Source organism: Armigeres subalbatus, chromosome 1 (genome assembly GCF_024139115.2).
Source record: "Armigeres subalbatus isolate Guangzhou_Male chromosome 1, GZ_Asu_2, whole genome shotgun sequence".
NCBI lineage: Eukaryota > Metazoa > Arthropoda > Insecta > Diptera > Culicidae > Armigeres > Armigeres subalbatus.
The window spans coordinates 148,721,365-148,984,830 of record NC_085139.1 but is presented as its reverse complement, the minus strand read 5'-3'; the positions used below and the strand labels follow the sequence as shown (position 1 = coordinate 148,984,830).

Genomic DNA, 263,466 nt, shown 5'->3' with positions numbered 1-263,466 from the left:
TTTTTTTTGTGAGTAGTATCCGTGAAAGTTAGATCATTATTGCTTTGGATTGTTACAAGTTTAAATGGGTCTTTATCTTTGGTTAACCTTTGGGAGATTTTAACGTATTGCTGTTCGCCGGGTTGTAAAGTTTTAGGGTTTTCGTTATTTTTATGTTGATCTTCGTATTTAGCTTTCCTTTTGAGTAATTCAATTTTTACTGCCGAGTGCAGGTTCTTAAATTTTTCCGAAATTTCCTCCATGTTTATCAATCGCGATTCGTTGAAAATTAAATTACGTGGTTGTTTTTTAGTAGCTTGGTGAAAAGAATTATTATAAATGTCTACGGCGATGTTGATTAATTCTGTTGTGTTTAAATTTTGGAATTCATTCTTGTTTGTCCGAAAAATTTCGATGAGAGCTGAATGGAATCAACTATTCCGTTAGAGTTTTAGAACTACTTGCAAAATGGATTTCGATCCCGAGATCGTTCAAAAATCCAATAAAATCGATTGACCTGAAAGCTGGCTCCTGGTCACTTACTATGGTTTTTGGTCTTCCGAAATGTCGGATGTGTTCCGTTATGGCTTTTTTGATATCTACTATTGTTCTGGACTGTAGTGGGATTGCATTCGCAAATTTGGAAAATGAATCAGGTGCCTTTTGAGAAAAAATATGTCAACGTGGATTCGATGGAAAAGGTTATCTCCGAAAGTGCTTTTACGAATTAATTTAGGTGGCCTTCTGTCATATTTGGCTTTTTTACAGGTTTCGCAAAGAATTTTGATCTTTCGATCGAGCTGTGGAAAACAGTATTTTTGTGAGATTTGGTTTTTGTTCTCCATCTGTCCTCGGTGTCCATAGTTGTGAGTTTCTCTCACTATCTCGTCCTGTTCGGTTTCCATTCTTACATCTTCGAGTAGGGTTTCTGAAATAAATAGCTTATAAACTTTACTGGATGGAAAATGTTTTTTTGATGGTTTCCTGAATCAATTGAGCCATAGAGATAGGGTCTTTCAGACAACTGATCCCTCTAAGGTTGAGAACTTTTTTGAGAACTTCAACTATGTCTTCTTCTGTATACTGGTTTCGAACAATTGTATGTCTATGATATTTCGGAAATAATTCCTCGTGAGCAGTAATATCGGTATTTCCTATCTTAAATATCACTTGAGTTCGGAAAGTGTTCAGTGGTTTCTCTGTGTAACGAATGTAATAATCGTCGCTAGAGTCCACTGAGTGTACAGTCATTCCATCGCTCTCTGTATGGTTTTCACTAACAGATTCCGGAGGTTCGGCTTCCATTGAGGATTGTGAGTTGGCGTTTACTTCGTCAATTTTAATCCTTGATAAAGTATCTGCCACCACATTCTGGATTCCGGGTTTGTAGATCATCTCATAATCAAATTCCTCTAATGCAAGTTTCCCTTTGATAATCCTTTCGTTTGCGTTAGTCATCGAAAAAGTTAACAGCTGATGATCAGTAAACAGTTTAAATTTTCGCCCGTACAGATACGGTCTGAAATGCTTAACCGCCCAGATGATTGCAAGGAATTCTTTCTCCGTTGTGGAGTATCTTTCCTCAGTTTGGTTCATTGTTCTGGAGGCATATGCAATGGGTCTGGCTTTACCTGCTGGCCCTTGCGACAGTACTGCACCTATTGCAAAATTGCTCGCATCTGTGGTCAGTGTAAATTCTTTGTTGAAATCTGGGCATGCTAACACAGGATCCAACGTTAAAATTTGTTTGCATTTTTCGAAACAGTCTTTAATTTCCTGTGAAATGTGAAAATCGGCGTCTTTCCTGAGGAGTGCTGTAAGTGGCTTCACCAGTTTTGCGAAATCTTTTATAAACCGCCTATACTGCCGCTAACCGCAAGTCGAGCACATCTGTATATGGGCCTCCATATACAGATGTGCGCGACTTGCGGTTAGCAGAAGTATAGTAGCCAAGCGTTCCTAAGAATTGCCTCACTTCTTTTTCATTACAAGGTATTGGCCATTTTTTTATGATTTCAATTTTATCACTAGGGACACGGCAGGTATTTTCGTCTGTTCGTCATAGTCTCGAAAACCAATAAAAGAGACGCTTTTTTGTAAAACTCATACGTACTAAATCGTAAGCTCAGGAGAAACGTTCTGCTATAGTGGAGTTCTAGCAAATGTACGTTGCTTTCGTTGGTTTTAGCCCCTTTGACGATGGACGGAAATACCCGCCGTGTCCCTATTTGGTTTCACATCCTCTTCCGAGACTGTATGGCCAAGAAATTGCGTTTTTTCCTAAAGAATTCGCATTTGTCTAGTTGAATTTTAAGGCTAGCTTCTCTAAGCTTCACGGGCAGCAGGGACTATGTCCAAGGGCTTGACGATCCCTCCCCAGGCCATCTGCGAGTTGTGGGGCTTGCCTAGGATGTGGTGGGGTTTGACAGTGGGCCCTGTTAAACCTCTATAAAAAGCTGCATGTATCCGCAAGTAGGCCCCACCAAAGCGACCGTGTGCCGCTCAAAGCGCACAAGCCCAAGTCCTGGTGTTAGGTGGGACGCTAAACAGCCCTGACACGACGGCCCTCCGACGAGACAGGAGGTTTGCGCAGGCCCAATAAGCCGCCTAGAAAACCAATCATTACGAACAATATAAGAGATAATGCGACTCGATATAATCGGCAAAGACCTAGGCGACGAATACAGGATCACGATTGGAAGCTTGGAACATGGAATTGCAAGTCGCTAGGTTTCGCAGGTTGCGACAGGATGATCTACGATGAATTACATCCCCGCAACTTCGACGTCGTGGCGCTGCAGGAGATTTGCTGGACAGGACAGAAAGTGTGGAAAAGCGGGCATCGAGCGGCTACCTTCTACCAAAGCTGTGGCATCACCAACGAGCTGGGAACCGGCTTCATAGTGCTGGGTAAGATGCGCCAACGCGTGGTTGGGTGGCAGCCAATCAACGCAAGGATGTGCAAGCTGAGGATTAAAGGCCGTTTCTTCAACTATAGCATCATCAACGTGCACTGCCCACACGAAGGGAGACCCGACGACGAGAAAGAAGCGTTCTACGCACAGCTGGAGCAGACATACGATGGATGCCCACTGCGGGACGTTAAAATCGTCATCGGTGACATGAACGCACAGGTAGGAAGGGAGGAAATGTATAGACCGGTCATCGGACCGGATAGTCTGCACACCGTATCGAATGACAACGGCCAACGATGCATAAACTTCGCAGCCTCCCGCGGAATGGTAGTCCGAAGCACCTTCTTTCCCCGCAAAAAATATCCACAAGGCCACATGGAGATCACCTAACCAAGAAACGGAAAACCAAATCGACCACGTTCTAATCGACGGTAAATTCTTCTCCGACATCACGAACGTCCGCACTTACCGCAGTGCGAATATTGAATCCGACCACTACCTCGTTGCAGTATGCCTGCGCTCAAAACTCTCAACGGTGTACAACACGCGTCGAAGTCGGACGCCGCGGCTTAACATTGGGCGGCTACAAGACGGTAGACTAGCCCAAGAATACGCGCAGCAGCTGGAAGTGGCACTTCCAACGGAAGAGCAGCTAGGCGCAGCGTCTCTTGAAGATGGCTGGAGAGATATTCGATCCGCCATTGGTAGCACCGCAACCGCTGCACTTGGCACGGTGCCCCCGGATCAGAGAAACGACTGGTATGACGGCGAATGTGAGCAGTTAGTGGAAGAGAAGAATGCAGCATGGGCGAGATTGCTGCAACACCGCACGAGGGCGAACGAGGCACGATATAAACAGGCGCGGAACAGACAAAACTCGATTTTCCGGAGGAAAAAGCGCCAGCAGGAAGATCGAGATCGTGAAGAAACGGAGCAACTGTACCGCGCTAAGTTCTATGAGAAGTTAAACCGTTCACGTAAGGGCCACGTGCCACAGCCTGATATGTGTAAGGACATAAACGGGAACCTTCTTACGAACGAGCGTGAGGTGATCCAAAGGTGGCGGCAGCACTACGAAGAACACCTGAATGGCGATGTGGCAGACGAAGATGGCGGTATGGTGATGGACCTGGGAGAACGCGCGCAGGACATAATTCTACCGGCTCCGGATCTCCAGGAAATCCAGGAGGAGATTGGCCGGCTGAAGAACAACAAAGCCCCTGGGGTTGACCAACTACCAGGAGAGCTATTTAAACACGGTGGTGAGGCACTGGCTAGAGCGCTGCACTGGGTCATTACCAAGATCTGGGAGGAGGAAGTTTTGCCGCAGGAGTGGATGGAAGGTGTCGTGTGTCCCATCTACAAAAAGGGCGATAAGCTGGATTGTAGCAACTACCGCGCAATCACATTGCTGAACGCCGCCTACAAGGTACTCTCCCAAATTTTATGCCGTCGACTAGCACCAACTGCAAGGGAGTTCGTGGGGCAGTACCAGGCGGGTTTTATGGGCGAACGCTCCACCACGGACCAGGTGTTCGCCATTCGCCAAGTACTGCAGAAGTGCCGCGAATACAACGTGCCCACATCATCTATTCATCGACTTCAAAGCCGCATATGATACAATCGATCGGGACCAGCTATGGCAGCTAATGCACGAACACGGTTTTCCGGATAAACTGACACGGTTGATCAAAGCGACGATGGATCGGGTGATGTGCGTAGTTCGAGTTTCATCCTCGAGTCCCTTCGAAACCCGCAGAGGGTTACGGCAAGGTGATGGTCTTTCGTGTTTGCTATTCAACATCGCTTTGGAAGGGGTAATACGAAGAGCAGGGATTAACACGAGTGGTACAATTTTCAATAAATCCGTCCAGCTATTTGGTTTCGCCGACGACATAGATATTATGGCACGTAACTTTGAGAAGATGGAGGAAGCCTACATCAGACTGAAGAGGGAAGCTAAGCGGATCGGACTAGTCATCAACACGTCGAAGACGAAGTACATCATAGGAAGAGGTTCAAGAAGAGAACAATGTGAGCCACCCACCGCGAGTTTGCATCGGTGGTGACGAAATCGAGGTGGTAGAAGAATTTGTGTACTTGGGCTCACTGGTGACTGCCGAAAATGACACCAGCAGAGAAATTCGGAGACGCATAGTGGCTGGAAATCGTACGTACTTTGGACTCCGCAAGACGCTCCGATCGAATAGAGTTCGCCGCCGTACCAAACTGACAATCTACAAAACGCTAATTAGACCGGTAGTCCTCTACGGACACGAGACCTGGACGATGCTCGTGGAGGACCAACGCGCACTTGGAGTTTTCGAAAGGAAAGTGCTGCGTACCATCTATGGTGGGGTGCAGATGGCGGACGGTACGTGGAGGAGGCGAATGAACCACGAATTGCATCAGCTGTTGGGAGAACCATCCATCGTTCACACCGCGAAAATCGGACGACTGCGATGGGCCGGGCACGTAGCCAGAATGTCGGACAGTAACCCGGTGAAAATGGTTCTCGACAACGATCCGACGGGCACAAGAAGGCGAGGTGCGCAGCGGGCAAGGTGGATCGATCAGGTGGAAGATGACTTGCGGACCCTCCGTAGACTGCGTGGTTGGCGACGTGTAGCCATGGACCGAGCCGAATGGAGAAGACTCTTATATACCGCACAGGTCACTTCGGCCTTAGTCTGATTAAATAAAAAATAATATTCTCTAAGCTTTTGCAATACTTGGGCCAAATGGTTCTTGTGTTCTTGAAGAGAACTCGAGAATATTATTATATCGTCCATATAGACGAAGCAACATTTCCCGATAAGGTCCCTTAGTATGCAATCCATGACGCGTTGGAAGGTTGCCGGGGCGTTTTTCAACCCAAATGGCATGCGAGTAAACTCGTACTTTCCTCCGTTCACTGAAAATGCTGTTTTTTCGGTATCTTCTTCCGTCAGTTGAATTTGGTGGAAACCTGAAACTAAATCAACAGTAGAAAAATAAGTAGCCCTGCCCAAATTATCCAAAATATTAGTTATTTCGGGAATAGGGTACGTGTCGTTTATAGTTTTCTCATTAAGTTTCCGGAGAGATTTGCTAAAATTATTCGCAGTAGTACTTGTCCACCTCCTAAGCGGTAACTAAGCCTAGCGGTAACAAGGGCGGCTATAAAGCAAGACCATGCTGAGGGTGGCTGGGTTCGATTCCCGGTGCCGGTCTAGGCAATTTTCTGTTTGAAAATTGTCTCGACTTCCCTGGGCATAAAAGTATCAAAATGGTAACTTGGCTTTAGAAACCTCGTGATTAATAACTAAGGAAGTGCTGAAGGGACACTAAGCAGCGAGGCGGCAATGTCCCAGTGGGGGATGTAATGCCAATAAGAAGAAGAACTTGTTCAACGATCCCGGTTGGCGAGGGATAAAGGATGACACACACAGTGGATAAAGCCTCAGGACCCTTCATTTTCCGGGTGGCGAAGGACTTCATCGACATTTGAAGCGTTTGTTTGAGAAACTGCATATGTAACATATTTGGTCAAAATGAGATTTTTATATATTCTGAATTTTCGTCCAAAAATACGAAAAAAAATGTGTTCAGGAATGTATGATTTTTTTTTCCGTTTCTTTGAGAAACTACATATGTGGACGCACTTTGATAAACAATTGCGAAGTACTCCTTACAGTTTTCGCGCAGAAAATGCCCCAGTGTGTTGAGTTTTGCCAAAAACTATTGATCTGTATTGAAGAAATCGAAAGATTCGGTGCCAATTTGTTCAAAAGCAGTTTTTTTTTTGTTTTCTCGAAATTGTGTAAAATGGATATAAGCTTCTCAAACAAATGATTCATTTACTGTCTGAAGTCCTTGTACTGCTTCTTGATAGTTCTATTTTAGAACTCTGCTCCGCGGTTTGGAACCCAAACTATCTGAATGAGCCAGACCGAATTAAATCAGTGCAGTGCAGATTCCTACGATATGCTCTGCATAAACTACCTACCTTGGAGAGGTAGGCTACAAATGCCTAGTCAATACAAGATCGTATATGATGCCGTATAAAATGCTAAAGTAGAAGCGATATAGGTACTTCTCCATACAACATGTGCGCATATCGCCTGCGCTTTAGTATCTTATGTTGCATCATATACGATTTCGTGTGTTACGTGGGTAGTTACGAAGCCTGATATCAGTTGATAAATTTGCAACCACTACGTCATCGTAGATACTCCAGTTGAGTCGCATTCTGTTGTTTTATCCTGGAGAACGCTACGAAACAACACAATGTTGAGTTTGCATTTTCATCAAACCAATTGGTTAACTGCAGTATGCATGGCGCCATTTGTGAACTTCAAAGATTGTTCTCTAGAGTCTCAGCGCTGTTCGATTTCAACATTTCTTGGCAAATACTACGACGACGTTTCTATCTACCTTTGTGAACGTTTCATCAACTAAGTTTTATATTGTATTGTTTTTTGCCTTTCTCGTATACTAAGTATACGTAAAGGCTATAATTTCACTCCAAAACCAAACTTTTGATAGAAGGCTCGGAGACCCATAGTGTTATATACCAATCGACTCAGCTCGACGAATTGAGGTGATGTCTGTTTGTGTGTATGTATGTATGTGTGTGTGTGTATGTGTGTATGTGTACAAATTTTGTAGACACACTTTTTGGAACTTAGCATTACCCGATTTACTCGCAACAAGTTGCATTCGACGGGGAATGCGGTCCCATTGTTTGCTATTGAAAATTGGCCTGATCGGACATTGCATTTCGGAATTATTGAAAAATCATTGTTTTTTCCCAAGGGTCCCCCCTTGGAAAAAAATTCAAAATCGAAAAAAAAAAAATTTTTCAAGAATGGTGGGAATGCATAGTAATTAATGCAAAAACATGCAAAATGATAGAAAATATGCGATCTATCCCCCTAAAGTGCTTTTTTTACCTTTCCCATGTGATTTTTTCAGTACATTTTACGATGCACGAGAAAGGCATCATCGCCGCTAGGTGGATTAATCTGGGGTTTTTATACTATCATTAGCGCTAAGTAAGCCTGTTGATGTTGTCTTATATACATAAATAAATAAAAACACGAAATGCAACAGTGAAAGCTAAGTAAGAATGGTGAAAAACGCACCCATAGGTTAAAATGCTCCAACACATAAAATCATTCGTAAAACTGTTTATACTACATACCTGAACGAATACTACCATTGCAATTTAATATTAGGCCGCAACAAAAAAATTGATATAAATCCCTTAATTTTCATTGAAATTTAATGATTTGCAACTCTTTTACATTACCCGTAAGATTTTTCTTAAATCCGTTAACATAAACAAACAACCATGCGTTCACCACATTTCTCATGCAATAGAGTCATATGGTTATTGTTATGTTGGATAATAACAACTTACAATAGTTGTTGTTGTCGCAATGAATGTGAATTATTCTATTTTAAATCTAATCGGAAACATCCGGCGGTACGGAAAACTTCTAATAGTTGTTGTCGAAACACGTCAGCAGAAACATTGTAGTCAAAATATGAAAAGCATTGATATATTTGTTGGCGATGTTACGAACGGGCTCGTTCAAGTAGGATTGCTGCTCCTCGACTTCAGGAAAAAGAAGTAACGGTGAAGAAGCGGTCTTTCTGGCGAGTATATTTGAATTTGGGCCAGCAATGCGGCAATCGGCGTCACATTTGAACAATTTTCCTGCAAACGTTGCTTGGGAGATTTTTCTAGATCGTTCAGACGTTTTTGAAACATATTTTAAATGCGTTAGAAAGTCACAATATTCATGTTGTTTTGAGTAGTAGGTCATTGTAAATTGTAGAAAGTTTTGTAAATTATGCATCTGCACGTTGAACTGGCTCGGTATTGTGGTTTATATTGATGAAACATCGAACAAGCGTAAGAGGTGCATATTGGGCTGTGCTCCGCTACTCGTATTTTAACCGACATAGAGGTACCGATCAGGTAAGAATTAAGCCAGTCCAAAAGTGATCTATACAGATTGCAAGACGTTCCAACTTAGCTACCATAATTGTATCAAACGCGGCCGAGAGATCTGTGTATGTTGCATCCACTTGTTTGCGTGCTCCCATGCATTTGCTGATAAGCGATGAGCAAGCAACAAGGTTTGTTGGAGTTGATCGTTTATCAACAACTCCGTGTTGCTCCCGTGAAACATAGTCAATGTAACTGAGTTTGGGAAATTGCAGAACGATAAGCTCGAATTGTTATGATATGGCATACAATGCTGCGATACCACAGTAGTTTGTAGCATCGCTTTTTTACTTTTCTTGTATACTGCCCGTAGCGAGCAAAGGTCAAAAGCGAACAAAAACAATTTAATTGTCTCTGATAATCATTTGACCACCTATGGAATATTAGAAGCATCGTAAGATAGGTGAACGATGGAAGCTCTCGAAGTATTATGTCTCTTTGCCTGTAATGATTCATTGATTCATTTATTGAGCTTATAACATGAACAGATAACAGTGGATCAACAATATGTAGCCACAATAGCGGTTTGAGGCCACATCTCTTCATACTCGGTTGTGCTCCATTTTTGCCAAAGCGTTCGGTGCCTGATACGTCCGTTTGCTGCTTGCTCTTGCTCTTGCTCCGCTTGCGCTTGCTCTTGCTCCGACCGGCTCTGAAGCGAACATCATCTTAGCAGGGTTTGCTGTCCGGCATTCTTGCAACATGCCCTACGCATCGTACCCATTCAGCTTGTGCCACTTACTGAATACTGGTCCGCTGTAGGAAACGGGCTTGGTGGTCATGTGGCTACCACTTCTGTCTCATACGCAGGAGGTCATGGGTTCAATCCTAGGCCCATTCCATTCATCCTACAGTGTGTCTTTCCATATATTTCTCATGTTCTAGCAATCACTAAAACTGGAAATGGGCTTTCATACCGTTTCCATTTTCTCTCTTATTCCTACAACTTTAACTAGTTCTAACAGGCAACTGTTAGAATTCGAAATGACCGAAAAAGCCCAATTAGAATAACCCCCTTTCATTACATTAACCAAGACGAACCTCTGCCATAAAACCTTACCCTCAGATTCCAATAAACATTCCACAAGAACTCGTGGCGAGTGCAGAGGTGTTCTCGGCTTGCAGTGGGCGAGTGATTGCATCATCAATTCGTCCCCATAGACCATGAGGACGTGGCCAGCGCCGTTTCAGGCTGGTGTACAGTTCTGCCACCTTTTCAAATGTTCGGCATACAATGTCCATATCAACATCAACCACGAACTAAACAAATTGAATGAATCTGTTGAAAATCGTACCCTGGTTGTTACAACTGGTTCTTCGTATGACATCTTCTAGAATTTAGTGCAATATTGAACAAAAATACGAAAGTCCATCACCTTGCCAGTCCCCGGCGGGATTCAAAAGAACTGGAATGTTCGTCCGAAATATTTGCACAGTTTTGCACTTAATCCAACGTTGCTTTTATCAGTCTTGAAAGCTTAGGGGAAGAACCCCCAAAACGCCCCCCCAGACAAAACGACTTTCGGGTATTCCCTCATATTTACCGTATTTTACATGACCTTAACAAAACTAGACCTAAAATTATGTAGGTTAGGCGGAAAAAGTGTCAAAATAAAAGATAGGAAGGTTGGAAAAACCAAAATTTTCCACATTTTGATGAAACATCTAACATTTCGGCGAGGCAAAACGCCCTAGTGGAACGAAACCTACAATGTACTACGCGTCTCCACGCACTTTCCATACCAGAATTCTGATTCTCTCCTCCTTCCCCTACCGGAAAAGCTGCTCACGTTCATAATGTTCATAGCTCTACGCGATGAATACTGACGCTTTGAAATCGAATCACAGATGGTGCATTGGGGACTGATATTCAGGTAGTTTTTAAAGGATTTGCCAAACAGTAAAGAGCTGAGCAGAATACACCCAGGTTTTTTTTACACGGTTTGGTTTAAGTCGTTTAAGACCTTCAGCGTCAATGAAACAATGAGTTAACTCCACGAAAAAATTCACAAAAAATCAAAGAAAATTCAGGTGGTATTTAAAAAGCCATGAAAGTTCGGGTTAACCGAGAAATTAATGAATTCCAACCGTGTAAAAAAAAACCTGGGTGTAGATACGTTTGATTTCGCAACCTGTATTAAAATCGATTACTAATTATTGGGGCAATTAATGAATAATTATTTATATACCTACAATTTTAATGAAACAATAAATTACCCATGCTAATTTCCATGCAAACTTGAAACGGTTTGTGCTAAATCAGTTTGTATCCAAATCAGCTCAAATTTTCGGAGGACTATTAGAACGTGACACAGAACAGAATCAGATGAGCGTTGTGGAGCCGAATCGATTCTTTTTTTTTTTCTCTCTCTTGTTGATGGCTCAGACCTTTTGATCCATAAAGCCAAGGATTGTGACATTTGTGGTGTTTTAAAAATCATCGTTCGGGATACCGAAACTGATGCCCCTTCAGTATTTTACTGATAATCTTTCGTGATTTGATTACATTTATTTTTTATTTTTTTTTTTAAATCTCAAACATATTTGTCAATCTTTCTCAGGTATTCAACAATTTGTTTGTGTTCTCTGGGGTCATTTTTTTGAAGAATATTAATCAATGGTGTATTATTATTTAGTATGGGGGTGTTTGTTCTGTTTAAATTGTATTTAGGGCAGTGATAAAGAATGTGTGATAAGTCCTCTGTGTTCCCGCAATGGTCGCAACGAGAATTTGAGACAAGATTCCAGTTTGCTAGTTTTTCTTTCGTTACTACATGTCCTGTTCTGATACGTCCGATTTGTATTACTTCTATTGTCGTTAAATTTAGTCCTTTGAACCACGGTGTATTGCTGATTGTTTTAGAATGTTCATAGTGAAATTTGCCTTTCTCCGTTGAAATTAATTCGTATTGTTCCTGCCATTCTTTATTAGTTTCGTTTTTGAATATGTTTAGTAAGTCCGGTATAAGTATCCTATTTGTTCTTCTGTAGTCTTAGTTGTACCCATTTTAGCTGCATAATCAGCTCGATCGTTCCCTATTATATTAATATGTCCTGGTATCCACTGTATGTATATTTTACTGAAGTCTGTTTGTTGTATTTCGTTCCATAATTTTACTATTAAACTATTATCAGTTTCCAATTCTTTTAGGAGTAGTGTGCAAGCATTTTTGGAATCAGTTAGTATAGCTATATTATCTATATTTTTGTTTTTAGCATAGTTTACTGCATTGATTATGGCTACTATCTCGGCGCTCAAAATAGTGTATCCAGTTCTTAGTTTGCTACTATAAGAAATTTTCTCCTGAGCATCATAGAATCCACATCCTACTAGTGTGTTTGAAATGGAACCGTCAGTATAAATTTGGTAACAGTTTTTGTAGTAATTGTCTATTAAGTCTAATACTATTTGTTTTTGTGTGTTAGTATTAATGTTTTTCTTTTTGATTTCCTTTATATTGTTTCTGATAGTTATTCTATTGTTTGATCTGTTATCGTGAACTGGAGTCAATTTTGGTAGTAGTTGTAAAAGTAGGTAGTTATTCAGTGATGCTGTTTTTTTCAAGAAAAGATATATGTTTTGGAAGATGGTCTAAATTCATGATGGCATACAAACTTTCTACTATTGGACTATTTCTATGGAACAGTGTTTTACTTATTTCTTTCAGGGCTAGCATTTCTGCTCTTTTTTTCAAAGGTATTTCTCCTGATTCACATAGGATTACATGGTTGGGTGTCGATTGTAGATATCTTAGAGAAGTTCTAATAGCTAAGTTTTGAACAGTTTCTAATTTCTTAAATGTTGTTTTACATACTATTCCGATTATTGTTAAACCATATTCTATGTGGGGTCTTACTATAGCTTTATAAATTTTCAACATTTGTTCCGGTGTGCGCCACTACGTTTTCGACTAATCATTTTCAAAATATTAATTTTATTCTTTGCTTTTATTATACTATTATTAATGTGTGTTTTGAACGACAATTTATGGTCTAAATGAACTCCTAGTATTCTATGATTTGGTACTACTGGTATTATTGAATTGTTAATGCGTATATTAATAGACGGGTCGAATTTATTTTTGAAAACTATTGTTGCTGATTTTAGTGGGTTTATTTCCATTCCTAGTTTTTCAAATTCTAGTGATAATCGGGTCAGGAATATGTTCATTTTTTCTGCTACTGTTGCTACACTAAATCCTGTTACTACAGCTGTAAAATCGTCTGCAAACTGTATGAGTATTTCGTCATTCCTAATCACTTGGTGAATTATATGAGTGTAAATATTAAAAAGGATGGGTGATAGAGGACATCCCTGCGGTAAGCCTTTGTTTGTAGTTTGTACTATTCGTGTACCATCATTTAGTTCTAGTATCATTTTTCTTTCTTTTAAATAGTTATAAACCCAATTGACAATTTCAGATGGTATTCTAAGATGTTCCATGATTGAAAGGAGTTTACTAACGTTTACATTGTCAAATGCTTTGGTAAGATCAAGGAAGGTTGCCGCAAGGACCATACCTTCTCTTTTAGCTTCATAAATTTTTGAAATTAGTGTGTTTACACAATTTATAGCAGAGGTATGTTTTTTGAAACCATATGAATTAAGCGGTATGACGTTATTGTCTTTTAGGAAATCATTAAGCTTATTTTTAACTACGTTGTTTATTAGTTTTATTAGGACATTTATCATAGCTAAAGGTCTATATGATTGTGGTTTGTCGGGTTCCTTAGTTGGTTTTAGTAGGGGTATTATGTTTATTGTTCTCCAGTCTTTTGGAATTCGTCCTGTATTCAATACTTCCTGCATGAGTTCCGTAAATCGAATTATTAAGTTAAATTTGATGTTTTCAAGATAAAGAATGATAACTTATCTATACCTGGTGTTGAATGATCTTTTTTGGATTTGATTATTTTACTTATTTCTGTGTAATTTACCTCTATTTCTTTTCCTGGTTTTTGGGTAAATGTTATTCTGTCTGTTATTGGAGGGAAATTTAAGTTCATGAACTGCTGGGATAAACTATTGTTGTTCAAGAGATTTAAGTTGTTTTTAGCTGGTCGACCTCCACTCACTATTCTTACTGTATTCCAAAGTGTTTTATTGTCCATAGTATTGTCAATTGAGTCTATCATTTTTTTCCAACTCTTCCTTTTTTCTCGTCTTATTTCTCTTTTCAGTATGGCTCTACTTTTTTTAAATTCTGTAAAGTTTTGATCTGTTTGGTTTCTTAAGAAGTCTCTAAATTTACTGTTTTTTTCGTCCAGCATGACTTTGATCTGATTGGTCCACCATGATTTTGGGTTTATATTTTTGTTCGAATTTATCTTGTATGTGCAATCTTGAACTATTTCCTGAACTATTTCACTTATGTCTTCTGGTGTATGGAAAGCATGAGGTTGTAGTGTATTTAGTTTTTGTATGGCTTGGTTTTTATTGAAAAAATCATGTTTGTACTTGTAATTGTATGCTGTGCTGTCTATATTGAAATGAATAACTCTATGATTGCTAAAAAAGTCTTCTTCTGTGACCTTCCAATCTATTTTACTAGCTAGTTCTGGTGTTGCAAATGTCAAATCTATGGCAGATGGTATAGTGTTGGGGGCCTTAATTAATGTACTTGAACCATCATTCAGAAGTACTAAGTTCCTATTATCTAACAAATGTTCGAGCAGTTCTCCTCTTGGACAGTTTTTCATGTGATGGATTCCATAGTTGATTATGGGCATTGAAGTCACCTGCTAATATAACTGAGCCATTAAAGTCATCAATTGTGTCCAGTAGTTTTTTAAAGGGTTCTTTAATATCATTATTGTTAACAGGTAGGGGTGGAATGTAAATTGAGATAAACAAAATTTTGGGTTGTGTGTTTTGTGTGACTATTGCAATTGATTCAATGGGATGTAATTTGGGTAGTTTGTGTGATTTAAATTCTATTTCATTTTTGACGAGGAAACCAACCCCACCATAGCCGGCGGCTCTGGTTTCAGTCAGAAGTTTATAGCCTGGAAACTTGTAATGTTCGTCTTTCTTTAACCAGATTTCACTGAGGATTACTATATCAGTTTTGTTTTTTAGTAGGAAGTTTTTTAAGGTCTCTCTAGTGTCTATTGGTCTTAAGCTTGTGATATTGTTTTGGATTATTTCAAGTTTTGTTAGTTGACAGTTTATCTATGCTAGTGATTAGTTCGTTTACTTTCGGATTTATTTTTTTATTAAGTTCTTCGCTGATATCTATTAGTAATAAATCTTGGTCAATACTGTCCGTTTTGTTAGCACTTTGGATGATGGTTTTTTGAATGATTTTAATCTTGTCGAAAAGGTTGTTTAAGTTGAATTGTCGGATCAGATCGTCTTTTATTATTTGTGTTATTTTTTCAATTTCGGTGGTTCTGTATTGATTTGGTGAAAAGTCGTGATGGATGTTTTGCGTATTGAATAAATTCTGAGGAGTTTGGAAGTGTGGTGTTAGGATATCGTTACGCCTTCTTTGTTGTTTAGTTTGTTGGGTATTATTCTGGATGTTCCTGGGTTTGTTATTTTCTAGTTGGGGAAAGTCTCTTATTGAGTCTAATCGTGCTTGTAGGTTTTGTTTCGTATGTCTTGGGTATTTGTCCGATGCTTCAAAATATGATGTCTTATTGATGGCCATATCCTGTCTAATTAAGTCCTGTCTAGATCTTTCTGGGCATTCCTTACTCGACGCTTTATGAATTCCAGCACAGTTAACACATTTCGGTTCCATTGAATCACATTTGTCCTCAGTATGTTCCTGACCACAGTTGCAACACCTTGCTTCCCTAGACTTGCAAAACTTGTCCCTATGACCAAATCTCCAACATTTTACACAGATTTTTAATGGAAACACATACGGTTCTACCGACCGCCTTGTTCCGTAAATTTCAAGTGATTTCGGGAGTTTTTCACCCCTGACGAAAATTTTAATGGAGTATGTTGGTTGGAATCTGTTTTCTCCTATTCTTTTGTTGATCCTTTCCACCTTGAACACTTTGATGTTGTTTTCACATACAACATTTTCCATTACCTCCTGGTCTGTTATTGATGGCGGCACATCACCTACCACTCCTATGCTTTCCTTAAATCTGGTTGGAACAAAGATTGTGTACCCAAAACTATTCTTCAATAAATCTGAGTTTAGTAATTGTTCTGCATCTCTCGGTTTGTCGAAGCTTATCTGAAATTTACCACGGCCTACTCCTTTCATTGAGCTGTACTTGGTTACACCTATGTTTTTGAGCATTTTTGCCACTTCCATCGGATGTGGATGTTTGATTCCTTTCTCTTTGTCATTTTCTTTAGTTTCCTTTTCAATGATAAAAGTCGTGTAGTGATGGTTTTTGGTCCAATTGTCGTTGTTATTTCCGTCAGTCTTGTCTTTGTTTTGTCTTTTTGTCATTAAGTCTGTTTTTGGTTTTGTACTTGCCATTGACAATGTATGTGGTTGTTCAGTGTTTTGTATTTGTGCGGGTGCGTTTTTGTCGGCGTCGCCATTTTGTTTTTTCGCCTCATCGTCATCAGCAATGTCACGTGTCGTTTGATATTTGTCTTGTTTCCGTTTTCTGTCGCCATTTTGTTTGCTGCGCTTCACTCTTATTTCCTTCTCACTTTCGTCATCTGAATATTTATGTCTAGCTTTCGATTTTCTTATGATTTGCCCCCAATCATCGTCTTCCATTTTGTCTTCAATTCCCGCCTCCATCACGTTCCCACATGTGGACCGTCCCCTAGAGCAATTTTTTTTCCAAGAAATTTGCCCAGAAAACACGTCCGTCAAGTTGATACCCAATAAAACTAACTATATGGAGAATACTTACAGTAACTAATTGTAATTTTATCACTATTATTTACAGTAATTTACACTTTAGGTTAATCAGTTTTTTCACTAATCTTCTTTTTCTTCTAGAAAATTCGATTCGCGAAACGCGGTGTCACAATCCTCGTCAAAGATCGTCCGAACTGGTCGAAGTGTTTGGAGAGAATGAATCGATTCTTATATGTAGTATTATTTTATATATATGGTCGGAGTTCTGCCAAACCGCACCAAGCGACTTTTTGACTGACTTGTGGTATTTTGTTTGTACAATGAAAACGGAAATCATTTCAATTCAATTCATACGTAAATTTACTGTGGGATATCCTCAGTTATGGGGTAGAGGATTATCCGATATGATTTGCGAACAATTAAATCTGCTAAACAAAATCTGGGTCTATCTTGGTCTAAGCCTCGCAAAACAAAACCCCGTACACCCAAACACACACGACGGGACTATCGCCGTTAGTATGTATGGTAGCGTAAATGGAGCATTGCATGCAGCGTCCTGGCGATACAGTCGCGTATCGTGTGTCTTCATCTGTTGTTACCTTTGATTTATTAACATCATGACTAAAATGACATAAAATGACAAATCACAAACCATGAGCAGAATAGATTTCGGCTGCTGCAGAATGTCTTGCCTCAATCCAAAAGATACTGTTTACTTCTAACATATTGCGTGTGCTAACAAACGGAAGTGGTGTTGCAATTGTCCATTCTGTGTTATCTACGAAGTCAAGCACATGACTTTGTTAATGTTTTCAGGGATGATTTTCGGATTTAAAAGACTTAAAACACTATTTTTGAAATTACTTTTGCACACACTATGCATGCAATTTCTCGTATTTTACTTCATCAGATACAAAACGTAATCAACCACGAAACATTCTTAATTTGCAATAAATTTGAACAATACAGATGTAAATGGTATTCATACACAATGCCATATACTGCAACGGTTCCTAATAAATTTTCCAAATTTGTTCATTTCCAATGAATTTATTTTGTGTCCTTATTGATGCTACATGACATTCTGCTTTGATTCGGGGTAAAAATGAACCAACAGTAAAGCTATAATGTACGCGACAATATTAAACAAACGGTTTGAAATCTCGGTGTCACTCGTAAGTTGTTCGGTTGGCCACGGCCATCGTGCCTCCGTTTCTGTTGTTTCGTACTAGATTGCATTAGATAAATAGTATGTATAATGTTCGCTATATTTACAAACCTAGATAGGATTTATCATGTGATCATAAGATGATGAATCTATATTTTGTTTAGTTGAAGTGACTTAAGAGTGGTTACCTGCTCATTCAAAAGATGGTTTATATGGATTGGAACAGCTTTCAGCAGTTGAATGGAATGATGTGCTTTTAAAGCAAACTTAACTTACAGAATCGGTAATCCAGATGGTGGTGGAGTTTAATTGAATTGGCGATTTGGCATTGCAAGAAAAAGAAGAAGCAGACTGTCTCGGAATCCAAAAATTAGCACGGGAAAGGAGATGAAGAAAATTTTAAAACAATTCCTAAAAACTCTAGAAGTAATTTAATTAAAAATGGTCAGCACTAAAGATATCCTACACATTTGGCAAAAAACTGCTCTTTTATTTTTCACAATTTTAACAATCAAATAAAATTTATTCAGTGAGTGCAACTAGTAGATGAATATTTGAGTTTCCTAAATGTCACTTCGATCTGTCAAAATAGAACACGCCTGAGCTACGCGGGCGCGTGCACAGCAAATACACTGGCGTGTAATACACGCCGGTGCATTTGCTGTGCGCGCGCCCACGTGTATTGGGCGTGCACCATTTTGTCAGATTGGAGTGACATCACGAAAACATAAATATTCATCTATTAGTTTCACTCACTGAATGAATTACATTAAATTGGTAAAAATTGTGAAAAATAAAAGAGCAGATTTTTTGCCAACTGTGTAGGACATCTCTGATTCAGCGCGGGGTTGGAATTCTTTTGCACTGCGTAATATACGTATAATTTAGATTTCAAATTTTCCTCCGAGATGAGCCAGTTTAGGGCTGCACGTCTCGTTAATAAAGATATATTAAAAATTTTTTTTTGATGTTTCGTTTTACTCACAGTATTACAAATTTCCAACTTTCTCATAACTTTTTATAATTTTTGAGTTTTTTTTTATTTTCTTCCTTTCCTTTCCCGTGCTAATTTTTCGAATGCACGACTTTCTGCTTCTTCTTTTTCTTGTAACGCTAAATCGCCAATAGAGATAATCGAGGTTAGACAACATATTTGAAATAGCCAATACAGGTATACCTCGATTATATGGACTTTTCCTATGCAAAAAAGTCCATATAATCGAATTTTCCATATAATCGAAGCAAATTTTTTTTCTCGAAATTTGTGTTACACGATGAAATAAGTCTTAAAAGTTGAAAGAAAATATCCATATATTGCCTTACAGTCTAATCCGCATGTTTGGGCTCATTTTATGATAACTCAGTAGATTATGATTTTCTATAAGAACGTAACCTTTTTTCCAGCCGCTAGTTTCTAAGATTACGTTAGTAATGAAGACTTTGCCCAGCTCAATGTGAGCACACTAATATACTTATTCACGAATTCTAACTACAGTGCCTTCCTGTTTCAGCAAACACTGAGTGGTCGAGAAAGGTATATGTTAGATTCAAAAACTGGCGTTATATAGAAGGACTGACACTTGTCCTCTTTTGATTTGATCGCAGCAAATTGAAACCGATGGAGAATTTTGTCCTATTGTCTCTTATTGAAAATTGGCCGGATGGGCTCAGAAGATATGGCCAAAATGCATTTGTTTATGCAAAAATCGCGTAGAAACAGTCTCACTTTTCTGACACTTATCTTCAAAAGATCTCCTTGCAACAAGTTGCGTTTGATTGATATTCTTAAAAAGAATTTGAATCAATATATCCAATCCACGTATCAGTGTCATTTTTACAAGAACCAATTGACATTTCCCGCCAAAAAATGTATCTGTTTTTATTGTCTCAGTCAATTCTTTGACTAATTTAATTTAAGTTCAACTTTTTCACAGAACTCATATTTTAGAATAAAAAAAAATAAAAAAATCGGGAAAGTGCCGCACGTTTGAAGAATTGGAATTGGCCTTATTTTAATTAAAAAATCGGGCGAATGTTAGGTCAAGCTTGGAAACCAGCACTATTCGTCAAAAAGTGTGGGTTTTTTGGGAAAGTTGTCCTAAAAAAAAATTGAAGAATCGATTGAGCGAATAAAAATTGTTGACGGCAAAGGTCAATTGCACAATGCACCTACACCTGCTAAGTGGAATATTAAAGGATAAATTGTTATGGCTATTTTGGACTATGTTCGTATATTAAAGCAGGGCTGTATTTTGCAACGGGTTTTAAAATTCAAAATGACGCACAGTGGCAGGCCCTCATAAAAATCTCGAACAAAACTTGAGAGTGCATTCAAAATTTCACCACCGCGCGCTGTTGTATTTTGTACAACACTAACGAAAAACACATCGCTCACATTACACAGCATGAACGAGTGTGCATGAGCGTTTCAGGATCACGCTTTGCTGAACGGTTTAGCAGCAATTGATTTAAGAACTGCTAACAAGAACATTCTAAAGATATTCAATTTCTTTTCCTACCGTTGAGCGTCAGTATAATCCTTAAGCCTTGTGCTGAACAAATGTATATATTTTGTACAAATGTATAAAATACCAGGATATTCGACAACATTTATTTAAACATAAAGACTGCTCGAAGAGTTTTCAGTTTTTTACATTCAAATAATTATAAAGTTCGTCCAGAAGAAATAATGCCAGGTTGGAAAACCATTTGGAATTTTATGTATCGCATATTGAAATAAACTCTTTCACTTTCCTGGATATCAATCAAAAATCAAAAATCAGTCTCAGTGGGTCCGATTTGCTGGATGTTAATGCATCATCCGTCCTTCTATATTCTTAATTTTTAATTTAATTTTTAATTTTATTAATTCGTCATTCTTAATTCCATGCACCAAAAGCAGAAAAAGGTTGGAAGAAAAGATCTAACAGCTACCCAACAAACATTGGAGGTGAGTAAAGCGCTTATATGACCAAAAATAGTCTTCTTCAGCTGAAAAACTAGCTTATTCAGCTAAAATTGTTTGTTGTGTAAATATGACAATCTCATCTTATCACTTGTTCCGCATACTGTCAGTCTGACAATTCACTTCACGTTTTCGTATGGCAGAGATCACCAAAAATACGCATTATTTTTCACCACCTATTTGTAAGGACGTGGCCGTGGCTGTTGCAGATTAAAGAATTGTATATTTATCATTATATACAATGAAATTTTCCAACGCGAAAATGGTAAATCAATCAAGTCAATCGAACATATGACTCAGAGTGCATCTCTATATATAACATCACAACATGCCTTACGGGCCTTTATTTGCCCCAATGTACCATAATAAATATAGAATCAATGTAAAATATGACTTACTATATTCAACATCAACCCCAAAACACAAAAAAAAAATTGAGCGAAAAAAAATATCGAGGTAAAAAGTCCATATAATCGAAGTCCATATAATCGAGGGTCCATATAATCGAGGTAAACTTGTATAGCCAAATCTAATAATTTTGTTGGAAACAAACAAATGTAAATGAAACCCCAACCATTATATATAGGAATTCTTATCTCTCATATCTATCAAAATCTCAGAACGGTTTGTGGATATTCGAGATATTTCTGGTTTTCCGGAAGTATGTACAAAATTCTTTTTCCATTTACTGTAAATGTCATTTAGAGATGAGCCAGCCCAGGGCTAGAAGAGACTAGCTTTAATAAAAACAATCTATACACACAAAAATAAATTTTTGTCTGTCTGACCCTTATTGACTCGAAAACAACTGAACCGATCGGCGTGTTTTTTTGTATGCAGCGGTTTTAAGGGCCGGGTAAGGTTCGTAAGAAGGTTCGAGACCCATTTTCGCTCTAGAAGAGGGGGCTCTAATACAAACACAAGCAAACAAACACAAATATCTGCACAACTCGAAAACTAATCGTTATCTACGAAAACTAATCGAAAACTAAACTCGAAATGTTTCTATGATGGTTCGAGACCCATCCTCTCTCTGGAAAGGGAGATAGGGAGGAGCAAAACCCTACATGCGCTAGTTGAGGTGAAGTCGTGCTCCAATTAGCAAACGATCATTGCACTTCATCGTCAGCGTTATTATCATCTGCTTCAACAAGTTGGCATAAAGTAGAATGATTGCTGTAATGTTTCTCACAAATTCACCAATAGATGTGTGAAATATGGAAGGACGACAAAGATCGTACACTCGACTGTCACTGCCTCCTTATCCACATACTTGACTTGGGATCTTGACTCGTTTCTCGTTCCAGAAAAAACTCAATTCATATTATACGCTTTTTCATAGCGTATCATTGTTTTCATTTATACTGGTTTAGTAACATTTATACTGGTTTCAAACTGTGGCGTCTTGTACGCTCACTTTTTACCTGTTCAACGACACAAGAGTAGAGCAATTCAATGTTTTATTAGCTCAAATTAGAAATCAATTTATCAGAGTCAATAAAACTAATTAAAATCTACTATTAACATGAAGTTAGGGGCCCTCCTTAGCCGTGCGGTAAGACGCGCGGCTACAAAGCAAGACCATGCTGAGGGTGGCTGGGTTCGATTCCCAGTGCTGGTGTAGGCAATTTTCGGATTGGAAATTGTCTCGACTTCCCTGGGCATAAAAGTATCATCGTGCTAGCCTCATGATATACGAATGCAAAAATGGTAACCTGGCTTAGAAACCTCGCAGTTAATAACTGTGGAAGTGCTTAATGAACACTAAGCTACGAGGGGGCTCTGTCCCTGTGTGTGGATGTAATGCCAGTAAGAAGAAGAAGAAGATTAACTTTTTTTTATCGTATTTATTTGACAGGCTCAGGCGTGTATAACACTTAACGGAGCCAAGACTCTTAATGATATTTACAATCGATATCATCTTATTATCAACAGTTAGTAAGGGAAAGGGACAAAGACAAGAAGATTAACATGAATTTCATTGTCGTAAATAAGGGGGGAGGGCTGGCCCTTCCCAGACCCACTTGTGCCCCCAGAAACATTGACAATCGATCCCCCAGAATAGTCAATTTTTATGTACCACAAAAATATTTCCTCATTACGCATTGCATTGTATGTCTTTTTTGCAATTTTTTTCGGCAAAGTATCAAACTTGTTGTATAGATTTTTCAGATTTTTAATGCCAATCACTTCCATTGCCATTAATTAGTGTTTGCAAAGCGTTCATTGATTATACCCAGTAAAAAACAAGATAGTTTAAAAAAATTACATACCTGTTCTGACATTCAACTATATGGTTATATTTAAACGAAGTTGAACATTATTCGTCCAGAATTAAAAGAAACAATAAATGTGACTGTCTACGTATATTAGTGCTCCCATACTTGTATGCTCCTAAATCCAGCCAATGAGAGTTTAAACGATAATTCTTTTGTAAACCTTTCAGTACTGATAGTTTTCGTGATCGTAATGTGAAAGCGAAAACAGTTGCATTTTCATTTTCAAGAGACCAAATGAAAATGTAGCGGATTCCCGGTCACCTGTCACATTACAAGCAGTCATGATGGGAATGTTGCTTTGTTTTGAATTCTAAATTTCTAAATAGTTTTAATAGATCTGTGCAAATAACGATGACTAGTCGATAAAATGATTATATTGTTCCTGGTTTTTGAGTTAATAGTAACATTTTTTCTGTGGTAACATTATTGAAGTAGAAATAGCTTGTTTACCATAATTTAATGTGCTTTCATGAAATAAAAATCCGTGAAATTTTGGCAGAATTCCTTTCATTGTTTTTGTTTTCTATGAAAGCGAGAGAGAATAAAATGTAAATATTGCGTGACCTCTCGCAATGAAAATGAAAATCTCAGTACTAAAACCTTTCCAAAATAGAAATTGGATATTATTCAAGTATGCCGCAAAACAGTTGATCAAATTATTTTTAAGTAGAATGTCCTTACAAGTCCAGATGATTAGTTTTCACTGTTTAACAAAACTCGGTCTCTTGTAACTTAACAGATATGCTTTTCCTAGTCTTATTGTTGAGATCGGAGAACGTTGATCTAAACAGATATAAAGTTGGGGAATAAGGAAGAATAGTTTTTTATATGTAAACTGAATAAATAATACAAACTTATACAACAATAAAAAATCACTCTAATTAAAAAAATTGTTTAATGATTCCAATATTTCTCGTGCCCTAAATCATAGGGGAGAAACTGCATTAATCGATTTCTCTTCTTCGATGTTTCTTTTTATTGATGTGGTAAATCGCGGAAGTTCTCCGAAGATTTGATTAGGCCGATACAAATATTTAAAAAGTATTTTGTCTCCCCCACCCTCGGATGTTTTTTCCAAAAAATAATATTTTGAGGGGCAACAAAACAAAATTCGGATAATTTTGAGGATTTTCACAATATTCTTTAACGAATCCGAGGAATTGTTTCTATTTTTTCATTTTATTATTTATTTTTTATAATCCCCCACCTTGACCTTTCGGAGACTAGTAGGACAAATTGTCAATTAAATATTTTTACCGGCCTTATATGGTATGATAAAGGTTGATTGCATCTTGCACCAGAAGCAACAATCACGCTTGTAGCTTTAGAAACAATTGAGTAGGCTAGGTGTACTAGTCGTGGCAATTAGCACCAGTTGTCGCACTAGTGCTTTATATGCGAAATGGCCAATGAAATCACCACAAAACAAGTTTAGATCGATAAAGCATATTAATATGATACGATAACACCTTTGATCTCCTCCAAAACAAGCAAAGCATAATTGTAAAAAAATATTTTGTTTAATCTTTGACGTCCTTTGCACCAGTTGTCGTACTAGTGGTCCCTATTTGGCCAATCCCATAAGAAAACAATGGGATTTGGCAAATATGGAAGCAAAATTAAGAATAGTGCCACAACTGGTACATGCGTTCCTGTTATGGATTAATCAATTTTGAGGATTATAACAAATTTTATTGTGGTTTTCACAGATGTTCTAAGGAGCAGGAAGTAAAACCTTTCGCTTGATATATAAAGTCGACCCGCATGCCTTTTACTTATTTAAAAAAATACAGTTGTTCTTATGTATGGCGACAATTGGTACACCCACCCTAATTAACAAAATATAAAATCGATTAAGAAATATCGATGAATACAGTTACGCCCCTATGATTCTAAGCGCGAGATTTGTTCATTTTAGGGTCTTTTCGAATTTCCACTAACTATGCGTAATTACAGAAATTTAAAACTCTGACGAAAACTTACAAGAGTTTCTCACAGTAAATATATTGTAGTTCCTGTTGAAAACCGAATGTGAGCTCGGGCGACAGTCGTATTTTTGCCCACAGTATCAAGTTTATTCACGAAATCTCAAAATACGGTTTTGAAGTATTTTTCATTCAATACTTAAATAACATCTTCCGGATCTCTATGATTTTTTCAAAAATCCTTAAAATATTTCCAGAATTATAGAACAAACAAATAATTTACAAAATCGAACAACATCTAAAAAGTTAGTGCAAATATTAGGATTATTTAAACCGTTTTCTATTTGATAGGCGCTCAGTTGTGTATGACGGTTTGCGGAGCCGCAACTCTTCAGTATGAAAATATTAGAATTATTAAACTTTCACAATGATAGAGATTGTATTGAAATTTTATTAAATATCAACAAATCATATTCGTTCCTACTTTTATTAAGTTTTTTTTATTTATATGGAGCCTGAGAAAATAACCGAACCCCTCCTCCTTTACCCATTAGCCCTAACCTTTAAAGCGCTCCTCAAAATTAGAACATCATACAATTATCATTAAGTTGGAAAGTACGTCCCCTTTATTTAAACGTTTTCGAAGCTTTCCGCATTGTTCATAACTTAGGAGAATACTATTAAAGGACATCGCGATTCAGAATCCTCATTATAAATGTGTAGTGTCTATAATTAGTACAATGAATATGACAAATAGAAACGTATTGACAGAATTACACCATTGATTGAAATCAATTTTTTTTTTCGCTAAGTGATGTTTACAACAAGAAAAATTAGCGACAAAGGCATAAAAAGCCTAGGCAGCCCGTGCATGCAGTGCTCTATATCGCCTAAGAATATTATCTCTAACCAGTTGGTATTATGGCCTCCCCTAGACCGGGACTCTAGTTACGCCTATGATGAATTTACGTGTAAATATTTCGTAAATATAAATTCTTTAAACAGGCAGATTTTGGTTATGGAATCGCCACTGGTTTCGAAACAGTCTTGTAGAATTATTCATGGTATTCTAGAAAATTCAAACATTTTCAGTAATTCCATATCGTACAAGCTGAAAACTGATTTCACTGCCGATTAAATTTCCAAATTCTATTTTTTTGCCTTTCTCGTATACTAAGTATACGGTAAAGGCTATATGATCGCTCCAAAAACAAACTTTTTATAGAAGGCCCGGAGACCCATAGTGTTATATACCAATCGACTCAGTTCGACGAATCGAGGTGATGTCTGTGTGTGTGTGTGTGTGTGTGTGTGTGTGTATGTGTGTGTGTATGTGTGTGTGTGTGCGCAAAACTACTCAACAAAATGTCACTCATTTTTCGGACACTTATCCTCAACCGATTTGCTCGCAACAAGTTGCATTCGACGCAGAATCCTGTCCCATTGATTCCTATTTGAAATTGGCCACATCGGACTATGGGATCGAGAGTTATGGCCAAAATACAAAATCATACGAAAAAATCGAGTAAAAAATGTCACTCATTTTTCGGGCACTTATCCTCAACCGATTTGCTCGCAACAAGTTGCATTGGACGCAGAATCTTGTCCCATTGTTTCCTATTTGAAATAAGCCAGATCGGACTATGGGGTCGGAAGTTATGGCCAAAATACAAAATCCTACGAAAAAATCGCGTAAAAAATGTCACTCATTTTTCGGGCACTTATCCTCAACCGATTTGCTCGCAACAAGTTGCATTCGACGCAGAATCCTGTCCCATTGTTTCCTATTTGAAATTGGCCAGATCGGACTATGGGATCAAAAGTTAAGGCCAAAATACAAATTCATACAAAAAAATCGCGTAAAAAATGTCACTCATTTTCGGACACTTATCCTCAACTGATTTGCTCGCAACAAGTTGCATTCGACGCAGAATCCTGTCCCATTATTTTCTATTTGAAATTGGGCAGATCGGACTATGGGATCGAGAGTTATGGCCAAAATACAAATTCATACAAAAATATTGCGTAAGAAATGTCACTCATTTATCGGGCACTTTTCCTCAAACGATTTGCTCGCAACAAATTGCATTCGACGCAAAATCCTTTCCCATTGTTTCCTATTGAAAATTGGACAGGTCGGACTATGGGATCTGAAGTTATGACCAAAATACCTTTTTTCATAAAAATCACAAAAAATGTCACCTAATTTTCGGCCACCTAACCTTAATCGATTCACACGCAACAAGTTGCATTCGACGCAGAATCCTGTCCCATTGTTTCCTATTTGAAATTGGCCAGATCGAACTATGGGATCGAAAGTTAAGGCCAAAATACAAATTCATACGAAAAAAATCGCGTGAAAAATGTCACTCATTTTTCGGGCACATATCCTTAATCGATTTGCTCACAACAAGTTGCATTCGACGTGGAATCCTGTCCCGTTGTTTCCTATTATTTTTTTGGAAAAATCGCTAAAAAAAACTCACTCATTTTTCAGGCACTTTTCCTCAACCGATTTGCTCGCATTAAATTGCATTCGACGCAGAATGTCTCATATTTTCTTATTGAAAAGTGTCCAGATCAGACTATGGGCTTAGATGTTATGGTCAAATTACTATTTATTGTGAAAAAAAATTCAAAAAAGTCTAGCTCACTTTTTAGCACTTAGACTTCATCTATTCCCCAAGCAACACAAGTTCAACAAATCTGGTTGCAGTAACCATATTGTGACTGAATCCGGTCATATATAAGTTACTGTGATTGATGTGCAATATGTGTGCTTCTCAGGTCGCTCGCAACAGATTGCATTCGACGCAGAATCTTGTCCCATTGTTTCCTATAGAAACTTGGCCGGATCGTACAATTGAGTCAAAAGTTATGGCGAAAATACTAATTTTAAAACTACAAAATAAAATGCCATTTTTTGCTCTTATGCTAATCCGATTTGTTTGCAACAAATTGCGTTTGGTGAGAATTTTTTATGCATATAAACAAATATGAAAAATAAGACCAATCCACATATTGGACTTATTTTAGATTTTTCCAAACCTTTTGAACGAACGAGAAAGGCACCATCACCGCTAGGTGGATTAATCTGGGTTTTTTTCCTAGGGATTGCTAAGCCCTCCCTTATTTACGCCAATGACAACAATGGCCTTTCTGGCAGGAGCGATTCTGCAGAAACGTAGCCGAGATAGGCGGCACTTTGTCAGCTCACACAATCTTGGGCAAATCATAAGTCCTTATGGAACAGCCGTTAACTAGCACTGGATCAACATTTATTTGGCTCCCAATGACTTCTCGTTGTACCTAGTTGGAGATCTCAGCTGACGAACTGTCATCAAAAAACATGCAGTCCCCAGGCTTCAACGAAATCTTGAACCTCGAACTCAAAATCACAAGTCTTTCGAGTACCTTTAGCTGATTTTTAGAGTCCGTCTCATTTCCCGAATTCAATTCAAATTAAACTTAAAAGCGACAGTTCAATAACCTCATTTTCACAACTTTTTAAATATCACCTGGTTTTTGTTCGAATTTGTGTGGATTTTTTCGTGGAGTCAACTCAATGTTTTATTAAATCCAAAAGCGACCCCAGTGTTGATGTCTTTTTGGTATTATTGGATAGCACCAGCTATTTTTCTTCCCATAGTCATGAAAGTTGGTCAACTCGGATTGGTAGGATGACGCAAACTTATAAAACAATCAATCTAATCAACTGCTGAGCGTTTGTGTTCCTTCACATTCAAACATTTCAATAACTAATATACCGTCGCCTATTGGTAACTGAATTCTGAAGATGAAAATTTCGTACATCGCATTAATTCTAGTAGTTATTCATATATCACAGAGGAAACAGTTTATTTTACACTACATTCAACTGGCTTACACATGTGCTAATCTAGTTCAATGTTTTATTTGGCGACGGGGTTAGACTGAAATTCAGCGCAGCATCGTGCTTAAAATCCAGACTATGGAACTTCGTTGGCGACGGCGACAGTGCACTGCTGGACACTGGAAAGCTGGCAGCGATGGCCGAAATGTTTTTGTAGTCGAATCGCATTAGAAGGTTTTCGCAACTCTTGATGTGCGAATGCTCCCCATCGTGTCCCATTTGGTGCCGGAGAAGCGAACTCGCATGGGATGCCCCTACCGTGTGATGGGAAATCGCAGGAAAGGCCGGTTGTGCTTTTTGCTGGTAGAATGGAGGAGAGTTCTCAGCCGAGCGCGTCGTGCGTCCGGAAGCTATCGGAGTCGCTGGTTTCAACGACTCGAGATATGATTTGTTGATGATGGGCGACGATGGCGATTTGTCGAACTTGATAAGCTGGGTATCCCGCTGCAAAAGATACCGATCATGGGATACACTTTTGAATGATGATGGCCTAATAGCTTCAACTTCGGTATGCTTTTTTACAGGGGAGGGGCCCCGAGGAGTGGATGGCGGCGAAGTGCTGTAATACGAGTGATAGGTGTATGTTTTGGGAGATTCTCTTTCAGCGGATTGGTTGTCTGAAGAGTATTCGCAGTATTCTGGCTCCTTGTGGTATGTGCTGGGTGGTTTCCCATCTCGATCTTTCTCCTTTTTTCGTCTTGGAGAATATTCTTTTCGCTTACGAGGTCTGCTTGGTCTGTTTGATGCTGTTGGTCTACATCGGCTTTCATGAGGATTAGTAGAATAGTCGTGAACCATTACAAGTGGAGGTTCCGAGTTCAGGTTATCGAACTGTTTCAATGACTTTTCTAGATTGTCAATAGTATCGTTGATTCGATTGGATTGAATATCCGAGTCGTGATCACAAAGCCCGTCAATTGCTTTTATGGAGCTTTCTATCGAGGATAAAGTAGCCGATAGATTAGCATTCGACTGTTTCAGATAGTCTATAGTTTTAATGGTCGTTATATAATCATCCCCAACTTTCAGTTTTCCATCCTCAATTCTTTGGATTATTTTGTCCGTTTTGGAACTTTTCACTTCATCGGGAATTTTGATGGTCTTTAAAATTTCAGCCTGGGCATGCTTAATGATAATGGCCTCGTCCGCATCTCGAACCGAAATATCGTCAAATTTTATGCTGTCTTGAGAGTGGCTGCTGGATAGATCGTCAGATTCTATTGTTAGTTGCAACAGCTCGTCAATCTCGTGACGACTTTTACGTTTCTCTGCAGTACTTTCAGCTGCTGCTTTAAATCTCGCCAACTGTTCATCCGTCTTCTTTATCAATTCTTCAGTCTTAGACGAACAAACACAAGATTTTGTCTCTGGTACCGTAGAATCATCTGTTAGTAACCTAGTCGGGGATTTCTTAGCTATGAACGGTGTTTCAATTATAATGCGAGAGATTTGTTCCTCTGATTTCTTTATAATTTCTTCCGTTTTGTTGCATGGCTTCCGCTCGGTTACAGCCGTGTTAGGTACTTCATCTAGTTTGAAATCTATTAAGGATAATCGCTTTTCTAGCTTCTCTAAAACAATTTTGTCAGTTCTGAAACGCGCCAGCTGCTCTTCTGTTTTTTTAATTAGCTCATCAGTTTTCGATGGAGATGTTGATTCGACATCAACAGCAAGTTTCAGTGAAACTTCTGGTGATTTCGACCGCTCTATATCATCAACTTTGGTTTTCATTAGATTTTGAGTTTCAGTCGTTTGTGATTTGGGTTCAACTTTCTCTTGGGACGTATCCTTTGATCTGTTCGAAATTTCTTCTGGCTTATCCGATATCGGTTGATCGCGTTCTTCCTCGGGAGTAATAATTTCCCTAAAATTGTCTTTTCGGACATAGAAAGTGGGCTCCGGTTCTTTGAAACGTGCCAGCTGCTCTTCCGTGCGCTTGATCACTAGATCGGTTTTCGATATTGTTAGCGGATTTATAGGTTCATCAACGAAATTTTCCTCACTTCTAGGATTGTTTATACATTTGGTTTGTTCCAAATCAGAAGTTAAGATTGCGTTAGGTTGAGTATTATGACCAATATTTGTATCGTTCATCTTTAAAGGCGCATCACCTGTGTGCCGTTTAATGTGTTGAGAAGATTCAGCTTCGTACGGTACAGCATTAGTCTCGGAGGTCTCAAACTGCAAGCTTAATTCTGTTTGAGTTTTTGTCTTAATTTTTTCCAATAATTCGTTAACTTCTTGAGCAAGATTATGATCAATCACATCGTCATCGTACTGCGGGCTTAGTGAGCTTTCACAACTTTCGGACAGTCGTTCTTCCTGCTTGATCGATTCATTCAAAATTCCTTCATCAAGGGTGTTGACTTTTCTGATTATCCGCCCCAGTATTAATGAGTTTTCCTTTATTATTTGGGACATTTTGTTGCTTTTGTAAAAATTCATTTCGGCTGATACTAGGCCTTCCGATGCCGACCGCTTTGAAATATCTTCTAGATATACATCTTCTCCCTTAATTGGATCATCCATGGAGAATGATTTTTCTTTTAAAAATTTCACACGACTTGCTAGATACTTGTCGACTTCTTCGGGAGATTCTTTTGGTGACGGGGTGACAGTTTCAGCAATTTGATATTTATGTGGTTTATGGATGATTGGAGACTTCTCTGATGGAATAATCGAAAGATCTGTATTTGGCGGCAAAAGCGGCGAATCGTGCTGCAAACTGCTTCTCACTGGTAACTCTAATACGAACGATGAAGACATAGAAGATCTATTAGAAATGTTTGTTAAACTATAATTGTCTAGTTTTGATGTAGCATCGCTGTGATCTAGCAAGCTTTCCGTTGTATTGACTAGAGATTCACTAACTTTTCGCTCCTTGATAACGTTCAAGTCTAATTGATTAGGCCTTTCCGCTGCATTGATTCTTTCGAACAACTGATTCGTTACTCCCTTTTCATCTACATTGAACGATGCATTCTCTTTGGAGTCACCGGCAACGACATCACCGGTAATTGTGTTATCGCTAGAGATATTGTTAAGGTAATCAGAGTAGTCCATTACAGAGGAGGGAGTTCTAAGAGGACTAATGGTTGAAATGCTTATGTAGTGAGTAATGTCTGGAATCGGTGACAGCTGGCTGGTACTGGTTATAGCAATTGACAGAGATTCATCTTTCACACAACCTAGTGTCAGCTCTGACAATTGGCTGTTCACTTTTTGTGAACGGTTCAATAGAGTAATGGTTTGACTATCTAGTGTACTATTTGGTAGATTCGCTTCGTTAGAGCTACTTTGCGCCTCAGATTGACTTTCTTCGGCAATGTCCGGTAAAATGGTCTCAATTCGCGGTATGTCCACTAGAGCCGGGAACTCTGTATACTGCGCATCCTCAGATGTAACAACCAATTGTTCTTCGTCAGGCACTTCTTTGATACTGTCAGGCGTTAGTCGGCGCTTCATTGGTGAAGCCTCAAGTGACGAAGCGCTGAGGAGTTGATTATCATCGTCGCAAAGTGACGTACTGGTGCTCGAATCAGCATCCGATTCTTCACTGTAAGATGAGGACTCACTACGTTTCTTAGCTCCATGGGACGAAGATCCAGTCTCTGAGAGATTGCTGATAGCCGATGACGCACTGGATGATTTTTTGAGCTTTGGAGAATCGCTGAAAATAAAGAATATATATTTTTTTAAATCACATCACATACTAAACACGATGATATGGACACATTCTACGCGCAGCTAGAATGAATGTGAGTCCAATAAGTCCAATCCACAACGTCAAAATCAGCATAGGGGATTGAAAGGTTTAAGTCTCCCAGGAGGAAGAGTTCAGACAGACTTTTGGAAACTTCAACGCCCCTTCGGCTGACGAACGAAAACGAACTACATTCGTGAATTTGTTGCCTCCTGCAATTCACAGCTACTGCAAACAGAATCACAGATTAACCATGTTCTGATTGATCCTCCAGATTGTTGTCCAGGTTAATCGGATCGCCATCGACAGGCAGAGGGATGAACTATTGCCACCCAGAAGAGCACTAGTGAGATAATCACATATATTGATCACTAAGCTACATCGTATGAAAGTGCATTTGTTTTGGAATTTAACTGTCGTGTGTCGTGTGCGTCCAACCTAAAATGGCCTTTTTTTCATCGGAGGCAGGAGCAGGTACTCTGGTGCAGCCTGATTGTGAGGTGACAGCTCGCCGGAACAAATAGTGGAATCAACCCAAGCGGAATAGAGCGATGTAGAAGAAAATGGAAAGGAAGTGAAAGAAGAAGATGAGGAAGAAAAGAGAAGAATAGGAATTATATAGCAGACATGCTGGGAAGTTGTTAAGTCACCGGGAGTAGACGTTACTGTGATATGGTGTAACCGTCGACCCCATTTTAAACTTGTGGTTTCCCACACCTCAATCAAAACATCCCACCCGAATGAGATAGTTGGCACTCACGCAGTGACTTGGTGTGTGAGCTGAGCCTGTCTCACTGTGCGGCGATCTGTCATGCTAGAGTGACAGCGCATATTCGTGCGGTGTGAACCGGCCTTTATCAGCCGATGATGGTTCCAGCCCACAGGTGAAGCGGTAATAGTACAAATACAGGCTGCGGAAACTAAGATTTTGGGTTTTCTATAAATACCGTCATGGGGGGTGACAATGGGTCTGGGGGTGAGAATGGGTCCAACGCACGTTCACCGGCCAGTCTGTAGAGTCGTGAAACAAAATCGTTCAAAAAGGTCTCTTATATTTTAGTCTTCTTGCCTTCAGATGTATTCAATCCAATCTAGAATCATTCTAAGTGGTTGAAACAGTGACCCATTCGCACCCCCATTTGACCCATTGTCACCCCGACGACGGTAGGAAATTAATCCCAGAATTGCTTTCTTTTGGCTGGTAAATCTAAAACGGTCTAGAAGTGCGCGCGTGTGTAGATTTTATATTTAATTTAAAGTTAGAAAGTAAATCCCTTGTGGTGTAGTTGTTTCAACTTTGTGGTTTGTTTCTTTATTAGATGATAGTCAGTAAAAAAAGGCTAACCAGTAGTATGTCAACAGAGTGTATGTTATTAAGAGTGGCGACATGTACCGCATTTGACAGGTCTCCTGCTCGTTTGGAACGCGATTTTTATTATGGGAATGACAGATAAATTTTGTTCCAATTCTGACAGTGTCGCCATTCTTAATTACATACACTCTGTATGTATCAGTTAAATTGTGTTGAAGTTATTATTGCAAAAAGTATGTACAGTGTTTGATCACAAACATCGACTATAAGAAAAAGGTGAAAGTTAATTGTAATATTATGAAAATTGTAAAACAAGTGTTAGTGACATCATATGAATCTAATGTGTGGTTAGGTCTGAGCAAGGCCCTTTTTCTTTCATTTTTGGTCTTTATCCTGCAAACGGCAGAAGAAAGCTACGATAAACCACCTCTAGCGACGCACGAAAGCAAAATCCAGCCATAAGAAGTCATTGTTGGTTGCATCTCTCGGTCGATGAACCTCGCCAGCCGGCGACACGTATTTCGGCAGCCATCCGCCATTGCGAAAGCTGCATGTTCGCCTTTGAATTCTCCACTGTTATCGCCGACTGCGGCAATCCACCTTGGAGTATGGCGCAGATACGCAACACCAGTACGGCATTCGCTGTCGAATCCTACCTCCAACATTCGGAACCAGAGGTTCCCTACCACACCAGTACCAACCACAAACCAGAAAACCGCTAGTACTAAAACCCCGAAGGTGACGTCGGAAATAGAACTAGTTTGTAAAGATGTCCAGTGGTGGCTTATTTAAAGAGCATAGCCCTGAGGTAAAGCTTTTCCACCACTTTGTTATTTTTCGCTTTGACGAGCTCAAACGGAGCTATCAGGCCTCGCCTTTCTGGAATTTATTTGTTACCATCGTCTCGAAAGTATTAAAACTATTCTACAGACTGCAACTTAACCTAGAGCCTTAACCCTATTTTTAAAACACATTTTTGACATATTAAAATCAAAAACATCACTAACACTGCTTTTATTGAACAAAACGAAGACATTGATCAAATGGGTTGTTGTAATCCCAGGTTGTAACCATACACGGTTCTGCGACGTTTAACGAATAATAGCTCCCGCTCTCGTCGAGAAGGAGCATAAATAGCTACGTTATCCAATAATTCAATGTAGTCGAGATTTCCGCTAGTTGCATATTGATCCGCCTTGCCAGATAAGCGTCTCCAATGCAATGGAAGTTTGCGGCAGGCCGAGTAGTCGGGCAAATTATCTGGGTTCGATCATGAAATGGATTTACGAAAGGCGTATCGGATAAAGCTACGTTTCACTCTCTCAATCCGAATAATCTGCGTTGTATTGTGGTATGGGGACCACACGCATGCTGGATACTCCAAGATGCTGCGTACATATAGAACGCTACAGCGCTTTAACGCTGCGTGGAGAAGTATCATTAGAAGCTACTGGTAATGCGTCGAACAAACCCGGAAGGCTGCGAAAGCCTTTGTGATAGTAGTGCTTACATGCGTAATGAACCGAAGCTTGCTTGTCAATCATTACCTCAAGGTCTGAATAGTCGACGCGTTCCAAGCTATTCAATCCGACCGAATATTCAAAATCGACGCGAGGCTGTCGACGAGTAAATGTGATTGACTTACACTTTTGATGTTCATTTCCATCCGTTATCGATACACCACAACCTTAACTCCTCGATGTAGGCTTGCAGCGATGCAACAGTCTACCGGTGAGACTTTATGATTCGGACCAATTTTTAAGTCATCGGCGTATAACAACTTTCAGCTTTTAGTCAATGCATCGATGAATAATAAACAGAAATAAAATAAATGGTCCCAAAATGCTGCCCTAGGGCACACCAGATGTAATAGCAAAAGTGCGAGAATTCGATGCCATTGATGATGTTAACGAACGCCTTACATAGACCATATAGGGAGTTCAACCACTCGGTTACCCAGTGTGGAAAACCGTCGCTTGAGTTTTGCAACCGTCAGCTCATGCGGAACTTTATCGAAAGCTTTGGAAAAATCAAAGTCCACTTGCTGTTCGCTCTTGCTGTTCGTCCACTTGCTGTTCGCTCTCGATTTCCGATGTTAGAAATCTGGTGAACTCCAAGAGATTCGTTGTTGCTGAGCGCTTCTTGAAAAAACCATGTTTGAAAACTCAGAAAGGCAAACGAGGTGGCGCGTAGCATTGTAGAGAACCTTGTGAACGATTTCTTCAAACACTTTAGCAAGGCTAAAGAATTTTCCCCCAACGTAAAACTTGCATTAAGCTTTCCGTATCAAACAACCGAAACATCGGTAAGTGTATAAAAAAAGGTCCTGCACAATAGATTTGAGAAACAAGTCAGCTCCAAACGACTCCGAGATCCCCAATCCTTGAGCTGGCGAGTTATAATGGGTAGAGAAATGTCGTAAAATAAATGTTTCCACTCAAGTTATTTATGTTTAGAGACGTTTTTATGCTACCTAGCTGGTCCGACCCTCGACTTTCGACTTCTAGCAAGGTCGCCCAATTTAAGGGCCCGACAAAACGGCGTGTTACATTGGCGCACAACGTGGGGGCCGACAAAATAGCTTGTTACACTGGCGCCCAACGTAACACCAATGGCGCCAGTGTAACAAACTATTTTGTCGGGTCTCACGTTGGACGCCAGTGTAACAATTTTTCATACAAACATAAAGATTCGCAATCTACATGAATGGGGCCCGACAAAACGGCGCCGACGTATTACAATGTCGAGGAGGGGGGGCTCCTTTGGGGCCCTGCTTAGCCTAGCGATAAATGCGCGACTGCAAAGCAAGCTCATGCTGAGGATTGGCTTTAGGGGCCTACAAATATTACGTAATCACTTATGGGGGGAGGGGGGTCGGTCAATATCTTACGCTCGCATATAAATAAAAAATCCATTTGTATGAAAAAAATCTTTACATGGTGGGAGAGAAGTCAATCTGAAAACCCAGAGAAATTGCTTACGTAATAAGTGTACGACCCCTTATCTCGACGATAATGGAGTTCTATAGATGCGAAGCAGATTCGTTCACGCCTACCGAAGCGAGCTTCCTGCCATTTCACCTCGACAACAATTAGTTACAAGATTGGTAGTGGATTACTATCATTGTCGCTTTTGCCACACCAACAGGGAAATCATTGTGAACGAGTTGCGTCAAAGGTTCGAGATTGTCAAGCTACGGAATCTAATCGAGAAGGTTTCAAATGAGTGTGGCCTCTGCCAGGTGACAAAGGTGACCATAAAAGGGACCTCGACTCCGACCATTTACGAATCACCAGAAACCGATAGCAAATGAAATTCGAAAACGGAAATTAAGCTTGGTTAGCCACACCTCACGTAGGGGCAGAAACAAAATGTAGATTGGAGCCCAGTAGGACATGGCCGCAGAGTCAAACCAGGAGGCTCGTGGTGACTTAGCCTCCACAAAGATATAAAAAAATCGACCAAGATCTATCGTGGTAACAGGTTAGAAAATCAACCAGAGTGGAAATTTTCAAGACGACCTGCTTCCACGCTTGATACTTACGGTTTCAGAATGTCTGCATCATCTTTGGCAATCGGGGCTTTGCTATCCTTCTTCGTATCTTTCCACTTTAAGCTGCCTCTCCGTTGCTTTTCGTCCATATCCTTCCAGTGCAGTGTTTCGGTTGGTTTGGGTGACTTTGGAGGACCTGGCTTTGAGCTTTTGCCGGTCTTCTGCATTCGTATAGGAGGCACAGCACCTTGCGGTGGTCCAAGTCGCTTTCCTTTATTGCTAAGTATGGCACTTTTTCCTACTAATAGTTGATTGACCTGTAGTGAATTACTGTTTGGAGAGCCGGACGCTGGTTGTCTAGCCACTGCCGCTGACAATATGATATGTGCCTGTCGTTGTCGTTCTCTCAGTTTGTCGTATTGCTTTTTCAATAATGAAATGTCTAGGTTGATTTTTTCTTTTCCTTCACTCGCACCTTTTAGGTTTGAAGGTATACCTAGCGAGGCTCTTCTTCCAGATCTCAATCCCCAAGCAGTAGCAGTAACTGCTAAACGAGAATCTTCATCGGATTCACCTTCATCGTCGGAGTAGAAAATTCTGTATAGATAAAAAAAGGTTTTCGAGAAATGGCTTTGCGAATAAATGTATGAAACGACATACCTGAGGTTCGATGATTCCTTCAAATGAGAAATGTTGTGCAAATGTTTTTCTCGTAGTTTATGTAAATCTTGAATTGGACCTATGTCTACGATCAGCTGCATTAGGCCGTTACAGTCGATTAAATTGCCGTTCACTAGTTCAGATGATAACGCCCCCATTTTACAGTAAAAATCGTCAGCTGTTTTTGTTGCTAATATGCGGCTGTAGCGAAAATAAAACAAAGTTGTAAGAAGATAATCCTATGTCCTAATGGTTAGTTTTTTAACATTTATGTACCTCTCTAGTGTACCCCATATTGCTAGTGCGGTTCGTAGAAGAACGTCACTTCCTTCAATCAGTATCAAATCCCATATACGAAGCACGAAGTTCATAGGTAAGCACGTGCAGAATAGCGTAAGGAACCATTGCATTGTAAAAACGTTAGTCAACGGGGGTTCGAAAGCTCCTTCAGGGCCTTGAAGTTTTTGTAGGTGGCGGGCTAGTTTGGGTAGGCGTGTACCCAATAGATCTCGGAAAACAGCCATGTCAGCTTGTAGCCCTCCCAGTGAACCACAGAAATATCCCGCTGGAAGAAGGCCTTCTATCAGCAATATCATCACTTTGATAGAGTCAGTTTCGTTTTTGTCCATGACCTGCAGTATTAAGGCTCCCAGCATGTTGAATCCTTGACAGTATCCTACTTCAGGGTTGAATCTGGAATAACCTAACAAAACTCGTTTGAGCTTGGCCTGATTGATTGTTCCAGAGGGTCCAGAACACAAACTGGATCCGGTACGATGAAGATCCTGAAAACAAAAAGTTGCTGTAAGAGTTTGAAAGTGATGAGTTTTGATTAATGTCACTAACCTTCACAATTTGTATTCCTAATTCTTCATCATCCTCGTCACATTGGTCAGTCAAATACTTTTCGCCTTCCTCTTCCCAATTGATTCCTTTACTCCTAAGATATCTGTCCGATAAAGCCAACCACAGCTGAAATCAAAAACCATTTGTATCACTGCAATAGAAAATTATACAGCGCTGATTGTTGAATAACACACCTTCCGACGAAACTCTGGTGGCATTCCACCGGGAAGACGCGCAACCATCTTCATGGCGTGAAGCCATTGGTTGAAGTCTGATTGCGTATCGGGGATCCCCATCTTCTTGAGGTTGTTGTCAGATGAGGACGTTGATGGAGGTGGTGGGGGTGGCGGCGAAGTGCTCAATGGTATTTCCTCTGATTCGGTTACTAGGTGATAGAAGGGTGGAGTACAAATTATATTACAATTAAAATGATGGTAATTGAAAGCAAACTGTATTCAAAGGATGAGTGCATATTATTTTCAGGTTTGATACAGAGTATCATAAGAATGAAACTGCAAAATCGTTTGATCTTATTTTAAGTTCATAATGCAAACGCATGGACATCACTCGGGATAAGGGTCGCCTGATGGACATTATTTGGGATAAAGGTCTTATCGCTAGTGCTGCTTTCACATGCATAATCGACGAGGCTCGTTAAATTGAGCTTAGATACTTTAACAACCTGAAGGATTTAACTGTAGTGGACCCTATCCTAGCTACAAAGCACCACCATTATGAAGGTGGCTGTGTTCGGATTCCGGCTAGTCTAGGCAGGTTTCGGTTTGGTATAAAAGTGCTGAATGAACACTAAGCTGCAAGGCGGCAATGTCCCAATGTGGGATGTAATGGCAATAGGAAGAATAAAAAGGTCCCTAGCTGTACTAGAACAAGCTTCCTAGAGTTGAGCCAGTCTTCCACTTTACTATTTTTTCAAATTTATTTTATTGTTACCTCCATCTGACTTATAGTCTTAATGAAGTTTTCGTAATAAGGTCGAAACGTTAGTTCACTATCGAGCAGCGCGCCAAGGTCTCTAACTTGATGGAGTCGTTCCAACGGTTGTCCAGATAAAGTGTACACATGGTGCAACGGAAGTCGTTTTTTATGAAGGAAATCCTACTGCATTTATCGACACACAGTTCCAGTTAACTACGCTTGCTCAATTCTTCGAAAGAATCCAGCTTGTTTAGTAGTTCCAGGCAATCATCAATATCCGCAATAATCATATAGGTTTTCATGTCATCTGCGTAAAAAATTCAATTGCCAGCTGGCAAATAGGCCGTCATAATCGCATTCAATGCTTTTAGTTTAACTTCGTCAAGCGATTATAAGGTCCTGCGCCACAGGAACATCGTTAACCCGTTTACACGCGCAGAATTATCTCCCCCGCTCTGGTGCGTTTAAGACTGCGGGTATCATCTCTGTGTTACGCATCCACTCGTGCCGTTCTCACATTTTGTGTGTCAGAGCTACTCCCACCTAATGCCCGCTATGCTGCAGGATAATGGTGGTCGTTGCGGTAATGTCTGCCACGGTTTTATAGGACGAAAAGCCATTTCGCGCGCCATTCCAAGCTCGCCATTAGAATGTTGAAATTGTCACCCCAAGAAGGCGAGGTGCGCAGAGAGCAAGGTGGATCGATCAGGTGGAGAACGATTTGCGGAGCCTCCGTAGACTGCGTGGTTGGTGACGTGCAGCCATGAACCGAGCTGAATGGAGAAGACTTTTATGTCCTGCATAGACCACTCCGGCCTTAGTCTGAGCAAATAATAATAACAACTGCCAGTCCTGTACGTCAACGTGTTTCGTTACTCCATAATCAAATTCTTATTACTATGTCTGAAACTTGATTATGCATGTGCACAACATGTGATAGATTTAGTTCGGAAAAGGTATTGGAGGGTAACCACCCCTTCGGTGGGCTTTGATCCCACGACCCCAGTTCGCTAGACAGGTGCTTTCCTTACTAAGCTACGAAGGACCTCCGTCGTCCACCCTCCAATACCTTTTCCGAACTAAATCTATCACATGTTGTACATATGCATAATCAAGTTTCAGGCATAGTAAATAATTTCCACTCCGGGTGGCTTAATACCCGGATAGGCAATTAACTTTGAATGTACCGAACTCGAGTGGCGATCTCTCTTCGCTTGTGTGGTTGGGTCGGGATCTGACGACCAACTGGCACAACCTCACACAACCCTACTTCATTGAGCGCCGTTGCTGATGAAGCAAGTGTGTAGGAGCCGGACAATACTAAATACTCATCCTACTTGGTTGGCATGTGTGCAAAAATACATATGAGAGAGTTAGTTCTGAAAATGTATTGAGAGAGTTCGGCTGGTACTTGGTGTTGGGAATTTGGTTTCATCAGTACCCGCTAAGCTGCAGTGGACGACGGAGGTCCTTCGTAGCTTAGTAGGGAAAGCACCTGTCTAGCGTCGTGGGATCAAAGCCCACCGAAGGGGCGGTTACCCTCCAATACCATTTCCGAACTAAATCTATTGTATTCTTGTACATATGCATAATCAAGTTTCAGACATAGTAATTAATTTCCACTCCGGGTGGGTTAATACCCGGCATATGCGAAATTAACTTTGAATGTACTGATCAAATTCTTATTCGTAAGGCTGCCAGAACAATAATTGAGACACAACTAGCCATTTGGATTCAATGCGCTTTTTAGCGCTCATACCGTAGCTTTGATGCTAGACAATCTTTCTGCGCGGGCTGGCTACCTCTACCAGCAGATATCACGAGGAAGTGAACTATCACCTTTTCCATGTACCGTCTTCCATCTGCACCCCACCATAGCTATGCATTGGTGGTACACAGCACTTTTCTTTTGATCGCGTTGGCTCTCTATGAGCATTGTCCAGGAATCGTATCCGTAGAGGACTACCAGTCTACTGACCGTTTTGTAGGTGGTCAGCTTGGTACGGCGGCGAACTCTATACTATTGGAGTCAAAACTACGTACGATTTCCTGCCACGATTCGTCTCCGACAGTTTGCGGTAGTCACCAGTAAGCCCATATACACGAGTTTTTCAAACACTTTGATTTCGTCATCATCGATACAAACTCGTGGTGGGTTTCTAACGTTGTCCTTCCTTGAGCCTCTTCCTATCATGTACTTTGTTTCTAACGTGCTCCGTCTCCGCTAAGCTTCCCTCTTCAGTCATATGTAAGCTTCATCTATCTTCTCAAAGTTACGTGCAATCATATCAATGTCGTTGGCGAAACCAAATAGCTGAATGTACTTCAAGAAAATCGCACCACTTTGGTCAATACCTGCTCTTCATATTACTCTCTTCATAGCGATGTTCGTGCATTATAATATATAAGCTATAGCTGCCATAGCTCGTCTCGTTCGATTTTATTATATGAGGCTTTGAGATCAATGAATAATACGTGGGCGGGCACGTTGTTTTCGAGGCATTTATGTAATATGTGGCGTACGTCGATCAATTGGTTCGTGGTAGAGCGTTCTCCCATGAATCCCCCTTTGTACTGCTCCACAAACTATCATGCAATTAGTGTACCCCGTAACCATTACCTTAAGCAATGTGGTTGAGCGGTATTTGCTACAATCCAGCTCACCCCGGCTGTAGAACCTCATCTCAAATATTGGTAATTACCCAGTGCAGCGCGCTAGCCAGTCTCGCCACCTATTTAAGTAGCCATCCTGGTAGTCAACTTCAGGTGTATTTTTTTCTGTATTACAAAGAGAGACGGGCTGGGCAACGTTTGTCCTGCGCGCGTGCACTTAGGTTAATCATCATACCGCCATCGTTGTCTACCACATCGCCACTCTAGTGCTCCTTGTATCCTGTCCTGCCATCTTTATGGTTCTCATAGACCTTTCGCGCTCTACAATTTCTCCGTCTCTTCATGGTCTCGATCTTTCTGCTGCCAACTTTTCCTTCGGAATCCCAATTTTTGTCTGTTCCGCGCCATTTCGTATAGTGTCTCGTTCGCCCTCGCCCTCATGCGCAATCTTATTTATTTATTTATTTAGTAAACGTCAAAATTTATGAGGAACAAAAGAGAAAGAGATGTTTCCGTGCAGTGTCCTATTCCTGATCATAATATCTGGTTTACAGTTCGTCTTTGAGTGATAAAACGGCCTACTTTTCCATACCAACGTAATGGGTGCTTCAATGAACATTATGCAACTCAAATGGGTTGCATAATATTCATTATAACCAGAGGCGCGGCCACGTTCCGAGACGTGGGTAGGACAAAAACTGGATTATCAAATTTATATTATATTTTATGGAATTTCAAAACCTTTTCGGAAATCCTCCCGGATTTCAAGGGAATTTTCCGATCATTATCAGATAAGTTATTAAACTCCCTATGACTATTAGAACAATAATTACATTTCTAGTGTTTATCGAATATTTCTAAAAAGCGTGTCTTCAAACATTTTTACAAATTTCCAGAAGTAATTATGGTTCCTGTAAATTTTATAAAATATTAGATGATTTCAAGTAATTACCACTACTAGGAATTCGAACCTTTAGAAATCTTCAGAAATTTCACATCAATCTACCAGTAAAGCTTATGATCGTCCAAAAATCTTTAAGGGTGTTTTGTTCTATTTACGGGTTTTCAGAAATCTTAAGAACAATGTTACTCCGAATTTCAGATTTGTTTCTTTCTAACTTCATAAATTTCTTACAAACGTAGGTAAATTTGTGATTCCTTCAGATTCCAATAAACTCTTAGAAGCTTTCAGAACCCTTCTTCTTCTGATAGGCCTGCTACCAGTCATCCGGATGTGCTACAATCATCATGAATTGCTTCATATTTGCGAATTTCTGCGATTGTTCTCTCATATCCTTGTCTAGTTTCTCAACTTTTGGAGATGAGCTCAGCAGTCTAGCGACCTTCTGCCTTATAGACAGGTGGTCTGGCATAGATTACATCACTTTTCTAAGTGAATCCTTGATCTATATTTCTGTTCATCTACCGAGTTAACGAAATCTCCTTTTGTGGTATTGTGGGGATGCAGAGGTTTTCTCGGTCTCTATTAGCAACAATAACTACACTACACGAACATTCCTCTCCTTTCCAAACCGACTGGAGCCGTAGGCAGTAAATACCAATCGTTATTCACTTGGATCGTAGCGCAACTTACACCAGTTCTAACCAATCTGGGAGAAGCAACTATTGACAAATACAGTCAGTCTTAGCTAAGTTATATTAGGCTATATATTTGTTTAGATATACAACTTATGAATAATTCACAGTCAGCCTGTCAATTCTTATAAAATTTCAGAAATTCTCTGAGGCTCCCTGAACTAGCAGAAATAATTACGTACTTCCCAAAAGTTTTCAACAAAATTTATGGAGAAGCAGATACTAATAGAAACTTCAAGACTTCTTGGAAAATTTCAATTCATCATTGAGCACTTTTTGGAATGAAAAGAATTCCACCTAGACTTTGAGAAGCCTTCGGACTAGTTTTTTTCCTTTACAATCCCTGGAAACATCGACTTTGAAACGTTCTAATGATATTTTGTAGATCTAGGAATTGATAGTATTAGAATTTGTAGTTATCCAGATGGTATGTTCTTACCATAATCATGGGTAGGACAATGCTTCGACTGTCCTACCCAGGTATTTTCATGCGTAGAACATGTCCTACTTGTCCCACCCACTCCCGGCGCCACTAATTATAACACTTATTTGGGTGCTATAATGAAAAACCAACATCAGAACAGTAGTTACATAACTACATTTTGCTAAACTATCTTGGGAAAGTGTTCAAATAGTGTGTTATCTGCGTGGTGTAATAAATGAAATAGTTTGATGGACATGACATAAAAACATTCCAAAGGCAAGTATGTACATCTATCGCTTCACGGCTTATCGAACTATGCAATGTGGCACGGTAACATAGAATCTGATTGTTCTCTGCAGCAACATAATTTATTGGCTAAATGTGGAATAAATTATAATGAACAATTTTGGTACAGATCTATAAAACTCAAGCCTAAATTTATCGTCATTGCAAAAAATAGCGTGTGCAACTCGTTGCAAAACTCGTTTTTTTTTTCAGCACTCGTAGTGTTTATCTAACTCGGCAAGCCTCATTAGATAAACGTACAACTCGTGCTAAAAAAATCATCTTTTTGCAACTTGTTACACAAACTACAATATTGCGCAAAAGAAAAAGAACTCTAGAATAGCCTGGTGGCTGGTAAAAAACGACTCAAAATGATTTTTCACGCAAGTTTATTGCTTTTATCAGTTGAAAAAGTGCATGAATTTAGCGTAATGTAACTAAAATATGCCTGGTACACTTTTTCAAAGAAGCAGTGATAAATATCTCTCTCATATTATTGATTAATTTCAACGTTACATCGTAGGCTAACATTACCTTCCGTTACCCTATCTTCATTCAATCTTTTTTGTTCAAATGGCGTTACTACCAGATAAACCGAAATCTATTCTTCTTGTTAGTCTCAATTGTTGATCATGGTGTTTTATGTACATAACTATTTGTATATTTAGAGCGTTCTTGGATAGAAATAATTACGGCCATTTGAGAATAAAATCTTCAGAAATATTGATAGTCCGCTCTATATATACTTAGCAGAACGGCTGACTTTTTACAACTAGATACTCGAGATTTAATATAATTCATCAAACCAACCTTGATAGCAGCTTAGTTCGCAGGGCGTAAAGCTTTCGTTTTCGCCGTTGTTTGTATTTCCACCAATGGCAAAACTTCTCAATGAGTTGAATAGTGAACTCATGTCAGGAATATCGAAAATCACTGCGCACAATGTAGTAACAGGTTACGTACAAATGGAATTTGACGAGCTTCGAACAGGATACTAATAGAGTCGATATGACTGATCGGATGCGATAACTGCTGGTCGCACTTTTTGAGCGACTTTTCATCGTCTCATTGTAGACCATACCGTCTGCAAAGTTCGCACTGCAATAATAATCTTTATAATTAAATTTACGCTATGGTAAGATTTTAGGATATTGAACATATGTTTAAGATATGAGATCCAATAGAAACGACACATGCTCACAATACAATTAATGGTGAAAATTACGATGATTCGTTCAAAATGTGTGATGCTTGAATGAAAATTGTTAGTTGCATGATGAAATTTACAAAAGCATGGTAATTGGATTTAAGCATATGGTATAACGTGATGCAAAGTAATGGAAATATTTCTTCGACAGAATATCAAACGCCTGAATGTACTATTTCCCAGAAAACAATTTTTCATAATGTAACATTCTTAAGAATTTATATTTTTTATGGTCAGCAAAATAAAATTTCTAAAAAGAATTAGAAATTTTCCATAAAAAATAGGAAATTGCCAATAAAGATATCAGGGTATGAGCAATAAATAAATATAAAATTTCCACAAATAATGTAAAATTTCCATAAACAGTAAAGAATTTTGCATAAAACAAAAATAAATTAGCATTTTTAAAAACAAAAATTGCAATGATAAAAAAAAATTCCACAATTAAATAAAAATGTTCTACGGAAAAAAAAATACAAAACTTCCATTGATTAATCAATATAAGCAATAAAAAATAACAAAATTTACCGTAAAATAAAACTTCACAAAAAAATTAATAAAGAGCAATAAATAGATAAGAAAATTTCCATAAAAAAATACAAAAAAGCAATAAAATTGATGAAATTTTTCATGAACTTCAAACTTCATATTTTTGTATTGCTCTTTATTGATTTCTTCGTTGAAAGTTCCTATGGAAATTTTGTTTTGTTTTTTACATGAAACATTTTGATTTCTTTATGGAAAACTCTTTTTTTATAATTGCAATGTTTGCTTTTAAAATTGTACTAATTAATTTTTGTTTTGTGGGAAATTCTTAATTTTTTATGGAAATTTTTCATTATTTGTGTAAATTTTATATTTACTTATTGCTCATACTCTGTTTTCTTTATTGGCAATTTCATATTTTTTATGGAAAATTTCTATTTTTTTAGGGGGAGTTTTTGTTTTAGTCATGTCAATATGTAGAAATTTTCATGGCTAGCGTGTAATGTCCATCTAGCTTCTTTACATTTCACTTTTCCTAAAATTAAAATAAATACCTGTAAGCTAATGCACCAAATCCCTGAAAACAAAGTTTTTATTTCAGCAGCTCGGCAAAAATCTGCACAGCCGTAGGCAAAATAAAAACTGATATTCCTGTTAAAACGACGCTTGTTAGCTGACAGATTTGACTGGAATCGCGGCGAAAAGTATGTTTGCTGGGGCTCGGCTGTGCGAATCTCGGTAAAAGTTTATCAAATTGCTCAGATGACAGTAATAAAAATTATGTGTAGGCATCCGTGGATTTTTAACTAAAAAAAAACAAACTGAATGGACATTGGACAGTCAATTTTTTGGAAATCTTAATACATTCACATGATTTTTCTTTTCGAAAATTACGGTTTTTATCACTTAAGTAGAAGGTTTTACACTCAAACGGCGGATTCTATGAAATGGTGAGACGACATCTGGGAAGGAGCGTTCAACATAGCTTTGGTTGTGGTTTACAAGTTCTAATACTAACGCTTCCACGGGTCTGCCGATGACAATCGATCGCTAGTTGATTGCTGGTATCCTTCTGAGATCATCTATAGAATGTTAGAATATTTCGAATTTCCATTTCCAAGTGCCAGTCACCATCTAGGGACAGGCGCATCGCAAAAATCATACCAAAGCTCCATCATTGCTTGAAATTCAAACGTGGATGGCCGTTGAAAACATGAAATCGAACAAAGCTCCAGGGGTCAATCTATTTCCCGGTCTGTGGGAGGCAGGATTCTCATTGAAGGTGCCTAAAAAGGGTGACCTAACTTTATGCGTGAACTGGCGAGGCAAATTGTTGCTGTGCATTGCCTTAAAAGTTCTATGCAAAAGTAAGCCTATCCCTAATGTGACTCTATGGTGGCAGCTACAGGCTTCATATGTGGGCAATATTGTAGTGCTTCATATTATTTTGGTCAATGATTTGCAAATGTCCTTTTATTTGTACTGACGGTTCTAACATTTGTTGCTGAACAGTAAACTTTTGCAAACGTTTCATTAACTAAATTTTAAATTGATTTTTTTTAATTTTACAGCCGATATTGAAGGGACCATCGACTCATGGAAATATCGAAATGTGAAATAGAGAAACTCTGGAAAGCTCTTTGGAGGGAGTATCACAGTAACCCAGAAAATATTTTTTGATGTGGAATAATTTACTTCCATGAGTCGATATCGAGTCATAGAACATAGACGGCTCATGGAGGTTTGACTGTATACCATCATTAGGGTTAAGTAAGACTTGCGATATATCGGAATATCGATATTTTTGTTTCGATATCCAATATTTTTGTATCGATATTTTGCTTTCAATATATCGGTCATATCGATATTTTTGCTTTCGATATCGATATATTGAATTAGTAAGTAGCAAAGTAACAAAAAAATATTTTTTGTATTTTGTGAAAGAAAATAGCTACTTCAAAATGGATCTGAAATGCCGTATTTTTAATGGTTAAGATGATTTTTCTCGTTTGCGCGGATGGTGTGAGGTGTGTGCTTCCATCACAAAGAGTTTTGGTATTTGGACACTTTGCATTGAAGCGTTGTGCAACATCTGTCTTGCCGTTGGTCCTTGTATCCTTACGCGAATTCAATTACACATTTGACGCGTTTCTATGATAAATTTTAGAAATTAACTTTAGAAATTAGGAAGAGATTTGTTGAAATGAAAATTTAAAAGAAATTCCGAAATTCAAAAGAATGTCCCGTGGGAGTTAAAGAAAATTTCCTATAAATAGTTCTACAGGTTTTCCGATGAAAATTTTGTATTTTTTTTTTGTTATTGAAATTTTTGCGTTAATTTTGAAGAATGCCCGTAAAAACTGAAATAAATTCCCTGCTGAAAATCCAAGGAATTTCATGTGAAACAAAAATATAATTTCTCGTGAAAGTTTAAGAGTTTTTTCATTTTTAGTTTAGAATGTTCCAATGGATTTTTTCGTGAAAATTCTGAATTTTTATTTAAATTTAAAAAAAACTTCCGTGAAATTTCTGAAGAGAGAATTTTTTGTTGTCAGATTCACCCTTGGCCACCGGAGATTATGTTTCCTCCAAATACTAGAATTAATATGTCGACCAATACTGCTAGAAGAGTTTCCGCGTCCGATGGTCCCGGTTTTATTAAAATCGGATTCTTCTACGCAAAGTTATGCTGATTTGAGCTTCGACAAAATTTTGCCTTTCTCAACCTTTTTGTCTAGCTCTTGTATTTTCTAAAAATTATCATTTCAGAAATATCATATGATTTTCCGATATATCGATATTTTCATTCCAATATATCAGTGATATCGATACTTTGATTCGATTATCGTATCGAATCAAATATCGATATTTTGAAGTATCGGAACGTCCCTATGTTGACCTAAATAAATAAATTTATAAATTATATGACACAGTTGGTTCCATTTCACTGCGTCGTATGCTGTGTTTAGATGATGAAAAACGCTTGAAATTTTTTTTAAAAGCTCGGTCGGAATTCCGTCCTTTACAAGGGCCTTACCGTTCTTTAGCTCTAAAACAGCCTTTCTCACTGCGCCCAGTATTTGGTGGCTCCACCGCTTGCCCATCATCCTCAATCCTGATTCTATTTGTACCCTCTCTACCTGATGGTTCATTCAACAATAACTCAAAGTGCTTTTCCCACCTAGCAGTCACCCCTGCTCGGTCGGTCAACAGATTTCCGGAGCTGTCATTGCTCATGTTGTTGATCGTTTTGTAGAACTTCAGTGTGTTGTTTCTTCACTTCCCTCTGCCTTCGAGAATACTTTTTCATCGTACCTCCATTTCTTACGCCGGAGGATTCTTTCTCAGCTGCTCTTAGTCCTTTATATCGTTTCTATTCTAGCTTGAGAAACGTATGATGAGTAAAATATATTCTTCATAAAAAATACTTAAATAGATTCTCCCTTGATTCAAAAGTTGTTGAAAAGTTAGAATCTTCAAAATCCAATGTAAAAAAACGAAATTGCAAATATAACTGTACGTTCCCAATTTCAATTGGGCTATAAATTTAGTTGGCCTTGTACTTTCCCAAGTCACTCTCAAAATTGAGCGTACAGCATAGATTAGATGAATATATTCGAAAATTCCAAAGGAAATTTAATTGTTGGCTTAGTTGTTTTAATGCATTTCAATATTCATCTCTTCCATCAATGTATGCGTACAAAAATGGTTGGAAATTTTTCCTAAAGTTCATTTTTTTTTAATAATCTCAAAATACGCCTTTTAGATGTGACAAAATTGAGCGTACAGCGAATATTTTTCTATAAAATTTCTTATTATAAACACGATTTATGTATTTTAATATTGTTTTTTCATGATTATATTCATAATAATAAACATCCGCTACTTAAACATTCATTTTTTTTTTAAATTACACCACGTTTTAATAAAAATGGCGAACAATTAAGATGTATAAACAATGCTATTTAACAATTCAATGCTGCTGGGCAAAACAGATGTTTTAAGATATGGGTTTCACCGGCATCGTGTCTTATATATGATAGATAATCGAAATGGAGCGAGACATACGATAAATTTGAGAAAATTCAGTCGGTAAATGATGAAAACAGATGTAAACATACAGAGAAAACGACAACTGTTAGGAATGGCATATTTCAAATTAAGTATAACTTTATTTAAAAATCGATGTATAGGTAGCTTATAGGCTCAGGACACTCATTAATAATAATATTAATAAAAGAGCAGCACACGGATACATTATAAGATGTCATTTCATATTTGAAGACTCAGTCACCGTAGAGACAAATTTGGTTGAATCATTTAAATTCACCAAGATATCATTAAATTAGCTGCCGAACTCTTAAAAATGTTTATTTTTACTCGCCACATGGAAATAATCCAATTGTATCCCTTATGGTAACAGATCGTGGAGTTTAATCCAAACTTAATTATGAAATTACGATTTTAAGCTATCTTTTCAATATTCAATCAGAAGTGCTCTACGGGGTTGAAAAGCTGTTTTTATGTTCGGTACCTTAACATGCACCTTGTACTTTTAGAATTTGACTGTGAATGATTGGATTCAATAATATTACTCTTAATGATAGACCTGAGACAATAATTGAGCTTTAAAACAAATTTAAGTTAAAGACATACTAAATTTGAATTATGTCATTACTAACATTTGTCGTTTTCTCTGTATGTTTACATCTGTATTCATCATTTACCGACTGAATTTTCCCAAATTTATCGTATGTCTCGCTCGATTTCGATTATCTATCATATATAAGATACGATGCCGGTGAAACATACAAATTAAAGCATCTATTTTGCCCAGAAGTATTGCATTGTTAAATAGCAATATTCTTACCTCTCACTTGTTCGCCATTTTGACCAAAACATGGTTTAATTTCAAAATATTGGAAGTTTAGGTAGCGGATGTTTATTATTATAAATATAATCATGAAAAAACAATATTAAAATACATTAATCGTGTTTATAATAAGAAATTTTATAGAAAAAATTTCGCTGTACGCTCAATTTTGTCACATTTAATAAGCGTATTTTGAGAATATTTTCAAATAAATAAACTTCAGAGAAAAAAATTTCAACAATTTTATGCACGCATACATTGAAGGAAGGGATGAATATTGAAATGCATTTAAAACAACCGAGCCAACCATTTAATTTCCTTTGAAATTTTCGAATGTAGTCAACTAATCCATACTGTACGCTCAATTTTGAGAGTGACTGTACATACGTATCCAGTATGTGGGCTATTCATGGCAGTGACATCCACTCTACAGGATATGAACTGATAAGATAATGACAACACGAGACAATTCAACCCCTTCCCTGAAACCCATTCAAGCTGTCACGTACACCTATATCGATTGGTGTCTTACTAAGTATGGAACGGGTTAACTTGTTGAAGGAATGTTTTCAGTGAGCATTGAATACTAAATATGTAACAGGAAGAAACATCCTGTCAGAAGGAATTTTATTGTTACTATTACTAGCATCATCTAAGAGAACGTTCCATGCGTGTTCCGTATTATTTATCGTCGGTTCAGCCTGTACGTAGGTACACATCAAAGTCAATCATTTCATTCCAAAAACGAAGATTTTATTGGACGGGAGTGTTGTAAAATGTCATTTGCATTCGTTTGCATATTTTTCCCAGAACTTTTTTCAGGCGATAGCTATCAACTCCCGAGGTATGGCGAACTTATAGCGCTTAAATGTACCTACAACTTTGTCCAACAAGACATTGCTGTAAATATGTAATCTGAGGCGTGGGAGGCAAAATGTCATTCAAATGACATTATGTCAAATGACACGTGACATTTTGGAGAGTTTTGACTTTCCAGCCGCAGATGTTATATTTAGAGTAATGTACCCTTGGACAAAAATATAGCCCTACTCAAGCGTTATGAGTACATCTAAAATTATGAAGTAAATTTGGCTTCTGAAGAAAGTTATGAACAAATTAGTCAAATGACATGCAGATGACATTTTACAAGCCTGGACGGGACTCTTAAAATGAATATAATCAACCAATACTATATGAATATACCCAATTTATGTTTCATATCGCACAAGAAAAGGAATAAAATTGCTGAATGATTCATAAGGGTTTTTCTGGTATAGTATCTGTAATTGCAAACATGCACGTCAGAAATAGAAAGCTAAGTCCTAAGCTTCATTTGCTCGACTTCACTAGTTCTGATCAATCACGAAGTAGCGGTCATGAATTTGTCAACGTGCTTATAATATACAACTGTATTCATACAAACGGCGTGATGTTTAAATATCAATTTTTAATTGGCTTTTGGCTATTATAATACAACCTCTCATCCCTTAAACCCATTTCTGTCTTAGGGGCCCCACACACGCTCTGACATGTTGTACAACTTTGACTCCGCCTCCAGCAAATTTGCAAATTGCCTACAGACGATCCGACTTTTCTCCGACCGAACCTAATTTCATGGAGGCGGAGTCAAAGTTGTACAACCTGTCGGAGCGTGTGTGGGGCCCCTTAGGTGCCCTTAGAGATAAATGTACCTCCGGTTAATAACACCTATCTTAAAACAATAAAAGTGTTTCTAATTCGCAAAAGTGTTAAATTAATATCATCATTAGATTGGAAATAAAACGCATTTCCATATTTCTCAAGTACTTATTCAAAAGGACGTATGTGATTTTGTAAACAAAGATTCAAACGTCGATTTGTCCGATCTGACATCCCTCCCACGCAAGCCATCACCACAGACAGATAGGGGGAGGCTTCGGCTACCTGTTGGTGGTGTTGGTTTGCGTGGGAGTGCCATCAGATTGGACAAATCGACGTTTGAACATTTGTTTACAAAATCACATGCGTCCTTTTGAATAAGTATCCGAGATTTGTTTAGTACAAAGTAGCGTGCTTATTAAAAACTTTGTAAAAAGTAACAAAGTCTACATGAAAAGTTATATAACATATTTTTTATAAAGGATCACTACTTTTACGCAAAAAGATACTGGATGCATCTGACAGCTCGTGTTATCAATTGCGAGTTTACGAATATATGGAGGTCCAATACGTTGTTATACGCCAGTGGGACTTGGTGGATCAGCGAAGATCAGCAATTGCAAGTATTCATCAATCGTAGACGAAGACATCGTTTTATAATTCTGGCCTGATAGTCTCACAACTGGATCTCGAATGCTGCGCTCCATCGATATCAGTAAGAGATTATCTTCAGCGATGTATATTATGTTCCGGATTTGGAATCAAAATTGGAAACTCATATGTGAATATGTACATTATGTGGAAGATAATAATTTGAAAAATGTATTGGAGGTAACCACTTTCCCGTCGATTGGACTCGAACCCACGACCCTACAGTACGCTAGACTGGTGCTTTAACCAACTAAGCTACGAAGGACCTCCGTCGGCCTAGGGCACCGGGACCCGAACGCAATCCAGCGGGTTGTCCGTGAAGGATTGGAGAAGAACATATTTATCATGAAATGTGACATTTTTTCGGACCTGCGTATGCTATGCTGAAGGGAAGATTGCACGGAAGCCTTTCCCGCGGAAAACGGAGCGACAGTCGATGAGGATCCTGGACTTATTACATACCGACATTTGTGGTCCCATAAATACCGTGACACCGGGCGGATCAAGATATTTTTTTAACCATAATCGACGACTTCAGCCGTTACACGACGGTGTATTTTTTTAAACGAAAATCGGTGTATGTAAGGCCAAGCGTTTAGGTCAATTTTATCGAGCAAATGGAATTGTTCCGCAGTATACAGCAGGTTACTCCCCGCAACAAAACGGAGTTGTGGAAAGAAAATATCGGACGTTGGTGGAAATGGCCTGATGTATGGCAATTGATGCGAAGCTTGAATATCGCTACTGGGTCGAAGCCATCAATGCAGCTGTACACCTCCAAAACATTATACCAAGGTCCATCAAAACCATTTGAATTATGGTACGGAAAACAACCGGACTACAGCCAACTACACATGTTTGGATGCTCAGCTATCGTTCATGTACCAGCTGAGAAACGCACAAAGCTTGATCCTAAGATAAGAAACTGGCGTTCGTGGGGTATGCTGATAATAATAATAAAGCGCTCCGTTTCATAGATGGCACCACCGATAAAATAAACATCAGTCGGGATGCGAATTTTATAGAAATGGAGAATCATGAGGACATCAAGCATTCGAAAAAGTTGGATACTGAAATCATAGAGTACGAACCAGAACTTGTCCAGCAGTTCAGTGTCAATTTTCTGGGTGATCTTGTTGATGTGGCTCCAGAATCTGAAGAAGATATCAACGACGAAACTCTGGTTGAGGAGGAGCTATCGAATGTAGATTCAAGTACGTACGAGACTCAGAACGAAGATGAAGATGACGATGGTGCAGCAATCCGCGAGGTAATCGAGCCAACTGCCACGCCGGTTAGACGATCATCCCGTAACACAAAGAGTGTGTCGCCTCTGCGCTTCCGAGAAACAACAGGAATGGCAACAAAATTTACAGATGAGCCGAACACATACGACGAAGTAATAAATAGTCCCGAAGCAGAGCTATGGAAGGCAGCTACGGAAGATGAGATGCAATCATTGTATGAGAATGGTACATGGCATTTGGCGGATCTACCACCTGATCGGAAAGCGATTGTCTGCAAATGGATGTTTGTGCGCAAATTGGACGAAGACGGCAACGTTGCAAGGTATAAAGCCCACTTAGTTGCAAAAGGCTTCAATCAAAAGTTTGTGACAGACTATGAAAAAGTTTTTGCACCAGTGGATCGTTGAGTAACTTTTCGAGTGCTGCTAGCGGTTGACAGCCAACGAGAAATGTTGGTCAAATACGCTGACGGGGACCTGAAGAAGTCAATTTTTATGCGCCAGCCTCCTGACGTATATTCAAAAGGTTTTGACACGTTTTGACATAGATCCAGCGAAGCCGTCTAAATACCCCATGGATCCTGGCCACACCCAGTACAGAAGGAGGTAGACAAGTTATCCTATAACTATCAATACGCCAGTCTTATCGGGTGTTTACTGTACGTGGCTGTGAATACTCGTCCAGACATTGCAATTGCGATAAGTGTTTCCCTTCTGGGCAAGTCAATGAGTTCACCAACACAGGCAGACTGGATCGAAGCGAAACGAACACTCCACTATCTCAAGCATACCATGAACTTGTTTTGGGAAAATCTGATTCCGACCTGGAGATGTACGTTGATGCAGATCATGCCAGTGATGCGAAAAGTCGTAAGTCCAACTCCGGGTACTCCCGTTTGGCAGTGTACCAATATGCAGGGGATCCCGAAAGCAAACGTGCATTTCCCTCAACAGTGCGGAGGCGGAGTTCATAGCGGTCGCAGAAGGTTGCCAAGAACTTCTATGGATTGATGCTTTACTAGCGGATTTCACGGTGAAAACAACCAAGCCGATAGTAATCCATGAAGACAACCAGTCTTGTATAAATCAATTGGAGTCCTTACGTTCCACCAACCGCTCAAAACACGTGGACATAAAATACCATTTCGTGTACCAACTAAAGCAGGATGGGATGATCCGAATGCAGTACTGTTCTGTTATGGAATAAAAAGGAAGCTTCATTACGACTACAGTCTGAAGTTCCAATCCCATAATGCTAGTATTATTTTCACGATTTCACACATTTTCGTACGTTGCCATTTCGACAGTTTTTCATTCATCCGGTCTTTGGTTATATAGTTGCTACTTTTGGGTATTCCTTCATATTTACTGTGTTTGAGATGGTCTTAGCAAAACTAGACCTTATATTATGTAGGTATGTCAAAAAAGTGTCAAAATAATAGACAGGAAGGTTGGAAAAGCCGAAATTTGTAGTGGGTCTAACCTATAATGTACTACGCGCCTCCACGCACTGTCCATATCAGAATGCTGATTCGACATACTACCTATAATATAATATGATTGACGATTTCATTTTTTTATGCAAGTCTCATCCCAAGGTAAAGACGAACGGGATTGTTCAATGGGTTAGAGGATTTAACTAATTTATTTGCCCAGAAAAATCATCAGGTGGGAACCAGTATTGAGTATTAGAATTTAGTTTGTGTTATAATTATAGCACATGGGGTATGAGATAAGCCCGTTTAAAGAAAAATGAACAATTTTGAGAGCTGGGTGATATACTACCGTCCATATTATGCAGCATTGGATGTCAGGATTCAACAGATGAATAAATGGGTGTCGATGTCGTTGATTGACACGATGATTGTCTTCGATGAAGCTTCTACATGAATGGACACACTTGACTGCGTGTGGTTGTTGTTGCGAGTAAATGGACGAAAATCAGATGTTGTTATGACATAGAAGAAGTGACACAATTTATGATCAGTTATCCATTGGATCATCTAAAACACTACCTAACGTTGATTACATTTCGACAATTTTTCTTTTTCCATGTAAACAACTACGGGAGAGGTTTGGCACTGGTGAAAATAACTGTTGACAATTTTCTATATTAACGAGGCGCTCGATTTCTAGTGGAGCAGTGGGTGGTGGCGGGTGGTGCTGGTGATGGTTTATCGTCGTTGTGGCTATTACGTTCTGCACATGACTTTGTTTTTAAACCATTCTTCTTTGAACAACTTCACGGGCATGGGTGAACACACCAACACAATTACACAACGGTGCATTTTCATTTTGACATTTTCCTTGCGTATACAACGATGAAGCTTCGACAAAGCGAACACAGTTATTAATTTTCCTTTCTGTGAAAAACATTTGAACTTATAATTATTCTGATTGTTTTTTCGATGCTTCTTCAATACTCTATTCACGACTAACAGGAATGGAAACACCTTGAGTGAACACTGAACAATGTAATACACGATTTCATTTTGACAAGGAATCTTCAATATATTTTAAACTTCACTAATCACCATTACATGTATTTTTTGGAAATTACATGTTTCACAATCTTCGATCACGGGAAAGCTCTTTTGAAAATAGCTTATAATCCACGTTTTGTAAACGCTTTAGAAACTGCATGCAAAGAAGTAGCTCTTTCTTGAATCTGCAGCACACTTGAGTAGTATGGGGATCGATAATTGGTTTTATTTTCCGATGAGGTAATTTTTCTCACATTCATCCTGACCTCCGGGATTTATAGTTTAAAATCGCGGAAAAATATCATCTAAAACACAAAAACATTTTTTGGAAGTAGCAATACGATAAATTGCTATCGTACATGTTACTTTTCACTTTTCTATTTGCTTTTTTCGATGGTGTATTTGGAATACAAATTGGCTTGAGTAAAAAGATTTTGCTAGACATTCAATTATTTCCAAATCATTTCAAATCACTTTGCGCTCACGTTATAGCACTTATTTAAGATATTTCAATGTTTTTCCTTCAGTTTAAAACAGCGACAACCGCGTCACACTAGATACAATAAAATTTTTCATATCCAGCTGTGCAAAATTTCAGAATGTACTCTACGTTGTACGCGACACCGAGGAGTGAATCCCGTTCACATCCATTTCCAACCGATGTTGATGCTCTACTGTCAGGCGTAGGAGGGAAAAAATATTCGGTGTTCCGTACGATACATAAAGGAAAAATCGATGAGACGTGAGAAAGGATATCAGCGGGAAAAGTGTGAGTTTTCATCTAGATGAGTTTTTCTTTTGGCAGTTAAGCTAGTCCCACACCTCGGGAGTCATGTCCACGAATTTTTGTTTCTATATGTTTTTATAGGGGAGAGATTTACGAAATTTTGCCACGGGACATAGAATCGATATCCGGTGGAATAATTTTCCGAGGTGTTAGGCTACGCGTAAGATGAAAGCATAGCAAATGCAGTGCCACACATCTTCAGTATATCGGTAATTTGGAAGTGTTTTTTACGTGAAGTTAATCGGATTCAATTTCTCACGTGTACTGCAGTTCTTTGTGGTTTTGAAATTATGGAACCTTATATACACACTAATTTTCCTGTTCGTTTTTCAGCAATGTATAATATAGTATTTAGTATTTACTTGTTTTTCAATATTTTCGCCAGTCGCCACGAGTCACTGTCCCTTCGCTACTAACTGTTAGTGATAGGATCAGAGCGTAAAATATTCAACTTCATGAAGCTACTTCAGTCCGATTTTTGACAAACATCGCATGATTATTCAAAACATAGATTGACGTAGTCAGATGACTATTCCACCGACTCATTCATTCGACTGTCACTGAAAATGCTTACTATGTGCAGAAAAAACATAATTAGTATTGTTTATGTTGAAGTTTACCTCTGAAATTGCCTCACGGACGTAAATCGGACTAATTTCTTTTTGATACATAACTTTACTCAATTGAAACGTGTTTAGATTTGATATAATATATAAATTTGTGGAAAGTGCAAAAATATTCAATGACTAATATTCAACCGAATATTGACAGTCCAGAGCCGACTATGAATGTGTCTTGAAGTGAGCTGACAAGTGAAGAAAGGTGGGCTTCACCAAATAATTTCGATTATTTTACACTCTGGATAGGATGATATCTTATCTTATACCTATATATAAAACAAAGTTGGCATCTGTACGACCGTGCATCGCTCAAGAACGAGCAGCCCAATTTTCACTAATTTATATTTGTTTTCTTCTTCTATATACGAGAAAAAATGGAGATAAAATAGAAATACTTTGAAAATCAAAACTCAATCTTTTTTATGAAATGGGTTTTGCAGGAATTTATAAATGTAATATAAGAAACAAAGGTGGCATTTGTACGACCGCACATCACTCAAGAATAGGCAGCCTAATATTTGCCAATTTAAATTCGTTAAAAAATAAGATTCAATCTCTTCGATGAAATTCTTTTTCGTACATGTTATATGAGAATTGTTTATCTTGATTATTTGTATACATAACACGAAGTTGGCATTGTCATTCGATAATGAAAAGATCGATTTATGGAAATTTTTGTTTGCTTACTTAATTAAAAGGAAAAATGTCATGATAACTGATTTGTTTTCTATATAAATTGTGTAGGTAAAAAATTGTATCAGAAAATTGATTAATTTTTGACGAGACAAAGTTCGCCGGGTCTGCTAGTAAATTATAAAATATCATACTTGCACAAAAAACTAATATTTACAGGAGAAATAACTTTATAACAAATTAAAGTTTGTCGGCTTTCATTCATTTTTTCGATTGATTACAATTCTCCACCATATAATATTTACAGCGTATGTATATATAATGGGTGCTTAATTTAGCTGTTTCCTTGTAAAACATGAGAAACGCACACACTCAACTTGCATATAAGGGATTTCAGATTTTCTTTAGAAATAGAAACACAATTATTTTTATATAGTACACTCATTTATTTAAAAAATATCATCTAGTATTTTTCTAACAAAAAATCCGTTTCACGTAAAATATTGAATTCGTTTTAGGGCTTTGGGGAAAAAGATGATTTCTTTGTTTTTTATCATTATCAAATTATGATTAAACTTCCTGCATATGTTAGCTCAAATACAATTCAATGAACAGATAAAGAATGTCAAAAAACCTTAATACACCGTTGTGTGCCACAATTGAAAAGATTTTCTTTTTAGAAAAATCTAGAGAAAGTTATATTCTGGTTATCTATTTGCCTCACGGGGTAAGGAATGTACACTGAAAAAATAAATTAGTCTCATAACGTCACGAAACCTATTTTCACACTCATTCTTTATATCTAAACAACATTGGTATTATAAATAACAGACTTTCAGAATATACCTTACGTAAACGCTATCACACAGGTGACAGCAGTGATAACTTTGCTACACCAAATTTTAGAGAGATTGAATAAAATCTGCGATACTCTTATTTTGGATTTTTTTTTTGCTTAGCAACGCGTTATACCCTTTCTATGTCTAATTGAGCTATATCCAAATATCTGGTGAGCAAATTTTAAACATCTTTTCTACAGATTCTCCCGATTGAATAATCAATCAAGTAATAACCAGTAATTCGTATATACAGCGCTAACCAAATTATAACTAAATAGCTATTTATTGAGTTGGAATATTTCCTAATGTGATTAACATATTCCTATTTCTTGATCTTCAATCCGATTAAACATAATAACAAAAGGCTAATTATCCAAACACCAACTGCACCGTAGCCCATATACACCTGAGAGTTAGTGATGCTCCACCCTTTGGAAAGCACATTGCGAACCGCCATCGATGGCACCGTGAACGGGAAACAGTAGGCCAGGTATTGCAGATACTGAGGCATACCTTCCAAGGGCCACAAAATTCCTGGAAAAAAATAAGCACGTAAGCGGAATAAAACACATTGCAAGAGGCATCATTATGTTAATTAACTTACCACACATGATTATCATGGGATAGAAGCTTCCAGTGGCCATGAAGTTCGCCGTCGAATGTGCATCACAAAATATGGAAATCAGCAAACCTAAGAAAAGAGCGTTTAAAAATTATATTGATTTTTGGCATTCTTTTTTACTGGTATCGTATCTTTGCATTGGATTAAGCAAGGTTATTGCGACGAAATGTGACTGATCTAAACGTGTAGGTTAGGGCAAAGGGATGAGTGGAGGTAGAGCTTCCCCAGCTATCTTTTGGCACTTTTCGTTCGATTTTTATGTTCATGGCTGGAAAGTGGAATTTGCGACCTTGGAAATTCAAAGTGAACCCCATTCGCTCCCATTTTTAAGGAACTGCTGGTCTCCAGTTAGCCTTGCGAGCAAAGCATCGGATTGCCAATCCGGAGACGGCGAGTTCGATTCTCGGACCGGTCTAGGATATTTTCGGTTGTATTTGCCACACAAGATACATACTCATGCAATGGTGGGCATAGAAAAGCTTTCAATTAATAACTGAGGAAATGCTAATGGAATACTAAGTTGAAAAGCAGGCCAAGTTCCAGTGGGAATGTAGAGCCATTGAAGAAGGAGAAGAAGAAGAAGAAAAAGAAGAAGTAGTAGAAGAAGAAGAGTACTGGAACTTGGAACTGAGATTTCCTATTAAGTCTTCTGGACTAAAATAGAAACTCCCTCTAAAAAAATCAGAAATTTTGCAAAATTTCCATAAACAATAAAGAATTTTCTTCGGAACGAAAATATATTAGCACTTTTAACAGTAAAAATCGCAATAAGAAAAGAATTTTTTTAAGACATCAAAATTGTAGATTTTAAAAATGAAAAAAAATCCATATATAAATCAATCCAAGCAATAAACAATTACAAAATTTTGTACAAAATGAATACTTTTTCCACAGAAAAAGAAAAATTTCCTTAGAAAAACATGAAAAAACAATAAATCTGAGCTTCTTTTTCAAAAGATCCATTTAGAATCTAAGGACCATTTTCCTCAGATTCCTTCTTTAAAAACATTTATTATTTGTAGAAAATTTAACCAATTCTATTGCTTTTTTTCGTTTTTTAATGAAAATTTTCATGTTTTTTGTTCCTCTTTTTTTGTTATTTTGTGGAAAGTTTTAATTTTTTGAGCAAAAAATATTTATTCTGTTCATTCAAAGTTAAGCCTAAAAGCCTATAATATAGGCAATTAACTTTGAATGAACAGAATAAATATTATAATATTTAAAAAATAAAGAAAAAAAGCAATAGAATTGGTTAGAATTTTCTACAAATAATACATGTTTTTAAGAAAGGAATCTGAGGAAAATTGTCCTTAGATTCTAAATGGTTCTTTTGAAAAAGAAGCTCAGATTTGTTGTTTTTTCATATTTTTCTAAGGAAATTTTTCTTTTTCTGTGGAAAAAAATATTCATTTTGTACAAAATTTTGTAATTGTTTATTGCTTAGATTGATTTATATATGGATTTACCGGGTATTAAGCCACCCGGAGTAGAAAATAATTACTATGTCTGAAACTCGATTATGCATATGCACAACATGTGATAGATTTAGTTCGGAAAAGGTTTTGGAGGGTAACCGCCCCTTCGGTGGGGTTTGATCCCACGCTAGACGAGTACGCTAGACAGGTGCTCTCCCTTCTAAGCTACGAAGGACCTCCGCCTCCGCCTTGAGCGCCGTTGCTGATGCAGCAAGTGTGTAGGAGCCGGACAATACTAAATACTCATCCTACTTGGTTGGCATTTGTACGAAAATCAGGGATTGAATCCTAAAGAGAATGAACAAGTCTCTCACTTATCATCTCTGTATACATATACGAACTTTTTTCGCAAGCTGTCATGATAGAGAACTGATTCGGGAGGCTATACCCCATGATAAATTTCTTTTAGAGAGCTCCAAATGCGGGGAGCACTGGCACTGATGATGCATTTCAACTTGTTCTACACAGCTGTACAGTATTGTTGATGCAGATTAAATCAAGAACATGTATGAACTTGTCTCAACTACGTCGCTGATCGCTGGCGACCCTTTCCAGTAAGTGCTCCAGCGACGCAGGCAAATTCAATGCGTCGCTACAGCACCAAACTGGAAAGCGCTCGCTGGTTGAGCGACGCGACGTTCCAGCGATGACCCGCATAGACAATAACCAACACGAAATGAGCGAAAACAAAACGAGAATCACCATTTTTCTGTGGGGGCTACCTATCCGATTTTGTTTTTTCGCACTTGTATACAAGTTTGATAAATTTGTTATCATGGCTTGTTATGATTCGGAACAGTTTTTGCCTCTCTTTTATCGTTGTTCGTTATCTATTGAGAGCGATTTCTGCAAACCCTGACAAAAATACATATGAGAGAGTAAAGTCTGAAAATGTATTGCGAGAGTGTCTCGGGTCGTTGTCTTGAATCCAAAAGAATTAATGTGTGTGTCGGGAGGTAAAGTGGCGGCGATAAAGATTGACGCAGGCTCATCGGAAAAGACGTTGCATTGAGAGGACAGGCTGTCAGAGAGTCATTTCCGGACATTATTACAATACCGCCCTGTCTGTGCATTGATGCTTAAACCTGGCGAAGTTGGTGTTCTACAAATCCACCACCGACCAACTTAAAACTTAGATGTTTTCTCCTCTTTTAGACGCTGTGAACAATTTACATTGGCATTGGAGGAATACCTGTTCCTCACTCCATGCCAGTGGACACGAGTTACTGATAGAGGTGTACGCCGATCCAAAAATCGTCGGCGGCGGCGTTTTCAGCGTCAAGCCGAAAGCGTGTTTACTTGGCGTCGACGGTGGTGGTATGAATCGGTGTGATATTTTTTTATTGCATTCATTTCTTTTAAAAAAATCGAGATTTTTTCAAGGCATTAACGGGAGAATCTTTCGACTTTCGCCGGAAAAACCTAATGCACTTCCTAAAAAAAAGTTTTTAAAAAATATTAAAATGAAAATTATTTTCGGATTTTCCACGTGGTTTGTACGATATTTTTTTTTTAATTTAATTGGATAGGTCTTTGGAATTCTCAAGATAAAATGGAGGGAATTCCAGAGATTTTCTTTTTTATTTTCATGAGAATTTTTTCAGTATTTTCACGGAAAATTAATAAAATTGTCTACAGAAAATTGTTCAACAGAAAGTTCTTAAGAGTTTCTGTTGAGTATTTTTCTAAATTTACACACAAATCGGCACTAGCCACCGTTCGCAGAATCCGGTCCCCTCGCACAAGGAGTGGGACTCTGTTATCTTTAGATGTGGTAGGGGCGTTTGCTGCGACACAGCCAGCCTCGGCGAATGTGGACGAGAGGAGTTCGGAAACGATACCTAGGTATTGGTTGAAGACTGGGGAGAGGGCTGGCCAGCTTGCTGTCGTTAAGCGCCTTACCTATCCGGTAACGGATGGCTCTGTTAATTATCCAGTGCGGTTCGAACAGTGTGCTGATGAACCTGATCTTAGATCTGCAGCCGGCTTTGACCGCTCTAAAATAAGGCGTAAAAATTATCCCATGGTAAAATGAGACCCCAAGGACTTTTATAAGCTACCGATTACAAACGTGCCCACGGGCACTTTTCCTGGCTATTCACCCCACCGATGAGGTCCAGCGGTGAACGACGCTGGCAGCTGATTGAGTTCAGATTTGCGTTCGGCCTAGAGTCCCTAGCCCATGAGGAGCTCACGGATGCCTCCATTCAAAGCGAATAAGAACATGGTCACCGCTAGAATTGATCCTTGTGGGACGCCAGTCCGTTCCTAGTAAGTCCTGGACGCTGCGTTGTCGATCAATACTCGAAAGGAGCGATGGGAGAAAATTGCAGATTAGGGCTAGCATATTTTTGGAGAAGCAGCAATCCGCCAACTGTACTAGGGGGTCAAGTGCAGTTGAACTCCTCTGAGACGAGATGTCCAAGAAGACAAGGTCGGCATGTTTTCCTTGCTCGAAAGCGTTGTGTTCTTCTCCAACTTCTCGCACAAACAACAGTCGACTAGCCTTTCAACCACCTTGGAGAGATATGAGATTAGTGAAATCGGTTTGATGCTGGAGGAATCCCAATCTGGAACCTGGTTTTCTGGGATCGGGATCCTTAAGCATATTTCTAGTCTTCCGGAAAAGCCTGCCCGCTTCATATTTAGTTGATTAGGTTAGACAAAGTTATTTCCCCTGGAGCGAAGGATGATTATACATACCCCAATTGCTCCACTATATTAAATATGTATCTTGTGTGTCATTCGCATTGGATACACTATACCGAAGGGTCGAGAATGTTTTCACACGACCACATATTGGACCGCAAAGAGAATCGAACACGGAGATGAGCCAGTCTAGGGCTGAAAGTCTCCTTAGTAAAGACACAAAAAAACGAATCGAACACACCATCTCCAGAATGGCAATCCTATGTCTTTGGCCGTAAGGCTAACTGGAGACCTGAACAGATAAGTGGTTCAGAGCAAATAGTAAAATCCTTTGATTCTCAACCGATTTTGATGATTCACTCACTAACCAGCTCAGGATTTTAAAATTGGGAAAAAGTAACCTGGCTCTGGAATAATTCCGGCGTCGAGTGGGGTAGATTTGTTTTTTCGAGCCGAATGAAGTCTTGAAACTCATTTTTTGATATATCTTATTACATGATATCAAGAGACATGTTCAATAGAGCCAATATCAAAGTTCCTGGGTGGTTTTGGGCAAGTTCCCTGGCCTTCTGGGAAGCTGTTTCCACCGGGCAATTAAACCCTTAACGTGCAACGTGTCACACTTCATGATTTCGCGAGACATATTCAATAGAGTCTATTCGAGGAACTTGAAGGGTGTTGGGCAGGTTCGTTTGCGTTCCTGGAAGCTGGTTCTCCGGGCAAGTGGTCAGTTTTTGAGGTGATCAAAAACCATCTTGCGACACCTTGCGTTTTATCACAATTCACAATTTCACAAAACATGATCAATTGGGTAAGAATACACCACACCACCCCCACACCACCCAAACACCGCTGAATAGAACTTATCAAGGAACTTAGAGTAAGAATATAGTCCTTTCTCACTCGAAATTCAAGAGACTAACTGCATAGGTAGTTCGTCCAATAACAATCTGGAAACTCTTTGAGAATTTTTGGAATGTCTTTTCTACGGACTTTCATGCTGGGGAGTTATTGCTGTCAGATCAAGAACGATTCACTGAAGACGCACATATTTTAAGGTAGAAATACGTATCGTAAAGCTACAAGCAAGTTGTGGAATCAAATGAACCAATTTGAAATTTATAAAATCTCATGCTTAGAATCATAAGGGCGCAACTGGATTGCTTTCCCCTCATCGATTTGATTTTTCGGCTATAACTCAACTGTTTCAAAAGTTACAATCGTGATTGTTGCTACTTGCTGCAAGTTGTAAACATTCTTTATCACATCAAACCATTAAATCCATTCCCTGTGTCGCATCGGAACGAGTCAGACGCATTTAGTTTGGATCTCTTCACGCGAACTCGATCAAGTGCTTTTTAAGTTTACTTTGCCACCGCACCGGCACCGAAGTTTCGCAAGGTGAACTCCTGGCGACCAGAAGGAAGCGGGCTGTAATTGGTAAATTACCAACCGGTAATCATTACAGCGCCGTGAATATCAGCATTCGGACAGAGCATCATCCATCCCCGTACGACGACGTTCGTAGGCACCTACAAAAGGCAGCTCAACAAAACGGTTAAGTACCAATTCGCTTTGTATTGTTTGCATGCGGTGGAGATGGGTACACATTTTCTCGACAGAAAGAATCGGACAGTGCAGAAAGGGTGGGCAATAGCCTGGACAAAAAATTTTTTTTTTTCTTAAATAAATTTATTTAAGTTTTTTTTCTTTGATACATGGACGAAGTGAGTGGAGGCGAAACGCCTCCCAAAGACAATGTCGTTCCACGCGATTTTACCAGGCCACATCATCTGGTCCCTGGGTTGTTTACTTTCGGCAGAAAGTGAAAAGTATTGATTTCTTAGGAATCAAACGTGACTTGACGCGTCGTTTTCCGAAAACTGATTTTTATCAGATCAATCGGAACAAACTACGTGTAACTGCACCTACATACCAGGATGCAAATGCTATCGCAAAAGACCAGAACTATAATGTTGAATATTTGGTTTACGTCCCCTCGCGGGAGGTCGAGATTGAAGGCGTAATTACCGCAGCGAGCCTGACTTGCAAGGATGTACTTGCAGGAAAAGGCCGTTTAAAGAATGCCCTGCAGTCTACCGTGGATATTCTGGACTGCAAGGAATTGCATTCAGCAGCTATGGTAGATGGTAAAAAAGTATATTCGAAGTCAGGTTCGCTACGGGTAACGTTTGCCGGTTCGATACTCCCAAAATATGTAGATATCGAAAATATGTTGTTTCCGGTGCGTCTTTTGTACCCAGAGTTTTCAATTGTACCAACTGCAAACAGTTGGGGCACACTGCCGAGTTTTGCGACAACAAGCCCCGTTGTGGCAAATGTTTTTGAAAAGGCATAGGGAGGAGTCCTGCCAACAACAAGTTACAAAGTGCGCTTATTGTGGCATGGACCCTCCCCATGGTTTGCTAAGAATGTCCGGTGTACAAAAGCGCACCCAAAAAGTTAAGCGTTCGTTAGTACAGCGCTCTAAGCAGTCGTATGCAGAAATGGTGAAGTCGCAAGACACATCCGCAACTGCCAACGCAACGGCTGCTATTTCAGCTGCCGTTCAAGTAAGTGATTTTTATGATGTCATTTCCATAGACGAATCGGACTCTGACGTAGCCGATATGGATGATTCTGCGGAGGTACACGTACCCGAAAAGAGGAAGAAACTGTCTTCCCGGGATTGCGCCGTACGAAAACAAAAATCATCCCTAGAAGCTTGCCTAAATCTGATGGTAATGGGGGATTATTTAAAATTCCGAAGCAGCCTGTCTATACTGCTCCTTTTGACCCATGTTGCAGTAAGACATTCCCGCCATTGCCTAAAAGTGATGTTACAAAGAAACATCAGTCAAGGAATATCTTTGAGCAGAAAACTGCTACTCGCACTTCCAAGAAAAGAATCTCGTCCAAGCGAGGATTGATATCCTTTAAGGACCTTGTGGATCGTATTTTGAACTTATTCAATATTCCGAATTCATTGAGGCCAATCATTGACCTCTTTATTCCAACAGTTGAAAGTTATCTGAAGCAATTGACTGTTTCATGGCCCTTCTTGCAGGACTTGTATCTTTCGATGGATAATACGGCCATACAAGATACAATCACTGTGCTGCAGTGGAACTGTCATAGTCTGAAACATAAATTGGACGTGTTTAAGTTTTTAATTCGCAACTCCGATTGAAATCAACTTCAACGATTTTAACATTATTCGCCAAGATCGGAATGATAACTATGGTGGCGTTCTTTTGGGAATCAAAAAATGTCACACTTTCTACAGAATTCCCATTCCGACTGTTAATGGTTTAGAAATCGTCGCTTGCCAAGTAAATGTAAAGAATAAAGACCTTTGCATAGCTTCAGTGTATATTCCCCAAATGCCTCACTTAATCGTCGGCATCTTTGGAGCGCAGTCTCTCTTTTATCATCCCCAGTTTTAATACTGGGTGATATGAATGCACATGGTATTGCATGGGGCGAAACTAGAGACGATAACAGAGCGCCTATTTTCTATGATTTGTGCGACGATTTCAACTTGAATATTTTGAACACAGGCGAAGTAACTCGAATAGGACCTCAAGGTCAGGAAAGTCGAATAGATCTGTCTTTATGCTCTAATTCACTATCATTAGATTCCACGTGGAAGGTAATCCAAGATCCCCATGGTAGTGACCACATGCCGATAGTCACCACAATCAAAAGCGGCTATCAACAATCAGTGCCAGTTAATGTTCCTTTCGACCTCACGAAAAACATTGACTGGCAAATATTTGCATCGGCGGTAAAAATTGGTACTGAATCAACTGATATTCTTCCTCCACTGGATGAGTATCGATTCCTTACCGAATTGATTCATAAAAGCGCACTAGAAGCTCAGAAACGACGCGTTCCAAGTACATCTGTCATAAGAAGACCAGCCACTCCTGGATGGGATGATGAATGTACTAAGTTGTATTCCGAGAAATCTGATGCCTTCAAGGCTTTCCGTAAACACGGAAGGTCTGAGCTTTTCGAAGAGTATTTGAGGCTTGAAAGAAAGCTCAAAAATCTTCTCAAGGCTAAAAACGTAGCTACTGGCGACGTTTTGTCGAGGACTATCGCGAGAAACCTCAATGACAACACTTTGGAAAACGGCCCGCAACATGCGGAACCACATTTCCACCAACGAGAGTGAAGAATACTCCAATCGATGGATATTCAACTTCGCAAAAAAGGTCTGTCCAGAATCCGTACCAGCAGAACCGCTATTTCGAGAATCAGTCACTGATCCCGGTTCTTTGGGTGGACCATTCTCAATGCTGGAACTTTCTATGTCTCTTCTTTCATCGAATAACTCTGCTCCGGTATGCGATAACATCAAATTCAATCTTCTAAAAAATCTCCCAGATGTCGCAAAAAGACGATTACTCGACCTGTACAACTGTTTCATGGAGTACAACATTGTGCCACCTGAATGGCGACAGGTCAAAGTAATAGCTATTCAAAAGCCTGGGAAACCAGCGTCTAATCATAATTCATACCGACCGATTGCCATGCTATCGTGCATGAGGAAATTATTGGAGAAAATGATCCTTTCAAGAATTGACCATTGGGTCGAGCAAAATGCATTACTGTCAAATAGTCAATTCGGTTTTCGAAAAGGTAAAGGAACAAATGATTGTCTAGCGTTGCTCTCTTCAGATATACAGCTGGCCTATGCGCACAAGGAGCAACTGGCTTCAGTTTTCTTGGATATTAAGGGCGCTTTTGATTCTGTTTCCATAGAAGTACTGTCGGAAAATTTGCACAGTAGTGGATTACCCGTTATTTTGAATAATTTCTTGTACAATTTGTTGTCAGTAAAACATATGAACTTTACTCTCGGCACTCTGACAACTTCCAGAAATAGCTACATGGGCCTTCCCCAAGGTTCATGTTTAAGTCCCTGCTTTACAATTTCTATGTTAAAGATATTGACAATTGTTTGGAAGGACAATGCACGCTTAGACAACTTGCAGATGATGCCGTAATCTCCTAAGAGGTTCATGTGCAAATGTCCTGCAAAGACCATTGCAAAATTCCCTAAATAACCTGACTGTTTGGGCCAGACATTTAGGGATCGAGTTCTCTCCGCAAAAACTCAATTGGTAGTGTTTACTAAGAAGCGGTACCCAGCTCAACTGAAACTAAAGCTGTTGAAAGATGACATAAACCAATCTTTATCTTCTAAATACCTTGGGGTCTGGTTTGATTCCAAGTGTACCTGGAAAACCCATATTGATTATTTGTTAGAGAAATGCCGATCGAGATCCATTTTCTCCGTTCTATCTCCGGAACTTGGTGGGGCGCTCACCCGGAAGACCTCATCAAACTATATAAAACGACTATTCTCTCTGTTTTAGAGTATGGCTCTTTCTGCTTCCTCTCAGCAGCTGAGTGCCACCTAATCAAATTGGAACGAATTCAATATCGCTGTTTGCGTATTGCTCTTGGCTGTATGCATTCAACGCATAACATGAGCCTGGAGGTGCTTGCTGGAGTCACTCCTTTAAAGCACCGTTACTGGGAGCTCTCACTTAGAATACTGATCAAATGTGGAACAAGTAACACACTTGTATTAGAAAACTTCGATAATATGCTTGAACTGGCCCATCATTCAAGATACCTGCGAGTCTATCTCAACTACATATCGTCAGATCTCTGTCTTCCATGTTATAATCCACCTCGAGTTCACTTCGTCAACGACAGTTCCTCAATTGAATACGATCTGTCCATGAAACACGCTATTCAAGGAATACCAGATCATCTTCGACAAATATCTATCCCTTCCATTTTTCTGAAAAATATGAACATGTCAATTGCAATAACAGATATTTCACTGATGGTTCTCGCATTAACGGATCCACTGGCTTCGGTGTTTTCAACGTAAGTTCAACCACCTTCCGAAAACTTCAAGAACCGTGTTCGGTTTATGTTGCTGAGCTGGCAGCAATTAATTTCGCTTTGGGGATAATTTCCGATCAGCCCGTAGACCATTATTTCATCTTCTCGGATAGTCTTAGTTCTATCGAGGCACTCCGGTCGATGAAACCTGTTAAGCACGCATCTTACTTTCTTACAACTATAAGAGAGCAGATGCGTGATTTGAATCGAAAGATCATTCAAGATTACCTTTGTATGGGTCCCATCCATTGCCTAATCTATGGCAATGAGAAGGCGGACTCGCTAGCAAAGGTGGGCGCACAGGAAGGTGAAGTTTATGATAGACAAATCTCGAATAACGAGTTTTCCCATTAGTCCGTCAGAGTACTCTTCAAAATTGGCAAATGATTTGGTCACACAATGAACTTGGACGGTGGCTATTTTCCATAGTTCCTAAAGTTTCTGCGCGAGCGTGGTTCAGAGGTGAGGACTTAAGTCGAGGCTTCATTCGCACGATGTCGAGACTTATGTCCAATCACTATTCACTAAACACACATCTCTACAGAATAAACCTGGTCGATAGCAACCTATGTAGGTGCGGAGCCGGTTACGATGACATCGATCACGTAGTTTGGTATTGCTCGGAAAATGACGCCTCCAGAGAGCAACTATTGGATACCCTTGTGGCCCGAGGTAAACAACCCTTCCGGGATATAAGAGGTGTTTTGGGAGATCGCGATGTGATATATATGCAGGCCATCTATGTCTTCCTTTGTTTGGCTGACATCAAAGTTTAATGCTTATATTCTTCTCTTTCTCAGTTTTTTTTTCTTGTCCGATTCTGTTTCTCTGTACCATGTACCCCGAAGCTCTGGCCATCCGGAAGATGCTCCCTGACGAACCAAAATCGAGCACGACGCCACGCAAAACCGTTTTCAACGTTCAACGTCAAACGCCCGGATGAGCAGCTGAAATAACCTTAACCCAAATCCCTACCCCGTCCGTCCTGTATTAAGTTTTTCTAACCTTGAGTCGCCACGAGTATTATGGTCTATATCCCCTCCCAACTAACTGTTAAGATAAGATGATATACCATGTAAAAATATCATACTTGAGAATTGCGGCTCCGCAAAGTGTCACACACGACTGAGCCTACAAAATAAATGAACTGGTTAAAAAAAAAACCATTAAATTATCGGAAAACTACTGCAATTCGCTACATTGACTAAAAGAAAACATCCTATCCTATCACACTAAGTGCGAGAAATGTATTTTAAATACTTTTAAACAAAATTTAATCTGTTACTAATATGTATCTATTTGATCTAGATTTGATCGTATGAATTTGACCTTCCGATACTCGCATGATAGTGATTATCGTATGTTGACTCAAGTTGTACACAACAAACGTGCTTCTCCCGATGATGTTGTGCTTTTTACAATGGTTCAGTTAGCTCAGAATATGTATTGCTTTCTGAAAGTTGGATAATATCGATTTAATCAAAAGAATTTATGCCATTTCGTTTTCCTTGATTCATTAAAGATTTAAAAAAAACAGGCAACTCAAATATTTATTTCAATATTGAAATGGTTAAAAACTCCCTACTCTAAAATAGAAGGACAGCATAAACTTGCAGAATATCGGTTGTGTCTCATGAACATTGGAAACAGATCCATTGTGTTCCATCTATGACTTGCTAGAAAACGCAAAAATTCTACATCATTGTATATGAGCGACGCAGGACGTAAAGTCCGCCAGAATCAAGTTGCCAGTTGAATAAAAATATAAACCAGTATCGCAGATGAAACAATGAAATTGCTCAATAGAACTCAATTCAGAAAACCTCCCCATACCCATTTTGTGGCTACTCCACTGACCGGATGTCCTATGTACAGGGATTAGACAAAAATGATGATGTAGGCAACATTTTGTCAAAATTCAAATGATTATAACTATGCCTAAAATAATACGATTTTGATAAAACTGAGACCGGATGCAAAAGCTCTTCTACGGTTTACTGTCTTTATCCAACATCTCAGATAGGTTGACGTGCATCGGAGGTGTTCCGTTTTTTTTGAAAGGTGTGTTTAAAATGCCTATTTTTCTTCTGCGTATTATTTTATGCGACGTTTACTTTTATAATGTTTTACTAATTTGCCGAGTAATGTTGCCTGCAAATCGAGAATTCGTCAGAAATGCGCAGATATAACTATTTCCGTGAAAAACGGTCACTCATTTGGTCGTACATCCTGAATCGATGTCACTTTCGCATAACACCCGGAATCTGTTACAAAGTGGTGAGTCTTACGCTACAGTCTTATATTCGTTTTGGAAAAAAATATGAAATTTCACACTTAAATCATTTCACAGATTTCGGTGAATTTTGCTTCAATTCACCGAAATCTCAACAGCAGATTTATTCGGTAATTATTTCACAAAATTTTCGGCGATTTTTCCTTTGTTCAGCTGCCAAAACCACCAAAAATCTGTAAAATTATTCACTGAACAGTTCTGCTGTTGAGATTTCGGTGGAATTTCACAGAAATCTGCGATTTATTTTAAGTGTGTTGCCAGGCTTATTGCATGGTTCCGGGCGGATCCAAACCCGACTCTTACTTCGGAGGCACCTGGAACGTCGCATAAAATGACAAGCAGAAGAAAACATGAATTTTTAACATAGCCTCGGAAAACCAAGATTATCTGTGGTACCTTTGAATCGATCTGAGATTCAGGATAAAGACAGAATACTAGAGAGTGTTTGCGTTCGATCGCCCCGGTCAGGATTTGTAGAAATCGCTTTCAATAGATAGCGAACAACGATAAAAGAAAGGCAAAAACTGTTCCGAATCCTAACAAGCCATGAAAATAAATTTATCAAACTTGTATACTAGGTAGATATACAAGTGCAAAAAACAGAATGGGATTGGCAACCCCCACCGAGAAGTGAAGATTCTCGCTTTGTTTTCGTTCATTTTTTGTTGGAGACCACACAGCTGGGTAGAACAAATGCATCATCAGAACAAGTGCCCTCCTCGTTTGGAGCCTTTTAAAAGAAATTTATCATTTGGTATAGCCTCCCGAATCAGTTCTTCATCATAACAGCTTGCAAAAAAAGTCTTTCACGGTATGCTACATATCGTATATGCATTCAGAAAAGATAAGTGATAGATTTTTGACGTAAACTACGTCTAAGGGGAAGACTCTGATACAGGGTGACAAATGAAAATTTCCAAATCCGAGACCGTCACGAAATCATGTAAGATTTTGAACGTTAATAGCGCATTCATCTTTCGATGGATTTTTGAGATTTATATATCAATCGACTCGGAAACTCTCCACCAATTTTCCAGTTATATTGAAACATTTGATTATCAATGTTAAAGTAGGGTATTGGACCATTTTGGCAGCACCTCTTTTTCTCTTTCGCAACGTGAGTCTCATTCGGCCGTCGTTCAGTGTAGTTGGTTTTTGGGCTCTTCTTTTTGTGCGGTGCTTTGCACCAGTTTGCCTCAAACAGTAGGGCCAGAGCAGTGACCGCAGTCGGCGATATACATACAAGCGCATATTTGTGCAAAGATAGGATGATCGATTGTTAGCAACGGCAATGCAATGTCATAATGCGATAATTGCAATGCAAATGAACAAATATGTTCGATTCAAAGATAACTTATGTTTATTATTAAATATGCGCCAAAATCAAAAGATTTAAATTTTAATTCAGGAAGTTTGAATGCACTTCAGATACTCTGTGGGTACAATCATGCTTATTGTATGCGGCTACAGCTTCGGAACGCATACTTTATTGAAACGGGCTATACGTTACAATAGAACTATTACTTTCTTGCTCTCGGATCTAAGATTCTTGCAATCATATTAATAATATGGTTGCACGAATATGTTATCCATAATGCCACTGCCAGATAGTGGGAGTTAGATTGTAATAAAATAGCACAAATACCCTATTCCCGTCCGCAGCGTTTACTACTCTGGCGCATCTCAACCGAATGGCTTGGTTTTTGGTACCATTCTGACTCAAATCCCGAATATGACTCATATTCCGAACACTGACGTTTTAGCGCCCTAAAACTAAAACTGTCATTGGTATTCCGCACTGAAGATCAAGATAACAAACAAATTCAAACTCCTGTGGAGAAAATTACACGAATAAAGTTGAAATGGGCTTTTAAAAAGTTCGGAATATGAGTCATGTTCGGAATTTGAGTCAAAACGGTACATGGCTAGTATTTGTTGATTTCTAGTTGGCGCAACCGGGTTTTATCGACTCGCGCTTCTTTGTCGGACTCAACAATACGACTATCCCTTCTCTGCCAACTATTCCTGGTCACTCCAAATAACAGAAGGCTGAGATTCTGCCAAAGGTCCAAGGCTCGTATTCTTCCACCAGTGATGACACCACTCGATGCTTTGACTACCATTGGACAGAGGTACCTGTTTCTCCGTAGCCAGAGCAGAGATTCTTCTGTCTGTCGTAAAATCGCTAAATCGTGGTACACGCACTCACATATTGCACATCGATCACAGTAACTTATATATGCCCGAATTCTCTCACAATATGGTTACTTCAACAAGATTGGCTCAACGTGTGCTGCTTGGGATATCATAACCATGTAACGCTAGTGAGTTATTTTTATTTCAGAATAGTATTATTTAATAAACATACTCCACTATATCCACCTATATATTACTACAAATAAACTAGAATAGGGACACGGCAGGTATTTCCGTCCATCGTCGTAGGGGCTAAAACCAACGAAAGCAACGTACATTTGCTAGAACTCCACTATAGCAGAACGTTTCTCCTGAGCTTACGATTTTGTACGTATGAATTTTACAAAAAAGCGTCTCTTTTATTGGTTTTCGAGACTATGACGAACAGACGGAAATACCTGCCGTGTCCCTAGTGGGCGAAAATTTGGAATCAAACTGAATCCTTATTAATTTTACTCTAAGTCGAATGCAACAGTTGGAATTGCGAAAAGCATTATTACCACTTGGGGTTTTAAAGTTAAAATTTTAAGTTATCGTACCGTCGTCGGGGATACAACGGGTCAAATGGGGTTGAGAATGGATCACTGTTTCAACTACATAGAATGCTTGTAGAATAGATTTAATGTATCTGAGATCAATAAAACTGAATTATAAGTGACCTTTTTGAACGATTTTGTTATTTGACCTCTAGACTGTCGGTGAGGGCTCGGACGTCACCCCTGACTACTGTATCCAACATTTTTTTTATATTTTAAGTTATGGTAATTTTGTTCTAAACCAGTGACATAAGTAATCGAATGAATTATCTTAAAATATGACTACATTCCTCAATGCACCAGACTGTTCTACGTAGTTTACGTTGGGCGGTCATGTCTTGTACATAACCCTTCAGATTTTTTCATTCTTTTTTGGAAATTTTGTCAATCTCAAACCTTTTTGTCTACCCCTGTACATAGGCCACGGGGCAATATAGAATCGACTGTAGAAACTGGTGTAGTCTCGAACAGAATGTTAATTTGTATAATCCTATATCAAATAATAGGGATTTCAAGAGCAAATTATATTAATGACTGTTTTCAAATACTCACCATACAGCATTCCGGCGAAGCCCAACAGCATTAGCAAACCGACCACGGTTATGTTGCTTCCTTGGTTCTGCGCGTCGAAAATGAACGTGGCCAGTAGGATTATTTCCACGCATTGCAGCAGCATAATCGACGTTTGCGTAATTATGTGGGCTAACAGTAACTCGAGGGCCGTGATGCCTGCCATCGAAGATGTCATGATGATTGATAGGTTTTATAATAAATATTCCAGTTTTAAACGCGATGGAAGTAAGGTAAATGGGAGAATTATTTATTTCAAAATTGAACAATTTTTATGAATTTAAAAATCAAAATCAATGGAATCATTCAAAATTAACAAAACTTTTTATCTAGTTTCTAAACCTTTGTTTGGATTCATAATCTTACCTGCTACTAACGTTCTGTCCCAGACACCCTCCAGCCGATCGGTGATGAATATCGTTGCGGTAATTAGCGTAGCGAGGAAAAATATCATTCTGTAGATATGGTCATGAATGTTTGTAAAAATCAAATAACAAGCATAACAAGCACTACTACTTACGTCATGACAACTCCTGGAGCCATAAAATCGGTAAATTCGTCATTGAAGGACCCATACACAGGGTCCTCAAATGTGATTGGAATATTTGCCAGCTGTTTCGGCAAATGACAATCGGACATAACATCTTCAGCGAATTCCTTATATGTTTCTATCAGCTTTTTTTCAAGAAAAAATGTCACCTGCTGATCTGATTTGTCCAAATATACCTTTATTTCCGAAGTAAGGAAAGATCCACTATCGGCATCCCGCACATTGTCTCTCACATCTTGTAGGGACTCAGTAAAATTGTCCGAGAAATAAATGAAACCCCATATTTTTCCAGTTCTGGCTGCTTTGTAGGCATCGTCAAAGGAATTGTAATATTCCTAAAAATAATGGTAAAAATTAATCTGGTAAAACCTGCACCTGAGGGTAAGTCAATTTCATGCGTGATACGTGAAGCATGCTTCATAGCTGCAAGTACTGAGCTAATACGCGCATAATTTGAGCTTGACGTTCATGTGCATCGTATTCGAACCTGTATCGCAATACTCCGATTTAAATGATCCAGAAACCGGCAGGAGACTTTGTACAAATCGCAGTCATACTCATCGCGATAGAACGTGGTGATAAGAGATCGGTTGAAGCATTCCTGTATGTTGTTTACCTCATCGTTTACGATGCCTATCCGAAGGTCCTTTGGATCTCCACCTATTGCTACGTAAAAACTTACCAACTGAAATATGGGGTAAAGGAACAGAAATACCATTCCACTGCAAAAATAATTGGCAGAAAGGAAGATAAGTGTGCGTGTAAATTTTCATCGGATGTGGCAGATTCGGTGTTCGCGAGAAGAGTATGACAATGATGGAAGCCGATTCCGATAGTTTTGCCAAGGATATGGAAAATTAATGAATTTGTGCTGTTTACGACCTCTGTCCTTGCTTGGGTGCTTGTTTGAAGAGTGCTTTTGTCAACATGCAACGTCAGTCGACTGTCGAATGAATGCCTTTGCTACCGTCTGCCTTCTTGTCAACCTTAAAAATTACAAATGCGTGAAACTGTAGTAATTTAGTATAAAAAAGTCTTATGCATATATTGGTTTTTCTTATCATCAACTATGAATAAATCACACAAATAAAATATAATCAACATTAGAACATTGCTTCCATATTTTCTATAAGGTATAAGTGGGGAACGACGCCTTGCAACGTCTTTTCCTTTCTACCTCACAGCTTGGTGTTTTTATGCACGTCCACAGTTATTGGCTGCGAGGTTTCTAAGCCAAATTATCATTTTTGCATTTGTATATCGTGATGCTATACGACGATACTCTATGCCCAGGGAAATAGCAAACCCAAGCATTTCATAAAAGACCGGATCGAGAATCGAATCCAGCCCCCCATATCTTACCGCTAGGCTAAGGAAGGCCTTGCCACTTAGTAATTATAACTAACTTCTGCAGTTATAGAAGTTAGAAGCAAAGGAGTATATTTAAACGACAAACACTTAGTACGGAAAACGAGCCGCAAGAAATTTCATTACATTTTCATTTCTTATATATTATATGGGAGATCGATAACATTTATTCTGATAAATGAAAAAATATGTATTTGCCGCAAAGCTCTAGAACTTTTTTTTTCCAATTTCGTTTATTTGGTAGGCTCAGGCGTGTATAACACTTTACAGAGCCACGTTTCTTTGAGATATGTACAATCGACATAATCTTATTATTAAATTAGTAAGAGAGGGAAATAAGCCAACGTACTCATGGTGACTCGAGGTTAGGTTTACAATGTTTAAAGATGGACGGGGATTAGGATTCGGGAATCATAAAAAGCTCTAGAACTTATAACCAGAGCTTAAAATATTCATCTTCATGAAGCAACTTCGGTCCGAATTTTGACAAACATCGCATGAATATTCAAAACATAGAATGACATAGTCAGACGACTACTCCACGAAATCATTCATTCGACTGTCACTGAATGTGTTTACTATGTGCAGAAAAAAACATAATTAGCATTGTTTATGTTGATGTTTACCGCTCAAAGTGCCTCGCGGATGAAAATCGGATTCAGTCCTGTGTGATAAACCACTTTACTCATTTAAAACGTGTACAGATTTCAGATAATTTATCAATTTGTAAAATGTGCATAAATATTCAATGACTAATATTCAACTGAATATTGACTGTCCAGAGCCGACTATGAATGTGTCGGAAGTGAACTGACAAATGAAGAAACATGGACTTCACTAAAAAATATCTATTATTTTACACTCTGCTTATAACGGTTCTGCTATTATTAACTTCGGGCACGTCAACGATTTGGCAGCCTGCCAAATTGCTCTGGCAACCTAAAAGACTTTGATTAAGCTGATGATGTTGCTCTTCTAGCGCTTCTGATATGCGAAGTAAACTGAACGACCTGACTGAGCTCACCATCAACGTCAACAAGACTAAATCGCTGAATGTCAATACGAACAACACCTCCAGCTTTACGATAGCCGGGCAAGCATTAGTCCTAGTTCTGTGATCGAGGTTTGTGAAAAGGGGCTTCCAGCCTGCAACAAGTACAGTCTTAATCAAGCAGTTTCTTTAGCTGATACACTTTCAAGTTGCGCTCTGATATGCAAAGTAAGCTGAACGACCTGACTGAGCTCACCATTAACGGCAACAAGACTAAATCGCTGAATGTCATTACGAACAACACCTCTAGCTTTACGATAGCCGGGCAAGCATTATAAGGTTCCATCACCAGAACGTAAAATGCTCAGCCCTTTAGAAGCCCTGGAGCAACCGACTAAGTCCATCCCATGCCACCGCTACGCATTTACTCCCAGAATGTCCTTGGACCCAGGATAGACCAATTATTTCTCTCATCGTCTGAATTAGACTACAGTGTCTATGCCGTAACGGAGGCCTGGCTGTACGATCGCACCAATTCAACGATGGTTAATGTGTTTTCCACGTTGATTGTTACGAGACAAACAGTATACGAAATTTTGGCGGAGCTGTAAAGAAACAATTCCTGCCATCGTCCTTTCAGCCGCCTACCGTTGTTGATCAACTCTTGGCCAACATTGTAGGGCGCTCTATATTGCTTCCGAACAAAAATCAGAATGTTTTTTTTTTCGTGCTGTACCACTAGAACGCAATATCCGAGGTTATTCAAGATAGAGGTAAGGAGAATGAAGATATCTTGTATGTAGACTTCTTTCAACCGCGCTTGGTCTCGGCGGGAGACTGTGTAGTCGTCTGCCATCACAGGTTTCTGTGAATTGTTTCTTTATTTCTTTATTTATTTATTAAGAGCAGGGAAAGCCCGTTTGAGTAGAATTATTCATGAAATCTTCCTCAAATTTCGTAACCAGCTTAAGACCCGTAGTCTGAGAATGAAAACGAAATTCGCTCTGTATGATACTCTGGCTTGTGTGAAGATTTCGGGCGAACACTCCAGTTCGTTCGAATCGCGCCGGGGACTAAGACAAGGTGATGGACTTTCGTGCCTGTTGTTCAACATTGCGCTAGAAGGTGTCATGCGGAGATCCGGGTGTAACAGCCGGGGTACGATTTTCAACAGATCCAGTCAATTTATTTGCATCGCGGTTGACATGGGCATTGTCGGCCGAACATTTGCAAAGGTGGCAGAACTGTACACCCGCCTGAAACGTGAAGCAACAAAAGTTGGACTGGTGGTGAATGCGTCAAAGACAAAGTACATGCTTGTGGGCAGAACCGAGCGCGACAGGGCCCTGGGAAGCAGTGTTACGATAGACGGGGATACCTTCGAGGTGGTCGAGGAATTCGTCTACCTCGGATCCTTGCTAACGGCTGACAACAACGTTAGTCGTGAAATACGAGGGCGCATCATCTGTGGAAGTCGGGTCTACTACGGGCTCCAGAAGAAACTGCGGTTGAAAAAGATTCGCCACCGCACCAAATGTGTCATGTACAAGACGCTTATAAGACCGGTTGTTTTCTACGGATATGAAACATGGACAATACTCGAGGAGGACTTGCAAGCACTCGGAGTATTCGAGAGACGGGTGCTTAGGACCATCTTTGGCGATGTTCAAGAAGACGGTGTGTGGCGGCGAAGAATGAACCATGAGCTCGCCCAACACTACGGCGAACCCAGTATCCAGAAGGTAGCTAAAGCCGGAAGGGTACGATGGGCAGGACATGTTGCAAGAATGCCGGACAGCAACCCTGCAAAGATGGTGTTCGCTTCCGATCCGGCAGGTACGAGACGGCGTGGAACGCAGCGAGCGAGATGGGCAGACGAACCGTGCATTGTGGCGTCAAATTGTTGATTCAGTGTTATCTGTTTAGATGTTAACTAAATAAATGAAATGATACTCTGGCTCTTCCGGTGACTTTATACGGCTATGAAACATGGTCTTTAAAGGAAGTAGATCGGAGAGCTTCCGGAGTATTTGAGCGTAAGGTGTTGTGGCGGTAAACAGGCGAACAGCATCTGGCGTCGTCGTATGAGTCACAAGTTGTGCCAGCTGTATGATGGGTGGGATTTTGTTAACATATACAGCACGGCAGACTACGGTGGGCTGGACACGTTGCTTGTATGCCGGAAGAGCGTCAAGCGAAGATAATGTTTAGTAGAAAATCGTACACGTAGGCTTTTGCGAACCTGAGGGCGCTAAACGTTCAGAGTGACCGGAAACTATTGGCCCATGTTAAGTGGATAATCATAATCATCCAGAAGGACCTGTAGCTAGTATCAAGTGAGTACTAGCAAGGCAAAAGATTTGAAAAATTGTAATAAAGCTCACTCACCAATAATGGTGAGACTGTTGAGGATGGTTATGACCTGGCAAAGCCACTTACTTAACAAGAAATAATAATAACGCAAAATTTCAGAAGAATTAGGCTTAATGAGACTAATTTCGTATTATAGGGTTACTGCTCCTGGACTTCATTGGAAACGGAAACAGTTCCCCTACCAATTGAGTTCAATCAATTCAAACAGCACAATTCGGTAACCCTCTAATTGGTGGCGGCCTAGGTTTTCAAGTCCTGATTATTAGTTCTAATTTTCAATATAGAGGCCTTTCTAACTTGAAAGTGACGTCACTACTATTTGTTGGAATTCCTACGCTAGATTTTTTAAAACTTAATGCTAATTAGATAATAGCTAATGCTAATTAGCTATTAGGTAAAACTAATTAGCTATTAATAGTACTATACTACAATAAAAATCTCTGACTTTTTCCGTCTGTAAATCTCAAGCAATCATGTTGAATGCTCCGTTTGTAATCCTCGAACGCTCCGTCGGGTTCATCGAATCCACCAACGATATGCTGCCACGTAGCTTTGCATGCGCATGCAATTGTGCAGTTTCAATTAATAATATCCCGAAACGCGCACCTTTCAACTATGAACCTCAGCTGGTGAGAAGGGACGGTTTGTCTACAACGTTCCTGATTAAGATAGCCTCACACCTAGGAAATTTGTTCCACGAATTTTTTTTCCCATTTATTTTAACATATGCGATGTTTTCGGGATTTCGGCACTGGAAACCTAAATCCCGGTCCCATTTAAAATGCACGGGAATTAAAATCCGGCGGAAATTTTACGGGTTGTCTGCACACAGGTTTTTTTTCGGAACGCAGAACTTCAGAAATAGCTCTTGTACCCCTGGAGACCATAACCTGGTCTATCGAATTTGTATGGATTTCACGATTCGGTCAATAGGATTTCTTTAGAAATTAGTTTTCATAGCTTAGTTTTTCTAGCGAATTACTTACTTTTGAAGCTCGCCGATTTAGAATCATCAACGAAACGCACTTATGTCGGAAATTTAGTTTGAGAGAACGCAATTGGTAACCACGGCATCGTATATATCCTATACAATTAGGTAGAAGTTCTTTAAAAAAATTTTGGGTGTCCAGTTCTATTTGCTCTTTTCTCTCGGTGGTCAACTGAGTGCTCATTCGTGGAGGCACTCACGCATCATTCGGAACAATCAAGCCTAGCCTGGTCAAGCCTTTATGAAAAAGCTTCAGATGTCTTATCAACTATTTGAGATGGCACGTAAGTTGCGAAATATTCTTAATGCACCATAAGCATGTACACATAAAATTTATTGAAGAGATTCATTGTTACAATCGTTCGCATTCATCGTTAACCGTTCGATTTTGGGGAACAGCCTGCACTAACAACCCAAATCACCCGAGATATTGTGAAGCTACGTCGACGTAATTTTCAGCAACCCAGTGATCAATTACGTACATAAGGACATTACATTTCCACATGAATAAGAAAATGAAAGTAAATTATAGTTATCAGGGAAGCAAATGCAACATTGCTACATTTGATAATGCCCGAGAAAAGCACCAACAGATGCTAGGTGGATAAATGTGCTGTTTTTTGGTATCACATTGTTTTCAACTTTACTTTCCAGACTAGCTTATTTGCTTAAATACTCCGGAACCGGTAAATGTCAATTGAAATGGATACCTTACTCGAAGGCAATCTGTCGCTACAAATGTGTCAAAATAATAGAATGAAAGAAATGAAAAGCTGAGATTTTTTACATTGGCATTATTATTTGTTAATGAGAACTTTTTTCGTACAGTAATTTCATAGTGCAGAATTAACATTGACTAAACATATTGATTCTACAATTACAAGCTTATTGTAATAATGAAGTTTAATCAATCAGTAGCAACGGCTAGCTTCCATTGCTTTGAGTTACATGCAATCAATGATTCTTTGTTGTTTGCCTTGAGTAGGAGCCAAGCAAACAAAATTCATCTATAAGCTAACACCAGTCTCTTGCAAAGCAGCGAAACAGTTTGATGGCAAATATGATTTGATAATGTTTCAAATAGTTTATCGGTGGACTTGGACTGGTTTGCTCAGTTCATGATAGAAAAAAGAAAAGCGGACGCGTGGTGTTTTGTTCCCTCCATTAGTTTCCCGACGATAGCACATTACATTTTCTTGAATGTAAATGTTTAATGTCAACATTTAAATTCAAATTCAGGGCATATTGAAATAAAAATCGTCAATAAGTCCATTTCCCGATAGAAAAGCTTTGGTAAAAAATAATTCAAAATTTTAGAATTACACGAACAGACAAAAAAAACAAAACTTATTTTAACTTGCAAAATGCTGCAAACACCGACGGAGAAGCCCATTTAAATCGCGTGGAGCCCAAGGACAGCCGAAATCAGCTTCTATTTTGCTTCTATATGACGCACCGAACTTTTCGACAGGTCGTGAACATGCCACAATGCGATCTATTCGGGTACAGTGCCGCTTAAAATTTAACTTCAAAATAGAGTGCATTTTAATTACTGCATGCAAAGAAGTTTTAAATCTTCGATAACCTGAAATGGTGTAATTGGTAGATTAATTGACGTTATTTGCCAGGGCTAGCCCCCGGTTGAGTTATTTCATCAGTAACATGACTCAGTAGTGTAGCTTATGTCGTCAAGCCAGTCTTTTTCCAGTGGTTCCAGTTCATTTGTCAAAGTAATGAATAGATATAGATATGCTATATTTGTTTGAGCTAATAGTAGGAAAGTTATTGCTTGAGAAGACATACTTACGCAGGCTGCCGGATCATTTGTAGAAAGTTTTTCGAAAGCAGTGCATTCATTCTTCGTTTTGTTGTGAAGCTCAAAACCTCTTTAATAGTTTTGGTAATCGGTTTTCTACTCTCTTCGTACAAACTTTTACTAATCTCTTTCTTTTCGTTGCTTGGAGATGACAGTGGCGGGATAGACTTTTTGATATCGGACGCAACGTCTTCTACCGTTTCTATAGATTTTATACTACGTAAGGTATGTGACTCGTGTGTAGTTCGATCAGCCTCTTCTGAGGGACCATGTTTTTGGCAAAGAGTAAGGAAGGCATCTTCCAGATTTGTACAATTAAATCGCTCCATGATATGAATGGGTGTATCTTCTGCCAGCAGAATTCCATTTCGCATTAACCCAATCTGAAAAGAATCATTATTGTAAAGCTAGCGTTTCGGATTCGCAAATGGGTAATGGGCGCTTCATAGAAAGAACGTTCAATAGGTGTAAACATAGATATAAACGAAACCAATGTACCGAATTTAAATTGAACTAAAGAAAATCGAAACATGTCCACCCAAATTATTAGTTGGAATATACAATATTCGCGGGCCCTCCTTAGCCGTGCGGTAAGACGCGCGGCTATAAAGCAAGACCATGCTGAGGGTGGCTGGGTTCGATTCCCGGTGCCATATCGGTCTAGACCGGCTTAGAAACCTCGCAGTTAATAACTGTGGAAGTGCTTAATGAACACTAAGCTACGAGGCGGCTCTGTCCCAGTGTGAGGAAGTAATGCCAATAAGAAGAAGAAGAAGAATATTCCAAATTATATTTGACTAGCTGGATTTCTTCTTTTGCGAATTTTCGTGATTTTTTAGCTATTCCATGGAAATTATTATCTTTTTCTATATATAAACACTATAAATTTCCAAGACGAATAGAACGAATATGAAACCTTGCAAGTCGAACATTCCGATCGTGAGAACTATTATTGTCAGCGGGGTTTCTATGACTAATTGTGCTCAAATTTGGCCTAAGCATAGTTTGCATATCAAAGAATATTGTGGCCAAATTTCATAAAATTTGGTCAACAAAAACCCCCTGACAATAATAGAACAAAACCTGCCAAAGCCGTCATTTCCCCTAAATAGATTATGTTGAATCATTGTCTCAACGAATCCAAGCTCTCCAAGTCATCTCCGATGATCAATGTGAGTCGATTAGGCGGTGTTACATGACTTAAAAAGTACACAAATAGTTGTCAAAGGCGAATGATAAAGACATTATTTTATTGCCGACAATGAATATCAAGTGTAACATTAACTTCTAATAGTATTAATCAAGAGATCTATACTTGTATGGATCTCCGCATGTTGGGTAGGAGTTTAAAACGTATCAATAGAAAATACATTTTTATAGTATGGAATTTTCTGAAGCTCCATTCCAAGTTTTTATTTGTAATGATACATCAATGTCCAAGGTAGTATTGTATGTCTAGAAATTGCATTGTCAATCTGCAGATGACGAGTTAGATTCTCAATCCAGGCCAGATGTAAAGATTCTCAACTTTTTGAGCACAGTGTATCAAGTTCTTACGTTACATTGAAGTCAGAACACACTTAGCTAGTATACATCTGTTAACCTTTTGTGTAATTGTCTATGAAAAATGTAAACGGTCTTGGTAGTTATATGTCGAACGCTTCTGCTTTATAAGCAGGAAATCGTGGGTTCAATCCCGTTACATTCTTCGCCCGTTACATTCTTCTACTTCGTATCTTTTCCTATACTTCTTATGTTGTAACGATCGCTTGAACTGGAATTGGAATCCCAAACCGCTACCATCTTCTATCCTACACATTCAACTTATTCTGTTAGACTTGGAAATGAACAGAAAAACTCGTGGCTAGTTTCGTCATTGACCATTGAAATTTCTAGGGCTCTCGAACTGTGCACATTGAGGATGAAAAACAACTACCATGCTCCATCTATTGGTTCCTTGTGTAATTACGATTACGAATCGTTCGGTCATCATGTTTATGCTCATGTTAAAAGAAAAATTGAAATGCACAAACATCAATCATCATAATGTCAAAGTCAATCATCAAAATGAAAAAAAAAAAAAATACATCAGGCTTTAAAGAAGTGTGTATATGAGACAAATGCTTTGTTTTACCGAGCCAATAATGCTAAAAATTACGGTTACATGAAAATTGTATGGATTTTGAAATAACAACATATGTACAACAAAATCCAAAAAAAAACACTAAAAATTGTAGTATTTCATTTATAACAATCGACGTAAAAATTGTATCGACATATGAATGAAAAGGTCCCAATGTTATTGAAAATATGGATAATTTAAAATGTGGCTTCTAGCCCAGTCAAATAGCATGAAGATTACTTTCTGTTGATATCGCTAAAACGTTCAATCTATGAAGCATTCAACCAAATGTCTGTCGACGAAACGCCGTAACGCCGCTGTATGAAATATTGTTTAAATCCTTCCACAATCTTACACAAGAAGCTTGTCTTGCTTCCTCGATATAATGCGTAGTAATTATCACAGCCAATTTGCTTGTACTTGTTGTATCGACTAAGTAGTGCCATATTCTTTCCCGTAACAGCGGGTCAAGCCCAACTGTTGGCTCGTCCAAGATCAATAGTTCAGGTTCGTGGACCATGGCAGCGGCAAACGAAACTCGTCTCTGTTGACCTCCACTGCAATTTCCGACATGTCTGAAAAAAAAAAGATTATGATGAATTTGCTTGGTGAGTAATAACAACTTCCCATCTTCGTCACGGATCGCCGTTTACGATAGACTGAATATTTTTACCGATCATCACAAGGTAGTTCCAGCAACTCTTTAAGTAATTTATACCGCTCCCGTATTTTATCCGTGGACATGCCATATATGCGACCAAAGTAGTATATCGTTTCTTTAATTGAAAATTCCTCCACAAGAGCAATATCCTGTGGCATATAACCTATTCTTGGTCCCGGTACTCCGGATCCTGGCGTTCCAGGTGTGCCTCCCAATACATTTATTTCACCACTGTTTAAGAATTTTCGACCCACTATACAGGATAACAGTGTTGTTTTCCCGCATCCAGAAGCTCCAAGTAATCCATATCTGAAAAAAGAAAAAAATATTATCCACCTATTAGTAATGATGACATTGCTGTGAAATAAAAATACCTTAACAATACCTTAATATTACTGTTGTGTAGATTATGCTCTATATCAAAAACTATCATAAATGTTTGGTTTAGAAATTCATTGTGTTCTGCACAATGACTTCTTCTGCGTATTGGCATTACATGCCCACTGAGACTTTTTGCACGCTATTGCACATAATTTCTATTGTTGTTCTGTTTTGAGTTGAGACGAATTATTTTCTAGTAGTTTATTTTTGATATTTTTTGGCATGCAAAATGAATATTTATAAAAGAATTACAATCACTACATTCTGAGCTGCTCTAGTATAGGTGCCTATCAATCAGGCGCTTGCGTTGAAGAAGTAGAGCGTGGGTAAAAAAGGTCCGTTTTGGACAGACATAAGAACTTATTCGCCGACTGTGGTGGGGCTTTGTTAAACCTCTACAAAAAGCTACAAAAACAACTACTACGCGTGTGCTGGGTCAGTGCATAATGCATTACTCCTTGTAAAAAAGGGTAGTGCTAAACGGGGTCCTTCAACTGGTGGAGAGAGATAGTCGGTTATTGTGTGCTAACTGGCACTGTTAAATTCATTTTTACGGCGAGGGAGGTTAACGGATATGGCGAGATAGTTACGAGATATACTGGGCAATCCAAATTATCCTTAAGTTCGGGACTTGAGATCTACAGCTACTTAGAGGCTGTTTTCAATACTCAAAGCTTCAATATGCGTTCAATTATATCCATTACACCTCTCGGGAGGTCAACAGATGTGGTAAGATAGTTATGAAATATTCTGGGCAATCCAAACTTTCATTGAGTTTGGGACTTGAGATCTACAGCTGCTTAGAAGCTTTTTTTGATACTCAAAGCTTCAATATGAATTCAATTACATCCATTACACCTCCCGGGAGGTCAACGGATATCGTGAGATAATTTCAAGATATTCTGGGCAATCCAAACTATCCTTGAGATCGGGATTTGAGATCTACAGCTGCTTAGAAGCTCTTTTTTGTACTTAAAACTTCCAATATCCGCTCAATTATATCCACGTTCAGGTGAACGGGAGGTCAACGTATATGGTGAGATAGTTATGAGATATTCTGGGCAACCCAAAGTGTCCTTGCGTTCGGGACTTGAGGTCTACAGCTGCTTAGAAGCTGTTTTCTATACTCAAAGCTTCAATATCCGTTCAATTATATCCATTACACCTCCCAGGAGGTCAACGGGTATGGTAAGATAGTTATGAGATATTCTGGGCAATCCAAACTGCTTCGAAGTTTTTTTTTGATACTCAAAGCTTCAATATGAATTCAGTTATATCCATTACACCTCCCGGTAGGTCAACGGATATCGTAAGATAATTTTAAGATATTCTGGGCAATCCAAACTATCCTTGAGTTTGGGACTTGAGATCTACAGCTGCTTAGAAGCTCTTTTCGGTACTCAAAGCTTCAATATTCGTTAAATTATATTCATTACACCTCGCGGAAGGCCAGCGGACATGGTGAGATAGTTACAAGACATTATGGGCAATCCAAATTGTCCTTGAGTTCGGGACTTGAGGTCTACAGCTGCTTAGAAGCTGTTTTCGATACTCACAGCTTCAATATCTGTTCAACTATATCCATCACACCTCCCGGAAGGTCAACGGATAAGGTGAGATAGTTATGAGATATTCTTTTTTTTTTTTCTTCCTAAGCAATGGAGGGGGAATCTGCTCAACAGACATCCTGGGTTGACCAGGAAGTGCGGGGTTAGGGATCACCGAGGGAGGCAGGACTGCATCCCCGACCTGTTTCCATTGTCGCCAAGCCCAAAGTCCCTTCGGTACAACCAGAAAGTAATGCTTCAAAGGGGGGCCAGTGCACAACGCACCCTCGAGGTTAGTTGCGTGTCCTTGCAGCACCGAACATCGTAACTCGCTTTTTTAGAAGAACACCATGGTATCGTGCCAGCGCGTTGCCGGCTTTCCAGGTGGCCTTACCACGCCCTATGTCCTCGGAAGGTGGGAAGGGTCGACTTCGCGCCTGCTTCCCTCTGCACGACTGGTATAAAAAATGATGATGCCGCGTGCACCCTAAATTGACCTTTCTGCGATAGGGCCTATTCGCCAGCACACAGAGGAACTTGCCGACGCGGTGCCTACGCCTACCCCAGCCTTGACGAGGACCCCTTTCCGTACTCGGGCTCGGAACCCGCCAGGTTGACCAACGCCGCGATAACGACGATACAATGATGTTCTTCGCGCGGCCACTTGTTCGATAAAAGGATTGAGTTCGACCACAGAGCATGACCACCGGTATGACCCATGAATCCGACTCCGATCCCTTGGACCACCTCTTATTTGCGCCTGAGCTAGCCATCCTTGGGTCCACGCGCCACCTTCTGTGTAGCTCCGAGACGATTTGGGCGATACCCGATAAAACGGCGTTCCAGCCAACTTCATCTTTACACATCCTCCGAACTAGGTTGTCCGGGGTAGTGTCCAGACCACATGTGGCAAGCATGTGGTCACGCATTGCGCAAAAACGTGAGTACACGAACAACACGTGTTCCGCCGTTTCCTCTAAACCTGCGCACACCAAACACTCGGGCGAGGCCGAGCAAGCCAGCTGCGTTACCTGCACTGCAGCACGCTCCCATTGCTCGTGTCCCGGTTCCAGGCACTTGAAGCAAACTTCGGGTTGCTCGTATATGCGCACAGGGCATACCGACCATCCCACCTTGACGCTCCCTAACTTGACTACCTTGGAGGCGTCCGCTGCAGATAGCCGAACCAATGCTATCTGCGTCCCTGCCGGACCTTTCCGTAGCCGAACGGCTGCGGTGGGCGTCTCCACCTCACACTGTCGCCGCAGTGCCGTGACGAACTCTTCGACTTCGGTGATCTCGTCCAGGTCTTTAACCCTTAGATTCACCTCCGTGATGAGTGCCCTCACCTTGACCGTCTCGCCTAGAACTTCCTCCGCCAACTTCTTGTAGGCGGCGCCCTTTTGCGAGACGCCCCGCTTCAGCTCGAGGATCATCTCGCCCATCCGGGTACGTCTTATTCGACGTACGTCGGCGCCGAGTTCACCGAGCTTGACGTCACTCCTCATCGCCTTCAAAACGTCCGAGTACTTAGCCTCGTCCGCCGTGATGACTAGGGCATCGCCCCTGGAGTGATTGGCGCCTACCCTAAACTTCTTGCTACCCTCATTCGCCTGGGCCTTCTTTTCGGCCCTTGACGTCTTCGGTTTCCTCTTGTTCTTGACCAGGGTCCAGAAGGCGTAATACATTATGCCTGCTTCGTTGGAGCAGTCACCCCCGACGTACCCGCAAATACTTGAGCTTCAGTCTGGGTAGACTTTGGAACCACCGTCTTCGCTGGCACGCCTTCGGTCGATTCGACCTTGCCCGAGTCCGCGAATCCTTGGGCCTCAGTCTGGGTAGACCTCGACTCCACCGATTTCACGGGTTTATACTTGGCCGTCCGGACCGCCCTCTCCAGCTTGGCGTCCAGCATCGACTTTCGAAGTTTCTGCAAGCTCCTCTTGAGGTCCTTGCTGATATTATGCTTCGATGACGCAAAGTCGATGATGGCGTCCAGCTGTTCCGTCGCCACCTCGAAGGCCGAAAGCCCATCGCGTTTGCGGTTCATCGCCACAAGCCATGGGCCGTCAATAACCCCTACAGGCGTTTTTTTAGCCGAGATGAAGGTTGAGTGACCCACGCTGGCGCTGCGCACTGAGCTGCCGACTATTGCCTCTGGCCTCCTAGGCGGAGACCTGAACAACCCACCTCTTGCGAAGGGGTTGTCGCCTACACTACTACCACTAATTGAAGAATTGACTTGGTTTTCCATTTTGGTCCCACGAGTTGCTCGGGAAAGGAGGTCCACCACGCCAGAGCCCAGCATGACGCGGTAAGGGACAATTACTGTGGAGGGTGCCCAGGTACCCCACAGGCTCCGTTAAAGGCCTAGCTTATTATTTCACCCCCTTGGCCATGCATCCCCTCGGGACGGGTCGCTTGACGCCTTGGGATTAGGGGTTAGGGACGATGGTCCCGGTCTAACTCGCAGTGGCCATGGGGAGGGGTCGTCAAGCCCTTGGACAAAGTCCCTGCTGCCCCAAATGGTGTGAGTGCTTGTGTGAATGTGTACACCACACTCCGGTACACTGCCACGTGGTAGCTTGGCAACTACTATGCGTGTGGTGGGTCAGTGCATAATGTATTACTCCTTGTAAAAAAGGGTAGTGCTAAAAGGGGCCCTTCAACTGGTGGAGAGAGATAGTAGGTTATTGTGTGCTAACTGGCACTGTTAAATGCATTTTTACGGCGAGCGTTGCCAATGCACAATATCTGATACAACGCCTATTAAACCCAAGTGCTATTTTTACCCCCTCGGGAACATCTAATACGGAATCGATCGTAGACCGGCCTTTTCGGAAACCCGGGTGAGTAAGTAAGAGTTAAGTTTTTCTAAGGATAAGCCTCCTGGAACCCAAAAGTTAAATGTTCTTCTTCTTCTTCTTCTTCTTCTTATTGGCATTACATCCCCACACTGGGACAGAGCCGCCTCGCAGCTTAGTGTTCATTAAGCACTTCCACAGTTATTAACTGCGAGGTTTCTAAGCCAGGTTACCATTTTTGCATTCGTATATCATGAGGCTAACACGATGATACTTTTATGCCCAGGGAAGTCGAGACAATTTCCAATCCGAAAATTGCCTAGACCGGCACCGGGAATCGAACCCAGCCACCCTCAGCATGGTCTTGCTTTGTAGCCGCGCGTCTTACCGCACGGCTAAGGAGTTAAATGTTATCTGTTGTGAATCGGATCGATAAATTGATGCTCCGATGCAAAAAAAAAATCGGAACGATATTTTTTATATCAGAATCGCATCAATATGTGTTTATTATCATATGAAAGTCATATGTATATATCTACGTTCAAAACTAACTTTTTGTCACGCCCCTTTGCGTTTGACCCCCTCAATTGTTTTTCAAGGCTCTCATAGATGTGAAAAATGTATCCGCAGTACAAATGACACGTGCTATCAAAGCATTTTTCTGGGGGTATGCAGAAACTTCGAAAGTCGATGCTGGACGCCAAGCTGGAGAGGGCGGTCGGGACGGCCAAATGTAAACCCGTGAAATCGGTGGAGTCGAGGTCTACCCAGACTGAGGCCCAAGGATTCGCGGACTCGGGCAAGGTCGAATCGACCGAAGGCGTGCCAGCGAAGACGGTGGTACCAAAGTCTACCCAGACTGAGGCTCAAGTATTTGCGGGTACGTCGGGGGTGACTGCTCCAACGGAGCAGACACAAAAACGGGGGAGACAGTCTCCAGGGGATGAGCTCCCTGGGGGCCGCTCCAAAACGAGGAGGGTTACTATCCCGAACAAGGGTAGTGGGGCTGGGAAGCTGAACACCGGCCAGGTACCTCCAAAACCGGGGGAGGAAGGACCTGGAAAGGTCCGTCCACTCAGGAAAGACGGTGGTAAGGGGTTACGGCAGGCTGAAAGTTCTCAGCCGCCCCAGACCAGGGAAATAGAGAGGGATGACGCCTCCTGGACCCTGGTCAAGAACAAGAGAAAACCGAAGACGTCAAGGGCCGAAAAGAAGGCCCAGGCGAATGAGGGTAGCCAGAAGTCTAGGGTAGGCGCCAATCGCTCCACGGGGGTTGCCCTAGTCATCACGGCGGACGAGGCTATATACTCGGACGTTTTGAAGGCGATGAGGAGTGACGTCAAGCTCGGTGAACTCGGTGCCGACGTACGTCGAATAAGACGTACCCGGATGGGCGAGATGATCCTCGAGCTGAAGCGGGGTGTCTCGCAAAAGGGCGCCGCCTACAAGAAGTTGGCGGAGGAAGTTCTAGGCGAGACGGTCAAGGTGAGGGTGAACAAGGTGACCTGGACGAGATCACCGAAGTCGAAGAGCTTGTCACGGCACTGCGGCGACAGTGTGAAGTGGAGACGAACACCGCAGCCGTTCGGCTACGGAAAGGTCCGGCAGCGACGCAGGTAGCATTGGTTCGGCTATCTGCAGCGGACGCCTCCAAGGTAGTCAAGTTAGGGAGCGATGGTCGGTATGCCCTGTGTGGGCATATACGAGCAACCCGAAGTTTGCTTCAAGTGCCTGGAACCGGGGCACAAGCAATGGGACTGCAAAGGCCCTGACAGAAGCAATCTTTGCCGACGCTGCGGATTGGAGGGACATAAGGCACAATGCTGCACGAACCCTCCCAATTGTTTGATTTGTTCCAGCAAAGCTGTGAACAGCAAGCACCCCATGGGGGGTTCGATGTGCCCGGCGTTTAAGCGTGATGCAAAATCACAGTGCAGGTAACGCAGCTGGCTTGCTCGGCCTCGCCCGAGTGTTTGGTGTGCGCAGGTTTAGAGGAAACGGTGGAACACGTGTTGTTCGTGTGCTCACGTTTTCGCGCAATGTGTGACCACATGCTTGCCACATGTGGTCTGGACACTACCCCGGACAACCTAGTTCGGAGGATGTGTAAAGATGAAGTTGGCTGGAACGCCGTTTTATCGGATATCGCCCAAATCGTCTCGGAGCTACACAGAAGGTGGCGCGTGGACTCAAGGATGGCTAGGTCAGGCGCAAATAAGAAGTGGTCCAAGGGATCTGAGTCGGCTTCATGGGTCATACCGGTGGTCATGCTCTGTGTTCGAATTCGATCCTTTTATCGAACAAGTGGCCGCGCGAAGAACAACATGGTATCGTCGCTTTTGCGGCGTCGGTCAACCGGGCGGGTTCCGAGCCCGAGAACGGAAAGGGGTCCTCGTCAAGGCTGGGGCAGGCGTAGGCACCGCGTCGGCAAGTCCCTCTGTGTGCTGGCGAATAGGCCCTATCGCAGAAAGGTCAATTTGGGGTGCACGCGGCATCATCATTCTTGATACCAGTCGTGCAGAGGGAAGCAGGCGCGAAGTCGACCCTTCCCACCTTCCGAGGACATAGGGCGTGGTAAGGCCACCTGGAAAGCCGGCAACGCGCTGGCACGATACCATGATGTTCTTCTAAAAAAGTGAGTTACGATGTTCGGTGCTGCAAGGACACGCAGATAACCTCGAGGGTGCGTTGTGCACTGGCCCCCCTTTGAAGCATTACTTTCTGGTTGTACCGAAGGGACTATGGGCTTGGCGGCAATGGAAACGGTTTAGCGGGTCGGGGATGTAGTCCTGCCTCCCTCGGTGATCCCTAACCCCGCACTTCCTGGTCAAACCAGGATGTCTGTTGAGCAGATTCCCCCTCCATTGCTTAGGAAGAAAAAAACACTGCCGTTAAACGCATAACTGTTCCATGTACATAGGAAATCCCAGCAAACATGAAACAGATGTGCGTATGATGGCAGCATAAAACTTTATCAAAACGTGTCATCGTTTGTCGGTGCATAGATGTTGATTAGGCTGTAGTTGATGAATTTGCCCCGTATCTTCAACGCACAAATCCGTTCGCTAATTAGTTTCCATCTCAAAACTCGCTCCATCTGCTTGCCCATCATTACGAAACCAACTCCATGCTCTGCTTTTTCGCCGCACTGTAATATAGGGTGTCCCAGTAAAGTATAAGCACGATTTAAAAATAACATTTAACTTTGGTTTGGACTTTGGCTTTTGGAAAAAAAAAATGCTTATTGCACAGAGAAACAGACGTCTCACTTAGAACAAAATGCAATCAAAATCATCGTCACGATCCGTGATTGTAACCCAATGCTAAAATCCCGGTGAGTGGCCAAGCGGCAACCAGATGGCGGTAGTGTGCAAACGTCAAACACAAGCAAAATCGATGAAAGCGCCATCGGTGGCCGATTGACCACCTACAAAAAGTTAAATAAACCGTTAAAAAGGTGTACGATGGAACATATGTTGAGTGAGACGTCTGTTTCTCTGTGCTTATTGTTTCGTGTTTATGTAATATGTTTTACTGCAGTTCAGCATCACTTATCCGAGATCCATTTAGTCGTACGCCAAGGTATGATCAGATGGTACCCTTTAAGCCTCAGCACAGACCGTTTGTCAACGATTTAGGCTACATTTTCAATCGTTTTTCAAAAGTTGTGATGGAGTCCGCTGCTTTAATATGCTTTCACAAATGTGCCTTTGTCATAGCCCAGAAAGGTTGAAGAGGAATTTCCTGGGAATAGTTTAGAGAATCCACTTTCTTGAGTACGGATTCGACTCCTCTTGCTTTGTACCAGACTACGCGTAATATAAAAATAGTACTGGGTTATGATGCTTTCGGATATGGTCAGTAGCCGCCACAACAAAGATTCTCTCAATCAACTGGCATTGCAACGATTGTTGCGAATGCATTTGAAAGCAGTACACACTTACAAATTGCTTTCTACCTCATTGCTTTTTTACTTATTTTTTCTAAATAAGCTGGCTTATCAACATCGTCAATACTTTACCATCACGGATTGTGTAGAACTGGTTCCATGGGAGCATTTTATAATCGAATTTCGCTCATCAACATTCATCATCTATAACCTTGCATAAAGTCGTTCCATACAAAAGTCTATCGTATAACTTATGGGCCCTTGTTCTGACATATTCACTTCTTTTTTTCTCTTCTGCTTCCTGAAGTTCGCAGTTCATTTTGTGTCTTGTTCAGTCGACTTTATTCTTCGATATTTTCAGATTTCCCCACATCTTGAACAGAAGAAATATTTTTACTTGAAAAGCTTGAACGATTTTCTATAGGACCGATTTACGCCCAAATTTGTTTTTGTCCTGAAGTGAAATCTCCAAACTTTTAAGTATGGGGCTTTCCTTAGCCGTGCGGTAAGATGCGCGACTACAAAGCAAGACCATGCTGAAGGTGGCTGGGTGCGATTCCCGGTCCGTTCTAGGAAATTTTCGGGTTGGAAAATTTCTCGACTTCCCTGGACATAAAAGTATCATCGTGTTAGCCTCATGATATACGAATTCAAAAATGGTTACTTGGCTTAGAAACCTCGCAGTTAACAAATGTGGAAGTGCTTAATAAATAAGTTGCGAGGCGGCACTGTTCCCAATGGGGGATGTAATGCCAATAAGAAGAAGTTGGTCGTGGGATCCAAAACTCTGAATTCATGTTCTCCTGATCTAGGCCACCTAGGTACTTAGTGATGATACAGAATCTGCAAGTCTTGTCTATGTTGAGAATTTAATAAAAAAAAAGCTGATTTACCTCTCTAGCGATAATAGTGCCTTTATCGTGCATTATAAAAGGCCAATTATCAATTATAAACAAGAAGCAAACCGGTTAATGATAAGAGTCTGGAAAATGATGAATCCTTTTTCGTGTGTTTTAGCTTTGTGCAAAACATTAAAAATATGGGCCAAAACTTCTGAGCTCCATAGTTATATATTAGGACAGACAGATTCCTCGACCGATATAACATGTTGCGAGAAAATTGTTAAAGGATATACCTAAGTGCCTGATAATGAGTGAGATTTTTTTTGCGCACGTGCGTGTCGCGCACACATAGATATTAGATATACACACAGATATCACCGCAATTCGTCGTGGTTTAAAGTTTTTTTGTCCTAATGCCGTTTGGTATAAAAGGATCTGCCCGTGCTACATATTTTATGTGCTGTGTCACAGTATCAATATTCGTATAATAGCCTATTTAGATTACGCTATTTATGAAGATAAATTATCGTGACAAATATGAGGAGGAAAATTGAATGTATGGAAATTGGCATCAAGTTACTCTTTATCATGATATTCATAATCATAAATAGCGTAATCTGAATAGTCTATAAAACTAGGAAGAAGAAAGTCTGTATGAACAGCTTTTTTGAGAGCTGTATATTAGGGTGCCCTCCTTAGCCGTGCGATAAGACGCGCAGCTACAAAGCAAGACCATGCTGAGGGTGGCTGGGTTCGATTCCCGGTGCCAGTCTAGGCAATTTTCGGATTGGAAATTGTCTCGACTTTTCTGGGCATAAAAGTATCATCGTGTTAGCCTTATGGTGTTTTTGACAACCTGAAATTTTCCAAATTATTTTTTGCTGAGTATTTATTAAGTATTTATTAAGAAGATTCAGCCCAGGACTTCTCCTTCCTCGATGATGTTAGATTCCGCATCATTCGAAAAAGTATTGAAAAAGTGGAGCAACGTAAAGTCAATCCAACTCAAAGTCCATTCTGCGGTGACGATACTAACTAATGGTCCGAACGAGAATCCACTGAAGCATCGAAAATGGATTGAGTTTTGCCACAAGTCTGAAATGCTCCGGCAGAAAAGTTGAATCCATTTTGGAATATTTCAAGCAAGCCTGGGGTCTAGGGTCACAGCAAGGCGTGAGTGAACCAGATCCAGGTAATACTCATGAAGAACATGACCCCAGTTTCCACTGTCTATCCTGGAAGCTGACAGTGCCTTTATGCTCCACTGGCTCGACTGCCCCATTGATTCGAGCTTTAAGAGGTATGCTCTATCCTATAGGTATGTATTATGTCAACACCCCTATCTTTTAAAAACTCGGTGCCATTGTCGCCCTGGATTATATAATGATTAGACCAAAGGTCTGAAAATTCTTGCAGATGGTGATTTTTATGATTTCTACATCTGTAGACTTCATTCCGACGGCATTTTTTATTCAACATTTCATCAGATTTTTCCAGTTTAAATTAGATTCAGAACTGCATCCTTAAAACAGCGTCTATGTGAAGTTTTATGTCAAAGAGGTGAGCCAGCCTAGGGCTGAAAACCTCTCAAATAAAGACAAAAAAAGTATAATGTTCTGCAAATCAATTGTGATTATCAACTGGGAGCTGATCCGGTTTAAGATTCAGCAATTTATATACTTTTCTTGCTTTTAAGCGGAGCCATTAGGCCCAAGGGTAGACATATAGTTTTGTTGAGATATACATACAACATTATGTCGGGATTTGCTTAGGACTTTGAATTGACACAAGTTGCTTCAAATACAACTGTTTTTTTCATTTTCTCTAGTCTTATGATTGACAGTAACTTTTTGGAACATATTTAAAAACCAGACACCTTTTGATCTTGATTTCGCATCTCGCTATGTCTCATCCATTACTACTATAATCAATATTTTTTAGTATTTTCCCTATGCCCTATTAAGGAAACTAAATAAAAACATGCTCATAACCCACGCAAAAGAAAGTAATGAAAAATAAATGACTTGTAAAATAATCGTAAATTAACGAAATATATCTGGCTGTGCATTTTTATTTAACCTCAAATTGAGATAAAATAAGGTATGCCGATTGACATTAGCTTTCCGATAACATTGTAGTTGAACAACCGTGAATATCTCCTTATTTTCAATTTTAATCGCATTTTTCTGCTTTTCTTACGTTCAAGAAATGATGACGCGAACGCTTAAACGAAAATACAAATGAACAATCGCTCACTTTGAGCGATTGATTGTTTATTCTCGCGAAGGATGAACAATAGAACAAGACGGAGTAGCAACCATTGATATGTACAGTCACTCTAAGTTAAGCTTAGCTAAGCTTTGTACTGGACATAAAATGATCGCGCGATTATCTAAATGTCCGATTCTGTTGTGCGGGTGGGTAAATTAATAAGAAAGTGAAACAATCAGTGCAGGTTTGTTCGTGTTTTGTAGAACGTAGAACGATCGTAGATCGCGTCCATGTTTTCTTCATTAAGCAGAACGATCAGCCGGTCATCAAAAATGTGTTCTGCTTTGTGCGGGAAGCAGAACGATCGGCCGGTCACCGACATTTTGTTCTGCGTAGTGCGGGTGAGTAAGTTAAGGTGAATCGCGTTGGAGCCCAATTTCAAATCTACATAGCACTTTTGAGGGCACATAACTTGAAAAGTAAACGACAGACAAAAGCAAAAAGTAGTTTTTCACTTTTGCTCACTTGCAGCATACATGAAAAAATGGTTTCCAGATGTGCTAACCGCCTAAATATTCACATTTGTGCGAGCAAAAACGCGAGGTGAGAGATAGCACGGCCATTGTGGCTGCCATTTTTGGACGCCGCCGTAACTCACCTTAATTAGAAAATTAAAGTTTAGATCGCGGTCAGACAAGTTTTCTTCGGGAAGCAGAACGATCGGCCGGTCATCGAAACTTTCTTCTGCTTTGTGCGGTAAGCAGATCGATCAGCCGGTCACCGAAATTTTGTTCTGCTTTGTGCGGCTTTAAATTAAAATAATAAGTTTTGTTTTTATCGATCAAACTACACGCTATACACGGCATACCGTTTACCAAAACGAACCCTGCCACACTCCCTACCCCATATATCCAACATCCCAGTGATTTCTCGTGGAAGTGCAGATGACTCGTCGGCTTCTATCAAAGCGAGAATCATGTCAACATTCTCCTACCCATTCCTCAATTGACCTGCATTCGGACACGGCCGGCGCTGGTATTGCTGATTTTTGGGTCACCAGTTCTTACACATTGAAGATGATGTTAATCCCAAACTTCATCTGTTGGTTCTCTGTGTAATTACAGCTGACCTGGCAATAACGGAGTAGCAACCGTGGGCGGTCAATCATGCTCATGCTCATGCTCATGCATGCTCATGAAAGTCATATGTATATATCGTTAACTTTGACACTCTAAAAATTAGTTTATCGTCATTTAAATTTTACTTTAATTCAATTAACTCTTTGTCTTCAAAGAATATGTTACTGAACTCTAAGGCCCTTTGCCTTAAATACCGAATAATGAAAGGGTGAATTTCACATCAGGAGAAACTTCAAGAATGTTACGGGAAATAATACTTTATTATCTTCTACGCTGTTCACAGGCAATGAGCCTAATATAGGCGTGGCAGTAGTCTGTCTTTAACCAGTTACCAATTACTGGTTACCAGTTTATCTTACATCTCAAGTGCGTAAATAGGTAGGCTTTCAGCTGTCTCGTGAGCGTGATTTGTTTGTACCGTACATAAGCTTGTTCTTCAAGATAACTGTCATTTATCCAATTCAACCACTTTAGTATGATTTTTTTAAATGTTTAAAAATTCATAAAATTAGTTTGTCTATGCAGGCATTACGTTAAAGTATGCATCGTTTGAGGTTTTTTAAATGGTTAAGGGTCTTATAAATCATGTGCATACGTTCCATGCCGATTGAAAGGTAGGATTTTTTACAACGCAGTCAATCAGCAGAACTTGCAGATTGATTAACTACGGGTGAATATTCGGCCAAAATAATAAAAAATGCATTTCGTTTTTTTTTTCATGGGGCCCTCCTTAGCCTAGCGGTAAGACGCGTGGCTACAAAGCAAGGCCATGCTGACGGTGGCTGGGTTCGATTTCCGGTGCCGGTCTTGACAATTTTCGGATTGGTAGTTATCTCGATTTCCCTGTGCATAAAAGTATCATCGTGTTAGCCTCATGATACATATACGAATGCAAAAATAGTACAATGGCTTAGAAACCTCGCAGTTAATAACTTTGGAAGTGCTGAATGAACACTAAGCTGCGAGGCGGCAATGTACCAGTGGGGGATGTAATGCCAATAAGAAGAAATGTCGATTTTACATATTTATCGTGTTTGGAATGGACATAACAAAACTAGTCCTAAACTTTTGGAGGTTAAGGGAAAAAGGTATGAAAAAGATAAATAGGAAGGTATGTAGTTTAAACCGAAATTTGGGTGGAGCTTCTAACATTTTGTTAGTGGAACTAACCTACAATGTACTATGCGCCTTCATGCGCTGTCTACTATTTAAACACCACCTGTTTTTTTCTTTGCTTTTTATGCATTTTTTCGTAGGGTTAACTCAATACTTTATTAAACCTAAAGTCCAGAAACAAGCACTCAACAATTTTAAGATGACATCAGCTAGCTATGTTGTTTAATTGTTGCATAAATCAAAAATACCTACGAAAACCGTTACAGCTAAGACATTAAAGTAGCTTTAGTTTAGCTAGGGCATATTGCCCCCTTTCCCTACAACTGAGTTGTATCGAAAGGCTATCATTTCCCTCGAAACATTTTTTTTTGTAGAAGTGAGAGCGCACTAAGGTATTTTATGAGACGTTTCGCGGTGGCCCGTTTATTTACTTTCAATGTTTTGTTTTGTTATGATTCTGCGTGAACATTCCATTAGGTCCGAACACAAAATATTGTTTGCAACGTTTTACTTTACATTCATGTTTTCTTCAATATTTCATGCTCAGAATGCAATGGTATGAATAATCTAACGACACATTTCAAGAATCATTTGAAAAACTTTGATCTAAAGCCCCGGTAACCGAAAAGTAAAACATGTCGGTTTGATGATGGGACCCATCGGAATGTTCAGCGCGAAATTACCAAACAAACGGGCTCCCACTAATTGTCAAAGTAGATAAACACGAGAAAACCAGCTGATTCGATTTTTCTCATAAAATGCCTTCTTCCATTTTCAACTGGAACTACAACATGCTCAGGAAAGTCGACAAAATTGTCAACCCTAACCGCTAAACCGCTAAAAAAAGCCCCTAATAAGGCTCTCAAGTTAGTTTTTTTGCACGTGTTTAAACCCCTTATAAGGGTCTCAAGTTAGTATTTTTCTTGCATGTGTATTAAACACCGGTGCTCGCGATGTATAGTTTGAGAAACGCTATTATATTGCTAAAACCGGGGCTAAAACATTCCGTACCAGCCAATCAAGTGTAATAAATTGATTTCCTTCATTCGTTGCCCACCTTTTTCGTTCACACAGCGATGCGTGTATAACCTTGACTCGCAGAAAAAAAATACTTGTACAAACACATGATCGATTTCAATGTCAAGGTTGTTTTCACTCTCTTTCCTTTTCCACTCACTGAGCACACTTATGCCCGGTTGATGGTGCGGCAAAATTATGTTATCTCTAAGCCGATCACGTCGACGGTTTAGTGCCAGTCTTTTTTTCTTTGCATTTATGTATGTCTTCTTTCACTTTTACGTGCTATGTATGATTTAAATTCGTAATGAAAATTTGTAAAATTCGTAGTTATGCTTCTCATTCACTTTTTACGTCACTGATTAAGGAATGTAAACAGAATACGATGTAAAAATAATATTTGTTTTTCGCTTCTATCTACTTTTAATTGAGGAGGTTTGAAGCAGAAGTGTTCAACAGATTCAATACGGATGGGTCATACATGACCTAAGACGAATATCAGCTGTCAAAAATCGGTTTTAAGAGATAGAGCTTTGCTTCCTTTAGCAATTATGCTGAAATTTTAATGTCATGCGCCTGTCCAGATATGTTTCAATAGTGCTGTCCAATGAGCAGCTCGAAGTAGCTCGAAGTTATTCCCATCCCTCCCATGTCCATTTGTTGACGAAAAAGAATGAGCAGTCATTCAATTCAGATCTTAATATTCAAAACAATCAACAAGAATATCTACGATGTTCCCACTATTTTTATGAATTAGCTCCCCGGTACTTCGTTTCACCATTAAAGACATACTACAGAATTCGTTCGACATCTATGATATACCAAACTGTTCATTAGTTCTGTTCTTAATATTCCAATCGATAAACAAGAATATCTACGGTGATCTACCATGATTTTACCGCAAAAAAATGTATGGCGAAGGACAGCTTAGTGTTAGAACACCAATTTCATCAAAAATAGGAACATTACTAGAAAAAACAGTCACCAGTTACCAAAACGTCTACCAAATATTTTTCCGACGAAGAAGATTATTATTGAGAAACTTATCTATTGATACGCTTTGGAACACTGCTTCCGAAAAGCTCACTCCTAGTGTGCAGTGTACCAGAGCTAAACGTTTTCATTCGAACTTTTTGATGATTGGTTTTTGAAGATTTCAAAACTTAATTTAAAATTTTACTAAAGCGCCTTCTATTGATGATCTCGCCGAACCCCAATCAATTGTGCATAATATAGGCGTCCTCGATTTACGCATCGCGTTTTAAATTTTGGAGTTTGTTATGGGAAATGAACTTTTTTATAATTTTACTCTTAGCGGCTTCAATTTATCGTCAATCACGTAGCTCAATAGATACGTTAGTATATAGTCTGAAAGATGTCGAAAGGCTTTGCCGAAACAGGTATAGGGGTTGGTCAATTGTTTATGACAATTTTGCATTATTTGTAAAAATTTTATATTTATTTATTGCTCATACCCTGATTTCTTTATTGGCAATTTCCTAATTTTGTATGGAAAATTTGATTTGCTGCCGAAAAAATAGCTCCCTGCACATGCCAAATGTAAGGTTTATAAGCCATGGTACCATTTTTACATTCGTATGAGGCTAACACGATGATACTTTTATGCCCAGGAAAATCGAGACAATTTCCAATCCAAAAAATGTCTAGACCGGCAATGGAAATCGAACACGGCCGCCCTAAGCTGCTGTAGCGCCTTCTACCGCTAGGCCAAAGAGGGTCCCTTATGTTTTACATTATGTTATGTTATGCATCTAATAATTAAATGTCGTATCTGCCTTTCATGGTAGTATGATCCCTCACGATTTTGGGTATGTATCAAATAGTTATTATAGAAACACCATTTTTTTCACGTTCACGGGAGGTGTACTGCAGGCTTTATAAGGCAGACTAGGCAGCGGAATAACGAGCTCGTCTTTCAAGTGGATATTATAAAATATGTATATGAAACCCTGATTAATCCACCTAGCTGTGTTGGTGCCTTTCTCGTGCAAACAAATACTAATATAACTTCTGAATCCATAGTCTTATCTGGCCAATTTTCAATAGCAAACAATTCCCCGTGGAATGGAGCCTGTTGCGAATAATACGGTCAATGCTAAATTCCGAAAAGTGTGTCTATGAAATTTGTACACATACACACACTATGTCTATGTCCGAGTTCATCGAGCTGAGTCCATTGGTATATAACACTATGGGTCTCCGGGCCTCCTATCAAAAATTCGTTTTTGGATTGATCATATAGCCTTTCGGTACAACTTTTTTGTACGAGAAAGGCAAAAATAATACGCTACTACTCAAGCACTATTGATGAAAATCGCAAAAACAAGCAACAAGGTCATTTGCTTGTTCCCAATGCTACTGCCATAGCACACACGTGCCTAGTAGTTGCCAAGAGCTACCACACGGGAGTATACTGGAGTGTCGGACTCGATCAGTGACAGGTAATACCGAATAAACTAACCTTGGGTTCCGCCGTAACGGGACCTTTAAGTGGTCTTATTGTGTAGGGGTTATCACGCTTATCTAGAGAGTAGGAGATTGAGGGTTTGAGACCTTCCAAGACACGGATTCTTTTTCGCAAATTTAGTATCAATTTGTCCATTCCGGAAACATGTGCTGAGCACAGCCAAGGCATCTAACCAAAATAATTGCAATTAGCGCAAATAATTTGTATGTTTCATAATTGAATGAAGATGTGCTTTAATGAAGAGATATGAAAATTAGAATATTGCAAAAATAAGTTTCTATCTATAATTGATTCCGCATGCGATGATCCATAAAATACATTTCACGGAAAATGGTGTATAACCCTTTTCCCTTACCTCGGGCTATTTAAATAATAAACTTTTTTTGTATGGCCCCCTACCGTTATAGAACCCCACTTTTCTGTTTGAAGCCTGATGTATTTACGGACTGTGAATCACAATTTTTACAGGGGCTGTGTCGTGGCCTGAAGCAAATACATCACCTCAATTCGTCGGTATAACACTATGGGTCATTCCACGTCGAGCAACCGTGCGAGACAGTGCATAGTCCGCGTACGGTCGATTCTTCTTCCGGTTTTTTTTCCTTAAAGCCAGGTTTTTGTGCTAGAGTGAAAGTGTGCTTGAAGCAAACATTTGAAAAGTTTTCGTCGTTTTTCGAAAAAAAAACTTTTTTTGCAAAACTCATCGGCGTCCATCGTCACGCAGGCGAAGTCATCATCGCCCAAAGACGACAGTCCCACCACCCACCATCACTGATCGTGCGCCTCCACCAACACAGGCGTGGTGTCCCGACTCCCGCAGCTGTAGCCTCGATCGCGGCACGGGCGAGATGCCGTCCGTTCGGTGTGTGCTGCTACAAGTCCCAGCCGGTGACATAGTAGTGTGAAGGCTAAGCTACACCCAACCGGTGGTTGTTAGATTTTCTAACAATTCTGTATAAGAATCTACCCACAACTGTATAACAACTGGGCATATACGAAATTGTTAGATTCTTATACAAGTATTTTTGATCTCTCTCTCGTTGTAACCCCTTTTTCCCCCTCTTTTGATAATTTGAACCACGTCTGTTTTTGATAATCCGTTTTCCCTGTGTGTTTGGTAATTAGTTTGTGTTATTTTTTCCCTGTGATAAGTGTTTAATTGTGTGTGCCTCGCTGCTGCGAGACATTTAAAGTCTGCAATGCGCGGGGGTACATCGTATTCCTCGTTAAATAATGCCTTGTTGGCTTCTGATGTTCTGCGTCAAAATAAAATAAACACTAGGAACACCAATGTTTCCCCCACGACCCCCCGCCACAAGGCCTACCCTCCCGACTCTAGTGGGCCGTATGTTGATTTCTTCCGACCCAAAGGTAAGCGGTTGAATATAAGTCAGATCAGCAAAGATCTGGAAAAGCGATTCTCGTCTGTCACGACCATTGACCTGGTTGGGTCCAGTAAGCTTCGCGTCACGGTCAGTGATCGCAAACAGGCCAACGAGATTGCCACCTGTGAGCTCTCGAATATAAGGTCTATATACCGTCAGCAGTATGTGAGATCGCAGGGGTGGTGACGGAGGGCAATATGACATGAGACGATTTGAAACAAGGTTTCGGTCGTTTCAAGAACGCTTCTTTGCCTCCTGTTGCGATACTGGATTGCAAGCAAATGGTGTCGGTGTCGCTGGAGGAAGAGAAGCGGAGTTATTTCCCGTCTGACTCTTTCTGCGTCACTTTTTCCGGGTCCGCACTGCCTGACTACGTAGTGATTGGCTAACTACGTCTACCTGTTCGGATGTATGTACCGAAGGTGATGAATTGTATTATTTGCAAGCAGCTGGGCCACACCGCTCAGTACTGCTGCAATAAACCTCGCTGTGCATCGTGCGGAGAGAAGCATGTGGATGGCGCGTGCAATACGCCACCGAAATGTGTCTATTGCAACGAAGGCCTTCCACATGCTCTTGAAGCTTGCCCGACGTACATACAGCGCCGAAACCACCAGAAGCGTTGTCTTCAGCAGCGTTCTCGACTAGCTACGCCAAAATGCTGAGGAAGGCCGCTTCACCAGTTTTTTCCGAAGTTGGAAATTGGGCCTTTGTTTTCAAAGGCTCAACGAGGAAACGAGTAAAACAAAGTCAGCGTCCCTCGAAAAAGCCTAGAAAACAGCCTTAAAGAGAGCCCAATTCCACCATGTCGAAATCAAACGCAGGTGGAACTCAAAAACGTTCTACTTTTGTGGTTTCACATCACAACAACCTCCGAGCGCTCCAATGTTCTCACTTTCTGGCATCGTGGAGCTCATCCTCAACTTCGATGCTTCCGACCCCGTGAAGAACATGGTCAAAACTGTTCATCCTATTCTGACTCCTCTCAAAAAGCAGCTGGCTTCATAAATGCCCCCCCCCCCCCCTCGAGTCATTCGTATCCTTCGAAGACTAATTTCGTCGATAAGGCTCATATGATTTCGATTCTACAGTGGAACTGTCGAAGTATTCTTCCAAAATTTGATATTTTTAAATTTTTAGTTAACAAATTATAATGCGATGTTTTTGCTCTATGTGAAATATGGCTAACACCAGATGTAAACCTTCATTTTCCCGATTTTAACATCCTTCGCCGTGATCGGGCAAATCCATATGGAGGGGTGCTTTTAGGGTTCAAAAAACAGCACTCCTTCTATAGGGTCGATTTTGCTCCGATGTCAGGCACCGAAGCTGTCGCATGTCAGGTGACTATTCGAGGAAAAGACCTCAGTATACCCTCGATATATCTTCCTCCAAACACCGCAATATCTCGAAGAGATCTCTCGCACATCTGCTCGGTTATGCCCGAGCCACGGTTGCTCTTGGGAGATTTTAACTCCTACGGAACAGGCTGGGGGGAACTGTACGACGACAACCGTTCATCATATACGACCTCTGCGACGACTTTAATATGTCAATTTCGAATACAGGAGAAGTTACACAAGTGGCTCCTCCAGCAACAGATAGCCGTCTAGATATTTCCATTTGTTCGAGCTCATTATCATTGGACTGTACTTGGAAGGTGGTCCAAGATCCCCATGGTAGTGATCATTTGCCGATCGAAGTTTTAATTTCCAATGGACATAATCAATCCGCTTCTATCGATCTCTCATATGACCTCACAAAACACATCGATTAAGGTAAATATGGGGAGGCCTTCATTGATGGCATAAAGTCTTTTTTTTAATTTTTAAACTTTATTAATGTGTTTTTTTTTATTTTAGGATTAAGTTCAACACAGAAAATGGCATACAGTCGATAGAAACACTTCCACCGCGGGAAGAGCACCAGTTTCTATCTCAATTGGTTATTGACAGCGCTCTCCATGCACAACGCCGGCCAGTGCCATGAGCTTCGGTTCGTAGGAAACCACATAGTCCGTGGTGGGACACCGCGTGCACACAGCTCTATCGTGAGAAATCCAACGCGTTTAAGGAATTTCGGAAACTCGGATCGATCGTTCAAACTTGCTTGCAAATGATGGAGGTACATCGCGCTCGAGATCCAGTTCAAGAAGATGCTCAAAGTGAAGAAACGTGGATATTGGCGCACTTTTGTTGAAGGTTTATCGCGCGAAACCTCAATGAAAACTCTGTGGATCGTCGGGAGAAGAATGCGCAACGCGTCGTCCGTAAACGTAGATCGTGAAGGCTCGTCACGGTGGATACTCGATTTTGCAAAGGAAGTTTGTCCGGATTCGGTGAAGCAAGTGTCACGTGATGCTTTTGCTGACAGGGATTATATGGATCGGGCCTTTTCGATGATTTAATTCTCGCTTGCTCTCCTTTCATGAGCAATTCTGCTACATGGATGGATAGAATACCCTAGCAGCACACATGTTCCTCATTGGTTTCTGCAACTGATATGTGACCAGATTCAGTCACAATCAAGTTGTTGCAACCATTTTTGTCGGAATTGTGCTGCTCGGGTAAGGTTCAATTTGCTCAAAAACCTCCCAGACGTCGCGAAGAGGCGCCTATTGAGCTTGTTCAACCAGTTACTGGGGTGCAACATTGTTCCGGATGATTGGAGGCAAGTGAGGGTGATAGCCATCCAAAAGCCTGGAAAACCCGCGTCGGATTGTAATTCGTATCGCCCCATCGCGATGTTGTCCTGTCTTCGGAAGCTGTTGGAGAAGATGATTCTCTTCCGGGTAGACGAATGGATTGAATCGAATTGTTTGTTGTCAGATACACAATTTGGTTTCCGCAGGGGTAAGGGAACGAACGACTGTCTTGCGTTGCTTTCTTCAGAAATTCAGCTTACCTTCGCTAAAAAAGAGCAAATGGGCTCAGTGTTTTTGGACATTAAAGGGGCTTTTGATTCAGTTTGCGTCGATGTCTTATCCGACAAACTCCACGAGTGTGGACTTTCACCAATTTTGAACAACTATTTGTACAATTTGTTGTCAGAGAAGCGTATGAATTTTTCTCATGGCAACTTCACGAATTAGCTACATGGGTCTCCCTCGGGGCTCATGTTTAAGTCCCCTTCTTTACAATTTTTACGTCAGAGACATCGATGAATGTCTCATGCCAAATTGCTCGTTAAGACAGCTTGCAGAAGATTGTGTTGTATCCATTTCGGGGCCAACCGCAGTTGATCTGCAAGGACCGTTGCAAGATACTCTGGACAATTTGTCTACTTGGGCTTTAAAGCAGGGTATCGCATTCTCTCCGGAGAAAACTGTGATGGTTGTGTGGTTTCAAAAAAACATTAGCCGGCAAAGTTTTCACTCCAACTGATGGGTAACGCAATCACTCATAGCATGTTTTCTAAATACCTCGGGGTCTGGTTCGACTCGAAATGAACCTTTGGGAAGCACATTGTGTATCTGACACAAAAATGCCAGAAAAGAATCAACTTCATGCGAACGATAACGGGAATTTGGTGGGGAGCGCATCCCGAAGGTCTTATCACGTTGTACCGAACAACCATTCTATCGGTTCTCGAATACGGTAGTTTCTGCTTCCTGTCCGCGGCTAAAACACACATGCTGAAACTTCAACGGACTCAGTACCGCTGTCTCCGTATCACGTTGGGTTGTATGAATTCGACTCATACGATGAGCCTGGAAGTACTTGCGGGAGTACTGCCTCTGACAGATCGTTTCGGTTTCTGACAGATCGGAATTATCGCTCCGGTTCCTCAGCCGCTGTGAGGTTCTCAATCCATTGGTCATTGACAACTTCGAGAAGCTGCTCGAACAATATCCTCAATCTCGATTCATGAGTATTTCCCACTGGTATATGACGCTGGAGGTAAGCCCATCTTCGGTTGACACCAATCGTGCTAATTTCTCAGATTCTTACAGTTCCTCTGTTACTTTTGATCTGGCCATGAAGCAGGGGGTTCATGGAATACCAGACTTTCGCCGTGCGGAGGTCATACCTCCATTATTTGCAAGCAAATACGGGCATGCCAGCGACAAGAGAAGCTTTTTTACAGACGGGTCAAAAATGGATGACTCCACTGGCTTCGGTGTTTTTAACGTTTTTCATAGCGCCTTCTTTATGCTGAAAGAGTTTAGTTCCGTGTGTACCGCTGAGCTAGCTGCTGTACACTATTCACTTGAGCATTTTGCATCCCTATCTCCTGACCACTTCTTTATCTTCACCGACAGTCTAAGTACCCTGGAGGCTGTTCGGTCAATGAAACCTGTAAAGCACTCAGCGTAACTTCTAACCGGGATACGGAAAGCTTGGAGTGCTTAATTAAAACAATCATTCACAATCACCATGGCTTGGGTCCCTTCTCATTGATCGATCCCGGGAAATGAGAAAGCGGAATCTTTGGCTAATATGGCCGCCGTGGAAGGTGATATTTACGATCGGCAAATCACGTTCGATGATTTTTTCTCATTAGTTCGTCAGAAACCTTGATCAGCTGGCAGCAGAAATGGACAAATGTGGAGGTGGGTTGATGGCTGTATTCAATTCGCCCGCAGGTGTCGAAGCGTCCATGGTTCAAAAAATTGAATATAGGACGAGACTTCATTCGAAACATGTGTCGCCTAATGTCCAATCACTACACTTTGAACGCACATCTTTTCAGAATGGGGCTCTCGGAAAGCAATCTCTGTGTTTGCGGCGAGAATTATCAGGACATTGATCATGTCGTGTGGGCGTGCGAGGAAAATCGCGGCCCCAGATCTGCATTAACTGAACATCTCTGGGTCCGAGGAAAACAACCAAAGCCTATTAGAGAAGTGTTGGCGGGCCTTGATCTCGAATACATGTCCCTCGTCCTCGCTGACGTAATATTGTGATCTTAGTATGCCGACCCTCTAGTTTGTCGTACCGCATATCGAATGTTTTCCTCTTGTTGTTCATTTCAATGTCTGTCGTTAACTCCTTTCGGATGTCTTCCTTTCATTGTTGTCTCCCAAAAGAAATGTTTGTCCCGTTACAGATGTGAAACATTGCCAAGAATGTCAACTATGTGAATATCAGCAACCTAATTACTTAAGCACCCTAAATTCCCTTCATTTCCTACTATATTATTGTATTTCCTAACCTCGACCAAACTGCGAGTCTTTCGGTTCCCCAGAACTAACATTATGTATAAGATTTAAGAAATGAATTGTTAAACTTGATTTCGGCTCCGTAACGCTTCACGGCAATTGAGCCTCCACAATAAACGAAAGATAAAAAAACACTATGGGCCTCCGAGCCAGCTATCAAAAGTTCGGGTCGGCCATTGAACTAATGGCTCAACATATTAATTTATATTATTTACTTACATTGATCCTCTAGTCACACTCATATTCAGGTGATTCAACACTATCTTTTTGTTAACATCTTTTTCCTTTCCATAGTATTTATAGCCCGAATGCACTTCAACTGCAGTCATTTTGCTATCTAAGTGTTGATAGTCCCGTGAATAAGCTGAAAAAAAAGAAATGTTATGGTTATTATTAATGTTTTACATAAAGTCTTTGAACTAAAAACCATTGCATTTCTCAAACGGTGCAACGGGATAATACAAATTTAGAAGATACTAGTCGACCCGGCAGACGTTGTCCTGCGTAGTAGGCGAAAATGCTCATGTGAAATTCCCATACGAATCCTAATTTTAGTTTTTCACAATTTGCACAACCTTACGCGTAATTTTCGCATGAGGAAATATCATATAAACCCGACGGAAACTATAACGAATGTTTCTGCTAAAGAAATGAAAAAAATCCATCCAGCCGTTTTCGAGTTATGCGGATACGAACACAGACCATTTCATTTTTATATATAAGAAGATGCAATATTTTACATTTATGTTGCAGTTGCTTCATGGCGTTTGGTCCATTTCGGCTAATGGCCGATTCAAGCGTTTGGACCTTAAAACCGGAAGAAAATTATTAAGACGAAAAGACTCAGGGTTAATGATATTCGAGAGAATGTTATTCTACCATTTGTCATAAAGTCATCTGTATAGATCAAATTGATGTAAAATAGTAATTTACATTGTAATTAGAATTCACATCAATCGGTTATGCCTGCCGTTATTTTTGTTAAATGTGACGTTTCCATATTTAAAAAATATTCCTTCTAAATTTGTAACTACACTCAAAAAAATAATCTAAAAATATGTATAAAATCGTAGCATTAACAGTTTCGACAAAAAATGCATGCTAAAATAAGGATACGTATTGAACTAATACCCAATTACACAATTGGGTCCTGAAGCCCTATCTCGTTCATGGTTGCAAACGATAGTGCATCGGTCAAGGATACATGATCCGATTAAAAAAAAATCTGTTAATTGTCTTAGGGTTAATTTCCTCACCTCCGACTAACTCGTAAGTGGTGCTTACTCATACGCTTAAACATGGCTTAAGACCTAATCGGAGATGCCGAAATTGGCCCTAAGTCAGTGAAAATGATATTTTTGTGTTTAAGACATTTTAAGACATGTTTTGGGCTGAGCAACTTCTGGTGCTGTAAAGGCAACATTTCAGAACGAATGAACTATCAGCCCAAATCAGGCCCATATATCAACTGTCAAAAGTTAAGTCAAGTGCCACTTTTTTCAGTATTTTCCTTCTATTTTGAAACTAAATATTTCTTTTAATCGACAACAATCAATAGCCAGGCCAGACCAGGACACAAGAGACTCTCCGGCAATCCCAGGGTCGGCTAACTACTGGGTAATCAAGGGTTTTTCGCGGTAAACAAAACTAACAACACAGGAACTTTCACTTTTCTTGTATAATTTATTGATTCCTAATTGTGGCGTGTGTGTGTTGTTCTGTGTAATCAAATTGTGTGTTAATTTGTTAAGTGTATCCTAATTTAATCGATCGTACCGGTACATACCGCTGCTGCTGATGATGACGGGGCCGAAATAGCCGACACAGCGACTCCTGTCCAGCTGTGCGGCCAGAAATCTCGCCGGAATAGCGAGGCGAGCGGCTATGCGGACGATCGTCGTCCGACGGGACCAGCGGGCGTTGCTGGACAATGGTGGGCAGGCGTCTTCCCTCGTAGGCGCGATCGGCCGGCCGTGGCTTAGCCACCTTGGACGGCCGAGAGGGGAAATCTCCTTTTCGGTTAGGGCCTACGGCCCGAGATAAAGGTCCTCCTTTGAGGATCCACGATCTTTTACGGTTAGGCGCGGAAGCCGATTGGCTTCGCGGGCCGAGCCGTGTGCTGAGCGGAATCTACCACAAAAGGTAGAGGAAGAAACAAAAGAGGTCCTAAAGGACCGATTGGTATTAAAACCGGGTTTTCTAGTGCACAGCGTCGAATTACCTGAACAGGTTTCCCCAATTATAAAGTCTAGCTCCTGCTAGGAAGGGGGGGGGGGGGTTCTCACACACTGTTTCAACTGCACTTATTAAAAAAACACTTCTTCAGCACACGGACGCCTGATATTAAAGAGGCCGAATTTGGGCAATGGCTCCTCTTTTAAAAGAAATTCCCTCCATATTTCCCGCTATTTTGCATGTCATTTTCATCCAACATGGCATTTATCCAAGCTTGATGCCATGTTGGATATTTTATAGCACTCTCATATAATTACAGCGGTACCAAACCCTAACGCTTCTGTGGTAGCTCTGCTGGTATTACACGAGAAACGTGAAGGCTCCGACAAAACAACATAAATACAAAACAAAAATCTACAATTTGTAACCAAACGGTTACAATTTTTAAATTTCAAATTAGACAATGTTCCCTTCGACTTCAGAGTCGAAAAAAAAAACGGTTGCGTTCAGAACGATTAGCTTCATCGTTTCCTGAAGAAAACCGAGTATCGATTCTTCATTTTGTATGATTTACATTATATTGGATGAAAACTTTCCAAATTTGTAAGTGCCGAAATTCCATACAGTTTTTTCCTCCTTGAATTCATACAATGTAGGGTAATTCGCCAAATGTTGAACGGCTAATTTCTTCGCCTATTGTTGAACCCACTTGCATTTCTTATGGGCGTTCAACAATAGGCAAGCATTTTAGCCGTTCAACATTTGGCGGTTTCCCCTACCCAAATCAATACCATTCGAAAACAAATAATTGGTGCGATCATTTATTTATTGCTCATTTTTGTGATTTTATTCAGCAGTGACGACAAAAATTGAGCCTAAATTGCCTGTTTTGCGAATGTAATTAATAATGGGACAGATACACTAAAATGCGAAGTGTTAGACTTTTATAAAAATAATAAAATAATCTACTTTACGCAAACCTATTTCTAAACTTAAAATTTCTATTTTCAGACACATTAAATTGAAAAGCAGTTGGTTACGTAAATCCTCTTTATCCTGGAAATGAATAATTTAAAATAACGTTAACACATACGAAGCAGAGACACATGCGTCAATATAGTGCCCATATGCGGCACACGTGACATCACTATTTTGCATAAGTATCTAGAATTTGTAAATCCGTGGGATTTATATACCTTAAAACTGTTTCCAGGTGGGATCACCCGGAGAAATAACCTGTTCAAAAGACAGCAATGTTCAACATTCTTCTTTCAAATTAATCCGGTCGAAGTTCTTCTTTTCGAATTTGCGCTAATGTACTAATACTAATATTCACACCATTACACAAAGAAAACTGCGTAACTGTAACTTCGACATAGCCAGATCAACAACGATCGACAGGTTACTCTTCGGGTACGCTATTTTGCCTTACCAAGGTGTCGTTAGGTGCCTAATGTGGAAACAATGAATTAAAACTAAATGTTGAAACTGTCTGAAACATGGTTTGCTGATTTGCAACGGCGCAATAATAACCATTTCTTAAGTGAAGGTGCATGCTGCCCGTGTGCTACCGGCATATTCATCTCCAGGTGGTGATGCTGCAAGACGATCACGCTCACGCGATCTACGCTGGCGGTTGACCGGTGGCAAGCGTCGAACTTTTTTTACGTCAGCGACAACTCGTTTGCAGACTTCCAAGCAATGTTTCCCAAATTTCAGACAAGGCCGGTCATTTCTTTAAAATATTAATCTTTGCATTTATCAAACTTGCATCTAACAAAAAAAATCGTGTTTAACTAATTCAAGTTGAAACAGATTACGACAGGAAGGATTCATGTTTGAATTTTGGCTCTCTCTGTATTGAATAATTAAGACACCTGGTTTGGCCGGACCCATTTATTGAACCTTGGAAAAAACGTTGAACTATGCTAAAAGTAGCCATCCAAGAAAAAATGTTTTTTTAAATGCCTTTTGAATAAATGTTTTAAGCCTTTCAGAGAGCCTTTCCATCGACAGCTCTTAGTTTATGACCCTTCTTTTGCAAATGACCAACATTTTACTGATTTGGGGATTCGAAATCGCACACTTTATTTACTTTACTTCAAATTTATGGAAATACAAATTATTTCATTGGTATGCTTATGTGATTATTCTTACAATAACGAGAACATGTTCGAAATTTTGTTTTAATCAAGGTAGCTTAGTTATGAAGTTGGTTACCATTTCATATCAAATATAACACTCAATTGGCAAATTTTTGCAGAGGAAGCGTCTTTTTTTAGATTCGGATGAATCAGATTTTGTGTGTGTGTGCTGCAACCAGTTCCGTGAGTCAATTTTCCTCACTCGTTTGAATTTGAATTTTAGCTGTCTCAGCCGAATACTTCCGCGCAACTCAAACAGGATTTCACCGGCGCCACGCCGCACATATTCTTTCTAACAAACACGGAAGTATTTGGGTGAAATATAGGTATATGATGACTTGAAAGTGATGCTGTATAGAATGGAGTCAGCCGCGTTCTCTTATGAATATATTTAAAAATTATCAATGAATTTTTGTTTCTTTCATTTAATGAGTTCAACACTTAAGTTTTTTTTCCCGTTCGGGTGTGCCACTGCGACCAGTTATTAGATCTATTGTAGCATTCCCGTATCCTTAGTGTTTAAGTGCATGTCGAATTACTCCATTACTATTGAGAAGTAATGAAGTATCGGTTTCGATTCAGTTCTTGTTTTGTTTTACCAGAGTACATGACACGGTCCCACTATTTAGACCCTTGAGAGAGAGCGCAATCTCATTGAAGGCGCGCCCCTTATCAAATCTTTTCTTGAGAAAACAGAACAGTAATACTGTCAATTGGCAATGCATCAGAGCCGTAGCCACATCCTTGTCTTGCTTCTAGAATATCACCAGTAAAACTACAAACCCGGGATTTAGCTCTATCTACGAGACCATTTCAATCTAGGGATATTGTTCAGTAACAAGAATTTCCGTGTGTTCCTCAAACTACCATTGTTTACCAGTTCATGAAGAGTTAGTACATCCATAGAACCCTAGCTCGATCTTTTTCCAGCAGTTAGTTCAGCCCAGGCCGATGGGCCCTGGTTTTATAACTAATTGCTAGAAAATCTGTTTCCGCTGCATACAATGTAGCTCCAAACGAGAGGATTTTGAGTTTTTCAACCATGTGCAAGGTAAAGTTAATTTTGTTATAATTCAAAAACTGCAATTGGTAGAGAGGACTAAATACGATAAATCCTTGAAATACCACAACTTATTGCACTAGCTTGAAAAATGAATTAAGCTAGGGCTCGGTTTGGTAGATCTTACACCGTAAAACACTACGTAAAAGTGATCTACCAGCTTTACGGGACACTTAAGTTAATAAACTCAGAATAATACACCAAGTGGCGTATATTTCTTGCATGATGAAAGCTAATAAAATGCACGTTAGAATGGTAAAAAATAACCCGCATCTACATTTTATGTATATGTTATTATTTTTGTTATTTTAGCAACTATACCAAACAAACTAACATCAGATTTTGCTATTCTGTTATTCATATATTAATGGTAAAATTTGTAATTCTTTTGCTTTTTTCTTCTACCCGGTTATGGAGGTCGGATAACAAAATCGTTCAAAATAGTCTCTTATAATTTAGTTTTCTTGTCCTCAGATACATTAAATCTATTCTATACCAGCGATCTGCGACGGCAGACAAATCGGCGAAAGCAAGAAACGCACGAAGCAGTTAAAAGACAGTATACCACCTCGAGGTGAAAAGCATTCACCGTCAGCCAAGTTGTAGCAATTGCCACAACCTGCGAAAGTATGAAACGTAGCATTTTCCATAATATAGTCAATTATAGACACGAACAATTCGACATTCATCAATTTACCATAAAACGATACCTCGGGATTTTCGTCGCGCCGTCCAATTTCTCGAGAAGTCGATCAATTTTTTAAAAATATTTTGAAAAAAATGCGTAATGTTTTGTTCCCTTGTGTTTTTCCGCGCCCATTTGAAGAGTGAAATATTTGAAGTTTAATATTTTCCCACAACTAACTTAATACAATAGAAGGTTGGTCAATGATTAACTCTAAGTTTTTTCTCTAACTTCTTACACGTTGAATAAAAATTACGCCCATAAATTTTGAAATTTCCACAGCTCTTGAATTTCATCACAAGTGTTTTTGACATGTTCCGTTTTGCAAGTGCGTTTGTCCCGTTTTTCACCGAAATGATCTGGTCAGCCTAAACATGAGTATCCTGGAATTAAGCTTTCCACTAGGCTAATCGCATGGGGATTATAGGATGCTTTTCATTCTATTTTCTCAAGCGTATCATCAACTACCTTTAGTTCCACATCGTCCGCAAACCCGTCTATTTTAATGCAAGGTGTGAGCTTTAGGCGCATTCTCCTTCGTGTATGATGTTCCACAGTACGGGAACAAGAATCGATCCCTGGGAACGCTCGCAGTTACTTTACTCGATTCCTGTCCGGCATTAGGACTTTTATTGTGAATAAGCTATGGTATACCAACTGAACAGTCACTCGTTTATTTAAATACTAAATAATAGTGATGTTATGAGTGTCCTGCCATATATTTCACGCCAAATCCGCGCCGACTAAAATTAAACCCAATTAGACACCATTTACGCGCGACATGAAATCCAACTCGCACAAGTCAAAACTAAATTCTGACCGACTACGCACAAAATAACTATTTTTGTTATCACAATTTTGAGGACGTTTTCTCTTCAAGAGTATTATATATCTTGGGAAAATTTTGCAAAAAAAAAAGAATTTTTAATAAAATTCATCCGCTATTTTTTCGGCAGGAATTGCTCTGTAGGCTTTACTGTTTCAGCGGAAATTTTCGAAAAAAATCTCTAAGAATTCTTCCGAGAATTCCTACAGAAGTTTTTTTCCGGAAATTCTTGCCGAAATGTCGGTTATCTGCCGAAATTCAACTGCTAGAATTCTTGCACGGCAAATGCTGGGTAAAGCGTACCATTGGTATTTCGCGTACCTGAAGGAATAAAATAGACCCCATCTTGCGGTCCTTAGCCTCTCACCCAGCAACTCCTATCCCTACCTCCCCGTGGTGCTGGCCGGGATACGAGCAACTTTAGGGAAGATCGGGTAACCAACCCCGGTGGGAACTATGGCCGTATGCTGACAGGGAAGGGGGGGTTTGCTACTCTCCGGAGGGGCAAATCTTACTGAGCGTCTGTTTTCCATGTCAGGAACGGCTCACAACAGCGTCTGTTCTCCATGTTAGGGATGGCTGATCATCGTCCGAGTGCCAGCGAGGGACTCTAAGTGAAACTATGCATCATCATAGGAGATTTGAACGCTCAGGTTGGCCAAGATGAGGAGTTTAGACTGACTATTGGGAAGTTCAGTGCTCACCGGCTGACGAACGAAAACGGCCTACGACTAATTGATTTCACCGCCTCCAAGAATATGGCAATTCGCAGCACCTACTTCAAACACAGCCTCTCGTATCGGTACACCTGGAGATCACTACTGCAGACAGAATCAACAATCGACCACGTTCTGATTGATGGACGGCACTTCTCCAACATTATCGACGTCAGGACATATCGTGGCGCTAACATCGACTCTGACCATGGTTAGACGGCGCCCAAAACTATACGTCATAACAATGTTCGGTATGCGCAGTATCTCGAGGCAGCGTTGCCGGAAGAGGGTGAGCTCGATGGGGCCCCTCTTGAGGACTGCTGGAATACAGTCAAAGCAGCCATTAACGACGCAGCGGAGAACAACGTCGGGTATATGGGACGAAGTCGACGGAGCGATTGGTTCGATGAAGAGTGCAGCACGTGCGCTGCAGTACCCAGCAGAACGTGGAACGTTATTGACCGAAGCGGAGACAGCAGACCCGCCTTTTTCAGGAGAAGAAACGCCGCCTGGAAGAAGCAGAGTACGAGGAGATGGAACATCTGTGCCGTTCTCAAGAATCACGCAAGTTCTACCATAAGCTCAACGCAACCCGCAAAGGCTTCGTGCCGCGAGCCGAAATGTGCCGGGATAAGGATGGGAGCATCTTGATGGACGAACGTGTGGTGATCGAAAGGTAGAAGCAGCACTACGAGGAACATTTGAATGGCGCTGAGAGTACAGGCAGTAAAAGTCAAGGCAGCGGAGGAGATAACTACGTCAGTTCAGCCGACGATGGAAGCCAACCAGCCTCCACCTTAAGGGAAGTCAATGATGCCATCCAATAGCTAAAGACCAATAAAGCAGCTGGTAAGGATAGTATCGGAGCTGAGCTCATCAAGATGGGCCCGGAAAAGCTAGCTACTTGCCTGCACAAATTGATAGTCAGAATCTGGGAAACTGAACAGCTAACGGAGGATTGGAAGGAAAGGGTCATATGCCCCATCTACAAGAAAGGCGACAAGCTGGAGTGTGAGAACTTTCGAGCGATCACCATCCTTAATGCCGCCTACAAAGTGATATCCCAGATCATCTTCCGTCGTCTGTCACCATTAGCCGGCTTCATTGACGTCCGCTCGACAACGGACCAGATCTTTACTGTACGGCAAACCCTTAAAAAATTCCGTGAATACCAGGTCCCAACGCACCATCTGTTCATCTTCGCATAGAGCTATGGAAAATTATGGACGAGAACAGCTTCCCTGGGAAGCTTACCAGACTGATCAAAGCAACGGTGGATGGTGTGCAAAACTGTGTGAAGATTTCGGGCGAACACTCCAGTTCATTTGAATCGCGCCGGGGACTAAGACAAGGTGATGGACTTTCGGGCCTGTTGTTCAACATTTGCAAAGGTGGCAGAACTGTACACCCGCCTGAAACGTGAAGCAACAAAAGTTGGACTGGTGGTGAATGCGTCAAAGACAAAGTGCATGCTTGTGGGCGGAAACGAGTGCGACAGGGCCCGCCTGGGAAGCAGTGTTACGATAGACGGGGATACCTTCGAGGTGGTCGAGGAGTTCGTCTACCTCGAATCCTTGCTAACGGCTGATAACAATGTTAGTCGTGAAATACGAAGGCGCATCATCTGTGGAAGTCGGGCCTACTACGGGCTCCAGAAGAAACTGCGGTCAAAAAAGATTCGCCACCGCACTAAATGTGTCATGTAAAAGACGCTAATAAGACCGGTTGTCCTTTACGGACATGAAACAAGGACAATGCTCGAAGAGGACTTGCAAGCACTCGGAGCATTCGAGAGACGGATGCTTAGGACCATCTTTGGCGGTGTGCAAGAAGACGGTTTGTGGCGGCGAAGAATGAACCACGAGCTCGCCCAACGCTACGGCGAACCCAGTATCCAGAAGGTAGCCAAAGCCGGAAGGGTACGATGGGCAGGACATGTTGCAAGAATGCCGGACAGCAACCCTGCAAAGATGGTGTTTGCATCCAATCCAGCAGGTACGAGACGGCGTGAAGCGCAGCAAGCGAGTTGGGCAGAGCAGGTGCAAAACGACTTGGCGAGCGTGGGGCGTATTCGAGGATGAAGAGATGCGGCCTCGAACCGTGTATTGTGGCATCAAATTGTTGATTCAGTGTTTAGATGTAGACTAAATAAATGAGAATTCTTGCAAAAAGTCTCGTGGGATTTTAAGCGGAAATTTATTATAGCTTTTTTTCGCTATTCGAGTAAATTCCTCCAAAATAATCTGCGGAAAATCTTTCGAGCATACATGCGAAAATTCCTGTGAAAATCGCATGGAACATTGTTACAAAATTATTTGGTTAATTCCTGCGGAAAAACTTTCGAAATTTCTTTCGATAATTCAAGAGAGAATGTCTGCTGATTTGTTTCTTACAATTCATCGCTCTATGAATTTCCGCGGCAATTCTTTCATGAATTCTTACGAAAATTCCACCACACAGTTTTTTCCTTTACGAGATGTGGAAATTTGTTTATTCAACTCCTCATAGAACCCTTCTTCAGAGATTTCTTCGCAATTTTTCAACTGAAATTTCTATAAAATTATTTGACTACAATATTTTGAAAATTCCGCACAAAAGATCCTGCAAATTTTCTTTAATTTCATTGATCGCGATTTGAAAATTGTACAAGAATCAAACCTCACGTTTGACAAAGCAAATCATACGGCAACAACCGACCGACAGCCGAAGCCCTGTGAATCCTGCCCTGGTAGTACGAAATATTCTAGTATTTTCTTAAATACCAAGAAAATAGAGAAACTTCAAATGTGATTTTGTCTTGGGCGTTTTAGTATAGAATAGTTCATGTCTACCAATTTTCTTTGTTTAATTTCTATAGTATGAATTTAAGGAAATTTTTTGAAACGTTTGTGTCGATCATTTTCAGAACATTTTACTAATAAACAGATAACAGACTTGTATAATTGCTCGTTAAGGATAACGAATCGTGTTTGTCGAATGACTCATCTCTCTGAACGGTGTGTGATTATTACCACAGGTTTCTGTTTCTTGCGTGAGTAGTATGATGATGGTATCGTCTGCTGTTGAAATTGTATAATATTGTTGGTATAAATGAGATAACATCGTAGAAGAAAGCAAAAGCGTTCCTCGGCGAAATTATAGTTGTACCAATAGGGTGTGACGATTTGTTCTTAAGTTTGATTGCTTGAATTATTTTTATTTGCAGCTACAGGTAGTTATAATTATTATAATTATTATATTTGAAACTGTATCTAAATTTCTATGTGTTTGTACACACCAACCATTTTCGTAGGAAATCCGTAAAATTTTCGTTGGAAATCCGCAAAATTTTGCTGAACTTCCATGTGTTGTAAAACACATCAGGTGTCATCAGGATCTACTTGTACGAAGATCGGCTCCGACGATACGGACTTTGAGCGTGTTATGGGGCATCATGGTTTTGGGGAAATGCGCTGAGAGATGGGCTGTAAAAGTCCTTTCCCCGAAATGAGAAAATGATTTCGTGAATCCATCGTGTTTATATGATATGAATATACCTACACTACGAATATAATTCATGATTTTATTATTTATATTCGCGTAACGTATCCAATACAATTTGCTTGTCGAGATTGAAAAATTTATTTAAAAAAAGTTCAGCACAGAAATCTGTAAGTAAGCGCTGGACTGGAAGCCGGCTAGACATCGCATGCTGCAGCAAAAGCAGACCCAGCGGCTTGTGGCGACAAAGCCTCAGGTCAAAGCCTAAGGCAAGGTCAAAGCAAACAGCCGCCCAAATCGGGAGTCTTCTGTGTAGGCCTATGTAGTCCTAAGGGTGTTTAGGACACATAAGTGATTGATGCATTCATTTATCTGCTATTTTGTGCATACCTTTATCATCTTTTCATATGAATAAGCGATGGTAAATAATCTGTTTTCCTAATCGCTAGCATTTACAGGCATGCCCTAATGCACGGACGACTTACTTTGCTTCTGCTAGAAGACATTCAAAGAAAGTGTTACAACGACCGCTCTTTACCGATTGAATGTTGTTTCCTCGAGCGACGGGCGAGCAAGCAAGCATGCAAAAGGGAATAAGCAAAACAAACGACTTCAATGCCTTGCAGAGTAAGTGCTTGAACTCTCGTTTTTATCGGATCGGACAAACGTTTCGCTTTCAACTTAAACCGGTTTAATGGGTTGAGGATTATAGAATTCGATTTTAGAATTATTAAGAGCAAAGCTTAATAAAACGTAAAACTTTGTTTTTGCAAAATTAATACTATTCTAATACTATTCCAGACGTAAGGGGTATTGGAAATAGAAAATAAATATTCAAATAAATAAAAACAAACCTAGATTAATCCACCATGATGCCTTTCTCGTGAATCATAGAATGTATTGAAAAAATCACATAAGAAAGGCTAAAAAAGCAATTTAGGGGAATAGATAGTTTTTGCATTAATTACTATGCATTACTATTACTATGCTTTGATCTCATTGATCTCACAATCGATGATCGAATTTTGCAAGCAGATAATGAAGATCAACAATAACTTTTTACTGCTTTCATTCTTGATAAGAGTTGTTCTTACAGATGTGTACTTCTGGATAGAGAAAATAACTTACGAAAGATGAGTCTTTCTGAAGTTTAGATTTGAGCTCGTTTACATCATTTACATCAGTAAACGGTGTTAAGGAACTGTATTCTCAAAAATTAGCGAATGGCTTGAAAAATATTTTTGAAAGACTTCGACTGTTTTCTAAAGGATTATAGAAATGATTCAGTTTTCGATAATTAATTGTGCCAAATTGTTTGAATTTGGTTTCAATAGTTTGCACGTTGTAATAAAAGTTCGAAGTGTTGATTCCTGATTTGCAGGCCAATCCACTCACCCATTCAGGATCATGCAGCATGGCCATTGGTTTTGCTTTATCTTGTTAAAATAGTGTGTTTTCCAAGGTACAAGGTACAAGGTAGTGTCAAGCAAGGTACCACGGATTAGCCAACAAACTTCGCAATAACACACCAAATTTCCGTATTCTGCTTCCATTTCTGTCAACATAAATTGGAATTAATGTTGGTTAAGATTCCTCGCGCAGGTAAAGTTCATTTTCTTAATAACGAGAGTCACTACATCACGAATATTGAATATAGTATATAGATTTTTTTTGGTGAAAAATTGAAATGTGTAGAGCAATATCACAAATTAACTTTTATGGCTGATTAACAATCGATTAACAATTAAACAATTTGCTTTAATTTTCAAGTGTTGTTGGTACCGTTTTTGTTATAATTTTGTTACAGTTTTTATTATTTTAAATAATGATGGTTCATGTTTTTTGACAACAGCTGGTCAAAAGTTATGATGAAAATGGTGATTTGAACCAAGATGGTCGTTGGTGTCTTAGCTAAATGCGAGAAAGACAGTATCACAATTAGGTGAATTAATTTGAATTAATAGGGTGATTTTAAGAAAATAATAAACACAGTTTTTCTTTACATGAAGGTATGATTATAATGAGGGTTCCACCCACCAGGGTTGACAAAAAAGGTAAGGAAGGAGTTCAAGATTTTGTGACAGTACATATATCCATGCTGCCCGTGGCACCTATGAGAGGTCGTACACGGAAACAAATGCATGCCCTAAAAATCATGAAAATCATGAACTGGCAAGTTCATGGAAATCATGACAAAATGCATATCCGGTTATACTTCTAACACTCCGTTCCAAGAAGCAAGAATGACTGGAAAGTAGCACGCCGGACTCTCATTCAGTGGACTCGAGTACGAGCCCTGTGTTGAACTTTTCTTCGTTTTTTTCAATCTCAACAACCAAATCATCGGATGCGTTACGCTAAAATAAATCATGAAATCTTTAGTATTATATTAATGGTGTATTTTCATAGCATGAAAACATGATGGAGTTATGAAATCACGAATCATTTTTTTCATTTCAGGGAACGTATTTCTACCCGTGTAGAGCTCTCTGCATTCTTCTTAAGTAGATGTTCAACTAACAATACTTCTCCTTCCTCAGCATTCGCAAAGACGTGGCCAGGACAGATCTCGACTGTTGAAGAGGTACATTGTTTCCACACGCAATAGTCTATGCTTGTACTACCTACGAATTTGTACGAATTGCTTAATACTAATGCTAAGGCTATAACTAATTATGGTGGCTCAAAAAACATGCTCTGGCCAAAATTTCAGACAAATCGGTCAATGTTTGGGAAGTGCTAAACTTGTAAATTTATATGGGAAAATGTATGTGGATAGCGAACCGATCTGTGTGTTCAGGATACGGGGCAAATTTATAAATTACAGCCTAGTCAACATCTACGCACCATCAAACGATAAATCCGACGTCTTGAAGGACACGTTTTATGACTGTCTTGTTAAAGCTTATGAAGAGTGAGCATGACGTGAAAATTGTAATCGGAGACGCGAGCGCTCAGATCGGTAGAGTAGTCCCATAATCGATAGGGAGAACCTTCACTCCGCTACCACCGACATCAGCATATGTCTAGTAAATTGCGCTGCTACCAGTGGGATAGCCATCAGTAGTTCCTACTTTGCACGAAACAATATCACCCCCAAAAGATGAGTCTTGTAACCATATAGATCATGTTGGGGCAAATGGGCAGCATTTCTCGGATGCCACCGAACATTGATTCTAAACATTACCTCGTTGTCAGTAAAATTTGATTACGGTTGTTAACTGTAATGAACGAAGGATCACAGCGAACGATGCGTTACAATATCCAGCGATTATCGAAAGAAGGAGTATCACAAAAATACCAGCAATAGCTCGACGAACGGATAAGTGCAATCAACGTTAGCGACAAAATCAACGATCTATGGAAGTCGATCCATGGAGCGGTGAGCTCTCTGCCCGCCATTGCATAAGTATGTATCTTGTGTGGCAACTACAATTGATACACTATGCCCAGGGAGTCGAGAATGTTTCCCACCCCCGAAAACATCGTAGACGGACCGAGAATCGAACTCGCCATTAATGGATTGGCAATCGTATGCCTTTTCACGCAAAAATACAAAATTATGTACCGTATTATGTTCAAAAGATTGAGACCGCTTGAAGAGTGCTTCGCAGGCAAGTACCAGGCAGGTTTTCATGGGGGGCGATCAACGACTGATCAAATGCTTAATCTGAGACAAATCCTTGATAAATTCCGAGAGTACAACTTATAGGCACACGATCTGTTTATTGATTTCCAAGCAGCTTACGATTCAGTGAAACGAAAATAATTCATTTAGTTATGTTAGTTAGTTATGCTTGAACATGATTTTCCGGCGAAACTAATACGGCTCATTCGTGTTATGTTGGGTGGATCGAAATCAAGTGTAAGGGTTGCGGATGAAAATTAGACATCATTTGTAACCTTATATGGATTGAAGCAGGGTGATGCACTCTCGAATTTACTGTTCAATATTGCGCTCGAGGAAGCGATTAGGAGAGCTAATGTGCAAAGAAGCAATACCGAAGCAGTATTGATCGTCGTGCCACGAAAGAGACTTTTGTGCCTTTTAAGAGGGAGACAGCGAGGATTAGACTCACGATCCATACTAGCAAAACGGAGTACATGATCGCTGGCAACAAACGTGAGTTCATTTTTGGTGGTTGTAGTGAAGTGGTGCTGAATGGAGAAAAATTTAAAGTTGTAAAAGAATTCGTGTACCTTGGAATAACGTGCGATGATAATGTTACCCACAAGGAAAAAAGGCATATAGCAGCCGTGATTAGGGCCTATTACGGACTTCGATACTAGTTTAAGTCGCGTAGTCTGCGAACGAAAACGAAATTTGTGCTATATACTACTCTGAGGCTACTCGGAGTATTAAAGCGTTAGGTGCTGTGGACAACGCTTGGTGGTAAACAGGAGAACGGCATCTAGCGGCGTCGCATGAATTTTGAGTTATACCAGGTGTATAGAGGGCTGGATATTATTAAGATTATACAACTATAACATTATAACACGATGATACTTTTACTTATACTCCAGAAGGGGTCGCTTTGTAGCTGCGCAATTTATCGAACGGCTAATGAAAGCACCAATTCTGGTCTACGGAAAAACAAAGAGTGGTTTATCATCATTTTCAAAGTTTGTAGGTAATTTAAGAACTCTTTGGAGTATAGACATACAGATCAATCAGCGTTACGATGAACTTCTCATAAGGAACTTCAAGAGAAATGCCCCTCTAGAGGTCTATGGCAAAACGCTAGGTTGTAATCATTATTTTCCAGGCTCTAGGTCGTCCAAGAACTGTTTGAAGTATAGACCTACAGAACGACCAGCGTAATGACACGCTGGAGACGGAGTTACTCCAAGGAGTAATTTCAAACAAAATAACCCACTTCTGGTGTATGGAAACACGCTGCTTGGTTTAATATAACTTTTAGGGCTTAAAGGTCATCAAAGATCTCCTTGGAAGTTTATACCTACTGATCAACCGACGTAAAAATAAACTCATGTTCTAAATACATTCATTCTAGCCAAATAAATCACGTTGCATGCCGTTGGTAGGTTTATTACCATTTTCAAGGTTTAGGTGATACATGCCTTGCTTAGTTCAGCGGTAAGGTGCGCGGCTAATAGGCAACACCATACTAAAGGGGGATAGGTTCGATTCCCAGCTCTCGACTTCTCTGGGCAAGGAGTATCATCGAGCCTTATGATATGTGACTGTAAATTTTTTTAACTTGGCTTAGAAAGCTCGCAGAGAATAACTTACTTTGCAAGTGCTCGTTGCACTAAGCTCCATTCGAGCCTCAATCGTTTGATTACTTGACGTTATTCAAACTATCTATTTTTGCCTTTCGCGTATACTAAGTATACGTAAAGGCTATAGGATCACTCGTGGGTCGTTGGCAGCCGAGTTCTCCCTAAATCTCGCATAACAACATCAATTTCAACGGTATAATCAATGGCTTTGATTCTTCCATTTTCCAATCCCCTCAATCATGAAATATAAAAACAAAAGTTTGATGAAATTTTCTTTTCGGAACACGCATTTTGTATCGAACTATTATTCTTCGGATTCGAAGCCCAGAGTTATACCAACAGAGCCATTCTTCACTTGTTACAAGGATGCATTCGATGGCAAAGGTATTCAGACATATTGTCCATTGATACAATTTATTTATTTTCATTTGTTTATTTCCAGTGGCGTAAGGTTTATCCTTTTAAATTGCCACATTCGGCGACTCATAGTTTTACAATTTAAAATTGTATTTGAATTTAATTTTGAAAGTTAATCGTAGTAATCATCTGTCATCATCAGAAGGCAAAGCTCCTGTGTTTTGTTTCACGAAATCCTAACGTATGATTTTATGATAAATGTTCAGCATTCGATTTTTAAGAATTTAACTGTAAATCGCAATTAAGGAGTTATATAACTGAAATAACCAGGAAAGAACAAGCAATTGTTATACATTAAGTTTGTTATGATTCATAATGAAATCATGAGTTTTGTAGAACAACAACTTTGAAGCGTAACAGTATTTTTGAGCACTTGAAAGTTAAAAAGTAGCTTAAACATGACCAAAAGCAAAGTGAAATGAATCACAATGTTCATAAAACTTGTAAAGCATACCAAAATCCTTCGTTTAGAGGTGGTTGCGATGAGTTTCGTCATTTATAACTGTTGTTAGATTTTTTCAAAACTTAGAAGTAGCTCAAATCACTAAATTGACTTGAGCCACCTAGAACTTTCATCCAAATTAGCTGAAAATTTGACTGAAGACTTGTTTTGGCACAAGAATTGTGATTCTCGGCTGACCGGTTGAATTACTGATACTTTTTAAAAACATGAAGATGACTTGTGTATATATGTATGTATGTATGTGTACACAAAAATGTGAGACACACTTTTTTGTACTCAGCATCATCCGATTTGTTTGCAACAGGTTGTATTCGACGCAGAATCCTTCCTAATTTTTACCCCATTTTTCCCAAGCGTCCCCTCTTAGAAATGTATGTGTGTGTACGCAAAAATTCTAGCTCATTTTTTTCGTTCTTACCATTAACCATTTACTCGCAACAAGTTGTATTCGACGGAGAACTTATCCCAATGTTTTCTATTGCAAATTGGTCGGATCGGACTATGGGCTTAGAAATCATGGCCAAAATACTATTTATTGTGAAAAAGCGTGCAAAAAAGTGTGGCTCACTTTTTTGGCACTTAGACTTTATCGATTTGCTTGCAATGGATTGCATTGTTTCCTATTGAAAATTGGCCGGATCGGAGTTTGGGATCAGAAGTTATGACCAAAATACTAATTTTAAATCTACAAAACAAAATCAATTTTTTGGCACTCATCCGATTTGCTTGCAACAAGCTGCGTTCTGCGAGAAATTTTAAAAGGCATATAAACAAATATGAAAGATGAGACTTATCCAGTTATTACTGTTATTTTAGACTTTTCTCATTTATTTCTTAACCCTTTTGAAAGCACGAGAAAGGCACCATCACCGCTAGGTGAATTTTTTTACTTGAATTAGCATTTGTGAAGTCAAACTTGTTTTTTCAAGCAAAACCAGGTACATACATCACGTTCATAATCTAAGCGTAGCACAAGGGGAACCCAATACAACTAACAGATGCAAATTTAAAAATTTTAAACGGTTTTTCAAGCTGTCAAAATCAGTGTTGGTAAAATCATTCATAAATCTCACTCATTGAGCACTCCCGCGCAAATTAACTCGTTTGCGAATTCCAAGGAATGCATCACGCCAGAGTTGTTCATACTAAAACGAATCATTTCACTCATTTCCCAAAAAATCATTTCGCTCCAAAAAGTGTTTAAAATCAGTTTGGGGGCAACGAACGGAAACCTACGATGATTAAAATGGATGACTTAATTCAGCCATGATTTTTTAGGTTGTTTTAGTTGGGTGCATTTTAACTAACGATTGATTTGAATTGTTCACGTTCAGTTTTGAGATTTTGAGATTTTTCCCAACACTGGTCAGAATACCGCATACCGGGACAAGACGTACGACCGACCAGCATGACCGCCAATGTTGGCTGAGCTATAATCGTCGAAAAATTAGACATATTATCTATTGAAAAAAAAAAACAACACTATTGTGTCTTAATTATAATATTATTTTCCATTTATTCTTCTATCAATAATTCAGAGATGGCATTGTATGATGTCATGTCTAGCTGATCATGTAAACTGTCATACTAATCATGCACTTGAGAATAGATACATACGAAATATGGCTTCACGGGACTGCTGAGCAATTTGATGCAACCTCAATCATCATCTAGTACCTGATAGTCTTGCTTGACTCCCATAAGTTTTAAAACCACAATATTTAAACAAAATTTTATGCGACATACATTACTGTTTAAAATTGTGTTTTGGCCATAGCTCCTGAACGCACTACGCACGTTTCATATCGACCAATAACGCATTATTTGATAGTGGAAAATTCAACCGGACTCTAAGTTGGGTGCTATTATTTATAATCGCGAGGCGTTAAGCATAAACGTCGTCGTCAACTTGGGTTTGTGTCTAAAATCACTATTTCGTGACCCATATACGTTGAAGTCATCATACGTTGCGTTGGTCCGTCCTATGATGGAAACAGCTTCGTTGGTATGGGATCCGTATCAAGCAACAATGATCGAAAGATTTGAATTGGTGCAACGAAAATTCATAAGATTCGCCCTACGTTTTCTGCCCTGGAATGACCCATCGCACCTGCCACCGTATGCAGCCAGATGTCAACTGATTAGCATCGAAACTCTGAGACAGGGTAGGAGAAACGCGAAAGCGATTTTTGTTGCCAAATTTCTGGTTGGAGAAGCGGATGCCCCCAATATTTTGGCGCTAATGGACATCAATGTGCCCGCGTATACGTTCCGTTCTAGTGCCTTCTTCCGTTTGCCTCGACGACACCATGACTACGACCTGAATGAACCAATTCGATCAATGATGATCGTATTCAACGAGACGTATTCGAATATTGACTTGGATTGACAAAGTGATCGTAGAATTTAGGTTTTTAGAGATTCATTAAGACAAACATACAATGTCGGATGATCCTTATAACAACAATAAACAATAAACAATGAACAATAATAACTATACTATTCGTAAACGGTTTGGGCTAACATATTAGATGGACACACTTTATGTACACCGTTTCCCAGCCTGTTTTTTCGTTAAATGCGAGCATTACTTTTTATTACTGGGCCAAATTGGCATGAGTTTGATTTCTTCTATGGCACAATTATGCCTGCAAGAGAGTGTATAACCTTCCTGTTCACCTCTGTGTACAAGAAAGGTGAACATCATTGTAATCTGTAGAGTAGTCAGCTAATTATTATAAAGAAAACAAACTATGGATCATTTATTTTTTCTTCACGCCATATACAGATTTTTAGCATGGTCATTTTTTATAACTCATTCTCGTAGAATGAATCTCTTTAAAGCCTTCTTATTGTGAACACTGAACATAGACGTGACGCAGGCGCATTTTAAGGTTCGTTATTCACGCCAACCTCTCCAGCTGAGCCTAAATAAGGTCAGTGCAGTATCGTCACCGACGTCGTTTATTTTTTGTTCGTTTGAAATAAATGCCGAGTTTGCGAAAATCTACATTATGTCAGCTTCGTCAGCATGGTTTTACTACCCATGTTTGCTCACCGTCGGTTACTCGATTGCTGGGAGGTGTGCGCAGTGCACCTTAACAAGCGAGCTAAGTGAGTAACAATAACAGAACCAGAGAGCAAATTCAAGTTTACCGTAAACATTTGCACAACAAAAAGGTGCGAGCCGGTGAAGCAATATACATAGCCAATCGATTTATGGCAAAGCCCAGCACTGTACACAATTCGACTGACCTTGACTTTCGTGAAAGTGATTATTCCTATGGAAATGAACACAATGATCTTATTCATGGTAAAACCTTAGTACATTGTCAATTGAATGACAATCAGAGTATACTGGAAAGTTTATATGTTTATTGGTTGTTATATTCCAGACGATATTTCTGATTTTAATATAGATTAGGGATTAATCACAAAAAATACACATGAGAAAGAACTTTCCAGTATTAAGAAATGTTACCTTTGTCTACTTATGGACTTTACGTATTATGCAGAAATTAAACTTGAATACATTATGATGTTACGTTTATATTTATTACGCATTTGTTTAAGACATTTGTTTAATTTAATTTAAGGCATTTGTTTAATTACGAATGACGCCTTTTTTATATTACGCTCCGAAGCTATTGACAAAACATAGTTTTTACGACAATCTGAAATGTGGTTTTCCATTACTATCATTGGGGGTGACAATAATTTAAAGAAGGGGTCACTGTATCATTAACATAGAATGCCGAAAAAAAACTAATTCTATGTATCTGATGACTAAAAAACTAAATTATAAAATACGATGGTGTTATCCGACCAGTCTATGAGTTAGAGCAATGACCCAAAGTTAGAAAAAAAGAATAAAGCATTTGGCTGCATTATGACAAGCTGAACCAGCCTTACTTCCCATAACAAAATTTAAATGTCGCCCCTTTTGCATATTTTATTTCCTGTTTTCACAACAAATGTTTTGATTGCTTTTAGCAATATGGTTTTAAGAAAAAAAAACACTAAATAGTATCACTTGCTAATACATCATTAGCAAGTCTTCAGCATTATTTATTTAATCATTGAACCCATCCATAGCGAGCCGGTATGGTCATACAATAGTGAATTGAATTACCTTCTTTATGCTACCCGTTCGTAGTGAAGACGATGGCCTTAAACTTTCAAAGCGTTTCTTTTCTGACGCGTCCAAGGTTCTGAGCGCGCCATTCTCAACGATGCGCATACATAAGCCTGCCCGTGCAAGTTTCTCCGCGGAAGTATGAACTTTTCGCTAAAAGCTTATTCAAGAAGTCTCTCCTCGAACTGTGCACATTAGATTTGAAGGGAACATTTCCATGGCCTTTGCATTATTTTAAGGCGGAAGAATCGAACAGCTGTTTCACTAAGAACCAGCTTGTCGATTATCAAGGGTAATATTTTCAAGGGTTTACGCAGAAAAGAATTTGGTAGATGATTTAAAAGTTCTTTTGGGAATTATTCAATAATTTAAAAGCATTTTTGAGTATAAGTAAGTAAAAAAAAGTTTGTAAAATATAACGTAGCCCATTACTAAGCATTATTCGTAGCCTACAACATCAAACCATCATTCTGATTATCGATTACATTACAACGGAAAAGATTTCATTGTAATACCACACTTATGGATAAAGCTACAATAAATAGTTCATATACAATGCTACGCTTACTATGTATTACTTACGCGAACATATATTTCTGATCCTTGGAAAACGAAAATGATAAGTCATTCTATAAATTCAGTGTGTTGCACCATAAATATGGTGATTTTCCGAATTCCCAAATGGCATGTATCGGCAAATCATATGTTGGCATTGAAAAGGTAAAACAGTTTGTTTAGCACAGGAATTGAAGTTGATATCAAGGCACCTCTTTTCAATAATTCTATTTGTTTTATTATTAAATTGTGGCCAGTACATAAAAAGGCCCTTAGTCATTCCGTCAAATGACAGTTAGACGGAAGACGTTGGGTCAAATTACATTTCATCATAGGTACCATATATTAGTCGAAGGGACATTAGGTCGATTTGACATTCAATCGAAAGTTAATTCCAGCAGAGCGAGTCGTGGGGCGTTCAAGCAAAAAGGATAGTTCGCATGACTGTATGACTTACTTCAGCCCATCTGACAAAATGTGACCATTCCTCGATAGGTAAGAAACTAGCAATCACGATGAAACTATATAAGATGGATAAGACCACCGTGAAAAAATGTGACGCTCGTACAAAAAAAAAACGTTTGAGAATCAGTCATTTGAACTTCTTGTTCCCATGATTTCCTGATCGCACTAAATATTCGCTGTGTTAATTAAAGGAAATATATTCCTGAAGGTAATTCGACTCAGGTTCCCATACAAATGCTAGCACACTTATACAATCATTTAGTGAACAGATGTGATGGAATTTGTATATAAAGTTCAATCACAAGGAGTTGATGAACCAATGCACCATGCGCCTCCCTTTGCTCATGTGGCTATGTGATGAGGATAAGGACAAAAAGTCGAAAGGACAAAAGGTCGAAAAACAAAAGGTCGGACGGACAAATGGTCGAAAAGGACAAAAGGTCGAAAGACACAAAAGGTTGAAAGGAAAAAAAGTCGGAAGGGACAAAAGATCGAGAAGGAAAAAAATATCATAAAAGATTTCTTACTTCCTTTCTCACTCCTTCATCTTTTTTTTCTACTTCCTTCTTTCTTCTTCCTTCTTCTTTCCAAATTTCTCATTTCTTCATATTTCTTCCTTCTTTTTCTCCCTCCCTTCTTTCATCATATTTGTTACTTCTTCCTCCTTCCTTCTTCTTTAGTCTTTCTCCCTTCTCCTTCTTTCTTCTTCCTTTATCTTTCTTCCGTCCTCCTTCTCCCTTCTTCCATCTTCCTTTTTCCTTTTTCCATCTTTCTTCTTCTTTTTTATTTGTTTTCTTTAATCCTTCTTTTTCTTTTTTTTCTCCATTCTCCTTACTCCTTCTTTCTTATTTCTTTTTCGTTCTCCCTTCTACCTTTCTTCTTTTTTCTTGTTTCTCCCTTCTTCTTCCTTTTTCCTTCTTCCGTCTTCCTTCTTACTTCTTCCCTCTTCTTTCTTCTCCCTTTTTTTCTACTTTTTCCTTCAGCCTTCTTTCTTCATTCTTCCTTTTTCCTCCTTCGTTTTTGCTTCTTCCTTCTCGCTTTTTTTCTACTCCATGTTTCCTTCTATATCCTTCCCCCTTTTTTCAATTTTTCATTTTCTTTTTTTCTTCTACCTTCTTCATTTTTATTAAACCTTTTTTTTACCTTTCGGGTATTTACCATTTATATTCGGTTATTAATTTACAATGTTCTGAAAAAACTCCGATATAAATATGTACATTATGACCTTCAGTACGCTAGACTGGTGCTTTTGACTTCCGTTGGCCTTCGCAACTTAGCGCAACTGAATGAGCCCGGCGAGATTCCCAAATCGGACGCATATTCGAAGCTTTCACAATCCATTTTCCAAACCAACGCTTCCACATTAGATTAGCGTGAGTATTTATATTTTCCTTCAGACCTTTTTTCCTTTCGACCTTTTGTCTTTCGACTCTTTGTCATAGATTCTATATAATGATGATAATTTTTATTATCTCCAACTACCCTGCCCTCTGTGAGGCTAATGTTTCTCTTAAAACACTTATAGAGACATTAAAATAGCAGAGAGAGTCGCAGCAAGCATTTGTGCGTGAACGGTCGCAGTTTGTTTCTGCTGTCATATTTTTTAAAGTTTTTCGGCAGATTATCAACCATTCAGCAAACCGCACAAGTCGAATTGATGGACATGTGACATTACAAGGAAGGATTAGAAGCTAGAAATTCAACATGCTATCTGGACGCAAATCCAGACGCCGTTGCAAGTCCCCTGGAGGAAGCAGTGCCCATGAAGATGATCTGCGAGCTGACGGCCATCGTTTTGTATCGAGACTTCCTTATCGTGTTCGAAGACGTATTCGGATTTGCGCGTGGTATCGAAGACGGGATGTCGGTTCGGAGGATGTTTCTCGATTCAAATGGCTGAGTGACACCATTTTGCAGTTACTCCGAAGCTGCTAATAACGAAAGGACAAATTACATTGGTGAGCCAGTTCCAGTTATTCTATTTTAGGGTAATGAGGTATAATAGAGCCCTCCCCTCCCCTAATCACCAGCGTAAAACACAACTCCAATGTGGAAGCATTATGTATTACATAATGGAAATAAATAATGATTACATGTAAAGTTTAACGTTCGATTGCGCAGCGTTTCGGAGCGACGCATTATTATTTGCAAAACTTGCAATGAAACACTTAGTTAGGCAATAAATAAGATTTCATCAACCACTTCCATCTTCAAGAATGTTCAGTTCCCAAAAATAGCAGTAGCAGATGTCACTTCTGGAGCATATAATCTGTGATATAATCCCTTCGTTATTTGGGACATAATCCGCTAGAGATAATTGAAACCAAATTATTCATGACTTCTTAAATGCTTTATTACGCGTTCTTTATAAAATTTTCATTTGAAAACTCACAATGCATGTTCGACTATCAAATAACACATCTATTGCGTAAATTACATTGAAAAGTTTTATGACATTAAGATATTGCCATAAGAGGGGGGCGGCGAATTACACCATCTTACTCTATTATGTTTATTATGCTTCATAACTTATATCATTGACTACTAAATACGCACAGGGCATCGTCTGCTACTATTGCCGCGGATATTGTGTGAGTCCCAGATATCCGGTTCACGCTTTAGTTAGCAACGGTGGCTCTTCTCGACCTTCTATTCCCTGAGTAGTTAGTGCGAATAAGGGCGTCCTTGTGATGTTTTGCTGTACCTGTTATGAACGACTAGTACATCCCATGCCCTACACTTCCTGAGGTTCCTTACTTCATGAAAGTGATTCCTTTTTATAGTACTAGTCTTCATAACAAAAAAGGCACCATTACGGAACATGCGATATGATCAAATTATTCGTAGTACTACTTGATCAACACCCCCAGCTGGGTGAGGGATAGAGGATGACTCACACACACACATATAGAGACATTAAGATAGCAGATTGTAGAAATAGCTTGGTATTCAAACTTATCTGAACATAAAACATGCAGATGACTTTAACGTCGAGAAAATTACCAAGCGACGAACCCCCAGCTATTTTGTGACCCATTTGTAATTTTTCCAAACAATAATCACTCATCAGTCACCACTCAATTTCTAAAGTTGTGAAACTACAGATTCGGAACACGAGCCTCGTGGATACTCGTAATTATTATGATTTTGTTATCCAGTGTTATCAAATTCCATGTTTGTGTTTCACATGATGTGTTCGACATTAAATAGGATTTAAAGAGAAGGTAAATAAATAGTGTTTGACGGATAGTGCTATAGTGTTCGTTGCCTACGTCGGTAGGGAGATCATCCCTAGGTATTGTTTAGAAAACGAATAATTTAGTATCACTCTTAACCTTCGAGACTGATTTCAACCAAATTTGGTACACATATTCCCTATTCTAAGGAGATGATTATACCTGAGGTATAATGTTTAGAAAATGGACATTTCAATGTATCTTATGCACCTCTGCTTCGATTTCAACCAAATTTAGTACACATATTCTCTATCCTAATGAAATGTGTAAAGGAGGGTCATTATGACATATAAGAGGGTTTCAAGATTTTCTCAGTTTGCTAAATATAAATAAAATAAAAGTCAGTATTTGGTATACAATCCTATTTTACAAATCAGTTTGACGAAAAGAAATTAAACTACTAAAAACCCGTTTGTGCTGAGTTGCAGCCCAAGAATCATTCAAAAGCTTCACGCAGCATTTACACATTGGAACACTTAAACATTGGCTCAGGACTAATGTAGTGATGTGAGCGGCATAGTACCCATGTGAGTTGTGAAGTATTACCCGAATTCTTCTTCTTCTTATTGGCATTACATCCCCACACTGGGACAGAGCCGCCTCGCAGCTTAGTGTTCATTAAGCACTTCCACAGTTATTAACTGCGAGATTTCTACGCCAGGTTACCATTTTTGCATTCGTATATCATAAGGCTAAACACGATGATACTTTTATGCCCAGGGAAGTCGCGACAATTTCCAATCCGAAAAATGCCTAGACCGGCACCGGGAATCGAACCCAGTCACCCTCAGTATGGCCTTGCTTTGTAGCCGCGCGTCTTACCGCACGGCTAAGGAGGGCCCCATATTAATCGAATTAATTTAAGTGATTACTCTATGAATAGCTATGCTTTGCACATTCATAGACCACTGATTCCATACATTGTGCGCAATATTGTGATTATAAAATCACAAACTAGGAAAGAATCATCTTAGACCAGATTTCAATAATGTCACTTGGAAGTCCTGCATCCAACCAACTGGATTGTTATTGTGAACCATTTACACCGGATTAGTGTACGACATTCTGTTAACGTTACTGGCTCACCGTAGCCCAAATAACATTTTAAGTTTACTAACACTCTTGAAGACCAGAGTTTGCTCTCCAAGAGTGTTAAAAAAACCAGCATAAAACCAAAACGTTACTAGGGAGTAGCCCAAGTCCTGGTGTTGGGTGGGACTTTAAACAGACCTGATACAGCGACCCTCTGCGATAGGATTGGAGGATTGTGCAGGCACAATAAGCCGCCTGTAAAACCAATCATTACGAACTACACATAAGATAAAAAAGACTCCATACAAACAGCAACAACTTAGGTGACGAGTTTAATAACCTAGCACTTCCAAATTTAGTGAAGACCTTATTGCTGCTGATTAAAGTGCTAATCATTTCAACTTGCAGTGAGAAACACTTTGGTTAACACACGCAAAAAAAAAGCGTCCATGAATTCGTGAACTTTCCAGTTCACGGTGTATTTTTTCGGGAACAACAGTCACGGATTTGGGAACACAGTCACGTTTTCTGGAACGTTCTGGAAAACGTGACTGGTGTTCCCTAATCCATGACTTAAATTACGGTGTATTTTTGCTGGTTCATGACTTCGGGAACGCTTTTTTTGTGTGCAGTGTTGAGGTTATCGACTCGACTGTTAATGCCAATGACGCCGTTGTATTAGCACAGCGGTAGAAGAAGCAATCTTCGATGTTGTCCCAGTGAAGAGGTCTCCTCAAAAACTTCCATGGTCTAATCAACGCTTGCGCGCTCTAAAACGACAACGATCAGCTGCCCTTCGAAGATATAGTAACTGTCGAGTACCATATTATAAACGGCAGTTCAACCTTGTAAGTAATCGTACCTACAATATTTTTCTCTACGTCAAACGTACGGAAGCCAGACTGCGAACGAATCCTAAAAGTTTCTGGTCATTTGTAAACTCGAAGCGAAAGGAATCCGGATTGCCCTCTTCCAAGTTTCTCAGAGGCAGCGCAGCTAGTACCGAAAGCGAAAAGTGCAATCTATTCGCGCGTCGATTCAAACAAGTGTTCCATGATGTTACTGCTTCCATGATGCAAGTGAACGACGCTTTGGCTGGTATACCACAGGATGTGCTTGAGTTTAGTATTCCTCGTATTACGAATAACATGGTGATAGCCTCTCAGTTCAGCGATGCTAATTTCCCGCCCGTTCGAAATTCTCTTGTATGTTCCCAATCTACAAAAAAAGGAAACAAACGAGACATCCTGACTTATCGCGGAATCACCTCTTTGTGCGCCTGTTCAAAGCTATTCAAAATAATTGTGCAGAAGTCACTGTTTCCCTGCTCTAAAAACTACATAGTCGCCGATAAACACGGATTTTACTCAAAGCGATCAGTTTTAAGGAATCTGGTGCAGTTCACCTCCAGCTGTTTGCGCGCCGCTGCATGGATTCGGGGTGGCAGACTGACGCTGCGTATATGGACCATGAAATCCTTCTCGCCAAATTTGAGTATAAGCTAGGCGTTTCATCAAGCTCTGTGTTTTGGTTCCGGTCCTACCTGATAAACCGCTTGGTACGGGTTAAGATAGGTTTGTCGGAGTCGGAAACATTCTGCAACAACTCGGGAGTTCCGCAGGGTAGTAGTCTTAGTCCTCTGCTATTCTCGATTTTCATAAACATCGCTGTTACTACCTGTCGGCTGTCGCTTATTTTACGCAGATGACACGAAAACTTACAAAATAATAAAATGTGACAAGGACAGTTTGGGGCTACAACATATCATCATTTCGTACCACCGCAAGAACATGCCGATCATCTTAGACTATAGCCTTTCGGGACGTAGTCTTACCCGAGTGCAGCACCTGAAGGATCTCGGCGTTATTTTGAACAGTGGGCTTACCTTTCGAGTTCGCTACAACGACATAATCGCCAGAGCCAACCGAAAATTGGGCTTTATGTTCAAAATTGCAGACGAGTTCCATGATCCATTTTGTCACAAAGCCCTCTACTATTCGCTGGTCCGATCAATTTTGGAGTGCTGTCATATGGAGACCATTCCACGTCAGCTGGATCGTCCGAAAAAAGTTTGTTCGATATGCACTTCGGTTCCTCGGGTGGGCGAAACAATGAACCTGTACGTGGAACGTTGCCGTCTTCTGCAAATAGAACCGCTTGAGGTGAGACTGCCCTGCTCTGCTAAACTCAGCTAAATTTGTACACTCCTGAGACCCCACTCCTTCAACACGATTTTTTGTACCCGAACCCACGAAGCACGGACCATGTTCTACACGAGCCCATTCGTTCAATTAGCCATCAACTAAATAAGTTTTTCAACCTATTTGATTTTCATGTTTCCCCGGACGTGTTTTATCAACGGATGCTCAATCTTTTCCGCACCACTGATCGTTTCCAGTTAGGTTAAATTTTATTCATTGAGACATCATCTGTCAGTTGGATTTTAAATATTATAAATAAATACATAAACTGGTCTAAGCCGAGTTTGGTACTTATCATTTAATTCCACTACGTTTTGTTATCTTATTATACGTATTTTGACCTCAACTGTGAGGCCGTCTTCAGTGTCTCGTACTTGACTCGACTTGTCGTGTTATTTTCCATACAGTGTATGTTTAGGATCTAGACCTCCAGATTTACTAGCATTTACATTACATGCATTGCACGAAAGACAAACACTCTTTTTTTGGACTTTTCTGGACTCAATGCTACGTGTCTAGGATAGCTTGGAATCAAGAAGTAGCCTTACATACTCTACCTCATCAGTTTCAATCAGTTTCATTGAGTTCAGATTCAAAAAGTTGTAATGGCCGAATATTGTTACGGTTACGATTTTCCGTGAAAAGAACAATAAATGTTTTATCCAATAGGCGTATTGACGTTACTTAAATAGTGTTTTGCATCAGGTCGAATGAAGAGTAATACATAAACCCAAGATTAATGTAATGGCAACCTTGTCATATTTTGGCTTTTATTTTGTGGTAAATTAAGAAAATGTTAAGAAAAATGAAAATGCCATCTTGTAAACATTTTGCTTAAAGATCGAATATCCAAGTCAACATACTTTCGACGGATACACTATCTTGCAATCAACAATAAACATGAGTCCAAACATGCACTTCAAAAGTTTGGACGGTTGCAATGTGGCAAACTTTTTGCAATGAACAATTTCAAGTGATGGAGGCGCATGGCCTTTCTATGCAAACATAAGCAAAAAAACTTGAAAAAATGTAGCTCAAATGTAGACCCCAGCTCAAAAACGGCTTGATGAATATCTCTAATGTTTTAAACTTAAATTTATTAAACAAAAAGTTGCCGAATTTTACAGATCATCCCCCAATATTTTGCCTTTGATACGAAGAGCACGGTTGAGCCCGACATTGACAGGATATGCAGTTGACATGACAAAGAACAATTTATTATACTGTGGTTCAATCAACTTAAATAGTTTCAGCTGATTTATTAGAAAGTGGGCTGTGTACCTTGGAATTCATTGACCGCCAACATGCAAAACATGCGCATGTAATCAAATGCAAACAGGGCCAGTCTAATGAACAGTTATCTAATGCCACTATACGCAAAGCAATCATCTATATATGAACGGATATTTGATAATATACTTACAATGTGCTGCTAGAAGAATTCTATGGCTTCTGGAATGTTTCCTGTCTATATGTTGCTAATGGTTAACAAGAATCATGATGTGTTCTTTGTTGGCCAATTTTCTGTTCAGCACCGTCTGTGAATAAATAAAAGGAAAAGAATTTGTATATAATTCAATAATTGAAACCTATTATATTAAAAAATATATGCTCTAGATTGTGAATAAGATTGAAAATGCGCAGGAATAATAATACCCAATCATGCATTCACTCATTTATGAATTCCACTATCTTTAGTGGAAACTGCAAACAAGCGGCCTCACATGATCGCAAGAAAAATTAATTAAACACAATATTTGGTGGCCAAATAATTAAAGTGGTTATCGACATAATTCGTAAAAAAAACCTTTCCCTCGTAAACAAACGCTTAATAGACTACATTGATCCTCTGATTACCCATCCCAGTTTGCTTTTCTTAGGCCCGTCTTGGCCACAATGGATCCCATTTGTTAGCCGACCTTTTATGATTCTCGATAAATATTTGCATGCTGCTATTAAAACTGATCGCGATCAAATGGACTAAGTTCTCACGTATTGCGGATTACTGTCATTCTAAACAAATTAAGAACCTTGATCTTGACGTGCTTTTTCGGCTATCGAAGAATAAAAAATGGTATTACGCGCTGAATGTATTCAAGAGGTTATATAACTGGTTAGTTAGGAAATTATTTTGAACTTTTATTATTTTTCACCATTACATTCGAATGCAGCGATTGATCGTCTTAAGATTAGAATATTATAAAACTATGAGAGATTCTTCAAGAAATGGAACTTGTTTAATCGGATAATTCTAGATCAATACAAAATGTTTGAATTTAAAATTTGCACATTTGAGCACACGTACACACAGGGGGGATATATATTTGCTCAGTTGATCAAAATGCTTCAATACATTATTGTATCGAAAGTTCTCTAGTTTTGCTAAATGTCTATGAACAAAAATTCCATACTCAGGACAACCCGTTGTTACGCATTTGATTGTGAAAAAGGGGTCGCCAACTATAGATTATTAACAGTTTGTAGAAAGACGGTTGAATATTTATTAGGGGAGGAGGTTCGGTTGTGGGCATCGTTCTGTTATGGGCACCCTTATGTATCTTTTGACAGATAACAGATGCTTATTATTTTATTTATTCAGACTGAGGCCGAAGTGGCCTGTGCGGTATATAAGAGTCTTCTCCATTCGGCTCGGTCCATGGCTACACGTCGCCAACCACGCAGTCTACGGAGGGTCCGCAAGTCATCTTCCACCTGATCGATCCACCTTGCCCGCTGCCCACCTCGCCTTCTTGTGCCCGTCGGATCGTTGTCGAGAACCATTTTCACCGGGTTACTGTCCGACATTCTGGCTACGTGCCCGGCCCATCGCAGTCGTCCGATTTTCGCGGTGTGAACGATGGATGGTTCTTCCAACAGCTGATGCAATTCGTGGTTCATTCGCCTCCTCCACGTACCGTCCGCCATCTGCACCCCACCATAGATGGTACGCAGCACTTTCCTTTCGAAAACTCCAAGTGCGCGTTGGTCCTCCACGAGCATCGTCCAGGTCTCGTGTCCGTAGAGGACTACCGGTCTAATGAGCGTTTTGTAGATAGTCAGTTTGGTACGGCGGCGAACTCTATTCGATCGGAGCGTCTTGCGGAGTCCAAAGTACGTACGATTTCCAGCCACTATGCGTCTCCGAATTTCTCTGCTGGTGTCATTTTCGGCAGTCACCAGTGAGCCCAAGTACACAAATTCTTCTACCACATCGATTTCGTCACCACCGATGCAAACTCGCGGTGGGTGGCTCACATTGTCTTCTCTTGAGCCTCTGCCTATCATGTACTTCGTCTTCGACGTGTTGATGACTAGTCCGATCCGCTTAGCTTCCCTCTTCAGTCTGATGTAGGCTTCCTCCATCTTCTCAAAGTTACGTGCCATAATATCTATGTCGTCGGCGAAGCCAAAAAGCTGGACGGACTTATTGAAAATTGTACCACTCGTGTTAATCCCTGCTCTTCGTATTACCTCTTCCAAAGCGATGTTGAATAGCAAACACGAAAGACCATCACCTTGCCGTAACCCTCTGCGGGTTTCGAAGGGACTCGAGAATGCCCCTGAAACTCGAACTACGCACATCACCCGATCCATCGTCGCTTTGATCAACCGTGTCAGTTTATCCGGAAAACCGTGTTCGTGCATTAGCTGCCATAGCTGGTCCCGATCGATTGTATCATATGCGGCTTTGAAGTCGATGAATAGATGATGTGTGGGCACGTTGTATTCGCGGCATTTCTGCAGTACTTGGCGAATGGCGAACACCTGGTCCGTGGTGGAGCGTTCGCCCATAAAACCCGCCTGGTACTGCCCCACGAACTCCCTTACAGTTGGTGCTAGTCGACGGCATAAAATTTGGGAGAGTACCTTGTAGCGTTCAGCAATGTGATTGCGCGGTAGTTGCTACAATCCAGCTTATCGCCCTTTTTGTAGATGGGACACACGACACCTTCCATCCACTCCTGCGGCAAAACTTCCTCCTCCCAAATCTTGGTAATGACCCAGTGCAGCGCTCTAGCCAGTGCCTCACCACCGTGTTTAAATAGCTCTCCTGGTAGTTGGTCAACCCCAGGGGCTTTGTTGTTCTTCAGCCGGCCAATCTCCTCCTGGATTTCCTGGAGATCCGGAGCCGGCAGAATTATGTCCTGCGCGCGTTCTCCCAGGTCCATCACCATACCGCCATCTTCGTCTGCCACATCGCCATTCAAGTGTTCTTCGTAGTGCTGCCGCCACCTTTGGATCACTTCACGCTCGTTCGTAAGAAGGTTCCCGTTTATGTCCTTACACATATCAGGCTGTGGCACGTGGCCCTTACGTGAACGGTTTAACTTCTCATAGAACTTTCGTGTGTTATTAGCGCGGTACAGTTGCTCCGTTTCTTCACGGTCTCGATCTTCCTGCTGGCGCTTTTTCTCCGGAAAATCGAGTTTTGTCTGTTCCGCGCCTGTTTATATCGTGCCTCGTTCGCCCTCGTGCGGTGTTGCAGCAATCTCGCCCATGCTGCATTCTTCTCTTCCACTAACTGCTCACATTCGCCGTCATACCAGTCGTTTCTCTGATCCGGGGGCACCGTGCCTAGTGCAGCGGTTGCGGTGCTACCAATGGCGGATCGAATATCTCTCCAGCCATCTTCAAGAGACGCTGCGCCTAGCTGCTCTTCCGTTGGAAGTGCCACTTCCAGCTGCTGCGCGTATTCTTGGGCTAGTCTACCGTCTTGTAGCCGCCCAATGTTAAGCCGCGGCGTCCGACTTCGACGCGTGTTGTACACCGTCGAGAGTTTTGAGCGCAAGCATACTGCAACGAGGTAGTGGTCGGATTCAATATTCGCACTGCGGTAAGTGCGGACATTCGTAATGTCGAAGAAGAATTTACCGTCGATTAGAACGTGATCGATTTGGTTTTCCGTTTCTTGGTTAGGTGATCTCCATGTGGCCTTGTGGATATTTTTGCGGGGAAAGAAGGTGCTTCGGACTACCATTCCGCGGGAGGCTGCGAAGTTTATGCATCGTTGGCCGTTGTCATTCGATACGGTGTGCAGACTATCCGGTCCGATGACCGGTCTATACATTTCCTCCCTTCCTACCTGTGCGTTCATGTCACCGATGACGATTTTAACGTCCCGCAGTGGGCATCCATCGTATGTCTGCTCCAGCTGTGCGTAGAACGCTTCTTTCTCGTCGTCGGGTCTCCCTTCGTGTGGGCAGTGCACGTTGATGATGCTATAGTTGAAGAAACGGCCTTTAATCCTCAGCTTGCACATCCTTGCGTTGATTGGCTGCCACCCAATCACGCGTTGGCGCATCTTACCCAGCACTATGAATCCGGTTCCCAGCTCGTTGGTGATGCCACAGCTTTGGTAGAAGGTAGCCGTTCGATGCCCGCTTTTCCACACTTTCTGTCCTGTCCAGCAAATCTCCTGCAGCGCCACGACGTCGAAGTTGCGGGGATGTAATTCATCGTAGATCATCCTGTCGCAACCTGCGAAACCTAGCGACTTGCAATTCCATGTTCCAAGCTTCCAATCGTGATCCTGTATTCGTCGCCTAGGTCTTTGCCGATTATATCGAGTCGCATTATCTCTTATATTGTTCGTAATGATTGGTTTTCTAGGCGGCTTATTGGGCCTGCGCAAACCTCCTGTCTCGTCGGATGGCCGTCGTGTCAGGGCTGTGTGCGCTTTGAGCGGCACACGGTCGCTTTGGTGGGGCCTACTTGCGGATACATGCAGCTTTTTATAGAGGTTTAACAGGGCCCACTGTCAAACCCCACCACATCCTAGGCAAGCCCCACAACTCGCAGATGGCCTGGGGAGGGATCGTCAAGCCCTTGGACATAGTCCCTGCTGCCCCTAAGATAACAGATGCTGTCATTCTAATAACCGTTATTCGTTTGCTATTGTAACATGATGTATTGTGCTCAATATTAAACCGGATGGGCATCTCTACTTTGAACTAGGAATAAGTCATTTTTTTTTTACAAAAAAAAAACAACACAAAAGTTTGTTTTTCTCTTTTTTAAAGTGTCATAAATTGAAGTGATTTAATTAAAAAAGTGAGTTCCAATGCATATTTATACAGTAAATTTTAACGATTCTTAGGCTCAACGACGATTGCCATTAAAATTTTAGCACGAATTTTTTTCTTCATTTTTCAAAAGGGCACCCTTATTAAAATATTATAAATTATTATAAAATATTATAAATTATTATAAAAATATTATAAATTATATAAATTTTTCAATATCGTTTTAGTTTTTCCCTAACTTATTTTAAAAGACGTTTTTATGCAGTTTTTATAATTTATTTATAATTGATCGAAATAATGAGTTTAATTCATATTTTTGTTCTTTGGGTATGTTTAGTTATTATATCCACACTTTTTGGAACAAATCGTTGACTGATTCGCTTGCAACAAGTTTCGTTCGACGGGGAATCCTGTTCCATTGTTTTCTATTGAAAATTGGTCTGATCGGACTCAAAATTTATGGCCATTATGGTGATTAATCAGGATTTTTTTTTGACTGTGAGGTATATCAATAAAACGTAAATTAATTAAAAATTGAAACCCATTTACCAAAGTGCTATTTTAGACTTTTCTTATGTGATTTTTTCAATATCATCTATAATGCACCGATGGTTAATCGGTTAAAATGTTAAATTTGCAAAATTGTCAATTTTTTTTTAAACCGATGAAATCAAACTATTTTTTTTCGCCAGTAGTAAGGTTATACGTCTAGCTTTCTATTGCTATACATACAAATGTCGGCATAAGATTAATCAGGGCCAACAAAAAAGGGTGCCCACAACCACCCTACCATTTATTCGGCATATTTGGCATGGCCTATAGATGCGTAAGATGCGCGTCTACAAAGCAATACTCAGCCAAAGATTGATCGGTCTCTATCCTAGGGATGGGACGAATTAAATAAACAAAAAATCGAGGATGATCAAAGCTCACCCGCGATCTTTCTTTTAAATTGTCAAGTGATAAAAACTCGCCAGCAATTAAGAATCGTTTAAAAATTTTATCTTGATTGGAAGCATTTACCGTTATATTTGAAACCATAACGGCAAATAGAATATATAACCGGACTGTTGACAATTAGCTGATATTAGTGAAGAATAATGTTTGAATGAAAATTCTGTGTTTATTATCGTTTGAGTACAAAATTTGAGAAGTTGTCACCGGCGACAACGCGCCTACTGTTTTCACGTGAAAAGTTTCCCCATGAAAATAGCAATCATTATCGTCCGGTCCAAAATATTTTTATCTGTGTTGTCCGGTCTATGAAATTGACATGTAGGAAATATTCTTTACTTCCGTAGAAAATATGGTCAATTTGCGCCCAACGTGTATTTTAAAAGTGTTTATTAATAATCTAACACATCAATCATTATATGCTCATTTTTTTTATGTCAAACCAGCAGTATTGAATCAAAACTATTTTATTCAAAAATTGGTATTTTCATCCAAAATAAACGATGCTGGATAATAAGCGCCACCCAAAAATGATAATTAAAATACTCCAATATTTTCCACCAAAATTTTCAAACTTTTCTGCACAAGATAAGTGTCAGCCCTATCCTTTAAGGTAGTTATGTCTCAGACTAATGGTAATAAAAAGAAAATATTTTTGTATCTTAAGAAAAAAGCATTGAGGATGAGATTGAGCTTGGTGTCAAATGGCTAACATCTCTGCCTCATACGCAGGAGGTCGTAGGTTCAATCCTAGGCCCGTTCAATTCCTCCTACTTTGTATCTTTTCACATATTTCTTATGTTCTAGCAATCGCCTAGCATTCATGCCATTTCCATCTTCTATCCCTACACACACAATTTTTGTTGACGAGATCTCAGCATTTTTTGTTTATTTTCCCGACGTGGGCACCGCCGAGTTTCAGCAAACATGATTTTTGCCAAGATCTCATAAAAGTGACGTTTCGCTGGCTGAGATGCGGTAAATATTGTGCTGAGCATCGGTAATAAAAAAAATTGCCGAAGTTTAGTTTTGGAATTTACTGAGCTACAAGGGTTGTTTAAATTTATTTCGATTAAACACAAAATTACAAAATGTTTCTATCTGTGTTGTTTTGAGGCCGATGTAATACAATTTAAATTCCTTATGTTTTTAGATATGGGTTTTCTAATTATTTTTTTTTTCTTTAAAATATTTGGTAAATGCTGTTTTATCAAATCACTGATTTTCGTATCCAACTTTCTCTATTGAATGATCATTTGTGATTTATAAACTGAGAATATTGAAAACACGAATCGCTGAATACATGTATTAGGATATGAGCTTGGATGCACAGATGAGATCAGATCAATATTTCCAGTAGGATAAACATTATTGAAATAACCAGTATGATCTATAATGATTTTTTTTGAAATTATCTCAGACACGTACCATGCACAACTGTTTTGTATAATCTAATCAGGGTATGAGCTATATTACTTAGTATTTTCCAGCGCAAATTAGCCATCAAGAAACTATTTATCATGTGTTAAAGCTCACAGTTTGGATAGACTATTAGGGATCAATAAAACGTCAGCATTTCGACCTATAAAGTAAAATATCGTGCATGGGTAGAATCGGTCGATTGGAAAAAAGGGCTGTACTATTACATTCTCATTTATGGTAATATAACACAGGTGTTAGATCACACGACTTAACGAGATTCCAAAAGATTTGGTATGACAAAACTTGATTGGCATTAGTCTGGAAATCTACAAAACCACTAGGGTAATGATACCAATAGTGGAGGAATTGGTAGATCCACAAAAGAAAACGTTTTTAAAAAATCGATAATTATGCGAAATTTACAGCTTCAATATCTTATCATCAACTACTACTAAAATAACTTGCACCACATGGGTTCCTCTGGTGGTGGTTAAAATCAATTTTGGTTCCCATAGTGGAGCTATCCATTGAATTCTTATGAGACTTGCCACTATTGGTACCTTTACTCCACTATAGGTACAAGGGAGTCATTTTTATTAAGGAAAATCATTGTTTTCAATAGTTTTTCAAGCAAAATATTAGAGTAAGCTGGATTTTACAGCTTATTTATAGCATGATGCATCAACTAAAAACGTCGTAAAATGCAGAATAATGAAAAAAGAAGTCGAGTCAAGTACGAGACACTGAAGACGGCCTTACTGTTGAGGTCGAAATACGTATCTGTCAAGATACAATTAAGTGGTGGAATTCAATGGGATTGTACAAACTCGTCTTACGACAAGGGAAAAAAAATCTCGTTAAAACCCAGCTACCTCCCCTATTGGTACTACCTCCACTAAAGGTACGGTTACCCTAACCGTCGAGTCGAATCGCTACCAACTACTATGTCTAGTTAGTCAACACCTGCGTGAAATCTTCTATGATCGCGTTTTGTAAAATTAGCATCTTTTATCGATCCTGAATTTATCTTATTACCTAATCAACAAGATATTTCATCTGTTTTCGGATAGTAGTAGGAATTCAGCTAACTTGTTCATATAGGTACATTTTGCGCTCTAATATCAGGTATAAGATTTTTTCAGTGAGCGGAAAGCTATGAAAGCTAGAAAAATCGCGTTCTGCTTGATTTGATATGAATTCATATATTTCACTTGGGCCGGAACAAATATGAATTTCATTTTTCATCCTGTTGGTCTTTCGACAACGGAGGGGGTGGGAAATAAAAAATAAATGAATAAATTGATAATAACACAAAACTCTTAACTTCTTAGGGTTTTTCATCTTCTTCTTCTTCTTCTTATTGGCATTACATCCTCACACTGGGACAGAGCCGCCTCGCAGCTTAGTGTTCATTAAGCACTTCCACAGTTATTAACTGCGAGGTTTCTAAGCCAGGTTACCATTTTTGCATTCGTATATCATGAAGCTAGCACGATGATACTTTTATGCCCAGGGAAGTCGAGACAATTTCCAATCCGAAAATTGTCTAGACCGGCACCGGGAATCGAACCCAGCCACCCTCAGCATGGTCGTGCTTTGTAGCCGCGCGTCTTACCGCACGGCTAAGAAGGGCCCCTAGGGTCTGTTTCCTGAAAAGCTCAGTTTTTTATTATTTATCCAATAAAATTCCGAATTCCTAACTCTTATTGTATTACAGCATCAAGTTAATTTTACACACGACAGTTAGATGTAAGATACAGCCGCAACCTTATTGGAAAGGATATTGCAGAATTATTTATTGGCAGCATTTGAAAAAGTTCTTACAACAAGCCTGAGCCTTTAAGCGACAAATCTTGCGAAATGAAAACACCCATAACTTCACCATAGGCGAGCAACTAATTATGGCCCTGCATGCAGTTTCACATTCATTTGCAAAGTTGATATTTGCTGCCAATGTCAAATGGCCAAACCGTCACATCGTGCAAACTGGCCAATCAGCACTTACTACATTTGCTTCAGCTTATGGAAGTAGGAGTTTAACGATTCTATGGCATGATATAGGCATCACCGTATTGCATGGTCGGCTTCAGCAGAGGCTGCTAGGTTCTTGCAACATAGTGGAAACAACTTTTCCCGTATCGACTGTTCTTAGTGGATTCGTTTTCACGTGCACGAAGGTGGTCATTCATCAGCGGCATGCCACTGATATAAACCTGATCATGTGAATGAACTTTTCAAGATCATTTGCAGATATTCGAAGGACGTTCGGTTTCTGCATTACAGGCATGTATTGATGGTGCATTGCACATGCACATGTTCTGTGAATGACCGTTTCTAGGATAGACAATTTTAATTATTCTACACCAACGTTATAATAACTGGTTATAAATAGCAACGAATGCAAAAATAAGTGAGTTGAGCAAGAAAACTCAATAATTTCTGTATTATAAAATGAAATTGATTTGACTAATTCGTTTTTTTACAATCAAACTGAGCTCCATGTAACATAAAAACATGTTTCCCCAAAGGTGAATCAGCTAAGGGCTAAAAACCTCTACACAAAAGAATTAAAAAAACAAATTTTATGCAATTTCGGATCATTATACCTGGTTTTACACTTTAATCGTCTACTTTTCCACTCATTAGTTTTAAAGTTAATGATGCCCAACATAGCGTTCAAATGGGTTGTTTAAAGCTTATCATTTTTAATAGGAAAAAGACAGAATCACCGTCTTCAACCAGAGGTCACACAGACTGAACACTTAACATCTAGCATGAGCCAACGGACAGGACATTCACACCACACCCAGGGGACCAGTGGAGAATTTTTCACTTTACGAAAAGTTTTCTCCTTGCCGGGGCGGGAATCGAACCCACACTCCACAGCACGTGCGTCTAGACGATTGACGTCGCTAACCACGGCCACGAAGCCCACATTTGATTGCTACAATTGAAAAACACATTCTAGATGACTGCCTTTTGCTCAATTATGCTAGTTAAGTGGTCAAATGTTAATGTGTTATGGTGTGTGAATTTGAAGGTTGTGAATTTTCGAGAAGCAGTGGCTTCATTGCACATCTCAATGGTTTCATGATATGTTCGTTTCTAGTCGAACGCAATGCCACCCCAGGTTCAACAATCGCTCGATAATCGAATTCAATGCGGTTCCCCATCTTTCGAACTATAAACGATCATACTAACCACTGTAACCACTGTAAAGAAGCGTCTTAAACACAAATAATCAAATGCAAGCCAATTATCTGAAACCAAAAATGGGTTTCCGAGAGGTTTTACTGTTTTGCCGTTCTCAATTTTTTATTACATGTATTGAATATATTTAAGTGTCAATGGGCATATTTCAATAATTGTAGAATTGAATAAACTCATTTAATTATTCATTGCTTATTTCACACTAAATGGAGAAAATACACCAAGATAAACATTCAACATGGATACATTTGATCCCGATATTGCACATATTAAGACGTTTGCTGTATTCCATCGTCAATTGTTGAGTTACATGTAACCACAGGGAACAGACATAGAGGCTCGAACTAAGTTTCTTGCAAAACATGTGTAAACAAACACACCGAACCGCAACGCCATCGACGTCGACATTGCAACTCACAATCTCATTTTGACAACACGATGGCGCTGGTATGCTCTTGCATACATAACGACACTAGCGCACAGTGGCATTTTTTGATGACGCTACCGGTGATGCTGCACGGGATAACGGCGACATTCCATAGTTATTTCAAAATTAACAGTAAAAAGTTATCACAACATAGCGAGTGCAGCTTCAACGTCTGTTCTCTGTGATGTAACTAATTTATCTGTCATAACTCTTTTCTGGTTTGGAAGCTTAAATAAATTATTCTTCAATTTTCTTCTTCAAACAAAACACGTGTAATTTGAAATTGCCAATAGCCTTATTTCATTTGCCAACACAAAGTGTGGTTTAAAAAACTTAATTTTGATTAGTTATAAGTTTAATCACAGAGAACAGACATGGAGGCTCAAACAAAATTTCTTACAAAACATGTGTAAACAAACAAATCGAATCGCAACGCCAACGACGTCGACATTGCAACTCACAATCTCATTTTGACAACACGATGGCGCTGCTATGCTCTTGCATGCATAACGACACTAGCGCACAGTGGCATTTTTTGATGACGCTAGCGCTGATTATGCACGGGATAACCACTACATTCCAAAGTTATTTCAAAATGAACAGTAAAAAGTTATCACAACATAGCGAGTGCAGTTTCAACGTCTGTTCTCTGTGGTTTAATATTTGTCTTATTTGATATGAGTAATTTGTTTTTAACACTATTTGTCAATCAAAAAGTATGAATGAAGCTTCACTGGGCGTAAAATCAGTACCAAAATATTTTGTTTATTTGTCAAACATTTATTCAAAATATTGCCCTCCGATTGCTTTCAAAGCGACTTCAATAAAAAGAATATTATTCATGTCTGCCGTATCCTAACGGAACTATCAATTCTATGCGTTCGCCACTAATTCTATCATGAACATGTACGTCTAAGTTTGGAAGATGATATTAGCATTTCCATATCATTACAATACAAATTTAATACTGAATTGTACAACTTGTTCGAAAATCTATGACGCCTCACCAAACTTAAACAAGTTCTCCACCTTAAACATTCGGAGGGACGCTGTAAACCTTACTTAATGCCAAGAATATTTAAATAAATAAATTTGAGCTTAAATTATATAAATCAAATAACTCACTCATTTTTCGGGCACTTAACCTCAACCGAGACTGTATTCGATGGGGGATCCTGGGGCCTCATTGCGCATCTCCTTTCGACAGATCTTTCGTATGACAGTTTGTATGGTTTGCTAGTTTCGAGTCGAGGTGTGCAATGCCACCCCTGTTCCATTGTTTCAAATTGGCCAAATCGAATCATGGGATAAAAAGTTTTGACAACAATACTTTTTTCAAAACCTGCATAGGATATTATTTTTTTGGCACTTATGTGTATCCAACTATCTTGCAACAAGTTGCGTTTGGCAGGAATTTCACAATGTGTTTGAATAAATGTAAAAAAGAATTATTCACCTATTAGTGTTATTTTAACCTTTACTTGCATGCTTCTCAACCCTCAGGCGTCATCACTGCTAGGTTGAATCATTAAGATTTTTTGTCATCTTAATCTTAACATTTGTGATGAAGTCAAATGTACAATTCCAAATTAGGTTTTTGGTATCTACATTCGGAACCAGTGGATAACTCATAAGTTTTAAAAGGATTTGCTACTGCCAAGTTGAGGCCAATTGCACCATTTTATCATAGCTAGACCAACATTTGAAAAGAGCGTAATAGCCAAAATTTATTCCTTCTAAATGTTGGTCTAGATATATCTTTCATATTCACACTGCACTTTAATTCATATAGATACCGACAATGGAAGATGGGGTTCCCTAAATCGCCACCAAATCGCCTAAAATTCTATCAGAACTCGTAGATTATCAAAAAGATGCTAATAGATATATGGGAGTTGGAAATAACGAACATTTTTTAATGTGAACAATCCTAAGCTCTTGTTGACGAATATTTGATAAACTTTAGTTTGAACTTATTTTTGATACTTTATTATAGTTCGACTGAGATATTTGTTTTTGTCTTCTGGCTTTTTTCGTCTGAAAATTATTTAAACGTGAGCCCGTGAACCCGAGCAAATGTGAACCCATTTGAATAATTTGCAGACTAAAAAAGCCAGAAGACAAGAATTTATTTTGTTGCTATTCAAAGTAATATCACCATAAAGTCAACACCCTATGAGTCCATGATTCGATAATAAAATATGTTAAGAATGTTGAATACAATGAGGGTGAAGCAAATATTCAGGCTCAAACATTAATCAGCTCATCTTGCCGGTTTGCAAAGCTAATCGAACGAAAGATATATCAATTGCCATATGCTTATTACCGTTGAATGATCAATTGCATATGATTTGGATTACCGTGGGAATTCGCAAAACTAAGAAATAATACGTTACTTAGTTAAGAGTTCTTAATAGTATGCATTAAACAGCCGATTGTGTAACTTAATGACTTAGAAGTGATTACATCTTGTAATTATTTGAATAAATAATGTGTATACTGTATCGAAGTATACGGGTAAGTGGTGGTGGGTATGGATTCGGAATATAACACAGCTTCTGTCCATACATCAAAAGTCAACATCTTGGGCCAGAAAGTCACCATTACTTATTTTAACCTTTCTATCATTCAACCATCTGATATTAGTTAGGAGGTTCTGAGGAGATCTGATGAAGGAGGCTAGGTTCGAATACTGGTCCGAGCTAAGAAAACATCGAGTTGAAATTTTCTCCATTTTTCTGGGCATCAGTTCGTGTGCTGTTCGTGCTAGTCACACGATACAATCAATAAGACATGCTTAAAAATCACGCAATTAATAACTGTAGACATGCGGTAGATATATGATTTGAGTTTCTTTAGCCATTTTATAATCAACATTCAATAAGCATTTTCACAAAATAATAAAATTATTCCAATTGCTATTTAGTTAGGTACACCTAAACATAGTCAAACTTTCTATCCCACAACGCATTATTATTCGAGATTTTGCATGTGGCTCTCTATCAATTCATTTCCTCTAACTAATCCTGATTATTCTCGTTCGATACCTACATGAAAATCATTGACAATATACAGTCGCAGTCGTCTATCATTTAATTAACGTCTCAAGTAGCTAATAACCAATGAATCGCGATTGTATGCTTGCATTCCTGCCTCACAGCAAGTATATCTTTGGAAGCCAACCGTTTGAGATTTGTTGTTCACAATCACGGCACCTTATATAAGGTGCACGTATACGCAATTGAAGTTTTATTTCCAGGGCCATCGCCATCCAAGTGCCACGCAATGCGGTCTATAGCCGTCAATTAACTAGACGCAGCTTTGGACGCTGTCGCCAAAAACCGTGATAGCTCGTATTGGTTTAACCGAGCCTGCTCATCACCATTAGTCGTAATTAAGCAATCAGTTCCCGATGCGATTCGTTAACGCTAAGTTCATGATGCATGTGGAGGATTTGGGCCCATTGAATCAGTTGATTAACTTTATCGTAATCGTTTCATCCGAAATCAACATAGTATGATAGTAGCCAGCAGTGCATGGAATTCTAATTGCACATTTAAAAATGATCCAATTTTACTCTCCTAATGCATATTTTAGTTACATGTAGATACATTTTAGATTCTGTGATCTACTACAAATTACACGAAGGCCTTGTTCTATGGCTAAGACCCGTATCGTCTGCAAACAATGATTTTTGATTTCCATGATATTTGATGGTTAATCTGATTAGAATTAAAAACGATTAGTCGAGTCAAATACGAGACACTGAAGACGACCACACAGTTGTGGTCGAAATACGTATTTGCAAAGATATCGAAATAATTGGTGGAATTAAATGGAGAGTACTTAACTCGTCTTAACCTCCTTGTCGATTCACTGCGTGCCGCAGGCGATTATCTAAATTTGAATGCAGACCAATAAAAGGAAACTGTAGGGAGAACAAGTGATGCATCAATGCCAAAAAGATTAGAACACAATAAATGCCGTCTGTTTTACTGGCGGAACGAACACTCAAAGATCTTTGTGCTCTTAGCATAAAGGCCAGAAGTCGCGTTACGAGATCATGAACAGAAAATTATAGAGAGTAACATAAAGTGAAAATTCATGATGCCAGCTCTGCATTCAGCCGCGAGATCAGGTTGAGCAAGTCGAACAGCTACAAAAAAGTCCATGGGGCAATGCTTTTTGGATATTCGCGGACATGTTTAGCACGGTAATGCACAAATGCCTGCCCAAATAGATGGAAGTTACAGAAGCTGGTGCTGCTTCCAAAACCAGGAAAACCGCCCGCGGATCCAATATCGTACAGTCCCTTTTTTTGTTGGACACCCTTGGAAAATTCTTGAAAAGGCTTATTCTCAACAGACTAACGAAATACTTCAAAGGCGAGCGTGGACTACCCAATAGGGTGGTTAAAAAAATCGATTTTGCTGCACAACGCTCATCCGATTTTGGACCATGTTTTGAGTGTCATCCGAAAATTTGAGCTGATTTTGATAAAGGCTGGCTTAGCACAAGCTGTTACAAATTTGCATAAAAATTAGTATGGAGAAATTAAATTTTCCAAATGGCAACATGAGTTGGATGAAGCTGAGGTGGACCTACCGGATCACCCAAAATGTGACAAGTTGATAAACAAGATAAAATAAACTGTCGGTCGACGCCGTTCCTTAAGGGACACGGCTGTTTTAGGCTGTTAGTATCTGTATCGCTTCGGTCATGCACCTTCACCTTCACTCACAAATGCTGCCTGGAGTGCGAGGATGTGGAGAAAAAGTCTGAATACGTCCTATTTGAATGTCCCCGATTCGGAATCTTACGGAGAGACATGCCAGCTCTGAACACGGAAAAAACATTGTCGATAAGATGAAGATGGGTTCAACGAGCCAGACCAGCCAACTAACCTTAGAGAAAGTATCGGGAGAGTTTACGCAGCCGAAGAGCTTCGGGACTTATCCGAGAAGATCATGACGCGTAAAAATGCCGGTTTCGGATCGTTGAGGCGTCATTGAACAGGAGAATATGCTCCACCCAGAATCTCTAAACTGATTTCGGCATTCGACCGATCACTCGCTGAAGTAAAAAAGAGCTAGATATAGATGTTAAGAGTAGTGCAGCCTTCGTAACAACCCTCCACGAAAACGGGTCACCGGTCCGCTACTGAACTTCTTTTTCTTCTTATTCTTATTCGCATTACATCCCCCAATGGGACTCTGCCGTCTCGCAGCTGGCAAGGTCTCTAAGCCAAGTTATCATTACTGCATTCGTGTATCATTAGGTCAACTCGATTATACTTTATGGCCAGGGAAGCGAGATAATTTCCTGCCCGAAAATTTCCTAGACCGGAGCGGGAACCTTCAGCATGGTATTCTTTGTAGCTCGCACCTGAAAAAGCTCCTTCCAATCTGCGAGCTGAACGGCTCAACGTAAAAGTGGGTCTGAACGGCATGAGAATGTGGTGGAAATGCTCTGAGTAGACCAATATCATACTGAGAGCTGAATGGCTCAAAAACTTAGAAGATCGAATTCGGGGAGATCCCGCCACTGGGAATTTTCTAGTCGGAATAGGGTAGATCCGCCGCTACTAGACCGAGTAGATTGTGACGCGTTAACGGACTGGTTTCATGTCGTTGAGGCGCCATTGAACCAGATGCTATGCTCCACAAGGAATTTCTAGACGGACTTCGGTATTCGTCCGGTTTCCCTTTGAAAAGAAAACGCTTAGAACTTGCGCTGATCTTTGAATATGCTGACCAGGTGAAAGAGTAGTGTTGGTAACGTAAAAGCCTTCCACAAATGCTGGTCGCCACTTTCGAGCCGAGGCCGAGTAGATTGTGACGCGCTTAAAGACCGGTTTCGGGTCGTTGAGGCGCCATTGAACCAGATACTATGCTCCACCAGGAATTTCTGGATCCAAAAGAATCCAAAATTAATTCGAATCCAATACAAATCCTAATCCAATCCAATTCCAATCCAAATCAAATTTAAATCTAATCTAAATCCAATCTAATTCTTATCCAATTCGAATCCAAATCCAACTTAAATTCAATTCAAATCCAATCCAAATCCAATTTAATCCACAATCCAATCCAAATTAAATTTAAATCTTATATCCAAGTCCAATCTAAATCCAATCCAATTCCAACCCAAATCTAATTGAAATCCAATACAAATCCGATCTAAATATAATCCAAATCAAATCCAAAGCCAAATCCAAGTCCAACCTAAATCTAATCAAATTCCGATCCAAATCCAGTACAAATTCAATCCAAATAGAGTCAAAATAATTCTGAGGTTTTTTGCAATTACAATGAAGGAGAATGAAGCAATTTATTACAATTTGCTCAATCTAACGCAAACTCATGGGATTCTGCTAGGTAGGTCGCATATTCAAAAAGTTTGGGAACCTCTGATGTAGAAAGTATGTACAACAATGCCATGTGATTCCGATATAAAGGGACCGTACACTAATTACAATTTTTCTGGGGTTTTCATGTAAGATTTTTCCCATACAAATCATTTTTTATTTATATGCAACGTAAGAAATTGTCAAACCCCCCCCTCACCCCATAAGTGCTTACGTGATTAGTGTACAACCCCTAAGGGAACGGTTCGGCACTTCATCCCATAGCTCCTATTTCCATCCCATCGAAAACAAAGCAATGAAAAGGAATTCAGTTTGTTTCTTATTTTTCTGATTTTTTTCACCAGTTAGCACGCGTGTTAGCAAAAAGATGCGATGAGATTGGTGCTGTATTTCTTTGTTTTGTGATGAGATGAATATATGTTCAGTGAGATGGAAAACAGAATAGTTCCCCTACCATCTGTCAGATTTTTGCAATGTTTTGTTTTTTTTTTCGAGGAGCAATACGATAACTAACAATTTATCTGTTTTTGAATGTGAAAATTTCGATATTATTTATTTATCATAAGCTAGCAACTTCTTCATCGTTAATCCAGGTAGGGTAAGACGGTATAATGCGCCCCAACTGACAAAACCCCCCCCCCTTTGATTTTTAGAAAACTATAACTAAGAGTCAAAATCAGTTGGTTCCTTTAATGATTTGTGAAACTATCAAACTATGTGAATGTGGAAGTATTTTTGTATTACATACTGAAAATAAAAGCAAAATACAAAAAGTTACAGTTTTGATGTAACTTTCAATGTTTGCTTGCTCAACATTCTGGAGCGACGCTAGCATACTATCCGCAAAACTGGCAATGGGCAACAAAGTAACTTTTCTCAGTGATTAATATGATATAAAATTGCTTCCATCTTCACAAATGTAACGTTTATCAAAAATATGTTTCACTGGTCAAAACGTGTAGGCAGGACGATATGCCTTTACCAACTGGACATAAGCGCGGCGAGAAGTTGCTTCCAAATTATATTGAAACTATTAAAATGTAATTCAAACCTGTTTAAATGGACTTATGTTGTTTTTTTTTTTAATGTCAAGCACATAAGGATTTGTAACCTTGTTATTATAGGATTGATAAAATACTAATGAAGGACTAGGCACTTTTTGAAATTCATTTTTTCACGACTTTTCAAAAATGCTTTATTACGTGTCATCTGTAATATTTTTATATGACCACTCACGGGCTATAGATCAACCATAGATCAACGATCTATGGGAGTCGATCCATGGAGCGGTGAGCACAACAGCACGAGAAGTGGTAGGCACTGCACAGAGGCGACCCAGGACGGGTTGGTTCGATGTGGAGTGTCAAAGAGTGACAGACGAGAAGAACGTTGCCAGAAGCCGGATGTTGGTGTCAGGTACCCGATCGAATAGAGATCGGTACAAGGAAGCAAGAGCAGCCGAAAAACGAACCCACCGCAGGAAGAAAAAAGAGTACGAAGAACAAGTTATTAGTGAGGCGCAGGAAAAAATGGAGCAGAACGATATGCGGAGGTTTTATGAGTCTGTCAATGGCGTGCGGAGAAAGACAGCGCCATCTCCCGTCATGTGCAACGACTAACAAGGGAATTTGCTGACAGATAAAACTGAAGTGGCTGCCAGGTGGAAGCAACACTTCGAGACTTTGTTGAATGGAGGAAGTGACGGTGCATCGGTGAACAGAATAAATATTAGCGACAATGGACAAGCTGTGGAGTCACCTACACTAGATGAGGTTAAAAAAGCTGTCAAAGAGCTGAAAAACAATAAGGCTGCGGGGAAGGACCAGCTCCCGGCTGAACTTCTCAAACATGGCAGTGAGCAGCTTTATGAAGTTCTGCACCATATTATGTCGAAAATATGGGAAGACGAGAAAATGCCTGCTAGCTGGTTGGACGGCCTCATTTGCCCTCTCTTTAAGAAAGGGCACAGACTGGAGTGCGCCAATTACCGAGGAATAACTCTCCTTAATTCGGCGTACAAAATTATGTCCCGTATTCTGTTCAACAGATTGAGACCGCTTGAAGAGTCCTTCGTCGGCGAATACCAAGCAGGTTTTCGTGAGGGCCGATCAACGACGGATCAAATGTTTACCCTGAGATAAATCTTTGATAAATTCCGGGAGTACAACTTGCAGACACATCATCTGTTTATTGATTTCAAGGCGGCGTACGATTCAGTGAAACGGAATGAATTATGGCAAATTATGCTTGAACATGGTTTTCCGGAGAAAACTGATACGGCTGATTCGTATAACGTTGGACGGATCGAAATCAAGTGTAAGGGTTGCGGATGAAATATCGACGTCATTTGTTACCTTAGATGGATTAAAGCAGAGTGATGCACTCTCGAACCTACTGTTCAATATAGCGCTCGAGGGAGCGATTAGGAGAGCTGGTGTGCAAAGAAGCGGTACCATTATCACAAAATCACATATGCTCCTGGGATTTGCGGACGATATCGATATTATCGGAATTGATCGCCGTTCCGTGGAAGAGGCTTTTGCGCCTTTTAAGAGGGAGACAGCGAGGATTGGACTCACGATCAATACCAGCAAAACGAAGTACATGGTCGATGGCAATCAACGTGGATTCATTAGTGGTGGTGGTAGCGAAATAGTGCTGGATGGTGAAAAATTTGAAGTGGTAGAAGAATGTGTGTATCTTGGAACATTAGTGACGTGCGATAATGATGTTACCCGCGAGGTGAAAAGGCGTATTGCAGCTGCAAATAGGGCTTATTACGGACTTCGTAACCAGCTTAAGTCCCGTAGTCTGCAAACGAAAACAAAACTCGCGCTGTATACTACTCTGATTCTTCCGGTGACTTTATACGGCCATGAGACATGGACGTTAAAGGAGGCTGATCGGAGAGCTCTCGGAGTGTTTGAGCGTAAGGTGCTGCGGACAATACTCGGCGGTAAACAGGAGAACGGTATCTGGCGGCGTCGCATGAATCACGAATTGTACCAGGTGTATAAAGGGCTGGATATTATTAAGCTTATACAACACGGCAGACTACGGTGGGCTGGTCACGTTGTTCGTATGCCGGAAGAACGTCAAGCGAAGATAATATTTAGTAGAGAACCCGGAAGAGGCCGCAGGCTTCGTGGAAGGCCGCATACACGATGGCTTTTTGCAGTTGAAGAGGACCTGAGGGCGCCCAATGTTCAGGGCGACTGGAAGCGATTGGCCCAGGATCGAGTCCAGTGGAGAAGGATACTCCATTCGGCGTAGGTTCATCGAAGAGCTGTAGCCCATCAAGTATCAAGTAAGTAAGTAAGTACTCACGGGCAATAAAGCATTTGCGACTTCCTGGACTACCAACTAACACAAAGTTCGCATAAATTGCGTTGAAAAGTAAAAAGTTATAATAGGTATTGCCTTAGGGGGGGGGCATATTATACCGTCTTACCCTAGTGTGGGAATGGGTGTAATAGATTTTATTTCTTTTACCCGACCCAGTAAAACCAAAACCCTTTCACTAGTCCGTATCCCTTTGGCCCGCAATTCAGCAATACTTCACTTGGGTACTATGGAGAACGCTCACACTTGTGCCAACGTACAAGGCATTATTAACACACAACATCGACCTCTAGATGGTAACCTCACCACCCGTCGATGACAAGCCGTAACAGTAACCTAACAGCCTCGGTCAATCACGTAGAGGAAGAGCATCCAGGAAATAACCGCCGCGGATTAACCGCAATGACCTCTATATTTGCATACTGAGGTCCCCGCACCCCACTTGCGGCATGTTTGCTGCAGGGGCGTCCGGAATCAGTATGTGGGTTCAACAATCTTTGACTGCGATGTCCCACGCTCTCTTAACACGTTGCACTTCCACCAAGTCCCTGTCGTTGAAGCACTCCAGGAGAATGTCCATCGCCATCATCCCAGCAATGACGCACACTGCCTCATACGATATGGTGCGGTATGCGCTTGCAACTCGCAGAAACATCAACCGGTGATGTATTCTGAACAAGCAAATGTAATCGTCGAGCAAACGTCAAAACTTCTTTTCTTTAGCACATGCCAAATTCGGTTCCATTTGCATAATTAGATCTCTAGGCATGAAGAATGTGCCATTATATGGGCGCCCCTCCCCCTTCCTTCCAGAGAGGAAGGGGTCGCCTCTAAAAAATTTCTTGCTTTCAGAAACCTCCACATGTCAAATTTGGTTCCATTTGCTTGATCAGTTCTCGAGTCTTTTACTTTTTTTTTTTACTTTTTTTTAAATCATCAACAGACTACAATTAGCCCTAATGATGTATGTAAATACTAATTAATACTAAAAAACGCACATAGTCAAGAAAATATAACATAGTAGCATTGTCAAGATAAAAAATTAAAACAAATAAAATGCAGCCTTATCACATACAATCAACGAAAAAATTCAGAAAATCTACGACGAAGAACATTCCGCGTCAAGTTGAAGTCGAACATGGAAGAAACTCTATTAAACGTTCTCTGGAGGCCGTAGATTGCAGTTTCTGCACCGTAGTTAGTGCGACGAAAGGGGATCCTCAGCATCGAATTGTTCCGTAGTGGTCTTTGTTGAACGTTCATGTTCACTTGTTGTAAAATTCTTTCGCAATCTATTCTTCCTTGAAGTACATCAGCAACACATAGGGCTCTGCCCACATCCCGGCGGATACGCAGTGGCTCTAAGGCAATCAAGCGACAGCGCTCTTCGTAACTAGGAAGATGCAGCGGGTCTCTCCAGTTTAGTCTTCGAAGCGAAAACCGCAGGAAACGCCGTTGAATAGATTCAATACGTTCTACGCCGTTGTTGTAATACGGGCTCCATACTGACGAACAATACTCTAGTGTAGAGCGCACCAAAGAACAGTACAGCGATTTCAGACAATAGACGTCCGTAAAATTATGCGCCGTTTTCCTGACACAGCCCAGGGCTCTAGACGCTTTGTCGACAACGTATGAAAGGCGGTGTGAAAATGTCAGTTTTGAGTCTAAAACCACACCAAAATCCTTCCCGTGATTCACTCGTTCGAGTGTAGTTCCCAGCAAATGGTAATTGAAGATAATCGGCTCTTTTTTGCGTGAAAATGTGATAACGGAACATTTTGTCGGATTAACAACCATCCGGTTCGTAGTGCACCAATCAGCGAAAGCATTGATTTGACTTTGGAGAGTATGGCAATCAGTAACCGAGCAGATACGTAGGAATATCTTGAGATCATCGGCAAATGATAATCGTGGACCCTTAACAGCGTGATGGACATCATTGAAGTACATGATAAAAATCAGCGGTCCTAAATGGCTGCCTTGTGGTATACCCGACGTTGCACGAAAGTACGTTGATCGGTTGTCGCCTAATGCGACCGTTAATTGGCGGTCAGTAAGATACGAGCGAAACCATTTCAAGATACCCACCGATACCTAATCGGTCCAGTTTTGCGATCGCGATGTCATGATTCAGCTTATCGAACGCAGCAGAAAGGTCTGTGTAGATCACATCCGTTTGGGCCCGAGTGTTCATACTTTCCGTGATGTACGAGGTTAGACACAGTAAATTCGTAGCTGTGGAGCGCCCAGTTACAAAGCCATGCTGGTCTGTGTTGATGTGTTGCTTGCAGTGTGCACTAACGTAATCAATGATAACAAGTTCAAATAGCTTCGATACGGCGCATAACGATGTAATTCCCCTGTAGTTATTAACATCGCGCTTGTTACCCTTTATATACACGGGAAACAGTTCGGCCATTTTCCAACAGGAAGGGAATACTCCGCTGGAGATTGAAAGCTTGTAAATCTTGGAGCCAGAAGCCATTCGATATTTCTTTTAATAAAAGATGATGGCATCTATCAGGACCAGGCTTATATGAACCCTTGAGTTTAGATGCGGCATTAGTAAGAAGTTCAGCACTCACGTCAATGCTTACCAGCTGTTGATTAGCCAAGCGGACGTTCTCGGCTGCGGAGGTGATGGAATCGGCGGACAGTAGCTCTTCTTCGAACACACTGGAAAATTTAGCCGAACAAAGGTTGCAAATGTCCTGTTGCGTGTCAGTAGTTTCGTCATTGGTTTCGTCAACATGGATGAAGGCAATCCGCTTTCCTTGCGCTGTTCATTTATGTAATTCCAGAAAGATTTCGGATGAGTTTTTAGGCGTTGTTGGATCCTTCTTTGATAGCGTCGGAAAAGGAACCGACTTAAGCGCTTGTACTGATAATTTATGCTGACATAGTATCGTTTCAGAGAAAGTGAGCGGAATTTAGTAAACCTTTTTAGAGCAGCCTTTTTATTCCTTCTTAACGAGCGAAGTTCGTTAGTCATCCACGGAGTGCGACTGTCAGACTGGACAATTCTTTTCGGGACATGCCTATCGATGATGTATGCCAAGACATGAGAGAAAGTTTGTGCAGCTGTGTTGACATCGATCGGATCCAAAATTCGATCCCAATCCAGCTCTGAAAGAACTTCGACAACACTGCGATAGTCGGCCCTTCGAAAATCGTAGGTCACTGCAGCCACAGTGCTAGATAAGGTAGGTAAGGTTTGAGATAAGGTAGCCATACTATAATTGTCCAAAAGCTTCGTGGCACCAACGTGAAAAGATGATCTTTCAAGGTCGAAGCCGTAAAAACCGCTGTGAATTCGTTTCCATGCGATTCCCGCGAAGTTGAAGTCACCAAGTATCATCAATTCGTCGCACGGAGCGGCATCGTTCGACACAAATGAGAGAGACTGACAGTGTGTGTCGATAAACTCCAAATCACGCGTCCGGTCTGGAGGAATGTAAAGTGCGCAGATAAACAATCGACGATCGACGAGTTGAATAGCGACCAGACTTGCTCCACGGCCTTCCAGGTATTGTCCTCAATAGCAGTCACTTTTAGTCTGGAGCTTACAGCGATAAGAACGCCTCCTCCTGTGGATTTCCTACTGTTGTTCAAATTGCGGTCGCAGCGAAATATTTGGTAACCATGCCCAAAAACATAACTTGAGATGGTTCTAGAATCCAGCCAGGTCTCAGTCAGAACGATTATATCGTAACATAGATCGATAACGGCTAAGTGATAGTCGTCCAGAAGCCCGTTCATTCCGCCAACGTTCTGATAGTAGATTGTGATGACGGATGATGTTGGCAGGACGACAGATGCACTGGAAAGCGAAGCACTATCAGATGCTGGAAGGTTTACTGGGTAACCATACTTGCCGATAGATGGAGATCGGAAGCTCCCGTTTCCAGTCTCAAACACAGGACCGGGACGGCTGTTGGTCGCTGGCAGCAATAGCTCGACTTTGTTGAGTGGATAAGGAGCTTCCTCAATTCAGGCATCATTTGTGCGTCCCAGTGGGTGGCTGAATCGATGAGCAACAGGCGCTTGACATGGGTCTGAGTGGAGTTCATTGATAGAAACAGGACACGACGGATGTATACTTTGCAGCGGTGTTAGTTGAGGGTTCGATGTGCTGAAAGCCGAGACACTTTTAGACGATGAAATAGACCTTTGTTGATTGTACTTGCCGGTAACAGGAATTCGGAAGACCCCCTCATTCGCAGGACCGGGACGACTGTTGGGCGCTGGCGGGAAGGGCTCGACTGCGATGAGTGGTTCGGGGCCTTCCTTGAGGCAAGCGGAAGTGTTGCGTCCCGGGAGACGGCTGGAGACATTATGGTATGGGAAGCTTGTGGAACTAGCGTTATTGTTTGGTCGCAGTTGTGAACAAGTGGTCGAGCTGAAAACCGAAATACTTTCAGGCGAGGCAATGTTGGTTCGTTGATCATACTTGCCGATTATTGAATTTCGGAAGACCCCGTCTCCAAACTCAGTCGCAGGGCCAGGACGGCTGTTGATCGTTGGCAGGAATGGCGCGACTGCAACGAGCGGATAGAGGTCTTCCTCAGGGCTGACGGCTGTATGGCGTCCTGGCGGTTGCTTATGGCGTACATCGTGTTGTAGTATCTTGATGACTGAATGCAAAGGCTGGAATTTAGCTGGAGAAACTCTGGAATCGTTGGAAAAATCAGGGTGCGAAATGCTCGGCGATGAACTATACTTGCCTGTAGAAGGAGTTCGGAAGATCCCGTCTCCCATCTCAAGCGTAGGGCCGGGACGACTGCTGGCCGCTGGCGGGAAAGACGCGACTACGATGAGAGGGATAGGGACTTCCTTAAGGGCAGAGGCAAGTGTGCGTCCCGGAGCAGAGCTGACGTCATCTATCGTATCACTTATTCCATCAATATAACTTCGTCCATTGATGTGCTCAATGGATCGTCGGATACTGCAGCAGGTCCTGGTCGCCAAAAATTTGCTCCCGATCTGTTGTCGGTGAACTCCCGATAAACTACTCCTCTCGGCCACGTAGAAGTCGATAGAGCCTTGGACTTCAGGTCCAGGTTCATACCGACTTTGAACGAGACAAATGACAAAGTATTTATATCCCTTCCTTTAGCGACCAGTCGAATCACTTGAATGTCATCTGAAGCGAGGCGTTTCATGGCGAGAGCGCGAACTTGATCTGTGGACACATCTCTCGCGATACGGGATAAATACAGCCAAAACTTTGGTTGAGTAGGCGGAATAGTAGCTATCCCCATTGACGGAGAAGGAGTGCTTCCAGTTCCAACTTGTAGCGGGGGCTGTGGGATAGGTTCTGCGTTACCGATCGTGCTAAAAGCCTCCTGCCCTTGGTAAACCTAGGATGGATGTCGGTGGGCTTCGAATACTTCGGAGTAAATGAGCTAGAGTTTATCAGCTTGGCAAAGTTCGTCTTTATCTCGGTTTTCAGTTCGTCCATAATCTCTGACTTCAGGTTTTGCATAATATCGCTATGAGAATTCAGCGCATGCACTTGTCCGACCTCATAAGCCGCACGTGTCGTATTTCGGAAGCGCAAGTCATCCATCAGTTTAGTACACGAATAGCACATCCAGAAAATTTGCTTGTTTTTTATAACTTCCTCAAACGCGTCCGCAGCAATACCACAACAACGGGGATGAAAAATGGCCTTACAGAGTCATGCAGTCATTTGTGTTTCAATTGTCTACCGATTCCATAGAAGGGAGGGTTCTCGAACCATTTTAAGAACCCTCCCCAGCCCCAAAATTTTATCATACAAATTTTCGAACCGATCGGTTAAGTAGTTTCCGAGTCAATAAGGATCAGACAAACATTAATTAGCATATTAAAGAAGAAGATATGTCTTCTTCTTCACTGGCTCTACATTCCAAATGGAACTTCACCTGCTTCCCAATTTAATTTTTAATTAGCATTTCCTCATTTATTGATTTAAAGCTTTTCTATGCCCGCCATTACATGAGTATGTATCTTGTGTGGCAAGTGCAACGGATACACTATATCCAGGGTGTCGAAAAAATTTCTAACTCGAAAACCTCCTAAACCGGACCGAGTATCGAACTCGCCATCTCCGGATTGGCAATCTTACGCCTTTGCAAGGCTACTGGAGGCCGCAAGCTACTGGAGAAGAAAATATGTTATCTTCCTTCTAGCTTTCCATAACATATTAGTCGTTTGCTAGAGATCGATATAAGAAAATAAGTAGACTTTTTCAACGATGTTTTTTTCTTCTATAATTGCTTTGTCATTTTTCTGCATTAAACATTAGTAGCATTCTAAAGGATTTTTTCTCTGTTTATCATGAGATATCTGTTAAGATCTGAATAGATCAAATCTATTGTTCTACTGTTGAAATTTGGAAGAGACCGCCGACCAGTGAAAACGGCCTAAACAGACAATAACTATCAAGTGTCTCACAATCACAACACGATTATTATACTTTACTTATAAGACACACTAGTTGTAAGAATCTACACCCAGTTCTTTTTTACACGGGTGGGTTTCAGTTAATTACGACCTTTAGCGTTAATGAATCTATGAGTTAACCCCATGAAAAAAATCACAAAAAATCAAAGAATATTCAGGTGGTATTCAAAAAGCTGTGAAAAATCAGGTTAACCGGGAAATTAAAGAATACCAACCGTGTAAAAAAATTGGGTGTACCTTATGTAGCCAACTAATTACTTTCTAATTATCACTACAAATATATACTAATCAACTAGATCAACTAACATCGTCACATACAAAATAAATTTTTGCCCTTTCCCTTTTTATTTCCAAGATTCTTTACACTATGTTCGCCGACTTGTAACGTGTTAAATATTCAACTGATGTTTTTTTTGTCGATAAGTGCGAACGTTGTAAGTAGATTTTTAAACATGGGCATCTTCGATTGGGAGAAAATTTTGCTCATGCTTTCGCACCTGGAGCAGTAATGTTGTCAGTTGAGTGGTTACTTGATTATTTGGCTCCGAAAACTACGACATAGATTAAACCAAGATTAAACAGGATTTCTATTGGAACGATTAATCAAGAAACAGCTTTCGTTAAGCTTTTGAGATTTATTTTTAGCGGTGGGTTCTTTTTTCGTCAGCGCAGCGCTTAGTGGGGAAGCGCTATATACCCTTCCAAGATTCATAGCACTTTTGGTGAAATTATAAAAAAGCTTTACCGTTTTGCGGTAATGGAAATAAATTATTTACAATGAGCTTTCAAAGCGATCGATTTCGTATTCACCAAATTAATCCAACTATAGATATAATAGATATATGCACAGTAATCACAATATATTACACGTGAAGAAAGTTATGGCAAAAAATCATTCGAAAATACTAATTCACTTCAATATGCCACTTAATAAATGATCCCAAGGGGTCTCCAGAAGCCTTGCGAGCAAAGGCGTAAGATTGCCAATCCGGAGATGGCGAGTTCGATACTCGGTCCGGTTTAGGAGGTTTTCGGGTGGGAAACATTCTCGAAACTCTGGGCAAAGTGTATCCATTGTACTTGCCGCACAAGATACACAAACATGCAATGGCGGGCTTTCAATAAATAACTGAGAAAATGCTTAAAAAAATACTAAGTTGAAAAGCAGGCCAAGTTCCAGTTGTAATGTAGAGCCATTGAAGAAGAAGAAAAAGAAGAAGAAGAAGAAATGATCCCATACCAAAAAGCTGATAATATTCATTAGTACATGAAAAATATATGTTTTGGAATGTATGTGGCCAATGCAATGAATAAGTTTTTTCTCATACATATCATTAAGCCCATGCTTTGGCAAAAAGTAAAAGAAATCTTAATAATAAATAACATTAAATTTTTTACGTGTAGAAACTGCTAAGCCATTTCAGCGATTACCATTCACATCAATAATTGCGGATCACTAAACAGACAAAAATGGAACGTTTGTAAAATGAAAGAACAAAACGCAAACATAATGCAATGATGAAACAGTGCAGTCAAACAAGGTGCATGTGAAATGGTATCCGTTTATATATATGGTTAACGTATTGGTGTTGCTTTCTGGTGACCATTAGTTCATAAAAAAAGAGTTGCAAATCCGGATCTGATCGCCCATCTCTTGTTTAAATAATGCTCAACTGACTCACAAATTTTAACTTAGGAGCATTTCATTTTGTCCTTTTCATATCGATGCTTATTTAAAAAAAATCTTTGTATTGTTTCGCTTAATATGTTTAAATACACATAACTGTGTACAACGTGAGCATATTCCAACATAGGATACTCGTATACGTATAACATACGAGCATGAAGAAAATCAATAAGAAGCAACTTTGCATTCAAATCAAACTTGTTTTATTTCTGTACCAGAGCGTTTCACGCATTTTTTTCCGATCATTTGATTAGTCAAGGTCACGCCTGCAAAACTTGCTCCATGAGCCGGAGACGCAATCGAGATTAGCCTCAAATGACCGCTCGTTCCAAAGTCAAGTAGGTATGTGTATATAGGCAGTCAGTGGCCCAATACTGGCGAAACAAATTCGTGAACACCGCTGTTTCGCTCGTCATCCCCTGGGGGTCTTTGAATTAACCGCAGACTGACGAAATTTGGGCTTATTCAGCATTGTTCCGACTGTACAGTGAATTGTCTCAGCTACAATAAATTATTAGATCTGATCTTTGCTCACCTTGACCGTTTTCTTAGTGAAGGTTTTTAAAATTTACATCCAGAAATTAAAAGCCTTTCTAGTTGGAAGATGAATAGAGACTGAACTATAAGTATTTAAGTTGTGTATGTATTCATAAAGTCGTAAACCGGCCATCTTGATAGCCACGTGTTTTTTTTCACATGTTTCAAAACCCGCATTATGGGAATCATTTGACCACATAGTGGTGAATCATCTTATGCTTCAGTACTGTTTGTGAGGGAGCTGTTCCGATTTCCATCTTACTGAACATATATTCATCTAATCTCGAAAAAAGAAATACAGCACCAATCTCGTCGCTTGTTTTCGCTAACATGCAACACTGCTGAAAAAAACAAAAATTTAAGAAACAAATCAAATTTATTTTCATTGCTTTGTTTTTGATGGGGTAAACATAGGAGCATTCAGTTGAAATCGAGGAGCAGTAACTTCAAACCAATGACAAGTTAAATTATTTTCTCTGGTTAAATTGCACTATTTAGGAAAAGCAAAGATACTTGTTATCTCTCCATTTCATTGGAATTATGGTTTGCCCAGAAAAAAAGGCAATGATGAATGTGTTTCCTTGAGAAAGGCAGTGCATCTCTCCGGAATAAAGCAATGGCGAATGTGATTCCTACTTTGTATGTAGACGTTTGACCGGGCAAGGGAATGGTAAATATGTAAATAAGGCAAGAGTGAACGGGATTCCTTCTGTGAACGCAGGCGTTTTTCTGGAATAAGACAATCGTGGGTGTGTTGCCTTCTTTGAAAGTAGGTGTTTTCCCGAATTAAGGCAATGAAGGATGTGATCCGTTCTTTAATCTTTAAAAGTAGGCATTTGCCCGGAATAAAACAATGGTGAATATGATTTTCTTTTTGAAAGTAGACATTTACCCAAAATAAAGAGCCCCGTACAATGAATAAGATTGTGTACGTTTCGACAGTTATACCATGAAAAACTGTGAAAACATACGCAAAAACATACGTATCTATTGTGCGATGCTATTAAGGAAAAGGTAAATATGTTTTTTTTTTGTTGGAATGGGTCACTTCGGTGTTTGCCTGGAATGAGACAAAGGTGAAAGTAATTCCTTCTCAGCTAGAATCCAATTCCCAAACTACTTCACGCTTTCAGAGATTCATTTCTCATGAAGTAAGATGCAGGAACCTACTAAAACAAATGTTTAATTATTTTTGCGAAGCCGTAAAGTTCTCACACTCCAGCTTGTCGCCCTTTTTGTAGATGGGGTATATGGCCCCTTCTTTCCACTCCTAACCAGATTATGCCTATCAGTGCAAACAAGTGTCCTTCTTTTCCGAGCCTTCTTCTTCTTCTTCAATGGATTTTTATCTAATAGGCTCTACATTCCAACGGGAGCTTCGCCTGATTTTCAACTAAGTATTCTATTAGCATTTCCTCAGTTATTAATTGAAAGCCTTTTCTATGCCCGCCATTGCATGAGTATGAATCTTGTGTGGCAATTACATTGGATACACTATGCCCAGGGAGTCGAGAATGTTTCCCACCCGAAAACTCCTAGACCGGACCGAGAATCGAACTCGCCATCTTCGGATTGGCAATCCTACGCCTTTGCTCGTAAGACTACTGGAGTCTATCTTCATGAGTTTAAACCCATTCAAGTAACGGAAGGTTACTTTAGTTACCCTTTCTTCTAATTCCCTGATTCCCCCTGGGACTACCTTCCAAAAAAACACCACTTCTAAGCCCTTTAGTTCCTTTGTATGTGCCAGTAAGAGCACAAAAGCCTTGAACCCTTAAGCCCCTTATCTTTTCCTTATGCCATTCCGTGAGTACTTTAAAAAGTACTATTCCCGCAAAAATGTAATCAGATTTCTAAGACCTTCATGGTATACCAGAACCACCAAGTATCCATACTTTCAGGAATTCAAAAGGACTTCCAGCTATTCTTATCTTTAATTAGTCTTCTAAGAGATTTCCAGAAAATCTTCAATATTTTGAGGATGTCTTACAAGTTTGACTCCACAGATCCTTATTGGACCATAAGAATCAATATGGTAATCAGGAACGTTGAAAATTTACATCTATAGTTTGTTTCAGAATTGCAGAAAGATCGTTGAGTTGTGGGAATAGTTAGCTATTTTATTTATTTATTTAGGAGCTACACACCGTAACTGACGGCAAATTAAGTTGATACATTCAAAGGAAAAAAAGTTGCTCATTTTGTATAAAGCTGTCCACAAATTTTGACCACAATTTTTTAGCCGGTTGTGGGCACCTTTGATATTTTTTTTTAAAAATGAAGAAATATTAAATATTACCCTGACCAGTTAGTCATAACAAAATTATATCACAATTATATCAATATCACGGTGCTTCATTTACCGTTATTATGGAAAAAAATATACCAATAATATATCAATCAGCAGCCGCCATTCGATTCCTACTATAATTTTACGCTTCTGGACAACTTTTAAAAAAAATCGTTGGTGATATTTTCGAGTTATGTCGTTTTTAAGTTTTTTGATGAAAACTTAAAAAAACCATTGACATCAATGATTTTTCTCGCCTATAGGTACCTACAGTGAAACAACTGTACATAGCTCAGGACAGAGATAAGCTACTAAGCTACACAGTTGGCAAAAAATCTGCTCTTTTGTTTTTCACAATTTTTAACAATCAAATGAAATTCATTCAGTGAGTGGCAACTAATAGATGAATATTTGAGTCTAAATGTCTAAATGTCACTTCAATCTGACAAAATGATGCACACCAAATACAAGCGGGCGCGCGCACGCAAATACACCGGCGTATATTTGGCGTGCACCAGGCGTGACATTTCGAGAGCTCAAATATCCATCTGGGGGTCCCGTAGCGTAGTAGGCTACACGTTCGCCTTACAAGCGAATGGTCATGGGTTCGATTCCCAGCCCCAGTGGCGTATTGGGGAGCGCTCTTACCGTTACTGCCTGATGACGACTGACAAATTGTTCTTCTCGGAGGCATTCCTCCAACGTACCCGGATAAATGGCAACCGGACAATGCAACGATCATTGAATTCACGACACGGACAAATGGACACAATGGACTCACGGTGAGATGGACCAGCAACGACAACAACAATGAACAATGGAAAAAATCTAAAAATAGATTCTGTGTGGGTTCTGGCTGCAGAATACCACAGTAGATCTCGGCACAGTAGCGGTTAAGTAACACAGAGTGCCTACCAAATAAGGAAAGGAATAAAAAAAATATCCATCTATTAGTTGCACTCACTAAATATATTTTATTTGATTGTTAAAAATTGTGAAAAATAAAAGAGCAAATTTTTTTTCCAAGTGTGCAAGACATCTCTGGCTCAGGAAAGTGCGATTCAAAGATCTGGTATGCAAATAAACGGAACCATCATCAACAGGTATTACATGCTCCTTGGTTTTGTATATGACATCGATATTATTGGTGTAGATCGCAGAGCAGTGGAAGAGACTTTTATGCCTTTTAAACGGGAGACTGAGAGATTAGGACTGATCATGAACTCTGTGAAAACTAAGTAACTGGTGGCTGACAGAGAACGGCAGCCTAAACGGTGTTGGTCCCGAAGTAAAAAAGGATGGGATGCAATTTGAAATTGTCGATGAATTCATATATTTTGGACCACTCGTTACATGTTACACGTGTTGCGGCTACAAGTAAACATGGACAAATCTAGCTCTGTACACATCCAATCATCCTGTTGGGCCATGTAGCATGGACGTTATAAGATGCAGACCATCGAATTCTCGGGGTGTTTGAGCGGAAAACTCTGCGCTCAATACTAGGTGGTGTGGTGGAAAATGACGAAAAACACAGACGCATGAATCACGAGTGTACCAAGTGTACAAAATGCAGACATAGGCATGCTGATAAAATACGGCAGATTACAGTGGGCTGGACATGTAATGGTTATGTCGGAAGAGAGACCAGAAAAGTCATGCTTGGCAGAGAACCTGAAATAGGACGTCGGCTCTGGAATAGACCCCGCACTCGCTGGCTGTGTGCAATCAAGGAAGATGCGCGTGCGGCCAACGTGCAGGGAGACTGGCGGCCCAAAAGTTACCTAGAACAAAAGATTACATTCGGTTTTGCTCTGACAACGCAGAGTGTACGACTGTCATAGGTAGAGATTTTATTGATTTTGCATAAAAAAAACTTGTTTGCAAGCTATTATGTTGCTCTACGGGTTTTGAATTAATTTACAAGGCGTTTTTCATCGAATAACTTAAAAACGACATAACTCATAAATCTCACCAACGATTTTTTTGAAAATTTGTCCAGAAGCGTAGAATTATAGTAGAAATCGAATGGGGGTTGCCGATTGAATGGTATATTTTTTCATAATAACGGTAAATGAAGCACCGTGAATATGAGTTTCAAATTACGACATCTGCAATAATTTAGTTATAAATTCTCTGTCCCAATACTTGTAATACAACTAGTAAACTTTGTTCTTTTGAATAACATGATTTGTAATAATTTTAGTTATTTTAAGTGATTAAAATATGATCATGTAACATATCGATTTATACTTCTGTTCAATTGAAAACATATTATATAATGATTTGTCAAAACTAGAAGGAATCTTGTAACCATTTTTGTTATTTTACTACTAATGGTACGTGTTTTACAACAACTTCTGTTATAACTAATTGCTGTAACAGAATAAAAAGCTCTAATATAAATCTGTTACCATCTACTAGTCAGGACGCCATATCATGTTGAATCAAGGTATATTCTGCCGTGAATCGCATATTTGCCCCATATGAACAGGAAACCCAGCAGAGATGGGACAGATATGCGATTCACGGCAGTATTAAAGCAAGTTACTTGAGTTGACATGGCTAAAAATACCTAAACAATCCTCATTAATCCACCTTGTGATAATATTGCCTTCCTCGTGATTGATAACAAATGAATTTTGACCATAACTTTTGATCACGTAGAACGAACCGGCCAATTTTCAATTGGAAATGATAGCACAGGATTCCGCGTCGAATGCAATCTATTGTGAGCAAATCGGTCGAGATTAAGTGCCCGAAAACTGAGAAAGCGAATAAAAATGTATTACGTAATCAATGTACAATCCCTATTATATAACAAAAATGTAGGAAGACAGTGCATACATATTTTGTGTGAAAGAGAAAATCGATGTTGACCAAATTCTTAGGTAAGTACACGCTATAAGTTAAAAAATAGTGCCCCCAACCGCAAGAATTTCTGAACAAAAAAACGGAGCTTTCAAAATATTATCAGGATTTTTTTTAAATTTAAATACTTTTATTCAGTTGATTTACTGCATAAATATTCAATTGAACACAACAATATATTAGATCGCTCCCAATTTTCACATATGAAAATATGCGATCGATTGTAACTAAACTGTGCATGCCCGTCTTTTCACTCCGGTGTCAACAATAAAACATCGTGCTGACATTTTACGCAAATGACACTGGTCACTGTTGTAAGTTAAGCAGAGATGCACTAAACCTGGGAATTTCCTCTACACACCAAAGTGCTAATGATTTCAACAGATTCAAAAACAATAAGCGACGAACCTTCACTTCTGAATATGACCTCAAAAATTCTGAAATAAACACCTAGCTTTAGATTTATTAGCTTTTAGTACATTAAAAATTCTAAACACTTAAAATGCAGCTGCAACTATTTTACAAAAATACTATGAATGTGTACAAATGCTCATGAGACCCATAATATAACATCTGTTTAAATGGGTCCAACCAAATCCTTAGTAATTATAGCTTAGCAGTAATCTCGTGTAACTTTCTTTTCTTTAAAAGTATAAAATCTTCAAAACAATTCCACAATCTAGAAGATTATGTATAAAATAAGAGAATACATTATTACAGATTGTAATATTCACATCGATGTCTCGAAATGTTCTCTTTTTGCTGCTACGCACGCCTTCACTCGCTTTGGGAAATCATCGACAGTGGGCTCTTCCACAAAAATAGCACAGCATGTATGTAGCATTGGTAGGACTGGTTTTTTAATGATCCACAGATGTGTGTGGCTTAGTACAGGTTCTGGATTCAAAACTGGAACAGACAGAGTAATCCATTGAATTTAGGTTAGGAGAGTTTGAAGGCCATTTGGTTAAATTCCTCTGGAAAAGCGTGTTACGAACCTCCAGAGTATGTTTCGCTTCATATGATGGTGCCTAATTTTGCTGAAATGTCAATTCGTTATGATCACAATATGTACATGTGGAAACTTTATACATAATGTCCTGCCCTTTTGCCATGTTTTTTTTTGGTATTTGGGCATTTTTGTACATGATTTAATACATCGACAGTCTTGTACACAGCACATAGTTTTGAAAACTCAAAAACGATTTAACATTTGATATTCAATTTTTATCAATTCAAATTTGATTGAGTTTAACAAGCAAGTCCAGTTTAAATTTATCTCAATTTCGAATGAATGTTGCGTGTATTTGCATGCTCCAAATATAAAATCACAACTTATTTTTATCTGTGTATGTTCTATAGGCAGTACTTCTTTTCCTTAATGACCTAACATTTCTTTTGTTACTGTGGCCTACTTTTCAACTCGTATTAGTGTTGTATTAGCATTTCCACAGTTATCAAATGGAAGCTTTTTCTATGTCTACCGATTGAATTAATATGTATCATATGTGACAATTACAATCAATAGATCTGACCTGAAAGTCAATCTCGCCATCCCTAGATTGAAAATCCTTCGCCTTTACTCGCAAGGCTAGCCTGTGTCCCCTTTTAGATTTAATGCAATACTGTAGATTTATCGTCTCAAGCTTACTTAAGTGGACTATGATATATCGAGTGTATGGTAAATAATATAAAGGCACAAAAAAAGCCACCAAGGCATAAAAGGATTGCATACCTTCATTCCGTAGAAAATAGGATACAATTACCCAATTATATCGTAACAATTCTCTAGCAATATTTTCGACGAATCGGACCTAAGCCCAAAGATCTGGTTGCTTTATTGTTGTTCGCTACAGGCAGTTGGACAAGGTATAATAAACATAAAAAAACGCTGAAACACGTTGTATGCAGAACACAAAAACAATTGGATGACCTTTACACAATTTAAGTGCAGCACAAGACATACAGAATTTACCCCTTGTTTTCGTAACACTGAGCGCAATATTTTCGCTCGTCTCAAAATTGTCATAAACTCTCGCAAAAACTAGTTTTTGTCTATACTGCAATCTCCGGAGTTTACTCCTTGAACCGTCAAAGGAAAGCAAATTTTTTCTTATTCCTTCTCTCGGTTGTCTCTCTTACATCTTCGAAATTCCACCTTGAACAACACTTTCAGAAAACTTCATTTTTATCTTCCAACCTTATTCGCCTACTTGTCGAGTGTCTGCTGGCTGCTGCTGACTGCTGCTGTTGCATCACATCGCAAGGCCGTCCAGTTTCGGATCAGCAGTCATAGCAGACCATACAATCATAGTAGCCCCCCTCGAGAACGTGAAAAACAGTTGGAGAAACATGATTGAATTCATTCACCTTTCACGTGCTTATGCTGTTCGCTAGGATTAGTCACATTTTCCATCCCAACCACTTGGTCATTATACCTACTATAACTTACTTATGTTCGATGGTTCTAGCTGCTGATGTGTGTTGCCGTGTGCACAAAAGGAACCGAGAATGCTGCGTCGTTATAATTTCAAGACGGAGACGGCGAATGATGGTGTAAATCAATGTGCTAAATAGCTGTATCCAAAAAACCAATACTAACTCTTCAAACTTTTAGTATGTATGCCGATCTAAAATGTATCTAATCAAGTCACAGAAACTGAAGTAAGATTGGCAAATATTTTTTCTCACTTTTGCAGTTTATCGTTTTCACACCACTAACACAATTTCTCATAAATTGAATAATTATTATGTAATTATTCACTACGAATAAATGTTAAACTAAACACGTCTTGCTCGATGTTCCAAAAACTGTGCAATGGTTTTCTTCAATACAATCTCTTCAAACTCTCTTTAGGTTCATTTGCACTTTTGTAATGTTTTCTGCTTGTCACCACGTTTCAAAATCACTAATAAAAATATATAAAAAGAAACTGTTTGACTTTGTAAATGATCACCAGCGATCGCGACCGTTAGTAATATTCTCCTCGATACGGTCCACAATACAGCACTAGCACTTACAAAATGGTGATGACAGCGCAAAAGAATCAAACCGCAACTTTACACCAAAAGATCCAAGCAGGCAGAGCACGCGGGCTTCGAAGAGAACATGTAACCAAGCAACCAAATACAGAGGGCAACTTTGACGCTAGCTGATGGGAAAGCACACCTGATCGTATCGAACGCAACGACGAGACTGAGTTCGAAAAGTTGTGGCCTGGTGCTGGACAGCTAACAGGCAATCATATAGTCATATAGCATAGCCTACTCTGAAGCTGGCTTAGTGTACTTTTTTGTAGCTCTGCTGAGCCACAGCATATGTCCACAGACAAAGATTGTTGTCTCTGAGCAACACTACGGTATAGAACACCTGGTCTGCATAAATGACCTGTCTGAATATCGTGTGCATTAATTAACCATGCTGCTCCATGTTAAACGAGAAATAATAAAAGTGGGCTTTACGTTACAGTGAAAAGCTTATCAGTCTAATACTGCCTTTAAGCGCATATCTGTTCCATATGATTAGGAAACCCAGCAAAGTTGGGACAAATATGCGGTTACAGGCAGGATAGGTATGACAAGCCAGGATCAACTTGTCTCGCAACAACCCTAACTTTAATACAGCTCATTATTCTTCTTCTTCAATGGCTCTACATTCCAACTGGAACTTGGCCTGATTTTTCAACTTAGTATTCTATTAGCATTTCCCTTTGCTCACAAGGCTACTGGAGACTACTCATATATCGTTCAAATCTGCAGTAGCAACTTTTTCAAGTTCCATATTTTTATGAAATTTATGCTAAACATATAGTTTTTGCATATAATTTATTTCCACACAACTTGCTAGTGTGTGAACTTTGACTTCATTATACTCTTTGTTTCAAGTGATAGAGCTCATTGTCTGAACAGGCTATAAAGGCTATCCAATTTTTAATGCTAGGCAAATTTTGAAAGGTGATTCAAACATGGCAGATACTACGAACTGTCCCACCGTAACATTATAGTCACGTTCAAATAAGAATTTGATTTGCAATGTACCAAAATGTTCAACGTGTTAATAATGCATCACGGTAAATTTGGTTGAACATATAGGGGAACTATTCCATTTTCCATCTCATTGAACATATATTCATCGCATCGCGAAACAAAGAAATACAGCACCAATTCCGTCGCTTTTTTTTTGCCAACATGCATGCTCACTACTGAAAAAAGCCTCAAAAATAGAAATAAATTTCAAATTTCTTTTCATTGCTTTGATTTTCGTGGGATGAATTTCAGAGCTATGAGATGAAGTCCTCCTTAACCGAGTAGACGAAAATACCCCAATAATATCAAATGTTGATTAGAAAGCAAAATGAGATATGGGCATGATTGATTTAAGATATGAATGCAGCATGGGTGAGATTGCTGCAACACCGCACGAGGGCGAACGAGGCACGATATAAACAGGCGCGGAACAGGCAAAACTTGATTTTCCGGAGGGAAAAGCGCCACCAGTAAGATCGAGACTGTGAAGAGACGGAGCAACTGTACCACGCTAATAACACACGAAAGTTCTATGAGAAGTTGAAGCGTTCACGTAAGGGCCACGTGCCACAGCCTGATATGTGTAAGGACATAAACGGGAACCTTCTTAGGATCGAGCGTGAGGTGATCCAAAGGTGGCGGCAGCACTACGAAGAGCACCTGAATGGCGATGTGGCAGACGAAGATGGCGGTATGGTGATTGACCTGGGGGAACGCGCGCAGGACATAATTCTGCCGGCTCCGGATCTCCAGGAAATCCAGGAGGAGATTGGCCGGCTCAAGAACAACAAAGCCCCTGGGGTTGACCAACTACTATTTAAACACGGTGGTGAGGCACTCGCTAGAGCGCTGCACTGGGTCATTACCAAGATTTGGGAGGAGGAAGTTTTGCCGCAGGAGTGGATGGAAGGTGTCGTGTGTCCCATCTACAAAAAGGGCGATAAGCTGGATTGTAGCAACTACCGCGCAATGATACAATCGATCGGGACCAGCTATGGCAGCAAACGCACGAAACGGATTTCCGAATAAACTGATACGGTTGATCAAAGCGACGATGGATCGGGTGATGTACGTAGTTCGAGTTTCAGGGGCATTCTCGAGTCCCTTCGAAACCCGCAGAGGGTTACGGCAAGGTGATGGTTTTTCGTGTCTGCTATTTAACATCGCTTTGGAAGGGGTAATACGAAGAGCAGGGATTAACACGAGTGGTACAATTTTCAATAAGTCCGTCCAGCTATTCGGCTTCGCCGACGACATAGATATTATGGCACGTAACTTTGAGAAGGAGGAAGGCTGCATTAGACTGAAGAGGGAAACCAAGCGGATCGGACTAGTCATCAACACGTCGATGACGAAGTACATGATAGGAAAAGGTTCAAGAGAAGACAATGTGAGCCACCCACCGCGAGTTGGCATCGGTGGTGACGAAATCGAGGTGGTAGAAGAATTTGTGTACTTGGGCTCACTGGTGACTGCCGAAAATGATACCAGCAGAGAAATTCGGAGACGCATAGTGGCTGGAAATCGTACATACTTTGGACTCCGCAAGACGCTCCGATCGAATAGAGTTCGCCGCCGTACCAAACTGACAATCTACAAAACGCTCATTAGACCGGTAGTCCTCTACGGATACGAGACCTGGACGATGCTCGTGGAGGACCAACGCGCACTCGGAGTTTTCGAAAGGAAAGTGCTGCGTACCATCTATGGTGGGGTGCAGATAGCGGACGGTACGTGGAGGAGGCGAATGAACCACGAGTTGCATCAGCTGCTGGGAGAACCATCCATCGTTCACACCGCGAAAATCGGACGACTGCGGTGAGCCGAGCACGTAGCCAGAATGTCGGACAATAACCCGGTGAAAATGGTTCTCGACAACGATCCGACGAGCACAAGAAGGCAAGTTGCACAGCGGACAAGGTGGATCGATCAGGTGGAAGATGACTTGCGGACCCTCCGTAGACTGCGTGGTTGGCGACGTGTAGCAATGGACCGAGCCGAATGGAGAAGACTCTTATATACCGCACAGGCCACTTCGGCCTTGGTCTGAATAAATAATAAATAAATAATGATATAAGAGATAAAAGATCAAACGACAATATCAATATGAGGAGATCAAGTTATGCTATTTGTAAAAAGTGATCAAGATCATGTGCCATTAGTTTGTTCTTATCCATAGCATATCTTGATATTGCAACTGATAGTTGCAACTTGCAACTTGTTACGAGTAAATCGGATAATCTTCTTCTTCTTCTTATTGGCATTACATCCCCACGCTGAGACAGAGCCGCCTCGCAGCTTAGTGTTCATTGAGCACTTCATTTCATCATTCATTTATTTAGTTAACATCTAAACAGATAACACTGAATCAACAATTTGACGCCACAATGCACGGTTCGAGGCCGCATCTCTCCATCCTCGGATACGCCCCACGCTCGCCAAGTCGTTCTGCACCTGGTCTGCCCATCTCGCTCGCTGCGCTCCACGCCGTCTCGTACCTGCCGGATCGGAAGCGAACACCATCTTTGCAGGGTTGCTGTCCGGCATTCTTGCAACATGTCCTGCCCATCGTACCCTTCCGGCTTTAGCTACCTTCTGGATACTGGGTTCGCCGTAGAGTTGGGCGCTCATTGAGCACTTCCACAGTTATTAACTGCGAGGTTTCTAAGCCAGGCTACCATTTTTGCATTCGTATATCATGAGGCTAGCACGATGATACTTTTATGCCCAGGGAAGTCGAGACTATTTCCAATCCGAAAATTGCCTAGACCGGCACCAGGAATCGAACCCAGCCACCCTCAGCATGGTCTTGCTTTGTAGCCGCGCGTCTTACCGCGCGGCTAAGGAGGGCCCACTAATAAATCGGATAATGCTAAGTTCCAAAAAGTGTGTCTACAAAATATGTACACATACACAGTAGACCTCTTCGTGTTTTAAAAAAGTTTCGAAAATTCAACTGGTCAGCCCAGAATCACACCTCGCGTAATTTTATCCGAATTTGCTGAAAATTTGATACCCGTAATGCTGGGTAGATACCTCTTCGTGGTGTGTTACGGGGTAAGTTCCACCATGGTCACTTTGCCAGCTACAGGCACATCCTGACCCAACGAATACCTTCCCAATATCCAACTCCGTGGTACTTATTCCTTCTCTCCCTAGTAATGATACAGATAAGTGTGGTCAGGAATAGTAATTCTAATGCTTTTGTTATTTTTGTCATAGATTGAAATTAAGGACTACACCCTCCTTGATTTCTGATAGCAATCTGGACAAAGATTTCAAAGGAAACATGAGTATTACTAGTTTCCAGTCCACGAAATATACCGTAGCAATGCCATACTTTCGTGTTTTCATATATTCGTAATATATTTATTTTCCATATTTCATGAAACTTATTTTTCATATTTCATTATACCGTGTAAACTCATATTTCGGACGCTTAAGAGCCTGATGAGAAGAAATCAATCCAAAATCATCCGGTTTAACTAATTCCAGTTTTTCTTGTATCTTTATACTTTCATATTGTTATAATTTAATTTGCATATTTACATTTTTCTATATTCTCATGTTTCCGTTTAAATATTTAGTATTTTTATATTTTTATTATTTAATTTTTTATACTTTCATATTTCCATATTATATATTTTTGTGTTTAATATTTTTTTTGCAATTCCTGATCATTATACCTGGTTTACAGTTGGCGTTTGAGTGATAAAACGGCCTACTTTTCCATACTAATGACATGGGTACTTTAATGAACATTAAGGACTGTATCGAAAATAAGTTATCCACACTACTTTATTCGAATAAAATCGAATGAATTTTAAAAATTTATTAAAATTTGTTTAGCAACATATGTTAATTTTGTTTGTTAAGTTTTATGAAAAAATATAATACTGAATAAATATTGCCATATTCCAACACTTATTCAAGCATTTTTCTTCCTGGTCACAAATCGGCATAAAATTGCCTCGTTTTAAAACATGATTACTTTCTGGTCCAAATTCCGGTCACTTAATTTTGATTTTCTTCCTCTTTCCGACAGGTTAGCGAACGTGTAGTTCCCCAAGCTTGTTGACCATGAATTTTTACCTTTAGGGGTGGATAGCGAAACACTTGGTCAAATTATCCATCTCGATGCCCTTCTTACGGAGCCATGTGTCCAAAACTCAAATTTCCATATCACTTTCAATTTGAGATACATCGGAAACAACAAATTTTCAATAAAAAAACCAATTCTGATTTGAAACTTAACATACGAATACGTCGAATGCAGGGTAAAACAAAACAATGCCTTCATGAGTTTCTGAGAAGCAACACTTTGAAAGTGGATAACTTATTCTCGATACAGTCCTTATGCAAATCAAATGGGTTGCATAAAATCCAGCATTAAAACAATAGTTATATGACCAGATTCAGCTAAATTGGCTTGGGTGAGTGTTCAAATAGTGTATTCTTTGTGTCACGTAATAAATAAAATAATTTTATGGGCATGACATCCAATTTTCCAAAGGCAGGTTTATCTAACGCTTTATGGTCTGTCGAACACACAATGGGGCACGATAATATGGAATCTGTTTGTTTTCTGCAGCAACATGATTTTTTGATAAGATCGGTCATGTTAAACAAATAAAATTGTACCATTGTGGTACAGATTTATCATATTTAAGCCCATTTTTCGTCATTGCAAAAAATAGTGTGTGCAACTCGATTTTTTCAGCACTCGTAGTATTTATCCAACTCGGCAAGCCTCTTTGGATAAACGTACAACTCGTGCTGAAAAAATCATCTTTTTGCACAAACTACTATTATTGGGGTCTCCAGTAGCCTTGCGAGCAAAGGCGTAGGATTGCCAATCCGGAGATGGCGAGTTCGATTCTCGGTCCGGTCTAGGATGTTTTCGGGTTGGAAACATTCTCGACACCCTGGGCATAGTGTATCCATTGTACTTGCCACACAAGATACATACTCATGCAATGGCGGGCATAGAAAAAGCTTTCAATTAACAACTGAGGAATTGCTAATAGAATACTAAGTTGAAAAGCTAGGCCAAGTTCCAGTTGGAATGTAGAGCCATTGAAGAAAAGAAGAACTATTATATTATCTTATTTTCAGATCTTCATATTGTCATATTTTCAAAATTTTATACTTTAACATCAATTTTTATGTTTTAAAATTTTCAATATTTTCACATTCTCATGCTTTTATGTTTTTATGTACTTATATTTTTGTATTTTCATTTTTTAATTTCATGTTCGGAGACGAGCCAGCCTCGGGCTGATTTAGGGATATTAGGGAGACAATAAAGACATAAAAAAAGAGAAAAAAATCTGGTTTTCATATTTTTTATTTTCATATAGCAATTTTTATTCTTTTATTACATTATATGTTTATGTTTCTTATTTTCATATTGTAAAATTTTCATTTTTTCATGATTTAACATTTTCACAGCCCACTACAAAACATCCCAGGAAGGAAAGCTTCACAACCTGCCATGTAACCTTTATGCAGACGACGTCCTGGCACATAATCTGCTATCTCAGCGGTTCTCAACCTTTTTCATAAGAGGTACCCCTTCCAACTTTTGCATACTTTGAGGTACCCCCCCCCCCTTTTATGGTGTAAATGAAAATAAGTATTAATAAGGTATATGAAAAATGGACCTGAAAACTAACGGGATGTATAACTTAATAACTCTTCATAAAGTTGGTTGATATTTTCATTAGTAATTAGTAATTAGAAATGATTTTTATTAGGTTTATACATTCCTACAGGACTTGTCTCCTAAAAGTAAGCGCATCTTGAAAAGAGTCTTCCGAGCTTTGTGAAGGGAGGCTTCCGAAAGGCGACTTCGAAGCCCTTGAAAAGGGGCTTCCGAGCTTCTTGATGGGAGCCTTCGGAAGAAGGCTCCCACGCCTCTTGAAATGTGATTTTCGAGCCGCTTCCAAAATGCTTCTGAGCCTCATGAAAGTAGGCTTCCAGAATTCTAGAAAGAAGAATTTCAAGCCTCTTAAAAAAAAGCTTTCAAACCTCTAGAAAGGAGGCTTCCGAACCTTTTAAAAAGGGGTTTCCCGAGCCTCTTGAAGGAGCCTTCCGAGCATCTTGAAAGAAGCTTTCCGAGTCATCTGAAGGCAGCCTTCCGATCTTTTCGAAGGGAGGCTTCAGACCCACCTAAATAGAAGCTTCTGGGCATCTTGAAAGGACGCCACGGAGCCTCTTCAAAGTAGGCTTCCGCGATTTTTGAAAAGAGGCTTCCGAGCCTATTGAAGGGAGGATTCCGAGCCTCTTGATTTGAACCTTCCAACCCTAGTAGCGCACTTGTTCCATATGGGTTACTGCAACTCATATGTGACCAGATTTAGTCACAATTCAGTTGCTGCAACCATTTTTGTCTGACTTGGTCCTGCTCGAGGATGTTTTGAAAAGAAGGCATCTGATCATCTTGAAAATATGCTTCTGAGCCTTATCAAAAGGAATTTCCGAGCCTCTCGAAGAAAAGTTTCCAAACCTGTTGAAAGGAGGCTTACGAGCCTCTTTAGAGGATCCTTCCGAGCATATTGAAAGAAGCCTTCCAAGCATTTTGGATGGAGCCTCCCGAACTTTTTGAAAGGAGCATCACGAGCCCCTTGAAAGAGCCTTCCGAGCCTCTCTTCCGAGGACTCTCAGCCTTTTCAAATTAAGCTTCCGAACCTCTTGAAAAGAATCCCTAGAGTCTCTGGGAAGGTGGCTTTAAAAGAGGCTTCCGAGAATCGTAGAAGAATGCTTCCGATTCTCTTGAAACTAAGCAACTGAGCATTTCGGAAAAAAAAATCCTTCATGCCTCTTCTTACCTTCAAACTCAAGATTTTAGTTACAAGGCATATATAATCCAATATTTTGTTTTTATGCAAGATTTGAACATTTTCAAAATTTATTCAGTAGACGTTTTGTCCTTTTGATTTTTTGTTGCACTGCCCTACATACACTGTGCTGGTTGTGGAGGGCAGGATTCAATAAGTTTCGATTTACTGATAGCCATGCATATTATGTACAAGACAAAGTTTAAAAATAAAAATAAATTACCCAATTATTAAAACTTTGTCAGGAAGCTTTAAATGGAATTTTAATACATCCGCCATTACGCTTTGTTGTTCAAGCTACCCCTTGAGACCAGCGAAGGTACCCCCAGGGATACATGTACCCCAGGTTGAGAACCGCTGTGCTATCTGATACTCATAACATTCTAATTAAATTCTTTACAATTTCCAGCTTCTTCTACAAGAGATGTACATTCCAAGTTAACTTCGGCTCCTAATTGATGTTACATTCTACAAATATATATATAATATTTGATATAACTTCTTATCATAATGTTATTCATTTCACTACATATGTATTTATATACAACTACCAAAATAAGAACTTAAAAAGAACGCGGTGCGTATAGTACGGTATGTCCACGCATCCTTCAACCCCTGTAGATTCGTGATATGTATCATGTTGAAGTGAATACTTGAACACTATACAACTCGAAGAATCCTCTTTGCGGCAAACACAACGCAGTGGGCCTGGCCGCTTTGAAGTTTATGTCATACCACTGGTATGCTGTGAGCCTCAATATTGACAAGAAAAATTATTGGGCGTCATCTAACTCAATGATTTTCCAGGATGCTTTCTTTGTACTGGCTGCGTTTGTGTTCGATTAGATTAGATTAGATTAGATTAGAATTTGCTGAAAATTTGACAGGAGGCTTATTTTAGCATAAGAATTGTGATTCTGGGCTGACCGGTTGAATTTTCGATACTTTTTGAAAACATGAAGAGGTCTAATACACTAATGGTGAGTTGACATCTGGGAAGAAGCGACATACACAGCTCTGGTCCTCACAAGTTCCAATCTCACGCTTCCACGGGTCTTCCGATGACAATTGACCGCCAGCTAAGGGTTTTGCACTTAGCTGGTAGTGCAGCCTGGGCACTGTTGTCCTTCTGACATCAACTAGAGTGAGGGGGTGCGACCAAGGGGACCATCGTCCCTAACCCCTAATCCCAAGGCGTTAAGCGACCCGTGCCGAGGGGATGCATGGCCAGGGGGAAATGAAATAATGAGATAGGGCTTTAACGGAGCCTGTGGGATACCTGGGCACCCTTCACAGTAATTGTCCCTTTCTTTTCCCGAGCAACTCGTGGGACCAAAATGGAAAACCAAGTCTATTCTTCTTTAATTAGTGATAGTAGTGTAGGCGACAACCCCTTCGCAAGAGGTGGGTTGTTCAGGTGTCCGCCTAGGAGGCCAGAGGCAATAATCGGCAGCTCGGTGCGCAGCGCCAGCGTGAGTCACTTAACCTTCTCCCCGGCTACGCCGGTACAGGTTATAGACGGCCCATGGCTTATGAGGGCGATGAACCGCAAACGCGATGGACTTTCGGCCTTCGAGGTGGCGACGAAACAGCTGGACGCCATCATCGAAGCATATTATCAGCAAGGACCTCAAAGGGGGGGTCCCAAAAACCCAAAAACGGGGGAGACAGTCTCCAGGGAATGAGCTCCCTGGGGGCCGCTCCAAAACGCGGAGGGTTACTACCCCGAACAAGGGTAGTGGGGCTGGGAAGCTGATCCCCGGCCAGATACCTCCAAAACCGGGGGAGGAAGGACCTGGAAAAGTCCGTCTAGCCAGGAAAGACGGTGTTAAGGGGTTACGGCAGGCTGAGAGCTCTCCCAGACCAGGGAAATAAAGAGGGATACCCGAGTAGACAAAAATAGCTCAATAATATCAAATATTGATAAGATAGCAAAATGAGATATGGACATGATTGATATAAGAGATAAAAGATCAGGCGACAATATCAATATTTTGGACTAAAATATCATGAGAATATCAAGATATGCTATTTGTAATAAGTGATCGATATCATGTGCCATTAGTTTGTTCTTAATCATAGCATAAACGGGTAAAAATCCGTTCCCAGAAATGAGAAAATAATTCATGATTCCATGAATCCGTCGTGTTTTCATGCTATGAAAATACACCATGAATATAAATCATGATTTCATGATTTATTTTCGCGTAACGCAACCAATGCGTTACAATTTGGTTGTTAAAATCGACAGAATAAAAAAAGTTCAACAGGGGATTCGAACTCGAGTACACTGAGCGAGAGTCCGGCGTGCTACCTCTCAGCCGTTCTTACTTCTTGGGAATGGAGTGTTCGAAGTATAACCGGTTATGCATACTGTCGACTGATGAGGATTGCCTAGTACCATGAATAATGTTCCTGAAATCATGAATTATAATCATGGTTTCATGAACTGACCTGATTCATGATATCATGATTTTTTATTCATGCCTGTGGGTATGCATTTGTTTCCGTGTATCTTGATATTTAGATGATATTTCGGTGCAAATTTTTGATATTGTGGCCTGTTCTTTCATCTCTTATATCAATCAAGGCGATATAATGTTTTGTTTTTCTGTTCATAGCTTCTGCCAGGGTAACGCCTCTTGGACCCTGGTCAAGAACAAGAGGAAACCGAAGACGTCAAGAGCCGAAAAGAAGGCCCAGGCGAATGAGGGTAGCAAGAAGTCTAGGGTAGGCGCCAATCGCTCCAGGGGCGATGCCCTAGTCATCAAGACGGACGAGGCTAAGTACTCGGATGTCTTGAAGGCGATGAGGAGTGACGTCAAGCTCGGTGAACTCGGCGCTTACGTACGTCGAATAAGACGCACCCGGACGGGCGAGATGATCCTCGAGCTGAAGCGGGGCGTCTCGCAAAACGGCGCCGCCTACAAGAAGTTGGCGGAGGAAGTCCTAGGCGAGACGGTCAAGGTGAGGGCACTCACGACTGAGGTGAATCTAAGGGTTAAAGACCTGGACGACATCACCGAAGTCGAAGAGCTCGTCACGGCACTGCGGTGATAGTGTGAAGTGGAGACGCCCACCGCAGCCGTTCGGCTACGGAAAGGTCCGGTAGGGACGCAGGCAGAATTGGTTCGGCTATCTGCAGCGGACGCCTCCAAGGGCGTCAAGGTGGGATGGTCGGGGTGCCCTGTGGGCATAGTTTGCTCCAAGTGCCTGGAACCAGGGCACAAGCAATGGGACTGCAAAGGGCCTGACAGAAACAAGCGCTGCCGACGCTGCGGATTGGAGAGACACAAGGCACAATGCTGCACGAACCCTCCCAATTGTTTGATTTGCTCCAACAAAGCTGTGAACAGCAAGCACCTCATGGGGGGTTCGAAGTGCCCGGCGTTTAAGCGTGCTGCAAAATCACAGTGCAGGTAACGCAGCTAAACCCGAACCACTGTGATGCAGCCCAGCAACTGTTGTGTCAGACAGTTGCTGAATAGGGGACGGATATCGCCATCATAGCGGATCTTTACCGGGTACCCGCCAGGAACGGTAATTGGGTCACTGATGGGTCTAAAATGGCTGCGATATGGACAACGGGGAAATACCCAGTCCAAGAGTTGGTGTCTTCGACACACGAGGGCTTCGTCATTGCCAAAATCAACGGGGTCTTCTTCTGCAGCTGCTATGCGCCTCCTCGATGGTCGATCGAGCAGTTTGGTCGTATGGAGGATTGTTTGACGGCTAACTTGATGGGGCGTAGGCCCGGGGGACTTGGGACGCCATGACCCAAGTCCCTGGCCTCACTTTGTGGAGCTGCCAAGGGCCAGGGAGGCCGACGAGGGAAGAATAACTGTGGCGGAAATTGCGGGGATTACACAGTCCCTTAGTGTAGGTAAGGCGCCAGGACCGGATGGTATTCCGAACCTGGCCATCAAAGCGGCCATTACTGAGACTCCCGAGATGTTCAGATCTGTCATGCAAAGATGCCTGGACGAGGAAGTCTTCCCTGAAGCATGGAAAAGGCAGAGCTTGGTCCTATCGACAAAGGCGGGAAAATCACCGGGGGATCTGTCGGCACATAGACCAATATGCCTGCTTGATACGGCGGGGAAGGTGCTCGAGAAGATCATCCTCAACAGGTTGTTGATACGCACGGAGGGTGCGGATGGTCTATCGAGTAACCAGTTTGGCTTCCGAAAGAGTAAGTCTACCGTAGATGCTATCTTGTCGGCTACCAAATCCGCGGAGACAGCTATCCAGCGTAAGAGGAGGGGAGTTCGCTATTGTGCAGTAGTGACTCTCGACGTGAGGAATGCATTCAATAGTGCCAGTTTGGCAACTATTGCAGATGCGCTCCTGCGTCTTGGAATTCCCGAGTACCTGTACAAGATTCTCGGAAGCTACTTCCAGAATCGAGTACTGGTATACGACATGGAGGCGGGTCGGCAGTGCGTTGACATAACCTCAGGGGTTCCGCAAGGTTCCATACTGGGTCCGGTGTTATGGAACGTCATGTACGACGGTGTCTTGAGGTTGAAGTTCCCGGTGGGCGTGGTAATCGTCGGCTTCGCTGAGGATATTACGCTGGATGTCTACGGTGAATCGATCGAAGAGGTGGAGTTGACTGCAGCCCACTCGATTGCAATTGTGAAGGAGTGGATGAGTTCCAGGAAGTTAGAACTGACTCACCACAAGACTGAGGTGGTTGTAGTTAACAACCGAAAGTCGGAGCAACAAGCGGTGATAAGAGCAGGCAACTGCGCGATCACCTCTGAACGCTCCATCAAACTCTTGAGGGTAATGCTCGACGATAAGCTCACCTTTGGTAGCCACGTCAATTACGCCTGCAAGCGTGCCTCCACAGCTATAGTGGCATTGTCCCGGATGATGTCCAATAGCTCTGCGGTTTATGCCAGCCAAGGATGTTATCGATCATTTAGTAATTTGCGTTCGATCATTTAGTAGTTTGTCAATAACTCATTCCAGAAGCTGAATTTCAAAATGCGTTGTATGGTGGACTCCTAGTGTGGAGGTTTTTCTACAACTCTGCCAAATGGTTCGTTGTTTGAATACCACTAGTAACGGAGTTATATCTATAGTATCAGTAACTTAGACTGTATGATAACAAAATTCCAATCATTTAGTTTAAGCTACTGCAACTAGCGGTATAACTCCACTATTATTTGAATTCGAACAACAAACCATTAGGCAGAGTTGTAGGAAAACCTTCGCACTATGAGTCCACCATACAACACATTTTAAAATTCAGCTTCTGGAATGAATTATTGACAAACTACGAAATGATCGAACGCAAATTACTAAATGATCGATAACATCCTTGATGCCAGCAAGCGAAAGCTTCTGGCTAGTGTCGCTCTGTCACTTTCCACATGACCCAGGGCCTTACAGGCCATGGTTGCTTCAAACAGTATCTACACCGGTTCGGACACTCGGCCTTGCCCGAGTGTCCGGTGTGCGTAGGTTTACGTGTTGTTCGTGTGCCCACGTTTTCGCACAATGCGTGACCACATGCTTGCCACATGTGGTCTGGACACTACCCTGGACAACCTAGTCCAGAGGATGTGTAAAGATGAAGTTGGCTGGAACGCCGTTTTATCGGCTATCGTCCAAATCGTCTCGGAGCTACAGAGAAGGTGGCGCGTGGACTCGAGGAATGGCTAGTTCAGGCGCAAATAAGAGGTGGTCCAAGGGTTCAGAGTCGGCTTCATGGGTCATACCGGTGCCCTGTGGTCGAACTCGATCCTTTTATCGAACTTTACGATGGTTTACATACAATCAGCTGTTGAATCTCGTGAAATTTCGTAACGAGTGCTTTTTAATTGCATTCCTACTAATTTTCAACTCGAAATATAATGTGAAAATATTTGTTACAAAGAATACAAAACTCAATCTAAGTTTTTTTTCCCCAAATAATAACATTACTTCTCAATATAGGATCTGAAACGAACATAACCACAATCTTCAATGTTTGGCTCCGGCACAATAGAAAAGTTTGGCTACACTAACTGACAGTTCGTTTGGCTACACTCGCCTTCGCCTCAGCTCGTCTATGGAATCTACAGTGTCTATAATCTAAACACATTGTGCTGTCAGTTTTCAAATTTGTGCTGTAATTTTCTTTTGGTTCATTTATGGATTTGCCAGTCGGATTAACGAGAGAAACCTCGAAAGTCTGGTCATACATTTCGGGACTGATTTGCGATTTGGGCGTAACTGATTTTGTAAACAAACATTGCTTTATGAATTCCGGAGAATGCAAGCGTTTTCATCCTAAACTAATTCCCTTATCTGGTAGAGGAAAGCTTAATCTATCGGATCCATACCGTGGTTTCCTCATGAAATGCTTGTTTCAGCAGAAATTCGCCTTCCAATGTTTGTTTACAAAATAAGTTACGCCCAAATCGCAAACCGGTCCCGATTTGTCGGATCAGCGGGGGTATACTGTACATATCCACAGCAAATTCAATTTGTTCACATTTGCGAGTTTCGCCATTATGAAATGTAGATGCCAATTTAGTGACTCCACACTGGAGTTAAACAAACTCAAAAGTGGGTTGACTTGATTTTCGTGTTTATTATTCGATAGTCACCCTATTCACAAGTTAACAAAAAGTTGAAAAGCTCCCCTGCAGTCAACATTTATGTCAATTTTATCTAATGATTCGTAAACACGCAACTTCACAACTTCGTCACTGATTTTCTAAAACATAGTTTTGGATCTTCCAGTTTTCTAATATTCTTCATATTCTATAGAATTAGAATCTATTCTAATTAAGTAGGTAAGTTGTATACTTGCTCAGTATGTTGATACATATTTAAATTATTTGAGATCACTAATAAAGCAGATCTCACTTGTTATTTAGTTTTAGGAGTAACAGCCAGCCATCAGGTCATAATGGCGTACTACAAAGGAGCTGCCAGCGAGGGTGGCCGAGCTATGCAATTGATGAAAAAGCGAGAAATCGCCCAACAGGAGATAGAGTTCCGTAAGAAAAAGATTGAGGAAGACCTGAAAGTTAGCAACATCGAGAATAAGTTTGCTACCCATTACGATGCCGTGGAACAACAGCTTAAAACTTCGACCATCGGTCTGGTCACTCTCGATGAGATGAAACAGAAGCAAGAGGACATTGTCCGAGAGCGCGAGAAGAAACTGGCCCAGAAGAAGGAGGAAAAAGATCGTGAAAAACTCAAGGCCCTGGAAGCCAAGCAAGCCGAAAAAGATCGTCAACGGAAGCAAATTCAGGCCCTTTCATTTAATCCAGATGATGATGAAGAGGAGGATGAGGATATCGAAGAGGAGCCACTGGAAATCAAACCCCGTAAATGGCAAACGGATGAATGTACGGAACCAAAAATCAAAAAAATTAAGAAAAATCCTGACGTGGATACATCCTTTCTGCCGGACCGAGAACGCGAAGAGATGGACAACAAGTTACGGGAAGAACTACGTCAGGAATGGGCAATGAAGCAAGCAACACTTAAAGACCAGGAAATACCCATCACCTTCAGTTACTGGGACGGATCTGGGCATAGAAAGAGTGTCACCATGAAGAAAGGCAATTCAATTTACCAGTTTTTACAGAAGTGTTTGGAAATGTTGCGCAAAGAATTCAGCGAACTGAAGACGGTAATGGCCGATCAACTAATGTACGTCAAAGAAGATTTGATTCTGCCCCATCACTATACCTTCTATGATTTCATAGTGACGAAGGCTCGTGGAAAGAGTGGTCCATTATTCAGTTTTGATGTGTAAGTATTCGGTATTCCACGTTCATTACTTTTTGAACTTTTTCAACCCACCTGATGTATATGCCTACGTATTATTACTATTATGCATTGTCACCATATCTTGCATAATGATGACCGTTTTGAATAATGTTGACCCTATGATTTTCAGCAAAGACGATATCCGTATGATCAGCGATGCCACAGTTGAAAAAGAAGAATCTCACGCCGGAAAAGTATTACTACGTTCGTGGTACGAGAGAAATAAGCACATCTTCCCTGCATCTCGATGGGAACCTTACGATCCTACAAAGGTCTACGATAAATACACTATCAAGGACAAGTGTAAGAAATAAATGTCAATGATAGTTAGTATGGCAACGTAAATTTTTAAAATCCCTCACATATATTTGTAAGTTCAATTTACAAGCTTATAGTTTGTTCAGATTACTAGCTTTAACACTTGATATCATATTGAATAAAAATGAGATGATGTGTAAACTTCGACATCAAGATATTGTGCATTTACTTGCTAGGTGGACACGGTCGGTTAGATTAAATCGTTCATGTTCATCAAGTGTTCGTTGAGGTAGTTGCCCAAATATTCGTTGATGATTTGAGCGAGACAGAGCTATTGTCGAAAAAGTCCATCTGCAATTTGCATTTTTAGCGAAAAAAGGAACCAGCACGTGGTTAGGTAAGTGAGGAGATATTTTAGTTTCCGTTAATTCACCTTGTAGTAATGCTGTCTTTCTCGTATTTAGGCCAAGATACCAATTATTTTGGTCGAAATTCAAACCACCATTTTCATTATTACTTTTGAACAATTGCTGATCGTTATCAAATACAAATTAGCAAGTTCATCTGATTGCGAAAAAATCGTAAATATTAGGGAAATATTATTGACCGTAATTTATATAGAGCAATACCCTCGTACCATAATTATCACTCTTAATGTGATAACTACATAAAATCTGAACAGGCTATTACTGTAGTAAAAGAAACAATGGAAATGAAAGCGAATAATATTGCAGTAAACAAAACAATCTTTTAAAGTACAAGAAAATTTATTTCAATCAGTGAGTATGATCCACACACATGGGTCATTCGCAGTTATGCATTGAGAACTATTCTAAATATTGATGACTCTGCTAAGTTTCTGCACACGATTCAGTAGAATATCGCCCTGCTTGATAGTGGCCTGATACTGCCAGTTCTTGCTATCCGGGCGGTTAGTTTCCACAATTCCTCCTACACGATCCACCTTGCAGTGCAGTCGGCCAGCGGCAATAAATCTCGACAGCTCGGCATCGATGTAATCCACCTTGACACCAAAGGCGTCAGCCATATATTGCAGCGTAAGTGAGCGGTACGATTCAAGCAGCTGTGTGTAGGCTAGGATTCGCATCTCCCGCACATAGAATCGATAGTGGGGATGGAACAATACGTCCTTACGAAGGAAAGTTTCAACAAGCGCCAGATTTTTGAAAAAGTCAGAATAATGACAATTGTACAATGAGAAAAGATAGTCCTTTACATCTGGTAGTTGATGCAAGACTTCCTGAATTTCCGATCCTTTTACTACTTTGTCACGAAGTTCATTTCGGGGGAGGCTTATCATGCTCACATAAACGGTGTAGCGAACAAACGAGACGTAATCCATCAATTCGTAACTAGTAAAAGTGCTCACTGTATCGAGGAAGAAATTTGCAGCGGCCTTGAAATCACGAATCGCCACGCAATACGCACCCTGATAGACCTTAAGTCTGTTACGACGATCCCAGTCGCCACCCTCCTCGATGAGCGTTTTCGCTTTTTCGATATTTCTGGTAATTAAATCATGATCCAGATAAAACAGTCCAATACGGATGTTATGGAACACAATGTCCAGTCGATGCCCGAGGGAAACAGTTTTATCATAAGTCTTCCGAAAAGCGGAAATCGCTCCTTCCTTATCACCAATCCTGCACAGGAACTCCGACTTTTTCAAATTGGCCTCTCTGACTTCCATTTCACCCAAATTCTTTTCCGCGTCTTCAATTACGTCGTCCAGTTCTTGCAACTTTTTCTGGTTGACCTCTTTCATTTCCGCCAACAAGTTCTGATCTACTGTCCAGTTCAAATCTTTGCAAACCTCCTCATACCACGGAGCCATATTATCTGCCTTGATGGCAGTCATTAACTTTTCCAGCAATGTCTTGTCCTGGCTATGTTCCGGCAAACTCAGCAAAAACTTAATTTGGGCGAGCTCCAGATTGGGGTTCTTCTCCAGTCCCTGCTCCTCCAGATTTTCGATCGGCATGTTGAACTGAGCTCGTGTACTTTGATATCTAGAATACACAAAATGGTTACAACGTATTTTAATGCAATAAAGACAAAAAATTACCCGAAATCAAGATTTACAATTCACCTGAACCTTCACTGTTTGCAAAACTTTTAGAAATAAGCACCATCATCGATATATGACAGATTTTGTTTTTTAATGTTGGCAACGAAAAACCCCGGTGCAAAATACACGATGCACAGAAAGAAAAATGTTCATACACGGAACCGCAAATCAACTCACTTATCATCCGACGCCTACGTGGCATTTTTTAAACCATCCATTAAGGTAGCAAAGACACACTTGTAGTACAAGTACCACGGTTATATACCCTAGTACATATTGTACCATGGTTTTCCACGTTGTACCACTATCACAAAACAGATAGGTATCATAGAACAAACTGCAAATTTCAAAGTAGGCTCTTTGTTTAGCAACCCTCAACAAAGGGCACTCCTGTATATCCAAGTCGAAAGAAAGAAACAGCAAAGCATGCAATGTTGCTCTGTCTTATGCGCGTTGTGTAGTAAAGCTTAACTTCCACCGCTAGGTGCGCTAGCGATTCAAAATACTAGAAGGACCACATTTCACGGCAATGATGCCTATCTTATGTGCCACCATGGTACAAGGTGACACACTAGTAGCAAAGATGGCAAGAAGCAACAAGATAACCGAGTTAAAAACTTCTCATACATCTCACCGGAGACACTGAAATCTATAGATAGTGGAATATATAGATGAGCGAAGATAAATCCACTGTCTCCAAACGAACTGTCAAACGTGTCTCCAAACGAGCATGACGTCACGATTTCAATGGAAACGTTAAGGGCTGTGACGTCATATGCGTGTGTGCACGGGCAAAAAAATCGACTCAGCCATGCTTTCGCTCATCTATAGATTCTACTATCTATACTGAAATCAATGAAAGTGCCTCCATCTGTTGCACAAAAACTCAACCATCAATACTATTTTTTATAGGTTTTTGTTTATCGTGTATCAAGAATGTAAATTTAAAAAAAGAACACAAACGTCAGTAACAGTTACTCGGCAACACCATCTGTATTTGTTTTTTTTTCTGAAACAACATTGATTCGTGACTTCTGTTTAGACATATTTTTTTACTGGCTTTTTTCTTTAAAACTCTGTTCTCCACGATAATAAGTCGCCCCATAGAATTAATAACTCACTCCACATCCATTGCGTAATCATGATCATAGGCCAAATGCTTGGCGCGAGATTCCCTTGGATTTTCGTTAGTTAGTTGTATTTGCTAATCGATGTCGACAGTTCCCATTTAAACTTCTCCAGCAACATCAATTTCGTTACCCTCATATTCGTGGTCTAAATCCAATGGAGTTGCTTCTTCGATCGATGAAACATCTATTTCCATTGGAGTTGATATTATTGCTGCAGGATTAGCCGGTAAAAGCGATGTGGCTGGGAAATGCCTTAAGCTAAAATTGATTTATTAGCTGGACTTTGTTATCATTGTTCTTACAAAACATACCCTTGCGATCTATTTCTGTGATTTGTACAGGCAGAGTTGGCGAAATGTTTGAGCAGATTTGACTGTTCTTATTGATACTCGGTTTTGGCAAAACTCGATCCAGGGTGTCACATCCCTAAACATAATTCAATATACGCACTTCATCAAATGAAAATAAGATAGGTGAACAGCTTGCCAGTTCAGTATAAAAGAAACTGTTTTGGGCCATCGCCTTGTATGAGTTGTTTGCATGGTGCAATGGCTCAGCTGTCAGTTTTATTTTATTGACATTTCTTCAAATGATCATTTATGGTCGATTAAAATTAACAGCGTACTAGTTCGGTTTTTGTTCACTTGCGGCGCTTATCGTGTCTCCGTAAAATCATAGAAGTCGGGTATCTTGTTGCTTCTTACCATCTTTGATACAAGAGAAAGAGAGCGTGAACAAAAAAAACCTCTTTTGCACATACGACCTATTCTCAAACAAGGGGCACGACACTTCCGCTTTTATAAAAAAAGTCATCAAAAAATTTATCAAACTAAACAATTTTTCAAATATCCAATCAAATTCGTCTAAGCGTGCACTATCATCGTTTATTCTTCAATATCTGTTTCTAATCGTTTATATTCCTTCCAAATTTCTGTCAAGTTTGGAAAAAGGCCTTTTCATTTGACAAGACAAAACGATGTGATGAAATGATACAAAAGAGATACACAAAAACAAACAAGAATCTTCCGTGAACCCAGCCAACTGTACATACAGGAATCCAAGCAGGAATCGGAACATGCACACCCGAGGAGGACACAAATAATTTCGATCTAGTTTCGATTGCTTTGCCGTTTGGCTAAGTTCACGACATGATAAATTTCTTGAGCAAGCCCCAGATGTGCGGGAACATCAGTGCGGATGATGCATTTAAATTGTTTTACACAGCTATATGCGAATTAACGTTGTTCCTTGAGGCAATTCGATAGCCATTGGTAGAAACGGCACAGGGATCGGAACCTCGACCGTAAGAGCAAGATAAAAAAAAAACAGAGTACTGTGGGAAGCATCTGTATATCATAAAAATCATCAGATCTTGGATCACACGCAAGGACATCGATGCCGATCTTGGTACCGATGATGCATTTAACTTGTTTGGCACAAAATCTTTGAACGTGATTATATAGAATAATATCAAAATGAAATAAAGGATATTATCGATATTATTTCCTGTTTGACATTATTATTTCCTTTTTGATTGTCATTCTGACAGCATCTTGACAATATGCCACACGGAAATATCCTTAAATATCCGTTTCTAAGCATTTCTAATCTCTTGAAAGACAAGCCAACCCATGCTATTTTCATCTAAGACACTGAAAGTAATGTTTCGGAACAAATATTTCCAAAAATCCGATGAAAAGTATGAACATTTTTTTGAGAATTGTCTTGTGTCGTCCCCCTTGTTCTCAAAGCAATCTGGAATTAATGGGCTTAACACAATTAATACGTTTGCGCGCGTTTTGACAGTTTTCCCATGGGAAAACTGCCAAAACGCACGCAAACGTATCCATTGTGTTTGGCCCATAAGAATGTTGTATGATACGGAAAAAGTTTGCGAACTGTATGACAGATACATTTTTGGAAAATATACAAAAAATTGAGATAAGCTTCTAAATATGTAATACAGATTTCCGTATCGTACATTACTCAGATTTTAATTACAATTTGTCTAGAATTTATTATAAGCCTTTTAAAATAATCTGAAAATAGTCTTCTTCTTAATTTTGCCTGGATTCATATATTCGGAGTGTATGTAATTAAGAATGGCGACACTGATTGAAACAAAATTCATCTGTCATTTCCATACAAAATCGTGTTCCAAACGAGCAGGAGATCTGTCAAATGCGGCACATGTCACCACTCATAATTCAAGATAAAATTTTCAAAACGACTCAACAGGTAGCGAGAACCTTCACCTACCTAATGGTGGTGTTGGTTTGCGTGGGAGAGCTATCAGATTCGTCAAATCGTCGTTTGAATCTTTGTTTACAAAAGCAGATAAGTCGTTTTGAAAATTTTGTCTTGAATTATACATACACTTTGTACACTTTGTGTTGATTATGTGTTATTAGGTATTTTTCAAACTAGCATTTTCTCAATGCATTCGTTTTGGATTAGGCCCCTTTCAAATGTTAAGCGAAAATTTTTAGTATCAGCGCATGCATTTTTTTTTCTTGAGGGTACGACATTCAGCTGTCAAAACTTTCATTGTTTTGTTTTGATCGGCATGTTCTTTTCGATGATGATTCATGTTTTGTCGACTTCAACTTTAAGTTTAGTTACGTTGCCTTTTATTAACTCATAATTTCAATATAAATCATATAAAAATCAAAGATTTTGTGAACATCACTTTTTTGATATTAGCTATTCACTAAACGCAAAAACAAATGGCTTGCAATGGATGTACAAAAAGATTCGGATTTTTTTTAAAAGAAGTGCCTATACGTCATTAATAACTAATGATTCGATTTCTGATACTGATTTTTTTTAGATGGGATGTCCATCCTGCAAATACTCATTTTGCTCTAAATGTTTGAGATTTCGAATCAAAGTTGAAGGAAAATCCAAGGAAGTATGCTTACGATGTTACGAATTATGCAAATCTGGAGTTGATTTTAATGATAGTAAAACCCGATCTAGCAAACCATCGAGGTAAGTTAATAAAATTGTATAGCGAATATAAAAATGCCTTAAGGACATGACAAAACAAAACTCAAATTAAATCGATTGCCCATTGAATAGCTTTTTTATATAGGTATCTATAAATATGTAATATTATTAAAAATAATCGATTTCAAAAGTGAATCGTCATTCTCCTACTTCCCAGCACATCGATCTTAGATGTACCAGTCCAAGAGAATTCGCTGTCAAAAAACATAATCAACCCGCTGACGCAGCCAACGGAAACGGACAAGGATGCTGAAATAAAGAAGCGACTTGCTGCTTTGAAGCAAAAGGATGGCAACGACGATCAATCGGAACCGGAGATATCGTCAGCTACCGCTGGAACTAGCCTCACCGACATGGAAAAAAGACTAGCAGCTCTGAAAGGTATCGAGTACAAAGACTATACAGAAGCTAATAAAAAGTTCCTGATTCAGAAGGATGGCCGAAGCGAGGAGGAACAAATTAGGGATATTTTGAAACAATTTGCAGAGGAACAGGAAATACACCATTCGATGGATAGTTATCGTTTAGCAGCGGTAGATGATATTGAACAGCGTTTGGCAGCTTTGAAGGATACCCCAGCCGACAGTAGTTCCACTACACAAGGACCAAATTTGGTTAAAACTGTAGGCGATCAATGTTTGCCAGATTCATCGGACGACGAAGGAGGAGAGAGGGATGTGGAAGCGGCGAAAAACCTAGCAGCTCGATTCATGGAAGAAGCAGCCATTGATGCCAAAAAGCACCCGATGGATGATGATGATTTAAACGATCTCGAAATTCCAACTCCATTGGATCCGTCCGAAACAGAGGAGCTGCCATGGTGCACAATTTGCAACGAGGATGCTGCTATCCGTTGTGTTAGCTGCGGAGGCGATTTGTTCTGTCGAGGTTGCTTCAAGGAGTGCCACGACGACGACGAAGACTACCGAAAACATGAAACTAAAGCGTTTAAGGCTATTGTTGATAAAAATAAATCCTAATTTTGTGTTAGATTTTAGATTTTTTTAGCCCAATCGATGAAATTCTATTTTTGCCTTTCTCGTACACAAAGTATACATAAAGCCTTATAGGATCACTCCAAAACCGAACTATTAATAGAAGGCTCGGAGACCCATAGTGTTATATATCAATCGACTTATGTGTGTATGTGTACACAAATATGAGCCACACTTTTTGGTACTTAGCATTATCGCATTGAGTTGCAATCGACGCGGATTGCGGTCTAGTTGTTTCCTATTTAAAATTGGCCCGATCGGTCATTGCGTTCCAAAGTTATTAAAAAAAACATCGTTTTTTGCCAAGGGTGTCCCCTTTTGAAAAAAAATTCAAATGGGTGGAATTGGATATGAATTGATAGAAAAAGTAAAATCTATCCCCCTAAAGTGATTTTTCTCGATCCCTCTCATGTTTTTCTTATTTTTTTAATGCGCCAGAAAGGCACCACCACGCTAGGTGGATTGATCTGGTTTTTTTTGTCTTTTTTGTTGGTTCAATTGGAACTCTTTTAATGGAATTTCGAAGCAAAATAACAAAGCGCCACTTTAGCTTATTCTACGCTCAGTTAGAAAACAAGAGTTTTTATTGAATATAACTATGCCTATTTAGCGAATAGGGGGAGACGTGACCATTCGATTCAAACTATAGGCAATTGAAACTACCTTGTAAATCTATTAGTGGAATCGAAAATCTTCGTATCATCTCCCTACTCTAAGAATAAGCTCCGAAGCTTGATACTAACATATAGAAAGAAAAATATATTGTACTTATCTCTTTAAAAGCTCTTCATTCCTCGGCGACTTTGTTCTTCTTCTTCTTTTTCTTCTTTTTTGGCTCGCCTTCTTCTGGTTCAGGTTCTGCTTCTACGAATGTTCCATTTCCGTTGGTGGTAGCAGTGTCATCTAGGGTTCCATTCGCTGCATTTTCCTCGGCATCTTCAGCTTCCTCGTGTTTACGTTTCTTGTCCTTCTTCTTCTTCTTTTTCTTCACACTCATCTGACTGGCGTTGAGTTGAGCTGCTACTTCAATTGCCTCCTTCATGACTTCTTCGTTCTTGCGAGGCGCCTCACCGGATTCGTAGAACTTGAGACGATCTTCCACTTGTTGTTTCAACGCTTCACCGAACACGCTGTTTGGAGACTCGGTGAAGCAATCTATGCGAGATGCAATGGAGCACTTGTTAGCCAAGAAGCGCGAAATGCGACCTTTATTTTTGGCATTCGCTCGACCAATAAATGACGAATTGAACAACAGTCCATATTTGGGTGTGTTGCTTTTCGTTTTCAAAGCTCGGAATAGGGCCTTTTCGGCTCCCAAAATTTGCACGGTAGATGCGGGATACTTGGCCAAATTGGTAAGACTGCCAGCTTTTGAAATGAGCCTGGCACCTACTTGATCTCCGATCAAAGACTGTAAATTCGGTGCAACGTTTGTCATTTTCGAGTGCAGATATTCCGCCAATTGGTGTCGATACTCGGACAAGTTTACCACTCGCTTTGCAAACATTTCAATGTTTAGCAAATCGATTACTGAAATATCCATTCCCATGGACATTTTGGAGGCATCAATGATAGCCTGTGCCTTTTCCGAATCCATCACAATCTCTTCGAGACCTTCCAAACTGTCTTGCGATAGCGACTTGCGGTCCTTGACAAAATGAGCAACCTTAGCAAACAGATAATTGTCTGGAACTATTTTCACCAGCTCTGGGAAATGATAGGAATACCACTCCCTAATCCTCATCGAAAATGTATTGATGTCTTTGTCCAGCTGATCCAGCAACGCGATCGATTGAATAATCATATTGTCTGAACGATGAACATTGAATTTTACCTTGCAACGAGAGTAGCTATGGCCCAGACCCAACTGAGCGACACCAGCGCTTTTATCGGAAAATCCTTTCACCAACTTTGGGAAGTGATGACGAACGCCCCGAAGAATCTCCGGAACGGCTCCAATGTGTGAACATTGAATCTTCAGCGCTTCCGCGAGAGCCGCGCCCAACTTAGCATCAGCCACACCCAACGTGAACTTGTTGGACTTTGACGATTTTGGCAGAACCGAATCCAAGAATACCGACAGATCATCCGGGACGATTCCTTCTGAGATGGCATTGACGTTTTCCAGCGCAGAAACTGCGGTTTTGAAGGGAGAAAATGCCACCAGCTTCACGATCGAATTGAAACGGGATAGATCGGTTATGGACTGCTCGACCTGGGGCAGCAGCATCGATATCTCTTCAAACTCTTTGACGTTAAATACGGCGTAGCCGGCAGCATGCTCGTACAGTACGTATAATGCCTGAAATATTAATAATGGGAAAAGGACCGGGAATGTCGATTATAGTAGATTTCCAGTAAGCACCGTAGCGCAAAGTTAGAAGGATTTCAAATCAAGACAAGGAAAACACTACGGAAAAATTAAAAAAAAAGGCTAGTCTGGTAAGAAATTCACAGGGAATTAGGTTGCTTAGGGTATATTTAGGGTTTCTATGAATTTCAAATCTGACCAAAAAGTTAGTAAGGAATGAGGATGGAAACTCAGGAACTGCTTCGACTGGACTAAGCAGACTGAAATGTAAACATAGTTTGAGGTTAGGGACTACGGGTTGAGCGTGAATAAACTATTACAGTTTAACAATAAATCGTTAATAAAATTTTGGTTTAGTGCAATATCACTATTGATCTGAACACCTTCGTAGCTTCATTTAACATTTAACACTTACCATGATTAAATTGTTTCAAAATCGTGACATTCACAGTACCAAGTGCAACGCTGCGTGAGAACTAGTTGTCAATGTAGTTATACTTAGCACAAGTGCACACTAATTATCCAAATTAGTGTTTTCTTCAAACACTTCGTCGATAAACGGCTTAACGCATTTACTGCAAGAAACTTTCTAAATTATACAAATTAAACAACACATTTTAAGAAAACACGACTCCATCCACTGGGAGACAATATTTTGTGGCTGTTTTGAAACTGCTGCAGTGACGTTTCGCCGGAAACCCAGTGAAATTAATATGTGAATATGTGACAATCAGTGCTGCAAGCTGTGCGCGTTGCTGCTGAATCCTGGTGGCAAATTTCACATTGAGTACTGAAATGGGTCGCAATTTACAAATGACCCATCACTTGTTTTCGTTGTGTTTTGCTTTGTTTTTATTTATGTTCACAAATCTTTCAAAACGGTTCAAAAGTTTATCGCAAAAGATTGCAAGCAATGTGTTAGATTAATATTAAATTTATTAATATTTTTTAATTTGATCGAATAGTTTCGAAATATGTGTAAATAGATAATAGAATAATAAGAAATTTGACCTATAGGATTGCATTTCACCATTCTCCACAGAAAACATTTCTGCGCCCATTCCATTAAGTTTCTTTGTTCCTGCTAACATTCCGATAGAATTCAAACAAATGAAACATTCCTACGTTTGCAATCTAAGTGAATCATGCTATGAGCATGCCGAAAAGAACCTCGGTGAAACAACAATTGCGAGAAATGAAGGGCTTACGACACTGATTCAATGGATAGAGACGGAACAACCAACCCTCCGGATGCATACAGATCTTAAATATTTGATATATTTCCTACGCACTACCAAATACGATGTGGAAAAGGCCAAGAAAAAAATGTTGATGTAAGTTCTTTATTTGATAACATTGAACCTTATCAACTCAATACTGATAAACAAGTTATACTAATAGCCTATTCAGATTACTCCATTTATGATAAGAGTAACTTGATGTCCATATACGTTAAATTTTATTTCTAATATTTAACTCGATAAATAATATAATAAATGGCGTAATCTTAAATAAGGACTCACATGTGGTATTTGTACCACAGATAAACAGACGAAACACATTGAAATTTACTCATCAAATTCATAGTAGCAAAAACGCTAACGACATCTGTTGTTTTTACCAAGTTAGGTAAACCACGAACCAGATGGCGATAGTGAGCAAACGTCAAACTCGAACAGAACCGATTCGCGCCACGAGTGATTGATTGGCCAACCAATAATTTTTCAATTTGTTCAGTAAATCAATGTAGGGGTGATCGGGCAATATGGGCCACCTAAGGATATCGTCCCGAAAAGGGCTGAAAAGCTCTAAAAACATCGTTCAAATGTAGTTGACTTATACTAGAGAATGTTACCTTTCATATTATGTTGATGAATGACGAAAAATGCGTTTGGAAATTGTTGGAATGCACTTTTGAAAATGTATTGATTTCAATGTGTGTTCCCGACTATACGGGGCAATATGAGCCACCATTTGGGGCAGTATGGGCCACCCTTCCAAAACCTTTATTTAGGCGAAAAAAGTATCGTAATATGGAAGATATTCCTACAACAGTTGTGAGTATTCCATACCAAATAAACTGAAAAAACTGCACAACAGCGGGCTGAACTGATTTGCCACTCTTCACCGTTTGAACAGCCACATTTCAATTGGTCAATGGTCATTTTTTCTGTTTCTATCGCAGTAATGCGCTGTTGTAATTTTTCCGTAATGAATCTTACATATATGATAATATTCTTGTATTTGACTACTGAAATTTGAACTTGATCGCATTTTGAGGCCAGATATCTTGTTCTATGCAGGTATGCCCATATTGCCCCATAGAGACTGGTTTTGGGAAAAAAAAGTTTTATGATAAATTCTGATTTGTATCAATATAAACATGTGTGCACAATATTCAATTTTAATATATCTTTTGATTGTGGTGTATTTTTGACCTGTATTTTTATCAGTTTTGTGTCAAAACCTTATTTATAAAATTGAAATCTTATAATAATTTTGCCTATGCATCGAAAATTTGCATTTTCAAGTGTATTTTTATGTTTGAATTGAATTTTAATGCGGTTTTCACGTTGATGCATACGTGGAGCATCCTCTTAAGGCTCTGTCTCATTTGGAGAATTAAACTGAAATTAAACTTAAAAGTGACATTTCAATAATTATCGAATAACCCTGCTCGCAGAGCATGATTACTTTTGACAGATATCGAATCATTTTGCATCGATGTCTTATTGGAATTGCTGGGTAGCACCAGCCATTCTTATAACCGGGTTATTTGTTAATTTTCGAACTGTCACTTTTAAGTTTAATTCTCCAAATGAGACAGGCCCTAAAGATCATATAACTTTTACATGATAAAACTTGTCAATAAGCTCAAAATGAGGGTGGCTCATATTGCCCCGTATGTTCATATTGCCCCTACTGCCCCTACAATGCAAATTTCTCAAGTGTATGCCTGTTTCACTTTTGGTTTTTGTGGTTTATGCTAACGTAAAAAAACGCGACGCGAGACAAGATATAACACTTATGGTTTTTACACTCGCCAACTAAGATTTTTAAAAAATACCTTTTAAGTCGACCGGTTTCGGGCGCTATGTTGCTCATCATCAGGACTAATGTTTATTTAGTTAAGGCCTACATCAACAGACTACTTATGTCCTAATGATGGTGATAAAAAAAAGATATAATTATACATATCGTCAAAAACTTAGAAAAAAAATGGACACAAACACTAAAACAGCTATCTATTGCGATGTGAAAAATTCGTTGAATCTTCGACGCAGCGTCTGACGAGGCAGGTTGAAGTCGAATATTGTAGAAACCCTGTTGAATATACGCTGTAATCCTTCAATACTACCGTTCATACTGTAGTTACTCCGACGAAATGGCATTCTTAACATAGCGTTATTGCGAAGTGTTCTCGGCTGTACGTTAATATTAATCTGTTCCAAAATGTCACTACAATCTATTCGGCCTTGCAAAACGTCTGCAACAAGTACAGCTCGAGCGGTGTTACAGCGTTCTCTTAGCGGCTCCAGATCGATAAGCCGACAGCGGCTTTCATAACTTGGCATGCGTAATGGATCTCTCCACGGTAGTCTACGCAGAGCAAATCGTAGGAAGCGTCGTTGCACGGACTTAATTCGTTCGGCACCGTTCGTATAATTGGGATTCCAAACGGCGGAGCAATACTCCAGTATCGACCGCGCCAATGAGCAATACAAAGACTTTAGACAGTAAATGTCAGAAAATTCTTTACCCATCCGAAAGATGAAGCCCAGGGTTTTGGAAGCCTTACCTACAACGTATGAGATATGCATTTTGTACGGACTATGTCCAACCGGGGGGCTTTTTGACTGTCTTTGTCTTGTGATAGTTTGCTCGTAAAAAGAACACAAATTAATATTCATAGGTACCTATTTATGCGCTTTTTGACGAAGAATACCCTCATTTACTTAGTCCAGAAAATTAAGATACGGTTTGTTAGAATCACTACACGTTATTTTGTGCGTGAAATTGGGTAATTTTTGTTTTAGCGCTTGGTGCGGATTGGCAGAACCCCGACCATCTGAAGAAGACAATAATAGATATGGCACTCATTTCAAGATTTTTTATCATGGTATACTTCCAGTGTGTCATTAGTGTTAGGTGCCTGCCACGACAGTGCAATAGACTAACGCAAAATGAACTCCCCCAAGAAATTATGACGTTTGAGCGGGTCGCGTAATGAACGCAAAATGAACTTTTGTTCGAGAAGACGACCCGCTCAAATGTCAAAATCCATCAGGTGAGTGAATTCGATGAACCCCTGCATAAGTCTATGGGGACGTGCACCGAATGAACACACTGACGTTTGTGCGGAGCGCTGTTTACTAAAAATGAACACTTTTTCATACATCAACTTCATTCAAAATGAAGTTCGGCAAAATGAACTCACACCATTTGAGGCTTAACTCTAACACTCCACTGCCATGCATCGAGGAGCCAATAGCGGTAACTGCATGCGCCAACAGATACTATACAATGATATGGAAATGCTAATATCTTCCAAACTTGGACGTACATGTTCATGATAGCATTAGAGGCGAAAGTATAGAATTGATAGTTCCGTTAGGATACGGCAGGCATGAAGAGTAGTAGTAGTAGTAAAATTCTTCTTTATTTACACATTTTTTGTTCTACAATTGTTTTTAACATGTACAGTGATCGGCCGGCTTGGCCCTCCAACTTCAATTTTAATTATTATTATTATTATTATTTTTATGTTTCTACTTGATTTTTGAAATATATTGTATCATGACGGCCTTCAGGAGGCGCTAGTGTGTGTGTTTTTTTTTTAATTTGATAACCTAACTACTATGTACACTAATATTTACAATAAAAATTTGATAACCTAGATTGGAACTAGCGCCCTAAGCGCTTGTTGGTCCGAGTGCAAGCAACGGACCCTAAACTTTTCTTTACACTCACCAAAGCGTTCATGTAAGGTTTTTATTCCGGCCAGACGGTGGACCTCGGATGTTCTTGTCCTGGAAGGGGTGTTGAGGATCATCCTCAGGAATTTGTTTTGGACCCGTTGAAGTTTGAGGTGGTGGGTTTTAGCGCAGCTCTCCCAGACCGGCATGCCATATTCGATCACAGGGAGGATGATTTGCTTGTAGACAGCAAGCTTATTTTTCAGGGACAATGACGACCGGCGGTTGATCAAAGGGTACAGTAGTTTCAACAAGACGTTACACTTTGTCACCGTTTTGTCAACCTGTTGCCTGAAAATAAGCTTGCTGTCGAGGGTCAAGCCAAGGTAGCCGGCCTCATTGGCCCATTCCACAGTCGTGCCATTGAGGATGATTTTACAGTCCCCAGGCGGAACAAGTTTAGGGGGTTTGGAGTGGGGGAAAATGATGACCTGGGTCTTCGCCGCGTTGATACAGATCTTCCAGCTGGTGAGGTACTCTGTCAGGGCATCCAGGCCTCGTTGGAGTTTTGCCACTAGCGCTCTGATCACTCTACCGTTGTAGACGATGGATGTGTCATCTGCGAACAGAGACAGAATGCCGCCTTCTGGAGGTTCTGGCATGTCGGAGGTGAACAGATTGAAAAGCAGGGGCCCGAGGATACTGCCCTGGGGACGCCTGCGACGATGTTGTGCGCATTGGAACTCGCTCCGCTGATTGAGACCCGGAATGTCCTTGCCGACAGGTAATTGTTGATGATTTTCACCAGGTAGCTGGGAAGATTGTAGCGTTGTAGTTTGTACACCAGGCCATCATGCCATACATTGTCAAATGCCTTCTCGACATCGAGTAGGGCAATGGCGGATAGTTTTGAGACAAACTTGTTCCGTCTGAGGACGTTCGTAACTCGAGTCAGTTGGTGTACAGTTGACCGACCGCGTCGGAAACCAAACTGTTCCTCGAGCAAGATGTTGAGATTTTCGGCAGACTCAAGTGACCGGTGATGAATAGCTTTTTCGAATAGCTTGGATAACTCTGAGCGAGGGCTGATGGGTCGATAACTTTGGGGGAGGAAGGATCCTTCCCAGGCTTACGGATGGGGATGACTTTCGCTGACTTCCAGGATAGTGGGAAGTAGCTAAGCCGGAGACACTGATTAAAGATCAGCGAGAGGTGCTCAAAGAACGGAGCACTCATGTGTTTGAGCTCGAGATTCAGGATGCTGTCGAAGCCTGGGGCCTTCATGTTCTTCGACGATTTGATATAGGCCGTCAATTCGTCAGCTGAGATCTCCAACTCCTCCGAGAAGTCGTTGGGAATCAAATGGATGTTGTTAGCATGCTCGTTGACGGCTGCTTCGTGTGGACTGACGATGTTCTGCCCAAGATTGTGTGAGCTGACGAAGTGACGACCTATTTCAGCGACCTTCTCTGCAGGAGTTATCAAGCGATCTGTGGAAAACTTTCTGTAGTCCGTAACTTTTATTGCGTGACTCAAACTGTAACATATGAATTTTTTAGAATTAAAATAAGGTATGAATTATTGTATAACTTACAGTTAGTTTTCTCTTCAATTCGCAATTAGCTGGCAATCATAGGGAGGAGGTAAAGTTCGAGGTTAGGTGCACTGAGGTTATGTGCTGTACAGTAGATGTGCTAAAATATTCAAATTCAATAAATTTGTAACATACATTCGGAAAAGTTGAAAGTTCTTACAAATTATTTCAGATTTTACAGGACCGATGTGCCTTAGTTAGTTGAATCAACGAGTTTGAAAAGGTTTTTTCTGTGATTATAAACAAATTTTAGCATGAAATTGGAACAGATAATTTTTCCATCTAACCTCACCTCACTTGATAAACATAAAGATAACAATTAATAGTCCAACTCGCGATACTTCAATCTTAGGCTAATAGTTTAACTAATCGGTTAACTTGTTTTAATTATAGAGAATTTCTTAGTCAATCAACGTGAAAAATATGACTCCACGCTTTCTGTTGTAGTTTGACAGATGCAGCGATGTGGAAGTTACACAAAGGGCCTAGGCTCACTTCTCGCAACATCTCCGCCCGTAATGCCACTCCATTAATCGGCTTTACCATTACTATCCAGTATATCCAGAAGAGCGACCTTTGTGGCAGGACGTTGCATCACTCCGGAGTTCGTTTGGACATCCACTTTTCGTACCTGCCCGTCTTTACTTGGGTAGACCTTTATTACTTTTCCTCTAAGCCATCCGTTCCTCACCTGCTCGTCTACAATAACTACCAGTTCATCAACCTGTAAAGGACGTACTTCCGAAAACCATTTCGTTCTTCTCGCGATTGTGGGTAGGTATGCTTGAATCCAGCGTTTCCAGAATTGATTGAGGAGGTGTTGCATCAATTTCCAGTTGGTATTGAGTGATAGTTGATCGTTGACTGCAATTCTCGATGCACTGTTTGACCCATCTGAGCTCATGAGGAGAAAACTATTGGGCGTGATGACTTGTTGATCTGGAGACTCCAACGGTACAAACGTTAACGGATGGGAATTTACAATCAACTCGACTTCTGTGAGAAGTGTCACCAGCTTTTCATCGTCCAGGCGATCCTTATGCGAAAGTACTTTGAAAGCTTCTTTAACCGACCTCACTTTCCGCTCCCACACTCCTCCCATGTGTGGGGCCGAGGGCGGTTGAAAATCCATTCTGTATCCGCATCAGTAAACGTGCCAGCCACCTCTCGATTGATCGCTCTTATTTCCTCAGCGAGCTCGCGTGCAGCGCCCTTAAAATTAGTGCCATTGTCACTGTAAATTCGTTGGGGAGCCCTCTTCGGGCTACGAATCGTCTAATGGCCATCTTACAAGATTCTGTAGTCAAGGAATGAATCGCGCGCACAGAGAAGCACGTAAAAAAAGCGACCCAACGTTTAACTTCACATCTTCCTCTTTTGATAGTTAGTGGGCCAAAATAATCCAATCCGGTAAATGTAAATGGACGTACGTACGGATTCACTCTATGTTGGGGAAGAGATGCCATCTTCGGTTCGCTTGGTTTGGCTCGATATACACGGCACCACATACAGCGACGTACTACTTTTCCGACGACTGACCGCATCTTGGGAATGTAGTACCTACGACGCATTTCATTCAATACAGTATCTGTATTAGCAGAGGATTGTTAGGTTTTGACTGACACCGGTGTATGAAGTGGTACAAAAAGGCTACTCTTCGAAGCAGGTCATGCCACAGTGAGAAATCCTCAATGTTTACGATTGGGCTATCATTCAGATGAAGATTCACGCGACCTGGTCGTAACTCCTCTCTAGCATCCAACGATATAGGATTTACTATATCCCATTCGGTGTCGGGCTGATAAAGGAACTCTGGTCCTTTAAACCAAGAACTTTCAACATCAAAACAAGGTCCATTACCCCATTTCGTCGCCAGGTCAGCGACATTCACTTGAGATTTCACCTTACGCCACTCGTTTATGTTACTATCGTTGAGTATTTCCACTACTCTTAGTGCAACGTATTGACGATAACATCGAGGGTCAGCATGCAACCAAGCCAACACTGTTGTCGAATCGGTCCAGAAAAATCGTTTTGAGATCGGCAAAGTATGGTGCTCCATTATGCTTTTCATTAGACGCACACCAAGTACTCCAGCATTCAGCTCACATCGCGGAATCGATTGAGGCTTCAATGGAGTAACTCTAGATTTGGCAGCAATTAGCGTACACCGTGGGACTCCATGCTCGACAATGCGGAAAAAGGCTACACTGCAATAGGCTTGCTCACTCGCATCTACAAAGAGGTGTAACTGCAAATCGTTGTAACTTTCAATCGACCGGTTCGGGAAATAGCATCTGGGTATACGCAATTCATTCAGACTCCTACTTCGCATAATCCATCGCTGCCAATTCAAAAGTCCGCATCGTTTATTGGATCGTCCCACTTGACTGCAGATCGCCAGATATCCTGAATCATAATCTTTCCATGAATTGTATAGAATGAAATCAATCCCAGAGGGTCGAAGAAACTCATCACCACTCTAAGTACTTGTCGTTTCGTTGGAATAACTTCGCCGGATATCAATGGTTTTAGATCGTCCTTGAACTGTACATTGAAAGTGAGAACATCTTCGGATGGGTTCCAAGCGATGCCTAAGACGCGCTCTGTCACAGCTGTTTTATCGGCTGTGAAAGTCTTCACCAGTTCCTCACTTCTATCTCCCATGTACTGGAGGACTTCAGGTGCATTTGATTGCCAATTACGTATTTCAAATCCTGCATCGCTATGGATATTACGTACTTGGGTGGCTAATTTCACTAGTTCATCGATCGTATCCCTACTATCCAAGTAGTCGTCAACATATGTGTTTTGTATAATAGCTTGTGCTGCTTCAGGGTACTCGGATGAATGTTCCAGGGCATTCCGATTTTTACGTGTTGTGCAGAGCAAGGCGAGCATGTTGCTCGAAGGTAACAACGTCTAACATGTAAATATCCCTGTCATTGATTCTCGACTGTACAAAAATAACTGTGATTGACGATCGATCGGTCTCATTTGCAACTGTAAAAACATCTGCCGAATATCTCCTGCGATTGCGTACATCTTTTGACGGAACCGGAAAACAACCCCGAGCAGTGAAACCAACATATCGGGTCCCTTTAACAATTCAGAGTTCAGCGAAGTATCACCAACTCGGGCCGCCGCATCCCATACGATTCGTATTTTGCCTGGTTTGTGGTGATTGCGAACTATAGCGAGGGGGAGGTACCATATGCGATGCCGGTCAAATTGCTGGATTTCATCCTTGGTCACTTTATGCGCATAGCCATTGGCGACAAACTCGGCCACTTGTTCGTCAAATTTTGTTTTAAGTTCGGTATCTTTCGATAACTGCCTTTGAAGACATTTGAATCGCTGTAAAGCCATCGGATGGCTATTGGGTAAGATGACTTCATCGGACTTCCATAGTAACCCTGTTTCAAATTTACCATCCTTAGTACGTTTAGTCGTTTCTTCAAGGATTTTCCGAGCGCGTTGATCATCCGGTGATTCCGGAAGGACAACTGTATTAGTTCCAATTGTTTCAATGTCAAAGTAATCTTTAACCAAATCGTGTAAAGATCGTGACAAAGGCGGATTGCAAGCGTGCACGTGGATACGATTTGGCCCATTTTGTCGATTCTTCCTCCACATACAGTCCATCCAAGTCTCGTTTTTGTTGCAATTGGTTCTCCTTTTCGACCTTCGCGTCTGGTGAGGGGAATCGTCAGTTTGACGTTATCCAAACCTATCAATAGCTTAGGATTTGCTTGAGCGTAACTTTCTATCGGTAGCCCATTCAAGTATGGGTACCGTCTCGATAGCTCCTTGTAATTCAAACTTTGCTTAGGTAAACCCAGACTTTTAACAGTACGCACGTCGGACAATGCGTATTTTACTCGGCTATTATTGCTCGAGATATGAAATTCAACCCGCCGAGAACTTTCCTCATTCCTTGTTACTTCACTGGTCCATTGGAGACACAGAGTACCATCTTCACCGTCTAATCCGAGTTCATCAGCAATGCAAGATTCCAAAAGCGTAAGCTCGGAGCCATCGTCTAGAAAAGCAAAAACGGTCATTGACTTTCCCTTAGCTTCTAGAGTTACTGGAAGTATCTTGAATATAGTTGATGATTGTTTGTAGCTATGTGTAGTGATTATTCCTGACACATCCTCTACCGCAGCTGTTCTAGTGTTTTCGGGCTTTCCGGGATGAAGTAATTTATGATGCATTTCTTCGCAATTGTCGACCTCACAGCATTGCTTTGTCCGACAAGGCCATTTGCCATGACCTGACAAACATCGTTGACAAAGATTATTCTCTTCCACGACCTTCCAACGTTCTTCAAGCGGACACGTTTTGAAAGTCTTACAGTCTCGGATTTTATGACCGTCTCGCTGACAGTAGATGCATGGTCGCGGTTCGTTCTTAGGCTGGGATCTTAATTCACGATTTTGCTCATCATCAGTAGAATGCGCATTGACGAATCCTCCCTTTTCCTTTTTGCCACTTTGTTTCATATGGTTTGGAGATACTGTGTCAGAAGCTACGGACACTTGACAAGCTGCGTTTTTGATAACCGATACGAAGTCGCTGAAAGCTTTCAGGGTTGCTGAATGGTTACATTGCAGATGTATACCCCAGTCCAATCGCAAGCTCGGTGGGAGCTTTCCGACCAATTCCGAAAGAAGCATTGGATTCGAAAGATGGTCATTTAGTTTCGCCGCTTCAATGTACGTCACCAGGTTTCGAACCTCTCGCCCAAACGTCACTAATGTTTCAAGTTTATTGACGTTAGGAGTGGGTGCGTTGCGACCCTTTGCTAGTAAACAATGTACAAGTTGGTCCGGTCGTCCACATTCGTCGCGTAAAGGTTGCTTTGATGTCCGGAATAGCTTCTGGGAGTGTGAGAATACTCAGTACTTTCTCTCTCGCATTTCCTTCTAGGCTTTTCTGTAACCTTGCAAGGTTTTCATCCGGTTGGATTCCGCACATCTCCGTTGTGGATTCAAATGCCTTCAGAAACATTGGCCATTCAAGAGGATCACCGGAGAATTTTGGCAGATCCCTAGACACAACTTGTCTTGCGGCGATCTGTTGAGGTGTTATCAAACCGTGCGTTCCAGACCACCGCGTTGCTGGCTTATTCTCCAAATGTGGATAATAGGAGTATTGCGTGTTGTCGGTGACGTTGTGCTGGTTTGTCCCTGAATTGTGTGGATATTGTTGACACAGGAAGGTTTTATTCGTTTCCGGAAATGTGTTCATCTGTTTCTTTGGGACTGTGTTTTGTTCAGGAAAAGAATCACTGCATGGTCGCAAACCAGGGTTCATTGTTTGTCTTGACTCCACGTATCTAGCATGTTTAGTTTGCAGTTTTTGCATATCTCCAGCGGTAGCATGCTGCATGAAACGATCTGGAGTGTTTACAACAGCGCGATTCGTTTCCGAGGTTTTGTGAAATTCTTCGCCCTGACATGTTTGATCTCTTATGCCAAATTGGACCGATGGCGGCGGGTGATTTATATTCGACGAAATTGCTATTGCACCGGCGACGGTGTGCTCACCGGTTTCAAAGTTCAGCCTGGAAATATCTGGCATTTGCTCGATATTTTGTTGGGCTACCCACTTTTGAACGTTTTCACGGCGTCGTGTCCGCATATTGGAGCTCGTGGAGCTAGCGTTGCTGATCTCGCTTTTCTCCTCAGCTTCGAGTTCGGCCTCCAACTGATGTTTTGTATTAAGGTATTGTCTCTCATTTTCAGCCTGTTCGTGGCGTAACCGATCTTCCAATGCCTTTGATTCTTCTAGCTGTTGCAATCAGGTCGCGCACTTGTTCCCGTTGTCCGAGTGGTTCTTGACGAGGCAACTGAGCCGTACAAAGAAGGCTTATTGCAGCTGTTGCAGCGCCACGAACGGTTACCAACAGAGGCTCCTACTCCTGCGCAGCTGTAATGCCACCACTGGCTACAATTGTCACAAGCTACCATATCGTCAGCATCTTCCGGTCGAGTGCAACCTCGGCAACAATTATTCCCTTGAGAGCTCATAACTTTTGAGCTTGTGGAAAACTTTCTGTAGTCCGTAACTTTTATTGCGTGACTCAAACTGTAACATATGAATTTTTTAGAATTAAAATAAGGTATGAATTATTGTATAACTTACAGTTAGTTTTCTCTTCAATTCGCAATTAGCTGGCAATCATAGGGAGGAGGTAAAGTTCGAGGTTAGGTGCACTGAGGTTATGTGCTGTACAGTAGATGTGCTAAAATATTCAAATTCAATAAATTTGTAACATACATTCGGAAAAGTTGAAAGTTCTTACAAATTATTTCAGATTTTACAGGACCGATGTGCCTTAGTTAGTTGAATCAACGAGTTTGAAAAGGGTTTTTCCTGTGATTATAAACAAATTTTAGCATGAAATTGGAACAGATAATTTTTCCATCTAACCTCACCTCACTTGATAAACATAAAGATAACAATTAATAGTCCAACTCGCGATACTTCAATCTTAGGCTAATAGTTTAACTAATCGGTTAACTTGTTTTAATTATAGAGAATTTCTTAGTCAATCAACGTGAAAAATATGACTCCACGCTTTCTGTTGTAGTTTGACAGATGCAGCGATGTGGAAGTTACACAAAGGGCCTAGGCTCACTTCTCGCAACACGATCCTTAGAGCCATTATTGTCTAGTGGGATCAAAGGTGGAATAGGCCGAGGCTTGGATTTTAGAATTTTGGTCATTTTCCAGAACGGCTTAGCATAATCTGGGAGAGTGCGGATCTTATTCGAGAAGTCGTTATTTTTGAGGTCCACCATTCTGGCCTTGATAATTTTTGTGATTCGATTGCAGCGTGCCTTAAGCTCAGGCAGTCCAGTACGCTGAAACTGCCTGCGAGTGACATTCCGCAATCGAATCAAATCTTTGGTGAGTGTATCGATGTTTAAGGAGTTGCTTACCTGTCGAGCCATCGGTACGTGTTGCTCTCGGGCCGCCGTGATCGCCTCCTCGATAGCGCACAGCTGGCGGTCGATACTTTCCGGCGTCTCCGGACGCACCTCGTAGTCGACGGTGTTATCGACGCACTGCTGGAAACGCTGCCAGTTCACTCGGTGGTAGTTCCGCCGTAACTGCTGGTGCCGATTGACCGAGGAGCCCAGTTCCGCCACCACCGGATAGTGATCCGAACTGAGCTCCTGGTATACAACCGGCTGCGAGACGTGGTCACTCAGGTTTGTTATGTAGAGGTTGAGCGTTGCGTGGGCACCGGACCGACTCAGTCGAGTGGGGAATCCGGGCTCAGGATCGTGTAGTGGCCTTCCTCCATGTCGTTGCTCCAGATGGTGCCGTTTCGATTGCCGCGACTGTTGCCCCAGGCTTGATGTTTGGCATTCAAGTCGCCGGCAATGATATACTGGCCTTGCCTCCGCGTCAGCTTGACGATGTCCTCCGAAGGGCAGCCGATGATCCATCGCCGGCTTTGGCTTGCGTTGGACAGTACGCCGCGATGAGCGCGATTGTGCCGACCGAAGTGGTGATTTCGACACCGATGGCCTCGATGACACTGAGCTGGAAGCTTGGAAGCAGACGACAGTTGATGTTGTAGCGAAGAGCGATGGCCACACCACCTCCCTGGTCGGCCGGTCGAGTCGCACGATGCGGAAGTCCGGGATGTTGATGTTCACCTCCGGTTTTAGGTGCGTTTCGGTGATGAACGCCACGTCTATTTCCTTCTCCTCAAGGAAATCCTTCAGCTCGATTGTTTTGCTCTTTAGCGAGCAAGCGTTCCAGTTGACCAGGCCCACCCTAGCAGCCATTTTCAATGATGAACATGCCAAGTGTGAAGACCTGGTCGAATCGGGTTTTGCAGCCGCGCAGTCGAGTGGCGAGCTGCGCGAAGATCGGCATCAGTTGCTCCGGAGTGTACAGCGGGGCAGATTCTTCCGGTGGGACGGCTTCGTTCTCCGACTGCCGACGGAACCCAGGAGGAGGAAGCGGGGGCCATTCGCTGGTGGATGGTGCCGATGATGCTGGAGCTTGGACCGATGCAGCTGCTGCTGCCAGTCGCTTGTGCGGCTGTAGCGGTGGGAGTATTGGAATCACACGACGGGGAGCCGGGATAGCTGGAAAGTTCACCTCGTTGATTACAGGAACACGGTTCTTCTTCGGAATGGTCCTCGTGGAAGCCTTCTTCCGGATTTCCAGGAACTCGGCTCGCTTTGGGCAGCCCTTTGTGGTGGCCCGATGTTTGTCGCCACAGTTGGCGCACTTGGGATCGGCCACCTCCATTTTGTCGCACTCGTCAGTCGGATGGGGTTCGCCACACTTGTTGCAGCGCGGCTTCATGCGGCAGTTTCTGGTGCCGTGCCCGAAATTGAAGCAGTTGGTGCATTGCGTGACATCGCGGTGCACTGGCCGATATCGCTCCCAGTCAACGACGGTGTAATTTATAACGCCAACCAGCTTCAGGTCCTTCCAGGTAGTGGAGCCGTGCTCCAGATGGATCAGGTAAAGCTGGTCGCGATATTTCCTCGCCTTGTCGTGACGAGCGATCTTGTGGACGGCTACTGGCTTCAGTCCGCAACTTTCAAGCTCTGCTTGGAGCTCTTCTTCCTTCATGTCGTGAAGTCCTCGCAGCAAAGCCTTGAGCGGCTTCGTGCCGGGGTGGTCATGAGTGTAGTACTCATACTTGTGGACCTCGAGGAACTCCACGACGGATTGATGATGGTCCCTGTTGGCCGGCATCACTTTCACGCCCTCGCTGCAGAGCCGAAAAGTACATTTCAGCCCCTTAGCGATCAGCTGGCGAATTTTGGGCGTAAATCCGGCGGATCGCCCTTCACAAACACGGGCGGGCACTTCTCCTTCCGCTCCGGTTGCACCTGCGGCAGCTGCGATTGCTGCTTCTTCCTCTTTTTCGGCGGATTGCCGGCGTCATCAAGCGGCAACGGTGAGAACACGTTGCTCTGCAAAAGCTGCTTGGAGGGGTTACCCGCGCCTCCAAGAGCAGTGCGCTTAGGCACTTTTCCAGCGACCGAATCGGCCACCGAGTCTCCCATAACGGGTCCGGGAGAAAATAACGCCAACGCGACAAGCGAAAACGTAAACAGCGAAAGAACGAGAAAAAAAAAAAACTTCAAAAAAATGCGCGAGTAAAAAACACGTCCGTACGTGTTGCTGTCTCGAACTGGAATGATTCGGCAGGCATGAAGAATGTTTTTATAGAAGTCGATTTGAAAGCGAGCGGAGGGCAATATTTGTGATGGCACATATCATATATCACACGACCTTCCTTCTGCCAAGCTCCCGTATGAAGGGGGAGGGAAGAATATCAGTGTGGAAGCTGATATATCTCCACTGGCCAGACTAAACGCGTCGTGCCGCCAGACTAAACGCGTCGTGCGATGCGACGCGACTCAAGTAAAAGAATATTAGTTATTATCAATGAACTGTCAAATTGCACTGTCGCGTTGCGTCGCATCGCGCCGTCGCGTTCACTCTGGCTTCACCCTACACTCCTACCTCAGCACGTGTAGTCTATACACTAACTTCAGCCATGCCTCGGGATGATGATAGTGGTTAGCCGCTACGACACTTCTTCCTCAGCACAACTCTTCTGCCGAAGCAGACCTCGCGCTACCTTACCGAAGCAGTGACACTCTCCGTACACCACTTGCGCCTCACTGTGGGCGTGTAGATTCAACCCACTATCACCCTGCCGCAAAGCAGTTTATCCAAATGTCACTCGCCCCATGTGAGTCTTATTTGGGTGCTCACCCTAACACTCCAATGGCATACCTGGAGGTGTCAATAGCGGTGTATAGGGACCAATCAACAATACTTCGCTACGCCACGCCTCAGCATCACAGTCCACACTACAACTTCTGCGGTGCTTCGAGGTGACAATAGCGGTTACCCGCTACGACACTGCTTCCTCAGCACAAGCAGACCACTCGCTCTTTTTCCGAAGCAGCCCACACGCTACACTAGTGAAGTAGGAACCAATATTTTTTTATGTACAGGTTATCCGACTTCGTCAGTAGATGGGAATAACCAGCGGGGGGGACGGGAACATACATTTTAACAAACGAGCATAAATTCCATACAAAAATCCAAGATGGCTGAGTTGGGGATATTGATAAGTCAGAACACCCCCCAATAAATGCATCCTGGTAGGAACAGTCCCCATGCACTTTGGGGTTTTTGGGACGTCATATTGTCAGCGTCAGAGCCATGGGCGTAGCCAGGATTTTGAGAAGGGGGGGGAACATTTTCGGTCTTCTAAATCGTAGTTTTATAAAAACACATGAATATTAACACATGAAACCAAATCGAAACAATAATGATTAAAACAATAATGGATTTAAAAATGCGTGATTCATTGCTCATCAGACATTTTTAAATAAAGTGAGAAAAATATTAACGAACTTAGTATTCAGAAAGAATATAAAATCGGCTATACCAATTATTATAAAAATCCTGCATTCTTCCATAAGTCTTGTCTTATGCATTCTTCCATAAGTTAAAGAAAACTAGAACCATACATCTGAATTTCTAAAGAAATCCTCTCTGAAATAATATTTATTATAAAATAGGCAGAAAAATCAATATGTAAGCTTTCTCCAGGAATTCCTTCGACAATTGCTCCTGGCATTCTATCCGAAATTCTATTAGGGATTCTTTAGGAATGCCTCCAGCAACTTCTTCGGCAGTGTCTTCAGAAATTCCACCTTAAATTTTGCCGGGAATTGATCCGAAAATTCCACCATTATTTACTCCAAGAAAATCTTCACGAACTTCTTTATAAGTTCTGCAGAATTCTCTGCAATAATTCAAATAATTTCGTGCTGTTTCCCATAATTTTTAAGAATAAGAATATTCCGCGGAAATTCTGCAGAATTGTCAGTAAACATTCCTGAGAATTTAACGAAAAATCTTCGAATTTCTTGTGTAAATTCCATAAAATTTTCCGTGAATTGTTTCGAATAATTTCTTGTAAAAATTTCAAAGAATTTCTCCAGGAATTCCACCGGAAATTTATACAGAAATTATACCGAAAATGAAATCAACAATGGATGGATCAATGGATCAACAATGGAGTTCCACCGGCATTTCCAATTTCTCTAGGATTTCCTTCGAGAAATAATTCCGGTAGTTCTATCGGCAGTTCCTCTGAGAATTCTTCCGGGAATTTCGGCAGAATTGGAATTTATTTAGGCTTCTTCAGGAATTTATATAGATTTTCCACCAGAAGCTCCTCTGAGAATTTCTCTGCGAGCTCCTCAGAGAATTCTCCGGGAGGTCCTCTGATGATGAAGATGGTCCAGCTACCAACCTCAACAAAGGTTTCAGCTAGACGAGATTTGTCTATACGATGATTTCTCTTGTTTCCGAGAATGCTTCTGGTAGTTTCCCCGGGGTTCCTTTGAAAATTCTGCCAGGAGTTTCTTCAGAAATTCTTCCAGAAAATTCCTTCGAGAGTTCCTCCGGGAATTCCACCAGCAATTCATCCGGGAGTTTCTCCGGAAATTCCTCCGGGAGTTCCACCAGAAACTATTCTAGGAAATTATTCAGCCTTTTTTTCAGAAATTAAGCTGGAAATTCCTCCAGAAGTTCTTCCGATAGTTTCTCTGGGAGCTCATCCGGAAGGTCCTCTAGGAATTCTTCTAGGAGTTCATCCTGAAATTCCTCCGGGAGTTCTTACGGGAGCTCCTCCGGCAGTTCCTTCGGGAATTCCTCCGGGAGATCCACCAGCAGTTTCTACGAGAATCCCTCCAGGAGTTTCACCAGCAGTTTCTCCGGGTGTCTCAAAAGGAACTCCCGGAGGAACTCCCAGAGTAATTTCCGGAGGAACTCCCGGGGGATTTTTTATAGGAATTTCCGGAGAAATTATCAGAGGAATTCTCGGAGGAACTGCCGGTGGAACTTCTGGAGGAATTTATTGAAGAACCACAGGAAGAATTTCCGGAGGAAATCCTGGAGGAACTCTCGTAAGAATTCTAGGATTAACTCCCAAAGGAACTTCCGTAAGAATTCCAGGAGGAACTCCTGGAAGAATTCTTAAAAGAACCTCCCGGAGGAATTCCCGTAAGAACTCCCAGAGAAATTCTCCGAGAAACTTCTGGAGGAATTTGTACACACTTAGAATAAATCGCCGAATTCGGTAAAATTTTACCGAAATCTCAACAGCAGAACTGTTCGGTAAATAATTTTACTGATTTTCGGTGATTTTGACAGTTGAACAATGGAAAAAATTACAAAAAATCTGTAAAATAATTACCGTATTACCGGTAAAATTTACCGAATACTGTAAAATGAGTTAAGTGTGTAGATAAATGCCTAAAGAAATGCTAAATGAATTCCTGGAAGAAAGCCTGATTGAATTCCCGAAGGAACTACTGGTGGAATTTCAGAGTAATATCCGTTGGAATACCCTAGAGAAAGAGAAAAAATATTTCTGAAGGAACTTCCGAAATCCCATTTCCCGTTAAATTCCTGCAAATATCGTCCAGAAATTCCCTGTAAAGTTCTTGGAGGTGTTACCGGAGAATTTCTTGGAAAAACTCCTGGAAGAACTCCCGGAGAAACTCCCACAAGCACTTCCGGAGGAATTCCCACATGGAAGTCCTGAAATAATTCTTAGAGAAGTTCCTAAAGGAATTTCCGAAAAAATATCTGAAGGAATTCCCAGAAAAATACCAGGAGGAATTAATGCAGAAATTCCCAGATGAAATCCTGAAAATATTCCCAGATGAATTGCTGAAGAAAATCCCTGCGGATTGTTCCGAAGAAATTTCTGGAAGAACTCTTGGCAGATATCCGAGTGAAGTCCGGAAGGAATTCTAGTACACTTCCGCGGAAAATCTCCCGGGAAAATTCCTGGAGAAGTACCTGAAGAAACTCCCGAAAAAATACCTGTAAGAATTTCTGGGGAAATACTTGGACGAATTCCAGGAGAAATTCATGAAGATATTTCTAGAGGATTTCTTGAAGGATATTCTGAAGTAATTGCGAAAAGAATTCCAGATTGGAATGCTAGATGATTTCGCTATTGAATGTTTGGAGGTATTCCCGGAAAATTTCCTGGAAATAATCCCGGAGGAATTAAAGGAAGAGTTCCGAGAGGAATGCCCGGAGAAGTTCCTAGAAGAATTTCCGAAGGAATTTCTTATAGATTTACAAGTGAAATTATGGAGCTAAATCGGAGGATTTCCGTCATAAATTTTTGAAGAAACTTGGTAGAATTTTGGGAAGAAATTCCGTATGTATTCTTGACGGAACTCTCGAATGCATGCCTGAAAGAAATGCTTGATTCTTCCTGAAGAGAGAATAGCCGAAGAAATATCTAGAAGTAAATCTTGGAGAGAAGAAAAGAAATCTTCAAGGAATTTCCTCGTGAATTTCCTAAAAAATTTAGTGGGGGTTTCAAGATAAGGAGGAATTACAATTACATGAGAAGGATTTTCGAACGATTTTCAGAGGAATTTGTGGATAACTTTCCGGAGGAATTCAGAAGTTCAGGAGCTTCTAGAAGGATTTCAAGGAGAATTTTGAGTCCGAAATGTTTCGAGTTGTTTTGAACTTTCATATATTATGGATCCTGGATGCCCTAATAAGTTTTGGGAATATTTTAAATTTTAACCACCTATTTCTGTATATGATTGGATCGAAAAGTGCACATGTTTAAGGGAATTCATTTCAGTACCCGTGCATTTTTTTCACAATTTAGGGGGGGGGGCAACGGCCCCCCCTGCCCCCCCTTGGCTACGCCCATGGTCAGAGCTGAACCGAGCCAGGAAATTTATACCGTTACGCACTACTTCAGGGTATCCATATTCAAGCGTAACGGGACGCATGCAGACCTGTGCAGGACTTCGTCAGATTCACTCACCCAATGGATTTTGACATTAGGTTCTGCAGCGTTTGTATCCAGGGACGGATTTAGCTGGAAGGGGCCCCGGGGCCCCAAAATGTACAAAAAAAGGTTGGTTTTGGTACATAAGATTTGTGGGGGCCCGGCCCCATAAACCCGGCCCTGTGTAAACCTCAATCTGGTGTCAGATTAGTAGTACTTATTCTCAAGGGCAGCCAACCAATCACGAACTAGAAGCTTGTTGGATTCCTCGCCGGGGTCAGTGGATAGGAATTAGGTTCTGCAGCGCCTGTATGTAACCTCAAACTGATGACAGATTAGTAGTACGTTGCGTTGGACTCGGGGCAGCCAACCAATTAGGTTCTGCAGCGTCGTGACGTCATGCTGCAGAACCTAATAATGGATTTTGACACTTGAGCGGGGTATTCACTCTAACAAAAGTTCATTTTCGTTCATTATGCGACCCGCTCAAACGTCATACTTTCTTGGGAGAGTTCATTTTGCGTTAATTCTTTGTGCAAGAACAGCTGATTTGGTTAGAATAGACTTATGCAGGGGTTCATCGAATTCACTCACCCGACGGATTTTGACATTTGAGCGGGTCGTCTCCCGGCCAACCATTCGTCAAACTTCTTCGAAGTTATTTATCTAAAATTAAATAATTTTGCTGGTATTTCTTTACACTACATTATTCACAAAAATGATACAAATCTTAATGAATCGTTATCATAGTTCATATAAAGTATGATATCAACGCAATGATATACTTTGACAAAGTATTTGAAAGATGAACATCGCTACATCTTTACCATCAAATTAATCACAATAACGATATGAATATTCATGAAACGTTATCAGATTTCTGAGAAAGTACGATCTCAACTTTATGATATATTTTGACAACGAATTTTACTGTCGAACATCGCTGCACCTTCATTACGTTTTAGTCCATCGATTCATATCGTTGGATACCAAAACACCGATGGATATTTTGCGGTTTGTTTACATCTCAAAAATTATGATTTATAAATTTTCTAAAAATGAACGGATGTTGAATGAAACGACACTCGGATTTCAATTTTAAAAGCCGTAATATAGTTCCAATTTACGAACCAATTAACAGCAGCTGTCATTTTATGTACGCATTGAAGTAAGATGAATGTGAGAATGGTGTTCAGTGGGAAATAATCCCCCTATATGCAAGTAATATGCGAATGAAAATTTCAAGTCTTAGCATGTTGATGCAACTTAGCTGCTTACAATCATCATTTCATTGTGGGCTAGTGGTTAAGTTCTCTGGGGAAATTTATAACATCATCACTCCTTCAAGTTCGATTCCCGATTAAGCAAATAAATAAACAAAAAATGTAGAAGCAAACCTCTGAAGAATCTATTTTTGTTTTTGTTGGAAATTTTGACAGGTCGGTAAAGTAGAACTGTAAAAATAAATAACTTTTTGTTGATATCGATTGATATCGATATTCTGGAAAAGATCGATAAAAATTTTCCGTGTTTTAACTTTTGATTAATTTAAAATTCTTCATGAAATGGCATCGATCGCTATCGACGGTTGATATGAAAACCTTTAACGATCTATATGAAGAATTTTAAAGAAAATTGAAGAAATGGTTGGTCGGGCTTCTCGAACAAAAGTTCATTTTGCGTTCATTATGCGACCCGCTCAAACGTCATAATTTCTTGGGGGAGTTCATTTTGCGTTAGTTTATGGTCCAATGCACCGAATGAACACAATGACGTTTGAGTCGGGCGCTGTTTACCAAAAATGAACACTTGCATGAACTCGATGAATGAAAAAGTATTCATTCTTAGTAAACAGCGCACCGCTCAAACGTCAATGATGAACTCGGTGCATTGGACCATAGAGTAGCAACGATGGTCGGTCAATTAGGTTCTGCAGCGTCTGTATCTAACCTCAAACTGATGACTGATTAGTAGTACTTCGCGTTGGACTCGGGGGCAGCCAACCAATCACGAACTCGATCCTTGTCGGAGTTAGTGGAAAGTACTACTGAACTGTCAAAAAAGTTCATTCGACGAGGACCGAATTCATTCGTGACGTCATGCTGCAGAACCTAATTAGGTTCTGCAGCATGACGTCACGAATGAATTCGGTCCTCGTCGAATGAACTTTTTTGACAGTTCAGTAGTACTTTCGACTGACTCCGACGAAGACTCCGACAAGGGTCGAGTTCGTGATTGGTTGGCTGCCCCTGAGTCCAACAAGAAGTACTACTGACCTGTCAACAGATTGAGGTTACGTTCAGACGCTGCAGAACCTAATGGAGTCAACAGTCAACGCACGAGAAACGTACTATTACTATGCTAAGTGGATTAATCAATGTTTTATTTATTCGACTTGATTCGTCCCATGGAGTGAACTTTAAAATAAATTTATTCTATATTCTAATAATTCTACAGGTATTACAGAATCAGATCAACGCGTATCGAATGGTTCCAAAACAGGGATCCCTTTCTACCAGAAATTCAGGAACTACTCGATATCGGCGTTTTCCTGCCACTAAGACAGAAAGACATTCATAATCGTCAGGTCGTGATCATACGAACTGCGGCACATAATCCAAAATACCACTCGCAGGACAATGTATTCAAGGTGGACAAAATGGTGCTAGATTTGCTGCTTCATCTGGACGAAACAATCTCCATCTACGGAATTGTCGCAGTATTCGACATGAAAAACGTTACGCTGAATCATGCATTGCAATTGCCGCCATCGCTAGTAAAACGGTGATTTTTTTTTAATTATTCGATTTTGAATCAATCATTAAATAATCATCTGGAAATTCTTATATTGTTTCAGAACGGTTGAGAGCTGGGAAAATTATCCTTGTCGACCCCAACTATTGGAGTTTGTAAATGCTCCAATTCACGTGAACTTCGTATTGAATGTATTCAGGTAGTTATTGACCTTGTATGGTGACTAGTACCGTTGACCACACATGTTCATATATTTGTAGGAGTTTCATGAGCACCAAAATGAAATCACGTGTGAAAGTTTCGAGGCGAGGAACTCACGTTGGCTCTTTGGTAAACTTACCCCTCGAATTAGGAGGAACCGGGGATACATATCACGATCTCACTGTGTACTGGAAAAGGAAAATGCAAGAGCATGCTTTTTGGTTTGCAGAAGCCGAAAGAAATGAAATGCTATCATCGTGACAAACGCTCGTTGTAAATACAATTGAATTATTAATCAATAAACTTGTGAAGGTATTTAATGGGTTTACAATCGTTCATTGATTTCTATAGGGGCGATTCCTTCACCAGTACCTACTGCCACTTTAAGAAAAAGTAGAAACATGCAAATCTGGCATAGCATAATATTGAAAATGGGATAAAAGAAATTCAGACAGTCAATTTTTGGTCTGTGAGGTTAGGGAAAATCCATTAATTACGCAAAACTTCTCCTTTTTCAACTCCCCCTTCCTCCTATGTCACACAGTTTGTATGAATCATTTAAAATTATTGTATGGATTTTCACGCTTCAGGCAACCACCCCCTCCCCATCTAGGCGTTACGTAATTTTTGGATGCTCCCTTAGAAATTCAACAATTTTAGGAATTACCTAGCTGCTTTTTTCCTCAAACGAGGTATATTATGAACCCGGTCAATGGAAAATATTGTCGGCGTAGCACCAACTTAGAATTCGGAAGTCGGGATTTCCAAACCGAAGCGAACTTTCTTCCGAAGTTTTATCTGTCAAACTAATTGATGCGTTATTTAGCGCGTCTTCAGGCGAATCCAGGCACTACTTTCGAAGTTGGGAAAGTTGTCTGTATCTGGTGAAAAATCCAATTTCGGTATAAAAAGCGTTCTAACTTTTTTTTCAATAGCTAACATTTTGGGCTGCACCTCCAGCGACTGACAAGGGCTTAGTGTTGGGTCTGGGAATCGAACCCATGACAGTCCGCTTATAAGGCTGTAGCCAACTACGCTACGGGACCCCCCTGTATTGGCATATGAATATCTGATTCCATTTGTAGAAATATGTATTTGCCCGGAATAAAGCAAAATTTACGAATCCTTCTTTAAAAGTACACATTTGGCCGAAATAAGGCAGTCAAGTAGATAATCTAACGGTCTAACGCGTCCTCCGTTAACGAAGATCATGAGAGCTCCTCGCGGTGGATACTCGACTTTGAAAGTTTGCCAGGAGTCAGTACCAGTGAAGCAACACATGTCTGAACTGTACTGGTACTGGCAAGGTACTGTAACATGGAAGTGATGGTATTTTCTTTCAAATAATTGAAAGGAAATCAGTTTATTTCATACAAATTTATATTTCCATTTCATATTTTATCAGTCGTCGTATATCAAATTACGCAATTTGACCATTACACATTATTGTTGTATATAGATATTATGCAGCTCTTATCAGTTTTAATAATGCCTCTGATCTCATCTCAGCCATTACAAGAAGCATTTAGAATAACTGGTAGGTCTCGCAAGCAATAAAGGAGACTGCTTGAACATAAAAGCTATTCGCCAATGGAAACTTCAATAAGCCATAAAACAGTTTACCTGTCCCTATAGGAAATACGATCATATGATTGCGTTCGTTTTCGTTTTCTTCGGCTTTGAACGTAGCAATCGCAATAATTGATAAGTTGAGATTACTGCGACACAAAAAGTAAACATGATGAAATAAAATAACTTAGTAAGATGTATTGTGCCTAAGGGCGTATGTGCTTACATTTCAAAATGAATCGCCAGATTTTGAGTTTGATTCCAAAATGAATATATACAAATATATTAATTATGGATGAGTTCTTGTTTCCCTTGTTTTTATTCACAAAAATAACATTTATTCTACAGTTTGCGTAGTTTAAAAATAACACATTAAATAACTAAAATAAAATTGAAATAGTGGACGAGGTTTTTAGAGAACGGTACATGAACAAAACGCGGAACGCTTGGGAATTGCTATGTAAATGATAAACAAGAATTGGTATGAAGGCAGGGAGAGTGCTGTTGGTGATCATAAGAATCACAACATTCGAGTAATGCTTTTGCTTGTTATTACTATTGAAATACGGTTTAGTTGTTCATGTTTTTCGCTTGCTTCAGTTTCCGCTTCCTTCTGGCAATTTATCGACCATCTTTAGTAATAAGTTTGTCAATCAGATCCTGCAAAGGGGCCAATTCTCGTCGGTCAATTAAATTGAACTCCTGGACAAAATATATAAAGTGTTTGAATGAGGTGTTCAGATGTGCTTCCTCGCTTAGCCTGACGACTTCGGAGAAATGTTGATGATATATGTGGGCGTATACTCGAAACAGTCGCTTGAGTATGGTTTTCGCTATCTGGATAAAGTTTTTCGGGAAAGGAACTCCAATTTTTGATGGGAACAGCGTCTCGTCATCCAACTGATCTTGTACCCAGGTCATGAGGTAATCAATGTACTTGGGGGCACTGCATTTGATAGGTTTCTTGACCGTTTGACCATCCGCCCAATGGTACTCGTACTTGGGACCGGCTGACATGATGCTGCAGGAATCCTCGGTGCAAAACTCCGTTATTGTGCCATACAGCATGTTTATTTGATTAAAAAAATCCACAGCTACAAAAGAATAATGCATGTAGAAAATAATCAACGGTTAGCTATGAAAGCACTTACTGTTTACTGCAACCCATTCGTTGAGATCTTCCCCATCGGGAAGCTGCACAGCATTTCGAAGATTACCAGATCCAAGCGTAGCAGCTGCATGTTTCATGAGATCATACTGATGGGTACCTTCCGGTATGTTCTTTTTAGGCTTAAAGGTTTTACTGGATCGGCTGTAATAACAAATTTAGAATAATTACCGGTTATAGAAATATTGCCGTATACTGACATTGTGAGGCATACGTCATTTTACAAATTTAGTGTTAACGAAGACTACTCGTCGAACTTTCTAACACAAAAAAAATGCAAATCTAAATATTGTCATTTGGCACATATGTCGGATATGATTTTCGCATCATACTGATGGTATTCCCAGCAGGGTCTAATTCCCGGCACATGCCTAACCCGGAACGCAATAGCCTGACGGCAATATTTGCCGAAACACTATCTGTTACAAGTTAAGGTCTTGTTGTTTGGAAACGTCCAATTCCCCGGTCTCGCACCAGTGACCGACAGTTCTTTTGCTTCGAGGGTGACACATAGGTCCTGAACATGGCTCATTCGTTCTATTTCTTTGTCGAGAAAGCTGTAGTTCAAAACGATGGGTTGTTTTTTTTTTCGAGAAAACCTTATGATAGAACACTTGGTCGAATTTACTGCAATTCGGTGTAGAGAGCACCAAGCTGAAAATCGGCGATGCAATATATTTACAAAAAAGTTCATCTGCGTAAGACAACCGAGGGCTCTTGATAACCATGTGTACATCATTTAAGTGGTTAAGTTATAAGCGTTTAATGGTTAAACTGCGCCCAAAACTATCCGTCATCAACAATGTTCGGTACCGACGACCGCCGCGGTACGACCTAGAGCGACTGAAGCAACCGGATGTCGCCACTGCATACGCGCAGCATCTCGAGGCAGCGTTGCCGGAAGAGGGTGAGCTCGATGGGGCCCCTCTTGAGGACTGCTGGAGTACAGTCAAAGCAGCCATTAACGACGCAGCGGAGAACAACGTCGGGTATATGGGTCGAAGTCGACGGAACGATTGGTTCGACGAAGAGTGCAGACAGATTCTGGAGGAGAAGGACGCAGCGCGGGCGGTCGCGCTGCAGCAAGGTACCCGGCAGAACGTGGAACGTTATAGACGGAAGCGGAGACAGCAGACCCGCCTTTTTCAGGAGAAGAAACGCCGCCTGGAAGAAGTGGAGTGCGAGGAGATGGAACAGCTGTGCCGTTCTCAAGATACACGCAAGTTCTATCAGTTCTGCCGCGAGCCGAAATGTGCCGGGATAAGGATGGGAGCATCTTGACAGACGAACGTGTGGTGATCGAAAGGTGGAAGCAGCACTACGAGGAACATCTGAATGGCGCTGAGAGTACAGGCAGTGAAAGTCAAGGCAGCGGAGGAGATGACTACGTCAGTTCAGCGGACGATGGAAGCCAACCAGCCCCCACCTTGAGGGAAGTTAAGGATGTCATTCAACAGCTAAAGACCAATAAAGCAGCTGGTAAGGATGGTATTGGAGCTGAGCTCATCAAGATGGGCCCGGAAAAGCTGGCCACTTGCCTGCACAAACTGATAGTCAGAATCTGGGAAACCGAACAGCTACCGGAGGAGTGGAAGGAAGGGCTTATATGCCCCATCTACAAGAAAGGCGACAAACTGGAGTGTGAGAACTTTCGAGCGATTACCATCCTTAATGCCGCGTACAAAGTGATATCCCAGATCATCTTCCGTCGTCTGTCACCATTAGTGAACGAGTTCGTGGGAAGTTATCAAGCCGGCTTCATTGACGGCCGCTCGACAACGGACCAGATCTTTACTGTACGGCAAATCCTTCAAAAATGCCGTGAATACCAGGTCCCAACGCACCATATGTTCGTTGATTTCAAGGCGTCATACGACAGTATAGACCGCGTAGAGCTATGGAAAATTATGGACGAGAACAGCTTCCCTGGGAAGCTTACCAGACTGATCAAAGCAACGGTGGATGGTGTGCAAAACTGTGTGAAGATTTCGGGCGAACACTCCAGTTCGTTCGAATCGCGCCGGGGACTAAGACAAGGTGATGGACTTTCGTGCCTGTTGTTCAACATTGCGCTAGAAGGTGTCATGCGGAGAGCCGGGTGTAACAGCCGAGGTACGATTTTCAACAGATCCAGTCAATTTATTTGTTTCGCGGATGACATGGACATTGTCGGCCAAACATTTGCAAAGGTGGCAGAACTGTACACCCGCCTGAAACGTGAAGCAACAAAAGTTGGACTGGTGGTGAATGCGTCAAAGACAAAGTACATGCTTGTAGGCGGAACCGAGCGCGACAGGGCCCGCCTGGGAAGCAGTGTTACGATAGACGGGGATACCTTCGAGGTGGTCGAGGAATTCGTCTACCTCGGATCCTTGCTAACGGCTGACAACAACGTTAGTCGTGAAATACGAAGGCGCATCATCTGTGGAAGTCGGGCCTACTACGGGCTCCAGAAGAAACTGCGGTCGAAAAAGATTCGCCAACGCACCAAATGTGTCATGTACAAGACGTTAATAAGACCGGTAGTCCTCTACGGACATGAAACATGGACAATGCTCGAGGAGGACTTGCAAGCACTCGGAGTATTCGAGAGACGGGTGCTTAGGACCATCTTTGGCGGTGTGCAAGAAGACGGTGTGTGGCGGCGAAGAATGAACCATGAGCTCGCCCAACTCTACGGCGAACCCAGTATCCAGAAGGTAGCTAAAGCCGGAAGGGTACGATGGGCAGGACATGTTGCAAGAATGCCGGACAGCAACCCTGCAAAGATGGTGTTCGCTTCCGATCCGGCAGGTACGAGACGGCGTGGAGCGCAGCGAGCGAGATGGGCAGACCAGGTGCAGAACGACTTGGCGAGCGTGGGGCGTATCCGAGGATGGAGAGATGCGGCCTCGAACCGTGCATTGTGGCGTCAAATTGTTGATTCAGTGTTATCTGTTTAGATGTTAACTAAATAAATGAAAATGAACATCATTTAAGTAGATCAAGAAGATCAGTAGTCATAGATGACTCCATTGTGGTATACTGGATAGTTTATGGATTTTTAAGAGGTGTTTTCCCTTTATAGATACCGTCAGATGATGTCCTAAAAGACGATGAATCGATCCAGTTTTTCAATAGCTAATGAGTGGTTCATCTTATCGAAGACTGTAGATGGGTTTGTATAAATAACATCCGTCTGAGCCTATTCTGTCAGACGTAAGACGTAAGGTACAGTATATTAGCGGAAGTAAATCGAACGACGGTAAATCCGTGCTGATCCTAATTAAGAAATTGCTTACATTACGAAAGCAGTAGCCTACCCTTTTAGTGCAACATTAGTGTAACGGTTTTTCAACTCCTTTGCGATTCTCCGCTCTCATGATCATGTTGATTACATCCAACAACTGGTAGCTTGGGGAAATCTTCATTACTGCAATAGAGACATGAAATAGAGGCGACAAAGTTCCTGAGTGGTTGAAGCGATTTCTCTATTCAACTCCATTGGTGATGGAAGCCTGGATGCCTTGATTTAGATTTGAATTTGTGCTCAAACTCTCCTTGGTACTCATGATAAGGCATCACATAATGGTTTATCAGCTTCGATCGATTTGAATTTTTTTTGAAGATGCTCTATTCAGTTTTTTCAGGACTTCAGTTTTATAGTTCGGTCGAGAATCATGGGAGTGCAATCCTTTCTGCGATCTCTTTGATACGTGCCGGTCAATAACATATGCCAAGATATGCGAGAGCTTTCAACGTTGTTAGAATCCAGAACGGTCAATCAGTTAATGCTAGTGAACAGGTCCGCGATACTGCAGTGGTCAACTTTCGAAAAGTTGAAGAAAACGGAAGAGAGATGTGCGTTGGTAATGAATATTTTAAAGTTTTTGAAAGCAGCTATCAGCGAAGGGAAATGGAAAATGTTTTTAATAAAAGAACAAGGGAACCAAGTGGTGTGTGTACAAGCACAAGTCCAAAGTGCGATAATTTTCCTTGACTACGTCATTAATCTGGATTAGCATGACTCAACTACTTAATGTAATTTAATTTAATATTAAATGCGATACCCCAAGTAATCTAAAAATCCTTTTAAAGTACGTTTTTTTTGCTTAATCAGCTTGACTGAACTGATTAAGCGAAAATTGTTAAAGGAACTTGATTACTTGGGTTTCAACTGATTTCACCTAGATTCAGTGGGCTGCAAAATGGTGGGTTGACATCAAGGAAGAAGCGCCCAACAGAGCTCTGGTCCCCACAAGTCCCTATCTCACGCTTCCACGGGTCGTCCGATGACAAAAGACCGCCAGCTAAGGGTTGTGTACTTAGCTGGTAGTGCAGCCTGGGCACTGTTGTCCTTCTGACATCAGCTAGAGTGAGAAGGTACGCCTCGAGCGTCTGTTCACCAGGAGGTGCGGCTCAAACAGCGTCTGCCTGGTACCCAGCGGCTGATTAACGAAATGCTGTATCGCGTCAGCTATACCTAAGGGGGCAGCCCCATCATCGCGATGTAGGTAACGTGACCCCGGTAAGGTAGCTTACTGAAGTTTCTCCAATACCACGAAAAATGGAAGAAGAAAAAGAGAACGTTATTTTTGGCAACGGACCCGGCAACGAAATAAGGACTATGATTGGAAACTCGGTACCTGGAATGTCAGGACCCTAAATGAACCTGGACGAGTGAGCCTTCTGGCTCGTGAACTGCAGAAGGATGGAGTGAACGTGGCTGCTATTCAAGAAGTCCGATGGCCTAGATCCGGAGAACGTGAATTCCGAGTTGTGGACCCCACGACCAATACTGCATTCAAGTATAACATCTATCACAGCGGCGGTGGAAAAGCAGAGCATGGAGTTGGTTTCGTAGTGATGGGCAAGCAGATGAAGCGAGTGATGCGGTGGAAACCCATTAGCGAACGAATCTGTGTGTTGAGGATACGGGGCAAATTCTTCAATTACAGCCTAATCAACGTTTACGCACCGACAAACGATAAATCCGACGACGCGAAGGACACGTTTTATGAATGTCTTGATAAAGCCTATGGAGAGTGCCCAAAGCATGACGTGAAAATTGTTATTTGTTGGAGACGCTAACGCTCAGGTCGGTAGAGAGGACTTTTTCCGTCCCATAATCGGTAGGGAGAGCCTTCACTCCGCTACCAATGACAACGGCCTACGGCTGGTAAATTTTGCTGCTGCCAGAGGGATGGCCATCAGTAGCACCTACTTTGCACGAAAGAACATCCGAAAGCACACCTGGAGACACCCAAATGGTGAAACTTGCAACCAGATAGACCATGTTCTGGTGGATGGGCGCCATTTCTCGGATGTTATCGATGTGCGGACATTCAGAGGTCCGAACATTGACTCTGATCACTACCTCGTTGTCAGTAAAATTCGATCACGGTTGTCAACTGTATCGAACGAAAGATCACAGCGAACGATGCGTTACAATATCCAGCGATTGTCGGCGGAAGGAGTATCGGCTGAGTATCGCCAGAAGCTCGACGAACGGATAAGTGCAATCAACGTTAGCGACAACATCAACGATCTATGGGAGTCGATCCATGGAGCGGTGAGCACAACAGCACGAGAAGTGGTAGGCACTGCACAGAGGCGACCCAGGACGGGTTGGTTCGATGTGGAGTGTCAAAGAGTGACAGACGAGAAGAACGTTGCCAGAAGCCGGATGTTGGTGTCAGGTACCCGATCGAATAGAGATCGGTACAAAAAAGCAAGAGCAGCCGAAAAACGAACCCACCGCAGGAAGAAAAAAGAGTACGAAGAACAAGTTATTAGTGAGGCGCAGGAAAAAATGGAGCAGAACGATATGCGGAGGTTTTATGAGTCTGTCAATGGCGTGCGGAGAAAGACAGCGCCATCTCCCGTCATGTGCAACAACCAACAAGGGAATTTGCTGACAGATAAAACTGAAGTGGCTGCCAGGTGGAAGCAACACTTCGAGACTTTGTTGAATGGAGGAAGTGACGGTGCATCGGTGAACAGAATAAATATTAGCGACGATGGACAAGCTGTGGAGTCACCTACACTAGATGAGGTTAAAAAAGCTGTCAAAGAGCTGAAAAACAATAAGGCTGCGGGGAAGGACCAGCTCCCGGCTGAACTTCTCAAACATGGCAGTGAGCAGCTTTATGAAGTTCTGCACCATATTATGTCGAAAATATGGGAAGACGAGGAAATGCCTGCTAGCTGGTTGGACGGCCTCATTTGCCCTCTCTTTAAGAAAGGGCACAGACTGGAGTGCGCCAATTACCGAGGAATAACCCTCCTTAATTCGGCGTACAAAATTATGTCCCGTATTCTGTTCAACAGATTGAGTCCTTCGTCGGCGAATACCAGGCAGGTTTTCGTGAGGGCCGATCAACGATGGATCAAATGTTTACCCTGAGACAAATCCTTGATAAATTCCGGGAGTACAACTTGCAGACACATCATCTGTTTATTGATTTCAAGGCGGCGTACGATTCAGTGAAACGGAATGAATTATGGCAAATTATGCTTGAACATGGTTTTCCGGCGAAACTGATACGGCTGATTCGTATAACGTTGGACGGATCGAAATCAAGTGTAAGGGTTGCGGATAAAATATCGACGTCATTTGTTACCTTAGATGGATTAAAGCAGGGTGATGCACTCTCGAACCTACTGTTCAATATAGCGCTCGAGGGAGCGATTAGGAGAGCTGGCGTGCAAAGAAGCGGTCCATTATCACAAAATCGCATATGCTCCTGGGATTTGCGGACGATATCGATATTATCGGAATTGATCGCCGTGCCGTGGAAGAGGCTTTTGCGCCTTTTAAGAGGGAGACAGCAAAGATTGGACTCACGATCAATACCAGCAAAACGAAGTACATGGTCGCTGGCAATCAACGTGGGTTCATTAGTGGTGGTGGTAGCGAAATAGTGCTGGATGGTGAAAAATTTGAAGTGGTAGAAGAATTTGTGTATCTTGGAACATTAGTGACGTGCGATAATGATGTTACCCGCAAGGTGAAAAGGCGTATTGCAGCTGCAAATAGGGCTTATTACGGACTTCGTAACCAGCTTAAGTCCCGTAGTCTGCAAACGAAAACAAAACTCGCGCTGTATACTACTCTGATTCTTCCGGTGGCTTTATACGGCCATGAGACATGGACGTTAAAGGAGGCTGATCGGAGAGCTCTCGGAGTGTTTGAGCGTAAGGTGCTGCGGACAATACTCGGCGGTAAACAGGAGAACGGTATCTGGCGGCGTCGCATGAATCACGAATTGTACCAGGTTTTTTAGGGCTGGATATTATTAAGCTTATACAACACGGCAGACTACGGTGGGCTGGTCACGTTGTTCGTATGCCGGAAGAACGTCAAGCAAAGATAATATTTAGTAGAGAACCCGGAAGAGGCCGCAGGCTTCGTGGAAGGCCGCGTACACGATGGCTTTTTGCGGTTGAAGAGGACCTGAGGGCGCTTAATGTTCAGGGCGACTGGAAGCGATTGGCCCAGGATCGAGTCCAGTGGAGAAGGATACTCCATTCGGCGTAGGTTCGTCGAAGAGCTGTAGCGTGTAGCCCATCAAGTATCAAGTATCAGTGTAGCGCAGCGCACCTCGTCTTCTTGTGCCCGTTGGATCGCTTCCGAGAACCTTCTTCTTCTTCTTCTTATTGGCATTACATCCCCCACTTGAACAACAATCGTGATACTTTATTCGTTACATAGGTCGTTGCTGGCAGTATCGAGTCATATTATCTCTTATATCATTCGTAATTATTAGTTTTACATGCAGCTTATTGGGCCTGCGAAAACCTCCTATATCGTCGGAGGGCCGCCGTGTCAGGTCTGTTAAGTGTCCCACCTAGCACCAGGACTTGGGCTTGTGCGCTTTGAGCGCTACACGGTTGCTTTGGCGGAGCCTGCTTTGCGTTACATGCAGCTTTTTATAAAAGTTCAACAGTACTCACTACTCGCAGTTGCCCAGGGGTGGAATCGTCAGCCCTTGGACAAAGTCCCTGCTACCCCAACCGACAGGGTATCGTACATTTAATTATATATAGATGTTTTTCAAGACAATAAAAGCATTGCCATCAAGTGAATACACTTTATACCAATGATATATCTAGATATTATAATACAATCCCGTATGCTAGTGCTACGTTTTGTACTAGCAGGTTCTCTCAATATATGTAACAACTTTAGTAAAAACTGTTAATTCAAGGTTTTGAAATAATTATGTATCACATTGATCAAATTATGTAGGTAGATAACCAATTTGACAACCGGATCTGTATTTTTGGTAAAATTTGAAACTGACCTTATTTGGGTTGCCCCAAATAATTGATCCAGTTTCTTAAACCTAGAGCAGTTTTTCAGTAGACAAAACTATTCCTGCGTAATAAAATCATTAACCCATCTAATACAATAACCGGCTCCCATCCTGATCTAACATTACAAAAATATACTTACAACAAAAAACTCATTTCGTATTTCACTTAATGGTAAATCGCGATAAGCCAAAACCTTTTCTTCTCACTTTCTCGAAGTAACTTTTGTTGAATCCGATGATGGATGAAGAAATTTTCGTCGAAAATTTTCACTTTACCGGCGCCTATTTCGACACGACGGAATAGGTAATACACTTAACAGACTATAACAAATAAATGTAACAAATAGATTACAAACAATAGCTTTTTAATATAAAATTGGATCGGAAAATCAAAAATAATCACTGCACACCGAGTAAAATGTGAGATTTTTTAGTTTTCTGTTTGCTTTATCTTTATCTGCTCTGCTCTGTCTGAGATTTCAACGTAGATACTGAACTTTCTATAGAGTGGCGGAGTGGAATAGGCCTTTTTATGAGACTTTCTGGGAACAGCTGATTTTTTGTCAACCTTTGACAGATCTTCTGCGCGGGGTACACGGTTAGAAAAAAATAACTAATTTTAGGTACTTTTTTTCTCTTGCATCTCCCTTCTTCTTCCCGTTGTTGTCATAAAATGAAGAGCAAAACCACTCAACAAGGGCAGTAAAGTCCAAGGGGCACGACACTTCCGCTCACGACACAAATTTATCAAACTAAACAATTTTTCATATCCAGTTTTCCGCGAACGGTAATGGCCGCCAGCTTGTCTGCGGGTTAGTCTCTGATTTGACGTTTCTGGAGGTCAACTGCACCCACTATTCGAGCATTTTGATCAAGGTGGTATATAAGAAGGCTTGAATTTACTGAATCAGCACCTTCTTATATGCAACATTGGTCAAAATGCTCGGAGCGGTGGGTGCAGTTGACCTCCAGAAACGTCAAATCAGAGACTGACCCGCAGGCAAGCTGGCGGCCATTACCGCTCGCGGAAAACTGGATATCCTATCAAATTCATCTAAGCGTGCACTATCATCGTTTATTCTTCAATAGCTGTTTCTAATCGTTTATATTCCTTGGGGCCTTTAACAAATTACGTAACGTTGAAGGAGGAGGGAGGGGGTCAAGCCAAGCGTTACGATCCATACAAACAAATTAAACCTTCCATACAAAAAGTGTTACAAGGGGGAGGGTGGGGGCAAGGGGCACGACACTTCCGCTTTTATAAAAAAAGTCATCAAAAAATTGATCAAACTAAACATTTTTTCAAATATCCAATCAAATTCGTCTTAGCGTGCACTATCATCGTTTATTCTTCAATATTGTGTATCCGGAATAAATTTATACCGCTTTTTATACCGAAGTTGAATTTTTCTCCAGATACAGGCAATTTTCCCAACTTCGGAAGTAGTGCGCTGGATTCCCCTAAAGATGCGCTAAACAACGCATCTATTAGTTTGACAGATAAAACTTCGGAAGAAAGTTCGGTTCGGAAGTCCGGACTTCCGAATTCTAAGTTGGTGCTACGCCGACAATATCTGTTTCTAATCGTTTATATTCTTTCCAAATTTCTGTCAAGTTTGGAAAAAGGCCTTTTCATTTGACAAGACAAAATGATGTGATGAAATGATACAAAAGAGATACACAAAAACAAACAAGAATCTTCCGTGAACCCAAGGAATCGGAACATGCGCACCCGAGGAGGACACAAACAATTTCGTTCTAGTTCCGGTTGCTTTGCCGTTTGGCTAAGTTCACGACATGATGAATTTCTTGAGCAAGCCCCAGATCTGCGGGAACATCAGTGCGGATGATGCATTTAAATTGTTTTACACAGCTATATGCGAATAAACGTTGTTTCTTGAGGCGATTCTTAGCCATTGGTCGAATGGTAGAAACGGCACAGGGATCGGAACCTTGACCGGAAGAGCAAGATAAAAAAAAACAGAGTACTGTGGGAAGCATCTGTATATCATAAGAATCATCAGATCTAGGATCACACGCAAGGACATCGATGCCGATCTTGGTACCGATGATGCATTAAACTTGTTTGGCACAAAATCTTTGAACGTGATTATATAGAATAATAACAAAATGAAATAAAGGATATAAGGTATTTTATGAGACGTTTCGCGGTGGCCCGATTATTTACTTTTATTGTTTTGTTTTGGAATGATTGTGCGTGAACATTCCGTTAGGTCCGAACACAAAATAATGATTGAAACGTTTTACTTTACATTCGTGTTTTCTTCAGCTTGTTATGTTTAGAACGCAATGGTATGAAAAATCTAACGACACGTTTTAAGAATCATATGAAGAACTTTGTTTTAACGCCCTGGTAGCCGAAAAGTAAAATAGGTAGAATTGATGATGGGACTCATCGGAATGTAATGCTCGAAATTACCAAACAAACGGGCTCCCACTAATTGTCAAAGTAGATAAACACGAGAAAAACAGCTGTTTCGATCTGTCTCATAAAATGCCTTATTATCGATATTATTTCCTGTTTGACATTCGTCATTATTATTTCCTTTTTGATTGTCATTCTGACAGCATCTTGACAATATGCCACACGGAAATATCCTTAAATATCCGTTTCTAAGCATTTCTAATCTCTTGAAAGGCAAGCCAACTCATGCTATTTTCATCTAAGACACTGAATGTAGGGTAAAGTGCCCAATAGTGGTCCCCCAACCAATAGTGGACCCTTCAGCTATTTTTGCATTATTACAGCACAATCTAAACTTTTTGCTATGAAATTCCATCGGGAAAACCTACCTTACAGTCCTATGATTTGATTACATGCATTGGAAATGCTATGGAAAGTAAATTTAGATGATTTTTTACAATTTGTTAAAAAATAAATACAAGAGTGTCCATTATATGAATATTTTGGGGGGTCCATAATAGGGAAGAAGAACGTCCCGAAACGGAACATAAAAATCAAATGAAATGTCAACTATAGGTGGTGGTGCGCCGACCAACAATTGATGTTTGGTAGTAGCAGAACTTAGGGGTAACCTGGGTGCTGCGGATAGAGCCGTTTTTCTGCACTCAAGCGAGTAGCGGGATATTTTGAAATCACTACCATAAACAAAATTATATTGCAGTTACTTGACTGTCAAACATTTCCCGCTCTTCGAATTTCTCTTTCCATGCTGCATGAGAGCGCACAAATGCTCTAGACTCTACATGACTTTACGATTGTTTACATACATTCCTGCTCCAATCAGCTGCTGAATCTCGTGAAAATTCGACACAAGTGCTTTTTATTAGCATTCCTATTAATTTTCCACTCGAAATATAATGTGGAAATATTTGTTACAAAAAATACAAAACTCAAACAAAGTTTATTTTTATTTTTTCCACAAATAATATCAATACTTCTCAATATAAGATCAGAAACGAACACAACCACAATCTTCAATGTTTGGCTCCGGCACAATAGAAAAGTTTGGCTTCAGTTTGACAACCAAATCGATTCTATTCGCACCACCCAGGGGGTAACTAGTTCCTTCTCAGTGTGGAAGGCTTTTTTACCCTGTGGTAGCAACTACACAGAGCGAAAAAAAGTTGTGTTTTTAACATTTTCTATATCTTATTTTAAAAGTTGAGAAAATTTGGTATTTTTGAGTGCTAAAATATTTAATTCAAATGTAAAATGCGTGATTTGACAGTTTTTTTCTCAGGTTGAAATTGTTATTTTAACAGTGAGAGCACTCATAACAACACTTGTAAAATATTCGAAATAACTTTTATACATCGTGTTTCTGGCAACATTGACAACGAAAAATAATTCAACTGGCAGCACGTAACGATCTGTCAAAACTGAAAATAAAAACTGCAATCATATTCTTATTTCAAAAGTTTGTGCTAGAGGACAAGTAAGTTTTTATTTGTTGTTGAGATTTTTCATTGAATTTCAATGGGGACCTATACTTTCTTTCAGAAAACAGCATAAAGGTGCCATTCTGCTGACCATGGACAGAAAATTCATAAGAAGCATGAGTCTGGAGAAAGTTTTTCCTGAGATGGATTGACATATGGGAGTTTGTAGTACAGTAGTCAGCAGGTCAAAATACCGAAGAAGCTGCCTCTGCTTGGACGAAGCAGATGCACCGATTGTCGATTGCTAGCGTCAACTGCAAAACTTGCTCAAAGTGCTAACCTGTCCGCTCACTGTCATTATCAGTCAAATTAATAATCCAGAGAAGGATCGTTGGGTCGAATTAAGTGCGTTGGACGTCTTTTACGTGTTCAATCGATACCGTAGGTAATAAAATTTCGAATATTAATATACAGCGAGCTTTAGTACTATCTTTTCCTTAACAGAAACAACATCGCTGAATTGTTTCGCACCGGTGGTGCCTTCTGGAGTCGGGAGAATGCCTTCCAATATCGAAGGCACACTCTTGTTGTATTGCTGCGACAATCGGAAAAACTACTCAAGAACATCAACACAGCGGGAAGATATAGAGCGATACGTGCCAGCTTGTTCAGATTCATCGAACGCATTAAAAATAAATACAAGTAGAAAATAAAATGAAAACAAAATAATAATCAAATTGGGATATTTTTATTTTTGACAAATTTGAATTGAAAATGTACATGTGGAATTAAGAATGAAAACAACTTGTTATTTTGAAAGTATAATTAGTTGATTCTATTGAAAAATGTCATGTCGATTTGAGAGGAAAATGTTATTTTGAAAAGTTAGCTCTTGTCAAAATTCTTGGCGAGTGACATTTTTTCAATTGTAGATTTAACAATCCTATACTTTCTACTGAAAATCACTAACTAATTTTCTTAATTTTACCAACGTTTTCTTAGTTTTACCAACGATTTTTTTTTGTGTGTACTTTCCAAAGCGTGAGTTCGGATGAAGGTAACGAGACCAACGCAAGTTGAATAGTGGCATAATGTATTTGGTCTTAGATGGTATATATACAAAACATCTTACAACCTGAGACGAGACCTGCAAAGACGGCTTCTTTTTCCTTGTTTTGACACTTGTTCTTCTTTTCATCACAGTTGATCATCGATTCTCAACTGTTTCCTTGAGTGTTTCACCTAAATCCCGGGTAGAATCTTCTGAGCGCAATAAAGGTGTTTGCAATTTACGGATTTTTTAATCTTATTTTTAAAGAGATTTTCCTATCGGGAATAAAACACGTATTCATAACTGTGCAATATTAAGCTGTCCGGCTATTCTAGAATACTTTTCAAAGTGAAAAAGTACTCGTAAAACAAAATCATTCGGAATACTTTTTGAGGGATACCAATACTTTCACACAAAAAGGTGCTGGTTGCATCTGACAATTCGTGACAGCGCTTGCTGGTTGCAGATGAAGTTACATTTTTTCCTCTTTGCAAGTCCCGTCCCAGCTTACAACTAACATAAATCATTATCCTGAAACGACCTATTTCGGTTCCTACCAACACCAACACAAAACATTTCTTATCGCAACGACATCTCCTGGGTAGCAAATAAACAAATCAACGATCAGCAACGGATAGCAACCAAAATCCTGTTGCAGGCAGCAATGATTGGCTTCACTTGCGGCCAGTGGTAAACATCGTCCTAATCTGTATTCGTCCTTGTTTACTTTGCCCAAATATTCGTAACGGCGTAGTGGACGAGGAACAAAACGAAAACTGATAATAAACCATGATGGTCGTGCCGATGAAACGAATGCAGTTGCACAAAAGATATTTTAGTTACTCCTTTCCTTCTTCTCGCATCGTTGCGACGGGTAAATATTATGCTAATGATTGCATTCGTTCTTGAGTCTAGTTTTGGCAAATTACTCTATATTTATTGACGGAACCATATCTTGCCCGCCGTCGATGTTATTGTCTAATGGATTTGGGTTTTCGAACCAAATCGTAAGATTTATTGCCCTAACATAATTTTGAGCCGCACCATTCCGGGCTCCGTAATTCACTAGAGTTACTACAACAAACATAGGGTCAAATTATGTTACCGGGCTCCGTAAATTAGTAAGAGTTATAAGAACAAATGAAAAGATGGTGTCTCAAGATGCCAAATTGATATCAAATTATAATTATTTACATTGCTTCTTCTAATGTTGGATCTTCTCTGTACCTAATCGTAGGAAGTGGTAGTAAATTTGAATGTGCTTGCTGAACAGTCCGCATTTCTACTTGATTATATTCTTCATTTTGAGTGGTTCTGTTCTTAAAAAACTTGCAATAAACATATATTCCTACTATGAATGCAATTATAACGAGTAATAAGATAGGAACTATAGTTGTTGAATGTTTATAAACCACTTCCTGACTACTTATTACTGTAATCAAATCATTTTTATAGGGATTTCCTGTTGACTCCTCAGACGATGTGTCGTTCCCCTGCGTGATATTGGAATCCATGATATTGTAGTTCAGTTGAGATCTGGGTTTAAAAAATGTGATAGAGTTGCTGCTTTCTCCAGCTATGCTTCCATAAACGGTATTATATCTGCTTTCCACTCTGCAGTCTGGTTCCATCATAATGATTCCGGCGTTATATGGTACTGAACTAACGGCAGAATCACAGTGTATTATCACCTTCTCAGCATCACTTTTGAAGAAAAGCACCTTGTTTGCTTCCGATAGTTGAATTATGTTGGAGAATGGAACGTTAAGTGTAATAGTCTTGCATCCAACTGTAGTTGTTTCGTGCATTATTGATGCTGATACGCAATCGTGATTTCTCCTGATTTCCGCATTCGCAGCCAATGAATGAGTTGTGTTTAGATTTACTACTTCATAATCTTTAGGGTAGAAGTACTCCTTTTGATGATTTATTGCGATGCTGGGATTGTTAACTATTATCTGGGAGTGGTTGGAGTGGTTGGGAATGGCGTAAACGTTGAACAGCTCAAATGATTCTTTACTAACAATTAGCGTTTCAACTATGATTGTTAGGGAATTCTTAATCATAGTAAATTTGAATTCATTGGTCAATTCGTTGTCCATGATGCAATATCCGTTGGGAAGTTGAGACGTTATATTTTGCTTCAACTGTTGCAATACTTCATCTGACACTGGGTTATTTCGCAATCGTCTGTACTTAGCACCAACTTCATCTATCATTTCGCGAGCCAATAATATTGTTTCCAACGTTTTAGTCTCAATTAATTCATGCTGAGCTTCATTACGTAAGCGATCTACGTCTTGATGTAAATGCGTAATTCTGTTGTTGAATTGTTCACCCATATAAGCAGATTTTCCATTGATCTTCGCTAATGTTTCTGATACTTGATGAAATAATCGATCGTCATGAACTCGCATTGCAGCTATGTCATCTTCAACATCGTCACTGCCAAATATAAAATCTTTCAGGTATCCAAAAATTCCCTTGCTTCTTTTGGTTCTGACAAATCGCAGAATATCTTGTGCGGTTTCGTCGCCATGTCGTTCAATCGCTTGGATTGTTTGGTTTATAGCGTAGTCCTTTATAAGCCCATTCATGGAATTCAGGACCTTGCTTAGATTTTGATGGATACCGTTGAGGAGTGATATATCTTCAGCCGGATACAAATTCGTAATCATCTTCGTTTTCCATATTCCTCTTTTTACAAAGCATGTTCCTCTGTGGTCGAATATTAATCCATCACTCTCTAGAGGTTTAATAGTCAACGCATTCGTTAGCGAAAGTAATGCTGCGGCAGCTATAAACACTCCTATTAATGATCCAAGATCTGGCCCAGCAGTTTTAGTGCGTTTCCTCGTAAATTCGTTATTTTTTATTACATTCTGACAGTAGCTTAGGGGTGATTTATCTTCGATTTGAATAGCTTGGTGATTCAAACAAGTTACTAGCGGTTTTGAAACCATTATAATATCAGTTTGTTCAATTATGCCTCTTGTTGGTGATTGTGAGGTGTCCGAAAGTGGATCAGACAAACGAACAACGATTGAATCTAGTACATTTGTTGTGACAACATTGCCAACATTAGCACTGTTACTGCTGTCATTAATTTCACCCTTGTCCATTAAGACTTTATTTACACTACTCCTTTTATCCTTCGTAGATTTTCGGACCGTGAATTTAAATACTGGAACAGGTTGTGCATTACTATTACTATCATTAGTTAGACGCTTACTTTCTGCTATGTCTGTCTGAGAACTGGGTGCCGACAAATTTACGACTACAGGGAACGACGGTGCGATCGTCGCTTCCAATTTTGCCTCGTGATTGTGTTCGACTTGGATGAGTGTTGCGACTCCCTGATCTCTAGATGATTTGGAGTTATCAAGAGATCCACCAATTGCCAGATATTGTAGCCTTGGTGTGTTATCATCAAGACAAAGAAGTTGCTTTCGTCCATTATTTATTTGTTGCTTCTCGACGACATCTGAATTGTATTCAAATGGCAGATTTCCAATGAGTTTAGATCTCGCATTAACATCTTTAATATGTTCCTTCAGGTCGTTAATGCAAATTCCATGTAGTGGAGCTTTAACATGTTTGTTTAGAGTTTGTTGTAAAATTCGCTGTCTATGCTCGGAGTCTATCGATTCCGTCGTCTTGTCAGCCGTAATATCTTCGGTGGGAAAGTGTTTCTCTGTATGTATCACCATTGCATACCCCGAATCAGCTTTAGCTGCTGAATTTCCGAACATTACCCATCCTAGTTTTGTTCGTAGAGCTATTGGTTCGTGCTCCTTGCCCATTTTAGTTTCTAACGGTACCAAAAGATGGCTATGCTTAACCCCTATCAGAATCGTAGGCTTCGCTTCGGTGTAACTTCTAATTGGCAAATCCTTTAGATGATAATAAGTTTTTCCCATCGTTCCGAAATTCAATGACTGAACCGGTAATCGTAAATTTTTCACGGTTCTCACACCTTTCAGGGCATATCGTTTTTGATTAATGCCATAGATATCTAGCTGTACGATTCTAGTATGCGTTACTTTAGATACATCCTGTGTCCATAATAGCTTCAATGTTTCGTGTCTGCCTTCTAGACCCAATTGATTGGCTGTATCTTCATCAAGCAATGTTTGTGATGACCCAGCGTCTAAAAACGCATGCGTTTTGATGATGTTGTCTCCATTTCTTAATGTTACGGGTAGAATTTGAAAGTATTTCACTGTTTTCAAATCCTGATGATGATTGATGCTCTCTGTTGCTGTCACTTCAGGAATATCATTCTGAATGGTAACGTTCGACCTTGTATGAAGCAAACGATTATGCGTCGCTTTGCAATTCCCTATTCCGCAGGGTCTTGAAGATGGACAATTAGCGGATACATGGTTGGAACGTAAACATGACCAACAAAGTTTGTTATCCTTTGCAGCTTGCCGCCGTTCATTTACATTCATCGAGTTGAAGTTCTCGCAGTTGTATATAGTGTGTACGTCTTGACAATGTTCACACTTAGGGGGTGATTTCATTTCTACCCTATCTGATTTCGTCACTCCATTGTAGGGCCTTGATGGTCGTTTTGAATTAGCTTCCTCCATTCGTTGGTCGTGAAGATTAGTGTTTGCTCCTTTTACTTTCGATGGCGGTACCTCTAGCAATCTATAGACTCTTGCCTGAGTCATCATCCATGTAGAAAGATCCTTTAAAGATGGTGTTCCAGTGCTATTTTCCAATGCTTCGATCCATTTCAATTGCAAATGGAATGGCAGCTTCTTCTTTAGTTCGTTCATCAGCCTGTGATCGTTTAGATACTCCGGTTTATCAATCACTTCGATGTGTGCCACCAGGGTATCTAGTGCGTCAGATATTTGTACGACTGAAACTGTGGATCCACCTTGAATCTTCATCAAGTTAGCAAAGTATTCTTCAAAGATTTGATCCGACCGACCAAAATTCTCCTCTAGGCGTGACATTATTCTGGGCACGTTGTCCGGCTCTAGCATTAAATGGCTCACTGCCTTCAGTGCATTTCCTTCTAACGCTTGTTGTAAGCGATTCAAGTTTTCAATGTTAGAGAATTTCCCTTCAGTAGTTGTACTAGTGAAGGTTTTCTTGAATCTAGGCCAATCCTTGGCCGAACCGGAAAAACGAGGCAAACACATCATGGTTTGTCTCGTAAGAAGAATACTCAAATAATCATTTTGCGGCTCTTGCTTGATATTCAATCGATTGATGAGTTGTTCAAATTGTCCCATGGTAACAGGTTCTTTGTGGGATTTCAATTGCTTCTGCAAATTCTTTCTCTCATTTTCCAGCTCCGTGCACTTGGGGCAGATCCATATCTGCTCCGCGGTAGGAAGTCTTTCCAATGTTACGCAATGCTGATGGAACCAGCGATCACAATCATCGCATTGAACCATATTGTCCTTGCTGTCTTTTCCCGTACATAGACGGCAATGGCCATTAACATTCTTGACCAATTTAATCGTAGACATCCTGCTTGTTAAGTTGGCAGTCTACTTCTTATCAATCGCCTTGTGTTGATATTCTTTAAGTTCCTGTACCAGGCAACTTATACCTCTATTGGCAGCTATCCAACTATCGTGGATAGTTTCCAGGTTCCAAATCTCCTTGGTTGGACCACCAAATTTGGAAGTATTTATCTGTTCGCCGACAGACTTAGCACTATCGATCTATATCGAATAGATTACTTTACTAATCAACTCCTTTGGGTTGAGATTAGCTCGTAAAGCTCCTGAACCAGGCAGCTTTTTCCTTTATTTGGCAACTATCCAACTATCGTGGATAGTTCAAGGTTCCAAATCTACTAAATAGAACCACCAAATAAGTAAATTACGTCAGTGCCGTTGTAAGTTCCTATACCAGAAAACTTACTTATCTATTCAAATTGCTTGTTCCTCTCTGGAGCCACCATTTTGGTGGTGCGCCGACCAACAATTGATGTTTGGTAGTAGCAGAACTTAGGGGTAACTAGTTCCTTCTCAGTGTGGAAGGCTTTTTTACCCTGTGGTAGCAACTACTTTCCAAAGCGTGAGTTCGGATGAAGGTAACGAGACCAACGCAAGTTGAATAGTGGCATAATGTATTTGGTCTTAGAGGGTATATATACAAAACATCTTACAACTAACATAAATCATTATCCTGAAACGACCTATTTCGGTTCCTACCAACACCAACACAAAACATTTCTTATCGCAACGACATCTCCTGGGTAGCAAATAAACAAATCAACGATCAGTAACGGATAGCAACCAAAATCCTGTTGCAGGCAGCAATGATTGGCTTCACTTGCGGCCAGTGGTAAACATCGTCCTAATCTGTATTCGTCCTTGTTTACTTTGCCCAAATATTCGTAACGGCGTAGTGGACGAGAAACAAAACGAAAACTGATAATAAACCATGATGGTCGTGCCGATGAAACGAATGCAGTTGCACAAAAGATATTTTAGTTACTCCTTTCCTTCTTCTCGCATCGTTGCGACGGGTAAATATTATGCTAATGATTGCATTCGTTCTTGAGTCTAGTTTTGGCAAATTACTCTATATTTATTGACGGAACCATATCTTGCCCGCCGTCGATGTTACCCAAGTAACCACCAACCATTAATTAAAGCATCTTATCAATCAAAAATCAGCATATTAAATGCTAATGGCATTAGATCAGTTTTACTGATGTAAAGATGCATTTATTCATCAACTGTCAGGCTACGATACACTACTTCAGCATTACGAATGCAGCGATACATTACCTATGCTTTATTTCAACATGTCGAAGTAATTAGGCATTATTTCGGTCGTAAAAGGGCCTTTTTCCACTTTAAGTCAACTTTAATTGCTGTATTATTTGCAAACATATATAGCTTCATGGTTACTTGGGTATTGTCTAATGGATTTGGGTTTTCGAACCAAATCGTAAGATTTATTGCCCTAACATAATTTTGAGCCGCACCAATAGGGAAGCAATTTCCTATTATGGACCCCCCGGGGGTCTACTATAGGGAGAATTCAGTCAGCCTTTAAAATGTTAATTTCAACGAATAACGTCAAATATTTGAGTGTTTTATGTATGTATCGTGAAGACGAGATGCAGAGCTTGATATTAGATGTCACGCAAAATTAATATTTTGAAAATTTCCACTCTTTATGCCAGGAAGAGCAAAATTTCGCTACTAGGGGGTCCACTATTGGGCATTTTACCCTAATTGTGGAACAAATATTTCCAAAAATCCGTTGAAAAGTATGAACATTTTTTTGAGAATTGTCTTGTGTCGTCCCCCTTGTGCATAAGCAGACTCTTAAAAAAAAGTCCTAAGTATTTTTTCAACCAAAAACGAGTAAAAAACACCCATATTCTGCACAAATCAGAGCTGTTTAAAGGTGGGAATTTTCCACCCATTTAGCAAATTTGAAAATCCCCCACTTTTTTGACAGCTTCATATAGCTCCTGAAGGTGGGTGATTTTAAACCATAAAATGTGTATTTACAAATCTCCGTGTAGCAGAGAAAATGTATCCATAGGCCTTTTCATGTGACACTGCCAAGACTGCACTTATTTACAACCGCTGAACAGGCCAGCAAGTCCGAAGCTGTCACTTTCATAGAAGAACTGTCAATTGACAATGAAATCAGCTGTTTTTAAACGTCTCGTGAAAAGGCCCATTAATGAGTGCCAAAAAAGTCATTTTACTCAAATTTGGGTTATTGGCCCAATGTTTGGTTTTGAGTGAAACCAACCCACTTTTGGGTAGTCTTAGTTTTTAGTGTGTAGTGTCGCATGAAAAGGCCTTAAATTTTGAAGGATCTTGGTGCATTTTTCGTATTTTTGCTCCTGAAACCTGCGCATAACACGCATGACCAAAATAGGGAATCAAAACAAAAGCAAGTGAAACACGCTGACGTTTGCAATCTCTTCTGCATCACATTTTTCATGGCAATGAAGAGAAGTGAAAATTTAGTTAAAATTATTTCGCTTAGTTTTTAACGAATTACACAGCATAAGTCGTGAAATTATCTACTCAAGTGTTTCGTCGTGGATAATTTCGGATCTACAAACAAAATTTAATGGTGAGTGAGAAGAAATGCAATTGCTCGGCAGCCCGCAATTGAAGTTGTCCCGGGGTTATGTTACATAAATAAGCTGCAGCCGGAAAATGTTTTGGTAGAATTGACATAGGTATTAACCTTTCGAAATATGTTTTTACAGATGCTAGGCTTGCAGAAATTTTACCGAAATATTGGAATTTGTGTATTCAAACGAAATTTCAGTGCTCCAGTGGCACCATTTGCGTCCCACGTCAGTGCGGACGAGGGAAAGAGTGACGAAATCCGAGAAACTGATGAGAGGTCCAGCACGAATTCAAACCGGGCTAAAAAAATTGAGCCAGCCGTCAATTCATCTCGCGCTAAGAGTAAATTATATGAAACAGAAAGTGGATTGTATGTTTGTAAAAACAAGTGATTTTAATATGAATTGCAGATCCAATAGTTGCGGCAGCTTTTGCATCGTTGCTACAAGAAGACAGCCGACGAGATGCTTCAACGGATCAAGCTGTTCCTAATAAAATCGACGAGCAGATCATCAATGCTAACACGGTGAATGAATTGCTACGAATTCCCGGACAATCAAAATTATCACGAAAACAAGCATTGAAGGTGAGTTTTCATAGGTTTTTCGTACATGTGTAATATCATGTTGATTTTTTTTACATATAATCAAATTTCATAATTTTTGTTGATCTTCTTTATAGATTGTATCTATCTTGGCGGAGTGGAGTTCGATACAGAAAGTGAAATTATCGGACTTCGATAATGATACACGTTTTATGCAATTGTGCAACGTGCTTGGCAGGACAACTAACCGGAATAATGTATCCAAATCGCAAGCGAACCAGGTTGCTTCGCTACATGTGGACGATCTACAAACTGTCTTGGGAATAACTGCTAATGATGAGGCAGCGAAGTTGATCGTAGGCCTCTCGATACTTCAAATGATAAAGGTGATGTCTGCGCTGGCCCAGAAGAAAAAACGTAGCACCCCGCTTTTACGGTCGCTTGCGTTTAATATTAGTAGCAATACTACCAAACTAAATCTTAAGGATTGTGGTGATCTGCTATTCGCGATGGCAAGTTTGAACTTTCGTGATCCGGTGCTTACGGCACGAATTTGCACCGATGTGGACTCTGAACTTGCGACTAATAAGAACAAACCAGCACCTATCGGATCAATACTAACCAGTTTGAGTCTGCTTCGATACCGTGATACCACAATATTGGATCAACTAGCCGATTGGATTGTCGTTAATAGAGAAGTGTGTAAACCATCCCATGTCAGTGCATTGCTTCTTTCGCTGGCTACTCTTAACTATGAACCAACAAACATGGACGCTATTAAATCAAAATTAATCAGTAATTTGTCGGAAAGTGACTTCATCAAATCTACAGAATGGTTAAACACGGTTTGGTCTTTAGCTGCCCTAAGTTGTGCTACTAGTCAACATCTGGCCTCTGTGTTGAATCCCACTTTCATCGCAGCTCTGGAACACGAGCGCAATGGCGAGTTATCTCCAGCGAATAAAATGAAGCTACTGAATTTGAATGCCTATGCTAAGCTTGAATTGGGCTCCGAACAAGCAAACAACCAAGGTGGGATTAATTTCAACGATCCAAAGTTTTTCGTCCATATTGACGCAACCAAGGAGAAGCGGATACTGATTGCAGGCATGTTGGACGCACTAAAAAGTTTACTCCCGTCCGAGAATCACGTCAGAATCAATCAAAAGACACCCATGGGTTTCGCTATAGGTATGTATGTTTATTTTCTATATGCTATGAGTGGGATTAGGAATTAATTACTCAACCGACAATTTTTTTTTTGTTTCTATGTGCCTTTGATGCTGTTACGATTTGCTTCATCATCGTGACTCAGCGTTTTTTCATTCTGCATGGTTAGAAGCAATTTGAGCCACATATTTGGTGAACAGGCATTTCAAACCCGTTGTACTGCATTTATTGGTCAACTATTTCGCAGTATGAACCGATTTGCGTTGTATTCATGTATTTATTCATTCTACATCTAACCAGATAACACTGAATCAACATCCTTACGTGCCAATACACGGTTCGAGACCACATCTCGCCATCCTCGATTGCGCCCTACGCTCGCCAAGTTGTTCTATCCATCTCACCCGCTTGGTTCCACCCTTTCTTGTAACTGCCGGATCGGAAGCCAACGCCAGCTTTGCAGGGTTGCTGTCCGGAATTCTCGCACCATTTCAATATACTTTAGCTACCTTTTGGAAACTGGGTTCTCCATAGAGTTTGGCGAGCTCGTGCTTCATCCTTCATCTTCTTGCACTCCACGAAAAATTCATCTAAATTTCTGAAAGAGATCTCCACAGGGAATTCTTGTAAATATCTAATGAAAAATCTTCTGAATTTTCATGCAAATTTTATATACATCAAAATAAATTTCTGTCTGCCTGACCCTTATAGATTCGAAAACTACTTAACCGATCGTCATGAAAATTTATATGGATGGGTTTTTTGGGGCCGGGGAAGGTTATTAAGATAGTTTGGGACCCCCCCCCCTCCTCTAGAAAGAGAAGCTCTACAAATGGAACACAAATATCTGCAAAACTCGAGAACTAATGAAGAAAATGGAACCAAATTTGGCTTGTGGGGGTTTTTAGACCCAAGAAATGATTTTGTGGTGGTTCGAGTTCGAGTTCGAGTTCGAATATTAAATTGTAAATACAAAAAGAATGTTTGTAATAACTCATTAATTTTGGGCGAGACAAAGTTCGACGGGTCAGTTAGTATGTAATAAAAATTGAATTAGCTTTTTTTTCTGATTCGATATATTGATATCGAAAGCAAAAATATCGATATGACCGATATATTGAATTCAAAATATCGATATAAAAATATCGGATATCGAAACAAATATATCGATATTCCGATATATCGGAAGTATCGGAACGTCCCTACATGAGTTATACTTTCCATTACCTAAATAAAATTCGAAAATCGTCAATAACCTACTCAATATTGAAAATAAAAAGAAACTGTCTTCGAAAGGTTCATGTTTTTCATCGCGACGGAGATCTTTGTAGAACATTTGAAAAATCTAAAAAATATATTGACGAAAATATCGTAAAAAATCTGTTTTTTGGTGGTCGTTCATAAATAACGACCTATATCTCGACTTCTATAGCAGATAGGAATAAAGTTTATATAGCAAAATTTTTCGTAGAAACTTTGTCTACAACTTTCTCGAAGACACCAATGACGTATCTTCATAATTGGAGGAAAGAGAATTTCCATCTCACTTTTAGGGGGATCAGTCAAAAAAATATTTTTTTTATATGTGGAGCTTAGCATACTGAAACTTTTCTCCGAAGTCACCGAGACTCTAAAATCAACTTTCATGGCCAAAACATTTTCGATCACGAATTCCTGGGTTAGAAAACACTGTGCAGTGCCTCGAACGTATGGAGCTACGGGACAAAAATCATAACTTACATTCTACACGTTCTAACTCAATGGTGTCTTTGGGAAAATGGTTGTAAACTAGTTTTTCTACTAGTTGCATTACTGACCTATGTTAAATTGATAAAGGCATAAGTGGCGTAAATGCCAAATTCCATAACATGTAATATGCTTCGTATAATCGAGATCCATTTGGGAAAATTGTCACTTATGATATAAACTAATATTTGCGTAATTGACCTATGTTGAATAGTTAATTGCATAAATGCCGTAAACGCCAGATTTTACGATATGCCTCAAAGAATCAGGATTTTTTTACGAAAAATATGAGGTACAGTTTCTATTACAACAATTGACCAATTTCCAATTGATCATAATCATCATCATCAAGTGACGTAAACGCCAGCTCTAATGTTGTATACTATAGAATCAGGATATCCGTAGAAATGATTTGAGGAATTGCTTTTTTAACACGGGATTAGAAATCATTGGAATTTGTTATTTTTTTCCAAGTTCGATTATGTTGTAGGCTCTGGCGTGTATAACACTTTACGGAGCCATGGTTATTGATACGTACAATCAATATCATCTTATAAAGTTAGTAACAGAGGGGTAGAAGCCAGCGTATTCGTGGTGACTCGAGGTTAAGTTTACAATGTTTAAGGATGGGCGAAGATTAGGATTCGGTAATCATGGAATCAACATAATCAAGGAATTTCAGCTGCTAATCCGGTCATTTGGCATCAGGGACGATGTGGCGTGTCGTCGTGTTCGAGGAATGATTCGACTGGGGGCATCTTCCGGATGGCAAGAAAATGAAGGATGTCTGACATGGCCGCGAATTTGTGTGTTTTTATGAGATATTGCGAAAAAACAACGTTGTTTTTAATGTCGACAATTTTTAATGGAACTAGAGCCACGGGGCCCTCCTTAACCGTGCGGTAAGACGCGCGGCTACAAAGCAAGACCATGCTGAGGGTGGCTGGGTTCGATTCCCGGTGACGGGCTAGGCAATTTTCGGATTGGAAATTGTCTCGACTTCCCTGGGCATTAGGTATCATCGTGTTAGCCTCATGATATACGAATGCAAAATGGTAACATGGCTAAGAAACCTCGTAGTTAATAAATTTGGAAGTGCTTAATGAACACTAAGCTGCGAGGCGGCTCTGTCCCAGTGTGGGGATGTAATGCCAATACGAAGAAGAAGAAGAAGAAGAGCCACGACAAGCAGGCTCTCATCTGAGCTCTCATGCTTCGACAATTTTTATGTGTAGGTGCTATGTCCTGAGCTTCCATCAAATGCCCATTTGCATACAAGTTTTACCGTCCTTGAGCTCTCCACCAAGTTGATGCATAATGCTTAGCGAGGTACAATTCATTAGGTCTTGCAAATAAATCTCAGCGGACATTTCAACGCGTAAAGACTAGGAAGCAGATTTGCATGTACCTCGTTGAAAGTACTTCGAAGCAGATTGTACTTTCTCTCGGATAAATCAAAGTCAATGTACAACGTCAGTTCTTGTGCCGCTGTCATAACGTTTTCCTGATTTTCGCTTGAGCTACTTGATATATTAGCCGCAAATGCTAGCTCCTCAGGTTTTATTTGAACATTTCTGAAACGGCTTTTGAGGTCTTCCCTTCGCGATGTTTAATGAAGACTCGGCAATTCTTTCAATATTTGTATTCGGATTGCGTGGAAGATTTATCAACGAAGACAATCAGCGAGAGTTTTGCTTCTCAAGTTTCTCGGATGATCGAAAGCTCTGTGACCATTTTTGATCAATTCTCAAACAAAATAATTTGGAAAACTGCTTTAGTTCTTTTTCAAGTTCCTCTAAGAAATTATCTGGGTTATATAAATCCGACAGAAACTTCAACACAGGAGCTTTTTTTTTAGACGGATTAATAGAAAGCTATTGTTTGTATGTATCTATGTTATTGAGCGCAAAAGTATCACCTAGAAAAACATTAACAGCTATTAATAGAGCAAATAAGAGCATCTGGAATCACTTCCATTCTCTTAAGAATACTATAAGTGAGCTCTGGTGCGATTTTCAGAGATGTGTTTTGATGTACTTTTTTTAAAAAGCTGTTTGAAGTTGTAGATTATTCCTTCCTATATAACTTCATGTCCATGACTTGGAAGCTTTACTCATCACAATGATCGAAATATGTCCTATTGATACACAATACATTGGATCTTACTTACTTGATTTTACGCTTTCCATATCGATTTTCACAGTGAAAGGTACCGTTCGAAAACTTAGGCAATGCAAAAGATGTCTTTCACTAACAGGTGATAAATCATCCACTTTCAGCGATGGAAATGTTTACAAACATGAATTGTTTTGATCGTCCCAGTGACCTCACAAAGATACTAATGCGCATACAGCATAATTGAAACATATGTTAATATCATGGTATACTTGATTCGACTAAATACGAGAGTCGTTTTTTCCATTTTTGTCCAAGGGACAAAGCACTGTGCGGCGCTTAGGACATCCTCCTATACAAAATAAATCTGTTCAATGTAGGTTCATTTGGTATTTCCGACTCCCTGCTGCTAAATATGATAAACACAAAATTAGATTTAATAAAAATTATCGATTGAAAAATGTGTAGATAAATATAAAATTCTTTAAATAAATATTTTATTTCTTATAGATGCTGAATGTGTGCTGGACTCCAAATGTTTGCCATTGCCTGTTGACAAAGAGCATTCGACAGCAAAAAGGTAAATTTCCTTACCATTTGTCAAGCTTATGAATTGTTCATTTCCTATATTTTCATAGGATTGCACTACTTGTGCACGACTATCATGACATGTGTCAAGGGCCTAATCCCTCCCTGAATGGACTGCATATGCTAGCCTGTCGTCTGCTGAAGAAAAGTGGTTATTCCGTACTATCTGTTCCATACAATGAGTTCAATACCAGTGATAAGTTACTAAAACGAGTTGAGTATTTACAGAAAATGTTCAAAGCTATTGTTAGTGAAAAAGCTTAATTGTACATAAATAGGTAAATATGAATACACAAGCCGTAGGAACCGAATACATTTCTCCATGTCCGCAATCCGAAAAGTTAGTCCTTGCTAAAAAAAAGCATGTTTAAATGTTAACCCTCAAAAGGTCGGGACGACACTCACCTCGTTCAAAGTGCTCTCAGTAATGCGTTTATCGATTTTCAAAGGGGATTAGTAGGGATTTCTTTCCCGCTTGACCTAGACCGCCCTGCTTGACCTTCCCTACCTTCACAAGATTCAAAAATGTACACGGTAGACTACGGTGGGCTGGTCACGTTGTTCGTATGTCGGAAGAACGTCAAGCGAAGATAATATTTAGTAGAGAACCCGGAAGAGGCCGAGGGCTTCGTGGAAGGTCGCGTACACGATGGCTTTTTGCAGTTGAAGAGGACCTGAGGGCGCTCAATGTTCAGGGCGACTGGAAGCGATTGGCCCAGGATCGAGTCCAGTGGAGAAGGATACTCGATTCAGCGTAGGTTCATCGAAGAGATGTAGCCCATCAAGTATCAAGTAAGTAAGATGCACCATCGCGTGATTGGAATGGAAGCCAATGAATGCAAGGATGTACAAGCTGAAAATAAAAGGTCATTTCTTCAACTATAGCATAACTGCCGTAATCTGAAAAAGTGACGTTTTAACCATTTTCCGAAAATGGTGTTAACGAGTAGAACTTATCGTGCTCTTTAACAGAAAAATTGAAAACTAGTGTGTTGTATAAATTGGAGCATACGTCACTTTTTCAGATTACGGTAGAATAATCAACATGCACTGCTCATAACGAAAGGAGACCCGACGATGAGAAAGAAATCGTCTTCGGCTCAGGTAGGCAAGGAGGAAATGTATAGACCGGTCATTGGACCGGATAGTCTGCATGCCGTATCGAACGACAACAACATTTTAGCGACTTTCCGGAGATCCTATCAAATTTCAAGAGATTTTTTCGGACATTCTTAAATAAGTCATAAAAAATATAGTCATATTAGGACAATTATTACATTTCCAGTTTTTATAGTTTAAAGATGAATTACAGTTGAGCAAGGCGGAATTGAGTACGCAATCACGTGGAATAGGTTGGGAGACTTCGAATCACTTGTAAAGAAGAACACTTGTTCACTGGTTGATAGTTCGAAGTGGAAGAGACCACTTTCTGTTATATTCAACGTATTTAACGTATTTTACAATTTGACAAGAGTTATCGTTTTTCTGTCAGCGCATGCACGCTCAGCTTGAGATACCCATTTTAGGGTACACAACAGCTCTCCCCCTTAAGGATTGAAACTTATAGCATAGCATAGCATATGTGATTGTACAAATCGTGGGTGGCTATACAATGCTCAATTCAAGCTCCATCTGGAATAAGGGCGAATGTCGCAAGAGAGGACTCTCCCCGACGACCCCCCCTCCCTTAAACAAAAGTGACAAGAAGCAGATCTCTCTGAGGTTTATCACCTCAGAACGAAAGAAAACAATGCGAACTTGCATTCTGAGGTGATAAACTGCAAAGAAACTCCCTGCCTGTCACCTCCATTCAAATGAGGGGAAGTCGACGAAGAGAACCCTCTCCCGCGACACCCGCCCCCTTACCAGACAGAGCTTGAATTGAGCAATCTACTGTATATTGTCGCAAATTGGTACTTGGGATTAGTACCTATTCCTACACAGTAGCAGTTGTATACCTGGCCACGTCCTTACAATCACGGAAGGAAGGGAAGGAATGTTCAACATCTACTAGTGAAGATGCAGGGAACCCATACTACCTTCATAGATGTCTCGGGAAGGAAAATTTGTGTTAGTGGGAAAGGTGAATAATAGGGAGCTCTATTCGACAATATAGAGCGTTTGTCAATAACAGTATATGCTGTAAAAATAATAAAATATATTCATTAATTTACTTACGAACCGTCCTAAGGGAAAAACAAAACAAAACACAAAATTTCGGCAAATTGCGCGATCGTTCTGCCGTCCGAAACAAGAGCCAACACGCACTGAACTAATTAACTTTATTACCGGCCGCGAGTTAACGCCCGGCCACCCGGACTTAGCACATTCCATCGATGGCACCACCGACGTCAGCGATTTGGGTGCCCTCGGCAACGGCGACGGCACGGAGCTCGGTCAGCAGTATCATCGATTGGCATCGAGGCCAGGTGTAGGGTGCTGATATGGCATTATTAGGTTAGGTGGTAGGTTACATTAAGACAATAAATCAGTTTAAGTTTAGTAGTCAATCGACTTGGGTCTTTTTTTAAAAAGAAATCCCAAACGCGAAAACGCGAACTGGCGCCCGAATAGGGACCCGTCGACGTGGGAATAGTATAAGTGTCCGGTAGTGAAAAATCGTTCAACAAGTGAAGTGTAAAAATCCTCAAAGTGATCTATCACACCATTGGTGGAAGGAGCCAAACACCACACCCTAGGTTCAACGAGCCTACCCTACGGACGAAGCGAGGATCAGGACACCGCATCCAGCCGGATCGATCGTTATTAGGGCCCGGAGTAGCCGTCAGCAGCAAAACGGACCAACCCGAAATAACTGCCTGGTTCTCCCCCATAGACGGAGTCCCGCTATCAAAAATCATCCCAGGAAAACCCAGGAAGTCCAACGGAGGATGTTGGCAATTTTACTAATCTCATCCCTACTGACAGAAGCATGGACGTTACACATACAACGACTGGAACAACCTATTTTCGTCTTCGACCACGGAATGAGCAGATTAAAGTATTCATCGTATCGTTACATCCACCATTTCAGCATAGAGTCATTAAGAACACATGTCGTAGATCTCAGGAATAGATTTGATGAAATAGATAAAAACCAATTTTCGGAAATAATACTACAAAAATTCGATGAAATCAATAAGTCTTTGGAAAGTATAATCCCTATTAGAAGGCAAAGAAGATGGGATGCTGTAGGAACTGTTTGGAAATTTATTGCTGGGTCACCTGATGCAAATGATTTAAAATTGATTAACAATAGCATTAACAATCTCATCTACAATAATAACAAGCAAGTCAAAATTAACAGAGAAATGACTCTTCAGCTAAAGGAATCCGTTTTCAAGACTAAAGAAGCTATTCAGTTATTCAAGAACAAATCTTCAGAGCTATATTCAATAAACATTCTCTTTAACCTTAAAGATTTAAACGAGAAAATTGGAGATATAATAGATACGATAATGTTAGCTAAATTAGGGATTTTAAATGGGAAAATATTAACTAAAATGAGAAGGAAATGTTTAGGAAAGATTTGGAGAGGGAAAATGTAACTGTCCATTCGTCAGCCGAAGTTGTCACCTATGCCACTACTTCAATAGCCACCAACAACCAGGAGATCATACTGTTCATCAAATTGCCGAAATTGGATCCTCGAGTTTTCATAAGATCCTGGTTTGCCCAACCTTCCACAATCGACAACAAATACACACGACCAAGAAATATTTCTTAATCCACCCATCTGAAAAATTTACAGTCCACACGCTAGAACCAACAATTTACAATTTGGAAGATACTGAAGTAGCTGATTCCTCATGTATACCCAATCTCTTGGACGGAAAAACAGCTGTCTGCAACTATACATCAAACCCTATCCAACAAGAAGTCATTTCAATTGACACACACCATATACTTGTCAACACCGCCAAAAACTTCACCTTTTCATCCGATTGCAGCGGTTCTGAGAGGATCCTCTCCGGATCGTATTTAATCCAGTACGAGAATTGCACCATACAGATCAATGGTGTCCCATACACAAGTAAAACCAGAAACATTGCCGGAAAACCGATATATCTCCCTTTGGACGGGATAACCATCTCTAAAAACGGAGACGTTTTGAACCTCAGCATGGAACATCTCCACAAACTCCAGTCAGAAACCCGAAAGGAGTTGGATCTACTTCGCTTGGAAACCAAAAGCCTACATTTTCCACATTGGCCACTGTTTGGAGGAATTGCAATCCTCCCCATCATAATCGGTATTGCTATTTTCTTCAGTATTTTCTTCCATAGGACTACCAAGATCAAGCTGCAGACGGTACCAAGCAACAAGGAACATCATGGAGCAAAGGAACCTAGGCAGGGCTTGGAAAATTTCAAAACCTTTTCCATAGTGGATACTATGAACCAGGAGGTTCATCTCTAAGGAAGGTCGAGTTAACGCCCGGCCACCCGGACTTAGCACATTCCATCGATGGCACCACCGACGTCAGCGATTTGGGTGCCCTCGGCAACGGCGACGGCACGGAGCTCGGTCAGCAGTATCATCGATTGGCATCGAGGCCAGGTGTAGGGTGCTGATATGGCATTATTAGGTTAGGTGGTAGGTTACATTAAGACAATAAATCAGTTTAAGTTTAGTAGTCAATCGACTTGGGTCTTTTTTAAAAAGAAATCCCAAACGCGAAAACGCGAACTCGCGCAATGCAAAACACAAAATTGAATAATAGGGAGCTCTATTCGACAATATAGAGCGTTTGTCAATAACAGTATATGCTGTAAAAATAATAAAATATATTCATTAATTTACTTACGAACCGTCCTAAGGGAAAAACAAAACAAAACACAAAATTTCGGCAAATCGCGCGATCGTTCTGCCGTCCGAAACAAGAGCCAACACCCCCCTTAAGGATTGAAACTTAAATACATATTATTTTTTTGTTATCATAAAGTTTTTCTTCTTAATTCTAAGTACAATTGTACACTTATACAATTTAGTTTTCTTTTTCAGAACAATTTCACTCATATACATAATTCGGATCAGTCTTCATGACTTTTTTTTCTTTTCGAACGCCTTGGTGGCATGCTAGGAGGGTCGTCCGCCATCGATTTCGCTCTTTTTCTTCGGATCCTGACATCTTTATCAGGAAATCCTAGGAACTCCTCTTCATCTTGATCGCTGCCATTTCGAATTTCTGTTTCCGCCATTTGAGCCAAAAATGTTACATTCGAACCAACCATCGAGTCCGGATTAGCAGCAGGCCTAAGCTGTGTTCTATGGGCGTTTATTGGAACGTTTGAAATTTCCACCTGGAAGACATTTTGAGAAACTTGTTTTAGAAAAATTGCCTTAATCCACCTAGCATGGTTCTGAGGATTGTGGTTTTTATACCACACCTCATCACCAGCCATCAGGTTTTGCAGACGATCAGTGTTACCATTAAGTAAAACACTTTTATGTTTGCTTATATCATCATGCAGCTGATTTGGAGAATTTTGTGGTACAACTTCGGGTTTTAGATAATGTTTATAACTCTTTTTTGGATTGATAAGGTCAATTAATGTCTTCGGAGCATATGAGAAAATCTTCTCCGATGGGATTCGCCCATCACTTGTTGTACAGTAGTTACGAAAATTAATTAAAAATAGGCTAATCTGATCCTCAAGGTCCAATTCACTAACTTCTGGTTCAAGTAAAAACTTTTTCAAAACCTCTTTAACAGTACGTACAAGTTTTTCTGCCTGACCATTACTGGCAG

The 263,466-nt window shown here is 40.4% G+C and overlaps 9 protein-coding genes and 1 long non-coding RNA gene across 12 annotated transcripts; 5 read left to right on the top strand and 5 right to left on the bottom strand.

Moving 5' to 3' along the window:
- Positions 1 to 28,159: 28,159 nt before the first annotated feature.
- LOC134207310 (serine-rich adhesin for platelets) lies at positions 28,160 to 56,937 on the bottom strand. Its single transcript, XM_062683036.1, has 8 exons — positions 56,904 to 56,937; positions 45,584 to 45,871; positions 39,114 to 39,304; positions 38,920 to 39,045; positions 38,350 to 38,858; positions 38,074 to 38,274; positions 37,465 to 38,010; positions 28,160 to 32,575 (listed from the first exon to the last, which is right to left on the bottom strand). The coding sequence occupies exons 2-8, from the start codon at positions 45,684 to 45,686 to the stop codon at positions 28,912 to 28,914; spliced, it is 5,340 nt and encodes a 1,779-aa protein (XP_062539020.1). The 5' UTR covers positions 45,687 to 45,871; positions 56,904 to 56,937; the 3' UTR covers positions 28,160 to 28,911.
- A 2,882-nt stretch (positions 56,938 to 59,819) lies between these two features.
- On the bottom strand, positions 59,820 to 178,960 carry LOC134205234 (ABC transporter G family member 20). Its single transcript, XM_062680306.1, has 12 exons — positions 178,221 to 178,960; positions 141,612 to 141,726; positions 111,574 to 111,718; positions 87,387 to 87,683; positions 87,069 to 87,288; positions 84,583 to 84,974; positions 77,543 to 77,777; positions 77,026 to 77,390; positions 76,872 to 76,960; positions 76,488 to 76,664; positions 60,841 to 60,927; positions 59,820 to 60,770 (listed from the first exon to the last, which is right to left on the bottom strand). The coding sequence occupies exons 3-12, from the start codon at positions 111,681 to 111,683 to the stop codon at positions 60,559 to 60,561; spliced, it is 2,184 nt and encodes a 727-aa protein (XP_062536290.1). The 5' UTR covers positions 111,684 to 111,718; positions 141,612 to 141,726; positions 178,221 to 178,960; the 3' UTR covers positions 59,820 to 60,558.
- Positions 178,961 to 193,268: 14,308 nt separating this feature from the next.
- LOC134207297 (protein FAM50 homolog) lies at positions 193,269 to 194,886 on the top strand. Of its 2 annotated transcripts, none has more exons than XM_062683022.1 (3): positions 193,269 to 193,424; positions 193,509 to 194,397; positions 194,546 to 194,886. In XM_062683022.1, exons 2-3 carry the CDS (start codon positions 193,541 to 193,543, stop codon positions 194,727 to 194,729), a joined length of 1,041 nt encoding a protein of 346 aa, XP_062539006.1. In that variant the 5' UTR covers positions 193,269 to 193,424; positions 193,509 to 193,540; the 3' UTR covers positions 194,730 to 194,886. The 2 variants fall into 2 exon arrangements, with proteins under 2 accessions (XP_062539006.1, XP_062539011.1); XM_062683027.1 differs by having other exon boundaries at positions 193,290 to 193,424; positions 193,491 to 194,397.
- A 535-nt stretch (positions 194,887 to 195,421) lies between these two features.
- On the bottom strand, positions 195,422 to 196,886 carry LOC134207291 (26S proteasome non-ATPase regulatory subunit 6). The gene is made up of 2 exons (XM_062683015.1): positions 196,760 to 196,886; positions 195,422 to 196,703 (listed from the first exon to the last, which is right to left on the bottom strand). The coding sequence occupies exon 2, from the start codon at positions 196,673 to 196,675 to the stop codon at positions 195,506 to 195,508; it is 1,170 nt and encodes a 389-aa protein (XP_062538999.1). The 5' UTR covers positions 196,676 to 196,703; positions 196,760 to 196,886; the 3' UTR covers positions 195,422 to 195,505.
- Positions 196,887 to 200,458: 3,572 nt separating this feature from the next.
- On the top strand, positions 200,459 to 201,896 carry LOC134205232 (abscission/NoCut checkpoint regulator). Of its 2 annotated transcripts, none has more exons than XM_062680303.1 (3): positions 200,459 to 200,509; positions 200,723 to 200,883; positions 201,059 to 201,896. In XM_062680303.1, the coding sequence occupies exons 1-3, from the start codon at positions 200,459 to 200,461 to the stop codon at positions 201,879 to 201,881; spliced, it is 1,035 nt and encodes a 344-aa protein (XP_062536287.1). In that variant the 3' UTR covers positions 201,882 to 201,896. The 2 variants fall into 2 exon arrangements, with proteins under 2 accessions (XP_062536287.1, XP_062536288.1); XM_062680304.1 differs by having other exon boundaries at positions 200,467 to 200,666.
- Positions 201,897 to 202,441: 545 nt separating this feature from the next.
- Positions 202,442 to 204,895, bottom strand: LOC134205231 (nucleolar protein 56). The gene is made up of 2 exons (XM_062680302.1): positions 204,623 to 204,895; positions 202,442 to 204,198 (listed from the first exon to the last, which is right to left on the bottom strand). Exons 1-2 carry the CDS (start codon positions 204,623 to 204,625, stop codon positions 202,684 to 202,686), a joined length of 1,518 nt encoding a protein of 505 aa, XP_062536286.1. The 5' UTR covers positions 204,626 to 204,895; the 3' UTR covers positions 202,442 to 202,683.
- A 152-nt stretch (positions 204,896 to 205,047) lies between these two features.
- LOC134205233 (retinol-binding protein pinta) lies at positions 205,048 to 227,833 on the top strand. The gene is made up of 4 exons (XM_062680305.1): positions 205,048 to 205,541; positions 227,021 to 227,347; positions 227,421 to 227,516; positions 227,578 to 227,833. The coding sequence occupies exons 1-4, from the start codon at positions 205,318 to 205,320 to the stop codon at positions 227,777 to 227,779; spliced, it is 849 nt and encodes a 282-aa protein (XP_062536289.1). The 5' UTR covers positions 205,048 to 205,317; the 3' UTR covers positions 227,780 to 227,833.
- A 1,047-nt stretch (positions 227,834 to 228,880) lies between these two features.
- On the bottom strand, positions 228,881 to 239,033 carry LOC134207282 (MOB kinase activator-like 1). The gene is made up of 3 exons (XM_062683009.1): positions 238,693 to 239,033; positions 230,239 to 230,399; positions 228,881 to 230,181 (listed from the first exon to the last, which is right to left on the bottom strand). The coding sequence occupies exons 1-3, from the start codon at positions 238,704 to 238,706 to the stop codon at positions 229,709 to 229,711; spliced, it is 648 nt and encodes a 215-aa protein (XP_062538993.1). The 5' UTR covers positions 238,707 to 239,033; the 3' UTR covers positions 228,881 to 229,708.
- Positions 239,034 to 242,156: 3,123 nt separating this feature from the next.
- LOC134207276 (uncharacterized) lies at positions 242,157 to 243,148 on the top strand. The gene is made up of 3 exons (XR_009978363.1): positions 242,157 to 242,472; positions 242,538 to 242,861; positions 242,921 to 243,148. It is a non-coding gene; the product is annotated as an uncharacterized LOC134207276 (long non-coding RNA).
- Positions 243,149 to 251,365: 8,217 nt separating this feature from the next.
- On the top strand, positions 251,366 to 258,025 carry LOC134207269 (FAST kinase domain-containing protein 3, mitochondrial). The gene is made up of 6 exons (XM_062682995.1): positions 251,366 to 251,549; positions 251,689 to 251,893; positions 251,962 to 252,137; positions 252,233 to 253,286; positions 257,637 to 257,706; positions 257,765 to 258,025. The coding sequence occupies exons 1-6, from the start codon at positions 251,547 to 251,549 to the stop codon at positions 257,976 to 257,978; spliced, it is 1,722 nt and encodes a 573-aa protein (XP_062538979.1). The 5' UTR covers positions 251,366 to 251,546; the 3' UTR covers positions 257,979 to 258,025.
- Positions 258,026 to 263,466: the final 5,441 nt, after the last annotated feature.

Coding starts and splice junctions, on each gene's coding strand:
- LOC134207297 (XM_062683022.1), top strand. CDS start 193,541: ATGGCGTACTACAAAGGAGCTGCCAGCGAGGGTGGCCGAGCTATGCAA. Junction 194,398..194,545: donor CCATTATTCAGTTTTGATGT/GTAAGTATTCGG, acceptor TATGATTTTCAG/CAAAGACGATATCCGTATGA.
- LOC134205232 (XM_062680303.1), top strand. CDS start 200,459: ATGTTCTTTTCGATGATGATTCATGTTTTGTCGACTTCAACTTTAAGT. Junction 200,510..200,722: donor CGACTTCAACTTTAAGTTTA/GTTACGTTGCCT, acceptor GATTTTTTTTAG/ATGGGATGTCCATCCTGCAA. Junction 200,884..201,058: donor CGATCTAGCAAACCATCGAG/GTAAGTTAATAA, acceptor CCTACTTCCCAG/CACATCGATCTTAGATGTAC.
- LOC134207282 (XM_062683009.1), bottom strand. Junction 230,182..230,238: donor CGAATGGGTTGCAGTAAACA/GTAAGTGCTTTC, acceptor ATTCTTTTGTAG/CTGTGGATTTTTTTAATCAA.
- LOC134207269 (XM_062682995.1), top strand. Junction 251,894..251,961: donor CAATTCATCTCGCGCTAAGA/GTAAATTATATG, acceptor TATGAATTGCAG/ATCCAATAGTTGCGGCAGCT. Junction 257,707..257,764: donor GAGCATTCGACAGCAAAAAG/GTAAATTTCCTT, acceptor ATATTTTCATAG/GATTGCACTACTTGTGCACG.
- LOC134205234 (XM_062680306.1), bottom strand. CDS start 111,683: ATGACTGCAGTTGAAGTGCATTCGGGCTATAAATACTATGGAAAGGAA. Junction 84,975..87,068: donor AAGCAAGACAAGCTTCTTGT/GTAAGATTGTGG, acceptor GATTCTTTTCAG/ATTGGGTTAATGCGAAATGG. Junction 60,771..60,840: donor TCCCATGATAATCATGTGTG/GTAAGTTAATTA, acceptor ATTTTTTTCCAG/GAATTTTGTGGCCCTTGGAA.
- LOC134207291 (XM_062683015.1), bottom strand. CDS start 196,675: ATGCCGATCGAAAATCTGGAGGAGCAGGGACTGGAGAAGAACCCCAAT.
- LOC134205233 (XM_062680305.1), top strand. CDS start 205,318: ATGAAACATTCCTACGTTTGCAATCTAAGTGAATCATGCTATGAGCAT. Junction 205,542..227,020: donor GCCAAGAAAAAAATGTTGAT/GTAAGTTCTTTA, acceptor ATAATTCTACAG/GTATTACAGAATCAGATCAA. Junction 227,348..227,420: donor CCGCCATCGCTAGTAAAACG/GTGATTTTTTTT, acceptor ATATTGTTTCAG/AACGGTTGAGAGCTGGGAAA.
- LOC134207310 (XM_062683036.1), bottom strand. CDS start 45,686: ATGAGTTCACTATTCAACTCATTGAGAAGTTTTGCCATTGGTGGAAAT. Junction 38,275..38,349: donor ATATGGGGTACACTAGAGAG/GTACATAAATGT, acceptor TTTTCGCTACAG/CCGCATATTAGCAACAAAAA. Junction 38,011..38,073: donor AAGGAATCATCGAACCTCAG/GTATGTCGTTTC, acceptor TTATCTATACAG/AATTTTCTACTCCGACGATG.